This window comes from Ziziphus jujuba, chromosome 1 (genome assembly GCF_031755915.1).
Source record: "Ziziphus jujuba cultivar Dongzao chromosome 1, ASM3175591v1".
NCBI lineage: Eukaryota > Viridiplantae > Streptophyta > Magnoliopsida > Rosales > Rhamnaceae > Ziziphus > Ziziphus jujuba.
Window position 1 is genome coordinate 582365 of NC_083379.1, and position 282131 is coordinate 864495.

Here is a 282131-nt window from a genome sequence, read left to right on the forward strand (position 1 = left end):
TAGACATCCGTTTTCTTTTTTTTTCAACATATTATATATTTACAATGTACATTGTAAATATATACATGCCATAAGTAATATCCACAGTATTTTTTAAAAAAACTATTTTTCAATGATAATGTCTACAATAAATATTAAATTAATAACAAATCTTCCATCATGTATTGGGTTAGGTGTCGCCAAATTTATCCTGCCAAGCAATGAATGCCACATCATTTAAAATTGATCCTCATCTTTCGCCATTAGTTTTCTCCATCAATATATATATTGTTGGCATCGAAGTCAAGTCTTCCGTTCTTCTTTCATATATTTTTATCTTTGGTCAAATGTGTTTTATTATATATATCAAGCTTTTATGTCTCACAGTCATGCACAAAGGATGGTGGTTCAAGCATTTTGTGTCTAACATTTCTCTTGTTTGTATGCCATTTTTAGTAGATTGTGAATTTATTATGTATATCAAGCTTTTATGTCTAATATTCCCCTCATTTATAGGTTATTTTTGGTCAAATGTATATTTATTATGTATATTAAACTTTTTTGTATTTAACATTCCGTTTACTTGTAGGCCATTTTGGTCTTACATGTATCAATTTCATTTTTTATCCTTAATTTTTAAATTATTTTTGGTCCTTATAAGTATTTTATTATATATATCAAATTTTTTGTATTTAATATTTCCTTCACTCGTAGGCCATTTTTGTTTTTACAAGTGTCAATTTCATTTTTAGTCCTTACAAGTATCAATTGCTTTGGTCTTTACAAGTGTCAATTTATTTTTTGAACCTTACAAGTGTCAATTTCTTAAATGTTGCAAGTGTCATTTTTTTTTTTTTTTTTTTTGTAAATGGGTGGTAATGTGATGGTGGTAGAATTTAAACCTAACATGGCTTCTAAAAGAGTTCAAACATAAACCTTATAAGTTTGAAACAAATATGAACATAGCATATAAATGGTGGAAATATAAATGGTTAGCTATATAAATGGAAGAATAAGAGGGAATATAGTTAATGGATTAAGAGCTATTTAAATAGGATAATACTGTATACATATATATAAATTTACATATTGACAAATTCATTCCTTATACTTGAGGAGGCACTGGAGGGGATGGGAGTTTCCGGAATCCCTATGTGCAATGTGAGATCCAAGCCTCGTTCTTCCATTGACACCTAGAACAAAAGCGACAAAAGTAACCAAACAGAGCATAAATGAAAGATTACTTGTAAACCATGAGATCTACAAAAATCTATACCAAACCAAATTCAAAATTTGTACAAAAGAAAAGAAAATGTATGCTTTAAAAAAAATAAAAAATCAACAACATGTTTTCCGATATATTTTCTCACCAACCAAACAGTACAAAGAACGAAAGATTACTCATACCTTAGTTTGAAATTCCTAGCAATTTCATAAGAAAAAAAAAATCTATATCAAATTGAAATGAGAGGTATGATCAATTCAAAAGCTGAAGGTAAAGTCTAGAGCTTCGAGTTCAGCTTTCAGAAAATGCTATTCTCTCCCGCCTATCGAGGCTATAATAGGGGTGGTAATTTGTGTTCGTGTCGTGTTCATTTTAATCTATTTATTAATGGTATCGAAATTGCTCACCCGAACCTAATCCGTTTATTAATCGTGTTTGAAATCTTCAATCCGAACACAATCCGTTTAACCCATTTATTAAACAGGTCAATTTGAGTCAACACGATCCATTTACACGGAATTGACCTATTTATATGAAATTGACCTATTTACACAAAATTAACCTACATGAGATTAACCCGTTTACATGAAATTGATCTAATTAAATAAATTACTTTAATTAAATTAATTATTTCATATAAAATAAAAATAATTTAGTCATTAATTAATTCAAAATTAAAAATATATATGTAAAACCATATAATTATAGTTACAAATTTATAATAATATAACATATGATATGATAATATAACAATTTCATATAATAATTAAATATAGATACATATATATACATAATAAACCTAATACTACTTCTTTAAAAATAATATAAAAAAACTTTATTAATAATTATGTCTTTAATTTTCTACGTCTCCAATACTCTTAGGCATATTAATTTTTATTTTTTTGATCTCCATAAATCCATACGTGTATTAAACATGTTATATTTAAGTAAACAAATATTATTTCAATAATTTTTAGCTTTTTATTTTTAATTAATAAAAAAATCAATAACATAATCTAATTAATAATATAATCTTAAATAAGTTTGATATTTAGTAATAAAAAAGTATTAGTTAAAGTTTATTAATAGTAAATTTAATATAGTGTCGGATTTAGGTTAAACAGGTCAATCCGAAATTGACAAATTTATTATTTAATTAAATGGATTAAATTGATCGGTTTTGGGTTAAGTAGATTAATCTGAAATCGACACGTTTATCCTATGCTTCACTCTGTATCATTGATCATGCTTCTGTCTTAATCATTGCCACTAATCTTGTGATTGATTTAATAAGATTTATATTCCATTTTCACTGGTTTGTTGCACCGCTGGTTTTATGTTCCTGAGAATACCATATGGGATTCTGGGAACAACATTTAATCATTTATTATTAATCTAAATACATAATTTTTTTTTCTTTTAAGAAGAATTTTAAGAGTTATTGGTTTGAGGAATCAAAAATTAGATATATTTTTCTTTTTATTCAAAAATAAAAATAATTTGACATATATTTGAAAAAAATATTTAAAAGGGCGCGGCAGGTACCTTATATAAGAATAAGAGGGGCCACAAGGCCACAACTTTTGAAGGGGCAACAGGTGCCTAATATAAGAATAAGAGGGAATATTGTTAATGAATTAAGAGCTACTTAAATAAGATAATATAGTATACATATATATAAATTTACATATTGACAGATTCATTCCTTATATTTTAGGAGATAGTGGAGGGATATGAGTCTCCGAAATCCCTATGTGCAATGTGAGATCCAAGCCCTGTTCTTCCATTGACACCTAGAACAAAAGCAACAGAAGTAACTACACAAACTTCACCAATCAACAACTATACTTTGGTTCCAAACAAAACTTTTCGTTAAATGTTAGATAAATTAATACAACTTGCCAACTGGAAGGAACAATCATGGAAGCTTTTGTTTCTTATGGTACACAAAACAGAGTAAAAGCAAACTATACTTGACCAACATTAAGGCTCAACCAACAAAAGAAAGAAAAAAAAATTCATTCCCTTGGTGACAGATTCAAAATGCATAAAAATTCATCCATAGTTATTGCTTTCACAACACGGACAACCAAAATTCAATCTCGAATTAGGTTTTCTTTAAATTAGGCAAATGAAAAATACTACATGACTTTTAAATTGAAACCTACATTGTACCATTATAGCTCGACAATCACGCTGTTTGGTAGACGAGAAGTTTTTTTTTTGTTTAGAGTGCAATAGGTTACATGAGGAATTCCTCGAAGTGATTTAAGCTTCAGAGTCCTTTCTTTTTGATGCCTTTTTTCTTAGTAACCAAACATAGCATAAATGAAAGATTACTTGTAAACCATGAGATCTACAAAAATCTATATCAAATTCCAAAAATCTATACCAAATTCAAAATTCGTACAAAAGAAAAGAAAATGTATGCTTATACTTAAAAAAAAAAAATCAACAACATACTTTCCGATATATTTTCTCACCAACCAAATAGTACACAAAATGAAAGATTACTCATACCTCAGTTTGAAATTCCTAGCAATTTCATTAAAAAAAAATCTATATCAAATTGAAATGAGAGAGATAGAAAAATACCATCAAAATATGATCAATTCAAAAGCTAAAGGCGAAGTCTAGAGCTTTGAGCTCAGCTTTCAATTGAGAAAATGCTATTCTCTCCAGCCTATCGGGCCTATAGCAATTTGTGTTGTCATGTCGTGTTTGTTTCAATCCATTTATTAATTGTATCGAGATTGCTCAATCCGAACCCAATCCATTTATTAATCATGTCAGAAATCTTCAATCCGAACACGACCCGTTTAATAAACATGTGACATAACACCACCCGTTTAACCTATTTATTAAATGGGTCAATTTAAGTCAACAAGATCTGTTTACACGAAATTGATCCGTTTATACGAAATTGACCTATTTACACTAAATTAACCCGTTTACACGAAATTTATCTAATTAAATAAATTGCCTTAATTAAATTAGTTATTTCATATAATGTAAAAATGATTTAGTTATTAATTAATTCAAAATTAAAAATATATATGTAAAACCATATAATTATAGTTACAAATGTACAATAATATAACATATGATATGATAATATAACAATCTCATATAATAATTAAATATATATACATAATAAACCTAATACTACTTCTTTAAAAATAATATAAAAAAACTTTATTAATAATTATGTCTTTAATTTTCTACATCTCCAATACTCTAAGACATATTAATTTTTATTTTTTTGATCTCCATAAATCCATTCATTTATTAAACATGTTATATTGAAGTAAACAAATATTATTTCAATAATTTTTATTTTTTTATTTTTAATTGATAAAAAAATCAATAACATAATCTAATCAATAAAATAATATTAAATAAGTTTGATATTTAGTAATAAAAAAATATTAGTAAAAGTTTATTAATAGTAAATTTAATATATTAAAGTTATAATTTAAATGGGTTATAATAATATCATGTTTATGTTAAACGGTTTAATCTGAAGTTGATAAATTTATTATTTAATTAAACGGATTAAATTGATCAATTTCGGGTTAAGCAGATTCATCTGAAATTGACATGTTTATCCTGTGCTTCACTCTCTATCATTGGTCATGCTTCTGTTTTAATCATTGCCACTAATCTTATGATTGATTTAATAAGATTTATATTATGTTTTCACTGGTTTGTTGCACCACTGGTTTTATGTTCTTAGGAATACCATATGGGATTATGGGAACAACATTTAATCGTTGATTATTAATCTAAATACATATTTTTTTTTCTTTTAAGAAGAATTTTAAGAGTTTATTGGTTTGAGGAATCAAAAATTAGATATATTTTTCTTTTTATTGAAAAACAAAAATAATTTGACATATATTTGAAGAAAATATTTTAATTTGTGAGAAAATAAAATATTAAGTTTATGCTATTTTGTTGATTCTCTATAAAAAAATAAAAAAAACTCTTTAATTTTATTATTTAACTATTTTAAAATGTAATATTGTATTATGTTGATTTATCTCATTTAATGCTATTTAGTCATTTTGTTTAAAAATATGATTAAGATGGAAGAAAGAGAAAGATCATATTTCAAGTAATAAATTTTCCAGGTGAAAAGTAAATGATTTTAGATCAGATATATATAGAAAATATGAAAATTTTTGATAGAACAACAATATAAAACACCTTAAATTTTTTGACAAAAACGTTTGTCAATCTTTGAATAAAGTTTTGACTTTCAGTTGAATATTTTTGTTTTTGTATTTTGAAATTCAGTCAAATACAAAAAATTAAAAATTAAAAAATTGTTTTTTGGCTTTCAGTTGAAATTTTTTGTTTTTAAAAGGGCAACATTGAAAAATAATTAAATATTTTAATACATCAAAATTCGGTCAATTATAATAAAAAAATTATTTGTTTCATTATATAAATTTTTTTAGGATTGATTATTTGAAAATCTTTATAATTTAAGGCAATTTTTATTTATTTATTTATTTAGTTTTACTTTGTGTAAAAATTTCTAACATCATGAGTTACCATAATATTTTAAATTAATATATTAATATTTATTGGAGGTTGGAACTTGCAAACTATTTTATTTTATTTCCTCGTCTATGCATATACCATTCTTTTTGAGAGTTACAGAAGTTTTTAGAAATTGAAAATTCAGTCCAGGTATTCTATTCGAGAATTCTTTGACAACCACTTTTTATTTGAATTCATGTTTTATTCTTTAATTTATTGGTTCCATCTTCATGACATTCTTTTGCTCTCTTGTAATATCTCATCATAATGTAAATGCATGCAAGAAATAAAAATTATTTCTTAACAAAAATATATATATATATATATATATATATATATATATGTATTTTTTTTTCAGTTCCTTTTCAATAGTTCATAAAGGGCAATTATCAAATAAGCTATGGTGGTTGTGGTTCTGATACAATATAATTAGCTAGAAGTAAATCTTGTATAGCGCTTAGACATTACTCTATCTCCAACCCTTGATACTACTGCTCGTCTCACAAAGTGCTTAACCGACCCATATTTACACCATAATTAGTTTATCACTTTGTATCCAAACTAAATTTTCAATGGAGCTTCATTTATATTCTATATCATATGAATAGCTAACCCGTACCTTAAAAAAAAAAATAAAAAATAAAAATAAAAATCAACCAACATAATGTCACCAGTAATCCCTACAAGAACAAGAGCCATTTCTAAAATGGTGGAACCGACTGCGATCTCTCACAATAATCTCCCTGGAATACACCTTTGATATGAGTTTAAATGCAACATGACAATCTGTGCAGACTCTCAAGTTCTTCAAAATCCTAATCGGGGTCCCTGGTGCTGTATTGACAAGCATAAAAGCAATAGCAATTTTCTCACTGTGATAGGACAGAGCAATCTCCTTCTCCTCCTCCTCTATGTCTGCTAGGATATTTGCTGTGTTAGGCACATAACCTTCCAATCTCAACAATTTTGTGATTTCTGCTAGCATTGCATATAATTCCTCACTTTCTTGATGAGATCTGTCACCCATGATAAATTCATAAACACGATTGCCCAACTCTACAAGACTATATCCTGGACTTTTCCTCACACCTTCACTAAGCATCGTCTTTCTCACCTTTTGGACATCTGACCAACGATGCTCTGAAGCATATAGATTGGAGAGAAGCACGTAATCCCCACTATGTCCGGGGCCTAATTGTTCGAGTCGGGCTCTTGCTACCTCCCCAAGAGCCAAATGCCCATGTATTATACATGCTCCCAGTAAGGTCCTCCAAATAACAGCATTGGGCTGCAATGGCATGCTTTGGATATATTCATATGCTTCTGTCACCAACCCTGCCCTACCCAACAAATCAATCATGCAACCATGGTGTTCTATTTTGGGCACAATACCCCACTTCTCTTCCATCCTTCTAAAATAATTGAACCCTTCATCCACCATTCCACAGTGGCTGCAGGCATACAGGACCCCAACAAAAGTTATATCACTAGGCACCAATCTCTTTCTCTCCAACTCCTTGAAAAGCTCGAGTGCTTCTTCACCAAACCCATTAACAGCCAAGCCAACAAGTAAAGAAGTCCAAGAAACCACATTCCTTTCTTCCATCTCATTAAACACTTGTTGAGCGTCTCTAATGCTCCCACACTTGGCATAGAGGTCCAGAAGAGCATTATTAGCATGTAAGTTTGAAATGAAGCCAACCTTCAACATATACACATGGGCTCTCCTCCCCAACGCCAAAGCTCCAAGCTCAGCACAAGCAGACAACAAACTAACCATTGTGAAACCATCAGGGTCTACATCCTCAAAACTCATATTCCTAAATAGTATCAGAGCCTCATTGGGCCTCCCATTCAGAGCAAATCCATTAATCACACAATTCCATGCCACAAGATCTCTCTCGGGCATTAAATCAAACATTTTGTGCGCCCTCTCAGCATGCCCACAGGCAGCATACATATGAACCAAAGAGTTCTGGACAAAGACCAGAGACTCAAACCCATTTCTTATAGCAATTGAATGAATCTTTTGACCCTGCCAAACATCTGTCAACTTAGCTATAGCCTTCAAAAGAAAAGGATAAGTGTGCGAATCAGGTTGAACGGAAGCCAAATGCATGTGGTGATGAAGTTGAATAGCTGGGCTCGTGTTCTCGCTCTCAGCATAGCCTCTAATCATTGTGTTCCACGTGAATATATTGGGGCTTCTTATTTGGGAAAAGACGAGGTGTGCATAGGACATAGGGGCAGAGAGGGAGACAATGGCCAAGATAAGGTGTTTGCCCATATCCGGGTCGGTGAGTGGGACACAATGTCTGATAGAGAAGGCATGAATTTGCATGAGTTTGAACTTGGAGGAGGCGCAGAATTGCACAAGAGCAATGCATCTTCTGATAATGTGGTTTTCCGGGAAAGCTAGACTTGATGAGACGCGATGAATAAGAGATGGGTTGAGGAGGAATGGGTATTGCTTTGACTTGGAGAGCATCTGATCATGATCCTTAAAAGAGGAATAAAAACAAGGCTTCAGCTTCCTAAATTCCTACTGTCGCTGGTCACAAGTCACAACACCAGAAATGGACCGCCAAAAGAAAAAGAAGCAAATTGGGAGGAGAAATTTGTTTAGTATGTATCCACCTAATGACCTTGTTTGATACCACCCCCAACAAATGCTAGTTTTATGCATCTTGGTAACGCCAATTTATAAGTGTGCAGTCCTTCTGATCCTGCAATCTACAGTTTCATCATATTATATGCTTTGCAAGTTGGTACATGTGTTCTGTATATATATCCTTTAGTCTATACTATAAGCGAGAAGGGCTCCCAAGTTTTGGTCATGTTTTACTATTTAAAATGATTCCAAAATGACTACTTTTCATGCGTTTTGGCTTTTTTTTTCTTTGTTTTTTACTTTTTTTTTTTTTTACAATTTCATTTATCCAAATCTATCCTTTTTTTGTTTCATTTTACAATAGTATGCCAAGGATAAAAACATCGTTAAAAGCCTATACATAATAGTTTTCTTTTCTTTGTTTTTTACTTTTTTTTTTTTTTTACAATTTCATTTATCCAAATCTATCCTTTTTTTGTTTCATTTTACAATAGTATGCCAAGGATAAAAACATCGTTAAAAGCCTATACATAATAGTTTTCTTTTCTTTGTTTTTTACTTTTTTTTTTTTTTTTTACAATTTCATTTATCCAAATCTATCCTTTTTTTGTTTCATTTTACAATAGTATGCCAAGGATAAAAACATCGTTAAAAACCTATACATAATAGCCGATGTTTTTACATAAAAAAGTCAGATTTTTTCCTTTTTCAACGACTGAATTCCAAAAACCATCGCTAAAAATTTATTTTTTATTTTTTATTTTTTTATTTTTAGTTCTTGCTGCCAAAACGAGAACAAATTGAAGATCTAAGAAGAGAAAAAGAGTCAGCAATGGACAAATGAAAGAAAGGGATAGGATATGATTATTTTCAGGTAAATTATCACATTTAGTTATTTATTTATTTTGATATCTATTTGAAAATATTATGGATTTTTATTATAAATTATCTATTTTGAAAATAATAATTATAATAATTAGTATAAAACAATCTATGATTAATAACACTAACATTATTACATATCAATACACGTGCAAAGCACGTGGAATACTGATTTGATCCAATATGTATAAAAAAATAAATGTAAAATGAAGAAATAATTTATGTTTTAATGTGTATATAAATATGTGCATACAATATATATATATATATATATATATATGATTTTCAAAGTAAATTAAAAAAAATAAATTTATTAAATAAATTTCTGTTAGTTCGGCCAGACACAACTTAGCTCGGCCAGAAATATTAAATAAATTTCTGTTAAATGGGCTGGACTATTTTGTTAATAAATAATGGATTCGACTTACTCCAACTATTGATTTGCATTAGCCTTTTATCTTTTATCTATTACGTTAATTAAAATCCTTGAATGTTCCATCACATATTTGATTTTCAACAGTTGCCATACTGGTGAGATCCACATTTTATGCTTCTTTTTTTATTTTGCCATACAGGTGTCAGGGGTTGTGGTATGGCATGCATTATGGTTATGATGACTTATAGTATGGTAAGGATAGAGTTGGTGTACTTTATACAAAATTCTGGACTTCATTATTGTACTTCAGAAAAGACTTTGCCTTATCATGTAAGTAAAGATTTTGATTTATAATATTTTAAAGCCTATTTCCTTGGTTTTCAGTATTTAAATGCCATTGGCTTTTTTTCTTTTCTATTTTTTTTTTGTTTTTTTTGTTTTCAGCTTTTCTCTCCCCCTACTCTCTTTATCAGTGACGACAAAGAACCTGAGGATTGTGTTATTCACTACAAAATTGGTAACTTTAATTTTTTCCATTCCTTTGTCTTATTACTTAATTTCCTCGTGCATTTCAATTCTTTTGTGAGTTCATGAATTTCATTGTCCATGGATCTTTGCATTTTTCATTGCTTTTGTGTGCACATGCATATGATTTATATTTCAGTTTTTCACCCAATATCACATATTGATATATGAAAAACCAACATGTGTTTATGTTGGGAAAAAAAAAAAACAGAAAAAAAAAAACAGAAAAAAGAAAAAGTAGTAGGAGAGCATGCAATCGCACAAGAGATTGTGATGGTCATTGTTTTTTTTCTCTCAGTCTAAAAAATAAATAAATAGTCAATGACTATGTCATCTATAATTTGGTTTATTTGATTCATAATGATTTCATTTTATGTTTTTCTAAAATATAATATAGCAAAATGGTTAGAGAAGTAAAGCTAATCAAGGATATTCAAGCTCAACAAAGAGGTTGGACAGTAAAAGTGGTGGTTATTGAGAAAGCAATGCCACGAGTTTCTAAATCAAGTCCAAACAAATATCAAAGGTTAATCTTAGCTGATGAAGAAGTAAGTTTGTTTTGATAATATATTTATTTTGTATAATTTGTTTCATATATAACTCAATTTTAAGTCTCTTGTTTTTCTTATAAAGGGTAATAAGATCCAGGCCACAATATATGGTGGAGACATCCACATCTTCCGAGACACACTCATAATTGGGAAAAATTATTATATTTCTAATGCTTGGGTTAAAGAAATTGGTGCACAATATCAGATTGTTCAAAATAATTTGCAATGGACTATAAATGGTCGAACCATTGTGGAAGAAGTGACTGGAGATTCAGAGATAATTGTGCCTGCTATTTACAACTTTGTTCCATTCTCACGACTACACACTTATATTGATTCTCTATCCCACGTCGGTATGTTTGTCTATATAGTCAATTTGTTCAGCTATATTTTATAACTTTTCATTTATATTTAATTCATCATGTGGACAAATTTCTAATGATCTATAACATTTTAATTAACTTTTGAATTTGTTTATCATAAGATGTGATTGGAATAGCGATTGAAATCAAGCCAAAAAAGGAGATAATCACGAATGATGGCTTAGAGATTGTCCAAGAGATGACTTTGATGAATGATAAGTAAGTACTCCAAAAAAATAAAAATAATTATTAATTATTAAATAAGTTAATAAACATTTTTCTGAATTTTGATTTTAATTTTATGGACAGTATGGATACTGTGATGCTCACCATGTGGAACCAATTTGTGAACAATGAATGTACTCAAATTTTGAATATTATGAATAGAAAACCAATCATAATTGGATGTCGACTTAAAGTTAGCTCATATAATGGTATGTTTCCTTAATGACTACACTACAATTGATGTTATTTTTGAACAATTTTTATGTAATTAAAATAGTCAGCAATTTTCTAAATTAGTTTTTATTAATTCAATTTTTTACATGCATATTTGTATTATTTATATCATCATACAGGTATCTCGCTTTCAACCAAATCCTCCAGTTCATTTGTTATTGAACCGGAGATACCACAAGCAGCTGCTTTATCAATTTGGTAAACTAATATTGGAGTTTAAATTTAGAACAATTTTTCTTGTATAAAAAATAAAAATAGCAATAATTAATTTGAGCAATTACAGGTATAATGCTAATGCTGAAAAAGCCATGGACATAATATGTGGAAGGATTGGTCTTGAGACAAAGTCACTGTCTACACTTCCTTCTGCTGAGGACATCATTACCATTAAGATGATAGATAATCAACTTAATACGGTAAATTTCTTGACTATTATTTTGTTTATAATTATTAACAACTATAATATTAAGATATGTTTGTACTTTTCATTATGTAAACAGAGGAGAAGCTTTTGGATCAATGGTCACATCAAAGTGACAAATTTGATTCAACCTTTTTGGTACTTAAGCTGTGAAAAATGCACAAAAGCAACTAGATATGAATTTGAACAGAGGTTTAACTGCTTGTATTGCAGACATGATCAAGTTAAAGCTATGCCAAGGTATGCATACAAATATTTGTTGTTATTATTATTATTATTATTGTTATTATCGTCCAATTATGCAATCATCATTATATGATTGTAACTTACAACTACTGAGTTTTTTTCCCCATTAAAAACACACTAATTAATTATGCATGAAAAATTTATAATCAATGATATTATATTTTTCATCTCAGGTGTGAAACATAAGATAAAGCTTTGATCTAAATGAATAGGACAAGAATAAAACAGAAAAAAGATATGATTATACCTTGCACTGATCGATTTGTACATTTGTTGAGCCCCATAGCAATCACCCCATTCTACAACTTTTGCTCATTTGTCAATATGCTGCATTTAAAAGCAAAAATAGGCTACATTATGATTGAGGATCGTGCTTGCTAGCCAAAATAACAAGATTTGTTGCAAGAAAAACTCCACTGTCTTTTGAGTATTTTCGGATATTTAGTTGCCATAATAATTGAGATCCACAAAAATTAATAATTGAAATTAATCATCATTATTTGAAACTCAAAAATCAAACTTAAACAGAGATCGTGTTTAAGGATTGCAACACAAAACAAAGAAAAATAACAAAATGAGCCATCTTTTATGTTAAGCATGTTCATTAGGAATTTTTATTTATAGTTTAGTAAGCAAAATATAGAACTCCATAAATTTTTGTTCTCTAAATACTTAGCTTATCTTTGTCATATAGATTATTACTTCATCTACATTATTACTTCATCACCTTTTGTTGTAATCCATTAGGTTAATGCCTCAATCTTTGCCTCTACTCTCTCCACCCAGTGCCACTTCAATTTTGTATAATATGAAATACTTTATTCAATTATTGTATAAGACATTTCATATTATTTGTTTTATGATTAATTATAACCTCTAACTGGTAATTCTTCTTTTATTCAGGTGCCGAGTCATTGTTGATTTGATAGATGAGTCTTCATCATTGAATGCTACATTGTTCGAAAATCAAGCTGAAAATTTTCTTGGTTGCACTGCATATGAGTTGATGAATAAATCTGATGGGGTAATATAATTCTTTTCATATGTGTTTGTGGAAATGACTGGTTAGTTTTAACTTGTTCTTTGAAAAAACATATATAAATGATGTAAATGCTTATGTCAGTACTAATTGTGAATCTTTCTTTTTTTTAGGATTCTGTTAAAGATATTGAAAAAATTGCCACATTATCCAGTAGTCATAAGCTTCTAATTCAAGTTAAAGCATCTAAACATGAATATCGTGATATTACAAGATGGAAATACACAATCCTTTCTGTTTGTGATACTATTTCAAAAGAAATCAACACATTAACACAAACAGATACTTCAAATGATGCTGAAGTTAGTCAAGTTTTAGAAATTGTTGAAGAGCAAAGTGGAAAATCATTAGGCATAATTGAATTGAGAGGTATGAACATGTTTGATACATTATATCCTAAGTGAAATTACATGAGCTTTTATTTAATGTTCTAATGCATATATATTGCAACTTTCAAAATCAGATATATCTGGAAGTGTTGACAATGCTAAGATAGAGCAAATGAGCAATGAAGATAAAGTCCTAGCTGATTTGGTTTCAAAGCCTACTGCAAGAAACAATGCAACAAAGAAACTAAAGCTGATGATTTCCAAAAGTGCAGGTGAGGCAGATCCAATAGCGTTGAATCTTGAAAGTTCTCATTTACAATTTGGTGAAGGGAGTAGGAAGCAGTTTGCCGAGCTTAAAGACAATGCTTAATTCGTTATCATGGGAACCATCTTTTTGTTAATGTGGACATGATAGATTACTATCAGTTCATAAGTAGATTATTATCAGTCTTTTGTGAATTTATAGCATATTTAGACTATACTATGATAGTTACACTAATATTATTATTTTGTACATTGCAAGATGTAATAGAAATTGATTTAGGTATAACCTAATACATTTCTATTAAATCTTGCAATTTATCTTAGGAAGATAGCAATGATGCTAAGATAGATTCATCTATGACACAAGTATTTTATGACAACTTTTTGTTTAACGAAAGTAAAATAGTAATTATGAGTTTTTATGATTGTACTTATATTTCCTATGATCATTTTTTATTTTTTGTGTTTCTTTTAGTTAATATATAAATCCATGAATAAATTAAATTTCATGATAATGGACTAGAATCAAAATAAATTGTTTATGTTTTCATTAGTTTAAAATTAATTTATTCTCACTAAATATCTAAAACATCTCAATATTGATTGGTGTATAAAAAACAACTTAGCTCGGCCAGACACAACTTAGCTCGGCCAGACATAAGTTAGCTTGGCCAGACATAAGTTAGCTCGGCCAGACACAACTTAGCTCGGCCAGACACAACTTAGCTCGGCCAGACATCAGTTAGTTCGGCCAGACATCAGTTAGCTTGGCCAGACACAACTTAGCTCAGCCAGACAGAAGTTAGCTCGGCCAGACATCAGTTAGCTCGGCCAGACACAACTTAGCTCGGCCAGACATATGTTAGCTCGGCCACATACAACTTAGCTCGGCCAGACACAACTTAGCTCGGACAGACATCAGTTAGCTCAGCCAGACATCAGTTAGCTCGGCCAGACACAACTTAGCTCGGCCAGACATAAGTTAGCTCGGCCAGACACAACTTAGATCGGACAGACACAACTTAGCTCGGACAGACATCAGTTAGTTCGGCCAGACACAACTTAGCTCGACCAGACATCAATTAGCTCGGCCAGACACAACTTAGCTCGGACAGACACAACTTAGCTCGGATAGACATCAGTTAGCTCGGCCAAACATCAGTTAGCTCGGCCAGACATCAGTTAGCTCGGCCAGACACAACTTAGCTCGACCAGACATAAGTTAGCTCGGCCAGACACAACTTAGCTCGGCCAGACATCAGTTAGCTCGGCCAGACACAACTTAGCTCGACCAGACATAAGTTAGCTCGGCCAGACACAACTTAGCTCGGCCAGACATCAGTTAGCTCGGCCAGACACAACTTAGCTCGGCCAGACATCAGTTAGCTTGACCAGACACAACTTAGCTCGGCCAGACATAAGTTAGCTCGGACAGACACAACTTAGCTCGGCCAGACACAACTTAGCTCGGACAGACATCAGTTAGTTTGGCCAGACACAACTTAGCTCGCCCATACATCAGTTAGCTCGGCCAGACACAACTTAGCTCGGACAGACATCAGTTAGCTCGGCCAGACACAACTTAGCTCGGACAGACACAACTTAGCTCGGCTAGACACAACTTAGCTCGGACAGACATCAGTTAGTTCGGCCAGACACAGCTTAGCTCGGCCAGACACAACTTAGCTTGGACAGACATCAGTTAGTTTTGATCCAATATGTATCAAAAAATAAATGTAAAATGAAGAAATAATTTATGTTTTGATGTGTATATAAATATGTGCATACAATATATATATATATATATATATATATATATATATATGATTTTCAAAGTAAATTAAAAAAAATAAATATTTTTGTTGAATATTTTATCATATGTGAGATGTAGTAAATTTTTTCACTTTAAATATTAAATAAATTTCTGTTAAATGGACTGGATTTTTTTGTTAATAAATAATGGATTGGACTTACTCCAACTATTGCTTTGCATTGGCCTTTTATCTTTTATCTATTACGTTAATTAAAATCCTTGAATGTTCCATCACATATTTGATCTTCAACAGTTGCCATACTGGTGAGATCCACATTTTATGCTTCTTTTTTTATTTTGCCATACAGGTGTCAGGGGTTGTGGTGTGGCATGCATTATGGTTATGATGACTTACAGTATGGTAAGGATAGAGTTGGTGTATTTTATACAAAATTCTGGACTACATTATTGTACTTCAGAAAGGACTTTGACTTACCATGTAAGTAAAGATTTTGATTTATAATATTTTAAAGCCTATTTCCTTGGTTTTCAGTATTTAAATGCCATTGGCTTTTTTTCTTTTCTATTTTTTTTTTGTTTTCAGCTTTTCTCTCCCCCTACTCTCTTTATCAGTGACGACAAAGAACCTGAAGATTGTGTTATTCAGGTATTTATACATTTGGCCTCACTTTTTAGGTGTTTTTTTTTTTTTAAATAAAGAATTAGCAAGTGTGGTTTTCTTTAAATAAAAAATAGAAAATTTTTTTTCTTTGCTGATGTCTCTGTAAACATTTTGTTTTTTAGGTGTTCGTTGTTGCTATAGCTTAAATTTGGCCTCACTTTTGTTTATTAGAGTGTTTGGTAAGCTTGTATATATTTTCAGTTCTAATTTATCATTGATAGGTGAGAGTATGGAAAAACAAAAACAAGATCAACAAAAATATGATAGTATGTCAAATGCTAAAAGAGAAGAAAAAAATAAAAAACGAAGAGAGAAAAGGTTATTACGTAATGAATTACTAAACATAAATGTTAGACGAGATCGTTTATTTTTGAAAACTTCATTTGTTGAATGTCACAGTAATAACATTGGAAATACATCTGAAGCAATGATAGGTGTTGATGAAGGAAGAAGAAAAGAAGATAATTTAGGAATAGAAAACACATATTCTAAAAAGAGCAAGACAAATGGTATGCATATAAAAGATAATGATAATTTAGTAATAGTTAATAAGAAGGAAGAACAATTAAGAAAAAGAAGAGAAAGATATGCAAAAAAATCGAAAGGGAAAAAAAAACTAATTAATAAGCAACAACCAAAGAAGGAAATGCACATAATGAAGTGTTAAAAATTATATATTTAGGATCTTCATCAAATCAGGTTGGTATTAATGATGCAGAAAATTTACCCATTGGATATGTAACTAAGAGTGGCATAGTTAATGCACATTTGAAAAATCAAATTGAAAATGAGTCATTAATATCTAATAAAGGAACAAGTGTTTGTAAGAAAAGAAAGCAACGAAAAAACATTTTGAAAGAAATAGTTAGTAGTGTGCATGTTCTATCAAATCCTACATTTTGTAATCATTGCAATGCTAAAATATTACAATATGAACCCAAGGGATTTTGTTGTTCAAATGGAGAAGTTTTATTGGTTCATAATAAAATGCCTATTGAGTTGTATGAATTATTTACTTTAGATGCTGAAGAAGCAAAAGAATTTAGAAAATATGTTAGAACCTACAATAATACATTTGCTTTCACTTCTTTTGGTGTCAAATATGATAAACAACTTTGTATGAGAAATAAAGGTATTTACACTTTTCGTGTACAAGGACAGGTCTATCATTACATAAATGAATTGTTACCTATGGATAAGCAACCATCATATCTACAATTATATTTTTACGACACTGAACATGAGTTAGAAAATCGTCTTCGCTGTTCTAATTCAATGAATTTAATGTTGCTACAAAAAATAACCAATATTCTTTCTGTGAATCCTTATGTAAAGTTTTTTCGAAGCTTGAAAGATATTGAAAATTTACAAAATTATTCTATTCATATCAAATCTGATGTCGGATTAGATCAGAGAGTGTATAATCTTCCCACTGCATCTCAAGTAGCTGCTATATGGATAGAAGATATGAATTCTGAAAATAGAAATCATGAAATTGTTGTGTATAATCAAGCTGGATATAGTCATAAAATAGAATACTATTTTGGTTGTTATGATGCATTACAATATCCTTTGATATTTCCTTTTGGAGATGCTGATTGGCATCAAGGAATAAAAAAAATTAACAAAAAAAAAAGACAATCATATTGTGAAGGTCAATTTTTGACCAATGTGACTGAAATTGATTCTGTTGTAGACATGCTTGATAAGGAAACAGAAGGTGTATTTTTTTTTTTTTTTAAACAACAGAATTTATGTATGTATATATATTTTCAATTGTCCTGCTAACTTATCTTCTTTGCAATTTTTCTACAGTGATGGGAATGAAGAAGAAAAGAAATAGCATTTCATGTCGTGAGTATTATTCTTATAAGTTGCAAATTAGATCACTAAATGATTCGATGATTTTGCATATAGGACGTCTTTTGCGACAATTTGTTGTAGATATGTATGTAAAATTAGAAACTTCTAGGCTTGATTATTTTAGAAAAAATCAAACTGAAATTCGTGCTGAATTGTATCAAGGAATTATGGATAGTGTTGATGTTGGAGAAACTAGGGGCATAAAAGTTGGTCGAAGAATTATATTGCCTTCTACTTTTATCGGTGGTCCTAGAGATATGCGTAGAAGGTACATGGATGCAATGACTTTAGTTCAAATATTTGGAAAGCCAGATATTTTCCTTACTATGACATGCAATCCAAATTGGATAGAAATTAAACAAGAATTGATAAAAAATGAGGAAGCACAAAATAGACCAGATTTAGTTTCACGTGTGTTTAGAGCTAAATTAGAAGAGTTGAAGAAAGATCTTTTTAAAGATGAAATTTGTGGTCCAGTAGCTGCACATGTACATGTAATTGAATTTCAAAAAAGAGGTTTACCACATGCTCATATATTAATCATTTTAAAATCTAATTCAAAGTTACTATGTCCCGATATATTTGATAAGATTGTATGTGTTGAAATACCAAATAAGAATGATAATTTACATTTATTTTCTGCTGTAAAAAAACACATGATGCATGGACCTTGTGGAAAATTTAATCCTAAAAACATATGTATGAAAAAAGATGGTACTTCTAAAAATAAATTTCCTATGTCATTTACATCAAAAACTGTTTTAGGGAAAAATTCTTTTCCATTGTATAGAAGACGTGATGATGGTTGTAAAGTTAAGGTTAGAGGATCTGTTCTAGATAATCGATGGGTGGTTCCTTACAATTCTTATCTGCTTGCAAAGTTTGACTGTCACATAAATGTTGAAATATGTTCTACAATAAAGGCTGTTAAATATTTATATAAATATATATACAAAGGACATGATAAAGTTGCAATGAATATAAAGTCATTTAAAAATGATGAAGATATTGATGAAATACATATTTTTCAGTCTGCTAGATGGATATCACCGCCTGAAGCGATGTGGAGAATTTATGGCTTTTCTTTAAATGAAATGCATCCACATGTAATGACATTACAAATTCATTTGGAAAATAAGCAAATGATGAGTTTCAAGAATTCTGTTAATTTACAATCTATTGTGAATAATGATTTCTTTGCAAAAACTATGCTTACTGAATATTTTGTTATGAATCGTGTAAATGTAAACAGTAGACAATTATTATATAGGGAGTTTCCTGCACATTATGTTTGGTCCTCCCAATTTAAAACTTGGAATATACGCAAACGGTGTGATGTTGTTGGTAGAATTGTAAATGTGAATCCATTTGATCATGAGAGGTATTATCTAAGATTATTATTAAATCATGTTAGGGGAGCCACATCTTTTGATGATCTTAAATGTGTAAATGGTGTTCAATGCTTATCATATCGTGATGCAGCTTTGTTGCATGGTCGATTAGAATCTGATAATAGTTTTGAGTTATGCTTGGAAGAAGCATTTTTGTACCAAATGCCTTATAGTTTACGAAGGTTGTTTGCTACTTTATTAGTATATTGTAGTCCAAGTAATCCGAGAGATTTATGGATTAAATATGAGAAAGCATTATCTGATGATTTTAAATATTTAAATTATAGTGATAGAGTTAAAAGATCAAAAGTTTTAGGACATATTAACATTATCCTGGAATCAATGGGAAAAACTTTAGCTGATTATGATCTTTTGGAATTTGACATTGATGACAATGATATTCATGATGATAATAGAGAAATTAGTGAGGAATTATCGATTGTTATAAATGATGATGATATTGCATGTGCACAATCTTTAAATATTGAACAAAAATATGCATACGATCAAATATTAGATAAAGTGTTCTCTAAAGTACCTGGTTTGTTTTTCATTGATGGTCCTGGTGGAAGTGGAAAAACTTTCTTATATAAAACAATTCTTGCTGCTGTTAGATCAAAAGGTTTAATTGCCCTTGCTACAGCATCTTCAGGAGTTGCAGCTTCCATTTTGCCTGGTGGAAGAACAGCTCATTCCAGGTTTAAAATACCTTTAGTGATGGAAGAACATAATACATGTCATGTTAGTAAACAATCAGGATTAGTGAAACTTATGAAAGATGCAAGTTTAATAGTATGGGATGAAGCTCCGATGGTAGAAAAGGAAGCAATTTAATCATTAGATAAGATGTTACAAGATATAAATGAATGTGATTTGTTATTTGGTGGTAAAGTAGTTGTTTTTGGTGGGGATTTTAGACAAGTTCTTCCTGTAGTTCCAAAAGGTACTAGAGAAGAAGTTATAAATTCATCTTTAGTTAATTCATATTTATGGCCAAAATTACATAAAATAAAATTAAGTCAAAATATGCGAGCTCAATTTGATCCTTTATTTAGTCAATATTTGTTACGCATTGGTGATGGAGTTGAAGAATATATTCATGATGATTATATTAAATTGCCATGTCAAATGATTGTTCCAAATGTTGATAAAGAAGATGCATTGGATAACTTAATTAAACATGTATTTCTTGAAATTGAAAAGTATGCTGAAAACTTAGATTTTATGATAAATAGAGCTATTTTAACACCTAAAAATGATTATGTGGATCAAATTAATAATGTCTTAATAAATAGATTTGTAGGTGATACAATAACATATTATAGTTATGATGAATGTTTAGATAAAAGTCAACAAGATATTCATGAAGATTTCTTGAATATGTTAGTGCCTAATGGATTTCCTCCACATGAATTAAAATTAAAAGTAAATTGTCCAGTTATACTATTAAGGAATATTAATCCTTCTGAAGGGCTATGCAATGGAACAAGATTAATTTGTCGTAGATTTGATCAAAATGTGATAGATGCTGAAATTAGTGTTGGAGAATATCGAGGAAAAAGAGTTTTCTTACCTAGAATTCCATTTATGCCAATAGAGAATGTAAAAGATGTCTTACATTTTAAACGTAAACAATTTCCAATACGATTATGTTTTGCAATGACAATTAATAAAGCTCAAGGACAAACATTAGACTATGTTGGTGTATATTTACCGGAACCAGTTTTTTCTCATGGTCAGTTATATGTGGCTTTGTCTAGAGCAAAGATGGGACAATGTATAAAAATTTTGAATATTATGCCTTCAATAGATGAATTAGATTATACATTGACCAAAAATGTTGTATTTCATGAATTGTTGAGTTTAGTAAATTCTTCAAATAGGTAAGCTCAATGTATGTTACTTATATTATTGATGTTATTTTTATTTATTGATTTATTTTAAATTTTCTGGTCATTTTTTATATATTTGAAATCATACTTTGAACATATATGATTGTTTTGTTTTTTTAGGGATTGAGGTCAATTCCATTAGAACATATATGATACATCGGACATCCATACACTGGATATTTTATGATGCGATTTGGATATTAAATTTATGAAAAACTTGGGATAAAATGATTAATTTCTTTATGTTTGTTAATAATTTAAGATTAAATCCTTCTAAACAAATTGAAAAATGTTAATTAAAAAAACTAATTTAACAATTTTTTTATTCAAACTTTTCCATATTACTTAAAAGCTATTAAACATTCAAATTTTAATCCAAACCACGTGCATCGCACGTGGCCATACCTAGTCTATACTATAAGTCTATACTATAAAAGAGAAGAGAAGTGGTTTTTGGTTTTTTTACTGTTCATTTTGGTCCAAAACGGCACTCCTCCCATGTGTTTTGTTTTTGGTCCTTTTTTACATGTTTACTTCACCAATCAAATCAAACAAATCCATAAAAAGAATTCCTTCATGAAGATGATACTATGAAACTATCCGACATACCCAAGACTTCCAAATTCGCAAAGTTTGTTCCCCATCAAACACGCCCACTTCTCTAATCCCATCACAGCTAAATCATTCACCAGACATAATCTTTTTGAAAACATGACTGATTTTTTTACTGTTCATTTTTTTTCTCATATTGTTATTTATTTTAGTTAACTTTTTTTTTTTTTTTTGGGGAGATTAACTTGTATGGCTTTAGCTTGATTTCAATATTTACTCTTACAATTAAATTTGTTTAATTCAGATCAATAATGCCTATGTCATTTATTTTATTTACAATATTAAACATAATTACAAATAAAATGATAGTATTGTCTATTTCAAATTTTGTCTAATTTTGTCAAAATAAAAAGAAAGTGTGTAATTTTTACTTTTTGATATATGGAAAGGAATTTGAACTTTAATAACTTAGCAAGTTTTTGAGTTGCACTCAATTGAACACTAATTCATCAAAAGATGTTTAAATCATTATTTTAATATAATAGTGGTGCTAAAATGATAAAAAGCAAATAGTTGTGGTAAAATATAATGGATATGCACATACTATGATAATAGTCATACATAAGAGTTAGACATTATTTCAACATTAATACAAAATCAGGTTCAAATATCCATTTTATGGTTTGGGTGAAAAGAGTAATATATAATAGGAGTGTTATTAGTAATGCAAAAAAATAGAAATAAATAAAAAGAGTAAAAACAAAGGGAGTACTGTCAGTAAGAGTTGGATAATAAAGCTATAGATTTATATTTCCATATTTTATTATTATATATCATTTTATTCTAAATAAATTTTAAGGAATTTTATAAAAAAAAAAATCAATAATAAAACTATTGTTTTTTAAACATTAATTCTTAATTCAGTAAAGTGTTACTTTAAATAACACTTATAACCATACAAATTAGAAAATATCACTGAAGTATTACGTTTTGACTACATTTTGGATTTGATATTTACCATATTTGAGTATTGAAGTGTAACAATGCTGTCTATGAGGACAATCAAGTAACTCTCCTCAAACATTGTTTTTTCAAGATCAAATTCCCCAACTCCAATAAGAAATTAAAAAAATCAAATTTTTTATTTAGTAAGTTACTTGAAAATAAAAAAAGTATAATATAACGAATAAAATATAAAAGGAAGAGAAATCAATGACTTAGTTAAGTGAATAGAAATATAACAAATATTAATATTTTTATTTTTTTTACTATATGATGAAAACATAATCCATAATATATGCAAACATCTCTCTTACAGTATGATGAGAGTAGCGAGAAAAAGTTTGCTCAGCATAAAGACAAACAAAGAATGATTAATTGGCTATCATGAAATATTCTTTACGTCAATATTGGAATGATAGACAATTGTAACTTTTTGTATACTATTACAAAATACTTTATTTTTAATATCCTACAATAATAGCACTAATATTAAATATTTTGTAAAATGCAATATGTAATAGAAAATAGTTTAAATATTACATATTTTTCTATTAAATTTTGCAATTATCTTATAAAAATATTAATTGTGCTAAAATATCTTCATTTATAATGCAAGTACTTTGTGCTTTTACTGTTTATTTAATTTTTTGCTTAGTTAAAGAATGTTCTATTTTCTACAAAAATAAATCACTTTTCATGAAATGCTTTATATGATTATTTTATTCAAACAAATTTTCTCCTTTCTATTAATATAAAATTAAAAAATTAATTAGTAAATAAATGATTTTCAAATTATTATATCATAACAATCATAAAATTATTTTAATTAAAAATATTTTATATAAACTATTAGATATCCAAATTTTATATTAAACCACGTGCGATGCATGTGGCCAGACCTAGTATATATATATATTGATAACCTGCATACTTTTCCACCACCCAAAAGAGCTTCAGTTGAGTTTCATAAGCTTTCTTGTCAAAGTTAATTTACCTTGGATTTGATTTTTACTAAGATTACAAAACTCTTTTTAAATTAGACTCGATGGGTTAACTTTTGATGAAGCCTTTTATTTTATTTGATTAGAGATTTTAATTTTTGAAAACCTCAATTGTATATATATAGATATATATATATGCACTGCATTCCTCCTTTACGATAGGTTAATAAGAAAAGCTGCTAGAAAAGAGATTCAACATGAATCAATATACCATTACCATACCAAAAAAAAAAAAAAAAACCATGAAGTAATATACACCTCCACAGTCAAGTCCACTATCAGAGAGCTTTATAACACCCTGCCATTTATAGTTTGTACTTTGTGGATGTCTTATTAGCCAATAAAAATTATGAGGGGAACCTACTACCAAGAAAACAAAACCTATGGACCAGTAGCAACTAAGATTTTATATGTCTCTACAGAATGAGCTTTTCATATACAAGCAAGAAGCAACTGTGTGCAAGAAACAGAATACCAGTAAGCAACATTATCCTGGTCATCTTCAAAATCACTGCTTAACTTAACCGCGTAAAATGAGCAACATGGCTTTATGTAGGTGGAAAGCTGTCCAACAGACTTCCAATAACAAAGCCATGCCAACAATGATCATCTATCTTTCACTAGTTATTGGGATGTGTCGTGGAGGAAGGGTGCGCCACACGTACAAAGAGGCTAAGCTCGCTTTGACCTTTGTTCCTCTCCAGCTTTGCGGAAGACGAATGAACAGAGAACATAAAAATGAGGAGGGCAGTAGGAAGAGAAGGTCAATCGAAAAATTCCCAATGGGCTGTGGTCGGTGGAGGATCGAAGGTTTCCCACTTAGTTGTCACAACAACAGGCTTCACTTTTGCATTTGATATCTTCAGCACATCAAGGGTTTCAACACACTTCTGGACTCTCTTACCCTGAAAAAACCAACTTTTGCAATTAATATAGACCAATGCAAAAGGATTGGTGTGGCATTAGTAGCTATGACTATGAGGAGTGAGATGCTTTTTTTTTTTGTTTTTTTTTTTTCTTTTGGGGTGAATTATGAGGAGTCATCTCATAATTCACCAAAAAAGAAAAGTCACCCCAAACGAGCAACAGTAATGCTAAAGTGTATTCCTTTTGAAATAGTTCACTTTGGTTTCAGAAGTGTTTATGAAGCACGTCAGTTTCAGAAGCAAGTGAACCATTTCAAAAGGAACATACTTTAGCATTACGCTTGCAATTTTTTGAGTTCTTTTTAGTTAATTGAATTACCATAAAGTAAATAAGAAATTAACCATAAGAGCAGAAAGAGAACAATATCAGTTCAGCTTACAGGAAAACAATGCTTCTGATTAATTAATTCTATGGTAAATGATACTGTTTTGATAGCTTCCTTCATATATTAGACATGATTAAGTCTCTCAATCTTTTTGATCAACGTAAAATATGTTTTCTAGTAAGTCAACTATGTATATTATAGGCTAACCCACTACTTTTGCTGTGTCAATTGCAGTTAGCAATTTGAGTATCAGAAGTACCTGTAAATTCTTCAGAGCAGAAGCCTCTCCTTCTGCAGGAATGCCATCCAATTTGATTGCTTGTCTCATTAGCATCTCTATTAATGTAGTGATCTGAACCTCGGATACCTTGACACCGTTTGAGATTGATTTTTCAATTGCAGAGACCTATTGAAAAAGGGAGAATAAATATATTTATGATTATCAAATAATTACACAGCATTAGGCAGCCTTTCCAGTGGAGTGTAAAAGCTAACAACAGAAAAAAAGGAGGAAGTAGAGTTTTATTCCATGAAATGAATTACAAAGAATGAAACATACTATGCAAATAAAATGAAACATTTATAAACAGCCAAAAAAAAAAAAAAAGAATGAAGTAATATTTTCCTCCAAATTAAGTTGAAATGTAGGCTTTAAATTAAAAAAAAAAAAAAAAAGGCCCTTTAATAATCATGATTTCCGATGGATAGCTCTGTTTATATTGCATTTATTTTCAGTACTCCCTCACAGTCGCAACATAGTCGGTCTTATGTCGGCACTGGGCACATTGACTTATCAATACCAGGTAACCAGGAAGAGGGCCCACGGGCCTCACTCCTTTTTCAACTTCTCCACAAAAGAGAAGGAAAATCAAATAGAAAATATAGAATTCTTCGTCACCCCAGGGCCCACTATACTACAGTCTACAGATTTTTTTTTTATTTTTCAAATTTTATTTTTGAATATCTAAAGTCTAGAGAATTTTTTTTTTTTTTAACTTTTTTTTTTTGTTTTTTTTTTTTTGTTTTTGTTTTTTGAAGATAACTAACTATTCACTCTTTACTTTTTCTCTCTGAAACCATACAATATATATTCACATTAATGTCAGCATAAAAATAAATAAATAAATAAAGGAAGGAAGTGGTATACTCTTTATACCAAATAATAATATGCATTCCATACCATACCATACCATACCATACCCGGATTGCAGCCAGCTGTGCGATCATGACCCCAAAACTGGAACCCACATTTTATACTCAATTTATTACTCTACAAATCCAAGGGCTGACACAGTCGCAAATTTAGAAGAAGATGCATCATGACCCTACGGTTTTATAGACTTGATTAAAGGTTTGGTTTACCTGCTCCGCCAGCTTATCGATTTCCATGGAGACGTCCGAGATGGTGCGCTGTGCAGTCTGGATTTTGGCGTTCCTTCGCATCTCGATGAATCTCCTCTCGATGCTACAAGGGTCCTCGATCAAGTTGAGTTTCGATCGGTCTTTAACCCCGCAAATGTCCAAATACTCTCCATTTTCTCGCTCTTTGCCTCGGAAAATTAGCTTTTGCTCTCCTGGCTGTAGACCACTCTCCGCCGTCAGAAGCTTCTTCACCTCCCCTGTCGGTCAGCTTTACCACTCAGTCCTTCACTATATCTATTTACATATATATATATATGATTGTAATTTGCATCCTCCATCTGATTAATCTACCATCATCATCTATTACTAGTACTAGTACAGATGAACGGGGGCTTTTCGTCATTTGCATTTTAAATTCTTAATTTATAAAACCATATTCCCTCCAAAAACGGTTTAACCTTTGAGATTTTATAACAAATTAACCAAATTAATTGTTTCATTTGGTTACCAAGAAAGTCTATGGAAAATAGTTGTCCAAAACTATCCCACAACTATCAAAATTGGGATGAAGTTCACAAACACAGAAAAGTAAACTAACAGGAAGGAAAACAAAACATAAATGGCAGTAAAAAAAAATTCAAACAATAGATATTGATCCTGTGAGACCTGCTTTAATTTATATAAGAATCAGTCAATACCAGCCATTTTTAAAAATATATATTTACATATATAATTCTCAGCAGCCAAACAGAAATGAGAAAACAGAGCACGGGAGTGTACGAGATGTGGAATGCAGAAAGATAGATCCAGCAATATTACCGAAGGTGGCTCGAGAGTTGATCGAGATCTCGTACCGCAGCACACCGAAAGCGATCCGAAGCCGCAGGATGGGAGATGAAACCTGGGGATTGCCGATTCTTTTCTGCACCAACATACCCCCAGGTCTCATTTCCCACTCAATTTCCTCGTCCCTCGACGTCAACGACGACGTCGTTGTGGAGCTCCCGCTCATCATTCTACCACCACCATACACATTGGACCTCTTTTTCATCATTGTCTTCCCAATCCTAAAATTAATTAATTTTCCCGGAAAAAAAAATTAAAAATGTCTCAATGCACCGTTCCGAATGTGTTCGTTACTTACTTGAATGGGAGACCTTTTTTTTCTGGGGAAAACGAGGTGAGCTATCTAGGTCATGTAAAGCAGTGGGCTATTTTTCTGCCGACACAAACAGGTTCTAACGCAGGCAGAATTTATACTGCGACGGAGTTGGTTTGCTCCAAACCGGTCAATTTGACTATGTTACCACCAATGGGAAGCACGCCACGTGTAGGCTCCGTCATATTATATAGAGTGACAGCTAAGCACAGAAAGATTGCCGACAGTCTAAGGAAGCATCCAACACAAGCCCAAAAAACATGATTCGCTTTATTTTCCTCTTCAACCCTTATTTTGTTCCTCTTTTATCCTCTTTCTGCATGGTACACGTGGAGAGATGTAATTGGGTTGTGACGGTTAGTAGAACTCTTCTCATGGTTTGTTTGGCTTCGTTGAAGGAGTAAGCAAGTAAGAAGAAGGAAACAGGTTTACACTTGAAGCAACGCGGGACCAAAAAATTGACGTCCGTGATTTTCAGCTGGGAATTGATAACGCTTCAGAGAGTCGTGTGATGGATATGAACCAGTGTGATCCACAGTTGGAGGATGGTTTATGATTTGAAGGCAAGATATATTGTTGCTTAATGCTTAGGGGTTGTAACATCTAGTTATGAAAGGACAGTTAAGGCTTAACAAATTCTAGTTTATGTGATATAATCAAATTTGATTAACTATTTGACCCAATTGGATTTTATTAACTTTAGCCTAACACTATATGGGTGGAAGGTCAATAGTTTGGACGTTACCATTAAAATTATTACTACTGTTTTATTTATTCACGGTTGGAAGATAAAAATTAATTAATAAAGTTATATGAGAATATTATTATTAATAAAATAATAAATAAGAAAATTCTGGTCCACACACGTAAAGATATGAATATGGAGTGATATAAATAGGAAGGGGGAAAATTTTGGTCATGTAATATTCTTAAAAAAATAATAATTTTACTATAAAATTTTCATTTTTAAGGTATGTACTCATTCATGCATATCTCTTTCTATGTATCTTTACAAATATTAAGGATGAAATTAATTAATTTTTTGATGTAGAGGAACGACCTCATAGATATTATATGTGAGAAGTATAATTGTCATTTAAAAGCAAAAGAAACCCCGTATACCCCATAAGAGTGACAAGTTAATACAACATCTGAAATTATATATATAGGGACATTTGTAAATCAACCATCATCGGCCACAGTAAATGGACTTTATTTGTATGTAGAAATATTTATAAAATGTTAAAGAACATCGTTAGTAAAATTGATAATCGCCATGCCTATTCCAATGTTATTTTTGTGGTCGGTTCATTCATATTAATATATATGCATGAAAAAGGGTCTGGAATATTTCAAATTTTTCTTTTTGACAGTCCAGTAATATTATTATCTTGTTTTCGGTAGAGACATTATTATCTTTTTATACAATAATCGAATCCCCAAACCTATAATATATATATATATATTGTTACGGAATTGGGAGAAAAAACAAATAGCAACGGAAACAAAGAAAGCGAAGAACAAACACACAATTAACGTGGAAACCCTTGACGGGAAAAACCACGGGCAGGGAGAAGCAAATCCAATATCGAAAGATTGGTACAAAAGGTGAGCCTGACTGCGCGATACCTTCTAAACACCAATTTCAGCCGAAAACCAAAAATATATACTACATAAGAAACCCTAAAATTGAACAGGTCCATACCGCGGGGGCAGCAGCTCAGTGGTGGGCTACGGTCTCGGGCCTATCGACCCGAGACCTCCGCTTCCACCACAGAGCCCCAAATTTTTCTCCAAAATTTAGTTTTACCAAATGGGTCGCACCGCGAGCTTTTCGGATCGGGTCAACAAGAATTCGGGTCACAAGCTCTAACATATATATATATATATATATATATCCCACCTTGCATGTGCTCATATTGTATATATGAATGGGTATTTAATGTCCGAACAAGAATGCATGAGCATGACTTTTCCAGCTGTTACGTACTCTTCAAACTTTAATGCAGGGAAAAAGCAAAAACGATGGAACCAATGAAAAGTGGAACTTGTTTGGAGGGAGGTAGCCTTTATTTATTTATTTATGTTGTTAAGCAAATAGTCAAATACCGATTAGTCTTTCACATTTTGGTTGCTTCTGAGAATGTTTAATTTGTTTCCCATGCGATTCATCCAAAAAAAAAACCAAAAAAAAATTTCCTGTACATGTAGGTTTGCTAATTCATGTGTGAATATATCGGTATGTAACGTTGCATTTAATAACAAGTTTCTTAATTAAATTAGTACGAACTATACATACATACATACATATATGTATATATATAAACACTTAAATATAATTTTAGACTAGCTAGTACATACTACATGGTGCTAATTAAATTTGTTGGATATTGATGATAAGTGAAATATGGATCATTGTATGCATCTGTTATTGCGATCGATTGTAGCTTACTGCACAAAGAAAATGGGAAAAACTATTATTGTAAGCATCTATAGCCAAATTTAAAAGAGTTGTACATAATTGATAATGATGGGCTTAAAAGAATTTAAAATAAATTTATCATTAATTTCGTTTTTTAGTTTGGTGGGTTGCTTTGGCTGAATAAGAGGAAAAGAAGTACCATTTGTGATCGATTATGTGAAAAAAAAAAAAGAAGAAAATGTTGTGTGAAAGCTTCCAAGCACGAATAAAATGTCATTTTTTTTTTTTTGTCTCATGTAGATTGTGCATTTGTGAATTTTAAGCGGTGAATTAACTTTTGTTAAATTCCAGGAGAAAACCAAATGAAATGTTTTGTTATGTTAAGATTGAAAATTATAGTTTGCCCAATTTTATGTCTCGTGTAAATTGTGCATTTGTGAATTCCAAGTGGTGAATTAATTTTGTTGAATTCCGGAGAAAACCAAATAAAATATTTTGTTATGTTAAGAGTGAAAATTAAAGTTGGCAATGAGCTGGCCGGGGAACAAGTCATCAGAAGCGGCCAGTGTTGGATGGTTGGTGACAGACAACAATGATTGGTCATCTTTGTATATTGCTTTCCATTTCATTTTTCTTTAGCATAACGTCCACGTGGCGATCTTTTGTTTTTTTGTTTTTTTTTTTAATGGTTATTAGAATTGACCTTTCAGTATGCATGTCTCTAACTTGTGCGGTTTCTCAACACTAGACACTGTATCCTATACTATACGCATCGTATTAGGAGTAATTTTAAAATTTTTTAAGTTGCCATTAGGCAACGGGTTGGTTAGTTTTTAATTTTTATTTTTATTTTTTTTACCTAAAGATGTGCAATTTGTTTCCCTTTAAATGTTAATTAATGATAGTTAGATTTTGTTAAGTATTTAAACAATTTTAAAGTTTAAAGAGATAAAAAGAATTAATCAACTTTGAATTGTGTCAATTTTTAGTTTAGTTTTGTTTTTCATTTTATTATTATAAGTTTTTAGTTTAGTTTTGTTTTTCATTTTATTATTATAAGTTTTTAGTTTAGTTTAGTTTCTTATTTTATTACTATTTCTTTTAAATTTATAATCATCATTAACTAACATTTGGATAAGCAAATTACACACATAGGTAGAAAAAATATAAAAAATAAAACTAACTCTATTACTAAGTTACTTCTGAATAATTTTATTTTGGTTTTAGAGTTTGTTAAATAATCAGTTTAAAGTTGTATGAAATTAAAATATATGACAATGCTATATGGATTGTCCAAAGAGATTTTGAGAGACAAGTTAATGTGAAGGTTCTATTGAAGTATTAGCATGCCATTGAAAACATATAAAGTTCTAGACACAAAAATACGACTCTACAAATTAAAATAGACGATTTTTTTTTTTTTTTTTTTGGGGTCAAATCTTAAACTAGATGATTGAAAACTCAAGTTTATTTACTTTTGATCTTTAAAAACTCAATTTGAATTGGTTTTTAATTATCATATATTTTTACGAAGTTTATAATTAGATGAAATGTACTCTAACAGTAAGAAAATAATAATCCTATATAATTCAAATTATTAGTACTATTAAAAAGGGCAGTTTTTTTTGAAGTGCTACGGCATAAAATTTTTTACAAATAAATGTGTCAATATTGACAAAAACAAATATGCATTAGTATATTATTAGTTAATATATTCTAATAATTAAATATAAATAAATAAATAAAAAATCCAATTAAATATTAATAAATTATTCTTTTTTTTAATAATATTAATACATCATGACATATCATTTTAGTAAACAAAACTGTATTAGTAAATTATAAGATAATCAATAAATTATAGGACACTAATATTAATTTGCTCCGTTTATTATATATTTTTCGTACTAATAACTTGATATAGAAAAGTGAATTCTTTAAAATTTGATAATTAAATTGCCACATGACAAAATTATTCCTCTGAATCATAAAAAAAGAAAAGAAAAAGAAAACATGCATATTACAATTCTATTAGATATAATAGGATGCTTTTGAAAAAAATAATAATAAAGATAATTATCCAGAACTTTGGATAAGATAATTTTCATATATATATATATATATATGTATATTTGCCAGAGAAGAGAATATCATATAATTCCAAATCAAACACCTACTTAGTTAGTTTTGACCCAAAAAAAAAAACACCTAGTTAGTTAAATTTTACATTCTTCTCTTAATATTCTGCTAATAGTCCCCTTCCTTTTTTTTTTTTTTTGTTTTTTTTCATTAAGAGTATAATTTTGATAGGTTAGGTCGCCAGACTCCAATTTTGGAGCAACCCTATATTTTGTTCGGCGGATTCAACGCTAGGGCTTGGGTGCTTATGGCTATGGCCTATGCGTTGAGCCCGTCAATCATTTTTTATTTTATCTTATTTAATTTTTTTTTTTTTTTATGTGTGTGTGAAACCGTTCATCCCTCTCTGTATGTTGCAGTGTATGTAATTTTATCCAATGGGGACATTGTAATTTTTATTTTGTTTATATCTTTTTTTTTTAAAAAAAAAACTAAATAGTTGTCTGGTAAGTAAAATATTATAAGTTATTGGATAAGAAAAATTACAAAATTTTCATTAAATTGACGTTTATAGGTCTCCCATGGAACACCCAGACGGTAAAATCACTACTACTTTTTGTTTAAATCAAAATAGAAAAACTTTTAACATTGAAGTTTGTACATGTGCATGCCCCAATCAGTTTAGATGGAAAAATGTTAAATGTTATAATTCAGATACAAATTTTTTATTTTGTTTTATTTTATTTTCTTTTTGAGCGTTGTAATAACAATATATATATATATATATATATATATATCTAAATAGAGGAAAACTAATTTGATGATTGGAAGTTGACGTTACTTTGTTCTATATTGGGAAAAACCTATCAGGGTTTCTGGAACAATAATATTTGAGTTTGAATTCCCATATTGGCTTAGATTAATAAAGAAAAACACTTTTGTTTCTAAAAAGAATTGTAAACGTTTTCCAAATGCTTGTGAGTTTTCTGGCAGCTTTGGATTAACTTGGAGTTGTACGTCACTTTTCGTGGTCAAACAAGTAATAGAATCCAGCGCGTAAGAATAGTGCCGATAAATAGACTCGAGCGATCGATCATCATCTTCAGTGAGAAAGGAGTTTTAATTGGTCCATAAAACAACGAAAATTTAATCAGTTGATTGTCTATCAAAGGTTAGTCCCAAAAATAAAAAAAGAAAAAGAAAAATAAAGTAAAAACTTTAAGGTCAATGGTCTAGATTCAATTAATGGTTTCCATATGTGGCGTTGAAAAATTTTGTTCGTACAACTATTTTGAAATTAATTAAAACAATAATAAAGTATAGGGTTAAGTTTACTGGAGTAGCATTTAGGTTGAGCAAAATTCCTTTTGGATATATCTCTATAATTTATTTTTACATTTGAGATGTTTTAACTTCCAAAAGTTACATAGGTTCTATATGAGTTATTTAACTATATTTAATATTCCCTCTCATCATTTATAGATCATTTTGGTATTTATATGTATTCTTTTTAAATATTTGATAATGTAAATTGAATTTAAATGATTAAAATTTTGAATGTTGATATCATGTTAACTTATTATTTATTTAAAAAATTATAACTGAGAGTAGGTGGATGTAATATGTATATCCAGCTATGTTTAACAACTCTTAAATTGATTTTTTTTTTCCCTTTTTTGCTTTTTTTTTTTAAATTTTTTATTTCTTATAGTAATTCATCCCAAACAATTTTAAAACTTACCATTCATTAAAAAAATAAAAGAAAAAGTTTAATTTAGGATTAAAAATGAATAACCGCTAGAGTTTAGTTAGTATTTAATAGTTTTGTCATCAATGAATAACTTTTGGAGTTTAAAGAATACTACGTATAAAATTTTAGAGACTCAAATTAAATTTTACTTGAATTGAATGGTAGTAAAATGCATTTAAACCTAAATTATATAGTATATATATATATATATATATAGGATGTCAAAGTAACAGATGGTTAATACATTTTCTTACTACTAAAATATTGTTGTCATCGCCAAATTAATTAAACATGTGTATTAAAATCACTATACACATTTTCTTATAAACAAATTAATCAAAGTGAAAAAGTGTGAAATCCCCTCTTTAACTCTCTTTTTGAAACTTCGGGCGGCAAAACAGGATATTTTGCATTATATTTGTCTTTAGCGTCACACAGTGCATATTGTCTTTAATGAAAACCATGTAAATCGTGTTTTTTGTTTTATATTATTTTTTAAACAAACCATGTACCCCTAACTCATCAAAGGTTGTGTTTGAAATTTAAATTCGTTCCTTTACCAAAACTTTCAAAGCTTTTAATGGTAATTAAGAACAAACGGGAAAAAAAAAAGCTGCTATTGGTAACTAACTTGGCGTACACGAATCTTGTTGGTCAATAACCATGATAAAACTTGCGAAGCTCCAATATTATTTCCAAGTAGAAAATTGTTAGAGATATCAAATATATAAATATTTATTAAATATATTCCCTCATGGGGTTTTACTTTAAGGGGATAGCTATTATAAGTTATTATTACTTGTTCATTTATTTATTATTAATGTTGTTGTTGTTGGTCAAATAATCGTGATAAAACTTGCTAGCAGCAATATTATTTCCCGGTAGAATAATGCTAAAGAGGTATTAATTAGCCTATTAATTTGACATGGAAAAAATGAAATGTTTTTGTTTTATTAGTTGAAATTTTAATATACCTTTCATAATACAAACAAGAAAACTTTTTAAATGATAAATATAATGAAATATAAGCAAATAATATGGTCGTGTTTATCATTTGGCCATAAACATCTCAGTACATTAGTTGATAACTTTAACATCATTTTTTCAAATTACTCTTTGAAAATGATAATATTAAAAGTACTAATTAATCTATCAAGATATCTATTAAGATAAGATGAAATGGCAAATTAGTATTTTATTTTATATTGGTTGAAATTTTAATACATCCTATATATGAATAAATGAATTTTTTAAAAGATAAATATAACAAAATCTAAACTTATGGTATAACTATTCTTGGTAAACATTTTGGTAGAATACCTCAATAATATAGCTTTATCTAGAAGGCGGTGGGATTCGCTTGACAAGAAATTGGCAAAATTCCTCATTTGGCTGCAGCGAAAATTAAAAAAAAATAAAATAAAATAATTAAAGACAAGGCAAATTTTTAACGTGGCAAAAATATCAGCCAATGAGCGAGTATATGTATATATATAAACCTTTCAAGCTTATTTTGCTTATATCTTAAAGCTACACGCTAAGTATACACTTGAAATTATTATGGGCGCTTGGTTATTGATTGTGCTTTCGTTTATTTTTCATCATCAATTCGAGGTTCTTGGATTGGCTACTTCATCTGACCATGGTACACACATAACTACGTCCATTTCTACATTTCTATTTCTCATTTATATGCATGAATTTTTTTTGGCCGATATTTATATGCTGAATTATTGGTAGTTATATAATCTTGGATATTAGTAACTTTGACAAAAGAGATTGTTAAGTATGTGCGCCTTGAACTTTTAGGTTTTGTCAGCTTGACCACTGAAAAAACACTCTTTGATTGAGCCAAAAGAAGAAGAAGAATTATTTAATTAGGTAGAACCTAATAGAAAAAGGAAAAAAATCGAGGCTAAAGGTTTTTAGGATACATGTTGTTTTTTTATTTTTATTTTTATTTTTAATTATATATATATATTTATTTATTTATTTATTTATATTTTAAATTTTTGATAATTCCAATTAAACAGCATTACTATGTTCATATTTACCAAACAATATAGATATACTCAGCTAATTAGAACTAAATATATTTTTAAAATTAAAAAAAAGACTGGAACTTTTTTTTTCTTTATGGTCGAAACATAGAGTTTTAATTGATTCTATTACTTCATCTAATTCTTTTAAATATTAATATATTTATTTGTTAAACAAATATTTTTCTATAATATATTTTTTTCTAAATTTCTCCGTGCTTGAAATATTTTATTGATATATTAAACATTCTCCATCAAATATAATTAAGAAAATAAATTAGATTTCATCCAAATTAATAAAAGATATGCTTTTCTATCATTTTTTTTTTCTTTTTTCAGTTTTTTAATGTCGAAAGTATGTTAAAATTTGCTTAGTTAAACCTGTTAAGTTGTAATTCGGTTCTCTATATATTGAATATCATAGTGTATTGTTTAGTTGGAACTTACTGAACAATTAAACAATGCTTGATAATATAAAATCAAATTAAATATTTTGACTTAAAATGCATTGTGGTATTTAATCATAAAGGTAGCAGGAACAGAAAAAAGTGGCGTGCATAAAAGAGCCCCTCTATTTTTGGTTGTTATAGCCACCCTTTAGTTTTTTTCCATGCACTACGCATTTCAAAGAAAGAACCAAACAAAAAAGTGCAGATCTACTTCTAATCGCAACTACAATATGCTCCTTTTCGATCTATGCATGTGTCTTTCAAGTTTGTGCTGCAAACATATATAATAGCTATTTTGTTACATATTTCAAATAAATGTCAACTTTGTTCACATCTTTACCCTTCTCTTCATGAGTTGCAGATTTCAGTTATATGAACTCTGTATACAATGCCACTGATCTACCAATAAGAGATGAGTATGACTATATAATAGTTGGAGGTGGAACAGCAGGTTGTCCTTTGGCTGCGACTTTGTCAGCGAACTACTCGGTTCTTGTCGTTGAAAGGGGCAGTGCTCCTTCATCATACCCAATGGTGTTGACCGCAGACGGTATATTTGGTAATCTCTTGCAGGAAGATGATGGTAAAACACCGGCTCAGAGGTTCACTTCAGAAGATGGTGTTGCAAATGTTAGAGGAAGAATCCTTGGTGGGACCAGCATGATCAATGGTGGATTCTTCTCCAGAGCTGATGACCAGTTCTATAATGAATCTGGCATTAACTGGGACATGGATACGGCCGAGGAGGCATATCAATGGGTGGAAGACACCATTGTTTTCCATTTGAATCTATCAGCTTGGCAATCTACTTTCAAAGATGGTTTGCTTGAAGCAGGAGTCACTCCTGACAATGGGTTCACTCTGCAACACTTAGTAGGAACAAAATCTTCCGGTTCAATCTTCGATAACGAGGGAAAGAGACATGGAGCTGTGGAGCTTCTTAACAGAGGAGTACTGGAGAACCTGAAAGTTGCAGTTGAGGCCTGGGTGGAAAGAATCATCTTCTCTTCCAAAGCATCAGGTGATCGAGCATGCAAGCAGCCTACATGTTCCTGATCTCTCTCTCTCTCTCTCTCTAGATATATATATATATAAATAAGTCAGTTCTTACTATATTAAAACAAAACTGCGTATAAATGTATATATATATATATATATATATTTTTACTCTTGCGTTGAAAAGCAGGTGTATCGGCGAGTGGAGTCAAATATAGTGATTCACAAGGAAAGACTCATACGGCATTGGTAAGAGATGGAGGAGAGGTGATATTAAGTGCAGGGGCAATTGGGAGCCCTCAGCTTCTTCTGCTGAGTGGGGTTGGTCCGTTTGCTAATCTTTCCTCACAGGGAATTTCGGTTGTCTTGGAAAATCCAGATGTGGGAAACCATATGGCTGATAATCCCCGTAATAATGTCAACATTGTAGTTCCATTTGGATTGGATCCATCAATTCCACAGGTGGCAGGGATCACCAATGAATTCAATTACCTAGAGTCAAGCTCCTCCATCATCCCATTTTCTTTTCCTCAACCTTTTAGCCTTTTCCCAAATGGAACTTCTCCCTTAGAATTAAGTGTTGTATTCATCGTTGACAAGTTCGCCGGACCCCTGTCGAGTGGATCCCTCTGGCTGGTTTCGTCGGCCGATGTCAAAGTCAGCCCTGCCGTCCGATTCAACTACTTTGAAGATCCAGAGGACCTTGCTCGCTGTGTAAGGGGAATGAGGTTGGTGGGTGATATGCTCAAGACTAGCTCCATGCAGGGATTCAAGTTTGAAGATTTAGAAGGTGCTGAAGGTTTCAAGTTTCTAGGACCTGCTTTGCCAATTAACCAATCAGATGATGCATCAATGGAGGAGTTTTGTCGAAGCACAGTGACAACCATCTGGCATTACCATGGCGGATGCTTGGTGGGAAAGGTGGTGAATGGTGATTTGAAGGTGGTGGGTACAAATTCACTTCGAGTAGTAGATAGTTCCATATTCAATTCATCACCCGGCACCAACCCTCAGGCCACCCTAATGATGATAGGCCGGTAAATATTAGTCTTAGTCTTAGTCTTTCTCGTTTCATACTTTTATTTATTTTTTTAATTTTTAACTTGGTTTATGTCGTTTTGTGCACTTTTGGCAGGTACATTGGACTTAGAATCTTGCAGGAAAGAGAGGCCGCCAAATAGACTGAATGTTATGATCATATTATATAGATATATATATATATATATATATAGAAACTATCTAAATCAGGGAAATTAATTTGCTTAAGATCATTTTGTATACATGACAGGTGTGTTGTTCAATAAGTCGTTGTGGTCTGTGTGCAATTATATTATAATGTTTTGAAAAACTTATAACTTGTACAGGTTCACTGTTTTGAAACCTGATTATAATAAAAGTACAATAAACTTTTAGATCTTTCTCTCTCTCTCTCTCTCTCTCTCTCTCTGCTTGCTGCAACACTCTACAAATGCTTTGCTTTTTCGCTGCTTTGAACAAACTTAATGAAGTACAAGATAAAAAATACTTAATTTGGTTGAAAATGGACTTGTGATCAGTTAATTAGTTATGTATTGAATTAATGTTTGTCATAACCTACTTTTCTTTTTGGGGGTCAAACACATAAATTTCATTCAAGCATAGAGGGATAACAAACACTTCTTGTTATGTTTGTCAGTGTAACTTAGGTATATGCAAGGAAGAAAATGTCGACGAGATCGGCGAAATGTCGCCGACAATTTCGAGTGTCGCCAACCATCGGCACCGATAGAGGGGGAAGAAATTTTCTTCAGGTGTATCGTGTAATATCGCCGTTATCGGAGGGTTTCGGTCGGAATTTCGGGAACGGTCGAAATGTCAAGAAATCCGACGAAACCCAGCAGTCCCGGTCGTGGAAATTAAAGAAGATCCGTCTGCTACCTCTGCAAACAGCTCCGGCGAGTCAGCAATCCAGATCCGGTGAACAGCCACGAGTAAGCAATCCAAGAAGGAAGCAATCGGGACTTCGGGAGAGTATAGGGCTGGGCAACAAAATTTTTTGACAAAGAACCATCGAGAGAGAGAGAGAGAGAGAGAGAGGATGAGTGGGTGACCGGCGGTGACAAGCTGAAGGAATGCCGTTGGTGTGACCCACAAACAAAAAAACAGAGGAACCATCGCGAGAAAGAGAGAGAGAGAGAGAGAGAGAGAGACGAAAAAGAAAAAAGAGGATGAGTGGGTGATCGGCGGTGACAAGCTAAAGAAATGCCCTTGGTGTGACTCACAAAACCACTGGCACTTGTATGCTGAACAATCATGGTCACTAATCGCAAAACCACCTTCCATTTTTTTTTTTTTTTTGGTTTCTTTTTTGTGGACTCCGCTTATTTTGGCTTTAGATTGCTTTTGATATTTTAATTTCAAAATGTTATTATTTAGATTTTCAATTTTAAAATACATTATAATGAACATTCTATATTTTTAATTTACTGCACATTATTAATTTAATGCATATTGATTTAGTCATTATCATAAGATTTTTCAATATTAACCCAAAAAAAATTATGATCAAGATGATTCCCATATTTTAATAAACTATAGAACATCTAATATTAAGTTTGATGGTAACTTATACTTCATTATTATATTAGAGGTTAAAAATTATAATTATTAAAATTATAAAAGGTTCATTAATAACAAAATTAAAATTATAAAGCTTAATATGATGGAATTATAAATTGAGTATCTAAATTGCACCATTTTAAAAAAGGCACGCAAATATAATTAGCTCTTTAATATAACAAGCCATGAGTGAAGGTTTTAATTATGTAAATCATTGTAACAGTATAACTAATAATTTATAGTTAGATATGTATACAGTAAGGTTCAAAATATTTATTAGATATCTAACAAATACTGTATTTTTTTTATTTATAATAATTTTTAATATTTATAAATTATTTTATTCTCATTATATTATCATATTGTATTTTTTTATATTATTTTACTATATTAATTATTTTATACATAAAAATATGTATTGTAAATTAAATAATTAAAATTTTTATAATTTTATCGATATTTTTATAAAATTATATTTTTGATATTTTCATAAATACCGATATTTTCATCATTGGATATATGTAACTTGTTAGTCGTTTTTTTTTTTTTTTTGGAAATGGCTAAAATATTTATGATAAAAGACTTATATCTATATATATATATATATATATTTGGTAATAGACTTATGTCTATATATTATATAGACTTGTAAAAGTATTCTGCTTATACGGGATTTGGCTATCAAATTTTTTAATGTTTTTAAAAGTGCGTTTGGAATTACTTTTGAACCCTTAAATTGGATTATAGAATAGTTTTTTTTTTTTTTTTTTTGTTTTTGTTTATAAAATAATGTGTTGGGTAAATCTATAGCAACAAAATAGGCCTCACCCTACCCACGTTATCAATCCCCTTCAAAAGTTATAATCTTAAAATCGACCACTTTTTCAGATTTTTTTTTTAACATAATCAATAATTTAAAATGGAATTACTATTATAGTCTTCAACTAATAACAAAATTTCCTTTTTACCCATAAATTTATAGAGTTTTTGTATTAATCAATTAAATGAAATTATATATATATATATATATATATATATGCAGTTGGGATGAGAAAAGAAATTTCTCATCATGGTGTTTTATGTTTGTATTAAACACAATTTCAAATTGGGTTCTATTAGGTGTTTATGTTTTTGTTTTTGTTTTTGTTTTTTTTGTTTTTTTTAATTTATAGTTTTTGAAATGTCTAATTACCATTAAAAAATAATTGAAATAAGCAAAATATATTCAATTTAATTAAAAAAAACTAAAATAAACCAAATATGTTAATAATGACACTTGGTTGATTCTTTCTTCAACTAATTTTTCTTTAACACAGCTAAAATTGATTCTTGTAGAAACTATCCCAATACCAAACTAGCCTTGACTATACTAGCATCTGTATTTTGTATCCTATATTACAAAACTACATTGCCCCTAATTAAACTATTAGTTTTCTTTCGATTAAGTTTAAAATACATTTTGATAGATGTATTTGATCAAGTTAAATATATTCAACTCATATAATTAACTTTGTTCTAAATTATTTGATTCTATTTTAATTTATGTTTATACAATAATCAAGTTTAATTTTGCCGAATTTTTGAAATGAAAGAATGTATGATTAGACTAAGCTAACAGAAAAATAATTTGCGAAAGGACAGTATGGTGGATTTTGTAGCTTAAAGTGCAAAAAGCAAAAAGATATGCATATTTGAGAGGAACAAAATATAACTATCCCATAAAAAATGTAAATATATAAATTTAAAGAGTTTTTGTATTAATAAATTAAATAATATATGTATACATATATATATATATATATATATTTAATGTTAATGGAGTTGGGATGAAAAATTCTCATCGTGGTGTTTTATTTTTGTATTAAACATAATTTTAAATTGGGTTTTATTATTTTTTTCCCTCTCTTCTTAAGCTTATAGTTAATTGAAATATTAAACCACTACTAACAAAAAATTGAAGTAAACTCTATACTCAACTCAATTAAAAAAAAAAAGAAAAAAAGAAGCACATTAATAACAACACTTAGTTGATTCTTTCTTTAGCGCTTTTTTTTTTTTAATTATTTTTTTTTAAATATAGCTAAAGCTGATTCTTTTAAAAACTATCCTAATACATCACTGGCTATAACTATTCTAGCTTCTGTATTTTGCACCCTATATTACAAAACTTGCATTGCTTCCTAATTAACTATTAGTTTTCTTTCAATTAAGTTTACAATCTATTTTGACAGATGAATTTGATGAAATAAAATATATTCAACTTATATAATTAAATCATTTGATTCTATTTTAATTTATGTTTATACAATAATCCAGATTAATTTTGCTAAATGTTTTAAAGAAAAACTGTATGACTGAACTAAACTAATAGAAAATATCTGAAATGGTATTATGGTGAATTTTGTATTTTAAAATGCAAAATACAAGAAGATATGCATATCTGAGAGAAGTAAAATATAACTATCCCATAAAAATTGTAAATCTTCTTTTGTTATACCCAAGAATTAACTCTTTTGAGTGTTTTTTTTTTTTTGGGATTGCCAGGAACTCTTTCTTAAAAGGATTTTCATTTTGGAAGTTGATCAATTAATCCAATAAATCCGACAGTATAATTAAGATATAATAACAAGTGTTCACCCACCCTAATATGGCCACATGGTATCGATATTTAATTATTTTTGGAGAATATCAGTCTGCTCAACATATATATATGTTTTTTCTCCAATGGACCTCCGGTTTACGTGATCATCCGCTTCTGTTAAACGTCTTTGACACTGTAATGAAAGATGTTATGGTTGTTCAGCAGATTGGTTTGACTTTGACTTTGTTTGTACATTTTATAGATTAATAAAGCGCTCTTATTGCTTTTTTAATATTTCTTAATTCTACATGTTAAGAGTACATAATTTAATTCCAACCCATTTTTTAAAATAAATTTTGGTCTTTTGAGAATAATGGCATAGGATTGGGATTTTCTATTCCAAATTGTCAATCAAAAAAAAAAAAAAAAAATCAACGCAAAAAATTTAAAGATTTATGAAATTATAGCAACTCCATATGCAAACGATGTGAAATTTCACCCCTAAAATGCAGTACAAGTGTTCCGCAGGATCGAAATGCGGTACAACTAGTGCACCAAAAAAGGACCATGGAACTATGATTGTGATCCCATAAGTACAAATTAAGTGGCCCACGTGTTTGCCAAACATGTACAACAAGTACTAAATAATTATGGACATTTTGTTATGGAAATTATTTTATTTTAATTTTACTATTTATTACTGTTTGTGATTAATAGTAATGAAATATATTATTAAAATGATAAACACTAATTACATGCATTTAATTATTATTTTTTTTATGGTTAGTGATAAATAACATGTTTTTTATCTTTATTTTTATATTTATCATATTTCCCAGATTAGGTGTTATATATGTAGTGGTTCAAATTTATATTAGTTTTTTGTCAAAACAATATTCCACTCTAAATTAAAAAAACAATTCTCAATATTGTTTTCCGGATCATAGAAAGGAATTTTTTTCTTTCTTTCTTTTTTTTTTTTTGGGTGGTTTTTGTGCGTGCGTAGAAGTTGGTGTACGAGTAATGAAAACTTTATGAAGCTTCATGTTGTAGGTATTGGGTTGGTCGGTTGGGCTTGACAAATAAGAAATTACAGTATTTAATTCCTTTAATGGGTGGTCGGCAGGCTGAGCAAGAAATAATTAATTCAGCAGTATTTGATTTTAATTCCCTATAATTATCTTATAAATTATATTCTCCACACACAAATTGTTGCTAAATTTTCAAGCTAGTTTCGGTGCTTAAATATTTTTTAAATCGAACCAACCAAAGGATGGAACTATAAAAGATTTCATGGGTATCTTCCCTTTGGCTTAAAGAAGATATAGAAGTAAGATCAAGAATGACTACTTTCATATTGTTTTTGATTTCATACATTTCACATCTACAATTGGAAGTTGTTTCGTTGGCTGCTCCATACGATCACGGTATGTATATATATATATATATATCCCCATTTGTACATACTTTCATCATTTTCAACAATATGTCCTATATCATAGTACCGTATATAAATAATTTTAAAATCAGAACATATATGTGTATATATAGTTTGTTCAATTTTTAGTTGTCCTCGATATTCATGTTTGGCAGATTTTAGCTACATGAAATCTGTACATAATGCAACTGATGTACCATTAGAAGACGTATACGACTATATAATAGTCGGAGGAGGCACAGCAGGGTGTCCATTGGCCGCAACTTTATCAGAAAAATACTCAGTTCTTGTCCTCGAAAGAGGCAATTCCCCTGTATCATATCCACAGGTTTTGAATTCAAATGGTGTATTAGCAAATCTACTGCAGGAAGACGATGGGAAGTCACCTGCAGAGAGATTCACTTCAGAAGATGGAGTACCAAATACAAGAGGAAGAGTCCTCGGTGGCAGCAGCATGATCAACGCGGGATTCTACTCCAGAGCCGACAAGGAATTCTATATGCAATCAGGCATTCAATGGGACATGGATAGTGTCGAAAATTCTTATCAATGGGTGGAAGAAACTATTGTTTTCAAACCAAATCTGTCAGTCTGGCAATCTATTTTCAAACAAGCTTTGCTTCAAGCAGGAGTAGGTCCTGACAATGGATTCACTCTGCAACATTTGGTAGGAAGCAAAGCTTCTGGTTCCACATTTGATGATCAGGGAAGGAGACATGGAGCCGTGGAGCTTCTCAACAGAGGAGTATTGAAGAACCTGAGAGTTGCAGTTCAGGCCTCGGTCGAGAAAATCATTTTCAATTATAATCATATTGAAGGTTTATGTGCAATTGGAGTCGAATATACTGATTCTAATGGTTGGTCTCGTCGTCGGGCATTTTTAAGAGATAAAGGAGAGGTGATATTGAGTGCAGGGGCAATTGGGAGCCCTCAACTTCTCCTTCTCAGTGGAATCGGTCCAGATCATCATCTTTCTTCCCTGTATATTCCGATTGTTCACTCAAATCCTGATGTGGGAAACTTCATGGCTGATAATCCTCGGAATAGCATCAATATTTTAGTCCCATTTGATTTGGACCCATCAGTTGCACAGGTTGCAGGAATTACCAGCGACTTCAATTACATAGAGGCAATCTCTTCGTACATGCCATTTTCATTTCCTTTACCTTTTAGCCTTTTTCCCACCTCAACTACTCCAATTAATTTGAGTGTGGCATCCATTGTTGAGAAATTCCATGGACCTATATCGAGTGGTTCTCTCCGGTTGGTGTCGCCGGTGGGGGTGGGAGTCAGTCCGGCTGTCCGATTCAATTACTTTGAAAATCCGGTGGACCTTGCTCGTTGTGTTAGAGGAATGAGGAAAGTTGGTGATATGCTGAAAACACAGTCCATGGATAGATTTAAGTTTAGAGGTTTGAAGGATGTAGAAGGAGGGTTCAAGTTTTTGGGACCTTCTTTGCCGAAGGAGCAGTCTGATGATGCATCGATGGAGGGGTTTTGTAGAAGCACAGTGACGACCATGTGGCATTACCATGGAGGATGCGTGGTGGGAAAGGTGGTGGATGGTGAATTTCGGGTGATGGGGACGAACGCACTGAGGGTGGTAGATAGTTCTGTATTTAAGACTTCACCAGGAACAAACCCTCAGGCCACCGTTATGATGATAGGCCGGTAAGTTCAATTTTTCATAATCGCCTTATCATAATGTTTTATTTATTTATTTTTTTGTAACTTCTTGTTTTGTGCCTTGGGCAGGTATATTGGCCTTAAGATCTTGCAGGAAAGAAAAAAGCCCAAGTAGACGGGAAAAAAATTGTCTTTTTTATTTTTTATTATTATTATTATTTTCCCTCTTTCTAGCGAAACATGCATAAATACTTAAACATATATAAATGGATATACTTGGCAATATGTCCTATCAAATTTTATTTATGGGATAGTGTTTGAATGAAATTAACACGATCCATTGAACTTTTATGTAGAAATAGAAAAATATGAATTTATTTATCAAATTATTATATAATTTATTATTCGATTTATTATCCATTAAAAGTATATATAACTTTAGAAAGGATGATTTTATTTACACTATAAATTTTGATACTCATACTTCATTTTACACATACTAATTTTTATTTTAATGTTTACTACTTACACTAATCACTTATGCTTAACTTACCTTTAAATATGATTATATACATACACCACATTCCCCTAGTTCCCTTTTAAATTACATTCATACATTATACTACCGTCCTAATTTTCAAATCCCGTCAATAATTTCTATTGTTATTTCTTCTTATGTGTAGCAATGATTGAAGTTTGAACCTAATTATCAATTGATTTATTTGCGTCTTCTACTTTCTTTCACTTCTTTCTCTATTCTTTTGCAAAAGCAATGATAAATTAAAATGAAAAAAAACTGTTTTACTGGATTTTATGTTCTTCATTTTCAACAATTTGTCTTAAATTAGTTCATCTATAAAATATATTTCTTTCTTTTCCTTTTTTCTTTCTCTTATTTTAGTTTGATATATATAACCCGGATGGATATATTTTCTTCCGAATTTCATAGCCTAGATATACTACATAGTTTGGTATATGTAACTTGAATAGATAAAATTCATCCAGGGTATACATACCTATGGACTTTATTCCGACTATATTACTTAACATAATATAGTATGTATAATCTAGATGACTCATCTATCTTTATGCTTTCATTTGAATTATGAAATCCAAATAGGACTTAAGTAGTTTGATATATATAACCCAAATATGTTCAACTCATTTGGGTTATGAATAGTAAATGATTTTATAAATCATTCAAACAATTATTTTATTTGATATACAGATGCAAATGTATTCAAACTATTCAAGGCATATATACTGAATAACTTAAAAAGTATATATTGCAAAAACAACTGGTTAAAAGAACATATAAATTAAAAATTAAACAAAAATAAAAAATCAAATGAAAATACCATACAGAGAAAGAGAAAAAAAATAAATAATTAATAAAACAAAGCTATTTACTTATAATCTTAGAATTGAAATAAATAATTTTATAAAGCACTTTCCTTTTGGTTTGAAGATACCATATCTGTCGTAGATGGAGGACTAAAAAGTAAATAAAAAATTGATTTCTATTAATTTGTAGAAAATTAATATATTCTCATACACACAAGAGAGCAACTCACACTAACACACACTCACTTGACTTTTAATGGATCACACTCAGGACAAGGTACAAAACCATTTATTACACTCTTCTCACTTAATAAAGGACATACACTCACACTCTCTTTTTTTTTGTTTTTTTGATAAAGACATACACTCACACTCACATAATCATTCACTCTCCCTTTTTATTATTATTATTGGACTCAACACAAAGAGACTCATACATCACCTTTTTACACTAGTTAAATTCGGTTGATTTGGATGATTATAGATTTAATATATTAATATTTTAATTATAAATTTCTTCTCATTAATTCCTAGACACTAGCTGGTTAGCTCCACTTTTAAAAGAAATCAAGACAATTGTGATTATTCTAGAGAATAATTATGAGTTGGCATTGACATTTATCAATATCAACATCAAGAATGGCTATAGCTTTGCTATTATTGTTGCTTTTATATATTTTGCATCCTCAATTGGAAGTTACTGCATTGGCCACTTCATCTGATCGTGGTATGGACGTCATAATCTCCTTTTTTATACGTTTCTTGTCAATTTTTAATGGAAAATTAAATTTAATAAAATAAAAGAAATAATTCCTTTATTTTCCCTTCATTATCCTTTCTTTCCACTCATTTGCCATTCAAATAGGAGAATCAAGTCCTTTCATTTCTTTTCTATTCTATCAATTCAGACATAGTATTAATGTTAGACTGGTAATTAATTAATTAGCTTTTGATGAAATAGATTATTAAGGTGTGATTTAATTTTGTTTTGAACTATTGGCACCGTGGCCACCAAGGGAGTGTTGGGGAATGTTTTTTAATAAATATTTATTTTTTGTAGTATTTTTGTTAATAAGTGTTTTATAAAATAAGTAATAAAATGTTTCACTATGTACAATGAAAAGTACTTCTAAATTTATTTTTAATATTTTAATTAATGTATTTAATATCTATATTTTTAAATCTTGACAACATGTATTTGAAGAAGTACCATCTTTTAAAAGCAACTTTAGTGCCTTTTTTTTTTTCTTTTTGTTTTTTTTGTTTTTGTTGTTCAAAAAAATACTTTTTAGTTTTTTGTCAAACATAATCACAAATATATATTGTTTTTGGTTCTTGAAAGCACTTATTAAAGCTTCAAAAACATATCCAATTATGCTCTAAAGTAATATTTTCATTGATCTTGAAAAGAAAAAAAACTGAATTATTTACATGGGACTAAAAATTAATATAAAAGAAAAAGGAAGAGAAGAAATTCCTAGTTTTCTATGTTATATTTTCAGTTTACATATTCTTAACCGTACACCGTAACATCCAAAATAAGTTGTTTTTTTTTTTTTAATTTTCATTATTTAACTTGTTATAATCTACTGTACAAAAAAAGAAAAAAAAAAGAAAAAAAAGAAAAAAAGGAACCAGGTTATAAACTCTCAAAATGACCTTAGCCGAAGCAATTAAATGAGTTAGTTTTATTACATACGATGAACATTCTCATGTCATGTCTGCATCAATGCTTAATTTGGTATTTTCCATATAATGTCTCTGTTTTATTTATTTATTTATTAGTCTTTCCCTGATCTCTTTAACCCTTGGTAGAAGGAAAGTGGAAAATGCAAATCAAATAAACAACATAACTAGATTATATACGACCCAAATCCTAAACTGCTACATATACTTCTTGACTTTTAAGAGCAATCCAATACTTATGTGAAACAGCTTTTACTGGATGTTATTTTAAACCAAATATTAACTTTCTTCAAATTTTGACCTCTTCTCTTAATGTTTTGCAGATTTTAGTCGCATGACATCCGTACATAATGCTACTGATTCACCATTAGAAGACATATACGACTATATACAAGTAGGAGGAGGCACAGCAGGGTGCCCATTGGCCTATCAGAAAAATATCTGTTTCTTGTTCTTGAAAGAGGCAGTGCCCCTGCTCATATTATTTGAAAGAGACGTGGAAAAAAATCATCTTCTCTTCCAATGCACCACGTGACTAGTGTAATATTATTTGATGAAATCTATGTCTCTGTGTTTTCCTCTGTTCTGCCATTAACAAACTCAAACGCAGGTTTTTCTGCAACTGGAGTCATATATATTGATACGAAAGGCAGGACTCATCGGGCATTTATAAGACATGTGAGGTGGTACTGAGTGCGGGGCCAATTGGGAGCCTCCAACTTCTTCTTCTCCGCGGAGTTGGACCAGTTCATCATCTTTCTTCACTGCATATACCGATTGTTTACTCAAATCCTGACGTGGGAAATTTTATGGCCGACAATCCTCGTAATAACATCAACATTGTAGGTCCATTTGCATTGGACTCATCAACTGCACAGGTGGTAGGAAGTACCAGTGATTTCAATATTGCAGAGGCTATGTCCCTCAATTTGCCATTTTCTTTTCCTCAAGCTTTTGGCCTGTTTCCAAACTCCAAACTCCACTTCTCCTTTACAATTCAGTTTGGAAAACATTGTTCAGAAGTTCTCCGGATCTAAGTCCACCGCTTCCCTCCAGTTGCTGTCATCCGCCAAAGTGAAGCTTTACGGTTCAACTTCTTTTCTGAAGCAGTGGACCTTGCTCGTTGTGTTAAAGGAACGAGGGAGGTTGGTGATTTGCTGAAGAAAAAGTTCCTGGAACAACTAAAGTTTCAAGTTCCTGGAACGACTAAAGTTTCAGGATTTGGAGGGTACAGAAGATTTCAAGTTTTTATGACCACCTTTGCCGAAGAATCAGTCTGATGATGCATCAATGGTGACGTTTTGTCGAAGCACGATGCCGAACTTCTGGCATTTCCATGGTGGATGCTTGGTGTGAAAAGTGGTAGATGGTGATTATCTGGTGAAGGGTACAAATTCACTTCGTGTGGTAGATGGATCCACAGTCAATGCCTCACCGGGGACCAATCCGCAGGCCACTGTTATGATGATAGGCCGGTTAGTTTTCATTTTAGATTAGAAACTAATATTAATTTTACAAATTAATTAATTATAACCAATTGCCTTAATGTTTTTTTTTACTTGGATGTGTGTATTTTGAGCAGGTACGTTGGGCTTAAGATTCTGCAGGAAAGAAAAGCAGCAAAGTATGTGGATACGACATTGTGATCAATATCATGTTTTCAATGAATTCGAAATAGTAAAATAAATCGAGGAATAATAAATTTGTTAAACGACCGTTTCCATGTGTGATGAGTTTGTTTTGTAATTCTTTGTTGTGTCTACATTTAATTAATCTATAAGACTAGGTTGTGATATGCTTCACTTGCTGCAAGCTCAGTCTTCGTTATATCAGAAATTTTATATCAGCATGATTTGTTCTCAGAATTACACTTGTTTTTTTGGTCAACAGAATTTAACTATTTGGTCACCTATTTTTGAAGTTTTAACTATTTTTTTCTTATTTATTTATCTAATTATCTCCTTAATAAATGATTTCTATTAGTATATTTTTTGGTCAATGACTTATGTTTGTTCTTTTATCTTAAATCTTAAACGAGTTAAGTGCATCTTAGGTCCAAATAGACCTTAATGATTATGTTTAATTTTTTTAATTAAAGATATTACATATTAATAGTGAAATTTTATGAAAGATATATAACGATCCTTAATTAATGGGTCGGGTCTTAGGATCGCCTAAACGGACTTTAGATTTGGGAACATTTGAAAAGGTCCAAAAACTGAGAACCCTCAAAAAGGGCTTGGAACCTAGATTGCACGAACAAATCCTAGAACCAAGACTGCTGGAATGGATTCATGACCTGGAAACGCCTGAAAAAGTCCATAAGTCAAGCTCACCAGATTCAAGATAAGTTGGTTTTAAGATACAAATGTAAAAGACAAACACAAAATTGAATGAGGACTAGTAACCACATTTTTTTTTTTTGGTCATTAACATATAATAGATTTTAAAAATAATATTTGAAATAGTCATCTTTTTGTATATTTATTTATTTTATTGAAGTAAAACCTGACTTTATTGATCCCCCCCCCCCCCCAAAAAAAAAAAAAAAACTCACTTTATTGTATTTTAATATATATATATATATAAATATATATATATTCCTGCAGTATATGCTCCATTTTTTTGGTCATTAACTTGTAACCAGTTAGTTATTCCATATATAGATTTAAAACATAATGTCAAAGAAATAGTCGTCTTTTTATTTATTTATTGAAATAAAACCTGAATTTATTGTGTTTTAATTTGTATATGTTTTTGGAGTATATGCTCCATGGTCCATACTATTATGGTTGAAAACATATTTGACCTTTTTTTGTTTTGGTTGGAAATAAATTTAACCTTTTTATATTAAAATAAATCCTATAATTTTATAGTTATTTATTTGTCAAATATATATATTTACACACACACACACATATAGAAGTGATATTCAAGTGACTATCTTTCAATTTATTCTAGGAGATATGATAGTGTGGACAACAAAAAGAAACTTATATTGTCTAATTTATTTGGTTTTACATGTTAATCTTTACAATATATATAAATATATATATATATATATATACACATATATACATATATATTTAGAGAGAGTTAGACTTACATTAGGACTACCTAATAATTTTAACATAAGATTTTCCTTTGATTACATCAAAGATTATGATTTAAAATGTAAAAGTAATCAAATATAAGTTTAGTGACATACTAAAATAATATTTTGGAAGAGTAAACCTTGTTGGGATCCAGTAATTAATAAATATAATTTTAAATTTCAACCTTTAATATGATTCAAAAGTTGAAAAAATAAGTTTTGACGTTAGTTCTAATATTAAAACTTGATTTGACTCTGATTATATATATATTTTTATATTATATTATATATGTTAATATCTAAGATAAAATATATTTGGGATCATATGGGTGATATTTTTAGTATACACATCAGTATATTTATTAAATTAAGTTTGGAGATAGTTTTCAAGAAAATATTTCTATATATATATACAATGCAACCATGCTCGTATTAGATCGACTTGATGGTTTTACCATAAATATTTTATTTTTCAGTCCGTAGATCGCTTCAATGACTAATATTAAAAAAAATTTATTTATAGTTATTTGAGTCTTTCCAAAGTTTACTTTGCTCAAATGAGATTTTCATTGGTATATCACTAAATCCATATTTGATCAATGATTAAAATTAAAATTTTAGCTTTCAATGTGATTTAAAATCTAACAATAAAAAAACCTAATACTAAAACCATTAGGTCTATCTAATGTGAACCTAACTCTATCACATATATTTTTGAAATTTAGATATGTATAAAAATTATTTTATTGTTTGTATTTATTTAAAACAAATATGTACATTAATCCATAGCATTAAAGAAATAAATCATAAATATAGAACAAACTGTCAACCGCATTACTTATTTTCTAGAACTATTCAAAATATTAATATACCAATATTAATTTTTTAAGTAACTACTTGTTTGGTAATCGAAATATTATAAGTCATCAACTGATAAGAAACTTTTGATAATGAACTACAGTACTAGCTCTCCAAATTAAATATATACATATATATATATATATATATTGTATGTCATAATTAGTTTAGGTGTAATTGTCACTAACAACACAAAGCATGCTTTTTTTTTTTTTTTGGTTGGTTAATAACGACACAAAACATGTTGTTAACATAATCAGTCACATAACTAAATTGAATTAAAATCGACAAGGGATTTAAAAGTGCTCGATTTGTACAGTAGAAGTAGGTATGCAATGTATGCAATACCTTAGAATTGACTATCTGGCTTGACTTTTGTGGATGTTCATTGTCAAAGTCAAACAATACAATTAGCAATGTACTATTTTTTGAAGTAAAACATTAATTTTGTATTAACAAATAAGACCAGAGACAGCAGTTAGTATATTACCCCAAAGAAAAAAAAAATAAAAAAAATACAGTGGTAAGTAAAAGAGTAATGAGCCGGGCCCCTCTTCTAACAGCAAAGAATAATTAAGATTCTCAAGAATGGCCATATTGAGCCGGTGCTTGACCAACTCTATTAGTACTTCTAAATTCTAATAATGTAGAGTTGGATGGAGACCTTCTACCATAATTTTTCTGTTCATCTAAACTTGAAAAGCAATTATTCCCCCCCCCCCCCCCCCTAGTTTTTTTTTTTTTTTAATGTTTTTAAATTAAGAGAGGATCATATAAATAGTAGATAAGAATAAGAACTGAAAATCTGAATCCTGTATTGTTTCATACTAATCAATGTTAGAAGCTAATCCCATTGGGCATTTATTGATAATTACAGCTTGTGTGGTAATTTACAGTGTAACTGGAATTTGATTTAGAAAAATGCATAAACAAAAACACATATGGCGAAGTGAAAAGCATTATTGAAGATTATTGCCAATAATGATGAATAACATTTTCAAAACAAATTGGCTCCTTTTATTTGAAGACTATATAAAAAATTAAACAGTAGCAGTGTTGAAAAGCTAGAAATACTGGAATGAGAGACAAAGAATCACGAAGGCCAGTTAAATGTGTTTCATTTTCAAATACTGTCTTCGAAGACAAACGATGATGAAATATTGTTGCTACACATGCATTGTCTTGTAAAAATAATTGAGAATCCATTGTATGCCAAAATCTGTAACGGATTTTGTCTTCGCAGATAAAATGTTGTGATATTTTATCATCAATGATTGCATTGCATTGCATTTATGTGAAAATCCATCAATAAAGATTGTATTTCGCGCTCCATTATTTCTCTCGATATAACGTTGCGTATACATATTTTAATCCTATAATGCGTGTATGGTGGTAGAGATGATAGGTGAGTTGATCGATTTTGTCATACAAATTGTTTTAAAATAAAAATTGATATATAAAGGGGATTTATTGAGAAAGATTGTGAATGACAATTATTTACAATAGTTAGATTTAGAAAATTATACAGATTTAATAATTGTAAATGTTATTTTTCATTATCTCCTTTAATAAATTTTTTATTATATTATTTTTATATATTTAAATATATAAATATATTATCTTCTCGAATGTTAGTTGAATTTTTTTTTTAATTTTTTTGTCAAATAAATAATATTATGATTTTGGTAAACGCCTTGGGAACTCACATCATGATTTTCCTTTTGATGGAAGAAGTTGGATCTCGAGAAATCATGTATCTTTTATTTCAGATAGTATATAGCTAGTGGAGGCTGACAGTCTTGTCTAAGAAATTAAAAAATGTTTCTTATTTAGCAGCCCCAGCCCAAGTAAGATATAATTTATACGAAGAACATGGTTTAATTGGCAAGATTAAGCCAACGGAGCAAATGTTGGACTTTTTGCATGATTATATATATATATATATATAGAGAGAGAGAGAGAGAGAGAGAATCCGTTTTTATATGTACACAAAGATTTTTTTATAAATATATATATATATATATATATATATATATATATAGAATCAGTTTTTATATGTGCAAAAAGATTTTTTATAAATATCATTTTGATCATTGAATTAATAGTTTTATTGGTGTATAAGGCATAATTATCTATAACTTTCCAATATGCATTCATTCAATGTAGTTATTTGTTAAATACTTTGGTTCAGTGAATATTTCCTATATATATATATATATATACACATACATTATTTTCTATAATTATTTGCAAAATATTCAAGCTATTCTTGCATGCTTATTTTATATAATTATAAAGGACTAAAAGAAGACAGAGGAAGGGAGGAATAAAAAATAAAAAGAAAAACAGAAAAAACAAAACAATTTTTTTTCAAAAGCACCATTGATCAGTCTATAAATTATCAAAAACACCTTCCGCTTTTAGTTCAAAGTTACCATAGAGACATTGAAAATGGCTACAGCTTTGTTTTTGATTATGCTTTCATATATTTTGCATCCTCATTTGGAGGTTCTCGCATTGGCCACTTCATCTGATCACGGTATGTAGTATATAACCCTGTAATTTTTATTACTTTTATGCTGAATCATATCTTTATTTGTACATCTCTTAATGTTGGATTGGTAAATAATTAGCTTTTTATAAAATAAATTATTAAGGTATAATTGTGTTTCGAACTATTGGCACCGCGGCCACAATAAAGACATTTCCATTGAGCTAATAAAAATGAATTACTTCCTTGCAACTGAAAATGAGTACAAAAGAAAAACGAAGAAAAAAACAAGTATTAATTTTTCGTGTTATATTTTCTATTTACATATTTTTAACCAAAAAACAGTAAAATCTAAAATTGGTTACTTTTTATTTTTATTTTTTTTTAATGAACCAATTAAACGCGTTAGTTTAACATTTTCATGTCATGAATAAAGTCACTGTTCATTTATTTATTTATTTATTATTTTTATTACTCTTCACTCGTCTCTCTTAGAAGAAAAAGAAAAAAGTTGGAAAATGCAATTCCAGTAAATTACATAACTGTAAATTATATGCGACTAAAATCCTAAATTGCAGCAAACTTTGGGACTTTTAAGAGCAATTCAATATGTATATGAAACAGAACATCTTTTTCTGGATGTTATTTCAAATGAAATACCAATTTTGTTCGAAATTTCTCATTTGTCTTCATATTTTGCAGATTTTAGTTACATGAAATCTGTACAAAATGCTACCGATCTACCATTAGAAGAGTCATACGACTATATAATAGTGGGAGGAGGCACAGCAGGGTGCCCATTGGCTGCAACTTTATCAGAAAAATACTCTGTTCTTGTCCTTGAAAGAGGCAGTGCCCCAGTTTCATACCCAAATGTGTTAAGCGCAAATGGCTTATTAGCTAATCTATTGCAGGAAGACGATGGAAAGACACCAGCTCAGCGGTTCACTTCAGAAGATGGAGTTCCAAATGCAAGAGGAAGGATCCTCGGCGGTAGTAGCATGATCAATGTGGGATTTTTCTCCAGAGCGGATGACCAATTCTACAATGAATCAGGCATTGACTGGGACATGGATTTGGTCGAGAAGTCATACCAGTGGGTGGAAGACACTATTGTGTTCCGCTCCAATTTGTCTGCTTTTCAATCTATTTTCAGAAAAGCTTTGCTTCAAGCTGGAGTTGGTCCTGACAATGGATTCAGCCTTAAACACTTGGTAGGAACCAAAACTTCGGGTTCTACCTTCGATAACCAAGGAAGGAGACATGGAGCTGTGGAGCTTCTCAACAGAGCAGTACTGAAGAATCTGAGAGTTGCAGTTGAGGCCTATGTGGAAAGAATCATCTTCAGCTCTTCCAATAATGCATCACGTGAGTACTACTAGAACATTATTGTTTGATGAAATCTGTCTCTCTTTGTGTTTTTCTATTAACAAACTCAATACGCAGGTTTGTCTGCAAGTGGAGTCATATATACTGATTCGAAAGGGAAGACTCATCGGGCATTAATAAGAGAAAAGGGAGAGGTGATACTGAGTGCAGGGGCAATTGGGAGTCCTCAACTTCTCCTTCTCAGTGGAATTGGTCCAGTTCATCATCTTTCTTCTCTGCATATTCCAATTGTTCACTCAAATCCTGATGTAGGAAATTTCATGGCTGACAATCCTCGTAATAACATCAACATTGTAGCCCCATATGCATTGGACCCATCAGTTGTACAGGTTGTAGGAATTACCAGTGAGTTCAATATTATAGAGGCCATCTCCTACCCTTTGCCATTTTCATTTCCTCAACCTTTTGGCCTCTTTCCAAAGTCCACTTCTCCTTTACAATTGACTGTGGCAACCATTGTCGAGAAGTTCACGGGACCTCAGTCGACCGGTTCCCTTCGGTTGCTGTCATCGGCCAAGGTGAAAGTTAGCCCGGCTGTGAGGTTCAACTACTTTTCTGAAACGGTGGACCTTGCTCGTTGTGTTAAAGGAATGAGGAAGGTTGGTGATTTGCTGGAGACAGTGTCCTTGGAAGAACTAAAGTTTGAAGATTTGGAGGGTGCAGAAGGTTTCAAGTTTTTAGGACCATCTTTGCCAAAGAACCAATCTGATGATGCATCAATGGGGACATTTTGTCGAAGCACGGTGACAACGTTTTGGCATTACCACGGTGGTTGCTTGGTGGGAAAGGTGGTGGATGGTGATTACAGGGTCAAAGGGACAAATTCACTCCGTGTGGTTGATGGATCCACATTCAATGCCTCACCAGGGACCAATCCTCAAGCCACCCTTATGATGATAGGCCGGTTAGTTTTCTTTTTAAATTAATTAGAAAAGTTATATTAATCTCTCAAATTAATTGTAACCAATTGGCTTTTACTTGGTTGTTTGTATTTTGGGCAGGTATATTGGGCTTAAGATTCTGCAGCAACGAAGAGCAGCAAAATAGATATGTAAAATATTGTGATCAGGAATAACAAACTTGTAAAACGACCACTTCCATGTGTGATGAGTATGTTCAATAAGTCATGGTGGTGGTTGAGCATATGTATTATAAATCTTTGTTGTATCTACATTTAATTAATATATAAGACTTGTGCTCTGTTTCACTTGCTTCAAGCTCCATTCCATAACAACAGAAATTTTTCTCATCATGTTTTGTCTAGAAACACTTTGATCACTTCTTTTTGAACTTTCATTTTTTTTCCCCCTTATTTCTCTATCTAATTATTTCTTCAATAAATGATATATAATAGTGGCTCTTTAGTTGAAATTGGATTTCAAATGAGAATGGAAAAAAAAAAAAAAAATATACATGCTACGCCGTTTAAAGTATATACAAATGAGAAAGGGAAAAAAATCTCGATAAAAGTTCAAATGATTGACATCTGATATATAATATGACTTCCTGGATTGGCCATGGCCAATTGATAAAACTTGTTTGTGAAAAAACAAAATAAAAAAAGACATTAAGCCATGTCTTTTGCTTACTTTGGAATCTAAATTTTAATCTAAGTGAGAGGTACCAGGAAAAAACAATTCTTCCCCGTCTTTAGAACTTTGTGTCAGGCAATTAGTGAAATTTCGTCATCAATGATTGATTGTATTTTGAGATGAACTTATTTAATGTGAAGATTCTTTTTTTTGTTTTTTTTTTTGTTTTTTGGTACTAATTTGAAAATTCGTTGAATATAATTTGCAGTCCAACTCGTTCCAGAAAAAACAAGAAACAAAAACAAGAAAACAATTTTTGAGAAGCACCTTTGTTTGTATAAATTATCATAACCGCCAATATCGTAGAGAGAATTCACCAAAAATAAAAATAAAAATATCATACAGAGACATCGAGAATGGCAGCAGCTTTGTTATTGTTTCTGCTTTCATATATTTTACATCCTCAAACGCAGGTTCTTGCATTGGCCACCTCATCTGATCATGGTACATAACCCCATTAATTTCTTCTTCTTTTTATATTATTTTATTTTTTTAAATATCCTGAATCATATCTATTTGAATATCTTTTAAAGTTGGATTTGTAATTAGCTTTGACAAAACAGATTATTAAGGTATAATAGTGTTCTGAACATTTGACACCATGGCCACAAAAAAATTTCCATTGAGCTGAAGGGAATTATATTTACATGGAACTAAAAATTAATGTAAAAGAAAAAAGGCAAAAAAAAATAAAAAAAATTGTCTACATTTTTTATGGTCTATTTACATATTTTCAATCAAAATCAATAAAACCAAGATTTTTTTTTTTAATCAGTTATAAACTCTGAATATTAATGTGTTAGATGCATTTAGTTTTGTCAGATACAAAAGATCAATTTCATGTTGTGGTGTGTATCTGTCACAATGTTTAATTTCGTCTTCCTATAATGTCTCTGTATTTTCTTGTCTCTCTCAAACCCAACATAGATAGAAAGTGGAAAATGTAAATCAAATAATTAAAACCAACATAACTAAATTATATATACAGTCTCCAACTCTAAGCTGCACATATATGCAGCAACAGAAGAGCTTTTTCTGGTTATTATTTCAAAATTTAAATCAAATATCAAACTTTGTTCAAAATTTTCATTCTTTCTCTTCGTGTTTTGCAGATTTTCGTTACATGAAATCTGTAGGTAATGCAACAGCTGTACCATTAGAAGACGAATATGACTATATAATAGTAGGAGGAGGCACAGCAGGGTGTCCATTAGCTGCAACTTTATCAAGAAAATACTCTGTTCTTGTCCTTGAAAGGGGCAGCGCCCCTGTTTCATATCCACAGGTTCTGACTGCAAAAGGCTCAGGGGCTAATCTCCTGCAGGAAGACGATGGAAAAACCCCTGCTCAGAGGTTCGTTTCAGAAGATGGAGTTCCAAATGTAAGAGGAAGGATCCTAGGTGGCACCAGCATGATCAATGGGGGATTCTTCTCCAGAGCCAATAACCAATTCTACAACGAATCAGGCATTGACTGGGACATGGGTGCGGTCGAGAAAGCATATAAGTGGGTGGAAGATATTATTGTGTTCCGCTCCAATTTGTCTTCTTTTCAATCTATTTTTAGAGAAGCTCTACTTGAAGCAGGAGTTGGTCCTGACAATGGATTCACTTTGCAACACTTGGTAGGGACTAAAATTTCGGGTTCAACTTACGATGACCAAGGAAGGAGACATGGAGCTGTGGAGCTTCTCAACAAAGGAGTGCTGAAGAATCTGAGAGTTGCAGTTGAGGCCTATGTGGAAAAAATCATATTCTCTTCTAATGCATCACGTGAGTACTACAAGAACATTATTATTTGATGAAATATGTGTCTTCCTATGTTTTTCCATTAACAAACTCGAACGCAGGTTTGTCTGCAACTGGAGTCATATACACTGATTCTAAAGGGAAGACTCATCGAGCATTAATAAGAGATAAAGGAGAGGTGATATTGAGTGCAGGGGCGATTGGTAGCCCGCAACTTCTACTTCTCAGTGGAGTTGGACCTGTTAATCATCTTTCTTCTCTGCATATTCCGGTTGTTCACTCAAATCCTGATGTGGGAAATTTCATGGCAGACAATCCTCGTAATATGATCAACATTGTATCCCCATTTGCATTGGACCCATCATCAGTACAGGTTGTAGGAATCACCAGTGACTTCAATAGCATGGAGGCCTTCTCCTACACTTTTCCATTTTCTTTCCCTCAACCTTTTGGCCTTTTTCCAAATTCCACTTCTCCCTTGGAATTTAGTTTGGCAACCATTGTTGAGAAGTTCTCGGGACCTCAGTCCACCGGTTCACTCCGGTTGTTGTCGTCCGCTGATGTGAAAGTTAGTCCAGCTGTCCGGTTCAACTACTTTTCTGAAACGGTGGACATTGCTCGTTGTGTTAAAGGAATGAGGAGGGTTGGTGATTTGCTGAAGACAGAGTCCCTTGAACAACTAAAGTTTCGAGATTTGGAGGGTGCAGAGGGTTTCAAGTTTCTTGGACCATCTTTGCCGAAGAACCAATCTGATGATGCATCAATGGAGACGTTTTGTCGGAGCACAGTGAGATCCTTCTGGCATTACCATGGTGGTTGCTTGGTGGGAAAGGTTGTGGATGGTGATTACAGGGTGAAGGGGACAAATTCGCTTCGTGTGGTAGATGTATCCACATTCGATGCGTCACCAGGGACCAATCCCCAGGCTACCCTTATGATGATAGGCCGGTTAGTTTTCTTCTTAAATTGCGAAGCTAATATTAATCGTACAAATTGATTAATTATAACAACTTGGGTTAATGTTTTTTTACTTGCTGTGTGTATTTTGGGCAGGTACATTGGGCTTAAGATTCTGAAGGAAAGAAGAGTGGTAAAGTAGATAGATATATACAACACTGTGATCATCTTGTTTTCCATTTACCTGCAGAGAATTCGAAAATGTCAAATAAATCGAGAAATAGTAAATTTACCACATTTCCATATGTAATGGGATGCTTTGTAATTCCTTGTTGTACGTACATTTAATTGATATACAAGGCTAGGCTGTGCTCTGCTTCACTGTGCTTCAAGCTCTTTGTCAGAATTACACTATTTGATCACCCCTTTTTTTTTTTTTTTTTCCGAACACTTTTTGATTATTTGTTTATGTAATTGTCTCCTTAATTAATGATCTCTAATAGTATCTTTCTTTAGACTTCAAATAATGATCACAAATAGTATCTGTGAAGGTACCTTTTGTTTTGACAATATTAATGAAACCAACTTTATTGATTTCAACGTGGCGGAATACAATTTTTTCCCTTTTTTTTTTTATTTGTTTTGGTGAGATAAATTTTTTTCTTGTTTTAAAAACATACTACAAAATCCTCTTCCTGTATTACAGTTTACACAAAATTAACTGGGTATAAATTTGCTGTTAATATCTTATGGTACATATGGAGATGATCACTCTGCTCATATATTTGTGAGCCTAATATGATTTTAGATTGACAAAGTAAAGGCTATTCCTTTTGTCTGCCTATGAGTGACAAAGCAGTGGATAATATATGCTTAGAAGTCAGCCCTGCTGGTCTCTCTCTCTCTCTCTCTCTCTCTCTCTCTCTCTCTCACACACACACACACACACACACACACACGCACGCACGCGCGCACACACACACACACACACACATAAAAAAAATTAAAATAAAAAATAAAAAATAGTCTTCTTTGTAATCTTACATGACAGATAGATCAATATGAAAAAATAAAACAAAATTTTGCTTAAATATAGTCATCTTTGATGTGTTCTTTGAGCTTTGAAATCTTCAATGCTTAACATTCAAATTTGAAAAGAAAATTTTCATGAAAATCTAGAAATTTTCTTTTTTCACAAAAGAAATAAAGTGTCTAACATATTCATACTTTTGAAATAATTATGTAAGAGAAAGTTTTATGTACGAAGATATTTGACAAACATTTTTGACAAATATCATCTTATTCCTTGAATATTTAGATTTAACAGCGTATAAATTATGGATATAATTATGCATAACTTTTCAATTTTTATCAATCTTTAAATATACCAAATTAATAGTCTAGATAATTTGTCAAAAGATCTTTAATAAAATACTATAGTTCATTGAACCTTTCCCATTATGGGTCATATGAATCGTGCTTTTTTTAAATATAAATTTTATAGGCTTATCCTTCCTTTTGTTTTAGTTGAATTTTAAAGTTTTTTTCTTTTTCTTTCCCTTTTAAATAATGAGTGGGAGGATTCGAATTTACATCATCTAAAACAATAATGGCTTTTGACAGTTGATTTTTCATATAGAGACATTTGAATTTTAAAGTTTTTTGGCAAAATAGATTTATATTTTTCTATTTTTGAATATTTTATCAGTAAACACTTGTTTGGTTGTCCAAGTATTATAATTGCCTCCCCCGCTGTCATAATTAGTTCAGTTGCAGAATTTTCTCATCTGTTAACAGCATTAGTTACATAACTACGTTGAAATAAAAAAAAAAATAAAACAAAAAACAAAAAAGTGAATTTTGTCATTGTGCATTTGACTCTATTCGAAAAATATTTTCAAGGTAACCAAACAATACATATAGCAATTATCCATGGACAGATTTGACCAGCCATAATATTTTGAACTTAATCGTATTAGCTATTAACCATCATTGTTGAAAAACATTACAGCTGGTGTGGCACTTACACTGCAATTGGTGATTGTTTTAGAAAGTTAGCAAAAATAAAAACTTATATGGTCAATTGGAAATTTATAATAGAGAAATATCATCTACGATACTTAGTGATTATGACCAACAATGATGAATAACACTTTTAAATCAAATTAATTAATTATATATACAGAGTCTTAAGTAAAGTTTATTTTACTTTATTAAATTAAGATCCTTATTTGACAATAATTGGATCACATTAAAAGCTAAGATTTAAAATTTTAAAAATAGTTAAATATGAATTTAATAATATGTTAAAATTTTATTTAGAAAAAGCAAATCTTGTCAAAATTCGAAAATAAATAAATATAATTTTAAATTTCAACTTAATCTAAAAACTGAAATAAATATCATATTAGTTTTAGAACTTAATTAAAACTAACTAACTATATATATATATATAATACTTAACTAATAAAAAGTAATAGTGAGATTTGGTGAAGAATAGGGATATCGCTTATTCTCGAATTACATAAGTTAACGAATTTGCCATTAAAATGTATTGTTTGCAAATCCTTAATCATATCTTTTGCTTATGTTGGAATCTAAATTTTAGATGTAAAAAAATAAGGTACTACGAAAAAATCCCTCGCACTCTTAGGAACTTTTTAAGTGGGGCAAAATTTCATCGTCGTACTTTGCGGTCGAAATTATTTAATGTGAAAATTCTATTTTTTGTTTTTTAGATAATGTGAAAATTAGTTTTTTTTTTTTTAAATAATAATGTGAAAATTAGTTGAACATAGTATTTTGCATACGAACTAGTTCCTTAATTTATCAAAATATTCAAAGAGGACTTTTGAAGAGGGACAACTAGATATAATGGGTATATGGTAGAGATGGTAGACTGGTTGATTTCGTTGTATAGAATGGCGTGTAATATATATATATATATATGGTGATTCTATGATTAGGATCGTCCACATACAAACTAAAAGAAAAAGCCGATGCCTTTTTGGAAATAAAAATGTAAAAAGCGTCGGTTTTTCTCTCACTAACATTTTTTAGAATTTTATTTTTTTTAAAATATCAGTTTTTTCTTGGTCTGTATATAGACGGTCCTGATCGTAGAAAAACTCTATATATATATATATATATAACTTCCTTTTTGTGATGTTAGTGAAAGGGATGGTTAGAATTATCAATATTTTTGGTCAAAGAAATATAAAAATATAATTTTGATAAACATTTGGGGAGTTCTTGATATAATATTCCCTTTTAAATAATTGAAGGAGCTGGGTACTCAAGAAATTATTAAGAAATTAACGATATTTCTAGTTTGACAGCCGCGGCAAAAATTGTTTAAATGGCAAGATTAAGCCAATGGAGATGATGTTGGACTTTTTCAATTATATACCTTTAAAGTTTATTCTACTGAACCAAGGAGCCCAAAACATTCTTAGCTCCTGTAGTTCATTGGCAATAATAGACTGCCAATTTATATAAAAAAAACAAGTAGTCTGTTCTTGCCAATAATTATTGGAGCTCAGGAAATTTTGGGCTCCGCTGCCCAATTGAATATTACTATATACATTAGTTTCCATGCAGATTAGCAAAACCTCCAAGCTATACCAACACGCTTATTTTATATTTTTTAATTATGGACTACCAAAAAATAAGAAAAAAGAAAACACAAAAACACAAAAACAAAATAAAAAAATAACGAATAACAAATTTTTCAAAAGCACCTTCTTTCTATAAATTATGATAAGGAGCTTCCTTTTGGTTTCAAGATATCATAGACATATCGAGAATGGCAGCAGCTTTGCTAGTGTTTATGCTTTCATATATTTTGCATCCTCAATTGGAGGTTCTTGCACTGGCCACTTCATCTGATCATGGTACACAATCCCATTAATTTATTATTATTGTTGTTGTTGAGTTGTTATTTAATATCCTGAATCGTTTCTATTTGTGTCTCTTAGTGTTGGATTTGTATTTAGCTTTGACAAAATAGATTGTTAAGGTATAATTGTGTCCTCAACTTTAGGCATCATAGCCACTAAAAGAAATTCCATTGAGCAAAAAGGAGTTAATTTACATTTTTTTTTTAATGAATAAAAGGAGTCATATTTACATGGAACTAAAAACTAGTATAAAGCAACAAAAAAAAAAAAAAAAAAAAGAGTACTTTTTCTAAGTTATATTTCTGTTTGCATATTTTTTTTATCAAAATCACTAAAACAAAGAATTATCTTTTAATCTGTTATAAAAGCTTTTTTTTTTGGCTACGAAAGTGGGTGTTGTATTAACCAAAAAAAGAGGCAAAATACACAATACAAACCAAGAACAGGGAGAGGGAAGCTAACCACTCTCCTTGTTCATCTCCTCTACCAACTCTCTGGGAAGCAAAGAAAGGGGCACATTCCCATTCCAACCATTAGACAGTCCCCATCGGGATACAAAGCATTTAGTTTATCATTTACGTATGTTGTGTATCTTTCATAAATGCTTGATTTCGTCATCCTGTAATGTCTCCGTATATCTTTTTGTCTCCCTTTAAGCTTAACCCATTATAGATAAAAAGTTGTAAATGGAAATCAAATAATTGAACCAATATAACTAAAACTATATATAGAGTCTCCCATCCATATGCTGCTCAGCTACATATATACTTTTCTGACTTCTAAGAGCAATCCACCACCATGTATAAGAAACAGAGCAGCTCTTTCTTGATGTTATTTCAATTCAAATACGAATTTTGTCAAAACTTTCACTCTTCTCTGCACATTTTGCAGATTTTAGTTACATGAAATCAGTATACAATGCAACTGATCTACCATTAGAAGATGTATACGACTATATAATCATAGGAGGAGGCACAGCAGGGTGTCCATTGGCTGCAACTTTATCAGAAAAATACTCTGTTCTTGTCCTTGAAAGAGGCAGTGCCCCGGTTTCATACCCACAGGTGTTAAACGCAAACGGCCTATTGACTAATTTCTTGCAGGAAGACAATGGAAAGACGCCTTTTCAGAGGTTCATTTCAGAGGATGGAGTTCCAAACGCAAGAGGAAGGGTCCTGGGTGGCAGCAGCATGATCAATGTGGGATTCTTCTCCAGAGCCGATGACCAGTTCTACAATGAATCAGGCATTGACTGGGATATGGATTTGGTCGAGAAAGCATATCAGTGGGTGGAAGACACTATTGTGTTCCGCTACAACTTGTCCACTTTTCCGTCTATTTATAGAAAAGCTTTGCTTGAAGCAGGAGTTGGTCCTGACAATGGATTCAGTCTCAAACACTTGGTAGGAACCAAAGCTTCGGGTTCTACCTTCGATGACCAAGGAAGGAGACATGGAGCTGTGGAGTTTCTCAACAAAGGAGTACTGAAGAATCTGAGAGTTGCAGTTGAGGCATATGTGGAAAAAATCATCTTCAGCTCTTCCAATAATGCATCACGTGAGTACTACAAGAACATTATTATTTGATGAAATCTGAGTCTCTCTCTGTTTTTCCATTAACAAACTCAAACGTAGGTTTGTCTGCAACTGGAGTCATATTCACTGATTCTAAAGGGAAGACTCGTCGAGCATCTATAAGAGATAAAGGAGAGGTGATATTGAGTGCAGGAGCAATTGGGAGCCCTCAACTTCTTCTTATCAGTGGAGTTGGTCCAGTTCCTGACCTGTCTTCCCTGCATATTCAGGTTGTTCACTCAAATCCTGATGTGGGAAATTTTATGGCAGACAATCCTCGTAATACGATAAGCATTGTAGTCCCATTTGCATTGGACCCATCAGTAGCACAGGTTGTAGGAATTACCGGTGACTTCAATATTATAGAGGCTATCTCCTTCAATTTGTCATTTTCATTTCCTCTACCTTTTGGCCTTTTTCCAAATTCCACTTCTCCCTTGGAATTTAGTGTGGCAAACATTGCCGAGAAGTTCTCAGGACCTAAGTCGAGTGGTTCACTCCGGTTGCTGTCGTCCGCGGAGGTGAAAGTTAGCCCGGCTGTTCGGTTCAACTACTTTTCTGAGGTGGGGGACCTTGCACGTTGTGTTAAAGGGATGAGGAAGGTTGGTGATTTGCTGAAGACAGAGTCCTTCAAACAACTAAAGTTTCAAGATTTGGAGGGTGCAGAAGGTTTCAAGTTTTTAGGACCTCCTTTGCCGAAGAACCAGTCTGATGATGCATCAATGGAGACGTTTTGTCGAAGCACGGTGGGGACCTTCTGGCATTACCATGGTGGTTGCTTAGTGGGAAAGGTGGTAGATGGTGAATACAGGGTGAAGGGGACAAATTCACTTCGTGTGGTAGATGGATCCACATTCAATGCCTCACCAGGAACTAATCCTCAGGCTACTCTTATGATGATAGGCCGGTTAGTTTAATTTCTTTAGTGAGAAAACTAATATTAGTTTTCTTAATCTTAAACTTACAAATTAAATATAATCAATTTCCTTAATATTTCTTACTTGATTTTGCATACTTTGGGCAGGTACATTGGGCTCAAGATTCTACACGAAAGAAAAGCAGCAAAGTAGAATTGAAAAAAAAGTCTAGATAAATGAAGGAATGATAAATTTGTAAAACGACAATTTGGTGCATTATGTTCAATAAGATGAGCTTACGTTTCGTAATGCTTGTTTTTTAAAATTATGATACCATGTACTTTTTGTTTTGATAATATTAATGAAACCAACTTTACTGATTTCAATGAGTTGTTTAAAGAACATGCTACAATACCCTCTCCTACATTACCATTTACACTAAATTAAATGGATATATATTTGCTGTTAATATCTTATGTTGCATATGGAGATAATTGTAGGAATCATATAGATAAGTATTGGGGTCAAAATGTGTTAAGGGCGTTGCACGAGCGCCTTCGGATCTTTGAACTTCACATGTTCATTTGAACTTGGACCAGTAAATAAGCGAGCCAAATAAATGGTTCTTTGAGTTGGCTAAAGGATTTTGAAATAGACAAATGAGCCCTTCTACATAAGTCAAAATAGGTGAGCTAGAAAGAAATATAAATGGGATTGATTATAGATTAAAATGCCATTTATTCACGTAATATAAATTATTTTATTATTATTAGGTTAAAAACCCCCAAATGGATTACCTTTTTATTAAAATAATTTAAATTAAATCGTATAGTTTATGCCGATCCAATCAATCTCCAATTAAAAACTCCAAAATGTAGTTATTTAATTAAAATATTGATTTTAGATCTGACGGATCTAATGAGTTCTTTATATTAAATTGGATATCAAGAATAAGCAGTACAGAAAATGATGTGTAATAGAAAATACATTCACGATTTCTGTTTTTCTCCATTAAAAATTTGAATTTCTGGAAAATAATTTGTAAAACATAAATATAAAGGTTTGAAAGCAGTATGTTTATAGGCTGCAAAACACTAACATCCTAAAATTTAATTATCAAGTTAGACTTTCTCTTATCCAAATAATCACTTAAATGATTTCTACTACTTATAAGCTAATTTAAGGATCTACAACTATCATTACTAATCATAGTCCTAACCAACAGGTTACCCTGTTTCTAGAGGATAAATCTAACAATAATCACTTTCATAAGACATTTGTGTGTCTAATGAGCTGTCCCTTCGTCTGACAAAGTTATAAATACTGTTATGTTTTTTCACAATAAATAAATATAGATCCATGCTGGATATAGATCGATATGGTCAAAAAAAAAAAAAAAAAAACAAAAAAAAAAATTGCTTGTTCAATCGTATTATGATTCGTTCTTCGAGCTCTGAAATCAATAGCAGACAAATTTGAAAAATATATACATATTCTATGATAATCTAGAAATTTTATTTTATCACTAAAGAAATACAAATGTCACACACACACACACACACACACATATTTGCGAAATAGAAAAAATTATAAATTTTAAGTTTTGGGAAGAAGGGGACGTTTTCCTTCACTTTGACTTTATCGGGTGGCAAAGTAGGCAAAATTGCTAATTTGGCAAAAATTGCTTACCGTTAAGTTTATTTGGCAACGTTGCTAATTTTTCTTTTCTTTTCTTTTTTTTTGGAATAATTTATATATAAAAACTTGTTTGATATTCAGAAAAAATATTATAATGCTGATAAAAAAACTTCATAAATTTGGCAATGTATCGTGTTATTCATGTAGTCATGTTTAAAATTCTTTATTTAAATATCGATTATATTTTCGTTTTAAAATATTTAAATACAAACTCATTTATTAAATTATTTTATAGATTGTAACATATCTAATTAATTTATTAAATTCAATTATAAAATTTATTTAAAGATATAAAATATTATGACAAAAAGATTTAAATAAAAATAGTCAAAATACAAAGTCATACTTAATCAATGATTAGTAACAAAATAATTGCAAGAAATAATTATATCTATAAAATTAACTATTAAATAGACGAATTAAAATATAACATATAGATAATAGGACAAAATAGTATTGTAAAATAATAAATATTTAATAAATATAATATTTATTTCAAAAGTACCCTTTATAACATTTTAATCCGTTAACTAATGTGTTTTATCATACTGGTATTGTTATTAACCTATACTCTTAAGGAGCACGAAAATTGATGATATGGTGTAAATTTCTGTCATGTTATCATTGTGTCATCTAGAATTTTTCTAAATTTACTTTACTTTACCTTCCAAAAAGAAAAAAAAAAAAAAAGAAAACTAATAACAAACTTTTGATAATATTTATTGAATTAGCTCTAAAATTTTAAAAATCTTATATACATATCGTATGTCATAATCATAATTAATTTAGGTGCAGAATTTAGCAATTTTTCATGGAGAGATTTGACCTGCGAGTGTAAGAAGTTAATTATATTAGGCATTAATAATCACTATTGGGGATATTTACAGCTGGCATGGCACTTGGATTGTAATTAGTAATCGTTTAAGAAAGTCACAAAAACAAACAAAGAGAATAGTTTTAGTGGTTGAATATTTTTATCTATATTATAAAAATATGGGTTCGAATTATGGGGATGAGATTTGAAAAAAGTTGTAATTAAAAAAAAATAAAAAAAAGGAAGTCACAAAAACAAAATAAATAATTAAGTGGAATTTTATTATACAGAAATATTATCTACGTTATTTATAATGATTGTAACTAATAGTGAGGAGTAGTAGTTTTAAATCAATTTAAATTGTAATATGTATGCAGTGGACTACGTAATTAGAAATATATATATATGTATAGAAATATTTGGTGAAGAATAAGGATATTATCAAAAAACAGTTGACGGGTTTTAAATTGTAAAGAAAGATGATAATACAAGGATTTCATAAACCTAGACTTAAAAAACAAGATATGTACTAGGGCTGCTTTTCATATAAGAATAAAAAAAATACTCTCAGTAGCAGTTCAAACGATTGACATCTAATATATAATATGATGCCCCAGATTGACCCGGCCTTCGCGTAATCTTGTTTGTAAAAGTCATGCGGGCGCTTAGTTGCTATATCCCTCTCATTGTAAATTTAAATATGATTTTTTTTTCCTTTTTAAATTAGATTTTGTTATAATGATTTAAAAAAAAAAAGATTAAATTATATCTTTTTATTCAATTGGAATCTAAAGTGAAGTGGTCAAAAAATCAATCTAAATGAAAGGTACTAAGGAAAAGAAAAAAAAAATTTCCTCCCTCTCTTTGGAAATTTGTATCAGGCAGTTAGTGAAATTTCGTTATCAATGATTGTATTTTGGGATGGACTTATTTAATGTGATTTTATTGGGGGGTAAATAATGTGAAAATTCGTTCAACATATTAAATTATTAATTTGTGAACTTCTACCAAACAAAAAATATTTTTTTTAAAAGCACATTCATTTCTATAAATTATCATAAGCACCTTCCTTTTGGTGTGAAGATATCATAGAGAAAATTCACCAAAAAAATAAAAAATATCATAGAGATCGTTATCGAATGGCAGCAGCTTTGCTACTGTTTCTGCTATCATATATTTTGCATCCTCAATTGGAGGCTGTTGCATTGGCCACTTCATCTGATCATGGTACATAACCCACTTAATTTTTTTCTTTATTTTTTATTTTTTGTTTTTAATACACTGAGCAATACTATTTGTAAATCTTTTAATGTTGGATTTGTAATTAGCTTTGACAAAATAGATTACTAAGATATAATGGTGTCCTGAACTTTTGGCACCATGACCACTAAAAAGATTTCCTTTGAGCTGAAAGGAATTATATTGACATGGAACTAAAAATTAGTATAAAAATAAAAACTTGTATTTTTTCTTATGGTGTATTCCTGTTTACATATTTTTAAGCAAAATCACCAAAAAGAAGACTTTTTATCAGTTATAAACTCTGAATATTAATGTTTTAAATGCATTTAGTTTTGTTAGATAAAAACGATCATTTACAAGTTGTGTATCTGTCACAATGATTAATTACGTCTTCGAATATAGACGAAAAGTGTAACATGCAAATGAAATAATTAAAGCAACATAACTAAACTATACATCTATAGTCTCCAGCCATATCCTACATAATTTTTTTTTGCTTTTAAGAGCAGTCCTCTACTATGTATATGAAACAGAGCAGCGTTTCTAGATGTTGTATCAAATTAGATATATCCTTTATTCAAATTTTCACACTTCTCTTCACGTTTTACAGATTTTAGTTACATGAAATCTGTACACAGTGCAACTGATCTACCATTAGAAGATGTATATGACTACATAATAGTGGGAGGAGGCACAGCAGGGTGTCCATTGGCTGCAACTTTGTCCGAAAAATACTCTGTTCTTGTCCTTGAAAGGGGCAGTACCCCTGCTGCATATCCCCAGGTGTTGAACGCAAACGGCATGTTAAATAATCTCTTGCAGGAAGACGATGGAAAGACACCTGCTCAGAGGTTCGTTTCCAAAGACGGAGTTAAAGTTGTAAGAGGCAGAATCCTGGGTGGTACCAGCATGCTGAATGGGGGATTCTTCTCCAGAGCCGATGACCAATTCTATAATGAATCAGGGGTTGACTGGGACAAGGATATGGTTGAGAAGGCATATCAGTGGGTGGAAGACACTATTGTGTTCAGCTACAATTTGTCTACTTTTCAATCTATTCTAAGAAAAGGTTTGCTTCAAGCAGGTGTTGGTCCTGACAATGGATTCACTCTGCAACATTTGGTTGGAACCAAAACTTCCGGTTCAACCTTCGATGATCAGGGAAGGAGACATGGAGCTGTGGAGCTTCTCAACAAAGGAGTATTGAACAATTTGCGAGTTGCAGTTGAGGCCTATGTGGAAAGAATCATCTTCAGCTCTTCCAATAATGCATCACGTGAGTACTACTAGAACATTATTGTTTGATGAAATCTGTCTCTCTTTGTGTTTTTCTATTAACAAACTCAAACGCAGGTTTGTCGGCAACTGGAGTCATATATAAGGATTCGAAAGGAAGGACTCATCGGGCATTTGTAAAAGATAAAGGAGAGGTGATATTGAGTGCAGGGGCAATTGGGAGCCCTCAACTTCTTCTTCTCAGTGGAGTTGGTCCAGTAGCTCATCTTTCTTCTCTGCATATTCCTGTTGTTTACTCAAATCCTGATGTGGGAAATTTTATTGCCGACAATCCTCGTAATAACATCAACATTGTAGCTGTTAGAGTTAGTGATCCGAATTCTTGTTGACCCGACCCGAAAAGCTCGCGGTGCGACCCATTTTGGTGAAACTAATTTTGGAGAAAAATTTGGGGCTTTATGGTGGAAGCGGAGATCTCGGGCGGACCTGTTCAATTTTAGGGTTTCTTCTGTACTATATATATTTAGTTTTCGGCTGTAATTAGGGTTCAAGGGGTATCGCACAATTCGGCTCACCTTTTGTACCAATCTTTCGATATTGGATTTGCTTCTCCCTGCCCGTGGTTTTTCCCGTCAAGGGTTTCCACGTTAATTGTGTGTTTGTTCTTCGCTTTCTTTGTTTCCGTTGCTATTTGTTTTCTCCCAATTTCGTAACATGCCCGATGAGTCCTCCCTTTCGAATCAGTATATACGACTCCCGTTGAGGATAAACCTGTGTGTTGGAGTTTGTTAATGGAAAAACAGAGAGAGACACACGTCAAATAATGTTGTACTAACTACTTACGTGATGCATTATTGGAAGAGCTGAAGATGATTTTTTCCACATAGGCCTCAACCGCAACTCTCAGATTCTTGAGTACTCCTCTGTTGAGGAGCTCCATGGCTCCATGTCTCCTTCCCAGATCATCGAAGGTTGAACCGGAAGATTTGGTTCCCACCAAATGTTGCAGAGTGAATCCATTGTCAGGACCAACTCCAGCTTGAAGCAAAGCTTTTCTAAAAATAGATTGAAAAGAAGACAAATTGGAGCAGAACACAATAGTGTCTTCAACCCACTTATATGCTTTCTCGACCACATCCATTTCCCAATCAATGCCTGATTGATTGTAGAATTGGTCATGAGCTCTGGAGAAAAATCCCCCATTGATCATGCTGCTACCACCCAGGATCCTTCCTCTTACATTTGGGACTCCATCTTCTGAAACGAACCTCTGAGCAGGGGTTTTTCCGTCGTCTTCCTGCAAGAGATTAGCTCCTGAGCCTCCTGCACTCAGGACCTGTGGGTATGAAACAGGGGCACTTCCTCTTTCAACGACGAGAACAGAGTATTTTCTTGATAAAGTTGCAGCTAATGGACAACCTGCTGTGCCTCCTCCTACTATTATATAGTCGTATACGTCTTCTAATGGTAGATCAGTTGCATTATATACAGATTTCATGTAACTAAAATCTGCAAAACATGTAGAAAATGAGTGAAAATTTCGAACAAAACTTGATATTTGACCTATAGCAGCTTAGAGTTGGAGAATATGGAGTTTCGTTCTGTTGGTTTAATTATTTGATTTGCATTTTCCACTTTTTATCTATTACGATTTAGAGGGAGACGAGAAGATTCAGAAGACGAAATTAAACATTGTGAAATATGCACACCACAACATGAAATTGATCTTTTGTATCTAAAGAAACTAAATGCATTTCACACAGCAGTATTCAGAGTTTACAGCTGATATAATATATATATATATATACAATAATAATAATAATTATTAGTATTAATGGGGTTATGTACCATGATTAGACGAAGTGGCCAATCCAAGAATCTCCAATTGAAGCTGCAAAATATATGAAAGCAGAAACAGTAGCAAAGCTGCTGCCATTGTCGATGTTTCTCTATGATATTTTTATTTTATTTTTTTTATGAATTCTCTTTATGGTATCTTCAAGCCATATGGAAGGTGCTTATGATAATTTATGCAAACGAAGGTGCTTTTCAAAATTTTTTGTTTTTTGTTTTTTGTTTTGCAGTCTTCGTAACTTAATATGTTCAACGAATTTTCACATTATTTACCCAAAAAAAAAAAAAAATTCACACTAAATAAGTTGATCCCAAAATACAATCATTGATGACGAAATATCACTAATTGTCTGACACAAAGTTCCAAAGACGGGGTTTTTTATTTAATTATTTTTTATTTTTTCCCCTAGTAACTTTCACTTAGATTAATTTTTTGATCTCTCAAATTTAGATTTCAATCTAAGCAAGAGATATGATTTAAACTTTCTTTTTATTGTTTATCATTAGAATAATTTCTATTCTAAAATTTCTAATTCTATTCTAAAATGGAACGAGAGCGACTTACAATGATGTAAAATGTGAAGGACCTACCTCACTTGATTGAGCACTTTTTTTGTTTTTTGTTTTTTTTTTTTTTAAAAGACTCTACAAATAAGAATAAGCAATTGGCCGGCCCAATCCAGGGCATCATATTATACATTAGATGTCAATCGTTTGAACTGTTACTGGGAATTTTTTTTTGTTTTTTTTCCTTTCTTTCTATATTTTTTTAAATGGTGTAGCGTGTATTTTTTATTCTCATTTGAAAATTAGCCCTAGTATTTTTTTCGGTAAATAAATATTATCCTAGTAGATTTCTTCTTTCTAAGTCTAGAGTTAAGAAAGTTTTAGGAAATAAAAGTCCAGAGTTATGAAAGGCTAGTGTCAGAGCCACAGGAAGTTTTTGCTCTTCCACAGGAAATCTGATAAAATTCCTCTTTTGCCCTTACTTTTCGAAACCTAAAAATTTATCACTTAATTGAATAACAATAAAAAAATAAAAAGCCATTTGAGTCACTGATCTCAGCTCTGACCTCCGAGTAAAAAACAAAAACCATTTCATATTATCATAAAGCATGAAGGTTGAACCGGTTGAACAGCATGAGCTTTCTCCTCATTATATCTAGAAGCAGTTTGGCGCGAGAGAAAGCAAGACTTCACATTATCCATTACCTCCTTCAGTGAAATAAAAACTGCTGCAACTGACAAGTTTTTTCTTGGCAGTGCAAATTAGGAAGATCAAGAATTAATAGTTACAAAAATTGGGTTTCATATAAGAAAGTGCCTCCACAATCAACCTTAATGCATTGTACCCCATAACTTTCTGCAAGTCTACGTGTATCAGAATACAAATATATTTGGATTAGTTTTAATAACTCTATTCCAATATTACTCTACTTTGTTTTACACTTACAAAGGGAAAAAGGGACCCCAAAAAAAAAAAAAAAAAAAAACTATGTTTTGATTATCCTAAACAAAATAATTAAATAAATAAATAAAAAATTATGTTTGGATCCCGTTTTTACAGAGCGGACAGAAAGAGAGATGAGGTCCAAATCTCTGTCCACAGCCCCTCAGAAAATATTCATAAAAAACACGAAAGAGCTTGAAAAGGCAAAACAGGAATTGTGCAGCAAATTACAGTGGAGGAGTTAAAATAATTCCGTGGCAAATAATGCCATCAACTGTCGGGTGTGAGAATATCCCTTACCCTTCGCCAGATATTACTATATATATATATATATATATATATATATATATATATATTTTTTTTTTCTATTCTTAATTGATTTCAGTGGTGGACTACTTAATCATAATCATTATTATAAGTTAAATAGCTCTAAATATCCTATTCAACAATGTTAGTCGTAGGCGAACAGAATAGCATAAATGGTTAAACATTTCCAACTATGTAATATAAAAAAAATAAATATATTGTTAGCCATAATCGCTTTAAATAATGTAGATGATATTTTTGTATTATAAATTTCAATTTAGGATATTTCTAATTATTTTGTTTTTTATTGCCATTTCAGAAAAACAATATGTCCATTAAAAAAACAATCTTAAATAGATTTGTTTAAACAATTTAACAAATTTATGTGTCATAAAAAAGAAAAAAAAACACAATGTCAAGCTGACTTCTAATTTTGAAGATTGTATCAGTTATTGTTAAGTTTCTTTAAAAGTAAAATTTCCTTAAGGTAACCCTTTAATTTTACAGGCTTTGTAAAACATTGTTAAATTTCATCAAAAGTAAATTTTTTTTAAAGAGTCATTTTAAAAAAAAGAAGGAAAATTTAATAAAATATATATAGTTAATTAATAATCATCATTTTATACATTATCATTGAACAATAATTTTAAAATTAACTATACATTTCTACCATTTAAAGTTACATAAATGATTTGATGCCATATGTCATGAACAAACTTGAACCATTGGATTCTTTTACTTACCTAAAATTAAACATAATCATCATTAATATTTTTAGTTCTTAGATTTAGAAAATAAATAATATAGTTGGTAGTTTATCCTATGTTTATGGCTTATTCTTCAATGTTATCAAAAGTAAATAAATTAATAAACACAAAATACAAAATGGTTTTAATACATATGGATAAATTTCAAAAATTATATTTCAAATCTTCTTATACTAAAGAGTCACTGAAATCAAAAGTCAAAATATTTTTATTATAACTGCAGTAGTAAGATTCTCCCCTACTTTCCATATATCTGGCAAAGATTGTCTCTCACATGTATTTGACAAATAAATAAATATAGATGGAGAGGCTCAAACATCGATTTAGACACTGCGTGAAGGATTTGAAGTCAAACTTATTTTTCAACCATAAAAGTATGAACTATGGCATATACTACAAGAATATATATAAATTAAAACACATCAAATATGACTTTATCAAACATTTTTTTAAAATCTATATATGGTTTAGCTAACTGGTTACAAGTTCTCATTCAATTTCAACTGGATAATTTTCTTTTCTTATAGTTTTAATCCTCTAATTTTTGTTGCATTACATCTTGACCATGACTTCATTATGTGAAGCCAAAAAACAGATACTATTAGGGATCATTAATCAAGAAGATAATTAGATAAAGAATTAAGAATGATAAAAAAAGTTTCGAAAAGAACTGATCAAAAACTGTATCTAATAAAACATGCTGATAAGAATTTTTGATATGATGAAAATGGAGCTTGAAGCAAGTGAAACAAAGCACACCCTAGCCTTATATATATATATATATTAGATGTAGATACAAGAAAGTATTATAACACATAAGCTTAACTACCACCATGACTTATTGAACATACTAATCACACATGGAAATGGTGGTTGTACAAATTTGTTATTGCTGACCACGATAATTTATATATCTACTTTGCTGCTCTTCTTTCCTGCAGAATCTTAAGCCCAATATACCTGCCCAAAATACACACAACTAAGTAAGAAAAATATTTAGGGAGTTGCTTATAAGTAATTTGCCAGATTGATATTAATTTCACCAATATTAGTTCTCTGACTAAAGAAATTAAACTAACCGGCCTATCATCATAAGAGTGGCCTGAGGATTGGTCCCTGGTGAGGCTTTGAATGTGGATCCATCAACCACACGAAGTGAATTTGTCCCCTTCACCCTGTAATCACCATCCAACACCTTTCCCAGCAAGCAACCACCATGGTAATGCCAATAGGTTGTCACCGTGCTTCGACAAAACGTCTCTATCGATGCATCATCTGACTGGTTCTTCGGCAAAGATGGTGCTAAAAACGTGAAACCTTCTGCACCCTCCAGTTTTTCAAACTTGAGTTCTTCAAAGGAGTCTGTCTTCAGCATATCACCAATCTTCCTCATTCCTCTAACACAACGAGCAAGGTCCACCGGTTCAGAAAAGTAGTTGAACCGGACAGCCGGACTAACTTTCACTTCTGCTGATGACAACAACCGGAGGGAACCCGTCAATTGAGGTCCCGAGATCTTATGAACAATGGCTGCCACGCTCAATTGTAAAGGAGAAGTGGAGTTTGGAAACAGGCTGAAAGGTTGAGGAAATGAAAATGGCGAAATGTAGGAAAATCCCTCTATAACATTGAAGTCACCTGCACCTCCTACAACTCCTACAACTTGTGGATTTGACCCGTCCAATGCATATGGGGCTACAATGTTGATGCCATTACGAGGATTGTCGGCGATAAAATTTCCCACATCAGGATTTGAGTAAACAACAGGAATATGCAGAGAAGAAAGATGAGGAACTGGACCAACTCCACTAAGAAGAAGAAGTTGAGGGCTCCCAATTGCCCCTGCACTCAATATCACCTCTCCCCTATCTTTTACAAATGCCCGATGAGTCCTCCCTTTCGAATTGTCAGGACCCGTCCAGAATTCCTTCCCCGGAACCCTAGACAGCCCTGATCCCAGGGAAACCCTACCGGACCCTCCAAAGGAAAATCCGACAGAGCCTCCCCTAAGGGATTTACTTACCACAAATTACCTGCACTGAAAACACACTTCTAAAAACATCCCATTATTCCGCCCACAAACTACAAACTGATTCCACAAATTCCAGCACTTCTCAAAGCAACAACAGTCCAGTGCATAAATAAAACAGAAGTATTCCAATAGTATACAGAGCTTTAAGAAGTGCTAAACAACAGAAATACAACAAGGCTGAAAAGAAATAATACACTGAAATGAAAGAGTACAAAGAAACTTCTCGAAACACAACAGCAGCGGAAAACTTGGTTCGCTCCGAAAGAACGTCTACCACCACTTGCACCTAAGGGAACGGAATTTAAGAGTGTGAGATGCTAATCATCTCCGTGAGTAACCCGAACTACTGAACCCCTTTTAATAATAATAATAAAATAATAACAATTAAGGAGTGGAACAAATACCAACAATTAATAATAAATAATAATAACCTTTGGAAAATAATGATTTCCCTCAAAACTCTCACCAATCGCTCCGTTTGAAATGTTCCCTTTTTAAAACCTTTTCGCAAAACCCAATGTGCATACCTCCCAAAAACCAAGGGATTAAATAATTTAACAACAACAATTAAATAAATACATACCCCAAATATATAATAACAATATAATAAATTATAATAAATAAATTTTGAACACCTTTGGGGTTTAAACCATTATTTGCAATTACACCGACAATTACACCTGACGCACCACACCATATACCGGTGATGCCCTCCGATACCCAGTATCCCGAGCACCGACTGGCGGGAGGTTAAAGAGAGAAACCTGCAGTGGTCACTTCGGCGTCCCGACAGTACCAACTGCTAAAAACCATCACCCGGCCAAGGAGGGGGGCGGCTGTGCGCAACAATAACCTTGCCTGCCCACGGTCCAATGGCAACTCACGGGTGAAGTAATAACCGCACGCTAAACCATATAATAACCGCGTGCTAAACCACGTGTCCATACACCATACACCAGAACACCAATACTGTATGAGTGCGTCTAAAAATAAACATAAACAACCAACCGTACCGTTTTTCCAAAAACCACCGTGGGAAGTATACCAAAATTTCACAAAACACCATCCCACATATTTTATCCAATCACCCGGTGCGAAACAGCGATAACAACAAACCACAATTTTCTCGAAATACAAAATGCAACCATAAAAATACCGCGGGCATAAATTATAAAATTTAACCAAATATTTTCACAAAATATTTAACTCAATTATGCCCGAGAAATCACATTTGAAACCACGTAAAACTAATACCGAAACATACCTTGCTCATGCATAACAAATAAATTAAATTAAACCGCATTAAAACCATAATTAAACCACACCACATGAGCGTAATTAAATACTAAATTAAATACCAATTAAATTTAATTAATTGCCCAAAATAATTTTTGAAGGTGGGTCACTCACCTGGAGAGCGCAAATCAACTAAGATCCTCCTCGGGATCCACTCCACTACTCGCGCGTGCACCTAAACAACCACAGTGCACAAACCAAAAATATTAATATTTTATTCGGGTAATTCCCAAATGGATACCCGGGGAGCGAACACCAAGCGACATCTAAGGGTTACGAGTTATATACCGAATCGAAGCTCGCGTGATGAGGATCACGGATTCGGTCTTACTTTCCGGTGATCGAACCCGACGGGGTCGGAATCTCGCCGGAAAGCTTTTCGAGTTTCGACTCCGCAATTCTCCCAAACCGTCGCGAATTGGCGGAAACGGAAGTCGGATTTGGGTTCAGGAGGTCGAACACTGCGGACTGGAGCTGGCCGGAATTTTCGGGTACTCGCCGGAACAGTAATTTTCGGCAGCCGCCACGTCACCGGCAACCGTCGCGGTGGCCGGCGGTGGAGGGGAAAAATCGCCGCCAAACTTCGGACGTCCGATCTGGGCGCGTCCGGCGGCCGTTCGCCGTGAAATTTGGAGGTTTTGCCGGAAATGAGGTGGGCAAGCTTTCTGTCCGGCGCGTGTACAGTAACTCGGCCGGAACAGTGGCAAAATCCGGTGGCCGGTGGTGGCTCTCTCTCTCTCTTTCTCTCTCCTCTCTCTCTTTCTCTCTCTTCTCTCTCTTTCTCTCTCTTCCCCGAGTGTTTTAACAAATAAAACCCCTGCGTGACACTGTTCATGCCACGTGGACCAATCAGAAACTGACACGTGGCGTTTCACTGTTCACCGACCAAAAAAAAAACATTAAAATAATACGGTATCCGGTAAACTTCAAACGTCCATAACTTTTTAACCGGATGTCCGTTTTGAGCGTGCCGCTAGTCTGTGAACTCGTATCGACGAGCACTTCACAACCATGCATGAGTCAAAGCTCAATTCCCCATAAACAAAAAGTCAACTCCGGCACCCCTTGGACAGTTTGGACCGCAACTTGTTTCGTCCATAACTTCCAAACCGTAGCTCCGTTTTCGACGTGCTACCAGTCTACGAACTCGTGGCATCGTGCACTTCGCCACGGTACCCTAGTCATCTCGAAATTCCCACCGAGTCAAAAAGTCAACTTGTGACCCCTTCGGTCAACGGTCAACCTCGGTCAACGTGCACGGATTCCGGTGCGATTTGGGACGGGGTGTTACAGAATCCTTATATATGACTCCAGTTGCCGACAAACCTGTGTTTATTGAGTTTGTTAATATTAAAACAGATGAAAACAGAGAGAGACACAGAGTTCATCAAATAATAATGTTGTAGTAGTACTCACGTGATGCATTATTGGAAGAGCGGAAGGTGATTTTTTCCACATATGCCTCAACTGCAACTCGCAGATTGTGCAAGACTCCTTTGTTGAGAAGCTGCACAGCTCCATGTCTCCTTCCCTGATCATCGAAGGTTGAACCGGAAGTTTTGGTTCCAGCCAAATGTTGCAGAGTGAATCCATTGTCAGGACCAACACCTGCTTGAAGCAAACCTTTTCTTAGAATAGATTGAAAAGTAGACAAATTGTAGCTGAACACAATAGTGTCTTCCACCCACTGATATGCCTTCTCGACCATATCCTTGTCCCAGTCAACCCCTGCTTCATTATAGAATTGGTCATCGGCTCTGGAGAAGAATCCCCCGTTGATCATGCTGGTACCACCCAGGATTCTGCCTCTTACAACTTTAACTCCCTCTTCGGAAACGAACCTCTGAGCAGGTGTCTTTCCGTTGTCTTCCTGTAAGAGATTATTTAACATGCTGTTCGAGGCCAACACCTGTGGATATGCAGCAGGGGTACTGCCCCTTTCAAGGACAAGAACAGAATATTTTTCTGATAAAGTTGCAGCCAACGGACACCCCGCTGTGCCTCCTCCCACTATTATGTAGTCATATACGTCTTCTAACGGTAGATCAGTTGCATTGTGTACAGATTTCATGTAACTAAAATCTGTAAAACGTGAAGAGAAGTGTGAAAATTTGAATAAAGTTTGCATCTAATTAGATAGAAAATCTAGAAATGCTGTTCTGTTTCATATACATAGTAGTGGACTGTTCTTAAAAAGCCAAAAAAGTATGTAGTATATGGTTGGAGACTATAAAAGTATAGTTTGGTTATGTTGCTTTAATTATTTCATTTGCATTTTCCACTTAAAGGGACACAAAAGAAATACATACATTATTCGAAGACGAAATTAATCATTGTGACAGGTACACAACTTGTAAATGATCGTTTTTATCTAACAAAACCAAATGCATAAAAAACATTAATATTCAGTGTTTATAACTGATTAAAAAAAAACAAACAAACATGTTTTTAGTAATTTTTTTAAATAAAAATATGCAAACAGAAATACACCATAAAAAATACAAGTTTTTATTTTTGTTCTTTTTTTCTTTATACTAATTTTTAGTTCCATGTCAATATAATTCCTTTTAGATCAAAGGAAATATTTTTAGTGGTCATGGTGCCAAAAGTTTAAGACACCATTATATCTTAATAATCTATTTTGTCAAAGAAAATTACAAACCAACATTAAATGATTTACAAATAGAATTGATTCAGTGTATTAAAAACAAAAAGAACTAAGTGGGTTATGTACCAAGATCAGATGAAGTAGCCAATGCAAGAACCTCCAATTGAGGATGCAAAATATATGATAGCAGAAACAGTAGCAAAGCTGCTGCCATTCTCGATATCTCGATCTCTATGATATTTCTTTTTTTTTATTTTTTTGATGAGTTTTCTCTGTGATATCTTCAAACCGAAGGGAAGGCTCTTATGATAATTTATAGAAACGAAGGTGCTTTTCAAAAATTTTCTTTTTTTTTGGTAGTCCTCCATAAATTAATAATTTAATATGATCAACGAATTTTCACATTATTTACCCAAAAAAATCACATTAAATAAGTTCATCCCATAATACAGTCATTGATGATGAAATTTCACTAACTGCCTGATACAAAGTTCCAAAGGGGGGGAGGAATTTTTTTCTTTTTTCTCCTTCGTACCTTACACTTAGATTAATTTTTTGACCACTTCAATTTAGATTCCAATCTAAGAAAAAGATGTGATTTAATTTTTTTTTATCATTATAACATATAACATATACTAATTTAAAAAATATATATATATATATATATATATATATTTCAAATTTAAGATGCTATGAATGTGAAAGGTACATGAACTATAAGCTAATCTCCTCCACCTCACATGACTTTTACAAACTAGATTACGCAAAGGCCGGGTCAATCTAGGCATCATATTATATATTAGATGTCAATCGTTTACACTGTTATTGAGTTTTTTTTTTTTCCTGATATTGTTTTAAATGGTGAAGTGTGTATTTTTTTAATTCCCATTTGAAAAGTAGCCCTAGTAGATATCTTGTTTTAAGCCTGGAGTTATGAAATCCTTGTTTTATCATCTTTCTTTACAATTAAAAATCCGTCAACTGTTGTTTGAGAATATCCTTATCCTTCACCAAATATTTTTATATATATGTATTTTTTTTTGTCCTAATTAAGTAGTCCACTACATATATATTATAAGTTAAATTGATTTAAAAATACTATTCTCATAATTATTATAAATAACGTAGATGACATTTCTGTATAATAAATTTCCACTTAATTATTTATTTTTGTTTTTGCGACTTTCTAGAAGGATCATTAATTATACTGTAAGTGCAATGCCAGCAGTAATGCCTTAACTTCTTAGACGCGCAGGTCAAATCTCTCCATCAACAGTTGCTAAATTCTACACCTGAATTTATGATTATGACATACCATATATATGTATTTTGAAATTTTAGAGCTAATTCAATAAATATTATCAAAATTTTGTTATTAGTGTTTTTTTTTTCTTTTTTTTTTTTGGCGCCGCCGGAGGGGGTGGGTGGGGTGTGTTCGGGTTTTGGTTTGGGGGGTGTGGGGGAAGGTGAACTAAAGTAAATTTAGAAAAATTCTACATGACACAATGATAACATAATAGAAATTTACACGATATTATCAATTTTTGTGTTCCTTAACGGTATGGGTTCATAACACATTAGTTAACGGGATTAATATGTTATAAACGGCACTTTTTAAATATATATTATATTTATCAAATATTTATTATTTGATAATACTACTCTAGCCTATTATGTTATATTTTAATTCATCTATTTAATATTTAATTTTGCAAATATAATTATTTTTTGTTACTAATCATTGATTAAGTATGATTTTGTATTTTGATTATTTCTATTTAAATTATTTTGTTATAATATTTTATATTTTTAAATAAATTTTGTAATTAGTCGTGTTATGGTTTATAAGAAAATTTAATAAATGAGTTTGCATTTAAATATTTTAAAACAAAGACTGAACAGATTGTATTTAAATGAAAAATTGTAAATATGAATAATAAGATCAACATTATACATTGTCAAATCTAGGAAGTTTCTTATCAGTATTATAATATATTTTTTTACTATTAAACAAGTTTTTACATATAAATTATTCAAAAAAGAAAAAAAAAAAAAAGATTAGCAATGTTGCCAAATAAACTTAAAGGTAAAGTAGCAATTTTTGCCAAATTAACAATTTTGCCTACTTTGCCGCCCTGTTAAGTCAAAGGAAGAGAATCGTCCTCTCCTTCCCAAAACTTAAAATTTATAATTCTTTCTGAATTGCCAAAAAGTATAATATATATATATATATATATATATAATACACATTTGTATTTCTTTTGTCTCAAATGAAAATTTTAGATTATCATAAAATATGTATATATTTTTCAAATTTGTCTGCTAAGCATTGTTGATTTCAGAGCTCGAAGAATCATAATACTTTGAACAAGCAATTTTTTTTTTTTTTAACCATATCGATTTATATTTAGAATGGATCCATATTTATTTATTATGAAGAACATACAGTATCCATAGCTTTGTCAGACAAAGGGACAGCTCATTAAACATACAAATGTCTTATCAAAGTGATTATTGTTAGATTTATCCTTTAGAAACAAAGTAATCCGTTGGTCAGGACTGTGACTAGTAATAATAGTTGTAGATCTTCAAATTAGCTTGTAAGTAGTAGAACCCATTTAAGTGATTGTTTGGCTAAAAGAAAATCTAACATGATAATGAAATTTTAGGTTGTTAGTGTCTGCAGCCTATAACCATATTGCTTTCAAACCTTTATATATATAAGTTTTATAAATTATTTTCTAAAAATTCAGGATTTTAATGAGAGAAAAACAAAAATAATGAGAGTTTTTCTATTACGCATCATTTTTGTATTGCTTATTGCCAATAGTATTGTTTATTGTTGATATCCAATTTAATATAAAGAACCTGATGGATCCATTGAATCTAAAATACATATTTTAGTTAAATAACTTTATTTTTATACAAAGGATAATTCAAAGATATTATTGGGATTTTTGGTTGGAGATTAATTAGCCGGCACAAACTATACAATGTGGATTTAATTTAGATGATTTAATAAAAAGTTAATCCACTTGAGGGTTCTTAACATAATAATAATAAAATAATTTATATTAAATTAATAAGTAATATTTTAATCTATAATCTTAGATAAATCAAAATTTCCTAAGCAGCATTGCCATTTATATTTCTTTCTAGCTCACCTTTTTTGACTTAAACAGAAGAGCTCATTTGTCTATTTCAAAACTCCTTAGCCAACTCAAAGAACCATTTATTTTGCTCACTCATTCACCATGTGTACATACATATATATGTATGTATGTATGTATTTTGACCTTTCGTTTTATATATTTTATATATGGAATATATATATATATATATATATATATATATATATATATATATTTATATTTAGAATTTGAATTATGTAAATATATATATAGAAGATCCTTCTATGATCAGGAACGTCCATATGCGGATCAAGAGAAAAGACGGCTTTTCTCTTACATAGACAGGAAAAAGACAAAAGCTTTTCTAAGAACCGTCTTTTTTTTTTTTTTTTATCTGCATACAGATGGTTTTGACCATAAAATTATCCTGTATATGTATGTATATATATATATATATCCATATAAGTGAATGGGAAAATGAGATAATCCTTGTAGAAGAAAAAATATGCTTTTCCTTTGCACAAAAAAAGTATGTACGTAGAAAGAAGTTGTCTTTTGCAAGAAAACTATCACATCGTCTTTAACCAATAGCTCCTCCCTCTCTCTCTCTCTCTCTCTCTCTCTCTCTCTCTCTCACTCTCACACACACACATTTTCCCAAGAAGTCCTTTTCCATCTGTCACCAAAAGGAAATGTAAAAGAAAGGATTTGCTGGTCCTTCTATAAAATCAAAAGAGTTCAGGATATCTCCAGAGATGATCTTACATAATTTGGGACTAGATTCAAATCCTTAGCTTATTAACTCTAGATGCCATTTAAGGAACAAATGCACTTTTTCAAACTGTTTACTTTTTTTGTATTAAGTGTATCAAGCAACATGATGAATAAAAAGTGAGATTAAAAAAGAGTTTGAAATCCTATATAAAGGGGACTCCTCCTTCATTTGAGGACTTTTGAAATCTTCTACTTAATCTTCTTCTCCTTATTCCTCTCCCTTATTCTAGCCATATTTATTGGATAACCTTCGCATCTCAGCCACCTTAGAGAGGAAAAGCATAAAAAGTAGAGAGATAAGCTTATTGAGTCAAGTGTGAGTTAAAATTTGTACTCCTGAATTTTAACCTTGTGGCGGTAAAGCCACTTTTGTTGATTGAAGTAGAAAGGTAGCAAGATAGAGGACAAATTCAATTTGAACTCTACTAACTTAGGAGAATTTAATTTCAATTTGAATTCCACCGAAAGAGAATTCAAATTCAAGTTGAACTCTACCTAAGAAGAATTCAATTTCAATTTAAACTTTACTACCCATATGCATCTATAAATATGCACATCTTCTCATTTGAAAATCATCCCATTTTGAAGAAGGGCTCAATTCATTCTCATGTAGAAGCCAAATCTATTATTGGTGTGAGAAACAGAGAGAAAGAAGGAGAATATTAAAGAGAGAGAGTTAGAAATGGTCTTTCCTAAATATTTGTGTCTTTCCTTTGTATTACATTTCTTGGCATGAGAAGCAAAGAGAGAGTAGGAGAATATTAGAGAGATAATGAAGAAAAGGTTTCTCCTAAATATTCGTGTCTTTCCTTTGTGAGAAATAGAAAGGGAGAAAATAAGAGTATTAGAGAGAGAAAAAAAGTCTTTCCTAAATATGTGTTTCTTTCCTTTGTAAAGAGAGTGTGTTTTCTCCTATTATAAGATATAGGGTATTGTCAATTATGCTCTTCTTATTTTAAAGAGAAATTATTACTTATATTCTTTTGCTATAATGAAATCTTTCTACAATTGCCAATTATTTGTGTGTATTTTTATTTGAGTATTTTACATGCAAATTTCTCATTTTTATAATTTCGACTTTAGCTGTAATTGTGTGCCATACAACACAATTTCCTAACAGTGGTATCAGAGCCTGGTTCGTAGGTATCTGCAACAATGGCGGTGAAGTACGAAAAAAAATAAAATTCAATGGGAATAATTTCTCATTATGGTAAATGAGAATGAAAGCAGTTTTAAGAAAAGATAACTGCTTGGTGGCAATTGAAGAAAGGCCCACGGAGATCGTCGATGACAACAAGTGGAATGAGATGGATGGCAATGCTATTGCTAATCTGCACCTAGCACTAGCCGATGAAGTTTTGTTAAACGTGGCAGAAAAAAAGAAGGCAAAAGAAATATGGGACACTCTTAAAGAAAAATCTATTGTCTTTGGAACAATTAGATAATAATGGTTGCAAAACCCATATTCAAGATGGGATCATGAATATAATTAAAGGCGTGCTTGTGGTGATGAAAGCGGAAAAGATAGCTGTAAATCTGTACATGTTTAAAGGAGAAACATAACAAGAAGGAGAAGCATCTATAGCGTCGGCAAGCTCTGCAAAAGAAGCAACGATAATGTGGCACCGTAACCTTGGCCATACGTTGGAATGAGGTCTGAAGATTCTTACTGAACAAAAGCTTCTTTCAAGGCTCAAAAATTTTTCATTACCATTTTGTGAGCATTGTGTTATTAGTAAGCAGCACAGATTAAAATTTAGCAGTTCTAATGCTAGAAGCAAAGCTATCTTAGAGTTGATCTACTCTTTTTTTGGCAAGCACCAGTTCTGTCCCTAGGAGGTGCAAGATATTTTGTATCTTTTATTGATTACTCCAGGAGATGTTGGGTGTATCCAATCAAAAGGAAAGCAGATGTATTTTCAGTTTTCAAAATATTCAAAGCGAGGTTGAAACTTGTATCTGAAAAGAAGATCAAGTGTTTGAGAATGGAAAATGGAGGAGAATATACTGGTGAAGAATTTGATAGCCTTTGTGTAACAGTCCAGACCACCCGCATGCGATATTGTCCGCTTTGGCAAGGGCCCGCACGGTTTTGCTCTTCCTGACCTCAATACAACGGTGGGTCACAGGAAAAGGCCTCGCAAGGGAAAGGTATCCACACCCACTTATATGGTATGCTTCGTTCCCCTTTCCAACCGATGTGGGATGTTACACTCTGTCAATAAGAAGGTATCAAGAGGCAGTTGTGGTGTACACTCCACAGTAAAATGGAGTAATAGAGCAGATGAATAGAATCTTGTTGGAACAGACAAGAGTGATGTTGAGAACGGCAGGGATGGCCAAGTCATTTTGGATAGAAGCAGTTAAAACCGCCTGCTATGTGATCAATCAGTCACCATCGATCACAATTGTTCTGAAAACACAGATGGAGATGTGGATTGATAAGCCCGCTGATTATTCTCGCTTACATATCTTTGGAAGTCTTGTTTTTGTTAATAAGTGTTTTATAAAATAAGTAATAAAATGTTTCACTATGTACAATGAAAAGTACTTCTAAATTTATTTTTAATATTTTAATTAATGTATTTAATATCTATATTTTTAAATCTTGACAACATGTATTTGAAGAAGTACCATCTTTTAAAAGCAACTTTAGTGCCTTTTTTTTTTTTCTTTTTGTTTTTTTTGTTTTTGTTGTTCAAAAAAATACTTTTTAGTTTTTTGTCAAACATAATCACAAATATATATTGTTTTTGGTTCTTGAAAGCACTTATTAAAGCTTCAAAAACATATCCAATTATGCTCTAAAGTAATATTTTCATTGATCTTGAAAAGAAAAAAAACTGAATTATTTACATGGGACTAAAAATTAATATAAAAGAAAAAGGAAGAGAAGAAATTCCTAGTTTTCTATGTTATATTTTCAGTTTACATATTCTTAACCGTACACCGTAACATCCAAAATAAGTTGTTTTTTTTTTTAATTTTTTTTTAAATTTTCATTATTTAACTTGTTATAATCTACTGTACAAAAAAAGAAAAAAAAAAGAAAAAAAAGAAAAAAAGGAACCAGGTTATAAACTCTCAAAATGACCTTAGCCGAAGCAATTAAATGAGTTAGTTTTATTACATACGATGAACATTCTCATGTCATGTCTGCATCAATGCTTAATTTGGTATTTTCCATATAATGTCTCTGTTTTATTTATTTATTTATTAGTCTTTCCCTGATCTCTTTAACCCTTGGTAGAAGGAAAGTGGAAAATGCAAATCAAATAAACAACATAACTAGATTATATACGACCCAAATCCTAAACTGCTACATATACTTCTTGACTTTTAAGAGCAATCCAATACTTATGTGAAACAGCTTTTACTGGATGTTACTTTAAACCAAATATTAACTTTCTTCAAATTTTGACCTCTTCTCTTAATGTTTTGCAGATTTTAGTCGCATGACATCCGTACATAATGCTACTGATTCACCATTAGAAGACATATACGACTATATACAAGTAGGAGGAGGCACAGCAGGGTGCCCATTGGCCTATCAGAAAAATATCTGTTTCTTGTTCTTGAAAGAGGCAGTGCCCCTGCTCATATTATTTGAAAGAGACGTGGAAAAAAATCATCTTCTCTTCCAATGCACCACGTGACTAGTGTAATATTATTTGATGAAATCTATGTCTCTGTGTTTTCCTCTGTTCTGCCATTAACAAACTCAAACGCAGGTTTTTCTGCAACTGGAGTCATATATATTGATACGAAAGGCAGGACTCATCGGGCATTTATAAGACATGTGAGGTGGTACTGAGTGCGGGGCCAATTGGGAGCCTCCAACTTCTTCTTCTCCGCGGAGTTGGACCAGTTCATCATCTTTCTTCACTGCATATACCGATTGTTTACTCAAATCCTGACGTGGGAAATTTTATGGCCGACAATCCTCGTAATAACATCAACATTGTAGGTCCATTTGCATTGGACTCATCAACTGCACAGGTGGTAGGAAGTACCAGTGACTTCAATATTGCAGAGGCTATGTCCCTCAATTTGCCATTTTCTTTTCCTCAAGCTTTTGGCCTGTTTCCAAACTCCAAACTCCACTTCTCCTTTACAATTCAGTTTGGAAAACATTGTTCAGAAGTTCTCCGGATCTAAGTCCACCGCTTCCCTCCAGTTGCTGTCATCCGCCAAAGTGAAGCTTTACGGTTCAACTTCTTTTCTGAAGCAGTGGACCTTGCTCGTTGTGTTAAAGGAACGAGGGAGGTTGGTGATTTGCTGAAGAAAAAGTTCCTGGAACAACTAAAGTTTCAAGTTCCTGGAACGACTAAAGTTTCAGGATTTGGAGGGTACAGAAGATTTCAAGTTTTTATGACCACCTTTGCCGAAGAATCAGTCTGATGATGCATCAATGGTGACGTTTTGTCGAAGCACGATGCCGAACTTCTGGCATTTCCATGGTGGATGCTTGGTGTGAAAAGTGGTAGATGGTGATTATCTGGTGAAGGGTACAAATTCACTTCGTGTGGTAGATGGATCCACAGTCAATGCCTCACCGGGGACCAATCCGCAGGCCACTGTTATGATGATAGGCCGGTTAGTTTTCATTTTAGATTAGAAACTAATATTAATTTTACAAATTAATTAATTATAACCAATTGCCTTAATGTTTTTTTTTACTTGGATGTGTGTATTTTGAGCAGGTACGTTGGGCTTAAGATTCTGCAGGAAAGAAAAGCAGCAAAGTATGTGGATACGACATTGTGATCAATATCATGTTTTCAATGAATTCGAAATAGTAAAATAAATCGAGGAATAATAAATTTGTTAAACGACCGTTTCCATGTGTGATGAGTTTGTTTTGTAATTCTTTGTTGTGTCTACATTTAATTAATCTATAAGACTAGGTTGTGATATGCTTCACTTGCTGCAAGCTCAGTCTTCGTTATATCAGAAATTTTATATCAGCATGATTTGTTCTCAGAATTACACTTGTTTTTTTGGTCAACAGAATTTAACTATTTGGTCACCTATTTTTGAAGTTTTAACTATTTTTTTCTTATTTATTTATCTAATTATCTCCTTAATAAATGATTTCTATTAGTATATTTTTTGGTCAATGACTTATGTTTGTTCTTTTATCTTAAATCTTAAACGAGTTAAGTGCATCTTAGGTCCAAATAGACCTTAATGATTATGTTTAATTTTTTTAATTAAAGATATTACATATTAATAGTGAAATTTTATGAAAGATATATAACGATCCTTAATTAATGGGTCGGGTCTTAGGATCGCCTAAACGGACTTTAGATTTGGGAACATTTGAAAAGGTCCAAAAACTGAGAACCCTCAAAAAGGGCTTGGAATCTAGATTGCACGAACAAATCCTAGAACCAAGACTGCTGGAATGGATTCATGACCTGGAAACGCCTGAAAAAGTCCATAAGTCAAGCTCACCAGATTCAAGATAAGTTGGTTTTAAGATACAAATGTAAAAGACAAACACAAAATTGAATGAGGACTAGTAACCACATTTTTTTTTTTTGGTCATTAACATATAATAGATTTTAAAAATAATATTTGAAATAGTCATCTTTTTGTATATTTATTTATTTTATTGAAGTAAAACCTGACTTTATTGATCCCCCCCCCCCCAAAAAAAAAAAAAAAACTCACTTTATTGTATTTTAATATATATATATATATATAAATATATATATATTCCTGCAGTATATGCTCCATTTTTTTGGTCATTAACTTGTAACCAGTTAGTTATTCCATATATAGATTTAAAACATAATGTCAAAGAAATAGTCGTCTTTTTATTTATTTATTGAAATAAAACCTGAATTTATTGTGTTTTAATTTGTATATGTTTTTGGAGTATATGCTCCATGGTCCATACTATTATGGTTGAAAACATATTTGACCTTTTTTTGTTTTGGTTGGAAATAAATTTAACCTTTTTATATTAAAATAAATCCTATAATTTTATAGTTATTTATTTGTCAAATATATATATTTACACACACACACACATATAGAAGTGATATTCAAGTGACTATCTTTCAATTTATTCTAGGAGATATGATAGTGTGGACAACAAAAAGAAACTTATATTGTCTAATTTATTTGGTTTTACATGTTAATCTTTACAATATATATAAATATATATATATATATATACACATATATACATATATATTTAGAGAGAGTTAGACTTACATTAGGACTACCTAATAATTTTAACATAAGATTTTCCTTTGATTACATCAAAGATTATGATTTAAAATGTAAAAGTAATCAAATATAAGTTTAGTGACATACTAAAATAATATTTTGGAAGAGTAAACCTTGTTGGGATCCAGTAATTAATAAATATAATTTTAAATTTCAACCTTTAATATGATTCAAAAGTTGAAAAAATAAGTTTTGACGTTAGTTCTAATATTAAAACTTGATTTGACTCTGATTATATATATATTTTTATATTATATTATATATGTTAATATCTAAGATAAAATATATTTGGGATCATATGGGTGATATTTTTAGTATACACATCAGTATATTTATTAAATTAAGTTTGGAGATAGTTTTCAAGAAAATATTTCTATATATATATACAATGCAACCATGCTCGTATTAGATCGACTTGATGGTTTTACCATAAATATTTTATTTTTCAGTCCGTAGATCGCTTCAATGACTAATATTAAAAAAAATTTATTTATAGTTATTTGAGTCTTTCCAAAGTTTACTTTGCTCAAATGAGATTTTCATTGGTATATCACTAAATCCATATTTGATCAATGATTAAAATTTAAATTTTAGCTTTCAATGTGATTTAAAATCTAACAATAAAAAAACCTAATACTAAAACCATTAGGTCTATCTAATGTGAACCTAACTCTATCACATATATTTTTGAAATTTAGATATGTATAAAAATTATTTTATTGTTTGTATTTATTTAAAACAAATATGTACATTAATCCATAGCATTAAAGAAATAAATCATAAATATAGAACAAACTGTCAACCGCATTACTTATTTTCTAGAACTATTCAAAATATTAATATACCAATATTAATTTTTTAAGTAACTACTTGTTTGGTAATCGAAATATTATAAGTCATCAACTGATAAGAAACTTTTGATAATGAACTACAGTACTAGCTCTCCAAATTAAATATATACATATATATATATATATATTGTATGTCATAATTAGTTTAGGTGTAATTGTCACTAACAACACAAAGCATGCTTTTTTTTTTTTTTTGGTTGGTTAATAACGACACAAAACATGTTGTTAACATAATCAGTCACATAACTAAATTGAATTAAAATCGACAAGGGATTTAAAAGTGCTCGATTTGTACAGTAGAAGTAGGTATGCAATGTATGCAATACCTTAGAATTGACTATCTGGCTTGACTTTTGTGGATGTTCATTGTCAAAGTCAAACAATACAATTAGCAATGTACTATTTTTTGAAGTAAAACATTAATTTTGTATTAACAAATAAGACCAGAGACAGCAGTTAGTATATTACCCCAAAGAAAAAAAAAATAAAAAAAATACAGTGGTAAGTAAAAGAGTAATGAGCCGGGCCCCTCTTCTAACAGCAAAGAATAATTAAGATTCTCAAGAATGGCCATATTGAGCCGGTGCTTGACCAACTCTATTAGTACTTCTAAATTCTAATAATGTAGAGTTGGATGGAGACCTTCTACCATAATTTTTCTGTTCATCTAAACTTGAAAAGCAATTATTCCCCCCCCCCCCCCCCCTAGTTTTTTTTTTTTTTTAATGTTTTTAAATTAAGAGAGGATCATATAAATAGTAGATAAGAATAAGAACTGAAAATCTGAATCCTGTATTGTTTCATACTAATCAATGTTAGAAGCTAATCCCATTGGGCATTTATTGATAATTACAGCTTGTGTGGTAATTTACAGTGTAACTGGAATTTGATTTAGAAAAATGCATAAACAAAAACACATATGGCGAAGTGAAAAGCATTATTGAAGATTATTGCCAATAATGATGAATAACATTTTCAAAACAAATTGGCTCCTTTTATTTGAAGACTATATAAAAAATTAAACAGTAGCAGTGTTGAAAAGCTAGAAATACTGGAATGAGAGACAAAGAATCACGAAGGCCAGTTAAATGTGTTTCATTTTCAAATACTGTCTTCGAAGACAAACGATGATGAAATATTGTTGCTACACATGCATTGTCTTGTAAAAATAATTGAGAATCCATTGTATGCCAAAATCTGTAACGGATTTTGTCTTCGCAGATAAAATGTTGTGATATTTTATCATCAATGATTGCATTGCATTGCATTTATGTGAAAATCCATCAATAAAGATTGTATTTCGCGCTCCATTATTTCTCTCGATATAACGTTGCGTATACATATTTTAATCCTATAATGCGTGTATGGTGGTAGAGATGATAGGTGAGTTGATCGATTTTGTCATACAAATTGTTTTAAAATAAAAATTGATATATAAAGGGGATTTATTGAGAAAGATTGTGAATGACAATTATTTACAATAGTTAGATTTAGAAAATTATACAGATTTAATAATTGTAAATGTTATTTTTCATTATCTCCTTTAATAAATTTTTTATTATATTATTTTTATATATTTAAATATATAAATATATTATCTTCTCGAATGTTAGTTGAATTTTTTTTTTAATTTTTTTGTCAAATAAATAATATTATGATTTTGGTAAACGCCTTGGGAACTCACATCATGATTTTCCTTTTGATGGAAGAAGTTGGATCTCGAGAAATCATGTATCTTTTATTTCAGATAGTATATAGCTAGTGGAGGCTGACAGTCTTGTCTAAGAAATTAAAAAATGTTTCTTATTTAGCAGCCCCAGCCCAAGTAAGATATAATTTATACGAAGAACATGGTTTAATTGGCAAGATTAAGCCAACGGAGCAAATGTTGGACTTTTTGCATGATTATATATATATATATATATAGAGAGAGAGAGAGAGAGAGAATCCGTTTTTATATGTACACAAAGATTTTTTTATAAATATATATATATATATATATATATATATATAGAATCAGTTTTTATATGTGCAAAAAGATTTTTTATAAATATCATTTTGATCATTGAATTAATAGTTTTATTGGTGTATAAGGCATAATTATCTATAACTTTCCAATATGCATTCATTCAATGTAGTTATTTGTTAAATACTTTGGTTCAGTGAATATTTCCTATATATATATATATATATACACATACATTATTTTCTATAATTATTTGCAAAATATTCAAGCTATTCTTGCATGCTTATTTTATATAATTATAAAGGACTAAAAGAAGACAGAGGAAGGGAGGAATAAAAAATAAAAAGAAAAACAGAAAAAACAAAACAATTTTTTTTCAAAAGCACCATTGATCAGTCTATAAATTATCAAAAACACCTTCCGCTTTTAGTTCAAAGTTACCATAGAGACATTGAAAATGGCTACAGCTTTGTTTTTGATTATGCTTTCATATATTTTGCATCCTCATTTGGAGGTTCTCGCATTGGCCACTTCATCTGATCACGGTATGTAGTATATAACCCTGTAATTTTTATTACTTTTATGCTGAATCATATCTTTATTTGTACATCTCTTAATGTTGGATTGGTAAATAATTAGCTTTTTATAAAATAAATTATTAAGGTATAATTGTGTTTCGAACTATTGGCACCGCGGCCACAATAAAGACATTTCCATTGAGCTAATAAAAATGAATTACTTCCTTGCAACTGAAAATGAGTACAAAAGAAAAACGAAGAAAAAAACAAGTATTAATTTTTCGTGTTATATTTTCTATTTACATATTTTTAACCAAAAAACAGTAAAATCTAAAATTGGTTACTTTTTATTTTTATTTTTTTTTAATGAACCAATTAAACGCGTTAGTTTAACATTTTCATGTCATGAATAAAGTCACTGTTCATTTATTTATTTATTTATTATTTTTATTACTCTTCACTCGTCTCTCTTAGAAGAAAAAGAAAAAAGTTGGAAAATGCAATTCCAGTAAATTACATAACTGTAAATTATATGCGACTAAAATCCTAAATTGCAGCAAACTTTGGGACTTTTAAGAGCAATTCAATATGTATATGAAACAGAACATCTTTTTCTGGATGTTATTTCAAATGAAATACCAATTTTGTTCGAAATTTCTCATTTGTCTTCATATTTTGCAGATTTTAGTTACATGAAATCTGTACAAAATGCTACCGATCTACCATTAGAAGAGTCATACGACTATATAATAGTGGGAGGAGGCACAGCAGGGTGCCCATTGGCTGCAACTTTATCAGAAAAATACTCTGTTCTTGTCCTTGAAAGAGGCAGTGCCCCAGTTTCATACCCAAATGTGTTAAGCGCAAATGGCTTATTAGCTAATCTATTGCAGGAAGACGATGGAAAGACACCAGCTCAGCGGTTCACTTCAGAAGATGGAGTTCCAAATGCAAGAGGAAGGATCCTCGGCGGTAGTAGCATGATCAATGTGGGATTTTTCTCCAGAGCGGATGACCAATTCTACAATGAATCAGGCATTGACTGGGACATGGATTTGGTCGAGAAGTCATACCAGTGGGTGGAAGACACTATTGTGTTCCGCTCCAATTTGTCTGCTTTTCAATCTATTTTCAGAAAAGCTTTGCTTCAAGCTGGAGTTGGTCCTGACAATGGATTCAGCCTTAAACACTTGGTAGGAACCAAAACTTCGGGTTCTACCTTCGATAACCAAGGAAGGAGACATGGAGCTGTGGAGCTTCTCAACAGAGCAGTACTGAAGAATCTGAGAGTTGCAGTTGAGGCCTATGTGGAAAGAATCATCTTCAGCTCTTCCAATAATGCATCACGTGAGTACTACTAGAACATTATTGTTTGATGAAATCTGTCTCTCTTTGTGTTTTTCTATTAACAAACTCAATACGCAGGTTTGTCTGCAAGTGGAGTCATATATACTGATTCGAAAGGGAAGACTCATCGGGCATTAATAAGAGAAAAGGGAGAGGTGATACTGAGTGCAGGGGCAATTGGGAGTCCTCAACTTCTCCTTCTCAGTGGAATTGGTCCAGTTCATCATCTTTCTTCTCTGCATATTCCAATTGTTCACTCAAATCCTGATGTAGGAAATTTCATGGCTGACAATCCTCGTAATAACATCAACATTGTAGCCCCATATGCATTGGACCCATCAGTTGTACAGGTTGTAGGAATTACCAGTGAGTTCAATATTATAGAGGCCATCTCCTACCCTTTGCCATTTTCATTTCCTCAACCTTTTGGCCTCTTTCCAAAGTCCACTTCTCCTTTACAATTGACTGTGGCAACCATTGTCGAGAAGTTCACGGGACCTCAGTCGACCGGTTCCCTTCGGTTGCTGTCATCGGCCAAGGTGAAAGTTAGCCCGGCTGTGAGGTTCAACTACTTTTCTGAAACGGTGGACCTTGCTCGTTGTGTTAAAGGAATGAGGAAGGTTGGTGATTTGCTGGAGACAGTGTCCTTGGAAGAACTAAAGTTTGAAGATTTGGAGGGTGCAGAAGGTTTCAAGTTTTTAGGACCATCTTTGCCAAAGAACCAATCTGATGATGCATCAATGGGGACATTTTGTCGAAGCACGGTGACAACGTTTTGGCATTACCACGGTGGTTGCTTGGTGGGAAAGGTGGTGGATGGTGATTACAGGGTCAAAGGGACAAATTCACTCCGTGTGGTTGATGGATCCACATTCAATGCCTCACCAGGGACCAATCCTCAAGCCACCCTTATGATGATAGGCCGGTTAGTTTTCTTTTTAAATTAATTAGAAAAGTTATATTAATCTCTCAAATTAATTGTAACCAATTGGCTTTTACTTGGTTGTTTGTATTTTGGGCAGGTATATTGGGCTTAAGATTCTGCAGCAACGAAGAGCAGCAAAATAGATATGTAAAATATTGTGATCAGGAATAACAAACTTGTAAAACGACCACTTCCATGTGTGATGAGTATGTTCAATAAGTCATGGTGGTGGTTGAGCATATGTATTATAAATCTTTGTTGTATCTACATTTAATTAATATATAAGACTTGTGCTCTGTTTCACTTGCTTCAAGCTCCATTCCATAACAACAGAAATTTTTCTCATCATGTTTTGTCTAGAAACACTTTGATCACTTCTTTTTGAACTTTCATTTTTTTTCCCCCTTATTTCTCTATCTAATTATTTCTTCAATAAATGATATATAATAGTGGCTCTTTAGTTGAAATTGGATTTCAAATGAGAATGGAAAAAAAAAAAAAAAATATACATGCTACGCCGTTTAAAGTATATACAAATGAGAAAGGGAAAAAAATCTCGATAAAAGTTCAAATGATTGACATCTGATATATAATATGACTTCCTGGATTGGCCATGGCCAATTGATAAAACTTGTTTGTGAAAAAACAAAATAAAAAAAGACATTAAGCCATGTCTTTTGCTTACTTTGGAATCTAAATTTTAATCTAAGTGAGAGGTACCAGGAAAAAACAATTCTTCCCCGTCTTTAGAACTTTGTGTCAGGCAATTAGTGAAATTTCGTCATCAATGATTGATTGTATTTTGAGATGAACTTATTTAATGTGAAGATTCTTTTTTTTGTTTTTTTTTTTGTTTTTTGGTACTAATTTGAAAATTCGTTGAATATAATTTGCAGTCCAACTCGTTCCAGAAAAAACAAGAAACAAAAACAAGAAAACAATTTTTGAGAAGCACCTTTGTTTGTATAAATTATCATAACCGCCAATATCGTAGAGAGAATTCACCAAAAATAAAAATAAAAATATCATACAGAGACATCGAGAATGGCAGCAGCTTTGTTATTGTTTCTGCTTTCATATATTTTACATCCTCAAACGCAGGTTCTTGCATTGGCCACCTCATCTGATCATGGTACATAACCCCATTAATTTCTTCTTCTTTTTATATTATTTTATTTTTTTAAATATCCTGAATCATATCTATTTGAATATCTTTTAAAGTTGGATTTGTAATTAGCTTTGACAAAACAGATTATTAAGGTATAATAGTGTTCTGAACATTTGACACCATGGCCACAAAAAAATTTCCATTGAGCTGAAGGGAATTATATTTACATGGAACTAAAAATTAATGTAAAAGAAAAAAGGCAAAAAAAAATAAAAAAAATTGTCTACATTTTTTATGGTCTATTTACATATTTTCAATCAAAATCAATAAAACCAAGATTTTTTTTTTTAATCAGTTATAAACTCTGAATATTAATGTGTTAGATGCATTTAGTTTTGTCAGATACAAAAGATCAATTTCATGTTGTGGTGTGTATCTGTCACAATGTTTAATTTCGTCTTCCTATAATGTCTCTGTATTTTCTTGTCTCTCTCAAACCCAACATAGATAGAAAGTGGAAAATGTAAATCAAATAATTAAAACCAACATAACTAAATTATATATACAGTCTCCAACTCTAAGCTGCACATATATGCAGCAACAGAAGAGCTTTTTCTGGTTATTATTTCAAAATTTAAATCAAATATCAAACTTTGTTCAAAATTTTCATTCTTTCTCTTCGTGTTTTGCAGATTTTCGTTACATGAAATCTGTAGGTAATGCAACAGCTGTACCATTAGAAGACGAATATGACTATATAATAGTAGGAGGAGGCACAGCAGGGTGTCCATTAGCTGCAACTTTATCAAGAAAATACTCTGTTCTTGTCCTTGAAAGGGGCAGCGCCCCTGTTTCATATCCACAGGTTCTGACTGCAAAAGGCTCAGGGGCTAATCTCCTGCAGGAAGACGATGGAAAAACCCCTGCTCAGAGGTTCGTTTCAGAAGATGGAGTTCCAAATGTAAGAGGAAGGATCCTAGGTGGCACCAGCATGATCAATGGGGGATTCTTCTCCAGAGCCAATAACCAATTCTACAACGAATCAGGCATTGACTGGGACATGGGTGCGGTCGAGAAAGCATATAAGTGGGTGGAAGATATTATTGTGTTCCGCTCCAATTTGTCTTCTTTTCAATCTATTTTTAGAGAAGCTCTACTTGAAGCAGGAGTTGGTCCTGACAATGGATTCACTTTGCAACACTTGGTAGGGACTAAAATTTCGGGTTCAACTTACGATGACCAAGGAAGGAGACATGGAGCTGTGGAGCTTCTCAACAAAGGAGTGCTGAAGAATCTGAGAGTTGCAGTTGAGGCCTATGTGGAAAAAATCATATTCTCTTCTAATGCATCACGTGAGTACTACAAGAACATTATTATTTGATGAAATATGTGTCTTCCTATGTTTTTCCATTAACAAACTCGAACGCAGGTTTGTCTGCAACTGGAGTCATATACACTGATTCTAAAGGGAAGACTCATCGAGCATTAATAAGAGATAAAGGAGAGGTGATATTGAGTGCAGGGGCGATTGGTAGCCCGCAACTTCTACTTCTCAGTGGAGTTGGACCTGTTAATCATCTTTCTTCTCTGCATATTCCGGTTGTTCACTCAAATCCTGATGTGGGAAATTTCATGGCAGACAATCCTCGTAATATGATCAACATTGTATCCCCATTTGCATTGGACCCATCATCAGTACAGGTTGTAGGAATCACCAGTGACTTCAATAGCATGGAGGCCTTCTCCTACACTTTTCCATTTTCTTTCCCTCAACCTTTTGGCCTTTTTCCAAATTCCACTTCTCCCTTGGAATTTAGTTTGGCAACCATTGTTGAGAAGTTCTCGGGACCTCAGTCCACCGGTTCACTCCGGTTGTTGTCGTCCGCTGATGTGAAAGTTAGTCCAGCTGTCCGGTTCAACTACTTTTCTGAAACGGTGGACATTGCTCGTTGTGTTAAAGGAATGAGGAGGGTTGGTGATTTGCTGAAGACAGAGTCCCTTGAACAACTAAAGTTTCGAGATTTGGAGGGTGCAGAGGGTTTCAAGTTTCTTGGACCATCTTTGCCGAAGAACCAATCTGATGATGCATCAATGGAGACGTTTTGTCGGAGCACAGTGAGATCCTTCTGGCATTACCATGGTGGTTGCTTGGTGGGAAAGGTTGTGGATGGTGATTACAGGGTGAAGGGGACAAATTCGCTTCGTGTGGTAGATGTATCCACATTCGATGCGTCACCAGGGACCAATCCCCAGGCTACCCTTATGATGATAGGCCGGTTAGTTTTCTTCTTAAATTGCGAAGCTAATATTAATCGTACAAATTGATTAATTATAACAACTTGGGTTAATGTTTTTTTACTTGCTGTGTGTATTTTGGGCAGGTACATTGGGCTTAAGATTCTGAAGGAAAGAAGAGTGGTAAAGTAGATAGATATATACAACACTGTGATCATCTTGTTTTCCATTTACCTGCAGAGAATTCGAAAATGTCAAATAAATCGAGAAATAGTAAATTTACCACATTTCCATATGTAATGGGATGCTTTGTAATTCCTTGTTGTACGTACATTTAATTGATATACAAGGCTAGGCTGTGCTCTGCTTCACTGTGCTTCAAGCTCTTTGTCAGAATTACACTATTTGATCACCCCTTTTTTTTTTTTTTTTTCCGAACACTTTTTGATTATTTGTTTATGTAATTGTCTCCTTAATTAATGATCTCTAATAGTATCTTTCTTTAGACTTCAAATAATGATCACAAATAGTATCTGTGAAGGTACCTTTTGTTTTGACAATATTAATGAAACCAACTTTATTGATTTCAACGTGGCGGAATACAATTTTTTCCCTTTTTTTTTTTATTTGTTTTGGTGAGATAAATTTTTTTCTTGTTTTAAAAACATACTACAAAATCCTCTTCCTGTATTACAGTTTACACAAAATTAACTGGGTATAAATTTGCTGTTAATATCTTATGGTACATATGGAGATGATCACTCTGCTCATATATTTGTGAGCCTAATATGATTTTAGATTGACAAAGTAAAGGCTATTCCTTTTGTCTGCCTATGAGTGACAAAGCAGTGGATAATATATGCTTAGAAGTCAGCCCTGCTGGTCTCTCTCTCTCTCTCTCTCTCTCTCTCTCTCTCTCTCACACACACACACACACACACACACACACGCACGCACGCGCGCACACACACACACACACACACATAAAAAAAATTAAAATAAAAAATAAAAAATAGTCTTCTTTGTAATCTTACATGACAGATAGATCAATATGAAAAAATAAAACAAAATTTTGCTTAAATATAGTCATCTTTGATGTGTTCTTTGAGCTTTGAAATCTTCAATGCTTAACATTCAAATTTGAAAAGAAAATTTTCATGAAAATCTAGAAATTTTCTTTTTTCACAAAAGAAATAAAGTGTCTAACATATTCATACTTTTGAAATAATTATGTAAGAGAAAGTTTTATGTACGAAGATATTTGACAAACATTTTTGACAAATATCATCTTATTCCTTGAATATTTAGATTTAACAGCGTATAAATTATGGATATAATTATGCATAACTTTTCAATTTTTATCAATCTTTAAATATACCAAATTAATAGTCTAGATAATTTGTCAAAAGATCTTTAATAAAATACTATAGTTCATTGAACCTTTCCCATTATGGGTCATATGAATCGTGCTTTTTTTAAATATAAATTTTATAGGCTTATCCTTCCTTTTGTTTTAGTTGAATTTTAAAGTTTTTTTCTTTTTCTTTCCCTTTTAAATAATGAGTGGGAGGATTCGAATTTACATCATCTAAAACAATAATGGCTTTTGACAGTTGATTTTTCATATAGAGACATTTGAATTTTAAAGTTTTTTGGCAAAATAGATTTATATTTTTCTATTTTTGAATATTTTATCAGTAAACACTTGTTTGGTTGTCCAAGTATTATAATTGCCTCCCCCGCTGTCATAATTAGTTCAGTTGCAGAATTTTCTCATCTGTTAACAGCATTAGTTACATAACTACGTTGAAATAAAAAAAAAAATAAAACAAAAAACAAAAAAGTGAATTTTGTCATTGTGCATTTGACTCTATTCGAAAAATATTTTCAAGGTAACCAAACAATACATATAGCAATTATCCATGGACAGATTTGACCAGCCATAATATTTTGAACTTAATCGTATTAGCTATTAACCATCATTGTTGAAAAACATTACAGCTGGTGTGGCACTTACACTGCAATTGGTGATTGTTTTAGAAAGTTAGCAAAAATAAAAACTTATATGGTCAATTGGAAATTTATAATAGAGAAATATCATCTACGATACTTAGTGATTATGACCAACAATGATGAATAACACTTTTAAATCAAATTAATTAATTATATATACAGAGTCTTAAGTAAAGTTTATTTTACTTTATTAAATTAAGATCCTTATTTGACAATAATTGGATCACATTAAAAGCTAAGATTTAAAATTTTAAAAATAGTTAAATATGAATTTAATAATATGTTAAAATTTTATTTAGAAAAAGCAAATCTTGTCAAAATTCGAAAATAAATAAATATAATTTTAAATTTCAACTTAATCTAAAAACTGAAATAAATATCATATTAGTTTTAGAACTTAATTAAAACTAACTAACTATATATATATATATAATACTTAACTAATAAAAAGTAATAGTGAGATTTGGTGAAGAATAGGGATATCGCTTATTCTCGAATTACATAAGTTAACGAATTTGCCATTAAAATGTATTGTTTGCAAATCCTTAATCATATCTTTTGCTTATGTTGGAATCTAAATTTTAGATGTAAAAAAATAAGGTACTACGAAAAAATCCCTCGCACTCTTAGGAACTTTTTAAGTGGGGCAAAATTTCATCGTCGTACTTTGCGGTCGAAATTATTTAATGTGAAAATTCTATTTTTTGTTTTTTAGATAATGTGAAAATTAGTTTTTTTTTTTTTAAATAATAATGTGAAAATTAGTTGAACATAGTATTTTGCATACGAACTAGTTCCTTAATTTATCAAAATATTCAAAGAGGACTTTTGAAGAGGGACAACTAGATATAATGGGTATATGGTAGAGATGGTAGACTGGTTGATTTCGTTGTATAGAATGGCGTGTAATATATATATATATATATGGTGATTCTATGATTAGGATCGTCCACATACAAACTAAAAGAAAAAGCCGATGCCTTTTTGGAAATAAAAATGTAAAAAGCGTCGGTTTTTCTCTCACTAACATTTTTTAGAATTTTATTTTTTTTAAAATATCAGTTTTTTCTTGGTCTGTATATAGACGGTCCTGATCGTAGAAAAACTCTATATATATATATATATATAACTTCCTTTTTGTGATGTTAGTGAAAGGGATGGTTAGAATTATCAATATTTTTGGTCAAAGAAATATAAAAATATAATTTTGATAAACATTTGGGGAGTTCTTGATATAATATTCCCTTTTAAATAATTGAAGGAGCTGGGTACTCAAGAAATTATTAAGAAATTAACGATATTTCTAGTTTGACAGCCGCGGCAAAAATTGTTTAAATGGCAAGATTAAGCCAATGGAGATGATGTTGGACTTTTTCAATTATATACCTTTAAAGTTTATTCTACTGAACCAAGGAGCCCAAAACATTCTTAGCTCCTGTAGTTCATTGGCAATAATAGACTGCCAATTTATATAAAAAAAACAAGTAGTCTGTTCTTGCCAATAATTATTGGAGCTCAGGAAATTTTGGGCTCCGCTGCCCAATTGAATATTACTATATACATTAGTTTCCATGCAGATTAGCAAAACCTCCAAGCTATACCAACACGCTTATTTTATATTTTTTAATTATGGACTACCAAAAAATAAGAAAAAAGAAAACACAAAAACACAAAAACAAAATAAAAAAATAACGAATAACAAATTTTTCAAAAGCACCTTCTTTCTATAAATTATGATAAGGAGCTTCCTTTTGGTTTCAAGATATCATAGACATATCGAGAATGGCAGCAGCTTTGCTAGTGTTTATGCTTTCATATATTTTGCATCCTCAATTGGAGGTTCTTGCACTGGCCACTTCATCTGATCATGGTACACAATCCCATTAATTTATTATTATTGTTGTTGTTGAGTTGTTATTTAATATCCTGAATCGTTTCTATTTGTGTCTCTTAGTGTTGGATTTGTATTTAGCTTTGACAAAATAGATTGTTAAGGTATAATTGTGTCCTCAACTTTAGGCATCATAGCCACTAAAAGAAATTCCATTGAGCAAAAAGGAGTTAATTTACATTTTTTTTTTAATGAATAAAAGGAGTCATATTTACATGGAACTAAAAACTAGTATAAAGCAACAAAAAAAAAAAAAAAAAAAAGAGTACTTTTTCTAAGTTATATTTCTGTTTGCATATTTTTTTTATCAAAATCACTAAAACAAAGAATTATCTTTTAATCTGTTATAAAAGCTTTTTTTTTTGGCTACGAAAGTGGGTGTTGTATTAACCAAAAAAAGAGGCAAAATACACAATACAAACCAAGAACAGGGAGAGGGAAGCTAACCACTCTCCTTGTTCATCTCCTCTACCAACTCTCTGGGAAGCAAAGAAAGGGGCACATTCCCATTCCAACCATTAGACAGTCCCCATCGGGATACAAAGCATTTAGTTTATCATTTACGTATGTTGTGTATCTTTCATAAATGCTTGATTTCGTCATCCTGTAATGTCTCCGTATATCTTTTTGTCTCCCTTTAAGCTTAACCCATTATAGATAAAAAGTTGTAAATGGAAATCAAATAATTGAACCAATATAACTAAAACTATATATAGAGTCTCCCATCCATATGCTGCTCAGCTACATATATACTTTTCTGACTTCTAAGAGCAATCCACCACCATGTATAAGAAACAGAGCAGCTCTTTCTTGATGTTATTTCAATTCAAATACGAATTTTGTCAAAACTTTCACTCTTCTCTGCACATTTTGCAGATTTTAGTTACATGAAATCAGTATACAATGCAACTGATCTACCATTAGAAGATGTATACGACTATATAATCATAGGAGGAGGCACAGCAGGGTGTCCATTGGCTGCAACTTTATCAGAAAAATACTCTGTTCTTGTCCTTGAAAGAGGCAGTGCCCCGGTTTCATACCCACAGGTGTTAAACGCAAACGGCCTATTGACTAATTTCTTGCAGGAAGACAATGGAAAGACGCCTTTTCAGAGGTTCATTTCAGAGGATGGAGTTCCAAACGCAAGAGGAAGGGTCCTGGGTGGCAGCAGCATGATCAATGTGGGATTCTTCTCCAGAGCCGATGACCAGTTCTACAATGAATCAGGCATTGACTGGGATATGGATTTGGTCGAGAAAGCATATCAGTGGGTGGAAGACACTATTGTGTTCCGCTACAACTTGTCCACTTTTCCGTCTATTTATAGAAAAGCTTTGCTTGAAGCAGGAGTTGGTCCTGACAATGGATTCAGTCTCAAACACTTGGTAGGAACCAAAGCTTCGGGTTCTACCTTCGATGACCAAGGAAGGAGACATGGAGCTGTGGAGTTTCTCAACAAAGGAGTACTGAAGAATCTGAGAGTTGCAGTTGAGGCATATGTGGAAAAAATCATCTTCAGCTCTTCCAATAATGCATCACGTGAGTACTACAAGAACATTATTATTTGATGAAATCTGAGTCTCTCTCTGTTTTTCCATTAACAAACTCAAACGTAGGTTTGTCTGCAACTGGAGTCATATTCACTGATTCTAAAGGGAAGACTCGTCGAGCATCTATAAGAGATAAAGGAGAGGTGATATTGAGTGCAGGAGCAATTGGGAGCCCTCAACTTCTTCTTATCAGTGGAGTTGGTCCAGTTCCTGACCTGTCTTCCCTGCATATTCAGGTTGTTCACTCAAATCCTGATGTGGGAAATTTTATGGCAGACAATCCTCGTAATACGATAAGCATTGTAGTCCCATTTGCATTGGACCCATCAGTAGCACAGGTTGTAGGAATTACCGGTGACTTCAATATTATAGAGGCTATCTCCTTCAATTTGTCATTTTCATTTCCTCTACCTTTTGGCCTTTTTCCAAATTCCACTTCTCCCTTGGAATTTAGTGTGGCAAACATTGCCGAGAAGTTCTCAGGACCTAAGTCGAGTGGTTCACTCCGGTTGCTGTCGTCCGCGGAGGTGAAAGTTAGCCCGGCTGTTCGGTTCAACTACTTTTCTGAGGTGGGGGACCTTGCACGTTGTGTTAAAGGGATGAGGAAGGTTGGTGATTTGCTGAAGACAGAGTCCTTCAAACAACTAAAGTTTCAAGATTTGGAGGGTGCAGAAGGTTTCAAGTTTTTAGGACCTCCTTTGCCGAAGAACCAGTCTGATGATGCATCAATGGAGACGTTTTGTCGAAGCACGGTGGGGACCTTCTGGCATTACCATGGTGGTTGCTTAGTGGGAAAGGTGGTAGATGGTGAATACAGGGTGAAGGGGACAAATTCACTTCGTGTGGTAGATGGATCCACATTCAATGCCTCACCAGGAACTAATCCTCAGGCTACTCTTATGATGATAGGCCGGTTAGTTTAATTTCTTTAGTGAGAAAACTAATATTAGTTTTCTTAATCTTAAACTTACAAATTAAATATAATCAATTTCCTTAATATTTCTTACTTGATTTTGCATACTTTGGGCAGGTACATTGGGCTCAAGATTCTACACGAAAGAAAAGCAGCAAAGTAGAATTGAAAAAAAAGTCTAGATAAATGAAGGAATGATAAATTTGTAAAACGACAATTTGGTGCATTATGTTCAATAAGATGAGCTTACGTTTCGTAATGCTTGTTTTTTAAAATTATGATACCATGTACTTTTTGTTTTGATAATATTAATGAAACCAACTTTACTGATTTCAATGAGTTGTTTAAAGAACATGCTACAATACCCTCTCCTACATTACCATTTACACTAAATTAAATGGATATATATTTGCTGTTAATATCTTATGTTGCATATGGAGATAATTGTAGGAATCATATAGATAAGTATTGGGGTCAAAATGTGTTAAGGGCGTTGCACGAGCGCCTTCGGATCTTTGAACTTCACATGTTCATTTGAACTTGGACCAGTAAATAAGCGAGCCAAATAAATGGTTCTTTGAGTTGGCTAAAGGATTTTGAAATAGACAAATGAGCCCTTCTACATAAGTCAAAATAGGTGAGCTAGAAAGAAATATAAATGGGATTGATTATAGATTAAAATGCCATTTATTCACGTAATATAAATTATTTTATTATTATTAGGTTAAAAACCCCCAAATGGATTACCTTTTTATTAAAATAATTTAAATTAAATCGTATAGTTTATGCCGATCCAATCAATCTCCAATTAAAAACTCCAAAATGTAGTTATTTAATTAAAATATTGATTTTAGATCTGACGGATCTAATGAGTTCTTTATATTAAATTGGATATCAAGAATAAGCAGTACAGAAAATGATGTGTAATAGAAAATACATTCACGATTTCTGTTTTTCTCCATTAAAAATTTGAATTTCTGGAAAATAATTTGTAAAACATAAATATAAAGGTTTGAAAGCAGTATGTTTATAGGCTGCAAAACACTAACATCCTAAAATTTAATTATCAAGTTAGACTTTCTCTTATCCAAATAATCACTTAAATGATTTCTACTACTTATAAGCTAATTTAAGGATCTACAACTATCATTACTAATCATAGTCCTAACCAACAGGTTACCCTGTTTCTAGAGGATAAATCTAACAATAATCACTTTCATAAGACATTTGTGTGTCTAATGAGCTGTCCCTTCGTCTGACAAAGTTATAAATACTGTTATGTTTTTTCACAATAAATAAATATAGATCCATGCTGGATATAGATCGATATGGTCAAAAAAAAAAAAAAAAAAACAAAAAAAAAAATTGCTTGTTCAATCGTATTATGATTCGTTCTTCGAGCTCTGAAATCAATAGCAGACAAATTTGAAAAATATATACATATTCTATGATAATCTAGAAATTTTATTTTATCACTAAAGAAATACAAATGTCACACACACACACACACACACACATATTTGCGAAATAGAAAAAATTATAAATTTTAAGTTTTGGGAAGAAGGGGACGTTTTCCTTCACTTTGACTTTATCGGGTGGCAAAGTAGGCAAAATTGCTAATTTGGCAAAAATTGCTTACCGTTAAGTTTATTTGGCAACGTTGCTAATTTTTCTTTTCTTTTCTTTTTTTTTGGAATAATTTATATATAAAAACTTGTTTGATATTCAGAAAAAATATTATAATGCTGATAAAAAAACTTCATAAATTTGGCAATGTATCGTGTTATTCATGTAGTCATGTTTAAAATTCTTTATTTAAATATCGATTATATTTTCGTTTTAAAATATTTAAATACAAACTCATTTATTAAATTATTTTATAGATTGTAACATATCTAATTAATTTATTAAATTCAATTATAAAATTTATTTAAAGATATAAAATATTATGACAAAAAGATTTAAATAAAAATAGTCAAAATACAAAGTCATACTTAATCAATGATTAGTAACAAAATAATTGCAAGAAATAATTATATCTATAAAATTAACTATTAAATAGACGAATTAAAATATAACATATAGATAATAGGACAAAATAGTATTGTAAAATAATAAATATTTAATAAATATAATATTTATTTCAAAAGTACCCTTTATAACATTTTAATCCGTTAACTAATGTGTTTTATCATACTGGTATTGTTATTAACCTATACTCTTAAGGAGCACGAAAATTGATGATATGGTGTAAATTTCTGTCATGTTATCATTGTGTCATCTAGAATTTTTCTAAATTTACTTTACTTTACCTTCCAAAAAGAAAAAAAAAAAAAAAGAAAACTAATAACAAACTTTTGATAATATTTATTGAATTAGCTCTAAAATTTTAAAAATCTTATATACATATCGTATGTCATAATCATAATTAATTTAGGTGCAGAATTTAGCAATTTTTCATGGAGAGATTTGACCTGCGAGTGTAAGAAGTTAATTATATTAGGCATTAATAATCACTATTGGGGATATTTACAGCTGGCATGGCACTTGGATTGTAATTAGTAATCGTTTAAGAAAGTCACAAAAACAAACAAAGAGAATAGTTTTAGTGGTTGAATATTTTTATCTATATTATAAAAATATGGGTTCGAATTATGGGGATGAGATTTGAAAAAAGTTGTAATTAAAAAAAAATAAAAAAAAGGAAGTCACAAAAACAAAATAAATAATTAAGTGGAATTTTATTATACAGAAATATTATCTACGTTATTTATAATGATTGTAACTAATAGTGAGGAGTAGTAGTTTTAAATCAATTTAAATTGTAATATGTATGCAGTGGACTACGTAATTAGAAATATATATATATGTATAGAAATATTTGGTGAAGAATAAGGATATTATCAAAAAACAGTTGACGGGTTTTAAATTGTAAAGAAAGATGATAATACAAGGATTTCATAAACCTAGACTTAAAAAACAAGATATGTACTAGGGCTGCTTTTCATATAAGAATAAAAAAAATACTCTCAGTAGCAGTTCAAACGATTGACATCTAATATATAATATGATGCCCCAGATTGACCCGGCCTTCGCGTAATCTTGTTTGTAAAAGTCATGCGGGCGCTTAGTTGCTATATCCCTCTCATTGTAAATTTAAATATGATTTTTTTTTCCTTTTTAAATTAGATTTTGTTATAATGATTTAAAAAAAAAAAGATTAAATTATATCTTTTTATTCAATTGGAATCTAAAGTGAAGTGGTCAAAAAATCAATCTAAATGAAAGGTACTAAGGAAAAGAAAAAAAAAATTTCCTCCCTCTCTTTGGAAATTTGTATCAGGCAGTTAGTGAAATTTCGTTATCAATGATTGTATTTTGGGATGGACTTATTTAATGTGATTTTATTGGGGGGTAAATAATGTGAAAATTCGTTCAACATATTAAATTATTAATTTGTGAACTTCTACCAAACAAAAAATATTTTTTTTAAAAGCACATTCATTTCTATAAATTATCATAAGCACCTTCCTTTTGGTGTGAAGATATCATAGAGAAAATTCACCAAAAAAATAAAAAATATCATAGAGATCGTTATCGAATGGCAGCAGCTTTGCTACTGTTTCTGCTATCATATATTTTGCATCCTCAATTGGAGGCTGTTGCATTGGCCACTTCATCTGATCATGGTACATAACCCACTTAATTTTTTTCTTTATTTTTTATTTTTTGTTTTTAATACACTGAGCAATACTATTTGTAAATCTTTTAATGTTGGATTTGTAATTAGCTTTGACAAAATAGATTACTAAGATATAATGGTGTCCTGAACTTTTGGCACCATGACCACTAAAAAGATTTCCTTTGAGCTGAAAGGAATTATATTGACATGGAACTAAAAATTAGTATAAAAATAAAAACTTGTATTTTTTCTTATGGTGTATTCCTGTTTACATATTTTTAAGCAAAATCACCAAAAAGAAGACTTTTTATCAGTTATAAACTCTGAATATTAATGTTTTAAATGCATTTAGTTTTGTTAGATAAAAACGATCATTTACAAGTTGTGTATCTGTCACAATGATTAATTACGTCTTCGAATATAGACGAAAAGTGTAACATGCAAATGAAATAATTAAAGCAACATAACTAAACTATACATCTATAGTCTCCAGCCATATCCTACATAATTTTTTTTTGCTTTTAAGAGCAGTCCTCTACTATGTATATGAAACAGAGCAGCGTTTCTAGATGTTGTATCAAATTAGATATATCCTTTATTCAAATTTTCACACTTCTCTTCACGTTTTACAGATTTTAGTTACATGAAATCTGTACACAGTGCAACTGATCTACCATTAGAAGATGTATATGACTACATAATAGTGGGAGGAGGCACAGCAGGGTGTCCATTGGCTGCAACTTTGTCCGAAAAATACTCTGTTCTTGTCCTTGAAAGGGGCAGTACCCCTGCTGCATATCCCCAGGTGTTGAACGCAAACGGCATGTTAAATAATCTCTTGCAGGAAGACGATGGAAAGACACCTGCTCAGAGGTTCGTTTCCAAAGACGGAGTTAAAGTTGTAAGAGGCAGAATCCTGGGTGGTACCAGCATGCTGAATGGGGGATTCTTCTCCAGAGCCGATGACCAATTCTATAATGAATCAGGGGTTGACTGGGACAAGGATATGGTTGAGAAGGCATATCAGTGGGTGGAAGACACTATTGTGTTCAGCTACAATTTGTCTACTTTTCAATCTATTCTAAGAAAAGGTTTGCTTCAAGCAGGTGTTGGTCCTGACAATGGATTCACTCTGCAACATTTGGTTGGAACCAAAACTTCCGGTTCAACCTTCGATGATCAGGGAAGGAGACATGGAGCTGTGGAGCTTCTCAACAAAGGAGTATTGAACAATTTGCGAGTTGCAGTTGAGGCCTATGTGGAAAGAATCATCTTCAGCTCTTCCAATAATGCATCACGTGAGTACTACTAGAACATTATTGTTTGATGAAATCTGTCTCTCTTTGTGTTTTTCTATTAACAAACTCAAACGCAGGTTTGTCGGCAACTGGAGTCATATATAAGGATTCGAAAGGAAGGACTCATCGGGCATTTGTAAAAGATAAAGGAGAGGTGATATTGAGTGCAGGGGCAATTGGGAGCCCTCAACTTCTTCTTCTCAGTGGAGTTGGTCCAGTAGCTCATCTTTCTTCTCTGCATATTCCTGTTGTTTACTCAAATCCTGATGTGGGAAATTTTATTGCCGACAATCCTCGTAATAACATCAACATTGTAGCTGTTAGAGTTAGTGATCCGAATTCTTGTTGACCCGACCCGAAAAGCTCGCGGTGCGACCCATTTTGGTGAAACTAATTTTGGAGAAAAATTTGGGGCTTTATGGTGGAAGCGGAGATCTCGGGCGGACCTGTTCAATTTTAGGGTTTCTTCTGTACTATATATATTTAGTTTTCGGCTGTAATTAGGGTTCAAGGGGTATCGCACAATTCGGCTCACCTTTTGTACCAATCTTTCGATATTGGATTTGCTTCTCCCTGCCCGTGGTTTTTCCCGTCAAGGGTTTCCACGTTAATTGTGTGTTTGTTCTTCGCTTTCTTTGTTTCCGTTGCTATTTGTTTTCTCCCAATTTCGTAACATGCCCGATGAGTCCTCCCTTTCGAATCAGTATATACGACTCCCGTTGAGGATAAACCTGTGTGTTGGAGTTTGTTAATGGAAAAACAGAGAGAGACACACGTCAAATAATGTTGTACTAACTACTTACGTGATGCATTATTGGAAGAGCTGAAGATGATTTTTTCCACATAGGCCTCAACCGCAACTCTCAGATTCTTGAGTACTCCTCTGTTGAGGAGCTCCATGGCTCCATGTCTCCTTCCCAGATCATCGAAGGTTGAACCGGAAGATTTGGTTCCCACCAAATGTTGCAGAGTGAATCCATTGTCAGGACCAACTCCAGCTTGAAGCAAAGCTTTTCTAAAAATAGATTGAAAAGAAGACAAATTGGAGCAGAACACAATAGTGTCTTCAACCCACTTATATGCTTTCTCGACCACATCCATTTCCCAATCAATGCCTGATTGATTGTAGAATTGGTCATGAGCTCTGGAGAAAAATCCCCCATTGATCATGCTGCTACCACCCAGGATCCTTCCTCTTACATTTGGGACTCCATCTTCTGAAACGAACCTCTGAGCAGGGGTTTTTCCGTCGTCTTCCTGCAAGAGATTAGCTCCTGAGCCTCCTGCACTCAGGACCTGTGGGTATGAAACAGGGGCACTTCCTCTTTCAACGACGAGAACAGAGTATTTTCTTGATAAAGTTGCAGCTAATGGACAACCTGCTGTGCCTCCTCCTACTATTATATAGTCGTATACGTCTTCTAATGGTAGATCAGTTGCATTATATACAGATTTCATGTAACTAAAATCTGCAAAACATGTAGAAAATGAGTGAAAATTTCGAACAAAACTTGATATTTGACCTATAGCAGCTTAGAGTTGGAGAATATGGAGTTTCGTTCTGTTGGTTTAATTATTTGATTTGCATTTTCCACTTTTTATCTATTACGATTTAGAGGGAGACGAGAAGATTCAGAAGACGAAATTAAACATTGTGAAATATGCACACCACAACATGAAATTGATCTTTTGTATCTAAAGAAACTAAATGCATTTCACACAGCAGTATTCAGAGTTTACAGCTGATATAATATATATATATATATACAATAATAATAATAATTATTAGTATTAATGGGGTTATGTACCATGATTAGACGAAGTGGCCAATCCAAGAATCTCCAATTGAAGCTGCAAAATATATGAAAGCAGAAACAGTAGCAAAGCTGCTGCCATTGTCGATGTTTCTCTATGATATTTTTATTTTATTTTTTTTATGAATTCTCTTTATGGTATCTTCAAGCCATATGGAAGGTGCTTATGATAATTTATGCAAACGAAGGTGCTTTTCAAAATTTTTTGTTTTTTGTTTTTTGTTTTGCAGTCTTCGTAACTTAATATGTTCAACGAATTTTCACATTATTTACCCAAAAAAAAAAAAAAATTCACACTAAATAAGTTGATCCCAAAATACAATCATTGATGACGAAATATCACTAATTGTCTGACACAAAGTTCCAAAGACGGGGTTTTTTATTTAATTATTTTTTATTTTTTCCCCTAGTAACTTTCACTTAGATTAATTTTTTGATCTCTCAAATTTAGATTTCAATCTAAGCAAGAGATATGATTTAAACTTTCTTTTTATTGTTTATCATTAGAATAATTTCTATTCTAAAATTTCTAATTCTATTCTAAAATGGAACGAGAGCGACTTACAATGATGTAAAATGTGAAGGACCTACCTCACTTGATTGAGCACTTTTTTTGTTTTTTGTTTTTTTTTTTTTTAAAAGACTCTACAAATAAGAATAAGCAATTGGCCGGCCCAATCCAGGGCATCATATTATACATTAGATGTCAATCGTTTGAACTGTTACTGGGAATTTTTTTTTGTTTTTTTTCCTTTCTTTCTATATTTTTTTAAATGGTGTAGCGTGTATTTTTTATTCTCATTTGAAAATTAGCCCTAGTATTTTTTTCGGTAAATAAATATTATCCTAGTAGATTTCTTCTTTCTAAGTCTAGAGTTAAGAAAGTTTTAGGAAATAAAAGTCCAGAGTTATGAAAGGCTAGTGTCAGAGCCACAGGAAGTTTTTGCTCTTCCACAGGAAATCTGATAAAATTCCTCTTTTGCCCTTACTTTTCGAAACCTAAAAATTTATCACTTAATTGAATAACAATAAAAAAATAAAAAGCCATTTGAGTCACTGATCTCAGCTCTGACCTCCGAGTAAAAAACAAAAACCATTTCATATTATCATAAAGCATGAAGGTTGAACCGGTTGAACAGCATGAGCTTTCTCCTCATTATATCTAGAAGCAGTTTGGCGCGAGAGAAAGCAAGACTTCACATTATCCATTACCTCCTTCAGTGAAATAAAAACTGCTGCAACTGACAAGTTTTTTCTTGGCAGTGCAAATTAGGAAGATCAAGAATTAATAGTTACAAAAATTGGGTTTCATATAAGAAAGTGCCTCCACAATCAACCTTAATGCATTGTACCCCATAACTTTCTGCAAGTCTACGTGTATCAGAATACAAATATATTTGGATTAGTTTTAATAACTCTATTCCAATATTACTCTACTTTGTTTTACACTTACAAAGGGAAAAAGGGACCCCAAAAAAAAAAAAAAAAAAAAACTATGTTTTGATTATCCTAAACAAAATAATTAAATAAATAAATAAAAAATTATGTTTGGATCCCGTTTTTACAGAGCGGACAGAAAGAGAGATGAGGTCCAAATCTCTGTCCACAGCCCCTCAGAAAATATTCATAAAAAACACGAAAGAGCTTGAAAAGGCAAAACAGGAATTGTGCAGCAAATTACAGTGGAGGAGTTAAAATAATTCCGTGGCAAATAATGCCATCAACTGTCGGGTGTGAGAATATCCCTTACCCTTCGCCAGATATTACTATATATATATATATATATATATATATATATATATATATTTTTTTTTTCTATTCTTAATTGATTTCAGTGGTGGACTACTTAATCATAATCATTATTATAAGTTAAATAGCTCTAAATATCCTATTCAACAATGTTAGTCGTAGGCGAACAGAATAGCATAAATGGTTAAACATTTCCAACTATGTAATATAAAAAAAATAAATATATTGTTAGCCATAATCGCTTTAAATAATGTAGATGATATTTTTGTATTATAAATTTCAATTTAGGATATTTCTAATTATTTTGTTTTTTATTGCCATTTCAGAAAAACAATATGTCCATTAAAAAAACAATCTTAAATAGATTTGTTTAAACAATTTAACAAATTTATGTGTCATAAAAAAGAAAAAAAAACACAATGTCAAGCTGACTTCTAATTTTGAAGATTGTATCAGTTATTGTTAAGTTTCTTTAAAAGTAAAATTTCCTTAAGGTAACCCTTTAATTTTACAGGCTTTGTAAAACATTGTTAAATTTCATCAAAAGTAAATTTTTTTTAAAGAGTCATTTTAAAAAAAAGAAGGAAAATTTAATAAAATATATATAGTTAATTAATAATCATCATTTTATACATTATCATTGAACAATAATTTTAAAATTAACTATACATTTCTACCATTTAAAGTTACATAAATGATTTGATGCCATATGTCATGAACAAACTTGAACCATTGGATTCTTTTACTTACCTAAAATTAAACATAATCATCATTAATATTTTTAGTTCTTAGATTTAGAAAATAAATAATATAGTTGGTAGTTTATCCTATGTTTATGGCTTATTCTTCAATGTTATCAAAAGTAAATAAATTAATAAACACAAAATACAAAATGGTTTTAATACATATGGATAAATTTCAAAAATTATATTTCAAATCTTCTTATACTAAAGAGTCACTGAAATCAAAAGTCAAAATATTTTTATTATAACTGCAGTAGTAAGATTCTCCCCTACTTTCCATATATCTGGCAAAGATTGTCTCTCACATGTATTTGACAAATAAATAAATATAGATGGAGAGGCTCAAACATCGATTTAGACACTGCGTGAAGGATTTGAAGTCAAACTTATTTTTCAACCATAAAAGTATGAACTATGGCATATACTACAAGAATATATATAAATTAAAACACATCAAATATGACTTTATCAAACATTTTTTTAAAATCTATATATGGTTTAGCTAACTGGTTACAAGTTCTCATTCAATTTCAACTGGATAATTTTCTTTTCTTATAGTTTTAATCCTCTAATTTTTGTTGCATTACATCTTGACCATGACTTCATTATGTGAAGCCAAAAAACAGATACTATTAGGGATCATTAATCAAGAAGATAATTAGATAAAGAATTAAGAATGATAAAAAAAGTTTCGAAAAGAACTGATCAAAAACTGTATCTAATAAAACATGCTGATAAGAATTTTTGATATGATGAAAATGGAGCTTGAAGCAAGTGAAACAAAGCACACCCTAGCCTTATATATATATATATATTAGATGTAGATACAAGAAAGTATTATAACACATAAGCTTAACTACCACCATGACTTATTGAACATACTAATCACACATGGAAATGGTGGTTGTACAAATTTGTTATTGCTGACCACGATAATTTATATATCTACTTTGCTGCTCTTCTTTCCTGCAGAATCTTAAGCCCAATATACCTGCCCAAAATACACACAACTAAGTAAGAAAAATATTTAGGGAGTTGCTTATAAGTAATTTGCCAGATTGATATTAATTTCACCAATATTAGTTCTCTGACTAAAGAAATTAAACTAACCGGCCTATCATCATAAGAGTGGCCTGAGGATTGGTCCCTGGTGAGGCTTTGAATGTGGATCCATCAACCACACGAAGTGAATTTGTCCCCTTCACCCTGTAATCACCATCCAACACCTTTCCCAGCAAGCAACCACCATGGTAATGCCAATAGGTTGTCACCGTGCTTCGACAAAACGTCTCTATCGATGCATCATCTGACTGGTTCTTCGGCAAAGATGGTGCTAAAAACGTGAAACCTTCTGCACCCTCCAGTTTTTCAAACTTGAGTTCTTCAAAGGAGTCTGTCTTCAGCATATCACCAATCTTCCTCATTCCTCTAACACAACGAGCAAGGTCCACCGGTTCAGAAAAGTAGTTGAACCGGACAGCCGGACTAACTTTCACTTCTGCTGATGACAACAACCGGAGGGAACCCGTCAATTGAGGTCCCGAGATCTTATGAACAATGGCTGCCACGCTCAATTGTAAAGGAGAAGTGGAGTTTGGAAACAGGCTGAAAGGTTGAGGAAATGAAAATGGCGAAATGTAGGAAAATCCCTCTATAACATTGAAGTCACCTGCACCTCCTACAACTCCTACAACTTGTGGATTTGACCCGTCCAATGCATATGGGGCTACAATGTTGATGCCATTACGAGGATTGTCGGCGATAAAATTTCCCACATCAGGATTTGAGTAAACAACAGGAATATGCAGAGAAGAAAGATGAGGAACTGGACCAACTCCACTAAGAAGAAGAAGTTGAGGGCTCCCAATTGCCCCTGCACTCAATATCACCTCTCCCCTATCTTTTACAAATGCCCGATGAGTCCTCCCTTTCGAATTGTCAGGACCCGTCCAGAATTCCTTCCCCGGAACCCTAGACAGCCCTGATCCCAGGGAAACCCTACCGGACCCTCCAAAGGAAAATCCGACAGAGCCTCCCCTAAGGGATTTACTTACCACAAATTACCTGCACTGAAAACACACTTCTAAAAACATCCCATTATTCCGCCCACAAACTACAAACTGATTCCACAAATTCCAGCACTTCTCAAAGCAACAACAGTCCAGTGCATAAATAAAACAGAAGTATTCCAATAGTATACAGAGCTTTAAGAAGTGCTAAACAACAGAAATACAACAAGGCTGAAAAGAAATAATACACTGAAATGAAAGAGTACAAAGAAACTTCTCGAAACACAACAGCAGCGGAAAACTTGGTTCGCTCCGAAAGAACGTCTACCACCACTTGCACCTAAGGGAACGGAATTTAAGAGTGTGAGATGCTAATCATCTCCGTGAGTAACCCGAACTACTGAACCCCTTTTAATAATAATAATAAAATAATAACAATTAAGGAGTGGAACAAATACCAACAATTAATAATAAATAATAATAACCTTTGGAAAATAATGATTTCCCTCAAAACTCTCACCAATCGCTCCGTTTGAAATGTTCCCTTTTTAAAACCTTTTCGCAAAACCCAATGTGCATACCTCCCAAAAACCAAGGGATTAAATAATTTAACAACAACAATTAAATAAATACATACCCCAAATATATAATAACAATATAATAAATTATAATAAATAAATTTTGAACACCTTTGGGGTTTAAACCATTATTTGCAATTACACCGACAATTACACCTGACGCACCACACCATATACCGGTGATGCCCTCCGATACCCAGTATCCCGAGCACCGACTGGCGGGAGGTTAAAGAGAGAAACCTGCAGTGGTCACTTCGGCGTCCCGACAGTACCAACTGCTAAAAACCATCACCCGGCCAAGGAGGGGGGCGGCTGTGCGCAACAATAACCTTGCCTGCCCACGGTCCAATGGCAACTCACGGGTGAAGTAATAACCGCACGCTAAACCATATAATAACCGCGTGCTAAACCACGTGTCCATACACCATACACCAGAACACCAATACTGTATGAGTGCGTCTAAAAATAAACATAAACAACCAACCGTACCGTTTTTCCAAAAACCACCGTGGGAAGTATACCAAAATTTCACAAAACACCATCCCACATATTTTATCCAATCACCCGGTGCGAAACAGCGATAACAACAAACCACAATTTTCTCGAAATACAAAATGCAACCATAAAAATACCGCGGGCATAAATTATAAAATTTAACCAAATATTTTCACAAAATATTTAACTCAATTATGCCCGAGAAATCACATTTGAAACCACGTAAAACTAATACCGAAACATACCTTGCTCATGCATAACAAATAAATTAAATTAAACCGCATTAAAACCATAATTAAACCACACCACATGAGCGTAATTAAATACTAAATTAAATACCAATTAAATTTAATTAATTGCCCAAAATAATTTTTGAAGGTGGGTCACTCACCTGGAGAGCGCAAATCAACTAAGATCCTCCTCGGGATCCACTCCACTACTCGCGCGTGCACCTAAACAACCACAGTGCACAAACCAAAAATATTAATATTTTATTCGGGTAATTCCCAAATGGATACCCGGGGAGCGAACACCAAGCGACATCTAAGGGTTACGAGTTATATACCGAATCGAAGCTCGCGTGATGAGGATCACGGATTCGGTCTTACTTTCCGGTGATCGAACCCGACGGGGTCGGAATCTCGCCGGAAAGCTTTTCGAGTTTCGACTCCGCAATTCTCCCAAACCGTCGCGAATTGGCGGAAACGGAAGTCGGATTTGGGTTCAGGAGGTCGAACACTGCGGACTGGAGCTGGCCGGAATTTTCGGGTACTCGCCGGAACAGTAATTTTCGGCAGCCGCCACGTCACCGGCAACCGTCGCGGTGGCCGGCGGTGGAGGGGAAAAATCGCCGCCAAACTTCGGACGTCCGATCTGGGCGCGTCCGGCGGCCGTTCGCCGTGAAATTTGGAGGTTTTGCCGGAAATGAGGTGGGCAAGCTTTCTGTCCGGCGCGTGTACAGTAACTCGGCCGGAACAGTGGCAAAATCCGGTGGCCGGTGGTGGCTCTCTCTCTCTCTTTCTCTCTCCTCTCTCTCTTTCTCTCTCTTCTCTCTCTTTCTCTCTCTTCCCCGAGTGTTTTAACAAATAAAACCCCTGCGTGACACTGTTCATGCCACGTGGACCAATCAGAAACTGACACGTGGCGTTTCACTGTTCACCGACCAAAAAAAAAACATTAAAATAATACGGTATCCGGTAAACTTCAAACGTCCATAACTTTTTAACCGGATGTCCGTTTTGAGCGTGCCGCTAGTCTGTGAACTCGTATCGACGAGCACTTCACAACCATGCATGAGTCAAAGCTCAATTCCCCATAAACAAAAAGTCAACTCCGGCACCCCTTGGACAGTTTGGACCGCAACTTGTTTCGTCCATAACTTCCAAACCGTAGCTCCGTTTTCGACGTGCTACCAGTCTACGAACTCGTGGCATCGTGCACTTCGCCACGGTACCCTAGTCATCTCGAAATTCCCACCGAGTCAAAAAGTCAACTTGTGACCCCTTCGGTCAACGGTCAACCTCGGTCAACGTGCACGGATTCCGGTGCGATTTGGGACGGGGTGTTACAGAATCCTTATATATGACTCCAGTTGCCGACAAACCTGTGTTTATTGAGTTTGTTAATATTAAAACAGATGAAAACAGAGAGAGACACAGAGTTCATCAAATAATAATGTTGTAGTAGTACTCACGTGATGCATTATTGGAAGAGCGGAAGGTGATTTTTTCCACATATGCCTCAACTGCAACTCGCAGATTGTGCAAGACTCCTTTGTTGAGAAGCTGCACAGCTCCATGTCTCCTTCCCTGATCATCGAAGGTTGAACCGGAAGTTTTGGTTCCAGCCAAATGTTGCAGAGTGAATCCATTGTCAGGACCAACACCTGCTTGAAGCAAACCTTTTCTTAGAATAGATTGAAAAGTAGACAAATTGTAGCTGAACACAATAGTGTCTTCCACCCACTGATATGCCTTCTCGACCATATCCTTGTCCCAGTCAACCCCTGCTTCATTATAGAATTGGTCATCGGCTCTGGAGAAGAATCCCCCGTTGATCATGCTGGTACCACCCAGGATTCTGCCTCTTACAACTTTAACTCCCTCTTCGGAAACGAACCTCTGAGCAGGTGTCTTTCCGTTGTCTTCCTGTAAGAGATTATTTAACATGCTGTTCGAGGCCAACACCTGTGGATATGCAGCAGGGGTACTGCCCCTTTCAAGGACAAGAACAGAATATTTTTCTGATAAAGTTGCAGCCAACGGACACCCCGCTGTGCCTCCTCCCACTATTATGTAGTCATATACGTCTTCTAACGGTAGATCAGTTGCATTGTGTACAGATTTCATGTAACTAAAATCTGTAAAACGTGAAGAGAAGTGTGAAAATTTGAATAAAGTTTGCATCTAATTAGATAGAAAATCTAGAAATGCTGTTCTGTTTCATATACATAGTAGTGGACTGTTCTTAAAAAGCCAAAAAAGTATGTAGTATATGGTTGGAGACTATAAAAGTATAGTTTGGTTATGTTGCTTTAATTATTTCATTTGCATTTTCCACTTAAAGGGACACAAAAGAAATACATACATTATTCGAAGACGAAATTAATCATTGTGACAGGTACACAACTTGTAAATGATCGTTTTTATCTAACAAAACCAAATGCATAAAAAACATTAATATTCAGTGTTTATAACTGATTAAAAAAAAACAAACAAACATGTTTTTAGTAATTTTTTTAAATAAAAATATGCAAACAGAAATACACCATAAAAAATACAAGTTTTTATTTTTGTTCTTTTTTTCTTTATACTAATTTTTAGTTCCATGTCAATATAATTCCTTTTAGATCAAAGGAAATATTTTTAGTGGTCATGGTGCCAAAAGTTTAAGACACCATTATATCTTAATAATCTATTTTGTCAAAGAAAATTACAAACCAACATTAAATGATTTACAAATAGAATTGATTCAGTGTATTAAAAACAAAAAGAACTAAGTGGGTTATGTACCAAGATCAGATGAAGTAGCCAATGCAAGAACCTCCAATTGAGGATGCAAAATATATGATAGCAGAAACAGTAGCAAAGCTGCTGCCATTCTCGATATCTCGATCTCTATGATATTTCTTTTTTTTTATTTTTTTGATGAGTTTTCTCTGTGATATCTTCAAACCGAAGGGAAGGCTCTTATGATAATTTATAGAAACGAAGGTGCTTTTCAAAAATTTTCTTTTTTTTTGGTAGTCCTCCATAAATTAATAATTTAATATGATCAACGAATTTTCACATTATTTACCCAAAAAAATCACATTAAATAAGTTCATCCCATAATACAGTCATTGATGATGAAATTTCACTAACTGCCTGATACAAAGTTCCAAAGGGGGGGAGGAATTTTTTTCTTTTTTCTCCTTCGTACCTTACACTTAGATTAATTTTTTGACCACTTCAATTTAGATTCCAATCTAAGAAAAAGATGTGATTTAATTTTTTTTTATCATTATAACATATAACATATACTAATTTAAAAAATATATATATATATATATATATATATATTTCAAATTTAAGATGCTATGAATGTGAAAGGTACATGAACTATAAGCTAATCTCCTCCACCTCACATGACTTTTACAAACTAGATTACGCAAAGGCCGGGTCAATCTAGGCATCATATTATATATTAGATGTCAATCGTTTACACTGTTATTGAGTTTTTTTTTTTTCCTGATATTGTTTTAAATGGTGAAGTGTGTATTTTTTTAATTCCCATTTGAAAAGTAGCCCTAGTAGATATCTTGTTTTAAGCCTGGAGTTATGAAATCCTTGTTTTATCATCTTTCTTTACAATTAAAAATCCGTCAACTGTTGTTTGAGAATATCCTTATCCTTCACCAAATATTTTTATATATATGTATTTTTTTTTGTCCTAATTAAGTAGTCCACTACATATATATTATAAGTTAAATTGATTTAAAAATACTATTCTCATAATTATTATAAATAACGTAGATGACATTTCTGTATAATAAATTTCCACTTAATTATTTATTTTTGTTTTTGCGACTTTCTAGAAGGATCATTAATTATACTGTAAGTGCAATGCCAGCAGTAATGCCTTAACTTCTTAGACGCGCAGGTCAAATCTCTCCATCAACAGTTGCTAAATTCTACACCTGAATTTATGATTATGACATACCATATATATGTATTTTGAAATTTTAGAGCTAATTCAATAAATATTATCAAAATTTTGTTATTAGTGTTTTTTTTTTCTTTTTTTTTTTTGGCGCCGCCGGAGGGGGTGGGTGGGGTGTGTTCGGGTTTTGGTTTGGGGGGTGTGGGGGAAGGTGAACTAAAGTAAATTTAGAAAAATTCTACATGACACAATGATAACATAATAGAAATTTACACGATATTATCAATTTTTGTGTTCCTTAACGGTATGGGTTCATAACACATTAGTTAACGGGATTAATATGTTATAAACGGCACTTTTTAAATATATATTATATTTATCAAATATTTATTATTTGATAATACTACTCTAGCCTATTATGTTATATTTTAATTCATCTATTTAATATTTAATTTTGCAAATATAATTATTTTTTGTTACTAATCATTGATTAAGTATGATTTTGTATTTTGATTATTTCTATTTAAATTATTTTGTTATAATATTTTATATTTTTAAATAAATTTTGTAATTAGTCGTGTTATGGTTTATAAGAAAATTTAATAAATGAGTTTGCATTTAAATATTTTAAAACAAAGACTGAACAGATTGTATTTAAATGAAAAATTGTAAATATGAATAATAAGATCAACATTATACATTGTCAAATCTAGGAAGTTTCTTATCAGTATTATAATATATTTTTTTACTATTAAACAAGTTTTTACATATAAATTATTCAAAAAAGAAAAAAAAAAAAAAGATTAGCAATGTTGCCAAATAAACTTAAAGGTAAAGTAGCAATTTTTGCCAAATTAACAATTTTGCCTACTTTGCCGCCCTGTTAAGTCAAAGGAAGAGAATCGTCCTCTCCTTCCCAAAACTTAAAATTTATAATTCTTTCTGAATTGCCAAAAAGTATAATATATATATATATATATATATATAATACACATTTGTATTTCTTTTGTCTCAAATGAAAATTTTAGATTATCATAAAATATGTATATATTTTTCAAATTTGTCTGCTAAGCATTGTTGATTTCAGAGCTCGAAGAATCATAATACTTTGAACAAGCAATTTTTTTTTTTTTTAACCATATCGATTTATATTTAGAATGGATCCATATTTATTTATTATGAAGAACATACAGTATCCATAGCTTTGTCAGACAAAGGGACAGCTCATTAAACATACAAATGTCTTATCAAAGTGATTATTGTTAGATTTATCCTTTAGAAACAAAGTAATCCGTTGGTCAGGACTGTGACTAGTAATAATAGTTGTAGATCTTCAAATTAGCTTGTAAGTAGTAGAACCCATTTAAGTGATTGTTTGGCTAAAAGAAAATCTAACATGATAATGAAATTTTAGGTTGTTAGTGTCTGCAGCCTATAACCATATTGCTTTCAAACCTTTATATATATAAGTTTTATAAATTATTTTCTAAAAATTCAGGATTTTAATGAGAGAAAAACAAAAATAATGAGAGTTTTTCTATTACGCATCATTTTTGTATTGCTTATTGCCAATAGTATTGTTTATTGTTGATATCCAATTTAATATAAAGAACCTGATGGATCCATTGAATCTAAAATACATATTTTAGTTAAATAACTTTATTTTTATACAAAGGATAATTCAAAGATATTATTGGGATTTTTGGTTGGAGATTAATTAGCCGGCACAAACTATACAATGTGGATTTAATTTAGATGATTTAATAAAAAGTTAATCCACTTGAGGGTTCTTAACATAATAATAATAAAATAATTTATATTAAATTAATAAGTAATATTTTAATCTATAATCTTAGATAAATCAAAATTTCCTAAGCAGCATTGCCATTTATATTTCTTTCTAGCTCACCTTTTTTGACTTAAACAGAAGAGCTCATTTGTCTATTTCAAAACTCCTTAGCCAACTCAAAGAACCATTTATTTTGCTCACTCATTCACCATGTGTACATACATATATATGTATGTATGTATGTATTTTGACCTTTCGTTTTATATATTTTATATATGGAATATATATATATATATATATATATATATATATATATATATATTTATATTTAGAATTTGAATTATGTAAATATATATATAGAAGATCCTTCTATGATCAGGAACGTCCATATGCGGATCAAGAGAAAAGACGGCTTTTCTCTTACATAGACAGGAAAAAGACAAAAGCTTTTCTAAGAACCGTCTTTTTTTTTTTTTTTTATCTGCATACAGATGGTTTTGACCATAAAATTATCCTGTATATGTATGTATATATATATATATATCCATATAAGTGAATGGGAAAATGAGATAATCCTTGTAGAAGAAAAAATATGCTTTTCCTTTGCACAAAAAAAGTATGTACGTAGAAAGAAGTTGTCTTTTGCAAGAAAACTATCACATCGTCTTTAACCAATAGCTCCTCCCTCTCTCTCTCTCTCTCTCTCTCTCTCTCTCTCTCTCACTCTCACACACACACATTTTCCCAAGAAGTCCTTTTCCATCTGTCACCAAAAGGAAATGTAAAAGAAAGGATTTGCTGGTCCTTCTATAAAATCAAAAGAGTTCAGGATATCTCCAGAGATGATCTTACATAATTTGGGACTAGATTCAAATCCTTAGCTTATTAACTCTAGATGCCATTTAAGGAACAAATGCACTTTTTCAAACTGTTTACTTTTTTTGTATTAAGTGTATCAAGCAACATGATGAATAAAAAGTGAGATTAAAAAAGAGTTTGAAATCCTATATAAAGGGGACTCCTCCTTCATTTGAGGACTTTTGAAATCTTCTACTTAATCTTCTTCTCCTTATTCCTCTCCCTTATTCTAGCCATATTTATTGGATAACCTTCGCATCTCAGCCACCTTAGAGAGGAAAAGCATAAAAAGTAGAGAGATAAGCTTATTGAGTCAAGTGTGAGTTAAAATTTGTACTCCTGAATTTTAACCTTGTGGCGGTAAAGCCACTTTTGTTGATTGAAGTAGAAAGGTAGCAAGATAGAGGACAAATTCAATTTGAACTCTACTAACTTAGGAGAATTTAATTTCAATTTGAATTCCACCGAAAGAGAATTCAAATTCAAGTTGAACTCTACCTAAGAAGAATTCAATTTCAATTTAAACTTTACTACCCATATGCATCTATAAATATGCACATCTTCTCATTTGAAAATCATCCCATTTTGAAGAAGGGCTCAATTCATTCTCATGTAGAAGCCAAATCTATTATTGGTGTGAGAAACAGAGAGAAAGAAGGAGAATATTAAAGAGAGAGAGTTAGAAATGGTCTTTCCTAAATATTTGTGTCTTTCCTTTGTATTACATTTCTTGGCATGAGAAGCAAAGAGAGAGTAGGAGAATATTAGAGAGATAATGAAGAAAAGGTTTCTCCTAAATATTCGTGTCTTTCCTTTGTGAGAAATAGAAAGGGAGAAAATAAGAGTATTAGAGAGAGAAAAAAAGTCTTTCCTAAATATGTGTTTCTTTCCTTTGTAAAGAGAGTGTGTTTTCTCCTATTATAAGATATAGGGTATTGTCAATTATGCTCTTCTTATTTTAAAGAGAAATTATTACTTATATTCTTTTGCTATAATGAAATCTTTCTACAATTGCCAATTATTTGTGTGTATTTTTATTTGAGTATTTTACATGCAAATTTCTCATTTTTATAATTTCGACTTTAGCTGTAATTGTGTGCCATACAACACAATTTCCTAACAGTGGTATCAGAGCCTGGTTCGTAGGTATCTGCAACAATGGCGGTGAAGTACGAAAAAAAATAAAATTCAATGGGAATAATTTCTCATTATGGTAAATGAGAATGAAAGCAGTTTTAAGAAAAGATAACTGCTTGGTGGCAATTGAAGAAAGGCCCACGGAGATCGTCGATGACAACAAGTGGAATGAGATGGATGGCAATGCTATTGCTAATCTGCACCTAGCACTAGCCGATGAAGTTTTGTTAAACGTGGCAGAAAAAAAGAAGGCAAAAGAAATATGGGACACTCTTAAAGAAAAATCTATTGTCTTTGGAACAATTAGATAATAATGGTTGCAAAACCCATATTCAAGATGGGATCATGAATATAATTAAAGGCGTGCTTGTGGTGATGAAAGCGGAAAAGATAGCTGTAAATCTGTACATGTTTAAAGGAGAAACATAACAAGAAGGAGAAGCATCTATAGCGTCGGCAAGCTCTGCAAAAGAAGCAACGATAATGTGGCACCGTAACCTTGGCCATACGTTGGAATGAGGTCTGAAGATTCTTACTGAACAAAAGCTTCTTTCAAGGCTCAAAAATTTTTCATTACCATTTTGTGAGCATTGTGTTATTAGTAAGCAGCACAGATTAAAATTTAGCAGTTCTAATGCTAGAAGCAAAGCTATCTTAGAGTTGATCTACTCTTTTTTTGGCAAGCACCAGTTCTGTCCCTAGGAGGTGCAAGATATTTTGTATCTTTTATTGATTACTCCAGGAGATGTTGGGTGTATCCAATCAAAAGGAAAGCAGATGTATTTTCAGTTTTCAAAATATTCAAAGCGAGGTTGAAACTTGTATCTGAAAAGAAGATCAAGTGTTTGAGAATGGAAAATGGAGGAGAATATACTGGTGAAGAATTTGATAGCCTTTGTGTAACAGTCCAGACCACCCGCATGCGATATTGTCCGCTTTGGCAAGGGCCCGCACGGTTTTGCTCTTCCTGACCTCAATACAACGGTGGGTCACAGGAAAAGGCCTCGCAAGGGAAAGGTATCCACACCCACTTATATGGTATGCTTCGTTCCCCTTTCCAACCGATGTGGGATGTTACACTCTGTCAATAAGAAGGTATCAAGAGGCAGTTGTGGTGTACACTCCACAGTAAAATGGAGTAATAGAGCAGATGAATAGAATCTTGTTGGAACAGACAAGAGTGATGTTGAGAACGGCAGGGATGGCCAAGTCATTTTGGATAGAAGCAGTTAAAACCGCCTGCTATGTGATCAATCAGTCACCATCGATCACAATTGTTCTGAAAACACAGATGGAGATGTGGATTGATAAGCCCGCTGATTATTCTCGCTTACATATCTTTGGAAGTCTTGTTTTTGTTAATAAGTGTTTTATAAAATAAGTAATAAAATGTTTCACTATGTACAATGAAAAGTACTTCTAAATTTATTTTTAATATTTTAATTAATGTATTTAATATCTATATTTTTAAATCTTGACAACATGTATTTGAAGAAGTACCATCTTTTAAAAGCAACTTTAGTGCCTTTTTTTTTTTTCTTTTTGTTTTTTTTGTTTTTGTTGTTCAAAAAAATACTTTTTAGTTTTTTGTCAAACATAATCACAAATATATATTGTTTTTGGTTCTTGAAAGCACTTATTAAAGCTTCAAAAACATATCCAATTATGCTCTAAAGTAATATTTTCATTGATCTTGAAAAGAAAAAAAACTGAATTATTTACATGGGACTAAAAATTAATATAAAAGAAAAAGGAAGAGAAGAAATTCCTAGTTTTCTATGTTATATTTTCAGTTTACATATTCTTAACCGTACACCGTAACATCCAAAATAAGTTGTTTTTTTTTTTAATTTTTTTTTAAATTTTCATTATTTAACTTGTTATAATCTACTGTACAAAAAAAGAAAAAAAAAAGAAAAAAAAGAAAAAAAGGAACCAGGTTATAAACTCTCAAAATGACCTTAGCCGAAGCAATTAAATGAGTTAGTTTTATTACATACGATGAACATTCTCATGTCATGTCTGCATCAATGCTTAATTTGGTATTTTCCATATAATGTCTCTGTTTTATTTATTTATTTATTAGTCTTTCCCTGATCTCTTTAACCCTTGGTAGAAGGAAAGTGGAAAATGCAAATCAAATAAACAACATAACTAGATTATATACGACCCAAATCCTAAACTGCTACATATACTTCTTGACTTTTAAGAGCAATCCAATACTTATGTGAAACAGCTTTTACTGGATGTTACTTTAAACCAAATATTAACTTTCTTCAAATTTTGACCTCTTCTCTTAATGTTTTGCAGATTTTAGTCGCATGACATCCGTACATAATGCTACTGATTCACCATTAGAAGACATATACGACTATATACAAGTAGGAGGAGGCACAGCAGGGTGCCCATTGGCCTATCAGAAAAATATCTGTTTCTTGTTCTTGAAAGAGGCAGTGCCCCTGCTCATATTATTTGAAAGAGACGTGGAAAAAAATCATCTTCTCTTCCAATGCACCACGTGACTAGTGTAATATTATTTGATGAAATCTATGTCTCTGTGTTTTCCTCTGTTCTGCCATTAACAAACTCAAACGCAGGTTTTTCTGCAACTGGAGTCATATATATTGATACGAAAGGCAGGACTCATCGGGCATTTATAAGACATGTGAGGTGGTACTGAGTGCGGGGCCAATTGGGAGCCTCCAACTTCTTCTTCTCCGCGGAGTTGGACCAGTTCATCATCTTTCTTCACTGCATATACCGATTGTTTACTCAAATCCTGACGTGGGAAATTTTATGGCCGACAATCCTCGTAATAACATCAACATTGTAGGTCCATTTGCATTGGACTCATCAACTGCACAGGTGGTAGGAAGTACCAGTGACTTCAATATTGCAGAGGCTATGTCCCTCAATTTGCCATTTTCTTTTCCTCAAGCTTTTGGCCTGTTTCCAAACTCCAAACTCCACTTCTCCTTTACAATTCAGTTTGGAAAACATTGTTCAGAAGTTCTCCGGATCTAAGTCCACCGCTTCCCTCCAGTTGCTGTCATCCGCCAAAGTGAAGCTTTACGGTTCAACTTCTTTTCTGAAGCAGTGGACCTTGCTCGTTGTGTTAAAGGAACGAGGGAGGTTGGTGATTTGCTGAAGAAAAAGTTCCTGGAACAACTAAAGTTTCAAGTTCCTGGAACGACTAAAGTTTCAGGATTTGGAGGGTACAGAAGATTTCAAGTTTTTATGACCACCTTTGCCGAAGAATCAGTCTGATGATGCATCAATGGTGACGTTTTGTCGAAGCACGATGCCGAACTTCTGGCATTTCCATGGTGGATGCTTGGTGTGAAAAGTGGTAGATGGTGATTATCTGGTGAAGGGTACAAATTCACTTCGTGTGGTAGATGGATCCACAGTCAATGCCTCACCGGGGACCAATCCGCAGGCCACTGTTATGATGATAGGCCGGTTAGTTTTCATTTTAGATTAGAAACTAATATTAATTTTACAAATTAATTAATTATAACCAATTGCCTTAATGTTTTTTTTTACTTGGATGTGTGTATTTTGAGCAGGTACGTTGGGCTTAAGATTCTGCAGGAAAGAAAAGCAGCAAAGTATGTGGATACGACATTGTGATCAATATCATGTTTTCAATGAATTCGAAATAGTAAAATAAATCGAGGAATAATAAATTTGTTAAACGACCGTTTCCATGTGTGATGAGTTTGTTTTGTAATTCTTTGTTGTGTCTACATTTAATTAATCTATAAGACTAGGTTGTGATATGCTTCACTTGCTGCAAGCTCAGTCTTCGTTATATCAGAAATTTTATATCAGCATGATTTGTTCTCAGAATTACACTTGTTTTTTTGGTCAACAGAATTTAACTATTTGGTCACCTATTTTTGAAGTTTTAACTATTTTTTTCTTATTTATTTATCTAATTATCTCCTTAATAAATGATTTCTATTAGTATATTTTTTGGTCAATGACTTATGTTTGTTCTTTTATCTTAAATCTTAAACGAGTTAAGTGCATCTTAGGTCCAAATAGACCTTAATGATTATGTTTAATTTTTTTAATTAAAGATATTACATATTAATAGTGAAATTTTATGAAAGATATATAACGATCCTTAATTAATGGGTCGGGTCTTAGGATCGCCTAAACGGACTTTAGATTTGGGAACATTTGAAAAGGTCCAAAAACTGAGAACCCTCAAAAAGGGCTTGGAATCTAGATTGCACGAACAAATCCTAGAACCAAGACTGCTGGAATGGATTCATGACCTGGAAACGCCTGAAAAAGTCCATAAGTCAAGCTCACCAGATTCAAGATAAGTTGGTTTTAAGATACAAATGTAAAAGACAAACACAAAATTGAATGAGGACTAGTAACCACATTTTTTTTTTTTGGTCATTAACATATAATAGATTTTAAAAATAATATTTGAAATAGTCATCTTTTTGTATATTTATTTATTTTATTGAAGTAAAACCTGACTTTATTGATCCCCCCCCCCCCAAAAAAAAAAAAAAAACTCACTTTATTGTATTTTAATATATATATATATATATAAATATATATATATTCCTGCAGTATATGCTCCATTTTTTTGGTCATTAACTTGTAACCAGTTAGTTATTCCATATATAGATTTAAAACATAATGTCAAAGAAATAGTCGTCTTTTTATTTATTTATTGAAATAAAACCTGAATTTATTGTGTTTTAATTTGTATATGTTTTTGGAGTATATGCTCCATGGTCCATACTATTATGGTTGAAAACATATTTGACCTTTTTTTGTTTTGGTTGGAAATAAATTTAACCTTTTTATATTAAAATAAATCCTATAATTTTATAGTTATTTATTTGTCAAATATATATATTTACACACACACACACATATAGAAGTGATATTCAAGTGACTATCTTTCAATTTATTCTAGGAGATATGATAGTGTGGACAACAAAAAGAAACTTATATTGTCTAATTTATTTGGTTTTACATGTTAATCTTTACAATATATATAAATATATATATATATATATACACATATATACATATATATTTAGAGAGAGTTAGACTTACATTAGGACTACCTAATAATTTTAACATAAGATTTTCCTTTGATTACATCAAAGATTATGATTTAAAATGTAAAAGTAATCAAATATAAGTTTAGTGACATACTAAAATAATATTTTGGAAGAGTAAACCTTGTTGGGATCCAGTAATTAATAAATATAATTTTAAATTTCAACCTTTAATATGATTCAAAAGTTGAAAAAATAAGTTTTGACGTTAGTTCTAATATTAAAACTTGATTTGACTCTGATTATATATATATTTTTATATTATATTATATATGTTAATATCTAAGATAAAATATATTTGGGATCATATGGGTGATATTTTTAGTATACACATCAGTATATTTATTAAATTAAGTTTGGAGATAGTTTTCAAGAAAATATTTCTATATATATATACAATGCAACCATGCTCGTATTAGATCGACTTGATGGTTTTACCATAAATATTTTATTTTTCAGTCCGTAGATCGCTTCAATGACTAATATTAAAAAAAATTTATTTATAGTTATTTGAGTCTTTCCAAAGTTTACTTTGCTCAAATGAGATTTTCATTGGTATATCACTAAATCCATATTTGATCAATGATTAAAATTTAAATTTTAGCTTTCAATGTGATTTAAAATCTAACAATAAAAAAACCTAATACTAAAACCATTAGGTCTATCTAATGTGAACCTAACTCTATCACATATATTTTTGAAATTTAGATATGTATAAAAATTATTTTATTGTTTGTATTTATTTAAAACAAATATGTACATTAATCCATAGCATTAAAGAAATAAATCATAAATATAGAACAAACTGTCAACCGCATTACTTATTTTCTAGAACTATTCAAAATATTAATATACCAATATTAATTTTTTAAGTAACTACTTGTTTGGTAATCGAAATATTATAAGTCATCAACTGATAAGAAACTTTTGATAATGAACTACAGTACTAGCTCTCCAAATTAAATATATACATATATATATATATATATTGTATGTCATAATTAGTTTAGGTGTAATTGTCACTAACAACACAAAGCATGCTTTTTTTTTTTTTTTGGTTGGTTAATAACGACACAAAACATGTTGTTAACATAATCAGTCACATAACTAAATTGAATTAAAATCGACAAGGGATTTAAAAGTGCTCGATTTGTACAGTAGAAGTAGGTATGCAATGTATGCAATACCTTAGAATTGACTATCTGGCTTGACTTTTGTGGATGTTCATTGTCAAAGTCAAACAATACAATTAGCAATGTACTATTTTTTGAAGTAAAACATTAATTTTGTATTAACAAATAAGACCAGAGACAGCAGTTAGTATATTACCCCAAAGAAAAAAAAAATAAAAAAAATACAGTGGTAAGTAAAAGAGTAATGAGCCGGGCCCCTCTTCTAACAGCAAAGAATAATTAAGATTCTCAAGAATGGCCATATTGAGCCGGTGCTTGACCAACTCTATTAGTACTTCTAAATTCTAATAATGTAGAGTTGGATGGAGACCTTCTACCATAATTTTTCTGTTCATCTAAACTTGAAAAGCAATTATTCCCCCCCCCCCCCCCCTAGTTTTTTTTTTTTTTTAATGTTTTTAAATTAAGAGAGGATCATATAAATAGTAGATAAGAATAAGAACTGAAAATCTGAATCCTGTATTGTTTCATACTAATCAATGTTAGAAGCTAATCCCATTGGGCATTTATTGATAATTACAGCTTGTGTGGTAATTTACAGTGTAACTGGAATTTGATTTAGAAAAATGCATAAACAAAAACACATATGGCGAAGTGAAAAGCATTATTGAAGATTATTGCCAATAATGATGAATAACATTTTCAAAACAAATTGGCTCCTTTTATTTGAAGACTATATAAAAAATTAAACAGTAGCAGTGTTGAAAAGCTAGAAATACTGGAATGAGAGACAAAGAATCACGAAGGCCAGTTAAATGTGTTTCATTTTCAAATACTGTCTTCGAAGACAAACGATGATGAAATATTGTTGCTACACATGCATTGTCTTGTAAAAATAATTGAGAATCCATTGTATGCCAAAATCTGTAACGGATTTTGTCTTCGCAGATAAAATGTTGTGATATTTTATCATCAATGATTGCATTGCATTGCATTTATGTGAAAATCCATCAATAAAGATTGTATTTCGCGCTCCATTATTTCTCTCGATATAACGTTGCGTATACATATTTTAATCCTATAATGCGTGTATGGTGGTAGAGATGATAGGTGAGTTGATCGATTTTGTCATACAAATTGTTTTAAAATAAAAATTGATATATAAAGGGGATTTATTGAGAAAGATTGTGAATGACAATTATTTACAATAGTTAGATTTAGAAAATTATACAGATTTAATAATTGTAAATGTTATTTTTCATTATCTCCTTTAATAAATTTTTTATTATATTATTTTTATATATTTAAATATATAAATATATTATCTTCTCGAATGTTAGTTGAATTTTTTTTTTAATTTTTTTGTCAAATAAATAATATTATGATTTTGGTAAACGCCTTGGGAACTCACATCATGATTTTCCTTTTGATGGAAGAAGTTGGATCTCGAGAAATCATGTATCTTTTATTTCAGATAGTATATAGCTAGTGGAGGCTGACAGTCTTGTCTAAGAAATTAAAAAATGTTTCTTATTTAGCAGCCCCAGCCCAAGTAAGATATAATTTATACGAAGAACATGGTTTAATTGGCAAGATTAAGCCAACGGAGCAAATGTTGGACTTTTTGCATGATTATATATATATATATATATAGAGAGAGAGAGAGAGAGAGAATCCGTTTTTATATGTACACAAAGATTTTTTTATAAATATATATATATATATATATATATATATAGAATCAGTTTTTATATGTGCAAAAAGATTTTTTATAAATATCATTTTGATCATTGAATTAATAGTTTTATTGGTGTATAAGGCATAATTATCTATAACTTTCCAATATGCATTCATTCAATGTAGTTATTTGTTAAATACTTTGGTTCAGTGAATATTTCCTATATATATATATATATATACACATACATTATTTTCTATAATTATTTGCAAAATATTCAAGCTATTCTTGCATGCTTATTTTATATAATTATAAAGGACTAAAAGAAGACAGAGGAAGGGAGGAATAAAAAATAAAAAGAAAAACAGAAAAAACAAAACAATTTTTTTTCAAAAGCACCATTGATCAGTCTATAAATTATCAAAAACACCTTCCGCTTTTAGTTCAAAGTTACCATAGAGACATTGAAAATGGCTACAGCTTTGTTTTTGATTATGCTTTCATATATTTTGCATCCTCATTTGGAGGTTCTCGCATTGGCCACTTCATCTGATCACGGTATGTAGTATATAACCCTGTAATTTTTATTACTTTTATGCTGAATCATATCTTTATTTGTACATCTCTTAATGTTGGATTGGTAAATAATTAGCTTTTTATAAAATAAATTATTAAGGTATAATTGTGTTTCGAACTATTGGCACCGCGGCCACAATAAAGACATTTCCATTGAGCTAATAAAAATGAATTACTTCCTTGCAACTGAAAATGAGTACAAAAGAAAAACGAAGAAAAAAACAAGTATTAATTTTTCGTGTTATATTTTCTATTTACATATTTTTAACCAAAAAACAGTAAAATCTAAAATTGGTTACTTTTTATTTTTATTTTTTTTTAATGAACCAATTAAACGCGTTAGTTTAACATTTTCATGTCATGAATAAAGTCACTGTTCATTTATTTATTTATTTATTATTTTTATTACTCTTCACTCGTCTCTCTTAGAAGAAAAAGAAAAAAGTTGGAAAATGCAATTCCAGTAAATTACATAACTGTAAATTATATGCGACTAAAATCCTAAATTGCAGCAAACTTTGGGACTTTTAAGAGCAATTCAATATGTATATGAAACAGAACATCTTTTTCTGGATGTTATTTCAAATGAAATACCAATTTTGTTCGAAATTTCTCATTTGTCTTCATATTTTGCAGATTTTAGTTACATGAAATCTGTACAAAATGCTACCGATCTACCATTAGAAGAGTCATACGACTATATAATAGTGGGAGGAGGCACAGCAGGGTGCCCATTGGCTGCAACTTTATCAGAAAAATACTCTGTTCTTGTCCTTGAAAGAGGCAGTGCCCCAGTTTCATACCCAAATGTGTTAAGCGCAAATGGCTTATTAGCTAATCTATTGCAGGAAGACGATGGAAAGACACCAGCTCAGCGGTTCACTTCAGAAGATGGAGTTCCAAATGCAAGAGGAAGGATCCTCGGCGGTAGTAGCATGATCAATGTGGGATTTTTCTCCAGAGCGGATGACCAATTCTACAATGAATCAGGCATTGACTGGGACATGGATTTGGTCGAGAAGTCATACCAGTGGGTGGAAGACACTATTGTGTTCCGCTCCAATTTGTCTGCTTTTCAATCTATTTTCAGAAAAGCTTTGCTTCAAGCTGGAGTTGGTCCTGACAATGGATTCAGCCTTAAACACTTGGTAGGAACCAAAACTTCGGGTTCTACCTTCGATAACCAAGGAAGGAGACATGGAGCTGTGGAGCTTCTCAACAGAGCAGTACTGAAGAATCTGAGAGTTGCAGTTGAGGCCTATGTGGAAAGAATCATCTTCAGCTCTTCCAATAATGCATCACGTGAGTACTACTAGAACATTATTGTTTGATGAAATCTGTCTCTCTTTGTGTTTTTCTATTAACAAACTCAATACGCAGGTTTGTCTGCAAGTGGAGTCATATATACTGATTCGAAAGGGAAGACTCATCGGGCATTAATAAGAGAAAAGGGAGAGGTGATACTGAGTGCAGGGGCAATTGGGAGTCCTCAACTTCTCCTTCTCAGTGGAATTGGTCCAGTTCATCATCTTTCTTCTCTGCATATTCCAATTGTTCACTCAAATCCTGATGTAGGAAATTTCATGGCTGACAATCCTCGTAATAACATCAACATTGTAGCCCCATATGCATTGGACCCATCAGTTGTACAGGTTGTAGGAATTACCAGTGAGTTCAATATTATAGAGGCCATCTCCTACCCTTTGCCATTTTCATTTCCTCAACCTTTTGGCCTCTTTCCAAAGTCCACTTCTCCTTTACAATTGACTGTGGCAACCATTGTCGAGAAGTTCACGGGACCTCAGTCGACCGGTTCCCTTCGGTTGCTGTCATCGGCCAAGGTGAAAGTTAGCCCGGCTGTGAGGTTCAACTACTTTTCTGAAACGGTGGACCTTGCTCGTTGTGTTAAAGGAATGAGGAAGGTTGGTGATTTGCTGGAGACAGTGTCCTTGGAAGAACTAAAGTTTGAAGATTTGGAGGGTGCAGAAGGTTTCAAGTTTTTAGGACCATCTTTGCCAAAGAACCAATCTGATGATGCATCAATGGGGACATTTTGTCGAAGCACGGTGACAACGTTTTGGCATTACCACGGTGGTTGCTTGGTGGGAAAGGTGGTGGATGGTGATTACAGGGTCAAAGGGACAAATTCACTCCGTGTGGTTGATGGATCCACATTCAATGCCTCACCAGGGACCAATCCTCAAGCCACCCTTATGATGATAGGCCGGTTAGTTTTCTTTTTAAATTAATTAGAAAAGTTATATTAATCTCTCAAATTAATTGTAACCAATTGGCTTTTACTTGGTTGTTTGTATTTTGGGCAGGTATATTGGGCTTAAGATTCTGCAGCAACGAAGAGCAGCAAAATAGATATGTAAAATATTGTGATCAGGAATAACAAACTTGTAAAACGACCACTTCCATGTGTGATGAGTATGTTCAATAAGTCATGGTGGTGGTTGAGCATATGTATTATAAATCTTTGTTGTATCTACATTTAATTAATATATAAGACTTGTGCTCTGTTTCACTTGCTTCAAGCTCCATTCCATAACAACAGAAATTTTTCTCATCATGTTTTGTCTAGAAACACTTTGATCACTTCTTTTTGAACTTTCATTTTTTTTCCCCCTTATTTCTCTATCTAATTATTTCTTCAATAAATGATATATAATAGTGGCTCTTTAGTTGAAAATGGATTTCAAATGAGAATGGAAAAAAAAAAAAAAAATACATGCTACGCCGTTTAAAGTATATACAAATGAGAAAGGGAAAAAAATCTCGATAAAAGTTCAAATGATTGACATCTGATATATAATATGACTTCCTGGATTGGCCATGGCCAATTGATAAAACTTGTTTGTGAAAAAACAAAATAAAAAAAGACATTAAGCCATGTCTTTTGCTTACTTTGGAATCTAAATTTTAATCTAAGTGAGAGGTACCAGGAAAAAACAATTCTTCCCCGTCTTTAGAACTTTGTGTCAGGCAATTAGTGAAATTTCGTCATCAATGATTGATTGTATTTTGAGATGAACTTATTTAATGTGAAGATTCTTTTTTTTGTTTTTTTTTTTGTTTTTTGGTACTAATTTGAAAATTCGTTGAATATAATTTGCAGTCCAACTCGTTCCAGAAAAAACAAGAAACAAAAACAAGAAAACAATTTTTGAGAAGCACCTTTGTTTGTATAAATTATCATAACCGCCAATATCGTAGAGAGAATTCACCAAAAATAAAAATAAAAATATCATACAGAGACATCGAGAATGGCAGCAGCTTTGTTATTGTTTCTGCTTTCATATATTTTACATCCTCAAACGCAGGTTCTTGCATTGGCCACCTCATCTGATCATGGTACATAACCCCATTAATTTCTTCTTCTTTTTATATTATTTTATTTTTTTAAATATCCTGAATCATATCTATTTGAATATCTTTTAAAGTTGGATTTGTAATTAGCTTTGACAAAACAGATTATTAAGGTATAATAGTGTTCTGAACATTTGACACCATGGCCACAAAAAAATTTCCATTGAGCTGAAGGGAATTATATTTACATGGAACTAAAAATTAATGTAAAAGAAAAAAGGCAAAAAAAAATAAAAAAAATTGTCTACATTTTTTATGGTCTATTTACATATTTTCAATCAAAATCAATAAAACCAAGATTTTTTTTTTTAATCAGTTATAAACTCTGAATATTAATGTGTTAGATGCATTTAGTTTTGTCAGATACAAAAGATCAATTTCATGTTGTGGTGTGTATCTGTCACAATGTTTAATTTCGTCTTCCTATAATGTCTCTGTATTTTCTTGTCTCTCTCAAACCCAACATAGATAGAAAGTGGAAAATGTAAATCAAATAATTAAAACCAACATAACTAAATTATATATACAGTCTCCAACTCTAAGCTGCACATATATGCAGCAACAGAAGAGCTTTTTCTGGTTATTATTTCAAAATTTAAATCAAATATCAAACTTTGTTCAAAATTTTCATTCTTTCTCTTCGTGTTTTGCAGATTTTCGTTACATGAAATCTGTAGGTAATGCAACAGCTGTACCATTAGAAGACGAATATGACTATATAATAGTAGGAGGAGGCACAGCAGGGTGTCCATTAGCTGCAACTTTATCAAGAAAATACTCTGTTCTTGTCCTTGAAAGGGGCAGCGCCCCTATTTCATATCCACAGGTTCTGACTGCAAAAGGCTCAGGAGCTAATCTCCTGCAGGAAGACGATGGAAAAACCCCTGCTCAGAGGTTCGTTTCAGAAGATGGAGTTCCAAATGTAAGAGGAAGGATCCTAGGTGGCACCAGCATGATCAATGGGGGATTCTTCTCCAGAGCCAATAACCAATTCTACAACGAATCAGGCATTGACTGGGACATGGGTGCGGTCGAGAAAGCATATAAGTGGGTGGAAGATATTATTGTGTTCCGCTCCAATTTGTCTTCTTTTCAATCTATTTTTAGAGAAGCTCTACTTGAAGCAGGAGTTGGTCCTGACAATGGATTCACTTTGCAACACTTGGTAGGGACTAAAATTTCGGGTTCAACTTACGATGACCAAGGAAGGAGACATGGAGCTGTGGAGCTTCTCAACAAAGGAGTGCTGAAGAATCTGAGAGTTGCAGTTGAGGCCTATGTGGAAAAAATCATATTCTCTTCTAATGCATCACGTGAGTACTACAAGAACATTATTATTTGATGAAATATGTGTCTTCCTATGTTTTTCCATTAACAAACTCGAACGCAGGTTTGTCTGCAACTGGAGTCATATACACTGATTCTAAAGGGAAGACTCATCGAGCATTAATAAGAGATAAAGGAGAGGTGATATTGAGTGCAGGGGCGATTGGTAGCCCGCAACTTCTACTTCTCAGTGGAGTTGGACCTGTTAATCATCTTTCTTCTCTGCATATTCCGGTTGTTCACTCAAATCCTGATGTGGGAAATTTCATGGCAGACAATCCTCGTAATATGATCAACATTGTATCCCCATTTGCATTGGACCCATCATCAGTACAGGTTGTAGGAATCACCAGTGACTTCAATAGCATGGAGGCCTTCTCCTACACTTTTCCATTTTCTTTCCCTCAACCTTTTGGCCTTTTTCCAAATTCCACTTCTCCCTTGGAATTTAGTTTGGCAACCATTGTTGAGAAGTTCTCGGGACCTCAGTCCACCGGTTCACTCCGGTTGTTGTCGTCCGCTGATGTGAAAGTTAGTCCAGCTGTCCGGTTCAACTACTTTTCTGAAGCGGTGGACATTGCTCGTTGTGTTAAAGGAATGAGGAGGGTTGGTGATTTGCTGAAGACAGAGTCCCTTGAACAACTAAAGTTTCGAGATTTGGAGGGTGCAGAGGGTTTCAAGTTTCTTGGACCATCTTTGCCGAAGAACCAATCTGATGATGCATCAATGGAGACGTTTTGTCGGAGCACAGTGAGATCCTTCTGGCATTACCATGGTGGTTGCTTGGTGGGAAAGGTTGTGGATGGTGATTACAGGGTGAAGGGGACAAATTCGCTTCGTGTGGTAGATGTATCCACATTCGATGCGTCACCAGGGACCAATCCCCAGGCTACCCTTATGATGATAGGCCGGTTAGTTTTCTTCTTAAATTGCGAAGCTAATATTAATCGTACAAATTGATTAATTATAACAACTTGGGTTAATGTTTTTTTACTTGCTGTGTGTATTTTGGGCAGGTACATTGGGCTTAAGATTCTGAAGGAAAGAAGAGTGGTAAAGTAGATAGATATATACAACACTGTGATCATCTTGTTTTCCATTTACCTGCAGAGAATTCGAAAATGTCAAATAAATCGAGAAATAGTAAATTTACCACATTTCCATATGTAATGGGATGCTTTGTAATTCCTTGTTGTACGTACATTTAATTGATATACAAGGCTAGGCTGTGCTCTGCTTCACTGTGCTTCAAGCTCTTTGTCAGAATTACACTATTTGATCACCCCCTTTTTTTTTTTTTTTTTTCCGAACACTTTTTGATTATTTGTTTATGTAATTGTCTCCTTAATTAATGATCTCTAATAGTATCTTTCTTTAGACTTCAAATAATGATCACAAATAGTATCTGTAACAGCCCAGACCACCCGCATCAGGATATTGTCCTCTTTGGCCCAGGGTTCACACCCTCTCTCCCCCCTAGCCTCAAGGTTTTGCTCACAAAACGCGTCCTGAAGGGAGAGGTATCCACAGCCTTATAAAGACCGCTTCGTGCCCCTCTCCAACCGATGTGGGATGTTACAATCCTCCCCCCTTGGGGCCCAGCGTCCTCGCTGGCACACCGATCCGGGTACTGGCTCTGATACCACTGTAACAGCCCAGACCACCCGCATCAGGATATTGTCCTCTTTGGCCCAGGGTTCACACCCTCTCTCCCCCCTAGCCTCAAGGTTTTGCTCACAAAACGCGTCCTGAAGGGAGAGGTATCCACAGCCTTATAAAGACCGCTTCGTGCCCCTCTCCAACCGATGTGGGATGTTACAGTAACACCCCGTCCCAAATCGCACCGGAATCCGTGCACGTTGACCGTTGACCGTTGACCGAAGGGGTCAAAAGTTGACTTTTTGACTCGGTGGGAATTGCGAGATGACTAGGGTACCGTGGCGAAGTGCACGATGCCACGAGTTCGTAGACTGGTAGCACGTCGAAAATGGAGCTACGGTTTGAAAGTTATGGACGAAACAAGTTGCGGTCCAAACTGTCCAAGGGGTGCCGGAGTTGACTTTTTGTTTATGGGGAATTGAGCTTTGACTCATGCATGGTTGTGAAGTGCTCGTCGATACGAGTTCACAGACTAGCGGCACGCTCAAAACGGACATCCGGTTAAAACGTTATGGACGTTTGAAGTTTACCGGATACCGTATTATTTTAATGTTTTTTTTTGGGTCAGTGAACAGTGAAATGCCACGTGTCAACTTTTGATTGGTCCACGTGGCATGAACAGTGTCACGCAGGGTTTTAATTTTGAAAAACTCTCGGGGAAGAGAGAGAAAGAGAGAGAAGAGAGAGAAAGAGAGAGAGGAGAGAGAAAGAGAGAGAGAGAGCCACCGCCGGCCACCGGAGTTTTCCACTGTTCCGGCCGAGTTACTGTACATGCGCCGGACAGAAAGGTTGCCCACCTCATTTCCGGCAAAACCTCCAAGTTTCACGGCGAACGGCCGCCGGACGCGCCCGGATCGGACGTCCGAAGTTTGGCGGCGATTTTTCCCCTCCACCGCCGGCCACCGCGAATCGGCACTGTTCCGGCCATTTTCCGGCCACACGCGCCTGACAGCCTTGATCCTCTCCTCAAGTCCGGCCTACCCACCAAAAATCACGGCCATCGGACCACCGACGCGCCGGGATCGGAGCGTTTTCCGGCGAGGGGTCGAAAATCTTCAAACGGTGATTTCTCCGCCGTCCGACCTCCGTTTTGCTCACCGTCGGTCCCGTTGGATTGATCTCCTCACGATCTACAAATCTGCAAAATTTCACAGCAAACGGCCACCGTCGGAAAACACTGTTCCGGTGACGGTTGCCGGTGACGTGGCGGCCCGCCGGAAATTACTGTTCCGGCGAGTACCCGAAAATTCCGGCCAGCTCCAGTCCGTAGTGTTCGACCTCCTGAATCCGAATCCGACTTCCGTTTCCGCCAATTCGCGACGGTTTGGGAGAATTGCGGAGCCGAAACTCGAAAAGCTTTCCGGCGAGATTCCGACCCCGTCGGGTTCGATCACCGGAAAGTAAGACCGAATCCGTGATCCTCATCACACGAGCTTCGATTCGGTATATAACTCGTAACCCTTAGATTTCGCTTGGTGTTCGCTCCCCGGGTATCCATTTGGGAATTACCCGAATAAAATATTAATATTTTTGGTTTGTGCACTGTGGTTGTTTAGGTGCACGCGCGAGTAGTGGAGTGGATCCCGAGGAGGATCTTAGTTGATTTGCGCTCTCCAGGTGAGTGACCCACCTTCAAAAATTATTTTGGGCAATTAATTAAATTTAATTGGTATTTAATTTAGTATTTAATTACGCTCATGTGGTGTGGTTTAATTATGGTTTTAATGCAGTTTAATTTAATTTATTTGTTATGCATGAGCAAGGTATGTTTCGGTATTAATTTTACGTGGTTTCAAATGTGATTTCTCGGGCATAATTGGGTTAAATATTTTGTGAAAATATTTGGTTAAATTTTATAAATTATGCCCGCGGTATTTTTATGGTTGCATTTTGTATTTCGAGAAAATTGTGGTTTGTTGTTATCGCTGTTTCGTACCGGGTGATTGGATAAAATATGTGGGATGGTGTTTTGTGAAATTTTGGTATACTTCCCACGGTGGTTTTTGGAAAAACGGTACGGTTGGTTGTTTATGTTTATTTTTAGACGCACTCATACAGTATTGGTGTTCTGGTGTATAGTGTATGGACACGTGGTTTAGCACGCGGTTATTATATGGTTTAGCGTGCGGTTATTACTTCACCCGTGAGTTGCCATTGGACCGTGGGCAGGCAAGGTTATTGTTGCGCACAGCCGCCCCCCTCCTTGGCCGGGTGATGGTTTTTAGCAGTCGGTACTGTCGGGACGCCGAAGTGACCACTGCAGGTTTCTCTCTTTAACCTCCCGCCAGTCGGTACCTTGGGACGCTGGGTATCGGAGGGCATCACCGGTATATGGTGTGGTGCGTTAGGTGTAATTGTCGGTGTAATTGCAAATAATGGTTTAAACCCCAAAGGTGTTCAAAATTTATTTATTATAATTTATTATATTTTTATTATATATTTGGGTTATGTATTTATTTAATTGTTGTTGTTAAATTATTTAATCCCTTGGTTTTTGGGAGGTATGCACATTGGGTTTTGCGAAAAGGTTTTAAAAAGGGAACATTTCAAACGGAGCGATTGGTGAGAGTTTTGAGGGAAATCATTATTTTCCAAAGGTTATTATTATTTATTATTAATTGTTGGTATTTGTTCCACTCCTTAATTATTATTATTTTATTATTATTATTAAAAGGTGTTCAGTAGTTCGGGTTACTCACGGAGATGATTAGCATCTCACACTCTTAAATTCCGTTCCCTTAGGTGCAAGTGGTGGTAGACGTTCTTTCGGAGCGAACCAAGTTTTCCGCTGCTGTTGTGTTTCGAGAAGTTTCTTTGTACTCTTTCATCTCAGTGTATTATTTCTTTTCAGCCTTGTTGTATTTCTGTTGTTTAGCATTTCTTAAAGCTCTGTATACTATTGGAATACTTCTGTTTTATTTATGCACTGGACTGTTGTTGCTTTGAGAAGTGCTGGAATTTGTGGAATCAGTTTGTAGTTTGTGGGAGGAATAATGGGATGTTTTTAGAAGTGTGTTTTCAGTGCAGGTAATTTGTGGTAAGTAAATCCCTTAGGGGAGGCTCTGTCGGATTTTCCTTTGGAGGGTCCGGTAGGGTTTCCCTGGGATCAGGGCTGTCTAGGGTTCCGGGGAAGGAATTCTGGACGGGTCCTGACAGTATCTGTGAAGGTACCTTTTGTTTTGACAATATTAATGAAACCAACTTTATTGATTTCAACGTGGCGGAATACAATTTTTTCCCTTTTTTTTTTTATTTGTTTTGGTGAGATAAATTTTTTTCTTGTTTTAAAAACATACTACAAAATCCTCTTCCTGTATTACAGTTTACACAAAATTAACTGGGTATAAATTTGCTGTTAATATCTTATGGTACATATGGAGATGATCACTCTGCTCATATATTTGTGAGCCTAATATGATTTTAGATTGACAAAGTAAAGGCTATTCCTTTTGTCTGCCTATGAGTGACAAAGCAGTGGATAATATATGCTTAGAAGTCAGCCCTGCTGGTCTCTCTCTCTCTCTCTCTCTCTCTCTCTCTCTCTCTCTCTCTCTCTCTCACACACACACACACACACACACACACGCACGCACGCGCGCACACACACACACACACACACATAAAAAAAATTAAAATAAAAAATAAAAAATAGTCTTCTTTGTAATCTTACATGACAGATAGATCAATATGAAAAAATAAAACAAAATTTTGCTTAAATATAGTCATCTTTGATGTGTTCTTTGAGCTTTGAAATCTTCAATGCTTAACATTCAAATTTGAAAAGAAAATTTTCATGAAAATCTAGAAATTTTCTTTTTTCACAAAAGAAATAAAGTGTCTAACATATTCATACTTTTGAAATAATTATGTAAGAGAAAGTTTTATGTACGAAGATATTTGACAAACATTTTTGACAAATATCATCTTATTCCTTGAATATTTAGATTTAACAGCGTATAAATTATGGATATAATTATGCATAACTTTTCAATTTTTATCAATCTTTAAATATACCAAATTAATAGCCTAGATAATTTGTCAAAAGATCTTTAATAAAATACTATAGTTCATTGAACCTTTCCCATTATGGGTCATATGAATCGTGCTTTTTTTAAATATAAATTTTATAGGCTTATCCTTCCTTTTGTTTTAGTTGAATTTTAAAGTTTTTTTCTTTTTCTTTCCCTTTTAAATAATGAGTGGGAGGATTCGAATTTACATCATCTAAAACAATAATGGCTTTTGACAGTTGATTTTTCATATAGAGACATTTGAATTTTAAAGTTTTTTGGCAAAATAGATTTATATTTTTCTATTTTTGAATATTTTATCAGTAAACACTTGTTTGGTTGTCCAAGTATTATAATTGCCTCCCCCGCTGTCATAATTAGTTCAGTTGCAGAATTTTCTCATCTGTTAACAGCATTAGTTACATAACTACGTTGAAATAAAAAAAAAAATAAAACAAAAAACAAAAAAGTGAATTTTGTCATTGTGCATTTGACTCTATTCGAAAAATATTTTCAAGGTAACCAAACAATACATATAGCAATTATCCATGGACAGATTTGACCAGCCATAATATTTTGAACTTAATCGTATTAGCTATTAACCATCATTGTTGAAAAACATTACAGCTGGTGTGGCACTTACACTGCAATTGGTGATTGTTTTAGAAAGTTAGCAAAAATAAAAACTTATATGGTCAATTGGAAATTTATAATAGAGAAATATCATCTACGATACTTAGTGATTATGACCAACAATGATGAATAACACTTTTAAATCAAATTAATTAATTATATATACAGAGTCTTAAGTAAAGTTTATTTTACTTTATTAAATTAAGATCCTTACTTGACAATAATTGGATCACATTAAAAGCTAAGATTTGAAATTTTAAAAATAGTTAAATATGAATTTAATAATATGTTAAAATTTTATTTAGAAAAAGCAAATCTTGTCAAAATTCGAAAATAAATAAATATAATTTTAAATTTCAACTTAATCTAAAAACTGAAATAAATATCATATTAGTTTTAGAACTTAATTAAAACTAACTAACTATATATATATATATATATATATAATACTTAACTAATAAAAAGTAATAGTGAGATTTGGTGAAGAATAGGGATATCGCTTATTCTCGAATTACATAAGTTAACGAATTCGCCATTAAAATGTATTGTTTGCAAATCCTTAATCATATCTTTTGCTTATGTTGGAATCTAAATTTTAGATGTAAAAAAATAAGGTACTACGAAAAAATCCCTCACACTCTTAGGAACTTTTTATGTGGGGCAAAATTTCATCGTCGTACTTTGCGGTCGAAATTATTTAATGTGAAAATTCTATTTTTTGTTTTTTAGATAATGTGAAAATTAGTTTTTTTTTTTTAAATAATAATGTAAAAATTAGTTGAACATAGTATTTTGCATACGAACTAGTTCCTTAATTTATCAAAATATTCAAAGAGGACTTTTGAAGAGGGACAACTAGATATAATGGGTATATGGTAGAGATGGTAGACTGGTTGATTTCGTTGTATAGAATGGCGTGTAATATATATATATATATGGTGATTCTATGATTAGGATCGTCCACATACAAACTAAAAGAAAAAGCCGATGCCTTTTTGGAAATAAAAATGTAAAAAGCGTCGGTTTTTCTCTCACTAACATTTTTTAGAATTTTATTTTTTTTAAAATATCAGTTTTTTCTTGGTCTGTATATAGACGGTCCTGATCGTAGAAAAACTCTATATATATATATATATATATAACTTCCTTTTTGTGATGTTAGTGAAAGGGATGGTTAGAATTATCAATATTTTTGGTCAAAGAAATATAAAAATATAATTTTGATAAACATTTGGGGAGTTCTTGATATAATATTCCCTTTTAAATAATTGAAGGAGCTGGGTACTCAAGAAATTATTAAGAAATTAACGATATTTCTAGTTTGACAGCCGCGGCAAAAATTGTTTAAATGGCAAGATTAAGCCAATGGAGATGATGTTGGACTTTTTCAATTATATACCTTTAAAGTTTATTCTACTGAACCAAGGAGCCCAAAACATTCTTAGCTCCTGTAGTTCATTGGCAATAATAGACTGCCAATTTATATAAAAAAAACAAGTAGTCTGTTCTTGCCAATAATTATTGGAGCTCAGGAAATTTTGGGCTCCGCTGCCCAATTGAATATTACTATATACATTAGTTTCCATGCAGATTAGCAAAACCTCCAAGCTATACCAACACGCTTATTTTATATTTTTTAATTATGGACTACCAAAAAATAAGAAAAAAGAAAACACAAAAACACAAAAACAAAATAAAAAAATAACGAATAACAAATTTTTCAAAAGGACCTTCTTTCTATAAATTATGATAAGGAGCTTCCTTTTGGTTTCAAGATATCATAGACATATCGAGAATGGCAGCAGCTTTGCTAGTGTTTATGCTTTCATATATTTTGCATCCTCAATTGGAGGTTCTTGCACTGGCCACTTCATCTGATCATGGTACACAATCCCATTAATTTATTATTATTGTTGTTGTTGAGTTGTTATTTAATATCCTGAATCGTTTCTATTTGTGTCTCTTAGTGTTGGATTTGTATTTAGCTTTGACAAAATAGATTGTTAAGGTATAATTGTGTCCTCAACTTTAGGCATCATAGCCACTAAAAGAAATTCCATTGAGCAAAAAGGAGTTAATTTACATTTTTTTTTTAATGAATAAAAGGAGTCATATTTACATGGAACTAAAAACTAGTATAAAGCAACAAAAAAAAAAAAAAAAAAAAAAGAGTACTTTTTCTAAGTTATATTTCTGTTTGCATATTTTTTTTTATCAAAATCACTAAAACAAAGAATTATCTTTTAATCTGTTATAAAAGCTTTTTTTTTTGGCTACGAAAGTGGGTGTTGTATTAACCAAAAAAAGAGGCAAAATACACAATACAAACCAAGAACAGGGAGAGGGAAGCTAACCACTCTCCTTGTTCATCTCCTCTACCAACTCTCTGGGAAGCAAAGAAAGGGGCACATTCCCATTCCAACCATTAGACAGTCCCCATCGGGATACAAAGCATTTAGTTTATCATTTACGTATGTTGTGTATCTTTCATAAATGCTTGATTTCGTCATCCTGTAATGTCTCCGTATATCTTTTTGTCTCCCTTTAAGCTTAACCCATTATAGATAAAAAGTTGTAAATGGAAATCAAATAATTGAACCAATATAACTAAAACTATATATAGAGTCTCCCATCCATATGCTGCTCAGCTACATATATACTTTTCTGACTTCTAAGAGCAATCCACCACCATGTATAAGAAACAGAGCAGCTCTTTCTTGATGTTATTTCAATTCAAATACGAATTTTGTCAAAACTTTCACTCTTCTCTGCACATTTTGCAGATTTTAGTTACATGAAATCAGTATACAATGCAACTGATCTACCATTAGAAGATGTATACGACTATATAATCATAGGAGGAGGCACAGCAGGGTGTCCATTGGCTGCAACTTTATCAGAAAAATACTCTGTTCTTGTCCTTGAAAGAGGCAGTGCCCCGGTTTCATACCCACAGGTGTTAAACGCAAACGGCCTATTGACTAATTTCTTGCAGGAAGACAATGGAAAGACGCCTTTTCAGAGGTTCATTTCAGAGGATGGAGTTCCAAACGCAAGAGGAAGGGTCCTGGGTGGCAGCAGCATGATCAATGTGGGATTCTTCTCCAGAGCCGATGACCAGTTCTACAATGAATCAGGCATTGACTGGGATATGGATTTGGTCGAGAAAGCATATCAGTGGGTGGAAGACACTATTGTGTTCCGCTACAACTTGTCCACTTTTCCGTCTATTTATAGAAAAGCTTTGCTTGAAGCAGGAGTTGGTCCTGACAATGGATTCAGTCTCAAACACTTGGTAGGAACCAAAGCTTCGGGTTCTACCTTCGATGACCAAGGAAGGAGACATGGAGCTGTGGAGTTTCTCAACAAAGGAGTACTGAAGAATCTGAGAGTTGCAGTTGAGGCATATGTGGAAAAAATCATCTTCAGCTCTTCCAATAATGCATCACGTGAGTACTACAAGAACATTATTATTTGATGAAATCTGAGTCTCTCTCTGTTTTTCCATTAACAAACTCAAACGTAGGTTTGTCTGCAACTGGAGTCATATTCACTGATTCTAAAGGGAAGACTCGTCGAGCATCTATAAGAGATAAAGGAGAGGTGATATTGAGTGCAGGAGCAATTGGGAGCCCTCAACTTCTTCTTATCAGTGGAGTTGGTCCAGTTCCTGACCTGTCTTCCCTGCATATTCAGGTTGTTCACTCAAATCCTGATGTGGGAAATTTTATGGCAGACAATCCTCGTAATACGATAAGCATTGTAGTCCCATTTGCATTGGACCCATCAGTAGCACAGGTTGTAGGAATTACCGGTGACTTCAATATTATAGAGGCTATCTCCTTCAATTTGTCATTTTCATTTCCTCTACCTTTTGGCCTTTTTCCAAATTCCACTTCTCCCTTGGAATTTAGTGTGGCAAACATTGCCGAGAAGTTCTCAGGACCTAAGTCGAGTGGTTCACTCCGGTTGCTGTCGTCCGCGGAGGTGAAAGTTAGCCCGGCTGTTCGGTTCAACTACTTTTCTGAGGTGGGGGACCTTGCACGTTGTGTTAAAGGGATGAGGAAGGTTGGTGATTTGCTGAAGACAGAGTCCTTCAAACAACTAAAGTTTCAAGATTTGGAGGGTGCAGAAGGTTTCAAGTTTTTAGGACCTCCTTTGCCGAAGAACCAGTCTGATGATGCATCAATGGAGACGTTTTGTCGAAGCACGGTGGGGACCTTCTGGCATTACCATGGTGGTTGCTTAGTGGGAAAGGTGGTAGATGGTGAATACAGGGTGAAGGGGACAAATTCACTTCGTGTGGTAGATGGATCCACATTCAATGCCTCACCAGGAACTAATCCTCAGGCTACTCTTATGATGATAGGCCGGTTAGTTTAATTTCTTTAGTGAGAAAACTAATATTAGTTTTCTTAATCTTAAACTTACAAATTAAATATAATCAATTTCCTTAATATTTCTTACTTGATTTTGCATACTTTGGGCAGGTACATTGGGCTCAAGATTCTACACGAAAGAAAAGCAGCAAAGTAGAATTGAAAAAAAAGTCTAGATAAATGAAGGAATGATAAATTTGTAAAACGACAATTTGGTGCATTATGTTCAATAAGATGAGCTTACGTTTCGTAATACTTGTTTTTTAAAATTATGATACCATGTACTTTTTGTTTTGATAATATTAATGAAACCAACTTTACTGATTTCAATGAGTTGTTTAAAGAACATGCTACAATACCCTCTCCTACATTACCATTTACACTAAATTAAATGGATATATATTTGCTGTTAATATCTTATGTTGCATATGGAGATAATTGTAGGAATCATATAGATAAGTATTGGGGTCAAAATGTGTTAAGGGCGTTGCACGAGCGCCTTCGGATCTTTGAACTTCACATGTTCATTTGAACTTGGACCAGTAAATAAGCGAGCCAAATAAATGGTTCTTTGAGTTGGCTAAAGGATTTTGAAATAGACAAATGAGCCCTTCTACATAAGTCAAAATAGGTGAGCTAGAAAGAAATATAAATGGGATTGATTATAGATTAAAATGCCATTTATTCACGTAATATAAATTATTTTATTATTATTAGGTTAAAAACCCCCAAATGGATTACCTTTTTATTAAAATAATTTAAATTAAATCGTATAGTTTATGCCGATCCAATCAATCTCCAATTAAAAACTCCAAAATGTAGTTATTTAATTAAAATATTGATTTTAGATCTGACGGATCTAATGAGTTCTTTATATTAAATTGGATATCAAGAATAAGCAGTACAGAAAATGATGTGTAATAGAAAATACATTCACGATTTCTGTTTTTCTCCATTAAAAATTTGAATTTCTGGAAAATAATTTGTAAAACATAAATATAAAGGTTTGAAAGCAGTATGTTTATAGGCTGCAAAACACTAACATCCTAAAATTTAATTATCAAGTTAGACTTTCTCTTATCCAAATAATCACTTAAATGATTTCTACTACTTATAAGCTAATTTAAGGATCTACAACTATCATTACTAATCATAGGGCGTGTTTGTTACGCCGGACTGGGCAGGTCAGGACAGGACCCAATCCCAGTCCGGTGTTTGGAAAGTGAAAATGGGAGGGGGACAGCTTTGTCCCGTAGATCATTTTATCCCAAATGAGGGGGATAAATCTGACCCATCTGGAGACTGGGTCACTTTTGTCCCACCGAGCTCTCTTCGAAGCATCTCTGGCCACCCCCTTCGAAGCATCGTCGATCTCGCATCACCATCCCCTTCGAAGCATCGTCGATCTCGCATCACCATCCCCTTCGAAGCATCTGGCCGGTGAGCATGTCTTCTTCTTCTATTTCGGCAATCTTCCATCATCATCATCTTGTTATTTTTCTTTGTTTTTTACCTTAATTTTTAGCTAAAAAATTATGAAATATTTTTGGGAAATGTCATTTGTTGATCTGCGAAATAAGCTTCGATCTATTTATGTTAGGGCTTGATTTGATATTCAGGAGGAAGAAGCTTGATTTTGGAGGCAAACTACCCTTCGAAGCATTTCTGGCCGGTGAGTTTATCTTCTGCTGCATCCTTCCTCTGTTTCATCGATCTGCCATCATCACCTGGTAAATATGGTGTCTCGTTTACAGTCCAAAAACCTCCATAAATCTAGATATGAGAAATAAGTTTTTTGCTTTGTCATAGGCATTTTGTTCAATTTACATCGATATTGCTGGTCTTAGTCTCTTGTTAATCTGCTGCAAAAGTTCAAAAAGAAAACTTAAAAATGATTATAAAAGATTTTAACTTAGTCTTCGAACAAATTTGTATAAAGATTGCAACTTATTCATACTAAAAAAAATACTAAAATGACATATGAAAGTAGCTTTTGAATTAAACATGAACAATTCTTGTTGCGAAGCTTGTTTCTGGATCACTGGCATATGATGATATATGGTTTGGTGGTAGGACAAGGAACCCTTGGAACATTGAGGAATTCTCTACAGGTTCATCAGCTGGACCAGCTGCCTGTACTTCTGCTGGTATCATTTTCAGCTGTTTAGAATTTTATCTTTCTAGATTTCAGAAATATTTTCATGGTGTTTAATAAATTATGAAAAAATATACTTAAGCTATTAGGAGACCCTCTTAACATGGACAGAAAAATAATCATTAGCAGGAGTTAATGAGGTCAAAAGCACAAGACTATTTTAAACAACCAAGTTCTAATGCAATGTTGAGTTTACTGATAATGCTGAAAGTTCTGAGTTTATAGTGGAAATTCCCAACCACGTATAAAGAAGTTGAGCTTTAAATATTACGCTCACTTCTTAGTACCTTTGCTAAACCCACAATTGATTAAGGTACAACATTCCACGTGACTCTTAAGGAGTATTCATTGACTTATTAGAGAAATGTTGACAGGTATGGTTCCATTTGCAATTGGATCAGAAACAGTTGGCTCGATGACTCTGCCTGCCGCTCGCTGTGGCGTGACAGCATTGCGCCCAACATTTGGCATTGTTGGTCGAGCCGGTGTGATGAGTGTATCCTTTCTGCAGAAGTGCTACAGATTGTGTAATTATTCTGGATGCTATTAGGGGAAAAGATCCAGATGATCTTTCATCAAAAGACATTTCCCTTGATGATCCATTCTCGATTGACATTACAAAACTTAGTGTTGGTTATCTTGATGATGCTGATATGGAGGTAATAATTCTATTTTTTTTTTTTAAATCCAAGATATATTATTTTTCTGTTATTTCACTATGTGGATCTCAAAAATATACTAATTCGGAAATACATTCCAGGTTGTACATGTTCTTGCATCAAAAGGTGTTAAGATGGTCCCTTTCGAGCTGAAGTATGCGATTGACTCTGTTCAAGGCATTGTGAACTTTACTATGGACGTTGATATGTTGGCTCATTTTGATGAGTGGCAGCGGTTGGGACAGGATGATGATTATGAAAGCCAAGATCAATGGCCTACTGAACTGCGACGTGCCTGTGTATTCCCAGCAGTAGACTATGTGCAGGTTTTTTTAATGTCTACTTTTTAATCAGCTTTTAGTGTTTAGGAGCTTATTTTTTGAAAATTGCTTTCTAATTGATTCACGTAAGTCTCTTCTCATGTTTTATCATATAAACATGTTAAAAATATTGGATAACTTTCATGACAGTGGATTTTCTCTGCATATGCTTACAGTTTGAAACTAAAGACATTTTTCTGTTAATAGTTTCATATTTGGCTTAAATATCAAATATATTAAGTATATGTTCGTGTTAACTTTATATACTATATACATGCATATTCATTTTTTAACAGCTTAATCTTTTGGTAACAATGGTAAATTCTAGCTGTTTTTTGGGTTTTGATGTACAGTTTAAGTTTTTGGAATTGATGACAATCTGAAAAAAATGAAACTAAGTTAGACTTAAAAAGAGAAAAAGAAACTAATTGAGGCTGGTTATTAGAAGTTGAATCCAAAATTGTATTCCATGATGTGTAGATGGTTTGAAAAGTTACATAACGAGGTGTAGAAGAAGGGAGAAGAGAACTTGAAATTTCAATTACAACATATGGGGGTTCATATTTGACAGGTTTTCTGTTATAGGTTGAATTTATGATTATTACTTCTTGAACCATTTGCAACACCTAAAACAGGCACAGCGATCTCGAGGAAAGTTGATTCAAGAGGTTAGAGAGAGTTTTACTGTCGATGCATTGATTGGCAGTGCAACTGATTGGGAAAGAGTTTGCATGGGAAATCTTGTTGGCTTGCCTGTGATTGTTGTACCAACAGCATTTACCAACATATCTAATCCACCTTCTACTGACTGTCTACGAAGAACTGCTGTCACCACTGGCATTTATGCTCCTCCTTACCAAGACAGCATTGTAAGCTTAATTCTGCCCAAAAAGAAAAAAAAAAAAAAAAGGAAAAGAAAGACAACTTGATTTTCAATTCCAACTCAACTAATACCATCTTTTTCATATGCAGGTTCTTGCATTGGCAATGGCTTACCAATCAGTCACTGATCACCATAGGCAGCGACCACCTGTTGATGATCTTGGTCTGAATGATTCCATCCCGAACCCGCCCACAGTTACCTACCCTCCAAGGCTGTTGCATCTTTAAAGAAATGTATCTGCATGCTCAGCACTTCTTACAACAGCTCCACCATTGTTTTAACGAGTAATCAGTCATATGAATGTATTAGTACCACCATTAAAGAGATGTGTGTTGCAGCATAGGACAATTCATAATGCTTTATTAGCTTAGTGTTGAAACTGATTTTGGTAGCTGATAGTGCAGAATGCTTTTATTTAATCACCTTAAATGTATGAATTTTATTATCACAACTGAATTTCAAGATTAAAATTTTCCTTTCTTGTAAGTTTGCCATGAAAAACAACAGAAAATATTGAGTCAGAGCAATGGTTTGTCCTTTAAGATTGTCTATGATATATATATTTTTTTGGGTAAATAGATTGTCTTTGATTTGGGGCATTAAAATTCTATGTTTTTCCAATGAAAATAAATTCATCACCATCTGCTCTTCTCTTTTCCTCAATAAAATATCAGTTCAACTCTTTTGAAGAAAACACTTGAATTAGTTAATGAATTTTCATATCTTTTAATCCAAAGGAACTGAAGAACTTGGTGCATCACCAAAAAACCTGAATTATTTTATTTAATTTTATGTTGTGCATGTATATGTCTGGCTAGAACCAATAATCAGTTTCATTGATCAATTCAGACCCAGAGAGATTAAAAAAAAAAAAAAAAAAGTTTTCCCCCAACAACTAATGTTGAATCAGTGTGATCAATCAGTATATATAACAAAATAAATACTATAATTATAAAATAATCCAATCCAGTCCGATCCTGTACCAAACATGGGCCAACTAGTCCAACATTCAGTCCAGAACTATACCAAACACAGTACTGCACTATTCGATCCTGTCCGATCCGAACCTATCCTGTCCGATCCCGTCCGATCCGGACCTATCCTGTGTACCAAACGCCCCCATAGTCCTAACCAACAGGTTACCCTGTTTCTAGAGGATAAATCTAACAATAATCACTTTCATAAGACATTTGTGTGTCTAATGAGCTGTCCCTTCGTCTGACAAAGTTATAAATACTGTTATGTTTTTTCACAATAAATAAATATAGATCCATGCTGGATATAGATCGATATGGTCAAAAAAAAAAACAAAACAAAAAAAAAAAATTGCTTGTTCAATCGTATTATGATTCGTTCTTCGAGCTCTGAAATCAATAGCAGACAAATTTGAAAAATATATACATATTCTATGATAATCTAGAAATTTTATTTTATCACTAAAGAAATACAAATGTCACACACACACACACACACACATATTTGCGAAATAGAAAAAATTATAAATTTTAAGTTTTGGGAAGAAGGGGACGTTTTCCTTCACTTTGACTTTATCGGGTGGCAAAGTAGGCAAAATTGCTAATTTGGCAAAAATTGCTTACCGTTAAGTTTATTTGGCAACGTTGCTAATTTTTCTTTTCTTTTTTTTTTTTTTGGAATAATTTATATATAAAAACTTGTTTGATATTCAGAAAAAATATTATAATGCTGATAAAAAAACTTCATAAATTTGGCAATGTATCGTGTTATTCATGTAGTCATGTTTAAAATTCTTTATTTAAATATCGATTATATTTTCGTTTTAAAATATTTAAATACAAACTCATTTATTAAATTATTTTATAGATTGTAACATATCTAATTAATTTATTAAATTCAATTATAAAATTTATTTAAAGATATAAAATATTATGACAAAAAGATTTAAATAAAAATAGTCAAAATACAAAGTCATACTTAATCAATGATTAGTAACAAAATAATTGCAAGAAATAATTATATCTATAAAATTAACTATTAAATAGACGAATTAAAATATAACATATAGATAATAGGACAAAATAGTATTGTAAAATAATAAATATTTAATAAATATAATATTTATTTCAAAAGTACCCTTTATAACATTTTAATCCGTTAACTAATGTGTTTTATCATACTGGTATTGTTATTAACCTATACTCTTAAGGAGCACGAAAATTGATGATATGGTGTAAATTTCTGTCATGTTATCATTGTGTCATCTAGAATTTTTCTAAATTTACTTTACTTTACCTTCCAAAAAGAAAAAAAAAAAAAAGAAAACTAATAACAAACTTTTGATAATATTTATTGAATTAGCTCTAAAATTTTAAAAATCTTATATACATATCGTATGTCATAATCATAATTAATTTAGGTGCAGAATTTAGCAATTTTTCATGGAGAGATTTGACCTGCGAGTGTAAGAAGTTAATTATATTAGGCATTAATAATCACTATTGGGGATATTTACAGCTGGCATGGCACTTGGATTGTAATTAGTAATCGTTTAAGAAAGTCACAAAAACAAACAAAGAGAATAGTTTTAGTGGTTGAATATTTTTATCTATATTATAAAAATATGGATTCGAATTATGGGGATGAGATTTGAAAAAAGTTGTAATTAAAAAAAAATAAAAAAAAAAGAAGTCACAAAAACAAAATAAATAATTAAGTGGAATTTTATTATACAGAAATATTATCTACGTTATTTATAATGATTGTAACTAATAGTGAGGAGTAGTAGTTTTAAATCAATTTAAATTGTAATATGTATGCAGTGGACTACGTAATTAGAAATATATATATATGTATAGAAATATTTGGTGAAGAATAAGGATATTATCAAAAAACAGTTGACGGGTTTTAAATTGTAAAGAAAGATGATAATACAAGGATTTCATGAACCTAGACTTAAAAAACAAGATATGTACTAGGGCTGCTTTTCAAATAAGAATAAAAAAAAATACTCTCAGTAGCAGTTCAAACGATTGACATCTAATATATAATATGATGCCCCAGCTTGACCCGGCCTTCGCGTAATCTTGTTTGTAAAAGTCATGCGGGCGCTTAGTTGCTATATCCCTCTCATTGTAAATTTAAATTTGATTTCTTTTCCTTTTTAAATTAGATTTTGTTATAATGATTTAAAAAAAAAAGATTAAATTATATCTTTTTATTCAATTGGAATCTAAATTGAAGTGGTCAAAAAATCAATCTAAATGAAAGGTATTAAGGAAAAAGAAAAAAAAAAAATTCCTCCCTCTCTTTGGAAATTTGTATCAGGCAGTTAGTGAAATTTCGTTATCAATGATTGTATTTTGGGATGGACTTATTTAATGTGATTTTATTGGGGGGTAAATAATGTAAAAATTCGTTCAACATATTAAATTATTAATTTGTGAACGGCTACCAAACAAAAAACATTTTTTTTTAAAAGCACATTCATTTCTATAAATTATCATAAGCACCTTCCTTTTGGTGTGAAGATATCATAGAGAAAATTCACCAAAAAATTAAAAAATATCATAGAGATCGATATCGAATGGCAGCAGCTTTGCTACTGTTTCTGCTATCATATATTTTGCATCATCAATTGGAGGTTCTTGCATTGGCCACTTCATCTGATCATGGTATATAACCCACTTAATTTTTTTCTTTATTTTTTATTTTTGGTTTTTAATACGCTGAGCAATACTATTTGTAAATCTTTTAATGCTGGATTTGTAATTAGCTTTGACAAAATAGATTGCTAAGATATAATGGTGTCCTGAACTTTTGGCACCATGACCACTAAAAAGATTTCCTTTGAGCTGAAAGGAATTATATTGACATGGAACTAAAAATTAGTATAAAAGAAAAAGAGAATAAAAATAAAAACTTTTATTTTTTTTATGGTGTATTCCTGTTTACATATTTTTAATCAAAATCACCAAAAAGAAGACTTTTTATCAGTTATAAACTCTGAATATTAATGTTTTAAATGCATTTAGTATTGTTAGATAAAAACGATCATTTACAAGTTGTGTATCTGTCACAATGATTAATTACGTCTTCGAATATTGTCTGTATTTTTTTGTCTCCCTTCAACCCATTATAGACGAAAAGTGTAACATGCAAATGAAATAATTAAAGCAACATAACTATACTATACATCTATAGTCTCCAACCATATCCTACATAATTTTTTTTTGCTTTTAAGAGCAGTCCTCTACTATGTATATGAAACAGAGCAGCGTTTCTAGATGTTGTATCAAATTAGATACAAACTTTATTCAAATTTTCACACTTCTCTTCACGTTTTACAGATTTTAGTTACATGAAATCTGTACACAATGCAACTGATCTACCATTAGAAGATGTATATGACTACATAATAGTGGGAGGAGGCACAGCAGGGTGTCCATTGGCTGCAACTTTGTCCGAAAAATACTCTGTTCTTGTCCTTGAAAGGGGCAGTACCCCTGCTGCATATCCCCAGGTGTTGAACGCAAACGGCATGCTAAATAATCTCTTGCAGGAAGACGATGGAAAGACACCTGCTCAGAGGTTCGTTTCCGAAGACGGAGTTAAAGTTGTAAGAGGCAGAATCCTGGGTGGTACCAGCATGCTGAATGGGGGATTCTTCTCCAGAGCCGATGACCAATTCTATAATGAATCAGGGGTTGACTGGGACAAGGATATGGTCGAGAAGGCATATCAGTGGGTGGAAGACACTATTGTGTTCAGCTACAATTTGTCTACTTTTCAATCTATTCTAAGAAAAGGTTTGCTTCAAGCAGGTGTTGGTCCTGACAATGGATTCACTCTGCAACATTTGGTTGGAACCAAAACTTCCGGTTCAACCTTCGATGATCAGGGAAGGAGACATGGAGCTGTGGAGCTACTCAACAAAGGAGTATTGAACAATCTGAGAGTTGCAGTTGAGGCCTATGTGGAAAAAATCATCTTCAGCTCTTCCAATACTGCATCACGTCAGTACTACTGGAACATTATTATTTGATGAAATCTGTGCCTCTCTCTGTTTTAATATTAACAAACTCAAACGCAGGTTTGTCGGCAACTGGAGTCATATATAAGGATTCGAAAGGAAGGATTCATCGGGCATTTGTAAAAGATAAAGGAGAGGTGATATTGAGTGCAGGGGCAATTGGGAGCCCTCAACTTCTTCTTCTCAGTGGAGTTGGTCCAGTTCCTCATCTTTCTTCTCTGCATATTCCTGTTGTTTACTCAAATCCTGATGTGGGAAATTTTATCTCCGACAATCCTCGTAATAACATCAACATTGTAGCCCCATTTGCATTGGACGCGTCAACGCCACAAGTTGTAGGAGTTGTAGGGGGTACAGGTGACTTCAATGTCATAGAGGGAGTCTCCTACATCTTGCCATTTTCATTTCCTCAACCTTTTGGCCTCTTTCCAAACTCCACTTCTCCTTTACAATTGAGCGTGGCAAACATTCTTCATAAGATATCGGGACCTCAGTCGACCGGCTCCCTCCGGTTGTTGTCATCAGCAGAAGTGAAAGTTAGTCCGGCTGTCCGGTTCAACTACTTTTCTGAACCGGTGGACCTTGCTGGTTGTGTTAGAGGAATGAGGAAGATTGGTAATTTGCTGAAGACAGACTCCTTTGAAGAACTCAAGTTTGAAAATCTGGAGGGTGAAGAAGTTTTCAAGTTTTTAGGACCATCTTTGCCAAAGAACCAGTCAGATGATGCATCAATGGAGACGTTTTGTCGAAGCACGGTGACAACAGTTTGGCATTATCATGGTGGTTGCTTGTTGGGAAAGGTGGTGGATGGTGATTACAGGGTGAAGGGGGCAAATTCACTTCGTGTGGTAGATGGATCCACATTCAAAGCCTCACCAGGGACCAATCCTCAGGCCACTCTAATGATGCTAGGCCGGTTAGTTTAATTTCTTTGGTCAGAAAACTAATATTGGTGAAATTAAATCAATCCAGCAAATTACTTATAACCGCCTAAATATTTTGCTTACCTGGTTATGCGTATTTTGGGCAGGTACATTGGGCTCAAGATTCTGCAGGAAAGAAGAGCAGAAAAGTAGAAACATAAAATATCGTGGTTAGAAATAACAAATTTTTAAAACCACCATTTCCATGTGTGATTAGTATGTTCAATAAAGTAGATAAATAAAATCTCTTGGTCGGGAATAACAAATTTGTAAAACCACCATTTCCATGTGTGATGAGTATGTTCAATAAATCATGATGGTAGTTAAGCTTATGTGTTATAATACTCTCTTGTATCTACATTTATGTGTATATATATAAGACTAGGGTGTGCTCTGTTTCACTTGCTTCAAGCCCCATTTTCATTATATCAAAAATTTTTACCAGCATGTTTTGTTTAGAAACACTATCTGATCAGTTATTTTCGAAAATTTTTTTTTATCATTCTTATTTCTTTGTCTAATTTTCTTGATTAGTGATCTCTAATAGTACGTGTTTTGGGTTCACGTAGTGAAGTCACGGTCAAGATGTAATGCAAAAAAAATTAACGGATTAAAACGATAATAAAAAAATTATCCTGTTGAAATTGAGTGAGAACTTGTAACCAGTTAGTTAAAACATATACAGATTTTAAAAAAATGTTTGATAAAGCCATATTTAATATATTTTAATATTCTGGTAGTATATGCCATAGTCCATACTTCTATGGTTGAAAAATAAGTTTGACTTCAAATCCTTCAAGCAGTATCTAAATCAATGTAAGGATGCAATCAGCCGAGTTGGTAAACGCTATATTTCTTTATTTTATTTTGTCCAGGTTTGAATCTGTGGCAAATTAACGATGCCGTTAATTACAACATATATATATATATATGTATATATCTAAATCAATGTATGAGCTTGTACGTCTATATTTATTTAATTGTCCCATACCTATGAGAGATGATCTTTACCAGATATATGGAAAGTAGGAGAGAATGGTTTATTTGAAATATAATTTTTGAAATTTATCCATATGTATAATAGAAAATATTTTTATATTAATCCATAACATTAAAGAATAAGCCATAAACGTAGAATAAACTATCAACTATATTATTTATTTTCTAAATCTAAAGACTAAAAATATTAATGATGATTATGTTTAATTTAGGCAGGTTAAAGAATCCAATGGTTCAAGTTTGTTCATAACATATGGATCAAATCATTTATGTAACTTTAAGTGGTATAAATATACAATTAATTTTAAAATTGTTTTTCAATAATAATGTATATAAAGATGATTATTAATAAATTATATATATTTTATTAAGTTTTTATTTTAAATTTACTTTTTTAAAAAAATTTTGCTTTTAAGAAAATTTAGTAATGTTTTACCAATGTTCTAAAAGGCAGAAAAAGATGCCGCCTAGGCGCACTTAGGTGTTATGCTTTTAGATAACGCCTGTACAATAGTAAGGCTTAGAAAAATGTAGTTAACGCTGTGTTGACTGCCTAATGAGCATCTAGGCGCTAAAAGACGTGAGCTTTTTTGTTTAAAGTTTTTTGTTTCTAAGATTATTTTTTAAAAAATGTTGAAAAACAATTCATAAGAAATTAAAAAATAAAAAATATTGTTAAAAAATGGAAACCTTTTAAGGATTAAGTTTTTTTTTTTTTTTTAAAACAAAAAAAATTGAAAATGATGAATAAAAAAAAAAGAAGATTAATAAATTAGAGACTCTACTAGCAAGTGATGCTAGTAATGCACTTGTGATGATGATGAAAATGATGTTGAGCTGGAGAATAATATGTTACCATCTAAAAAAGGTTTTAGAAATGCTCAAGTTGAAATTAGGGAGCCGAGGAAAGTGATTTTATATTGGATGACATGGACGATAAGTTAAATGGAGATGTAGATATTGAATTGGAGTCCGAAAAAATTTAGATAAGAATTAGATTATGGTAATAGGTAAAATATATATTAATCTAGGAATTACTAGCTATTTGTAGGTTTGTAATATGTTTGTTTTGAGACTAATCTGTTGTTGGAAACTTGGAAAACATGAATTTCCATAAATCTATTATGATCAATTATATGCTAATTCATGTTTATTGCATACAAAAGTAATATAGTATATATATTTTGATATTTAAAATATAAATTATTTTGTTTATTTAATAGCCTTATAATAATTAAAATAATAATATAATTGTGAAACGTTTTTTTACGTCTAGGCTTCGCCTAGGCATGCCTAGGCTCATAAAGCTTAAGACTTGATCTTGCTGCTTTGCGACGCCTTACGCCTTTTAGAACATTGTGTTTTACAAAGCCTCTAAAATTAAAAAAGTTACTTTTAAGTAAATTTTGCTTTTAAGAAAATTTAACGGTACTTGATACAGCCTCCAAAATTAAAGATTAGCATTACAATGTTTTTTTTTTTTTCTGTTAATAATATATCAACTTGATAAGATGTTTAGACAAACTCATTCTAGATTTTTTTTTTAATGGTTATATATTTTTTCTAAAATGGCAAAAAAATTTTAATAATAAACAAAATCATTAGAAATATCTTAAATTGAAATTTATAATTCAAAATAGTGATTAGGACTAATAGTGTTGAATAGCATATTTAAATCAATTGAACTTATAATAGTGATTATGATTAAAGTAGGTCACCACTAAAATCAATTAAGAAGCACACGACAGTTGATGGCGTTATTGCCACGGAAGTATTTAACTTCTCCACTGTAATTTGCTGCAACATTCCTGTCTTGCCCATTCCAACTCTTTCATGTTTTTTATGGATATTTTCTGAGGGGCTATGGACAGAGATTTGGACCTCATCTCTCTTTCTTTCTGCTCTGTAACAAAGTGATCCAAAAAAATTATTTATTTATTTATTTATTTTTTATTGAGTATAATCAAAACATAGTTTTTTTTTTTTTTTCTTTTTAATGTAAAACAAGGTATAGTAATATTGGAAGAGAGTTATTAAAACTAATCCAATTATATTTGTATTCTAATACACAGGCTTCAAGAAGTTATGGCCTACAATGCATTAAGGCTGTCGGCACTTTCTTATATAAAAATAAAAGATAAATAAATAAATAAATCTACCTTTTGCTGGTGGATACCAGCAGGGAGAAACTTAGAGGTGGTTAAATTTGGAAGACCAGAAAAAGAATGGCCATCTTGAGAATGGAGTGGTGGAATCAAACAGGTTATAAGAACAGAAGCCATTGCTACTGTATACAAGAATAAGTAATCCAAGAGTGAAAAAGAGATATCAGAAAGTAACTACTGGGACTTTGAAGCTTGAAAATGGCAGCAGAGGCAGACTAGTGGCTGTCTCTTCCGTATGGAAGTTGGGAGAGTGACTGTGCGCAAAAATAGAGGAGCAGATTGAAGAGAGCATGAGAATCCATGTGGGTTTTTATAGACTTAGGCCCCACACACGCTTAAGTGGGGTCCCTGGTCCTACGTTGGAGGCAGGAAAATGTCCTATTTTTTGCGTGATGCAAATTTGGTCATGGTTCCCTGATCTTTCTTACTGACATCATTTTTGGACTGTTCTTAATTTTCTTTCTTTTATTTCTTATTATTCTGTTAATTTATTTTTCGCTTCTTAATTTTTTGTCAGAATACTCGAGTCTTTCGTTTTCAAGCATATTCAATGTGAAAATCTTCTTATTTTATTGTTTTTTTTTTTTTTTTAACGCTCATTTTTATACGCGGACAATGTGAATCTACTAAAATGTGTCAAAATTTTAATGATTTATTTCATAATGTGACAGCAGCTTTGCTAGTGTTTATGCTTTCATATATTTTGCATCCTCAATTGGAGATTATTGCACTGGCCACTTCATCTGATCATGGTACACAATTCTATTAATTTTATTATTATTATTACTATTGTTGATGTTGTTGTTATTTAATATCTTGAATCATTTCTATTTGTATATCTCTTAGTGTTGGATTTGTAATTAGTTTTGACAAAATAGATTGTTAAGGTATAATTGTGTCCTCAACTTTTGGCACCATAACTATTAAAAGAAATTCCATTGAGCAAAGAGGAGTTTAATTTACATTTTTTTTAAAAAAAAATGAATGAAAGAAGTTATATTTATATGGACCTAAAAACTAGTATTAGAAAAAAAAGAAAAAAAAAAAAAAAAAACAAAAAAAGTGTACTTTTCCTATGGTATATTCCTGTTTGCATATTTTAATAAAAATCACTAAAACTAAGAATTATCTTTTAATCTGTTATAGAAGCATTTAGTTTTGTTAGAAACAAAAAATCATTTATGTATGTTGTGTATCTTTCGTAAATGCATCATCCCGTAATGTCTCCGTATATTTTCTTGTCTCCCTTTTAGTTTAACCTATTATATATAAAAAGTTGTAAATGGAAATCAAATAACTGAACCAACATAACTAAAACTATATATATAGTCTCCCATCCATATGCTGCTCAAATACATATATACTTTTCTGACTTTTATGAGCAATCCACCACCGTGTATAAGAAATAGAACAAATCTTTTGGGATGTTATTTCAATTCAAATACAAATTATGTTGAAACATTCACTCTTCTCTGCACATTTTACAGATTTTAGTTACATGAAATCAGTATACAATGCAACTGTTCTACCATTAGAAGATGTATACGACTACATGATCGTAGGTGAGAGAACAGCAGGGTGTCCATCGACTGCAACTTTATCAGAAAAATACTCTGTTCTTGTCCTTGAAAGTGGCAGTGCTCCTGTTTCATACCCCTGTTTCTTGCTGGAAGACGATGGAAAGACACCTTTTCAAAGGTCCATTTCAGAAAATGGAGTTCCAAATGCAAGAGGAAGGATCCTGGGTGGCAGTAGCATGATCAATGTGGGATTCTTCTCCAGAGCCGATGACTAGTTCTACAATGAATAAGGCATTGACTGGGATATGGATTTGGTCAAGAAAGCATATCAGTGGGTTGAAGACACTAGTGTGTTCCGCTACAACTTGTCCACTTTTCAGTCTATTTATAGAAAAGCTTTGCTTGAAGCAGGAGTTGGTCCTGACAATGGATTCAGTCTCAAACACTCGGTAGGAACCAAAACTTTGGATTCTACCTTCGATGACTAAGGAAGGAGACATGGAGCTGTGGAGCTTCTCAACAAAGGAGTACTGAAGAATCTGAGAGCTGCAGTTGAGGCCTATGTGGAAAAAATCATCTTCAGCTCTTCCAATAATTCATCACGCGAGTACTACAAGAACATTATTATTTGATGAAGTCTGTTTCTCCCTTTGTTTTTCTCTGTTTTTCCATTAGCAAACTCGAACCTAGGTCTGTCTGCAACTAGAGTCATACACACTGATTCTAAAGGAAGGACTCAAGTAGCATTTATAAGAGATAAAAGAGAGGTGATATTGAGTGCAGGAGCAGTTGGGAGCCCTTAACTTCATCTTCTCGGTGGAGTTGATCCGGTTCCTGGCCTGTCTTCCCTGCATATTCTGGTTGTTCACTCAAATCCTGATGTGGGGAATTTTATTGCAGACAATCCTCGTAATACGATAAGCATTGTAGTCCCATTTGCATTGGACCCATCAGTAGCAGAGGTTGTAGGAATTACTGGTGACTTCAATATTGCAGAGGCTATCTCCTTCAATTTGTCATTTTCATTTCCTCTATCTTTTGGCCTTTTTCCGAATTCCACTTCTCCATTGGAATTTAGTGTGGCAAATATTGCTGTGAAGTTCTTAGGACCTAAGTCGAGTGGTTCCCTTCGATTGCTGTCGTCCGCCGAGGAAGTTAGACGGATGTTCGGCTCAACTACTTTTCTAAAGCGGTGGACATTGTTCGTTCTGTTAAAGGGGTGAGGGAGTTTGGTGATTTGCTAGAGACATAGTCCTTTAAACAACGAAAGTTTCAAGATTTGGAGGGTGCAGAATGTGAAGTCCAGCCGCACCACCACTGCACCGACAGTGTAAAGACTGCTCAGCCACCATTGTTGACAATGATTGCTGCAATTAACATCGAAAAATAATTTGCTCAACAATTGTGGGCACCTGTCAGAAGAAGTTGAAAATAGTGGCCATGCAACCGACTTAGTAAGGTTATAAATAGGCTCGTTGCATGCATATTCAAGCCAAGTCGAGCAAGCTCAATATCATCCCAAGTGAGGAGTATTGAGAGTAAACTCCGAGAGAGAGAGAGAGTGTTTAAGTTCCAGAGAGAGCTTGAGAGAAGGGTGTGCAATTCCAGAGAGAATTTGACAGTGTAGAGAGATGTTTCACGTGAGAATCCTCCACGAGAGAAGTTTTTATTTTTGTATTTTCTTTCCAAGAGAGTAATAGAATTCTTTTTTATTTTTCTTCTCATATTTCTTCTCTAAAGTGGTCAGAGAACCACATCAGAGCTCCAGATCGAGAGCTTGGGTTCAAAATTTGAAGAAACAGAGCCTCTGTTCTTCAAGTTGGTGTTTCGAAAAGTTGCTCAAATAAATAATTTGACAATACCAGGTGAAAGTACTCGACGAGATGAGAACAACCAAGTTCGTCGGAGAGAAACGACGAGCCTAACACCCCCGCACGCGCAGACTGAAATTTTCTGCAGCAGATCACGCGACTCACGTGCCGCACGCGCCGTTTGGAGGTTGAAGACGACCACGTCAGCAGACACGTCATCTGCCATGCGACCGACACGTCGTCAGCCATGCAATCGCCACATCATCTACCACGTGTTGACACGTCAACACAATCTGCCAAGTCATCAGAAGTTTCTGGAATTATGAAAAAGCCCTTGAATTGTTGGAAATTATAGATTAGCCCCTGTAGTTTCTGTATTTTCAGGTTGACCCAAAATATTTGGGAAATTACATTTTTGCCTCAAAAATTCTGGTAATAATATTTTGACCCCGGAAGAGTCAAGTCCACCATTTTCGGTCGTTCCGGATGCAACAGTTAACTCCGTTTTGCCAAATTCGGCTCCATTTTTGGTCAAGCCATAATGTCAATGGAAGAATCATCTTCGGGAGCTATGGTTAAGCTCACTGCCACAAATTATACACTTTGGAGACCTCGGATGGAAGATCTCCTCAATTGTAAGGATTTGTTTGATCTAATAAGCTAAAGGAGAAAATCCTGATCCCAGTAAAGAAACAGAATGGAAGAAATTAAACAAGAAAACGATTGGTCAGATCAGCCAATGGATCGACCACAATGTCTTCCATCATGGAGCGAAGGAAATGGATGCATATGCCCAATGAATAAAATTGGAAGACATGTACCAGGCCAAGACTGCTCGGAACAAAGCCCTGTTGCTTAAGTGATTGGTAAATCTAAAATTACAGAGTGGAACTTCTGTAGCCGAGCATACCAGTGAGTTCTAGAGCTTGGTAAATCAACTATCTGCTGTGGATTACCAACTAGGGGATGAGGATCAGGCCCTCCTACTTCTAAGCTCTCTGGAGACATTGGTAGTCTCTCTCAGCAATTCGGCCCCTAATGGCAAATTTACTATGTCTATGGTTAATGATGCCCTATTTAATGAAGAGGCCAGGAAAAAGGACATTGGCATGGATTAGTCACATGTCCTTGTCACAGAGAGAGGAAGACAGCAAAAAGGTGCTCGAGATATGGGGAGAGGCAGGAGCAAGAGCAGATCTACAGACGTAGAAAATCATCATATAAGTGCTATCATTGTGGTCTGGAGGGTCACATGAAGAAGAACTGCAGAAAGTTGTTGAGAGAGCAGAGACTCCAAGGTAATTAGCCGAAGAAGGATGGAGAGACACTAGTCACTGTTACAGGAGAAATGGCACTCTGCTCCACCGAAGAAGAGACATGCCTTCATATATCAACCCAAGATGTTGAGTGGGTAGTCGATACTGCAGCATCCTACCATGTCACTCCACACAGAGATTTCTTCAAAACATACAAAGCAGGAGACTTTGGTATGGTAAAGATGGGAAATTCTAGTTTCGCAAAGATTATGAGAACTTGTGATATTCAGGTAAAAACGAATGTTGATTGTACAATCACTTTGAAGGATGTCCGTCATGTTCCAGATCTTCGGCTTAATTTACTTTCAGGAGCAGCCTTAGACAAGCAAGGCTATGACAACTACTTCAGCAAAGGCACATGGAAAATGAAGAAAGGTGCCATAGTTGTCGCTCGAGGACATATTTGTGGAACGTTGTACAAAACTCATGTGAAGATATGTGCAAATAGGCTTAATACTGCAGAAGGAGAGACATCTCAAAATCTGTGGCACCAGAGACTTGGTCACATGAGTGAACAAGGATTGTCTACTTTGGCCAAGAAGAAGCTTATCACTGTTTGCAAGGATGCTACATTAGATCCTTGTAGTCACTGCTTGTTTGGTAAGCAACATAGAGTCTCCTTCAGTTCCTTTGCATCGAGAAGATCAGAGTTGCTTAGTCTAGTGCACTATGATATTTGTGGTTCCATGGAGGTGGAATCATTAGGTGGCAACGGGTATTTCCTGACCTTCATTGATGGTGCTTCTCGGAAGGTGTGGGTATATTTCTTAAAAACAAAAGACCAGGTATTAGATTGCTTCAAACTGTTTCATATCATGGTAGAGCGTGAAATAGGAAAGAAGCTGAAATATCTCCGCTGAGATAATGGAGGAGAGTATACTTCCAAGGAGTTCAATGCCTACTACAGAAGACACGGCATTCAACATGAGAAGACGGTCCCTCGCACCCCACAACATAATGGAATAGCCGAAAGAATGAACCAAATCATTATGGAAAAGGTCAGAAGTATGATCAGTATGGCTAAGTTGCCAAAGCCATTCTGGGAAGAAGCTGTTCGTGCCGCCTGCTATTTAATCAACAGATCACCGTCAGTACCGTTGAATTTTGAAATTCTGGAGAAATTGTGGTCGAGTAAGATTCCCTTTTACTCTCATTTAAGAGTGTTTAGTTGTTTAGCTTATGTACATGTATCCAATGAGCTTAGACAGAAGCTCAATGCAAGATCTACTCCATGCATATTTATAGGATATGGAGATGAAGAATTCGGATACAGGTTTTGGGACCTGAAAATAAAGAAGGTTATTAGAACCAGGGATGTAGTATTCCATGAAAACCAGACAATGAAAGACAATGAAAAGCCCAGAATGTCTCCTAATTGTAGTTCTAGTGCCAAGAAATTTGGTCTTAATCCAGCACTAGCACAAATAGCCACAGAGGATAATGAGGTGCATGAAGATATACCAAAAGCAGACCAGGAGGAAGAAGAGGATATTGAACAAGGGGAGACTCAATCCTCTCAAGCAGCTACAGGGCCATCATAGTGGTCAGATGATGGTATACCTCCTGAAACCAGTGGTTTACAAGTTTGGAGATCTGAGTGAGGCCGAATTCCATCAAAGAGATTTCCAGAATCTAAGTATATTTTGTTTACTGAAGAAGGGGAGCCAGAGAGTTTCTAAGAAGCTGTTTCTCATCAAGAGAAGGAAAAGTGGCTGTAAGCAATACAAGATGAGATGGAATCCTTGCAGAAAAATCATACTTATGAGTTGGTTGAGCTTGCAACAGGAAAGAAGGCACTAAAGAATAAATGGGTCTTCAGGCTCAAGAAAGATGGCAGCGGAAAGGTGGTGAAACACAAAGCCCGATTGGTGGTCAAAGGATTTCTTCAAAAGAAAGGAATTGACTTTGATGAGATTTTTTTCCAGTGGTAAAAATGACTTCAATTCGAGTCATTTTTTGTTTAGTAGCAAGTCTAAACCTAGAGCTTGAACAAATGGATGTGAAGACAGCATTTCTTCACGGTGATTTACATGAGGAAATCTACATGGAGCAGCCAGAAAGATTTGAGGTTTCAGGAAAAGAAAACCTCGTATGCAAGCTGAAGAAGAGCTTGTATGGCCTCAAGCAAGCACCAAGACAATGGTACAAGAATTTTAACTCGTTTATGGTGAGTCAAGGCTATAAAAGGACTGTCGCAGACCAGCATGTTTATATTCAAAACTTTTCAGATGGAAACTTCATTGCACTTTTGCTATATGTGGACGACATGTTGATTGTTGGATAAGATGCAATGAAGATTAGTCAGCTAAAAAAAGAATTGTCTAAGTCCTTTGATATGAAAGACTTAGGATTAGCTCAACAAATTTTGGGAATGCAAATAATCCGAGACAGGAAGAATAGAAGGCTATGGCTATCTCAAGAGAAGTATGTTGAACGGGTGATAAAGAGATTCAACATGCATAAAGCCAAATAGGTCAGCATTCCATTTGCAAATCATTTCAAGTTGAGCAAGAGATTGTGCCCCTCATCCAAAGAAGAGATAGAGGAGATGGCTTCAGTACCATATTCTTCAGCGGTAGGAAGTCTGATGTATGCAATGGTGTGTACCAGACTAGACATTGCTCACGCAGTAGGTGTTGTGAGCAGATTTCTTTCAAATCCTGGAAAGAAACACTGGGAAACAGTAAAATGGATTTTCAGGTATCTTAAAGGTACATCGAAGCTGTGCTTGTGCTACGGGGGAGGTGATCCAATCTTAGAAGGCTATACAGATGCAGATATGGCTGGAGACCCTGATAATAGAAAGTCTACATCAGGTTATCTCTACACTTTTGCTGGGGGAGCTGTGTCATGGCAGTCAAGATTGCATAAGTGTGTTGTTTTATCCACTACTGAAGCAGAGTACATTGTCGCAGTGGAAGCGGGTAAGGAAATGTTGTGGTTAAAGCGTTTTTTCACAGAATTGGGCATCAAGCAAGAAGACTACAACATACATTGTGATAACCAAAGTGCCATGGATTTGAGCAAAAACTCAATGTATCATTCCCGTACAAAGCACATTGACATCCGCTATCATTGGATACTCGAAGTAATAGATCAACAGTTGCTGAAACTGATGAAGATCCACACAAAGGAGAATCAAGCAGGCATGTTAACAAAGTTGTTGCTCAAGAGAAGTTGAAGCTGTGCAGAGACATAGCTGGAATAGATGGCAGATGACCATCAGTTTTTAAATGCGGCTGGAAGGGGAGAATTGTGAAGTCTAGCTGCACCACCACTACACCGACAGTATGAAGACTGCTTAGCCACCATTATTGACAATGGTTGCTGCAATTAACACCGAAAAATAATTTGCTCAACAATTGTGGGTACCTGTCAGAAGAAGTTGAAAATGGTGGCCATGCAACCAACTTAGTAAGGTTATAAATAGGCCCGTTGCATGCATATTAAAGCCAAGTCTAGCAAGCTTAATATCATCCCAAGTGAGGAGTATTGAGAGTAAACTCCGATAGAGAGATTGTTTAAGTTCCAGAGAGAGCTTGAGAGAAGAGTGAGTAATTCTAGAGAGAATTTGATAGTGTAGAGAGAGGTTCCACGTGAGAATCCTCCACGAGAGAAGTTTTTATTTTTGTATTATATTTCCAAGAGAGTAATAGAATTCTTTTTTATTTTTCTTCTCATATTTCTTCTCTAAAGTGGTCAAAGAACCACAACACAGAAGGTTTCAAGTTTTCGGGACCTCCTTTGCCAAAGAACCAATCTGATGATGCATCAATGGAGACGTTTTATCGAAGTACGGTGAGGCCCTTCTGGCATTTCTATGGCGGTTGCTTAGTGGGAAAGGCGGTTGATGGTGAACATTCACTTCGTATGGTAGATGGATCCACATTCAATGCCTCACCAGGGACTAATCCTCAGGCTACTCTTGTGATGATGGGCCGGTTAGAAAACTAATATCAATTTTCTTAATCTTAAACTTACAAATTAAATATAGTCAATTTCCTTAATGTTTCTTACTTTATTTTTTATGATTTGGGCAGGCACATTGGGCTCAAGATTCTACAATAAAGAAAAGCAGCAAGGTAGAATTGGAAAAAGTCAAGATAAATGGAGGAATAACAAATTTGTAAAACGACAATTTGGTCCATTATGTTCAATAAGATGAGCTTATGTTTTGTGTAATCCGTGGTTTTTAAAATTATGAGCACTTGTTTTGTAATCCTTGTTTTTTTAAAATTATGAATACCAAGTACTTTTTGTTTTGATAATATTAATGAAACCAATTTTCCTAATTTCAGTGAGTTGTCCAAAGAACATGCTACAACACCCTTTCCTACATTACCATTTACACTAAATTAAATGGATATATATTTGCTGTTAATATGGTGCATATGGAGATGATCGTAGGAATCATAAAGATAAGTGTTGGGGTCAAAATGTGTTACTGGCGTCGGACGAGTGCCTTTGGATCTTTGAACTTATCTGGACCTGGACCAGTTCTAGATGAACAGCTCTCACACCAAGATTGGACCCCAAAATTGTAAATGAAAGTGAGCCAAGTCAGTGCTCTCTAAGAGTATGATTATCTCAAGCCCAAGAAAAAGAAAGGCCTCAAAAAGAACGAAAATTTTGGAAACAATTTTCAAAGAAGGCAAATTAACATTAGATAAAAATAAACATAATAGAGTCCCACATTCATAACTCCACAAAGAAAGCAAAGAAAATGGGGAAAATGGTTTTAATGGAGAAGGAGAGCAACTTCCTTACATTATCTATCTTAGGAAGAAACCAACTAAACATATTAGGCTTAGATGGGGCAAAGTCTTCCTAGGGTCAAAATCCAGGAGTAGAAATTTTAACTCTCACTTAATTCAACAAATTTATCTCTCTATTTTTTCTGGTTTTCCTCTCCAAGATGGCTGCATTTCAGAGGTTACCCAATGCATGTGGCTGGAATGAGGGAGAGGAATAAGGAGAGAGATTGAGTAGAAGATTCCAAAAGTCCTCAAATGAAGGAGTCCTTTTTATATAGGATTTCACATCTCTTTTAATCTTTCTTTTTACCCACCATTTTGCTTGACGCACCTTAAATAATGGAAAATTTTCTTGTAGTCCGTTTTATTATACATATTCCGGTTGTTAAAAGGAGTGAGGAGTTTAAAGAAGTGCATAGAAATGCATATTTTCCTTAGATGGCACCTAGAGTTGATAAGGGTTTTAATTTAGTCCCAGATTATGAAAGATTATCTGAAGGTATGCTGGACTCTTTTGAATTTATAGAAAGACAAGGAAATCCTTTCTTTTACATTTTCTTTTGGTGACTGATGAGAAAGGACTTCTTAGGAAAATGAGAGAGCGAGAGAGAGAGAGAGAGAGAGAGAGAGAGAGAGAGGGAGAGAGAATAGGGGGTTTTACTGGTATTGGTTAAAGAAGATGTGATAGTTTTCTTGTAAAAGACTACTTCTTGATAAACACATATCTTTTTGTGTAAAGGGAAAGTATATTTTTTCTTCTGGAAGGATTATCTCATTTTCCCATTGACTCAGATATAAATACATATATTTATTTATATAATTCAAATTCTAGGTATAAATACATATATATCCCATATATAAAATATAAAGTGGGGCGTCAAAATACATACACACACACACACACGGTGAATGAGTAAGCCAAAATAGAGGGTTTGAAATAGACAAATGAGTCCTACTTAAGTCAAAAAAGGTGAGCTAGAAAGAAATATAAATGGGGTTTGGTGCTTAGGAAATTTTGATTTATCTACGATTATAGATTAAAAAATTATTTATTATTTTAATATAGATTATTTTGTTATTATTAGATTAAGAATTCCAAGTGGGTTACCTTTTTATTCAAATAATCTCAATTAAATCTACATTGTATAGCTTATGTCGGCCAAATCAATTTCCAATCAAAAACCCTAAACATATCTTAAAACTACCCATTGCATAAAAATAAAGTTATTTAACTAAAATATGCACTTTAAATTCAATGAATCTTATGGGTTTTTTTTATATTAAATTGAATATCATCAATAAGCAATACATAAAATGATACATAATAGAAAAAAAAAAAATTAAAACTCACTATTTTTATCTTTCTCTCATTAAAATCTTTAATTTGTGGAAAATAATTTGTATATCTAGAGGTTTGAAAGCAATATGTTTATAGGGTGCAAACACTAACATCCTAAAATTCAACTATCATGTTAGACTTTCTTTTGTCCAGATAATCACTTAAACGAGTTCTCCTACTTACAAGCTAACTTAAGGATCTACAACTATTATTACCAATCACAGTCCTGATCAGCGGGATTACTTTGTTTCTAGAGAATAAATCTAACAATAATCACTTTGATAAAGACATTTCTGTGTTTAATGAGCAGATAATGTATGTTTTCCATAATAAATAAATATAGATTCATTCTGAATATAGATGGATATGGTTAAAAAAACAAAAATTGCTTGTTCAATCATATTTGATTCGTTTTTCGAGCTCTGAAATCAACAATGCTTAGCAGATAAATTTGAAAAATATATACACATTTTATGATAATCTAGAAATTTTCTTTTGTCACAAAAGAATACAAATGTCTAAAACAGATATATATATATATATATATATCTACTTTTTGGCAATTAAGAAAGAATTATAAATTTTAAGTTTTGGGAAGGAGGAGACAATTTTCTTCGCTTTGACTTAATCGGGTGGCAAATTAGGCAAAATTGCTACTTTACTGTTAAGTTTATTTGGCAACGTTCTTAATCTCTCTTTTTTTTCTTTTTCTTTTTCTAATATTTTATATGTAAAAATTTGTTTGATAGTCAAAAAAAATATTACAATACCGATATGAAACTTCATAGATTTGATAATGTGTTGTGTTGTTTGTGTATTTATTTAAAAATTATTTATTTAAATACAACTTATTAAGTTTTTTCGTTTTAAAATATTTAAATGCAAACTCATTTATTAAATTATCTTATAAACCATAACATGATTAAATTTACTTAAAAATATAAAATATTATAATAAAAAAATAAAAATAAAAATAATCAAAATACAATCACACTTAACCAATGATTAGTTATAAAACAAAATAAAGAATAATTATATTTACAAAATTAAATATTAAATAGTTGAATTAAAATATAACATACAAGATTATAAGACGGAGTAGTACTATCAGATAATAAATATTTAATAATTATAATATATATATTTCAAAAATACCCTTTATAACATATTAATCCTGTTAACTAATGTGTTTTATCATGCTAGTATGGTTATGAATCCATACTGTTAAGAAACATGAAGATTGATAATATCGTGTAATTTTTTGTTATGTTATTATTGCGTCATGTAGAATGTTTCTAAATTTACTTTACTTTACCTTCCAAAAAAAAAAAAAAAGAAACTAATGGCAAACTTTTGATAATATTATTGAATTAGCTCTAAAATTTCAAAAATATTATATATATATATATATATGGTATGTCATAACCATAATTAATTTAAGTGCAGAATTTAGCAATTGTTCATTGAGAAATTTGACCTGCGACTGTAAGAAGTTAGTTATACAAGGCACTAATCATCACTATTGGGGACATTTAAGGCTGGCATGGCACTTGAAAATTTTCCTCTTGTTTGTAAAAATCATGTGAGGTGGGCGGGATTGGCTTAGTTGCGCATGCACACTGTCAAAATTTTGAAATATATTTTTTTCTTTTTGAAATTAGAATTTGTTGTAAGGATTAAAAAAAAAAATTAAATCAAATCTTTTTCTTAGATTGGATTCTAAATTGAAGTGGTAAAAAAATTAATCCAAGTGAAAGGTACTAAAGGGGGACAAAAAATTAAAGGAAAAAAAAATTCCTCCGCCTCTTTGGGACTTTGTATCAGGAAGTTAGTGAAATTTCGTTATCAATAATTGTACATATTATTAATGTGAAAATTCATTGAACATATTAAATTATTAAATTATTAATTTATGAAGGGCTACCAAACAAAAAAGAAAAAGTTTTCAAAAGCACCTTCGTTTCTATAAATTATCATGAGCACTTTCCTTTGGTTTCAAGGTATAATCATCAAAAAATAAAAAATATCATGGAGATCGAGATATCGAGAATGGCAGCAGCTTTGCTACTGTTTCTGATATCATATATTTTGTATCCTCAATTGGAGGTTCTTGCGTTGGCCACTTCATCTGATAATGGTACAAAACCCACTTAATTTTTTTTTTTTTTTTTTTTTTGGTTTTCATTACGCTATTTGTAATATTTTATGATGTATTTCTGTTTACATATTTTTAATCAAAATCACTAAAAACGAGAATTCTTTTTTTATCAGTTATAAACTCTAAATATTAATGTTCTAAATGCATTTAATTTTGTTAGATAAAAACGAAAGTAGTGTATCTGTCACAATGATTAATTTCGTCTTCGAATAATGTTTGTATTTTTTTGTCTCCCTTTAACCCATTATAACAAAAAGTGGAAAATGCAAATGAAATAACTGAAGTAACATAACTAAACTATACAATTATAGTCTCCGATCATATATACTACGTACTTTTTGGCTTTTAAGAGCAGCCCTCTACTATGTATATGAAACAGAACAGCGTTTCTAGATGTTGTATCAAATTAGAAGCAAACTTTATTCAAATTTTCACACTTCTCTTCACGTTTTACAGATTTTAGTTACATGAAATCTGTACACAATGCAACTGATCTACCATTAGAAGACGTATATGACTACATAATAGTGGGAGGAGGCACAGCGGGGTGTCCGTTGGCTGCAACTTTATCAGAAAAATACTCTGTTCTTGTCCTTGAAAGGGGCAGTACCGCTGTTGCATATCCACTGGTGTTGGACTCAAACAGCATGTTAAATAATCTCTTGCAGAAAGACGATGGAAAGACACCTGCCCAGAGGTTCGTTTCCGAAGAGGGAGTTAAAGTTGTAAGAGGCAGAATCCTGGGTGGTACCAGCATGATCAATGGGGGATTCTTCTCCAGAGCCGATGACCAATTCTATAATGAATCAGGCGTTGACTGGGACAAGGATTTGGTCGAGAAAGCATATCAGTGGGTGGAAGACACTATTGTGTTCAGCTACAATTTGTCTACTTTTCAATCTATTCTAAGAAAAGGTTTGCTTCAAGCAGGTGTTGGTCCTGACAATGGATTCACTCTGCAACATTTGGTTGGAACCAAAACTTCCGGTTCAACCTTCGATGATCAGGGAAGGAGACATGGAGCTGTGGAGCTTCTCAACAAAGGAGTACTGAAGAATCTGAGAGTTGCAGTTGAGGCCTATGTGGAAAAAATCATCTTCAGCTCTTCCAATAATGCATCACGTGAGTACTACTACAACATTATTATTTGATGAACTCTGTGTCTCTCTCTGTTTTCATCTGTTTTAATATTAACAAACTCAATAAACACAGGTTTGTCGGCAACTGGAGTCATATATAAGGATTCGAAAGGAAGGACTCATCGGGCATTTGTAAAAGATAAAGGAGAGGTGATATTGAGTGCAGGGGCAATTGGAAGCCCTCAACTTCTCCTTCTCAGCGGAGTTGGTCCAGTTCCTCATCTTTCTTCTCTGCATATTCCTGTTGTTTACTCAAATCCTGATGTGGGGAATTTTATCACCGACAATCCTCGTAATAACATCAACATTGTATCCCCATTTGCATTGGACGCGTCAAATCCACGAGTTGCAGGAGTTGTAGGAGGTACATGTAACACCCCGTCCCAAATCGCACCGGAATCCGTGCACGTTGACCGAGGTTGACCGTTGACCAAAGGGGTCAAAAGTTGACTTTTTGACTCGGTGGGAATTTCGAGTTGACCAGGGTACCGTGGCGAAGTGCATGACGCCCTGAGTTTGTAGACTAGTAGCACGTCGAAAACGGAGCTACGGTTTGAAAGTTATGGGCAAAACAAGTTGAAGTGTAAACTGTCTAAAAGGTGCCGGGAGTTGACTTTTTCTTGTGATGTAATTGTGAGTTGACTCTTGTATGGTTGTAAAGTACTCGTCGATACGAGTTCATAGACTAGCGGCACGCTTAAATCGGACTTGTGGTTAAAAAGTTATGGACGTTTGAAGTTTACCGGATACCGTATTATTTTAATGTTTTTGGGTCGTGAACAGTGAAATGCCATGTGTCAGCTTCTGAGTGGTCCGCGTGGCATGAACAGTGTCACACAGGGTTTTAATTTTGAAAAACTCTCGGGGAAGAGAGAGAAAGAGAGAGAAGAGAGAGAAAGAGAGAGAGGAGAGAGAAAGAGAGAGAGAGGACCCGCCGGCCGCCGGTCATTTTCACATTTTTCCGGCCTAGTTACTGTACACGCGCCGGCCAGCCAGATTGCCCACCTCATTTCCGGTAAAACCTCCAAATTTCACGGCGAACGGCCGCCGGACGCGCCCGGATCGGACGTCCGAAGTTTGGCGGCGATTTTTCCCCTCCACCGCCGGCCACCGCGAATCGGCACTATTCCGGCCGATATACAGTACACGCGCCATACACCCAGCATCCTCTCCTCAAGTCCGGCCTACCCACCAAAAATCACGGCCATCGGACCACCGACGCGCCGGGATCGGAGCGTTTTCCGGCGAGGGGTCGAAAATCTTCAAACGGTGATTTCTCCGCCGTCCGACCTCCGTTTTGCTCACCGTCGGTCCCGTTGGATTGCTCTCCTCACGATCTACAAATCTGCAAAATTTCACAGCAAACGGCCACCGCCGGAAAATACTGTTCCGGCGACGGTTGCCGGTGACGTGGCGGCCTGCCGGAAAATACTGTTCCGGCGAGTACCCGAAAATTCCGGCCAGCTCCAGTCTGCAGTGTTCGACCTCCTGAACCCAAATCCGACTTCCGTTTCCACCAATTCGCGACGGTTTGGGAGAATTGCAGAGCCGAAACCCGAAAAGCTTTCCGATAAAATTCCGACCCCGTCGGGTACGATCATCGGAAATTAAGACCGGATCTGTGATTAGCATCACTCGAGCTTCGATTCGGTATATAATTCGTAAATTTTAGTTATCGTTTGTGTTTTGACCCCCCGGGTACCGGGTATTATTTACCCGAATAAAATATTAATTTATTTGACTGTCTGTGAATTTTGTTCTAGGAGCACCGGTGAGTCGTAGAATTGATCCCGTAGTGGATCATGGGTTAATTGCGTGCTCCAGGTGAGTGACCCACCTTCAAATTAATTTTGGGAATTTAATTGGTGAATATATAATGTGTGATTTAAATATTTGGAAGTTAATTTCTATGTGCCAAATATTTATTTGAATTATTGTGGAATTATTTGTGAATTTATCGGATTTAAGAAAATGTGTATTTCACCAATTTATGCCATGTGGAATTATTTTATGGTTTTGAGGATTTTGAAATTGGTGTGGTTTTAATGGTAAATTGGGCACGATTCGATTTTCAAATATTTCAAGGAAAATATTTGGTTATGTTGGTGATTTCAATTTTTATGAAATATGCCCATAAAATATTATGGGATTTGATTATGATATTTCGAGAAATTATTTATGCTTGGAAAAAATGTGGATATTTGAATTGATGGATTTGGGAGTTGGTGAATTTGAAAATCATGGAATTTATGGTATGGATTATAAGTAAATTGTGGAGAATTTCCCGGTTCAAGCGGATGGATTATGCCCGCTATGCTTATGAAAAATGTGAAATTTGTTTTATGATTTAAATTTATGGATTTTATAATTTTTAGATGCACCGTGCACGTACTGGTGTTCTGATTATGTGATCTGGTATATGTGATATGGTTAGTGTGCACACGGTTGTGATTAGCGCGCAGGTGGGTGTGATTAGCGCGCAGGTGATGTGATTAGCGCGCAGGTGGGTGTGAGTAGCGCGCGGTTGATATTATGAGGGTGTCCTGTGGATGCCATCGGAGAGGGCGGCCACCCCCCTTTGGCCGGGACACCAGGTTAGCAGCGGCGCTGTGGGACGCCACGCGACCGTATGCCGGTTTCTCTCTATAACCTCCTGTCTGGCGGTACCTTGGGACGCTGGGTACTGTTGGCGCCACTGGTATATAGTGGGTGCATCAAATGATTTTCAGAACTGTGTTTTAAAAATAAAATGTTTGGAAACTGAATTGGAATTAAAAATATAATTGTTACCGCTTCTGGTATTTAATTGATGTCTTGGTTTTCGGGGAATATGGATAAAGGGTTTTGTGAAATTGTTTTAAAAAGGGGAACCTTTCCAACTGAGAGAATTGTAAGGGTTTTGAGAGAAAATATTATTTCCAAATAATTATTATTTATACTTATTACTGTGATATTATATGGTATAGTAGTAGGGTCGCTCACTGAGATGATTAGCATCTCACACTCTTAAATTCCGTTCCTCTAGGTCCCAGGTTGTCGGTGTTCATTCGGAGCGGACTTGATCTTCCTCGCTGTTTTACTTCGTGAAGTACCCTGTTCTTCTTTATTGCAGTTGTACTATTTCTTTCACTCTTGTTGTATTTATTTTGCACTGGATTACTGTATTTATATTGAAGTGCTGAAATTTGTGGAAACAATTTGTAGTCTGTGGGAGGAATAAGGGGATGTTGTTAGAAGTGTGTTTTCAGTGCAGGTAATTTGTGGTAAGTAAATCCCTTAGGGGAGGCTCTGCCGGATTTTCCGTTGGAGGGTTCGGTAGAGTTTCCCTGGGATCAGGGCTGTCTAGGGTTTCGGGGAAGGAATTCTGGACGGGTCCTGACAGTACAGGTGACTTCAATGTTATAGAGGGATTCTCCTACAATTCGCCATTTTCATTTCCTCAACCTTTCGGCCTGTTTCCAAACTCCACTTCTCCTTTACAATTGAGCGTGGCAACCATTATTCATAAGATCTCGGGACCTAAGTCGCCCGGTTCCCTCCGGTTGTTGTCATCAGCAGAAGTGAAAGTTAGTCCGGCTGTCCGGTTCAACTACTTTTCTGAACCGGTGGATCTTGCTCGTTGTGTTAGAGGAATGAGGAAGGTTGGTGATATGCTGAAGACAGACTCCTTTGAAGAACTCAAGTTTGAAAAACTGGAGGGTGCAGAAGGTTTCACGTTTTTAGGACCATCTTTGCCGAAGAACCAGTCAGATGATGCATCTATGGAGACGTTTTGTCGAAGCACGGTGACAACCTATTGGCATTACCATGGTGGTTGCTTGCTTGGAAAGGTGGTGGATGGTGATTACAGGGTGAAGGGGACAAATTCACTTCGTGTGGTAGATGGATCCACATTCAAATCCTCACCAGGGACCAATCCTCAGGCCACTCTTATGATGATAGGCCGGTTAGTTTAATTTCTTTAGTCAGAAAACTAATATCGGTGAAATTAATATTAATCCAGCAAATTACTTATAACCAACTGCCTAAATATTTTTCTTACTTGGTTGTGTGTATTTTGGGCAGGTACATTGGGCTCAAGATTCTGCAGGAAAGAAGAGCAGCAAAGTAGATACATAAAATATCGTGGTCGGGAATAACAAATTTGTAAAACCACCATTTCCATATGTGATTAGTATGTTCAATAAGTCATGGTGGTTGTTAAGCTTATGGGTTATAATACTTTCTTGTATCTACATTTAATATATAAATTTATATATATACATATGACACTGGGGTCTGCTCTGTTTCGCTTGCTTCGAGCTCAATTTTCATTATATCAAAAAATTTTTTATCAGCATGTTTCGTTTAGAAAAACTATTTGATCAGTTCTTTTCGAAACTTTTTTTCATCATTCTTATTTCTTAATCTTATTATCTTCTTGATTAATGATCTCTAATAGTATCTGTTTTTGGGCTTCACATAATGAAGTCATGGTCAAGATGCAATGCAACAAAAATTTACAGATCAAAACGATAATAAAAAAAATTATCCAGTTGAGATTGAATGAGAACTTGTAACCTGTTGGTCAAACCATACATAGATTAAAAAAAATGTTTGGTAAAGTCATATTTGATGTGTTTTAATTTATATATATTCTTGTAGTATATGCCATAGTTCATACTTTTATGGTTGAAAAATAAGTTTGACTTCAAATCCTTCAAGCGTTATCTAAATCAATGTTTGTGCCTATACGTCTATAATTATTTAATTGTCAAGTACATATGAGAGATGATCTTTGCCAGATATATGGAAAGTAGGGAGAATCTTACCACTGCAGTCGTAATAAAAATGTTTTGACTTGTAATTTCAGTGACTCTTCAGTGTAAGAAGATTTGAAATATAATTTTTGAAATTTATCCATATGTATAAAAACCATTTTGTATTTTGTGTATTTTAATTTATTTACTTTTAATATTGGAGAGATTCAATCTAGATCATTGTGTTAGGAAACCGTGGCTTTGCATAACATTAAAGAATAAGCCATATACATTGAATAAACTATTAACTATATAATTTATCTTCTAAATCTAAAAACTAAAAATATCAATGATGATTATGTTTAATTTTAGGCAAGTAAAAGAATCCAATGGTTCAAGTTTGTTCAGAACCTATGGCATCAAATCATCTCATACGACAGTTGATGGCGTTGTTGCCACGGAATTATTTGACTTCTCCACTGTAATTTGCTGCACTGTTTTGTCCTTTCCAACTCTCTCATGTTTTTTTATGAATATTTTATGAGGGGCTGTGGACAGATATTTGGACCTCATCTCTCTTTCTGCCTGCTCCGTAACAAATGGATCCAGATATAAAATTTTATTTATTTATTTATTTTGCTGAGTATAATCAAAACATAGGTTTTCTTTTTCTTTTTCCCATTGTAAATGTAAAACAAAGTAGAGTAATATGGAAATAGAGTTATTAAAAGTAATCCAAATATAGAGTTTTTTTTTTTTTTTTTTTTTTTTTGGGGGGGGGGGGGGGGGGGGTAAATAATGTGAAAATTCGTTCGACGTATCCTCTCTGCAGAAAAGAAGAGTAAATAGCTGATCAATCCCAAATAAGTCCCAAAGAAGAGAAGCTAATTATATATATATACACCTGATCATATCCTCTCTGCAGAAAAGAAGAGTAAACAGCACAAAAAGGCTTCAAGCCTTCAGTAGCTAGGCCTGCAGCAAAGGTTACAGCATGGTGGTCTGTTATTCCAACGTCGAAATATCTTTCCGAAAATTGTTTCTGGAATAAATTGAGTCCAGTTCCACCTCCCATTGCAGCATGAATTGCCACAATTTTATCATCAGCCTCTGCCTCTGCAATGTACTGGGTAAATGAACGAGTAGACGACTTGGCCTTCAACTGCTTCCCCCATCTGGGTTCGAATTTCACCATGTCTAATTATGAGAGAAAAAAAAAAAATAAAAAAAACGTTTAGCGAACAATCCAGATTTGAAAATTGTGGTTAAAATAATAATTTTATAGTTTCTAAAGAATAATATGCACCATGCATCTTATCAGAAGCAACTTCAGCTGGAGCACGGCCATTTCCTTTCTCTGTGATGATATGTATGAGAACAGGGTCTGATGCTGGCATTTCCTTAACCTTGTTCAAAATATCAACAAGATCTTCGACGTTATGGCCATCAACTGGACCAATATAGTACAGTCCAAGTTCTTCAAACAAAGAAGCCCTGAACCACCCGATATCCCTCTAATATAGGTGTCAACTTTTGCAGCAATTTCATGCGCTTGGCCTCCAAATTGCCGACTTCACTTATCTTTCAAACGATGTGGGTAATGCTTTTAATTGCCCTAGCTAATGGTGAAATAGAAATTGCTAAATCAACAGCTCCTCCAGAATGGCTGGTAATACCACATAAAGGGTGGAAATAGCCTGCTGATGAATCCGAAGAAAATAGCATGGTTTAGAAGACATCAAACATAGATCTTTCAACTTTTGGTTGTTGAAAAAGAAAAATAACAAAGGCATGAACCTTGATGGATGATTAACTTCTCTTATTATTGCATTTTCATTTGGATGGATAAAAGTTCATCATAATTGATAAGTTTTATTAACTTTGGGCAGTCAAAATTTCATAAGTTTATGAAAATCCTTGTTGATTAAGAGGATTAAAATTTTACCTTTGCTGCTTCACGTAGTTGACGAAACTTTCTACTAGAATGCAACTTTGTTAAGGCTTTGCTTAGAGCTCCAACAGAGGAGGAGCAGGACCATCAAGAGTGGCAGTTGGGAAAGACTTCTTTGTTATCATTTAAAATGATGATAAGATTAGTGTCAAGGTAACCAGCGTTGGTTCCTGGCTTTATATGCTTGCCCTGCTGTCATTTCCCCATCACCTATCACAGCAACTACATGGTTGTTCTCCCCTTTCATGTGTAACACCCCGTCCCGAACCATGTCGGAATTTTTGCACGTTGACCGAGGTAACCGTTGACTTTGACTTTGACCGTTGACCAAAGGGGTCAAAAGTTGACTTTTTGACCCGGTTGGAATTCTAGGTTGACTAAGGTACCGTTACAAAGTATACGTTGGCACGAGTTCGTAGACTGGTAGCACGTCAAAAACGGAGCTACGGTTTGAAAGTTATGGGCAAAACAAGCTGAGGTTCAAACTGTCCAAAAGGTGCTGGGAGTTGACTTTTTCTTGAGATGTAATTTTGGGTTGACTCTTGTATGGTTGTAAAGTACTCGTCGATAAGAGTTCATAGACTAGCGGTACGCTTGAATCGGACGCTTGGTTAAAAAGTTATGGACGTTTGAAATTCGCCGGATACCGTATTATTTTAATATATCTGGCTTAAGTGCACAGTAATGCCACGTGTCAGCTTCTGATTGGTCCACGTGGCATGAACAGTGTCACACAGGGGTTTTTATTTGTTAAAACTCTCGGGGAAGAGAGAGAAAGAGAGAGAGGAGAGAGAAAGAGAGAGAGAGAGAGTCGCCGGCCCCCGGAGATTTTCAAATTTTCCGGCTGAGTTACTGTACACGCACCGGCCAGCAAGGTTGCCCTCCCCATTTCCTGCAAAACCTCCAAGTTTCACGGCGAACGGCCGCCGGACGCGCCCGGATCGGACCTCCGAAGATCGGCGGCGAGTTTTTCCCCTCCACTGCCAGCCACCGCAAATCAACCCACTTCCGGGCACACGCGCCGTACACCCATCATCCTCTCCTCAAGTCCGGCCGACCCACCAAAAATCACGGCCATCAGACCACCGACGCGCCGGGATCGGAGCGTTTTCCGGCGGGCCGGAAATCTTCAAACGGTGATTTCTCCGCCGTCAGGCCTCCGTTTTGCTCACCGCCGGTCCCGTTGGATTGCTCTCCTCACGATCTACAAGTCTGCAAAATTTCATGACCAACGGCCACCGCACGCACCGCCGCCGGCGACGGTTGCCGGTGACCGCGGCGGCTAGCCCGAAAGTACTGTTCCGGCGAGTACCCAGTTTTCCGGCCGGCTCCAGTCCGCTGTGTTCGACCTCCTGAACCCGAATCCAGCATCCGTTTCCGCCAATTCGCGACGGTTTGGGAGAATTGTGGAGCCGAAATCCGAAAAGCTTCCCGGCGAAATTCAAACCCCGTCGGGTACGATCCTTGAAAATTGAGACCGAATCTGTGATCAGCATCACTCGAGCTTCGATTCGGAGCACCGGTGAGTCATAGAATTGATCCCGTAGTGGATCGTGGTTTAATTGCGTGCTCCAGGTGAGTGACCCACCTTCAAATTTATTTGGAAAATTTAATTGGTGAATATATTATGTGTGATTTAAATATTTGGAATTTAATTTCTATGTGCCAAATATTTATTGGATTTATTGTGGAATTATTTATGAATTTATTGGATTTAAGAAAATGTGCATTTTACAAATTTATGCCATGTGAAATTATTTTATGGTTTTGAGGATTTTGAAATTTGTCAGGACCCGTCCAGAATTCCTCATCCGGAACCCTAGACAGCCCTGATCCCAGGGAAATACCACCGAACCTTCCAACGGAAAATCCGGCAGCACCTCCCCTAAGGGATTTACTTACCACAAAATTTCCTGCACTGAAAACACACTTCTATAATTGTTCCCTTATTCCTCCCACAGTACTACGAACTGGTTCCACAAATTTCAGCACTCCAAAATAAAAATACAGTAATCCAGTGCAGTACAAATACATAAGTGTCCCATACAGTATACAGAGCTTTATGAAGTACTACAAAATACAGAATACAGTAAAGGTGAAAGAAATAGTACAACTGCAGTAAAAGAAGAACAAGGTACTGCACGAACAAATACAGCGAGGAAGATCGAGTCCGCTCCGAGTGAACACCGACAACCTGGTACCTAGAGGAACGGAATTTAAGAGTGTGAGATGCTAATCATCTCAGTGAGCGACCCTACTACTCTACACTATCATACCACGGTAATAGGTATATAAATAATAATTAGTTGGAAATAATAATTTCTCTCAAAACCCTTACAATTCTCTCAGTTGGAAAGGTTCCCCTTTTAAAACATTTTCACAAAACCCTTTATTCATATTTCCCGAAAACCAAGACATCAATTAAATACCAGAAGCGGTAACAATTATATTTTTCATTAACATTTTATTTTTAAAACACAGTTCTGAAAATCATTTGATGCACCCACTATATACCAGTGGCGCCAACAGTACCCAGCGTCCCAAGGTACCGCCAGACAGGAGGTTATAGAAAGAAACCGGCATACGGTCGCGTGGCGTCCCACTGCGCCGCTGCTAACCTGGTGTCCCGGCCATGGGGGGTGGCCGCCCTCTCCGATGGCATGCACAGGACACCCTCATAATATCAACCGCGCGCTACTCACACCCACCTGCGCGCTAATCACAACCGTGTGCACACTAACCATATCACATATACCATATCACATAATCAGAACACCAGTACGTGCACGGTGCATCTAAAAATCATAAAATCCACAATTTAAATTATAAAACAAATTTCACATTTTTCATAAACATAGCGGGCATAATCCATCCGCTTGAACCGGGAAATTCTCCACAATTTCCTTATAATTAATACCATAAATCCCATGATTTTCAAATCCACCAACTCCCAAATCCATCAATTCAAATATCCACATTTTTTTTCCAAGCATAAATAATTTCTCGAAATATCATAATCAAATCCCATAATATTTTATGGGCATTTTTTATAAAAATTGAAATCACCAAAATAACCAAATATTTTCCTTGAAATATTTGAAAATCGAATCGTGCCCAATTTACCATTAAAACCACACCAATTTCAAAATCCTCAAATCCATAAAATAATTTCACATGGCATACTTTTATAAAATGCACATTTTCTTAAATCCAATAAATTCATAAATAATTCCACAATAAATCCAATAAATATTTGGCACATAGAAATTAAATTCCAAATATTTAATTCACACATAATATATTCATCAATTAAATTCCCCAAAATTAATTTGAAGGTGGGTCACTCACCTGGAGCACGCAATTAACCCATGATCCACTACGGGATCAATTCTACGACTCACCGGTGCTCCTAGAACAAAATTCACAGACAGTCAAATAAATTAATATTTTATTCGGGTAAATAATACCCGGTACCCGGGGGGTCAAAACACAAACGATAACTAAAATTTACGAATCATATACCGAATCGAAGCTCGAGTGATGCTAATCACAGATCCGGTCTTAATTTTCGATGATCGTACCCGACGGGGTTTGAATTTTATCGGGAAGCTTTTCGGGTTTCGGCTCCGCAATTCTCCCAAACCGTCGCGAATTGGTGGAAACGGAAGTCGGATTTGGGTTCAGGAGGTCGAACACTGCAGACTGGAGCTGGCCGGAAATTTTCGGGTACTCGCCGGAACAGTAATTTCCGGCGGGCCGCCACGTCACCGGCAACCGTCGCCGGAACAGTAATTTCCGACGGTGGCCGTTTGCTGTGAAATTTTGCAGATTTGTAGATCGTGAGGAGAGCAATCCAACGGGACCGACGGTGAGCAAAACGGAGGTCGGACGGCGGAGAAATCACCGTTTGAAGATTTTCGACCCCTCGCCGGAAAACGCTCCGATCCCGGCGCGTCGGTGGTCCGATGGCCGTGATTTTTGGTGGGTAGGCCGGATTTGAGGAGAGGATGCTGGGTGTATGGCGCGTGTACTGTATATCGGCTGGAATAGTGCCGATTCGCGGTGGCCGGCGGTGGAGGGGAAAAATCGCCGCCAAACTTCGGACGTCCGATCCGGGCGCGTCCGGCGGCCGTTCGCCGTGAAATTTGGAGGTTTTGCCGGAAATGAGGTGGGCAATCTGGCTGGCCGGCGCGTGTACAGTAACTAGGCCGGAAAAACGTGAAAATGGCCGGCGGCCGGCGGGTCCTCTCTCTCTCTTTCTCTCTCCTCTCTCTCTTTCTCTCTCTTCTCTCTCTTTCTCTCTCTTCCCCGAGAGTTTTTCAAAATTAAAACCCTGCGTGACACTGTTCATGCCACGTGGTCCACTCAGAAGCTGACACGTGGCATTTCACTGTTCACGACCCAAAAACATTAAAATAATACGGTATCCGGTAAACTTCAAACGTCCATAACTTTTTAACCGGATGTCCGTTTTGAGCGTGCCGCTAGTCTGTGAACTCGTATCGACGAGCACTTCACAACCATGCATGAGTCAAAGCTCAATTCCCCATAAACAAAAAGTCAACTCCGGCACCCCTTGGACAGTTTGGACCGCAACTTGTTTCGTCCATAACTTTCAAACCGTAGCTCCGTTTTCGACGTGCTACCAGTCTACGAACTCGTGGCATCGTGCACTTCGCCACGGTGCCCTAGTCATCTCGAAATTCCCACCGAGTCAAAAAGTCAACTTTTGACCCCTTTGGTCAACGGTCAACAGTCAACCTCGGTCAACGTGCACGGATTCCGGTGCGATTTGGGACGGGGTGTTACAGCCTTCCCCCCTTACAAAAATTTCGTCCTCGAAATTTCCGCACGTCACTGGAACAAACAAGGGTTCTGATCACGCACCTGCGCTTCGGGCTCCCATGTCGCTTCCTCGACTAAGTAGTTCCTTGCCAACCAATCCATGCCCAACACTACTTCAAGTCCGGATAGATCCAACAGGATCAGGTCTGCTTCCATCACTTGATCTGTGAAATCGTCGGGCGTAGTCCTGGCTCCCTGCTGCGTCATAGCAAACACCCGGCCTTGACTTGTCTGTTGGGGTCTCCTTCCTCTACCTCGACTCGATCCTGCAGACGGCTGGACTGATCCCGAAGAAACTCCTACTGGCTGACTCCCCTGGGAACTCTGTCCTGGAAATATCCCCGTATGCTGTGTCCGTCGACCTGCTTCTAGCACACTGCCGCTACCATAAGGGAAATCCCTCCTTATGTGGCCTGGCTGCCCACACCGAAAGCATAAACCATCCATCTGACACTGCCCAGAATGATTCCCCCTACAAAGTGGACAAATCCGCGGAGAACCAATGCGTGACTGCTGATACGAGCTTGCATCCACACTGATCGAATGGCGAGCTGGCTGGGGCATGCGATAACTATCTCTCCTCTGGAATCTGCCTCGTAGGCTTAACCCATCACTGTCTGAGCCTGAGCTATGGCTCTTCTTAGCTGCCCCTTGTCGAGGTACTCCGCTATACGAACCTTCGAATGATCTGCGCCTCGAGGGTCTGTGTATCTTCTCCTGTCTCTCTAGCTCGAGCGCTGCATCCCTGGCGGACTGATAGGTGGGATGTACTGATCCAGAAAGGGTGTAGCCGATACTCTCTTTCAATCCGTCTATGAACCTCACCTTCTTCGTGTGATCGTCGGGAATTAGGTGCATGTAGAATTCTGATAGTTCTCGGAATCTCCTCTCGTACTCTGTCACCGTCATGTTCCCCTGTCGTAGTTCCTCGAACTCTCTCCTTCTTGCTTCACGGTAGGCAGGAGGACAAAACTCAGTAGAGAAGGCCATCTTGAACTGATCCCACGTATGCCTTGCACGAACAACTGGGCTAACTTCTCGGGTGAAAAACGTTCTCGCACCGGTAGGAAGTGTGCCGACTTGGTGAGACGATCAATGATTACCCAAATGCCGTCGTACCTTCTAGGTGTGGAAGGAAGTTTGAATACGAAGTCCATGTTGAGTTCTTCCCACTTCCACACGGGAATCGGTAAAGGTTGGAGTAGTCCCGAAGGCTTCTGTCTTTCTGCTTTCACTTGTTGACAAATCAAACACTTTGATACGAAGTCTGCCACTTCTCTCTTCATACCAATCCACCAATAATACTTAACAAGCGTCCGGTACATCTTGGTACTCCCAGGATGCATCGCATACATCGAGCTGTGCGCCTCCTCTAAAATCTCCTTCTTGAGTCCTGGAATATCCGGAACACAAAGTCGTCCTTTATACACGAGGGCTCCATCCCTCCTTATGGAAAATTCCGGATCAAGACCTTCTTGTACCTTGCCCTTAATTGTCCTCAACTTAGGATCTTCCATTTGGGTCTCTACTATACGATCCACCAACACCGGTCGTACCTGGAAGCTAGCCATGAGAACTCCTGAAGGATGCATATGCATTAACACCCCCATCTTCTTCAACTCCACCATGAGAGGTAGTTGGATGACTTGGATGTGAGCAAGGGATCCAGTAGCCTTCTTACTCAAGGCATCTGCCACTACATTCGCCTAATAGTGACTTTAACTTCCCTCTTGTGCAACTTTCCTTCTCATGCCCACTAATTAAGGATATTCAAATTGGTCCACGAGAACACGATCTGCAAGTCTTGGTCATAGTCGAACGCTAACCATAAGGTGCTTCTAAAGCATGCATCCTTAAACCAACAACCAACTCTCGTGACTCGATCAGCACTTTAAAAGGTTAGATTAGAACTTAAGTCTAATTTCCTCAAATACTGGTATCACCAAGTTAAGGTTGAGATTAATTCACTTGTCTTCGATTACCCTCCTAGTACTTACAATTATAAAACCCTTGCTCCTCATTGATTAACCAATAGTCTTAACCTCGACAAACATCAATCTTTCTTTTAACTAAATTCATCAAGGTCATGAATAAAATTCTCAACATCCAAATACCATTCTTGAAAACCCTAAGTTTCCCTCATTTCAAATAAATTCCATGAATCCACACCTCAAGCAATAAGGAATTTAAATCTTAATTCTAGCATCACCACCAATACTATGAACAAATCACTAGATCCTTAACCCAATAAAGTATTCCACACTTCTTAAATTCTAACTCCGTCCCAAAAATCATACTCCTTATCATTGTAAATTATCACCAACAATATCAACCACCTTGAATCGATAAAGCACCACCAATACGAACCTTAAATCTCCAAGGAAATAAGATATCAAGATCTTAGCTTCTAGAATGAAAAATAACCATGCTTAAACATCCAACCATGCCTAAGGAATCATCCTCATCTCATTAACCTCATCAACCACCAAGTAGAACTTTAGTCGCTATCCGGAGCTTGCTTGATTCTCTAAACGCTGTCGTACCTTCTCTTTGTGAATGATAGTTTAAGCACGAAATCCATATTTACATCTCCCTACTTTTACTTATCGGTGACCTAAGTACCTTTATTCGGATCTTGCAACTTCCTTTATCATGCCAAACCACCATGTCATCCAGTGAGCATTCCATAGGTCTTGGTACCCTTGGGGTGTATCGCATACTTTGAATCACGTGCTTCCTTTAAGATCTCCTTTTTGAACTCAACAATACCCTGCTTTGGATTCTCGACTGGCGATACTTAACCCTTAAGTCGCTCTTGGAAAAACCATAACATAAAACAAATAATAAAATATATTTTTCAATATATACCTAACTTGCATAGGCAATTGTTAAAACTCCACATTGAAATTCATATCTTAAAATCCATAGCATAAAATAAAATATGCACGCTTGTAATGGAGGTACGTACGACACCTTCTACATGATACGTAATCCATGATTCCAACTGTCACCGACACTCTGCTACCAATACAAACCAGGTTGGTTGCCTATATTGGCCGTCCAATTCCCCGGGCTCGTAGGCAACATGATCATGGGGCTAGCTCTACATGGACCACATTGGTTCGCCGCCTCCATATGGTGCAGTATAATATCAACAATATAACATACAGATACATGTACGAGCACAAACCAAAAATACTTGAATAAAACACCTTTAATTTCAAATACCACTTTGAAAAGCATTTAAATTTTGATAATCGATCGGGAAAATATTTTGACGCCTTGAAATCGATCGACACACATCCTTAGGCAATCATCATTCTTCTCCATGAACGAAACGGATACCATTCACGATGATAAGCTTGACCTTCAAAAAGAAAAGGCATCCTCGACCATCGACTAGGCCATAGGAATTCCCCGTTAGGCTAGATGATCCTAATTGACACCCTCGAAGATTAGAGTTATTCAAACTCGGGCAACGAATTTACTTCGAGACAAACGGAAAGAAAGCTTTCACACGGGTAAAACGAGAGATTAAACACGGATAGGATGCACAACAATGCACAGTCCCTTCGAAATACTAGAACCTAGAGCTCTGATACCAACTGTCAGGACCCGTCCAGAATTCCTCATCCGGAACCCTAGACAGCCCTGATCCCAGGGAAATACCACCGAACCTTCCAACGGAAAATCCGGCAGCACCTCCCCTAAGGGATTTACTTACCACAAAATTTCCTGCACTGAAAACACACTTCTATAATTGTTCCCTTATTCCTCCCACAGTACTACGAACTGGTTCCACAAATTTCAGCACTCCAAAATAAAAATACAGTAATCCAGTGCAGTACAAATACATAAGTGTCCCATACAGTATACAGAGCTTTATGAAGTACTACAAAATACAGAATACAGTAAAGGTGAAAGAAATAGTACAACTGCAGTAAAAGAAGAACAAGGTACTGCACGAACAAATACAGCGAGGAAGATCGAGTCCGCTCCGAGTGAACACCGACAACCTGGTACCTAGAGGAACGGAATTTAAGAGTGTGAGATGCTAATCATCTCAGTGAGCGACCCTACTACTCTACACTATCATACCACGGTAATAGGTATATAAATAATAATTAGTTGGAAATAATAATTTCTCTCAAAACCCTTACAATTCTCTCAGTTGGAAAGGTTCCCCTTTTAAAACATTTTCACAAAACCCTTTATTCATATTTCCCGAAAACCAAGACATCAATTAAATACCAGAAGCGGTAACAATTATATTTTTCATTAACATTTTATTTTTAAAACACAGTTCTGAAAATCATTTGATGCACCCACTATATACCAGTGGCGCCAACAGTACCCAGCGTCCCAAGGTACCGCCAGACAGGAGGTTATAGAAAGAAACCGGCATACGGTCGCGTGGCGTCCCACTGCGCCGCTGCTAACCTGGTGTCCCGGCCATGGGGGGTGGCCGCCCTCTCCGATGGCATGCACAGGACACCCTCATAATATCAACCGCGCGCTACTCACACCCACCTGCGCGCTAATCACAACCGTGTGCACACTAACCATATCACATATACCATATCACATAATCAGAACACCAGTACGTGCACGGTGCATCTAAAAATCATAAAATCCACAATTTAAATTATAAAACAAATTTCACATTTTTCATAAACATAGCGGGCATAATCCATCCGCTTGAACCGGGAAATTCTCCACAATTTCCTTATAATTAATACCATAAATCCCATGATTTTCAAATCCACCAACTCCCAAATCCATCAATTCAAATATCCACATTTTTTTTCCAAGCATAAATAATTTCTCGAAATATCATAATCAAATCCCATAATATTTTATGGGCATTTTTTATAAAAATTGAAATCACCAAAATAACCAAATATTTTCCTTAAAATATTTGAAAATCGAATCGTGCCCAATTTACCATTAAAACCACACCAATTTCAAAATCCTCAAATCCATAAAATAATTTCACATGGCATACTTTTATAAAATGCACATTTTCTTAAATCCAATAAATTCATAAATAATTCCACAATAAATCCAATAAATATTTGGCACATAGAAATTAAATTCCAAATATTTAATTCACACATAATATATTCATCAATTAAATTCCCCAAAATTAATTTGAAGGTGGGTCACTCACCTGGAGCACGCAATTAACCCATGATCCACTACGGGATCAATTCTACGACTCACCGGTGCTCCTAGAACAAAATTCACAGACAGTCAAATAAATTAATATTTTATTCGGGTAAATAATACCCGGTACCCGGGGGGTCAAAACACAAACGATAACTAAAATTTACGAATCATATACCGAATCGAAGCTCGAGTGATGCTAATCACAGATCCGGTCTTAATTTTCGATGATCGTACCCGACGGGGTTTGAATTTTATCGGGAAGCTTTTCGGGTTTCGGCTCCGCAATTCTCCCAAACCGTCGCGAATTGGTGGAAACGGAAGTCGGATTTGGGTTCAGGAGGTCGAACACTGCAGACTGGAGCTGGCCGGAAATTTTCGGGTACTCGCCGGAACAGTAATTTCCGGCGGGCCGCCACGTCACCGGCAACCGTCGCCGGAACAGTAATTTCCGACGGTGGCCGTTTGCTGTGAAATTTTGCAGATTTGTAGATCGTGAGGAGAGCAATCCAACGGGACCGACGGTGAGCAAAACGGAGGTCGGACGGCGGAGAAATCACCGTTTGAAGATTTTCGACCCCTCGCCGGAAAACGCTCCGATCCCGGCGCGTCGGTGGTCCGATGGCCGTGATTTTTGGTGGGTAGGCCGGATTTGAGGAGAGGATGCTGGGTGTATGGCGCGTGTACTGTATATCGGCTGGAATAGTGCCGATTCGCGGTGGCCGGCGGTGGAGGGGAAAAATCGCCGCCAAACTTCGGACGTCCGATCCGGGCGCGTCCGGCGGCCGTTCGCCGTGAAATTTGGAGGTTTTGCCGGAAATGAGGTGGGCAATCTGGCTGGCCGGCGCGTGTACAGTAACTAGGCCGGAAAAACGTGAAAATGGCCGGCGGCCGGCGGGTCCTCTCTCTCTCTTTCTCTCTCCTCTCTCTCTTTCTCTCTCTTCTCTCTCTTTCTCTCTCTTCCCCGAGAGTTTTTCAAAATTAAAACCCTGCGTGACACTGTTCATGCCACGTGGTCCACTCAGAAGCTGACACGTGGCATTTCACTGTTCACGACCCAAAAACATTAAAATAATACGGTATCCGGTAAACTTCAAACGTCCATAACTTTTTAACCGGATGTCCGTTTTGAGCGTGCCGCTAGTCTGTGAACTCGTATCGACGAGCACTTCACAACCATGCATGAGTCAAAGCTCAATTCCCCATAAACAAAAAGTCAACTCCGGCACCCCTTGGACAGTTTGGACCGCAACTTGTTTCGTCCATAACTTTCAAACCGTAGCTCCGTTTTCGACGTGCTACCAGTCTACGAACTCGTGGCATCGTGCACTTCGCCACGGTGCCCTAGTCATCTCGAAATTCCCACCGAGTCAAAAAGTCAACTTTTGACCCCTTTGGTCAACGGTCAACAGTCAACCTCGGTCAACGTGCACGGATTCCGGTGCGATTTGGGACGGGGTGTTACAAATTGGTGTGGTTTTAATGGTAAATTGGGCACGATTTGAATTTCAAATATTTCAAGGAAAATATTTGGTTATGTTGGTGATTTCAATTTTTATAAAATATGCCCATGGAATATTTTGAGATTTGATTATTATATTTCAAGAATTATTTATACTTGGAAAAATGTGGATATTTGAATTGATGGATTTGGGAGTTGGTGGATTTGAAAATCATTGAATTTATGGCATTGATTATAAAGAAATTGTGGAGAATTTCCCGGTTCAAGCGGATGGATTATGCCCGCTATGTTTATGAAAAATGGGAAATTTGTTTTATAATTTAAATTGTGGATTTTATGATTTTTAGATGCACCGTGCACGTACTGGTGTTCTGATTATGTGATATGGTATATGTGATATGGATATTATGCACACGGATATGATTAGCGCGCAGGTGGGTGTGAGTAGCGCGCAGGTGATATTATGAGGGTGTCCTGTGGATGCCATCGGAGAGGGTGGCCACCCCCCTTTGGCCGGGACACCAGGTTAGCAGCGGCGCAGTGGGACGCCACGCGACCGTATGCCGGTTTCTCTCTATAACCTCCTGTCTGGCGGTACCTTGGGACGCTGGGTACTGTTGGCGCCACTGGTATATAGTGGGTGCATCAAATGATTTTCAGAACTGTGTTTTAAAAATAAAATGTTTGGAAACTGTAGTGGAATTAAAAATATAATTATTACTGTTTCTGGTATTTATCTGATGTCTTGGTTTTTTTGGGGATTACGAACAAGGGTTTTGTGAAAAGGTTTTAAAAGGGGAACTTTTCCAACTGAGAGAATTGTAAGGGTTTTGAGAGAAATTATTATTTCCAATTAATTATTATTCTGTGATATTATATTGTGTAGTAGATAGGGTCACTCACTGAGATGATTAGCATCTCACACTCTTAAATTTCGTTCCCCTAGGTCCAGGTTGGAGACGTTGATTGTCCGAGGCGAGCCCAACGTCTCAGTTCGTGCCGAAGGTCCAAGAAGTATTTCTTCCCTTTTTTTTCCTCTCTATCTTGTATTACTTCTTTATCTGTCATTTTATAAATTCCATATTTGTTGTATAATGCTTTGTATACTGTATTGGACGTGTAGTTGTTCTTTATGCACTGGGTTGCTGCTGTTGTTTTATACTGAAGTGCTGAAATTTGTGGAAATAATTTGTAGTCTGTGGGAGGAATAAGGGGATGTTGTTAGAAGTGTGTTTTCAGTGCAGGTAATTTGTGGTAAGTAAATCCCTTAGGGGAGGCTCTGCCGGATTTTTCGTTGGAGGGTTCGATAGGGTTTCCCTGGGATCAGGGCTGTCTAGGGTTCCGGGGAAGGAATTCTGGACGGGTCCTGACACATGTCTCTAGCAACTGCCATTCCTGAAATTCAAATAGCCCAAAAAAAATTACCTATCAGCCCAAAATTGAGGGGGAAAAAAATAATAATAAATAAATAAATAAAAAATAAAAGAGTAAATGTAAAGTATAGCACAGTTGATTGGGTCACGTAGACCAGCTGAAATACTAATAGAAATATGACCAGATCCAAAAGCATCATGTGCACTCTCATCCCTCTTACGGAAGCCAGCAAGCCCAACAGTTTGTCTGATAGTTTGCATTCTTGACCTCCTTCCGGTTAAAATCTTGTGTCGGTATGCCTGCAAATTAATCCCCAATTTTTCAATAATTAAGCAAAATGAACTGAGAATTTGGTGAAGACAACTTTGGTGGTCCATGTCACACGGTTGTTAATTTTGTTTTAAGTTGAATAGAAAATATTATTTTGGTCGACTATGTTTGAAGCCCAAATTTTTAATTTGAACCCCAAAAGTGATTTACATGCGCAAAAAGCTAAAAAGAAATATATATAAAAAGAAGTATATTATTTTTAATCAATTCCTTAATGTTTCTTACTTGATTTTGTGTACACTGGGCAGGCACAATGGGCTCAAGATTCTACAACAAAGAAAAGCAGCAAAATAGAATTGGGAACAGTCAAGATAAATGGAGGAATAATAAATTTGTAAAACGACAATTTGGTCCATTATGTTCAATAAGATGAGCTTATGTTTTGTAATCCTTGTTTTTTAAAATTATGAATACCAGGTACCTATTTTGACAAAATTAATGAAACCAACTTTACTGATTTCAATGAATTGTTCAAAGAACATGCTACAGTACCCTCTCCTGCATCTTATAGGTGCATATGGAGATGATTGTAGGAATCATATAGATAAGTGTTGGGGTTAAAATGTGTTGCGAGCGTTGCATGAGCACCTTTGCATCTTTAAACTTCACATGTTCATCTGGACTTGGACCAGTTCTGGATGAATAGCTCTCACACCAAGATTGGATGCCATGATTGTTGATGAAAGTGAGCCTAGTCATTGCTCTCTAAAAGTATGATTCTTTATTATACATTTAATCACAAGCCCAAGAAAAACACAGGCCTGCCATGAGAACAAAAATCATGGAAACAATTTTCAAAGAAGGAAAATTAGTATTAGATAAAGATAAACATAATTAAGACCCACATTCATAACTCCACAAAGAAAGCAAAGAAAATGGGGAAAATGGTTTGAATGGGGGAGGAAAGCAAGCTTTGCAATGTAGTTTTATAGATGATATTTTCCTTGTATGGTTTATTTTAAGAAGAAACCAAGGCTTAGATAGAGCCAAGTCTTCCTAAGGTTTGTTAGGAAATGGCGTTGTATGGCACACAATTACAGCTGAAGTCAAAATTATAAAAATGAGAAATTTGCGTGTAAAATACTCAAATAAAAATACACACAAAATAATTGACAATTGTAGAAGGACTTTATTATAGCAAAAGAATATAATAATTTCTCTGTAAAATAAAGAGAGCACAATTGACAATACATTCTCTCTTATAATAGAAGGAAACACACTCTCTCTATAAAAGAAAGATAGTGAAACCTTTTCTCCTAATACTCGCCTGTTCTCTCTAATACTCGCCTTTTCTCCTTCTCTATTTCTCACAGAGGAAATATACGAATATTTAAGAGAAACCTTTTCTTCATTATCTCTCTAATATTCTCCTACTCTCTCTAATATTTAGGAAAGACAATTTCTAACTCTCTCTCTCTAATATTCTCCTTCTCTCTCTCTGTTTCTCATGTTTCTCACACCAAGAATAGATTCGGCTTCTACATGAGAATGAATTGAGCCCTTCTTCAAAATGGGATGATTTTCAAAGTGAGGAGATGTGCATATTTATAGATGCATATGGGTAGTAGAGTTCAAATTGAAATTGAATTCTCCTTAGAAGGAGTTCAACTTGAATTTGAATTCTCTTTCGGTGGAATTCAAACTGAAATTAAATTCTCCTAAAGTGGTAGATTTCAAATTGAATTTGTCCTCTATCTTGCTATCTTTCTACTTCTGTCAACAAAAGTGGCTTTACCGCCACATATCTCCCACTTAAAGTCACTTTTGCTTTAGCCCTTCTATCCTTTCTACTTGCCATTTCATTCTCATGCTACTCATGTTTCTGCTAGGCCAATGGAGAATCTAAAGTCTGATCCTTCATAACATAATGCAACATTTGAGGTACCCTTCACATATTTTAGGATCCTCTTCACAACATTCCAATGCTTTCTCTACCAGGATTCGCCGTGTACCGACTAACCGCTCCAACTGCTTGTACAATGTCTGGTTTTTTGCATACCATAGTAAACATTAAGTTACCCACTGCTCATGCATATGGTACTCGAGACATTTCCATCCTCTCTTTTTTATTGCTAGGGTGAATACTTGAGGATAACTTGAAATTAATAGGAAGAAGGATAAGAATTGGCTTACAATTTTGCATGTTGAAATGCTGCAAAATTTTCTTCAAGTAATTCTTCTCAAAAAGCCAAATCTTTCTATTATTTCTGTCTCGATAAATTCGCATCCCTAGAATCTTTTTTGTTGGTCCCAAGTCCTTCATTCAAACTCCCTAGCCAACTGTGCCTTCAAATCTTTAAGACGATCTTTGTTTGGGTCTGCTATCAACATGTCGTCAACATACAATAGCAAAATAATGAAATCATCATCACCAAATCCCTTGTAGTAAACACAAGGATCTGAACTAAGTCTATTGTATCCAAGGCTCATGATGAAGGAATCAAATCTCTTATACCAACATTTCGACGCTTATTTGAGATCATATAGAGATTTGTTCAACCTACTGCAAACCAAGTTCTCCTTTTCTTTTTCTTCAAAAACCTCCTAGTTGGAGCATGTAAATCTCTTCTTCATGTTTTTCATGAAGACATGCAATTTTTACATCTCTGCTGATTATTACCTTGTGGGCAGTGGGATCCCACAGGCGATACCCCTTAACTCCATCAGCATGCCCTAAGAACATCCAGCTTTGATGTTTCTTGAGTGTTGTATATAACAAAAACAGGACTTTCAAATATATGTAAGCACGAATAATCAGCTGGCTTACCAGTCCACATCTCCATCTGTATTTTCAGAACAATTGCGGTTGATGGTGTCCGTTAGATCACATAGCAGGCGGTCTTAACTGCTTCTACCCAAAATGACTTGGTCATCCCTGCCGTTCTCAACATCACTCTTGTCTGTTCCAACAAGATTCTATTCATCTGCTCTGTTACTCCATTTTACTGTGGAGTGTACGCCACAACTGCCTGTTGATACCTTCTTATTAACAGAGGCTATCAAATTCTTCACCAATATATTCACCTCCATTGTCCATTCTCAAACACTTGATCTTCTTTTCAGATTCAAGTTTCAACCGTGCTTTGAATATTTTGAAAACTGGAAATACATCCGCTTTCCTTTTGACTGGATACACCCAACATCTCCTGAAGTAATCAATACAAGATACAAAATATCTTGCACCTCCTAGGGACAGAATTGGTGATTGCCAAACATCGGAGTAGATCAACTCTAAGATAGCTTTGCTTCTAGCATTAGAACTGCTAAACTTTAATCGGTGCTGCTTACTAATAACACAATGCTCACAAAATGGTAATGAAAACTTTTTGAGCCTTGAAAGAAGCTTTTGTTCAGTAAGAATCTTCAAACCTCATTCCGACGTATGGCCAAGGTTATGGTGCCACATCATCGTTGATTCTTTTGTAGAGCTTGCCGACGCTATAGATGCTTCTCCTTCTTGTTGTGTTTCTCCTTTAAACATGTACAGATTTACAGCTATCTTTTCTGCTTTCATCACCATAAGCGCGCCTTTAATTATATTCATGATCCCATCTTAAATATGGGTTTTGCACCCACTATTATCTAATTGTTCCAAAGACAATAGATTTTTCTTTAGGAGTGTCCCATATTTCTTTTGCCCTCTTTTTTTCTGCACGTTTAACAAAACTTCATTGGCTAGTGCTAGGTGCAGATTAGCAATAGCATTGTCATCCATCTCGTTCCACTTGCCGTCGTCAACGATCTCCGCGGGCCTTTCTTCAATTGCCACCAAGCAGTTATCTTTTCTTAAAGCTGCTTTCATTCTCATTTACCACAATGGAAAATTATTCCCATTGAATTTTTTTTTTTTTTTTGGCACTTCACCGCCATTGTTGCAGATACCTACGAACCAGGCTCTGATACCACTGTTAGGAAATTGTGTTGTATGGCACACAATTACAGCTGAAGTCGAAATTATAAAAATGAAAAATTTGCATGTAAAATACTCAGATAAAAATACACACAAAATAATTGGCAATTGTAGAAGGATTTCATTATAGCAAAAGAATATAAATAATAATTTCTCTCTAAAATTTGACAATACCTTATCTCTTATAATAGGAGAAAACATACTCTCTCTACAAAGGAAAGATACACATATTTAGGAAAGACTCTTTTTCTCTCTCTAATACTCTCATTTTCTCCCTCTCTGTTTCTCATAAAGGAAAGACATGAATATTTAGGAGAAACCTTTTCTTCATTATCTCTCTAATATTCTCCTACTCTCTCTTTGCTTCTCATGCCAATAAATGTAATACAAAGGAAAGACACAAATATTTAGAAAAGACCATTTCTAACTCTCTCTCTCTCTAATATTCTCGTTCTCTCTCTCTCTGTTTCTCACACTAAGAATAGATTTGGCTTCTACATGAGAATGAATAAAGCCCTTATTCAAAATGGGATGATTTTCAAAGTGAGGAGATGTGCATATTTATAGATGCATATGGGTAGTAGAGTTCAAATTGAAATTGGATTCTCCTTAGGTGGAGTTCAACTTGAATTTGAATTATCTTTCAGTGGAATTCAAATTGAAATTGAATTCTCCTAAGGTGGTAGAGTTCAAATTGAATTTGTCCTCTATCTTGCTACCTTTCTACTTTAATAAACAAAAGTGGCTTTACCGCCACAAGGTTAAAATTCAGGAGTACAAATTTTAACTCACACTTGACTCAATAAGCTTATCTCTCTACTTTTTATGCTTTTCCTCTCTAAGGTGGCTGAGATGCGGAGGTTATCTAATAAATATGGCTAGAATAAGGGAGAGGAATAAGGAGAAGAAGATTAAGTAGAAGATTTCAAAAGTCCTCAAATGAAGGAGGAGTCCCCTTGACGTAGGATTCAAACTCTTTTTTAATCTCACTTTTTATCCATCATGTTGCTTGTTACACTTTAATACAAAAGAAGTAAACAGTTTGAAAAAGTGCATTTGTTCCTTAAATGGCATCTAGAGTTAATAAGCTAAGGATTTGAATTTAGTCCCAAATTATGTAAGATCATCTCCGGAGATATCCTGGACTCTTTTGATTTTATAGAAGGACCAGAAAATCCTTTCTTTTACATTTCCTTTTGGTGACAGATGGAAAAGGACTTCTTGGGAAAATGTGTGTGTGAGAGAGAGAGAGAGAGAGAGAGAGAGAGAGAGAGAGAGAGGGAGGAGGTATTGGTTAAAGAAGATGTGATAGTTTTCTTGCAAAAGACAACTTCTTTCCAAGTACATACTTTTTCTGTGCAAAGGAAAAGCATATTTTTTCTTCTACAAGGATTATCTCATTTTCCCATTCACTTATATGGATATATATATATATATATATATATATATATATATATATATATATATATATACATATACAGGATAATTTTATGGTCAAAATCATCTGTATGCAGATAAAAAAAAAAAAGAAGATGGTTCTTAGAGAAGCTATTGTCTTTTTCCTATCTATGTAAGAGAAAAGATGTCTTTTCTCTTGATCCGCATATGGACGGTCCTGATCATAGAAGGATCCTCTATATATATATTTACATAATTCAAATTCTAAATATAAATACATATATATATTTATATATATATATATATATATATATATATATATATATATATTCCATATATAAAATATATAAAACGAAAGGTCAAAATACATACATACATACATATATATGTATGTACACATGGTGAATGAGTGAGCAAAATAAATGGTTCTTTGAATTGGTTAAGGAGTTTTGAAATAGACAAATGAGCTCTTCTGTTTAAGTCAAAAAAGGTGAGCTAGAAAGAAATATAAATGGCATTGCTGCTTAGAAAATTTTGATTTATCTAAGATTATAGATTAAAATATTACTTATTAATTTAATATAAATTATTTTTTTATTATTATGTTAAGAACCCTCAAGTGGATTATCTTTTTATTAAATCATCTAAATTAAATCCACATTGTATAGTTTATGCCGGCTAATTAATCTCCAACCAAAAATCCCAATAATATCTTTGAATTATCCTTTGTATAAAAATAAAGTTATTTAACTAAAATATGTATTTTAGATTCAATGGATCCAACAGGTTATTTATATTAAATTGGATATCAACAATAAACAATACTATTGGCAATAAGCAATACAAAAATGATGCGTAATAGAAAAACTCTCATTATTTTTGTTTTTCTCTCATTAAAATCCTGAATTTTTAAAAAATAATTAATAAAACTTATATATATAAAGGTTTGAAAGCAATATGGTTATAGGCTGCAGACACTAACATCCTAAAATTTCATTATCATGTTAGATTTTCTTTTATCCAAACAATCACTTAAATGGGTTCTACTACTTACAAGCTAATTTGAAGATCTACAACTATTATTACTAGTCACAGTCCTGACCAACGGATTACTTTGTTTCTAAAGGATAAATCTAACAATAATCACTTTGATAAGACATTTGTATGTTTAATGAGCTGTTCCTTTGTCTGACAAAGCTATAGATACTGTATGTTCTTCATAATAAATAAATATAGATCCATTCTAAATATAAATCGATATGGTTAAAAAAAAAAAAAATTGCTTGTTCAAAGTATTATGATTCTTCGAGCTCTGAAATCAACAATGCTTAGCAGACAAATTTGAAAATTATATACATATTTTGTGATCATCTAGAAATTTTCATTTGAGACAAAAGAAATACAAATGTGTAATATATATATATATATATATATATATTAAATACTTTTTGGCAATTCAGAAAGAATTATAAATTTTAAGTTTTGGGAAGGAGAGGACGATTCTCTTCACTTTGACTTAACAGGGCGGCAAAGTAGGCAAAATTGTTAATTTGGCAAAAATTGCTACTTTACCTTAAGTTTATTTGGCAACATTGCTAATCTCTTTTTTTTTTTTTTTCTTTTTTGAATAATTTATATGTAAAAACTTGTTTAATAGTAAAAAAATATATTATAATACTGATAAGAAACTTCCTAGATTTGACAATGTATAATGTTGATCTTATTATTCATATTTACAAGTTTTCATTTAAATGCAATCTGTTAAAACTTTGTTTTAAAATATTTAAATGCAAACTCATTTATCAAAATTTTCTTATAAACCATAACACGACTAATTACAAAATTTATTTAAAAATATAAAATATTATAACAAAATAATTTAAATAGAAATAATCAAAATACAAAATCATACTTAATCAATGATTAGTAACAAAAAATAATTATATTTGCAAAATTAAATATTAAATAGATGAATTAAAATATAACATAATAGGACAGAGTAGTATTATCAAATAATAAATATTTGATAAATATAATATATATTTAAAAAGTGCCCTTTATAACATATTAATCCCGTTAACTAATGTGTTATGAACCCATACTATTAAGGAACACAAAAATTGATAATATCGTGTAAATTTCTATTATGTTATCATTGTGTCATATAGAATTTTTCTAAATTTCCTTTAGTTCACCTTCCCCCACACCCCCCAAACCAAAACCCAACACCCCCCCCCCCGGGGGGCGCCAAAAAAAAAAAAAAGAAAAAAAAAACTCTAATAACAAAATTTTGATAATATTTATTGAATTAGCTCTAAAATTTCAAAATACATATATATGGTATGTCATAATCATAAATTCAGGTGTAGAATTTAGCAATTGTTGATGGAGAGATTTGACCTGCGCGTCTAAGAAGTTAATTATAGTAGGCATTGCTGCTGGCATTGCACTTACAGTATAATTAATGATCCTTCTAGAAAGTCGCAAAAACAAAAATAAATAATTAAGTGGAAATTTATTATACAGAAATGTCATCTACGTTATTTATAATAATTATGAGAATAGTATTTTTAAATCAATTTAACTTATAATATATATGTAGTGGACTACTTAATTAGGACAAAAAAAATACATATATATAAAAATATTTGGTGAAGGATAAGGATATTCTCAAACAACAGTTGACGGATTTTTAATTGTAAAGAAAGATGATAAAACAAGGATTCATAACTCTAGGCTTAAAACAAGATATCTACTAGGGCTACTTTTCAAATGGGAATTAAAAAAATACACACTTCACCATTTAAAACAATATCAGGAATAAGAAAGATTAAAAAAAAAAAAAAAAAAACTCAATAACAGTGTAAACGATTGACATCTAATATATAATATGATGCCTAGATTGACCCGGCCTTTGCGTAATCTAGTTTGTAAAAGTCATGTGAGGTGGAGGAGATTAGCTTATAGTTCGTGTACCTTTCACATTCATAGCATCTTAAATTTGAAATATATATATATATATATATATATATTTTAAATTAGTATATGTTATATGTTATAATGATAAAAAAAAATTAAATCACATCTTTTTCTTAGATTGGAATCTAAATTGAAGTGGTCAAAAAAATAATCTAAGTGTAAGGTACGAAGGAGAAAAAAGAAAAAAATTCCTCCCCCCCTTTGGAACTTTGTATCAGGCAGTTAGTGAAATTTCGTCATCAATGACTGTATTATGGGATGAACTTATTTAATGTGATTTTTTTGGGTAAATAATGTGAAAATTCGTTGATCATATTAAATTATTAATTTATGGAGGACTACCAAACAAAAAAGAAAAATTTTTGTAAAGCACCTTCGTTTCTATAAATTATCATAAGAGCCTTCCCTTCAGTTTGAAGATATCACAGAGAAAACTCATCAAAAAAATAAAAAAAAGAAATATCATAGAGATCGAGATATCGAGAATGGCAGCAGCTTTGCTACTGTTTCTGCTATCATATATTTTGCATCCTCAATTGGAGGTTCTTGCATTGGCTACTTCATCTGATCTTGGTACATAACCCACTTAGTTCTTTTTTTTTTTAATACGCTGAATCAATTCTATTTGTAAATCATTTAATGTTGGTTTGTAATTTGCTTTGACAAAATAGATTATTAAGATATAATGGTGTCTTAAACTTTTGGCACCATGACCACTAAAAATATTTCCTTTGATCTAAAAGGAATTATATTGACATGGAACTAAAAATTAGTATAAAGAAAAAAAGAACAAAAATAAAAACTTGTATTTTTTATGGTGTATTTCTGTTTGCATATTTTTATTTAAAAAAATTACTAAAAACATGTTTGTTTGTTTTTTTTTAATCAGTTATAAACACTGAATATTAATGTTTTTTATGCATTTGGTTTTGTTAGATAAAAACGATCATTTACAAGTTGTGTACCTGTCACAATGATTAATTTCGTCTTCGAATAATGTATGTATTTCTTTTGTGTCCCTTTAAGTGGAAAATGCAAATGAAATAATTAAAGCAACATAACCAAACTATACTTTTATAGTCTCCAACCATATACTACATACTTTTTTGGCTTTTTAAGAACAGTCCACTACTATGTATATGAAACAGAACAGCATTTCTAGATTTTCTATCTAATTAGATGCAAACTTTATTCAAATTTTCACACTTCTCTTCACGTTTTACAGATTTTAGTTACATGAAATCTGTACACAATGCAACTGATCTACCGTTAGAAGACGTATATGACTACATAATAGTGGGAGGAGGCACAGCGGGGTGTCCGTTGGCTGCAACTTTATCAGAAAAATATTCTGTTCTTGTCCTTGAAAGGGGCAGTACCCCTGCTGCATATCCACAGGTGTTGGCCTCGAACAGCATGTTAAATAATCTCTTGCAGGAAGACAACGGAAAGACACCTGCTCAGAGGTTCGTTTCCGAAGAGGGAGTTAAAGTTGTAAGAGGCAGAATCCTGGGTGGTACCAGCATGATCAATGGGGGATTCTTCTCCAGAGCCGATGACCAATTCTATAATGAATCAGGAGTTGACTGGGACAAGGATATGGTCGAGAAGGCATATCAGTGGGTGGAAGACACTATTGTGTTCAGCTACAATTTGTCTACTTTTCAATCTATTCTAAGAAAAGGTTTGCTTCAAGCAGGTGTTGGTCCTGACAATGGATTCACTCTGCAACATTTGGTTGGAACCAAAACTTCCGGTTCAACCTTCGATGATCAGGGAAGGAGACATGGAGCTGTGCAGCTTCTCAACAAAGGAGTCTTGAAGAATCTGCGAGTTGCAGTTGAGGCCTATGTGGAAAAAATCATCTTCAGCTCTTCCAATAATGCATCACGTGAGTACTACTACAACATTATTATTTGATGAACTCTGTGTCTCTCTCTGTTTTCATCTGTTTTAATATTAACAAACTCAATAAACACAGGTTTGTCGGCAACTGGAGTCATATATAAGGATTCGAAAGGGAGGACTCATCGGGCATTTGTAAAAGATAAAGGAGAGGTGATATTGAGTGCAGGGGCAATTGGGAGCCCTCAACTTCTTCTTCTTAGTGGAGTTGGTCCAGTTCCTCATCTTTCTTCTCTGCATATTCCTGTTGTTTACTCAAATCCTGATGTGGGAAATTTTATCGCCGACAATCCTCGTAATGGCATCAACATTGTAGCCCCATATGCATTGGACGGGTCAAATCCACAAGTTGTAGGAGTTGTAGGAGGTGCAGGTGACTTCAATGTTATAGAGGGATTTTCCTACATTTCGCCATTTTCATTTCCTCAACCTTTCGGCATGTTTCCAAACTCCACTTCTCCTTTACAATTGAGCGTGGCAGCCATTGTTCATAAGATCTCGGGACCTCAGTCGACGGGTTCCCTCCGGTTGTTGTCATCAGCAGAAGTGAAAGTTAGTCCGGCTGTCCGGTTCAACTACTTTTCTGAACCGGTGGACCTTGCCCGTTGTGTTAGAGGAATGAGGAAGATTGGTGATATGCTGAAGACAGACTCCTTTGAAGAACTCAAGTTTGAAAAACTGGAAGGTGCAGAAGGTTTCACGTTTTTAGGACCATCTTTGCCGAAGAACCAGTCAGATGATGCATCGATAGAGACGTTTTGTCGAAGCACGGTGACAACCTTTTGGCATTACCATGGTGGTTGCTTGCTGGGAAAGGTGTTGGATGGTGATTACAGGGTGAAGGGGACAAATTCACTTCGTGTGGTTGATGGATCCACATTCAAAGCCTCACCAGGGACCAATCCTCAGGCCACACTTATGATGATAGGCCGGTTAGTTTAATTTCTTTAGTCAGAAAACTAATATTGGTGAAATTAATATTAATCTGGCAAATTACTTATAACCAACTGCCTAAATATTTTTCTTACTTAGTTGTGTGTATTTTGGGCAGGTATATTGGGCTCAAGATTCTGCAGGAAAGAAGAGCAGCAAAATAGATATATAAATTATCGTGGTCAGCAATAACAAATTTGTAAAACCACCATTTCCATGTGTGATTAGTATGTTCAATAAGTCATGGTGGTAGTTAAGCTTATGTGTTATAATACTTTCTTGTATCTACATCTAATATACATATATATATAAGGCTAGGGTGTGCTCTGTTTCACTTGCTTCAAGCTCCATTTTCATCATATCAAAAATTTTTATCAGCATGTTTTATTAGATACAGTTTTTGATCAGTTCTTTTCGAAACTTTTTTGATCATTCTTAATTCTTTATCTAATTATCTTCTTGATTAATGATCCCTAATAGTATCTGTTTTTTGGCTTCACATAATGACGTCATGGTCAAGATGTAATGCAACAAAAATTAGAGGATTAAAACGATAATAAAAGAAAATTATCCAGTTGAAATTGAATGAAAACTTATAACCAGTTAGCTAAACCATATATAGATTTTTAAAAAATGTTTGATAAAGTCATATTTGATGTGTTTTAATTCATATATAGTTCATACTTTTATGGTTGAAAAATAAGTTTGACTTCAAATCCTTCACGCAGTGTCTAAATCGATGTTGGAGCCTCTCCATCTATATTTATTTATTTGTCAGATACATGTGAGAGACAATCTTTGCCAGATATATGGAAAGTAGGGGAGAATCTTACTACTGCAGTTATAATAAAAATATTTTTGACTTTTGATTTCAGTGACTCTTTAGTATAAGAAGATTTGAAATATAATTTTTGAAATTTATCCATACGTATTAAAACCATTTTGTATTTTGTGTTTATTAATTTATTTACTTTTGATAACATTGAAGAATAAGCCATAAACATAGGATAAACTACCAACTATATTATTTATTTTCTAAATCTAAGAACTAAAAATATTAATGATGATTATGTTTAATTTTAGGTAAGTAAAAGAATCCAATGGTTCAAGTTTGCTCATAACATATGGCATCAAATCATTTATGTAACTTTAAATGGTAGAAATGTATAGTTAATTTTAAAATTATTCTTCAATGATAATGTATAAAATGATGATTATTAATTAACTATATATATTTTATTAAATTTTCTTCTTTTTTTTTTAAAATGGCTCTTTAAAAAAAAATTTTACTTTTGATGAAATTTAACAATGTTTTACAAAACCTGTAAAATTAAAGGGTTACCTTAAGGAAATTTTACTTTTAAAGAAACTTAACAATAACTGATACAATCTTCAGAATTAGAGGTCAGCTTGACATTGTTTTTTTTTTTTTTCTTTTTTATGACACATCAATTTGATAAATTGTTTAAACAAATCTATTTAAGATTTTTTTTTTAATGGACATAATGTTTTTTGAAATGGCAATAAAAATCTAGTAATAGACAAAATAATTAGAAATATCCTAAATTGAAATTTATAATACAAAAATATTATCTATACTATTTATAGCGAATATGACTAACAGTGTTTTTTTTTTTATATACGCTATCCTGTTCGCCTCTGACTAATAATGTTGAATAGGATATTTAGAGCTATTTAATATATAATAATGATTATGATTAAGTAGTCCACCACTAAAATCAATTAAGAATTTAAAAAAAAAAATATATATATATATATATATATATATATAGTAATATCTGGCGAAGGGTAAGGGATATTCTCACACGCGACAGTTGATGGCATTATTGCCACGGAATTATTTTAACTCCTCCACTGTAATTTGCTGCACAATTCCTGTTTTGCCTTTTCAAGCTCTTTCGTGTTTTTTATGAATATTTTCTGAGGGGCTGTGGACAGAGATTTGGACCTCATCTCTCTTTCTGTCTGCTCTGTGAAAAAGGGATCCAAACATAATTATTTATTTATTTATTTATTTTGTTGAGTACAATCAAAACATAGGTTTTTTTTTTTTTTTTTTCCTTTGTAAATGTAAAACAAAGTAGAGTAATATTGGAATAGAGTTATTAAAACTAATCCAAATATATTTGTATTCTGATACACGTAGACTTGCAGAAAGTTATGGGATACAATGCATTAAGGATGATTGTGGAGGCACTTTCTTATATGAAACCCAATTTTTGTAAACTATTAATTCTTGATATTCCTAATTTGCACTGCCAAGAAAAAACTTGTCAGTTGCAGCAGTTTTTATTTCACTGAAGGAGGTAATGGATAATGAGAAGTCTTGCTTTCTCTCGAGCCAAACTGCTTCTAGATATAATGAGGAGAAAGCTCAAGCTGTTCAACCGGTTCAACCTTCATGCTTTATGATAATATGAAATGGTTTTTGTTTTTTACTCGGAGGTCAGAGCTGAGATCAGTGACTCAAATGGCTTTTTATTTTTTTATTGTTATTCAATTAAGTGATTATGATAATATGAAAAAGGAATAAATTTTTAGGTTTCGAAAAGTAAGGGCAAAAGAGGAATTTTATCAGATTTCCTGTGGAAGAGCAAAAACTTCCTGTGGCTCTGACACTAGCCTTTCATAACTCTGGACTTTTATTTCCTAAAACTTTCTTAACTCTAGACTTAGAAAGAAGAAATCTACTAGGATAATTTTTATTTACCGAAAAAAAATACTAGGGCTAGTTTTCAAATGAGAATAAAAAATAAAAAATACACGCTACACCATTTAAAACAATATAGAAAGAATGAAAAAAAAAAATTCCCAGTAACAGTTCAAACGATTGACATCAAATGTATAATATGATGCCCTGGATTGGGCCGGCCAATTGCTTATTCTTATTTGTAGAGTCTTTAAAAAAAAAACAAAAAAAAACAAAAAAAGTGCTCAATCAAGTGAGGTAGGTCCTTCACATTTTACATCATTGTAAGTCGCTCTCGTTCCATTTTAGAATAGAAATTATTCTAATGATAAACAATAAAAAGAAAGTTTAAATCATATCTCTTGCTTAGATTGAAATCTAAATTTGAGAGATCAAAAAATTAATCTAAGTGAAAGTTACTAGGGGAAAAAATAAAAAATAATTAAATAAAAAATCCCGTCTTTGGAACTTTGTGTCAGACAATTAGTGATATTTCGTCATTAATGATTGTATTTTGGGATCAACTTATTTAGTGTGAATTTTTTTTTTTTTTTTTTTGGTAAATAATGTGAAAATTCGTTGAACATATTAAGTTACGAAGGACTGCAAAACAAAAAACAAAAAACAAAAAATTTTGAAAAGCACCTTCGTTTGTATAAATTATCATAAGCACCTTCCATATGGCTTGAAGATACCATAAAGAGAATTCATAAAAAAAATAAAATAAAAATATCATAGAGAAACATCGACAATGGCAGAAGCTTTGCTACTGTTTCTGCTTTCATATATTTTGCAGCTTCAATTGGAGGTTCTTGGATTGGCCACTTCGTCTAATCATGGTACATAACCCCATTAATACTAATAATTATGATTATTATTGTATATATATATATATATTATATAAATGCATTTAGTTTCTTTAGATTCAAAAGATCAATTTCATGTTGTGGTGTGCATATTTCACAATGTTTAATTTCGTCTTCTGAATCTTCTCGTCTCCCTTTAAATCGTAATAGATAAAAAGTGGAAAATGCAAATCAAATAATTAAACCAACAGAACGAAACTCCATATTCTCCAACTCTAAGCTGCTATAGGTCAAATATCAAGTTTTGTTCGAAATTTTCACTCATTCTCTACATGTTTTGCAGATTTTAGTTACATGAAATCTGTATATAATGCAACTGATCTACCATTAGAAGACGTATACGACTATATAATAGTAGGAGGAGGCACAGCAGGTTGTCCATTAGTTGCAACTTTATCAAGAAAATACTCTGTTCTCGTCGTTGAAAGAGGAAGTGCCCCTGTTTCATACCCACAGGTCCTGAGTGCAGGAGGCTCAGGAGCTAATCTCTTGCAGGAAGACGACGGAAAAACCCCTGCTCAGAGGTTCGTTTCAGAAGATGGAGTCCCAAATGTAAGAGGAAGGATCCTGGGTGGTAGCAGCATGATCAATGGGGGATTTTTCTCCAGAGCTCATGACCAATTCTACAATCAATCAGGCATTGACTGGGAAATGGATGTGGTCGAGAAAGCATATAAGTGGGTTGAAGACTCTATTGTGTTCCGCTCCAATTTGTCTTCTTTTCAATCTATTTTTAGAAAAGCTTTGCTTCAAGCTGGAGTTGGTCCTGACAATGGATTCACTCTGCAACATTTGGTGGGAACCAAATCTTCCGGTTCAACCTTCGATGAACTGGGAAGGAGACATGGAGCCGTGGAGCTCCTCAACAGAGGAGTACTCAAGAATCTGAGAGTTGCGGTTGAGGCCTATGTGGAAAAAATCATCTTCAGCTCTTCCAATAATGCATCACGTAAGTAGTTAGTACAACATTATTTGACGTGTGTCTCTCTCTGTTTTTCCATTAACAAACTCAAACACACAGGTTTATCCGCAACTGGAGTCGTATATACTGATTCGAAAGGGAGGACTCATCGGGCATATATAAGAGATAAAGGAGAGGTGATATTGAGTGCAGGAGCAATTGGGAGCCCTCAACTTCTTCTTCTCAGTGGAATTGGATCGGTTGATCATCTTTTTTCTCTTCGTATTCCGATAGTTCACACAAATCCTCATGTGGGAAATTTCATGGCCGACAATCCTCGTAATGGCATCGACGTTGTATCCCCATCTGCATTAGACCCTTCAATTGGACAGGTTGTAGGAATTACAAGTGACTTCAATTACATACAGGCCGTCTCTGCCAATTTGCCATTTTCATTCCCTCAACCATTCGGCCTGTTTCCCAACTCCACTTCTCCTCTACAATTGAGTGTGGCAACCATTGTTGAGAAGTTCTCGGGACCTAAGTCGACCGGTTCCCTCCGGTTGTTGTCATCAGCCGAAGTCAAAGTTAGTCCCGCTGTCCGGTTCAACTACTTTTCTGAAGCGGTGGACCTTGGACGTTGTGTTAAAGGAATGAGGAAGATTGGTGATTTGCTGAAGACGGAGTCCCTGGAAAAACTTAAGTTTGAAGATTTGGAGGGTGCAGAAGGTTTCCAGTTTTTAGGACCATCTTTGCCAAAGAACCAGTCTGATGATGCATCAATGGAGACATTTTGTCGAAGCACAGTGACATCCTACTGGCATTACCATGGTGGATGCTTGGTGGGAAAGGTTGTTGATGGTGATTATCGGGTAAAGGGGACAAATTCACTTCGCGTCGTAGATGGATCCACATTCAATGCCTCACCAGGGACCAATCCTCAGGCCACCCTTATGATGATAGGCCGGTTAGTTTATTCATTTATTTATTTATTTTTATTTAGCAATCTTGTATTATTTCAACCTTACAAATTAATTGTACTTTGGGCAGGTACACTGGGCTTAAGATTCTGCAGGAAAGAAGAGCACCAAAGTAGACAGATAGAACATTGTGATCATCATGTTTTTCATTTAGCCTCAGAAAAATCAGAAAAAGTCAAAAGAAATCGAGGAAAAATAAATTCACAATTGCAAAATGGCCATTTCTTTTTGTGTGTGAAGGGCCTTTCTTTTTGTCTTTGTATAATCTAAATTATAATTTCAGAACTTTTCTTAGACAATTTACTTCTGTTCTGATAATATTAATGAAACCATCTTTACTTATTACAATTTATTATGATACAATTTTTCCTTCTTAAAAGAACATATTACAATGCTAGATCTATTCCTATATTTCCACTTACACAAAATTAAATGGATATAAATTTGCTGTTAATATCCTATAGTACATATGGAGATGATCACTCTACTTAGACATTTGTGCGTCTAAGGAGATTTTAGGTTGACGAAGTGAAGGCTGTCCCTTTGTCTGCCAATGAGTGACAAAGCAGTAGATGCTATATGCTTAGAAGTTAGCCCTGCAGCTTCAATTTGGTCTTTCTGAGATCCATGCTGGATGTATCTATCTGGAAGCATAAGAGCCCTCCACTGCACCACCACAAACAATTCAAATCTCAGCATTCATCTTTCCAATAGTCTAATAAAACTTTTTTTCTTTATGTTAATCAAAGATCATAAGAATGTTACCTTTAGATTGCCATCAAGCAATCCATTCAAACCCAAGAAGTGAGAAACATGAGAGCTGAATCCTCCAATAGACCCTTCTTCAACTGTGATGAGGACATCATGTTCTTGAGCTAGTTGTCTGATCAAATTTCCATCAAGAGGCTTGCAGAATCGGGCATCAGCCACGGTGGTTGAGACATTTAGGACTTGTAGAAGCTCTGCTGCTTCTAGACAGCTTTGAACCACTGTTCCATAACCTAGAATAGCTATCCTACTTCCCTCTCTTAGCACTCTTCCCTTGCCAACCTGTATTATAAGTTTTGAGTTAGTAAAATGCTAAAAACTAAGTCTCAAAAATGTGAAGATACGGAGCAAAATTCCCACATAGAAGAGATTATGTATAAGTACCTCCAATGGTGTCCCTTTGTTGTTTGCTGGGAGAATAGAGCCAATGCCATTTCCTCTGGGGTATCTGAAGCAACTAGGCCGGTCATCGATGGCTGCAGCTGTGGCCACCATGTGCATAAGCTCGCTCTCACAAGAAGGGGCCATAACGACCATGTTTGGTAAGCAAGCCATGAAAGTTGTGTCAAAGGCTCCACAGTGGGTTGGACCATCTGCGCCTACAAGTCCAGCCCTATCGATTGCAAATCTCACTGGTAGCTTTTGAAGGTCTACATCATGAGCCACCTGCAAAACCACCATGCCAACAAATTAATTTCAAGTTACCAGAAACCGTAGTACCAAGAGAAGATAGAATAACATGGACAGAGAATGAAGTCCCAAAGAAGAGCAGGTAATTATATATATACCTGATCATATCCTCTCTGCAGAAAAGAAGAGTAAATAGCACAAAAAGGCTTTAAGCCCTCAGCAGCTAGGCCCGCAGCAAAGGTTACAGCATGCTGCTCTGCTATTCCAACGTCGAAACATCTTTCCGGAAATTGTTTCTGGAATAAATTGAGTCCAGTGCCACCTCCCATTGCAGCATGAATTGCCACGATTTTATCATCAGTCTCTGCCTCTGCAATTAAGGACTCTGCAAAGTACTGGGTATATGAACGAGTAGACGACTTCGCCTTCAATTGCTTCCCCGATGTGGGTTCGAATTTCACCACGCCTAATTATGAAAAATAAATTTAAAAAAAAAAAAAAAAACGTTTAGCAAACAATCCAGATTTGAAAATTGTGGTTAAAAGAATAATTTTATAGTTTCTAAAGAATGATATGTACCATGCATCTTATCAGAAGCAACTTCAGCTGGAGCATAGCCTTTTCCTTTCTCTGTGACGATATGGATGAGAACAGGCCCTGGTGCTGGCATTTCCTTAACCTTGTTCAAAATATCAACAAGATCTTCGACGTTATGGCCATCAACTGGACCAATATAGTACAGTCCAAGTTCTTCAAACAAGGAAGCCCCTGAACCACCCGACATTCCTCTAATGTAGGAGTCAACTTTTGAAGCAATTTCATGCGTTTGTCCTCCAAATTGCTTGGAAATACCCTGCTGATGAATCCAAAGAAATCAGCATGGTTTAGAAGACATCAAGCATAGATCTTTCAACTTTTAGCTGTTGAAAAAGAAAAATAACAAAGACATGGACCTTGACGGATGATCAACTTCTCTTATTATTGCATTTTCATTTGGATCTATAAAAGTTCATTATACTTGGCAACTTTTATTAATTTGTTATGACAACCCTTGTTGATTAAGATGGTTAAAATTTTACCTTTGCTGCTTCGCGTAGTTGACGAAACTTTCTACTGGAATGCAGCTTTGTTAAGGCTTTGCTTAAAGCTCCAACAGGAAGAGCAGGACCATCAACAGTGGCAGTTGGGAGAGAGACTTGTTTGTTATCATTTAAAATGATGATAAGGTTACTGTCAAGGTAACCAGCATTGTTCATGGCTTCATATGCTTGCCCTGCTGTCATTGCCCCATCACCTATCACAGCAACTACATGGTTGTTCTCCCCTTTCAAGTCTCTAGCAACTGCCATTCCTGAAATTCAAATAGCCCAAAAAAAATTACCTATCAGCCCAAAATTGAATCTCCTATACAAAATGTAGCTCTACATGTTAGGAAAAAATAAAAAAATAAAAAAAAGAGTAAATAAAAAGTATGGCATAGTTGATTGGGTTACCTATACCAGCTGAAATACTAGTAGAACTATGACCAGTTCCAAAAGCATCATGTGCACTCTCATCCCTCTTAGGGAAGCCTGCAAGCCCAAAAGTTTGTCTAATAGTTTGCATTCTTGACCTCCTTCCAGTTAAAATCTTGTGTGGGTAGGCCTGCAAATTAATCCCCATTTTCAATAATTAAGCAAAGTGAGCTGAGAATTTTAAACCCGGTAAAAACAACTTTGGTGGTCCCTATGTTGTTAATTTTGTATTAAGTTGAATAGAAATTATTCCTATTTTGGTCCACTATGTTTGAGACCCAAATTTTTAATTTGAACACCAAAAGTGATTTACATGTGTAAAGAGCTAAAAAGATATATATATTATTTTATTTCCACGTTTCAATAATAAAGAGTAGTAAATATGTTGATTAATTAAAGATTTCATTATCTTTAACGCGTTTCAATTTTTTTATTTTTTTTAATTTGTGATGCATTTGACAAGTGTCAATTTTTAACTAACAAAACTGGCTGAGATTGAAAAAGATATAGAGAGAGTAGATACCTGGTGACCAACATCCCAAATGATTTTATCTTCAGGAGTGTTGAAAACATGGTGAAGCGCAACTGTTAGCTCAGCTACGCCTAAGCTTGAACTCAGGTGACCACCTGTCTTGGAAACTGTGTAAACAATCTCTTCTCTCAGTTCATCGGCCAACATCCCAAGTTCCTGAAATTAATATAACAAAATTCCTCTATAACAAAACCATCATTTAAGTTTATCAAGTTTTCTTTCTTTAATAAGTTTTTTTTTTTTTTTTTTTTAATTTCTCTCAGCAATCAAACAGATTTTATTGTTCATTATTATTTTTGTTATTATTATTATTATTTGTATCATTATTATGATTATTGTTATTTTGTACCTCAACTGAGAGATTCTTCATGTGCATAGGGTAGTTGATGGTGTCCAAAATGGGAGTGGAAGGCTTTGCTCCTGAGAAATTGAGGAGCTTATTGAACCCACCACGCTGATTTGTTTGCTGCCCTCCCTTCACCACAGTGGTTTTCTCAACATTTGCATTATTTTCCAGAGAAGAAGTCACACCAGAGAACTGAAAACCAACCCACAAAAAAGAAACAAAAACAAAAAACAGCACGTGAAAAACGTCTTCAACACCACATAAAACATAAACTTTCATAGATTTTCAAACCAAAACTGAAGCACTTCGTGAAAATTATAAAAATAAAAAATAAATAAATAAATAAATCTACCTTTTGCTGGTGGTTGTAAGCAGGGAGAAACTTAGAGGTGGTTAAATTTGGAAGACCAGAAAAAGAATGGCCATCTTGAGAATGGAGTGGTGGAATAAAACTGGTTCTAAGAACAGAAGCCATTGATACTATATCCAAGAATCAGAAATCCAACAGTGAAAAAGAGATATCAGAAAGTAGCTAGTGGGACTTTGAAGCTTGAAAATGGTAGCAGAGGCAGAAGAGTAGCTGTCTCTACTATAGAGAAGTTGGGGGATTGATTGTACGCCAAATAGAGGAGCAGATTGAAGAGAGCATGAGAACCCATGTGGGTTTTTATAGACAAATTTAGGCCCCACACACTGCTTAAGTGGGGTCCCCGGTCCTACTTTGGAGGTAGGAAAATGTCCTATTTTTTGCGTGATGCATATATGGTCATGGTTCCCAGCTCCTTCTTACTGACATCATTTTTGGACTATTCTTAATTTTCTTTCTTTTATTTCTTATTATTCTATTATTTTATTTTTCTCTTCCTAACTTTTGGTCAGAATACTCGGTCTTTCGTTTTCAAGCATATTCAATGTGAAAATCTTCTTATTTTATAATTATTATTTTTTTATACTCATTTTTATAGGCAGACAATGTGAACCTACTAAAATGTGTCAAAATTTTAATAATTTATTTCATTAGTAAATTTGACTACACGGTTGTCATTTATTTATTTTTTATATATTAGAATTATGGTAACTTGTTTACACACACCCAAACATTGATTGGAAGACGTAATAATAATTTTATCATTAAATTGTATATTGACACATAAAACTTAAAATGCGTAATAATAATTTCGTTATTAAATTGTTTTAATATACAATTGTATTATTTATATTAAATCTACGCACACAGTTCATTTCATTGGTACATATAGTTTTCATTCCATACCTCTAACATGAGTAAATTAGATAATGATATGGATGCAAAGCCTCTGTACCCAAAAGTTTGTACCATATTATTTATGAAAAATCAAAGCTAAAAAAGTGATTGCTTCCGCTCCATTCTCTTCTACTGTCTACTGTCCATTGCTTTCCTTTCATTAATGTTTTCTCTGGGGGCTGTCTCCATAGTCTATGATTGGCTTTTAAAATAATTTGGATTCATATTTGGAAAAACTGCTACACTGGAAGGTTTTATGTTTTTCAAGATTGGCCTAGCCGAACTTTTTGAGATAAAATTTCAAAATCGCCTTTTTTATTTGCTTTACAAATTCAACATTTTAGTTACTCGGAAGAGGAAAAGATTACAACAGAGTTGACGATCCACTCCAGCATATATAAAATCCAACAATACTTTAGTTGATGAAGATTAAAACAGAAGTTCACATAAACGGAAGCTTTTTAATTTTACTTTTCATAAATGATGTGGTACTATTTGATTAATGGGACAGGCAAAAGGATAAACTTTTAAAGAAACAGAATATTGGTTCATGATGATATATATATATATATATATATATTTTTTTTTATTGAATAACAATTGATTTTTTTATTATTGTTATTATTTTTTTTTTTGGGTAAATGATTGAATAACAATTAATTATGTTTTGAAATGTATGGTGAAGATAATGATGTAAAGGTGAGGTTCTATTTTTGTACGTACCATAATTTTACCAATGCTTACATTTTTGTTGGGTATTTTCTACGGCTGTCAATTCGTTGTCAAAAAAGGACTGTTTGTCAAATTCAATACTGTTCGATACGTTTATCTATCTAGGCTTAATAATGAACACATATCGGGTTTCGTATAGAGGACCCATGGATCTGTTTAGTATGTAGAATAGGATTTTTATTTGAAAATTTTGGACTGTTATACCTGGACACTTTATATTTTTAAAAAATTTTCTGACAATTTACATTTTATATTTTCAAATTATTTGTACTGTTGGTCCATTAATAAAATTCAAAGAGAATTAGTCACATGGACATCATGTGATGCATTTCGAAAGGCAAATGAAGTAATTTTACATGCTTTCAGTTTCAGATCCCACTCATTCTCTTTTCTTTTTTTTCTCTCTCTCTAAAATCAGAAATAAAAAATAAAAGTAAAAATAAAAAATAAAAATCTAATCAAGGGCTTGATAGACGTGGCACATGGTCAAAGCGACGACCGGGAAGAAGAATTAGGTGGCAGTCCCGTGGATCTGCTTTTGGGCATGGCCTTTTCGGCAATGGATAAGGCACGGAAGTGTGCTCCGTTTTACCCATTTCCTCGCTTTGCAATTCTTTTTTTTTTTTTTTTTTTTAATAAAAAAAAAAGTGCAAATAATTAGAGTGAAAAAATGATTGATCACAAGTCTAGTGAGCATGGAACACTAAATGCCATGTAGTATTCATGGCTTATCGGAAAAAACCATGCCCAAAGCAATCGAAGAAGCCCTATGCAAAGCAAAATTTGGCCAAAAACTATTCTATTAGAATTTGCAAAGAGAGTAATAATTCCTCTTGCGTTACGACCTTTACTATAAAGAATGCTACCCATAGATGAAATTATTGCGTGGATTGGATTTTATTTGACTGTTTGCGGCTCCTTTGCATGTGCTCGGGATAGAAGTTTTGTATAAATGTATTGTTATGCTATTTAGAATTTTGATTTAAGTTCTTTTCTTTCTAACAGGTGGAATAGAATAACCCGATTGAAGCGTAATGATCATACGGTCAGAAACGATTGAATCAAAGGATTCAGAAGTTTCGAACTTAACTTTCTATTACACATATCAAGTAGAACTAATATTTTGATGTTTTTGTTTGAGTAAATGCATTGATATCAATATTCATGAGATGGATGGGATAAAAATTAATTGTATGTGTTTGTTGTCAATCGGACTAGATAATTTTTTTTTGTTAATTAAAAAAAATTATTGATTTTTTGAATTGAGTAAAATGATTTAAATTAGATATATTCTTTATCTAATGATTATTTTTTGAAAGAGTTTATTTAATTAATATATTATATTATTAACAATAATTACCAATATATTATTAACAATAATTACCAATTAAGATTGTATTACATATCCAAAAAAAGAAAAAAAGAAAAACACTAAGATAAAATAATAATAAAAACAATATTTGGAAGATAAAAATTAAATACATATATATATATATATATATATATATATATATATATATATATATATATATATATATATATTAAAAATAACGAAGATAAAGAGGAAAATTTGACGATAAGAAAAAATAAATAAAGAATATCATCACATTGGCCAAAAAAATAGCAAAATAATTATAATAAGAAGAAGAAGAAGAATAACCGATGAAATTAAAGGGAAAAGAGGGGACATAACAAAAAGAAAAATGACGCTACTTTCAAGTGTCATGTGATCATGTGAATATCCCGCACCTTTCAAGGTATTTGGATATCCAAGATTGTTTCAGTATTAGCTTAAATCCTATCCCATCCCAATCTTGGCTACCAAACACGCCAAATTCCTACTTATTTGCGAGAGAGATCCATTTAAGACATGAATAATAGATGATATGCATATGGCTAATTTTATTAAAACAGCGCGGAAGTGTGAAACATAATTAAATGTTACAAATACAACAAAAAATATTTTATAATTTGTTGATTTGCTTACGAATAATATAGATTAAATATTCAAAATTTTATTGATTTGAAGAATACAAATTTAGAAAGACAAAAAAAAAAAAAAAAAAGCTGAGAAAAACTTAAAATATTATTCATAAACAATTAAATATTACAATCTCCAACACTATACATTTACAAGCACCAAAATAAAAACCCTACATAGTACATAAATTAATAAGAACAAAAAATTTTAAAAAAAGCACTAAAATCCCAAAATTAAAAGATTTCTATACTAAGATGAAAATTTGAGCTTAAAAAAAAACTAGGATGGAAACAAAAAATATAATATCCCCCATATTTGGGAAATTAAAACTAAATTGATTGACTTTCCAAAATTATTTATATTTTATTCAGATTTAAAATGCTTAAACTAAATAAATACATTACCTATTTGATTAAGTAAAATTTATTGCAATTGTATAATTTACTTAAATGTATTCAATTATATTCTACTAATTAGTCTGTCTGATAAACATTAATCAACTAAACATACAATAAACTAATTCTATTGTATTTCTTTTAGCAAATTATTAATTTATAGTATAAATGGGACAATATATTTTATTATATGGGTGTTTTTTGAAAAAGTATTATCTTATCAACTTATCGAAATTATTATTTTACTCAATGGCTCAAGTCGGAAGCGTAAAATTTGATTATAAAATAGAGGTTACTAATTATAAATTACCTGTGCTCTGAAAAAAAAAAAAAATTGTATGAAGGCTACTTATAATGCACATGTAAAGTATAAACATGGTATACACCATAAACTATACAAAATTACAAACGTAGTCTTTTTTTTCTTTTCTTTTTGTCTTTGGGTAAAAGCTACAAATGTAGTCAAATCATATGAAAAACGCGAGCATAGATGTCTATATCTGTGAAAATTACTTAAATGGCGTTGGATATATTGGTAAAATTGACGGAGAAAAAGAAAACCGTCTACACTTGAAAACATAGATTCAATTTTTCGAATAAAAATCTTACAGGTGATAAATTGATCACCACAATTTTTTTATTAAAAAATATATATATATATATATATATATATATATATATATATCAAACAATTGCGAGAATAATGATAAAAGTAATGAAAAATGGCCCGGAAAAACAATACAAGTCATGAAGTAGATTGATGGATACCGCAGCAATTACAAGTATTATGAGACAAATAAACATAGTACCGTGTAGCCTCGTACCACATATCCATAATCCATTCAATGGCTTGTTAAGAATGGTAATGGGGTAGTGCAGGGACCGCCTCTCCTATCCTTGCTTTTACAGAGATTTGGAGGCTTCTTCTCTACCCTAATCTTAAAGCCTCTTGATTCCCATTCCCCACCCCATTTTTTTCATTTGATTTTATTTTACATTTTTAACAATAATATTTATTTTGTATCATTTTTATTAAAAATTATTTAATAATAAAATACATAAATTGTAAATATAAGCAATAATATTTTTAAACGGGCCGGGTTAGGGGTAGGGACCTTACTCCCCATCCTGCCCTAAGGCAACATATTTTTACCCATTTCTGCCCAATTAATAATTGGGGAAAAAACTACCCAATTATGGAAAGAACAGCATGAGAATCGGGATTGGATGGGGCAAATTGCCACCAAAATAATTCATGCCTCAAAGGTTATTATATTTATTTAAATTACAAAAGTTTAAGTTATTAATAAATGTAGTTGTCATTTTATTCTTTTTATATATTTTTCACTAATATTCTCTTTTATATATAGGTTTGATATTTTTTATCACATTTTGAATTTTTATATGTATTTTTTATTTTTAAATAAAATTATTAAATTTTAAATATAAAACCTTAAAGATTTTTAACTCTATATTAAATTGAATTATTATTTCTTAAGTTATTGGAATATACTTTTATTATCTCTTTTAGATTTTTCTTTAACATATTTCTGACACATCAAAATCGTTATTTGCTTTTTCTTTTTCTTTTTTGAGATAATCGTTGTTATTCTTGTTTTTGAAGCTAAATTAAACTTAAGAACTACTTGGAAGGAGTAAAATAAATGGTTTTAGTTATTAATTTCAATTAGAACCACAATATATCAAATGAGGTAGACTCAATTGATAAATTATTCAAATCTATATCTGAAAAGTTATAAGTTTGAAATATTAAATTAAAAGAAATTATTGTAAATGATAAATAAATAAAAATTCGAACCACAATATGTCATCATCCAATATGCCAAATTTATTGTCTCTCTCTTCCATCTTATTTCTCTTTCTATTATTGAATGATTTATTTCCTCTTTCCTCTCTCATATGTATAATGCCTTTTCTCATTTTAAAGAGAGAGAGAGAGAGAAGTTATAAAATAATTAAGTTTTCATTTTCTATTTCATTAGCGTAACAGTTTAGAACATTTCCAATAATTATATAGATTGTTATTTATATAATATAAAAGTTAAAATGATTTATACTCTATGCCGCATAAATGTCCACGTGAAAAACACTCAATTAGAAAAGCAATCTCAAATTTTCAGCTAACTAATGATGTACACATATATTTTTTTTCATTTTAAAAAGATAATAATAATTGATAATTATGTATCTACTTATTTTTTTTCTTTTTAAAAATGATATTCTTCATAAGAATTATTTTGCTAAGTAATACTATTTAACAAACTATGTAATAAAGTTTTTGAAAATGAACAATCCCTCTATAGTTGATATATATATATATATATATATATTGCCACGCTAGGTTAATAAAGTTGTTAAACAGAGAATTGGAATTTTCTTTTATCTCTACAATTTTAACGTGGTAAAAAAAAAAAAAAATTAGTAATTCGCAAACCAAAACCATTGGAGTTGCTGTTATAAATGAGCTAATACCTCATCTTATTCCATATGATAAAAGTGATATAGTCCACACTTTTGTTACGCCTTTCTTATTTGCTTATATGTAATCTCTTGAAACAATTTGCTTTTGGGTCATCTCATTAGACAACAAAATTAAAGATACAAAGCGATGTTGCCATATGTTTTAATTTCTTGATTTAAAATAAGTGGGTTCGAAATGAAATATTTTTTATACGAACTAATAATACTGCTAAGATTATATATATTGGAATGTTTTTGCATGGTTAACCCATAAATGTCGTCTTGAAAATTATTTTTGGGAAACATGCTAATATGTATATTAAAAATGGAATTCATATAATACAATAAAAATTTAAATATTTACTTTCAAATATTCACCCTCTCATATTAGGATTTTATTATTATAAATAAATTTTTTTTTTAAAGAAAAGACTTTTACATGAAAAATGTTAAAAATTATCGTATTCTTTTAAAATTTTAAATTTAAATTTAAATATTAATCACCAATTTACTCATTAATTAAATTTTTAGCACACTAAGATTCTTAATTTGAAAAGAATTAAAAGAAAACAAACATTTTGAAAGGGACTGACAAGATCAGCGCGCCTGGCAACTTAATGGTCCTGTTAAAAACAACGTATAAAGCATAGACTATTGGTAGATAAACAAAGTCAGAATGTGTGAATCACGTTTTCCATTACTTCAACGTATTTGACTGAAAGTAACCAATATATAAACAAATCATTCATTATCTTTGTCTGCCTTTTTGCTTTTTCTCTTGCTAGTCTACGTCATACCTGCATAAATAAACATTTGTTACATGGCCTCTTATATATATATATATATATGAAAATTCTATAATGAAAACGATCCATATACAAAATCGCAGTATTAGTGATAGTTTTTCATAATATTAACGATGATTTTTTAAAAAATCATCACCAATACTATAAAAAACTGTCATCAATACTGTGGTCCGCACGATAAACGAACTCTATATATATATATATATATATCAAGTAGGAAAACTCTGAATTCCCATGTTCTTCACGTAATAATTTATTAACTTATCCATGCATATGTATTTATCAACATGTACGATTAGGCATTCTCATCCTCTCAAATAAAATTGGACTCGAGAGGGCATTATAAACCACAAAATTAGTCTAATATATGCTGTTCAAAGGACAAAATTTTGTTTAATTTTGACAAGATTTTCAAGATACTTTTTTTCTTTTTTTTTTTTTTGGTAATAATATTTTCAAGGTACATGGTTCGCTTGGCTAGCTCCTTGTCTTATATGAATGATATATTTTTATGCCACGACTCATCAGATTGATTGAGAGAGTGTCGAAAATGTGGTTTATTCACGAGAAATTCATGGTATATTATGACTAATAATATCATATAGCCGCCTCTCTATTTTGGATTTCTTTGCACAAATGCATTTCAATCTTTTCAGATATTTCATTATAGCATCTCATTTCATTTTTTATTTTTTATTTTTTATTTTTATTTTTATTTTTTTGTTTAGCCCTTTTTATTAGTCAAACTATGAATCAAATTACATGTATATATATATATATATATATTGATAAAAGTCAATTTATTCATTAAAGGTTACTAAAGTCAAACAAAAATTAAACATGATTGGGCTATAGTGAATTTTTTCAAACTAAAAATGCATTTAAGCAAAAAGTCTAAAACAGAAAGAGCTAATGAAATTTTTCCTAAAAATAACTGTTTTCGTTTATTATTATTATTTTTATCTTTTCTTAGAATAAAGAACCATATTTGAACATGAACTTTAATTAGCAAAACTATTTCAACGATACAGAATAGAGATTGAAACCAAATTAAAGTATGTCTCCAAAAAGTACTGCTATATGCCTAGCTTGTCAGCGTGATAAAATCCCAGCTGAAAAATCTGTCTCTAAATATGTAAATGTCCTTTACACAAGACCTCAAAAATATAACATATTGGTCAATGACGTTGCACACTATTTATGAAATTCTATGTAATGATGAACAATAAAGATGCATTCTGCCTTTAAACATGTATTGATAGACTGACTCATACACTCTGCCTTTTTCATAATTTTCTAATAAATCATATTAATTATTTAATATAAAGTAAGGATTTCCTTTTAATTAACGCATGTGATGTATTAACTTTAATGTTAAACAAATATTTTCAAGCGAATGATACAGATATATATGTCTGGCCTTTTCCCCTAGTTGACAGAACAGATATAGCAAATCTTGTTAATTAATACTTTATCAAAAGAGATTAAAATATGCAAACAATGGTTGATATAAAATTTGGTTATCATGCTAAAGATATATACCGTCACATGGGGCATCTGAATCGCACTTATGATAACTATCAATTAAAAATTGGGTGCATTTGGATATATACTTGTATTGTATATGAAAACATTTTTGTGAGAATATTATAAGAATATTTTTATTAACATGATCCAGATCTAGAAAGAGGACTAAAATAAAAAAAGAATAGATCCAATGCCAATTTAGCAAACATATATATAGTTATCCCTTTAATAACAAAGTTATCATTTCCTCAAATAATGATTTTGATTTCGAATTCTATAACTATTAACAAAAATATTAATATGTAAGCAGCTTTAAATATTTGAGAAAACATAAAAATCAAAGGATGTCATCACTAGTCATGTCTAGTTATATATGGATAAAGGCATTGCACAAACTAGGTTCTTGTGAGATTTCTGATACATGTCGTCAATGCATGGCATTTTAGAGTGATAAAAATGATATGCTCAAAAAGATAAGGCTCATGGCAATACTAATAGTGTGGGTATGATTGGCCTATATATGGTCCATTTGTATGATTGTGTCTAAATCAAATGATAAGATAATTTCATATAAATAATTTTATTGCCCAACCCCAATTCAAAAATTTACGAGGTCGGCTTAGACTTTGAACGGTTTCCACACGAATGTCATTTTTGTAGCGTGGGCAGCATATGAAAATTTGCCTACGTCTCAAATTTTTCATGTTTCAAATAGAATATTTGTCATTAATTATAAAAGGTAAAGATAATCAAATATAGGGATCTCAATAAACATTTTCTTCGTGAAATTTGAAGTTAACCACAAAGAATGAAATTATTTGCAGTCTAGATAGTTCTTTTCAATCAGCGAACACTATAATTTGTAATACTCAAAACAGAATTTTTGTTAGCAGAGTACAAAAAATACTGAAACTAAAAATGAATTTTTTTTCTAAGTTTATTTTTTTATATTTATTTATTTATCACTTATAATGTTGGAAACGATACAAGATGAGGGTAAGTATAAAAACAAGATGTTTTTCTTAACTTTTCATAATAATTTTGTTAAATATGACCAAGTGCATGAATACAAAATAGCTTTAAAAACGTTTCAAGTATCAAGAGGCAACAAAACTATTCACGGCGGCTAATTTTTTTCTATGCAAGTCGGGTTTTGTCTGACTAATTATGCTATGCCAAGTATCTACTAATTTTCTTTAATTTTGTCTGACTAATTATGCTATGCCAAATATCTACTAATTATGCTATGCAAGTATCTACTAATTATGCTATGCCAAGTCGGGTTTTGTCTAACTAATTATGCTATGCCAAGTATCAAGAGGCAACAAAACTATTCAAGGCCGCTAATTTTTTTCTATGCAAGTCGGGTTTTGTCTGACTAATTATGCTATGCCAAGTATCTACTAATTTTCTCTATTTTTGTTCTAATTTAAAGTATCTACTAATTTATTTGGAAACAAGTTGCATTACGGTAAGCACCCTACTATTAATTACCAAAAATGTGACAAGTGATTTTGACATGTAAATTTTATGTTTGTTTTCTTAAGTCTAGTTCACCATGTAAAACAAATTAATGACGTGTTTGATAATTACCGTGTTATTAATTATTACTGCAAAGGGGAGAGGTGACTTTGACAATTATGTTTATATTGTTTTATTTCTAGTTCCGAACTCTTCTAGTGTAAAACAAATCTTGTCTGATGTGAAAGGAAACATACAAATAAGCAAAAAAAATGTGGTATCTACTTTTTATCAATTATCAAGAAACAGTAGTGAAATATATCATCCATTCATTTTCCATCCCAAGTAGAAAAATTATGATCAAAAGCATCATCACGTAGAAGATAACAATACTCTGACCAAGATATTATCATATGGTCCACATTATGAAGTCATTGTCCATGTAGGCTTTGAATTTGATCTTCTTCCCATATATAGGTTATGTTACCCAATGAAACCCATCGAATGGATGTTACGTGCTAATACAGTCTAACCCCAAAGCTCCTTCCTAAACTAGGCGGCTGGCAAAATGCCACGTTTCTACAACTTTGCAATAAAAATTTTGGATCACCCTCTTCCTACAATATTGATACGAATCTAGGACAACCTGCTCGTAAACTTGTATTATATTAGCCCAGATCTTAATTAAGTTCAAATTCTAATGGAATAGACCTCAATCCCAAACCAACCTGTGGTTAGAAACTTTGGTATAATGTAGACGCCACAATAGGGGATGGAAAACCTATTGATGAGTCACGCTAAAACAACCAATTCTCTAATGGTGTTTTAGGTGTTCTCAAAGAACAAAGAGATAATTAATCTCACAACTATTTTCTCAATCAAATCAAAGTTGTATTCTTATTGATAAATAAGCCTTTAAATAGGCTTTGAAAGAAACAAAATAAACCCTAAAAATCCTAGGAAAAACCGGCCACATACATAAAGAAACCTAATTGGCCGCAACTATACTTCCTTTCCTAATCTAAGTTTGATTAATTAATTCCTTTATATTAAATTAGGAATTAATTAATTTACAATAAAATAAAAATCTTCCTAAAGTTATTTGTCCAAAAAATAAATAAATAAAAACCCAAAAAGAAATAAAGTCAATCGCAAATTAGGTAACGAGTTGACTTTTACATGTAGGCTGAATTATGTCTTCAACCGAGCTAACTTATGTCTGCCTGATGTCCTAGCTAACTTGTGGCCTATCCGAGCTAACTGATATCTGTCCGAGCTAAGTTGTGTCTGGCCGAGCTAAGTTACATCCGATGTCCGAAGTCCCAGATCAGATGTCCGAGGCAAGGCTCCGATGTCCGAGGCAAGGGTGTCCGATATAAAATGTCCGATGTATGAGTATCCGATGTATCAGCCTCCAACACTTGGATACTTAAAACAGGTCTTGTATCTTCAGGTATGGACAAGCCCTTTTGAGAATGAATTACTCTCTGGATAAAGGCAGCAAGGTTATCCTTAAACCTCTTAGCTTGAGCCCTAGTGATCGGTCCAGTCTTCATCCGTATCGGATCAGTACCCTAGCGAGTTGTCGGTGGTGTAAGCTCGGGCAGGTTCGCATCATTCCTCTCCTCTTGAAAAGGATTTGTCCTCAAATCGAAGTTATCACCTGCAGCAAAAGGAGATAAATCAGCAACATTAAAGATGGCACTAATACTATACTCACCCGGTAAATCAAGTTTGTAAGCATTGTCGTTTATCCTTCCAAAACTTGAAAAGGTCCATTGCCCCTCGGCATAAGTTTGGATTTCCTTTGTTCAGGAAACCTTTCTTTCCTTAAATGCAGCCACGCCCAATCTCCAGGTTCAAACACTATTGATTTTCGACCTTGATTAGCCACCTTTGCATATTGCTTGGTCCTCCTCTCAATATTTGCTCGTGCCTTCTCATGAATCTACTTTACAAATTCAGTTTTTTATTTTCCATCTAGATTAGCACGCTCATTTAAAGGTAAAGGTGTTAAATCTAATGGAGTCAAAGGATTAAAACCATAAACAATTTCAAATGGAGTAAATTTAGTTGCTGAATGTAAAGACCTATTATATGCAAATTCAACATGTGGCAAACATTCTTCCCACGTTCTTAAATTTCTACTAATTAATGCTCTCAACAATGCAGACAAGGTTCTATTTACTACTTTCTATTTACTACTTCGGTTTGTCCATCAGTTTGTGGATGACAAGTAGTTGAAAATAAAAACTTAGTGCCTAATTTAGCCCACAAAGTTTTCCAAAAATAGCTTAAGAACTTAGCATCCCTATCTGAAACAATAGTTCTTGGCATTCCATGCAATTTCACAATTTCCTTGAAAAAATAAATTAGCAATATTGGATGCATCATCAGTTTTGTTACATGCAATAAAATGTGCCATCTTAGAAAACCTATCCACTACAACAAATATTGAATCCTTACCTGTCCTTGACTTAGGCAAACCAAGAATAAAATCCATAGACAAATCTACCCAAGGATAGGTAGGAATCGGCAAAGGCTTATACAATCCATGCAGCTTCAATGTTGATTTTGTTTTTCGGCACTTCAAACATCTTTCACAAATTCTCTCAACATCTCCCCTCATGTTAGGCCAATAAAAATGTTCTTGCAGCAAGGATAAAGTTTTCAAAACACCAAAATGACCCATCAAACCACCCCCATATCCTTCCCGAACCAATAATTCCCTAATACTACAATTAGGCATACAAAGTTTGTTTTTCTTAAACAAATATCCCTCAAATATATAAAATTTATTAAATCCATGTTTCAAACAGGTTTTAAAAATTTCTCCAAAGTCACTATCATGCTCATAAAGTTCTTTCAATTGTTCAAATCCAAGCAATCTAGCATCTAAGGTAGAAAAGAGTACATACCTTCGGGATAATGCATTGGCAACCACATTTTCCTTACTTTTTTTGTAGCGAATCACATAGGGAAAGGTTTCAATAAATTCAATCCACTTGGCATGCCTTCGGTTGAGCTTTCCTTGACCCTTGAGATGCTTCAAATACTCATCATCCGTATGAATCACAAACTCCTTTGGCATGAAATAATGCTGTCACGTCTCCAAAGCCCTCACCAAAGCATACATCTCCTTGTCATAAGTGGGGTAGTTTAGGGCAGCTCCATTTAATTTTTCACTAAAGTAGGCTATAGGTCTTCCTTCTTGCATTAAAACAACTCCAATACCTACACCTGAAGCATCACACTCAATTTCAAAAGTCTTAGAAAAATTTGGCAAAACTAACAAAGATGCATTACACAATTTTTCTTTCAACAAATTAAAAGATTTTTTTTGTACTTCCCCCCATTTGAAGCCAACATTCTTCTTGACAATTTCATTCAATGGTGCTGCTATGGTACTAAAATCCTTGACAAATCTTCTATAAAAGCTTGCCAAGCCATGAAAACTCCTCACTTGGGTGATAGAAGTAGGAACCGGCCACTCTTGAATTGCCTTCACCTTAGCTTGTTCAACTTTGATTCCTGCAGCACTTACTACAAATCCTAGAAACACAAGCTCATCTTTGCAAAATTCACATTTTTTAATGTTAGCAAACAATCTTTCTTTTCTAAGAACTTGGAAAACTTGCCTAAGTTGATCCACATGGTTATCAAATTTCGGCTATATATTAGAATGTCATCAAAATAAACAACCACAAATTTACCAATAAATGGACGCATTACATGATTCATAAGCCTCATGAAAGTACTAGGTGCATTTGATAATCCAAAAGGCATAACTAACCATTCATACAGCCCATATTTAGTTTTGAATGCGGTTTTCCATTCATCACCTTCTTTCATCCTAATTTGATGATAACCACTCCTAAGATCAATTTTTGTAAACATGCAAGCACCATACAACTCATCAAGCATATCATCTAATCTAGGAATGGGATGCCTATATTTGATGGTAATGTTATTTATAGCCCTACAATCAACACACATTCTCCAAGAACCATCCTTTTTAGGTACCAACAAAATAGGAACAACACATGGACTTAAACTCTCACGAATGTATACTTTATCAAGCAAATCACTTACCTGTTTTTACAGCTCTTTTTGTTTCTTCGGGATTGCTCTTATAAGCTGGTCTATTCGGTATGGCAGCTCCTGGAACAAAGTCAATTTGATATTCTATCCCTCAAATAGGTGGTAGTCCACTTGGAATTTCATTTGGGAAGACATCTCCAAATTCCTTCAAAAGAGAAATCATTAAACTTGGCAATTCAAGTTCTTCAAAGTTAGTTTGATCATTAAAATAATTTTCTTTATAAATCATGACCAGCAAAGGTTTCTTGCACTCAATAACCTTATTAATATCCCCTAAACTCAAATAAAAATTGCTACTTAACCTTTCCTTTCTTTCTTTTTCTTTTTTTCCCTTGGATTGGCGCAAACCTTCGGATTTTTCTTCCTTCTCCAAGCTCTCGGGTTTGCCACTTTCTTTCCCCTCTCTTTTGGTTTTCCCTTGGTCTCTCCACTCAATATGAGTCTTAGAAATCTTACCTTGGTCAGCAACCTCATTCTTACCTCCTTGAAAGGATGGTGAAGCCGTTGGTGCCATACTTGCTTTTTCCTTAAGCTTTTCGGCTTCTCTCTTTTGTTGCATTTATAATTGGTCTTTGTAAACCTCTTTAGGAGATAAGGGTTCCAGCTTGACCTTCTTCCCTTTAAACCTGAAAACAATACTATTTTCTTGACCAAAATGAGTAGCATCTTTATCAAATTGCCATGGTCTATCTAGCAGTATATGTCCAGCAATCATGGGAACAATATCACATAAGACTACATCCTCATATTTACCTATGCTAAATTTTACTTTGGCTTGTTTATTTACCCTCATCTCACCACTATCATTTAACCATTGCAACCTATAGGGTTCTGGATGTTTAATTGTTTTCAAGCCTAATTTATCAACTACAAGATTACTTATCACATTGGTACAACTCCCACTATCTATAATTATGCTACAAATTTTACCTTGTATTTCGCAGCGAGTGTGAAAGATGTTTTCTCTTTGTATCTGCTCTTCATCTTTATAGACAACGAGTACTCTCCTTGAAACCAAGCTCAACTCGGCATTAGATGTATCTACAGGTTCGGCTTCATCTTCATTGCAATCCTTCTCTTACTCGGTTTCAACTTCACTTTCTTCACTTGCAGATTCCAGCTCACCGTCACCCTTTAATACCATGATTCTTCTATTTGGGCACTGGCTGACTATGTGTCCTCTTCCTTGGCACTTAAAACAAATTATTTCTCTGGATTTTTGAGATTTAGGATTAGATTTATCTCACCTTTAATGGCTTGGGCAGATTCGGTTTTGAGTTCTCTTCTTGGCCGGTTAGTAGCTTCTTCACCAAGCTTCAGCTTCAGCTTGCTTTCATAAGTGGAATTGTTTTTCCAGCCACTTGAACTTGTCCTTCCACTGCTAGAAACTCCTCCAAACCGCATACTAACACCCCCCTCTTAAATTGGTTCTCAAGCTTAATTGCTACATGCAACATCTCCTCCAATTCCAAGTATTGTTGTAATTCAAGTTGGTTGGCAATGTCACGGTTCAAACCACCAAGAAATCTCACCATTGTTGCCTCCCTATCCTCATTCATATTCAGCCTCATCATTAACATCTCCATCTCTTTGTAATAATCCTCCATGGACCTGCTTCCTTGAGACAAAGATTGAAGCCTTTGATGCAGCAATCTATGGTAATGGGATGGCACAAATCACTTTCTCATGGCTCCTTTTATTTGTCGCCATTTTGTAATCAAATCATCACCAACTCTCCTTCGGGTGCTTTGCTCATTTGTCCACCATTGGAATGCATAATGGCCAAACTCCATTGCTGCCAACTTCACCTTCTTACCTTTCGAATAGTTATGGCAGTCAAAAATCATCTCCATTTTTTCTTCCCACTCCAAATAAGCTTCGGGATCACTTTTACCCATAAAAGGTGGGATGTTAACCTTGATATTTCCCAAATCATCATCTGTATCTTCCCTCCTATATCTTCCACGGCCAGCTCTATCTTGGACAGCAAAAGTTTCATCCATACCTTCCTCAAAGTCTCCACCGAATGGCTCCTCATCAAATTCCTCTTTCGGTCTCTCGCGACCTCCTCGACCTCGGCCTCATCCTCCATGGAATTCTTGCCTATTTCTTGTGTTCGGCATTCCTTGTGAGGCTTCTAGTCTTCCCACTCTTTGATTCACATGCTCAACTTGAGCACTAACCCGCTGTATTGACTCCAAAACAGCTCTCATGTCCACTTGGTCTCCACTCCCGGTAGCTCGGGCATCGCCATGGAATGCTACGGACTCTTCCTCATTGATCCTCAAGGATGGATCTCCTCTCCTCATTCTTGATTCTGTCATGTTAGTATAATAATGCAATAGAAATAAAATAGGACCTTACAATTTCACTCCCTTACGTGTTTCACTCAAATGAGGACTCGACACTCGTATTTGCACACTTGTTTCGGCTTTTACCCTCCTTTAAGCTCACACACTCTTGCCTTTTTCCACTCAATGAATTATCTCAAAGTTCTAATCAAAACACCCACAAAACAGCAATTAGATCACTAGTATGCTTTAATTAAACTTATCAACAAACAGCAAGCAAAAGGTAGGCAATACCGAAAGAATCCAACAAATCCTAATTTTTCTGCTTTCTAGACAAGAAAACACATAAAATAATGGGAAAACGTTGGAATTTTTGAAAACTGCACCAGATGGTAGTAGATTACGAGTTCAAGAATAAAATTCCAGGAAAAGAAATTCAAATACGAATAAGAATCAAATTGAACAAAATATAGAATAGTTGTTGGTTGTTGTTCTTTGTAATTCAAGTTTTGTATCAAATCCTTTAACTGATTTTAATCCAAATAATTTAAGTACCCAAAATCCAAATATCCAGCAGCAAAAATAATTTCCCAGCAACTCAAATATTGAGTAAATAATCAAAAAACCAGCAGCTCCAACAGATTTCCAGCAAACAAATCAAACTCCAACAAACCGAAATATATATATATATATATATATATATATATTTTTTATATATATTCGGCTTTACCTCTTCTCTTTTTTCTTTTTTTTTTCACTCACAGAACATAAACAACTGCAGTAGCAAGAATAATTACCAAAATTGCAATTCCAACTCCAAAACAAACGCCAAACCCGTGACCTCCAAATCAACACAAATGTGCAGTTTTTTTTTTTTTTTTTAAATGTTGCCGCAAACTTTTTTTTTTTTTAAATAGATGAATGAAAATATTTAAGACTAAAACAGCAAAGAAAAATCAACAATAACCAAATTAAATGAACAATGATGAAAGACAACCAACAAACTAGGAAACAAAAAATACGGTAAAACTAGAAAATCCTAATTCAACTAGGAATGAATTTTTTTTTTTTTTTTAATGATGAAGAACATGTATAGGATGGATGCAACCTTAACTTAATGCTAAAATTGCAGAATAACACAAAAACAAATAAAGCAAATAAAGATAGATCAAACATGAACAAAATTTAGCTCTGATACCAAATGATACGAACCTAGGATGACCTGCTCCTAAACCCGTATTATATTAGCCCGGATCTTAATTAAGTTCAAGTTCTAATGGAATGGACCTCAACCCCTAACCAACCTGTGGTTAGAAACCTTGGTATAATGTAGACGCCACAATAGGGGATGAAAAACCTATTGATGAGTCAAGCTAAAACAACCAATTCTCTAATGGTGTTTTAGGTGTTCTCAAAGAACAAAGAGATAATTAATCTCACAACTATTTTCTCAATCAAATCAAAGTTGTATTCTTATTGATAAATAAGCATTTAAATAGGCTTTGAAAGAAACAAAATAAAACCTAAAAACCCTAGGAAAAACCGGCCACATACATAAAGAAACCTAGTTGGCCACAACTATACTTCCTTTTCTAATCTAAGTTTGATTAATTAATTCCTTTATATTAAATTAGGAATTAATTAATTTACAATAAAATAAAAATCTTCCTAAAGTTATTTGTTCAGAAAATTAATAAATAAAACCCAAAAAAAAATAAAGTCAATCACAAATTAGGTAACGAGTTGACTTTGACATCTAGGCTGAATTATGTCTTCAACCGAGCTAACTTATGTCTGCCTAATGTCCAAGCTAACTTATGGCCTATCCGAGCTAACTGATGTTTGTCCGAGCTAAGTTGTGTCTGGCCGAGCTAAGTGACATCCGATGTCCGAAGTCTCAGATCAGATGTCCGAGACAAGGCTCCGATGTCCGAGATAAGGGTGTCCGATATAAAATGTCCGATGTATGAGTATCCAATGTATCAGCCTCCATCACTTGGATACTTAAAACAGATCTTGTATCTTCATGTATGGACAAGCCCTTTTGAGAATGAATTACTCTCTGGATAAAGACAGCAAAATTATCCTTAAACCTCTTAGCTTGAGCCCTAGTGATCGATACAGTCTTCATCCATATCGGATCGGTACCCCAACAAGTTGTCGGTGGTATAAGCTCAAATGGGTTCGCATCAAATATACTATATTTTTATTGGTAAGTAAATTGGTAAATAAAATTAGTATGTGATATTTGCTAGAAAGATTCAACAAAAAGCTCTCAACATGAAATTAGTGAAAATTCTACCTACAATAATAATAAGAATGTAGCATGGAAGGCATCGTTATTAACGTTATCAACATCAAAAAATTATATGAGGCCTAGAGAAAATGACATTTGACCTTTTTTAGCTTATAGGATGATACAAGCCCATACACGTTGCACATGGTAAATCTAGAACCGAAATTCACCATTTTGAGTGAAAGAAATAAGGCATAATACATACAAGGCCACCTTCCGTCTACCAAGGTCAGAGATTACGGCCCCTTTCTAATAAAAAAAGCATAATTCACGCGAAAGGAAAACTGGAATGGATGAATTTTATGGCAAACATAGAGCCAACCTGACAAATTGATTTTACATGTATACTGATAGGTTTACTCCAATATGGAATAATGAAGAAAAAATATATAAAAGACAAAAGGACGTCAATTGACATAAACCACACTCATGACTGAAATTTTTCTCTGAGGAAGTCATATTAAAGGAAACACTGTCAGCCCCTTGTAAGTTTTGGTTTGGCCCACACAGCACCAGGCTTCAGATTCTCCTCCCTAACCAGAGTTAGCCACCTCCAGATTTGAGTGTATTGCTCAACCTATTATAACAGTTATATGACTCACATTAGGCTTTAAAAGCTACATAATGTAAACAAGTAAAACCACAGAAAATAAAAGCAAACACTTCTTATCTTCTTGCACTGTAAAAATTTCCATCATGTAATATCTTTGTCAAGTAAATTTAATTAATTCTATTTCATAGTTTAAAATTCAAATACAGAACTGTTTCAACTACTTGCAATACTCTTATCCATAAGGACAGCAACCATTGACTTGTAGCCAAGTGGCAACCATCATCCTCTAGGAAAAGGTTTCTGCTTAATCCATCATTGGCCCTTGTTTGATACAGCTTACTTTACTTGTGAGAAGTTCCAATGTGTCCTTGGTGTTAGGCAAGCATTTAAGAAAGTACTATAGTTGTCAACAAAAACCTCAAGGATGGGCCACATTAGATACCTAGGGAGCTAACTTGTCATAATCTTATCTATGACTCTATTCGAATAATATCAAGGACCTGACAAGGAGCCACAGAGGATATGGTCTTTGTGCGATGCATACATCTTTTCAAATAAATGTCTGACGAGCCTAGGAAGAACTATTTCCTATTTCTAATTTTTAATAGCAAAAGTAATATACCACCAATTGTTATCAAGCTTACCAGTCCAAACCCTCAAAGAGACCCTCTCCTTTAAGGGCAGAAGTTTTAAAAATAGCCCATTGGCGGCTTTTGATCTTGTGCAACTCCAAAGCCTCAGTTATTGCAGCATCATCAAGTGCACCAGGAAGATCCTGTATAACATAAAAAAACCAAAAGAAAACTGAAAATCGTTAAAACGCTCTTTGTACAAAAAGTACAGAGAATAAGTTTAAAGATTTGACCATTATCCAGTCAAAACAAATCTGAAAATATAACGAAGGGAACAGCACAAACCTGCTTGTTTGCAAAAATGAGAACAACTGCACCCTTCAACTCTTCCTCCTGTAAAATGGGCCAAATTGTAAAAATGGCTATACAAATACATGGAGAAAGGCATCAATAAATAATACGACCAAATCTATATATATATGAGAAAGTAATCGGATGGACAGCAGAGAAATTAGTGATGCCTTTTCCTTAGGTTCAAAGGAAAGATAAGTAGGGAAGAAGTCTGCATAGTCTGTAATCACTTGAAAAGATGACAACGATGGACCATGGCAAGAATTTCATGAGCCATCCAACACTGAACTACATAAAACTTTTCATGGAAAATAAAACACCGAAAGGTGGGCAGCATTTGGTAATAGAGAAAGAATCCATTTGCAGCACCAGTAACAGTCCAACATCCAATAACACATTATTGATTGACATCGTATTAGAATGACACATTTTTCTAACAGACTCCGATAAACTCCCAGAGAAAATTTAGTATCACCTCAAAAATTTTATACTTGCACCATAAGATTTTCACCCTAACCCTCACATCAACAGTCTCTCACTACAGATGCTTACAGATAACATAATATGTGTACAATAAACATGCAAGACAAAATATATAATTTAGAACACTTCCTAAGACAGATAATACAACCAGCCAAAATTTCATAAAAACTACTTTTAATACGTAAACATAAACCCAATATAAGCTTACCTCCAAGATTGCATGAAACTCCTCCTTAGCAATTACAAGCCTATCTGTGTCACTGGAATCAACAACATAGATTATAGCTTGAGTGTTTGGAAAATAGCATCTCCAATATGGCCTGTAGCAAAATTTCAATACAAACCAGTGTGATTGTTAGACTTCTGAAATAGATAGAGATTTTACAATCAATCAAACGGGCCATGCCTGTGCGCTAAGAGCAGGCCATGAGATGCATCCAGCAATTGATTATATACAAAGAAGAAGAAGAAAAGAGTGACATTCTTAGGACATTGAACATGATAAAGAAAATAAAACTAACAAATGACAAAAAGGAGGTTATATTTAGGTACAAATGCATCACAGTTCTTCTTTATCCCTGATACAGAACAAGTGGGTTACATTAAGGTATAAAGGCATCAAAAGCTCCACTTCATCTCAGGTACAATCTTTATGTTCCAGATGCACAAGCACCAGACCCACCCCATCCATCTCAGTGCAAAAGCTCCACTGAGACAGAACAAGTGGGTTACATTAAGGTATAAAGGCATCAAAAGCTCCACTTCATCTCAGGTACAATCTTTATGTTCGAGATGCACAAGCACCAGACCCACCCCATCCATCTCAGTGCAAAACCACCAGTCCACTGCCATCTTATCCACCTCTGTGCAATATAATAAGCTTCTCTTCTCTCTGCTAATCTAAAAATGCAAACAGCTTCACATTTCCCTTTGTCATCCATCACAGTCACAGGTTCACCAATCCATACCAAGAGAGATCAATTCATTCTGCTATTTTCTTGAACAATTCTCGATCTTCCTTTTAGGCTTATGTGCTTTGACAATGCATTTTATGATGCTGTGATTCCAACTTTTTGTAATCATGTTGTTAATTCCCTTGTTGACTAGATTTGTAATTCTCTCCATATATTTTAGATGTAGAATTTTGAAACTTTTTAATTTAACTACTAGTTTTTCTTTTCTTATTATCTTCACTTCGTGCATGATCAATTCAAGACCCTTGGGCAAATTTAGCATATAATAAATAATAATCATATTACTGAAAAAAATCTAAAACCGTCAACTATATATTTTCAAGTTTTTCCACAGGCAAAGATTTGCAAATTAGGCTCTTTAGAATTGGATTGAATAAATTTAAGAAATGATATATGAACCACAATCAATGAAGTGCACACATAGTGGAAATTCATATATTAATGTAATATAAAAATAACATAAAAAGCAGCAAGAAACTAATTTTGCTCAGAATTAAGACATTATATAAAGTAACCAAGGTAATGACAGTAAATAAAGATAGCCTGAAACATGATATAGAAGTCATGCCATTCTAAAAAGAAAATGTACTAACTAATTGTCCTACAGGGGAAAACATATTTTTCACAGTGAATTTATTAATGATATAGGGTATCATAAAACTTGGACCATAAAAGTAGTGACAAGCTCTTTTTTTTCCCTTTTAACTTTTAGTAAAAGAGCAAATTATTACTAATCAATGGCTAATATTATGTGGAATTCTTTTATTCACAGTCAAATGGCTTGGGTCTTATCAAGCGCAAACTGCCACAACTTTCAATAGCGTATAAAAAACAAAAGATCATAACTCACCTGATACTTGTTTGTCCACCTGCATCAATAAGCAGAAATTGTCATCAGCACAATAATCAACATGACTTTCATAGAGAATGGAAATTACAAACAGAATTAGGTTTCCAAAAACAATAACAATTTGAAGATTTTAACAAATAAAAAGAAAAACTGCAACTAGGAGAAATAATAAATAAGAAAAAAACTGCTTTAAGGTCAATTCTTAATCCCCAAACTGCATATTATTATGCTCAATCTTCTTGCAGAAACATTTTCCTCAAAATTACTGCATTCGGTACTTTACTATTAATAACAGATGCAGTGATTAATTCCTCACTAATTTCAACGTTTTGCAGATAGTTATAAAGTCTAACACTAATGAAAGAACAGATCTCATTTTCATGTAAGAAAAATATGAAGACACATTGCTTCTGAAACATTAAATAGCACAACAGAGACCTAAAGGAGGGATTGGGAAATGTATGAGGGACCCCATGGATTAGAAAGCTATAACAAATTGGCTTGAGAAAACAAGAAGTAGGAAGAGGAAGTAAGGAAATAAAAATCAAACTTAAAACCAAAAAGATGACCACAACAACAAGACAAGAATACTCTTGTATTAAGTGATTTCTATATTCTCAAACACTGAAGACCTAGAGGGAAAAATCTATGAGGGACCCCTTGGACTGAAAGATTAAGAGTATGTTCTCTTTGAGAAAACAGAGAGATGGTAAGCTATATACGGAAGAAAAAATAACAACCAGAGGGTAACAAAACTAAAACCAAACAAATGAGCATCACAAGATTCAATTCTCTTTTATTGTATGAGTTCTACATTATCAAAAAATAAAATAAAATAAAATAAAAATTCCCTTACATCGTTTGAAAAACTGAAATACAGTAAAGAAAACAATGATATTAGCTCATAGTACAACGCATAATTGCATATTTCTAGATTTACAAATTTGTGTTATGCAAAAATGAACATGAAGCTTTGGCCAAAAGATCAGCTCAACCACGTAATTGAGTGATTCTTAATATGTCTGTCTGGACCATTTTGTCCAAAATTTCTCACAGAAAGAAAAGAAACAAGTAAATGGTTGCTAATTGAAACGGGTTGAAACAGGCTGCTTCAGATTCTATCCACTAAAACCTTTGAAAGACAAATCCACAAAGTCATGATACATGTACAATACGATGACAAATCTACAATTTCATGATTAAACACAAGACCATTGACTACTGACATAATGCGATTCACTCTCTGGTTACATGGTGACGTTTAGTTTTGAGTATATACGGATAAATTAAAAGTACAAACTTGTTACACTGTCTGATATTTATTTATACGTCAGTATATAAAGCAACAAAGTTTGAGTATGTAACTGAAAGTATCATGGTTTTGCATTTAAGTTACAGATGACAGTGAAGAAATTGACATACCAAGATCCCAGACTTGGAATTTGATATTGTTGTATTGCACAGTTTCAACATTAAATCCAATTGCTGCAGCAAAGATAAAGTAAAATGAATCAGTAAGATTTCCAGAACAAATTAATATAACCCAAACCTGAAAAACCTCCCCATTATGTAAATATGCAGTTCGATTGGGTTTTAATCAACTAGAAAAATCATTCTTTTCTTATAATTCTCTCATTCCAAAATTTTCCCAGAAGACAAGCATTAGGCAAATTAAGAAAAAAAATAAAATTAGATCCCATAACAACTTGCGAGAATCTTAAACACTACTGGGAAGGAATACCAACTTGGAATGGTGGAGACAACTTCCCCCATCTGAAGTCGATCTGCACAAACCAAAAGAGTGAATTTTCAAAAACAACCGCAGACCCAATTCTTGAAATCGATACATGCGAGATGGGTAATTGCAGAATGAGAGAACTCTTACAGAGAATGGTAGTTTTTCCAGCATTGTCGAGGCCGAGGACAAGGATCCGAGCTTCTTTGTTTCCAAACAGCGAAGAGAACAACCGAGTGAAAACTAATCCCATTGTTACGTAATTTCTTTTGGTCAGCGCATGAATGGGGGAACAGAAAAATCCGATGCGTATTGATTTCGAGATCGGATCTTAGAGACGACGCAGAACCCCGTTCCTTCCTGCAAAAAGACCAGCCGGAGAGAACGTGAAAATGGTAATTCTCTTTTTTTTTTTTTTGATTTTTTTTGATAGTCAGAGAGCGTAGGAACAGAGAGTCACAGATTGGGAAATTTGTTACGGCGTGCCTGAGGGAAAAAGGAGAGGGCCTGCTTGCAAAGTTTTTTTCGGTATTCGGGGTCGGATTGAGAATTTGAAGAAGTTAGCGACTGTGGAGAAGATACATGCGCCTGTGCGCTTTCTCTCTCTCGCTCTCTCACTCTCTCTCTCTCTCTTCACTGTTGGAAATGAATTAGAAAGAAAATACGCAACATAGGACTCGTAATTTGCAGAACAATTCCTCTCCGGTCGATGAGATACGGTGCGTTCTATTTGGTTAACCCACTAGGGCGGTTAAAATGACGTGGCAATATATTTATTATTATTTTTAATGGGATTCCCTCTTTAATTTTGAGATCTACGTACCAAACGGAACCTACAAGAGTTTTTTTTTTTTTTATATGGCATTATTTTTTTTTCTTGTAAAAGAAAAATGAAAGCTTTTTTTTTTTGGGTAATTATTTTTATTTTTTTAATGGCCTTATGTAAAGAAAGAACAAGGTTAATTTTTCTGTTAATTTTCATTATATATTATCATATATAATGTAAGTCCCAACGTCATAGGAATTACATTTATAAATTATAAAAACAATCATACAGTAAAAAATTGAATATTGAAGGATAATTATTTATATTTATCAAACTATAAAAACTATGCAAGTCTAATGATTGTAAATCATTCCATATGAATTCTTTTACCATATCATTTATATATATATGTATATAGATTCTATTTTTATTTTATTTTTTAATAATAAACATGTTACATGGAAAAGAATGATGATTTGGATGGTAAATTCGGCCACTCAACTAGGTTGAAATTAACCCGAACTATTTGTGTTTTTGATAGGTAATTTTTAATTATAAATGCTAACCAATGTTTTCTATTGGATTAGATATATAGTTTTAATCTTAGCAAAATATCAATATGTATTTTGGATTAAAAGTTTAAAGCTATGTAAACTTATACAAACATGCAAGCCATAAATTTTATAAAAACAAAATATTGAAATAGAAAGAAAATTGGCCAAAATTATTAGATAGTTGGCAATTGGAAAATTGGTAATCAATAAATGATAATATTACATAAAATTAAAATTTATAACATTTTTTAACAAATATACGTATTTTTTGGATTGTATGAACTTTAAATTTTGGGACAAACAGGTTGGGCCAGGCTTGTCCATCTATATTGGTTCATAGAAAATAAAATACTAGACTTGACCTGAACCCACAACTTTGTCGATGGATAAGTTTGGACTTTTTGAGCCTTTTTTCATGTAATGAAATTGTGACCAACAAAATTCTTCCGTACCTCGGTTGATGCTATTGAAAATTTGTATATGAGCCAAGTATTTTATTCTCATTGAAATTTAGAGAATTTTATATTAATCGAGTGAGTGAAAGGCTATGGTGTGCATGCATACCTAACCAGCTGTTCCATATGTTTTTCTTTTGGGTGGTAACTTGGTAGGCAATGTGCAAACCATGAAATTTTGTCACACCTTGAAAATAACATAAATTAGACAGGCTATATAAAACATATCAGCACTATTTTTGTACTTTTTTTTTTTTTAAGGGTCATTGAATTTGTTGGGTTAATCTGACCTAATATATAAAGTATATCAAAGCTACAATTCAATCTGTTTCTTTAAAAAAAGAAAAAAAAAAGGTTATTATTCAATCAATATATGTAAATTTTATTGAATTGTTTCTAATTATTATTAAATATCATATCAATTACAGATTAGTTAAACAATTATAAGAAATAAATAGAAATGAACAAAGAAAACACTATATAAATATAAAATGTAAATAAGCTAAAACATGTTAATTTATCTAATGTCACTAGAAAAAAGGTATTATGTTTATATTAATTTTTTTAAACAAGCAGCTAATTTACTTACGTACCCAGTGGCAGAGGTACAAGAATTTGGACCTCTTGGGCTATCTCGTGAAATTGCTCGTTCCATCCGAACCAACGAATTCCTTTTTCACAAGAAATTAGTACTCGTACATACAATGCAATAGGAAAATTTGGATCATAAACAATATTAATTTACACAAAAAAGGCTTATTATTATTATTATTATTATTGTTATTATTTGAGTAAATCTAAAGAAGGTCGAATAAATTTGAGGCGACCTTGTGATCTTGGTTGAAACAATAGGCAGGTGCTTGTGTCACTGAATCCGGCAGCACCGCACCAACCTCGAACGTCATTACATGACTTGATATTCCTGCCATTATATGTAATTTATTTCATCAATCTACTTTATATTTATATATATATATATATATATAGTTACTCTTGCCATAAAAATAATAATGTTTATTTTATAAAGTAAGAATCTAAAAGCAAATATTATTAATTAAAAAAAATAAAAATAAAAATAAGGTACCATCATAGAAATCCCAACGAACGGGTAGGCGAGTGAGAACGTCTTCGTAATACCAAATGAAATCAACTTTCTGCCACACGTTGCAGAGAAACCCATCGGTGACTTGGGTCCCAAGGTATTCAGCCCCATCCAGAAAGTCAGGCCTAGGAATGCCCACCTCAAACTCCATGACTCTGCAACTTCCATTGGCACCCAGAGTGTAGTAATACGACGTGCCGTTGTCCCACTCGATGTCGTAGAGGACCTCCCCCAGCTGCTTCTGAAATATGTTGACGTTCCGTCCTCGGGGCCAATCGTACCAGAGGTCGCTCATCTGGAGGCGAGCCGAGCTCAGGTTCATGTAGAGAAGCGCGTGGAATTGCTCTGGCCATGGCGCCGGAGTTGGGATTGTCGTGGGGATCGAAGAAGAAGAGGAGCAGAGGAATAAGGGAAGGATGAGAGAGAAGGTAAAGGTGGAACAGAGTTGGTGGATTGGAAGGCTGAGCTTCATGTTTGTGTGTGTGGGCGTGTGAGGACGAGCTTCGGCCATAGGGAGAGGAAGAAACTAGACGATTAGGCAATAGTACCATGGAGGGCCCACCCAATAAAAGATTTTGCAAAATTAGAGCTATGATATTTGTTGTATTATAAAGATTAAAACAGCCTTCTTCTTTTTTTACCCATCGAAAGTGATATATTTGGGCGCCTGTCATCTGGATTTGTTTTTATAGATTCTTAAAATAAAAATGTCTTATATTCTTTTTATATTTGCAGTGTATATTTATGAACTCGTAGATTATGGATTTTTTATATTTTGTTGTGTTTAAAAAGAAAAAAATGGCTTTTATTTATATCTAGTTATTTTTAAGGTCGGTTAACACACTAGTATTTTTTTAATGTCTTTTCTTTAAAAAAAAAAAAAAAATAGCATGTGGCTTTTTATTTGGGGTATTTCTGATTTCCTCTGATTTTAAATCTATACAAATATATATTTAAAGATAAGATTTCTTTTTTTTTTTTTTTTTGATAAATAAGCTAAGATATTTTTTTTTACTCAAACAATAAATAAGCTAAGATATTTTTTTTCACTCAAACAATAAATAAGCTAAGATATAGACAATGTCATTGGCAACGAGTTCATTTTAATCATGGAAGACCCACTTGATCTTATCTTCAGAAATAAAGCTTATGTAATTTTGGACAGATATTAACTAGGAAGAAGCTAAATATATATATATATATATATATATATATATTATCAACCATCCTGAACATATATCTTCTCGTTGTAGAGTAAGATGTGGTATTAAATTTTGGAAACGGTTATTATCGAGAAACTGATTTTCTGATTTTTGAAACATGAAAAGCATTTATCGTTGTCTATATGTAATTGAGGACGATGAAATTGTGGAAAAGATTGCAGTGGGCTGCATTTGGTTCATCCCATAGAAAACACACCCATGAAAATGAAGCAATCACCATTCACCAAGGACTTACTTGTTAAAATATCCATGGAAATAACAAACAAAACGTGCATTAATTCGCCTCTAGTTTTAGATTACATTGTAATTAAAAAAATTCTTAACAAGATTTAACAAAGGCCAGAAAGGAAACCTTGTATACAAAAATTTTAGAATTTAGAATACATGGTATCTAATAAAGCTCTAAACTAAATAACTTCATTTCTTGAAATAGTATTTTTATTGCTACAACAAGGAGAACTCGGTAGAATCCGAAATCACAAACAAATAGAAAATCCACACATGCTATCCACTTCATGATGATTGTAGGTGACTATTTTGTAAAAGGCAAAATGTTTTACTGTTTATGAACCAACGACAAAAACACTTTTGCTAAGCACCCATTTTGTAAATTGCATAGCCGCTCAGAGCATATGCCCAATCCATTCCTGGACGTTCCAAAAGGAAGGAAATATGTTGGAACGTATGATATTTATAAATATACAACCAACTTAACTTTCTTTTTTCTTTTTGGTTGGGGGGGTAGATAAAAACCATAATTGGAGTGTTTATTTTCTTTCATTTATGGTCATCTTTCGAATGTTTATTTTGGTTTTTGGTCGAGAATATATATTTTTGTAGGTTTCTCTCCTATCTGCCGTCATTTGAGGCCTTCAATACCCATTAGCAGTCTTCTATATTGAACATAATATGCTGTAATTATCGAAGAGGGGCATGTATATAATCCATAAAAAGAAAGGAAAAAAGAAAAAAAGGTATTGTCTACATGAGAATTTAGCTAAACTACATAATTAGGCCTAATTAGAGAAACTAGAATCTTTTATTGGTGAAGAAAACTCCTATCCAATCCATCTATGCTTTCTATCTAAAGAGCAGATTGGAAAATCATCTCGGCAAGTTCCTGCAACAGAAGAACATAAAAATGGTGAGATTTTTCAGCCACCTTATTATTTAAGTTGAGAAGTCACAGCTGAAGTTCAAAATGAACTGTGTTTGCAAGAATTGTAAATTAAAAATATTTAGAATTGATGTTTGTGCATAATTATTATAGGACATGGTAACTTTATATGTATGGAGTTACCTGTTTGGCGGAAGGAACCTTAGGTTCACCCCATTCAAATGCTTTCTTTTCAAGAAATTCAAAATCAGCCTTACCAGCCTGTAAGAATAACAATCATCATGCATTAGCCATAGAAAAGAGCAATCGGAAATTAAAAGTGAGACAGCAATGGGAAAGGCAGTTACCTCTATCTGAGCTCCAATTTCAGTGTCAAAGCTCTCGTATCGTTTGCGAACGAGCTCAGCAAGTGAACCATCCTATTTTGTGTTTTGGGAAAATCATTATCTAAATATCAGAAAAAGAAATATGGAGAAGAAATGGTAGGAACTTTCATAAATGAAAAATTATTAAACATCTAACCTCAATAAGCTTGGCAACATTACGTAAGCCACGGGCCAGGGTGTCCATACTACTAATGTGCGCAATGAACAAATCCTCAACATCTGTGCTCTCTCTTCGTCTAAATATTATGAAAAAAAATAAATAAATAACTACACAAAACAAAAGTTATTTAAGATATCCATGATGTAAGATATCACTAGCAACCAGCACAGAAGAAAGAAAGAAACCAACAATTTTGCATCAAAGTTGAATCCACCAGGTGCTAATCCTCCCTGCGATTAGAGAAAAAAGAAAAAAAAAAAAAAAAAAAACAAAAGAAAAAAGAAAACAATATAAGTAGACTTGACCATACGCTCCTGAATTTGTAACAACAAATAGTAGAGAATCATCTTTATCAATACATTTCTGACAACGCTGAGCATAATCATAGTTGCCTCTCCAATATCTGTGAGAAACTGATCTGTATCCCAACCTGTAACAATGACAAAAGCAAAATATCATAACCTCCATTACAGGGACAATTTAGTGCAAAATTTTAATAACCATTCCATACCAGTCTGAGGATCGCCAGTGTTTGCATCAATATTTCCCAGTAAACCATTGAGTCTTGCAGTTTCAAGCTCATGATGACAACTGCAAAGGAAACAAATATCATGGGTTTCAAAATATTTTATATTTTCATCTAAGGAGTAGAAAGTATAGGCATTAACTGATGGATGAAGAAGTTTATCTATAAAATGTGATATACCTGTGACCAGATAGTGTTGCATGGTTGCACTCAATGTTTAATTTGAATTCTCCTACAAATAAAAGGAAGAATGAGGTTGAGGATAATTTTTATTACCAATAACATCCAGTCAACACAGACTATGTTCACCTTAATTTCCTAATCGATGAAAGTATATCAGGAAACATAGAAAAGAAGTGGATGGCTTGCTAATCTAAGCCAGCGGTAGGAAGCAAATTATAAAATTGATAGGCGGTTAGTAGTTCAAAGATAAATCATTAAAGCAACATGGCGGTAAAGAAGCAGGGTGGAGAGAGAAAGAGAGAGGAACAAAGAAAAGGCAGGTAAACAACTAATAATCCTACGTTACAAAAAGAAAATCCCTCCCAACCATTCCAATATTTCCATTATGAGTAGGCCAACTTTAGTTCCAACTTTTTTTAACCCTAATAGGTGGAAAATGAACATGGACAAGAGTAGCAAAACTTACCTAAAAGGTTATATTTCCGCAGAAAATTAGATGTTGTTGCAGCATCCCAGTCATACCTGACAGAATAAGATCATGTACTAAGATAGAATCATTGTTAAAAGCATGTATTACCAATTAAAACAATAAGAAACATACTGATGTTTGGTAGGTTCTTGGGGCTTGGGTTCAATCAGTAAGGTCCCTGTAGAAAACAAAAGAAAGATAAAGATAAGCTCCTCCTATTGTTTGAGTTAGTAGGAAACACAAAAAATATAACAGAGTTTCAAAAAGAATCGACCAAGAAACTGAATGGTCCTATTATTTTTCCAAGAGATGATAAACCCAACCCATCCAGGAAATGGGTCTTTTATCACATATACCATTCAACTTCAAGCATACATTTTTGGAAAGTAAGAGAAAGAAATGGTTACCATTGAATCCAATTTTCTTCTTGTAGGCTGCAGCACCTTCAAGAAACCTGGCCTGCAAGCACACAGAATCCAATTCAAGAAAGGGAAAAAGCATAATAAAAATGTAAGGCAGCAACATGGAAAGAACAGTAAGATTGCATTAATACAGAAAAATCCTATTGGCTCAGCACTGAAATACATTTAAAAAAAGCTATACTAAGAAACAAGTTATAATATTCATCAAAACATATAATAAAAATATCAATGAAAGTAACACACCATATGATCAAGTTCTCGTCCCATATCAGTGTTCAGGAGACTCTGGTAGCCCTCACGGCCACCCCAAAATACATAATTTTCTCCTCCTAAATAATGTGTGACCTGTAGAATGTGTAACTTTCAGCACCTAGCATTTCCCTTAGAAAAGACAGAAAGTTAAAGTAGTTATTGTCATACAACAATACTCTCTGTTTAGACACAGACCTCAATAGCTTTTTTAACTTGAGCAGCAGCATATGCATATACACCTAATTCAGGGCTGTAAAAGAGTGTTGAAACCATTAGTCCCCATATTAAGTCAGTAAAGATAGAATTTTTGATATGAAGTTTACCTTGTAGCACCACCATGCATGTAGCGAGGATGCATAAACAACTGAGCTGTACCCCACAATGGGCGAATCTTGGTACCCTGTATAAGGAATTATAAGTTCTTGAATAAGCAAAGATGGCTTCTTATACTTATGTATAAAGAAGACAAGACCAGATATCCAAGTCTAATCTAGACAGGACTGCTAATAGCAAGTAAAGTATATAGATGAGAGCAAGTGGGTGGATTCATATTATCTTCACTTTTTTCCCTTCACCTACTTGGCAAGCAAGAATAGCACGGTGACTGCAATGGGCACTCAAAGATTGAGTGCTAGTTATAGTTTTCATGCAATGGAATTATGAAAATAAGTTTTCACAGTTGCCAATCATCATTTAAGTACTGTAGCTGTAATACAGCAAGCAACCAATTTTAAAATTTGTTCTTTCCTTTAGAGTATTTTACTAACATCTCCTTTTTACAGCTAATGGACTCTAATGAAGTTGATTTAAGATTACAAAACACGTATAGACGTCATATCTGAAAGACCCATGCATAGAACTCTAATTTGCATTAAGGAAAGGGTTTGGCTTAAGGGTTTGAGCTTTGTAAACTCATAACTGAAAACAGCATATAGTTACCTGAAGCTCCTTAGCAAGGGCCACGACTTCATCCAAGTTAGCATTAGTTTCCTGTAGAAAAAGCAATACAAAATAGGTCATTTATTTATAGCCTATGAACCCAAATAATGCCATATCAATATTGTAGGATTAGTAGCAGTTTTCTAATTTTCAGAAGAATAAGATAATTCCTCATCTCACATGTTCTTCCCTGATAAAGTTGACAAACATAAAAACAGATGACAACAAAATAGTCACAAAGATTACTCACCTCCAAGGTTTTTCCATCAGGTGCTATATCCCTGTCATGGAAACACCACCTATCAACTCCAAGCTTGTTTATAAATTCAAAGTTGGCCCTCACTGCATTGAGAAATTAAACAATAAACAAGATTTCTTCTAAATGCAACAAATAAACTTCAACCACTAAATAAAGAAAATTGTTATATGAGAGAGCAATCTTACTTCTTCTCTTAGCCATGTCAAGTGAGTTGGTTCCATCCTCCCAGGGCCAATTCTTCGTAGGTGCACCAAATGGATCACCTCCTGTCCCACGGAATGTGTGCCAAAAAGCTACACTAAACCTGAACCAATCCTGTGGCCATGAAAAACATGTCATACAACAAAAGTTGTTGGTAGATGTCAGAAACATTTAAGAACAAGAGAGAGGGAGAGAAAAAGAGAGGAAACAGACAAAAACCAACCTTCATCTTCTTCCCCAGAATCTCCTCATCTGCGTTATACCATTTAAATGCAAGTGGGTTCTTGCTAGAGGGGCCCTGACAGGTGATATACATACAAGTAAAATGAGCATGTTTCAGATACAATAATCAATTAGCCATCCAGATTCCTTTTATCAGGAAGTAATGAATAAACCGAATAAAGATAATATAAAACTTTTTCTGAACAAAAAAAAAAAAAAAAATTCAGAAATATCAATTTCAAACTTTTAAAGTCAGGAAATCGGTTAAACTTCTGATTTAAGGAAACTAGTAGACTTTTGCCCAGTTGAAATTACCATACATTCTGATAGGAAAGTTTATAGAAATTTCATTCACAGTTCAAATATAAATGGAGAGGACCAGTCCATGCAAATAAAGTAATAGCAAGTAAAATATTACATCCGAACAATGTGGAATATTTGAGATAAAAGAAGTCATAAGCCTACCTCGTATTTAACTTTAGGAATGTTAGGGAAAAATTCCCCTTTCCATTCGCTAGAAGCACTGCATTGGGTATCAACATCAGCAGGGCAAGTTGGTGGGTTGCCAATCTGCATTCAAGGCATAAAAATATAAAGACCAAAACAAACCACTTAACGAAACAAAACCATTTAACGAAAAAGATATCAAAGCGAGCTCCTTTTACCACTCCCAAGATAGCCACATTCAAGCAAAGCAGCAGCAGAAGTATCTTCCCAGAATCCATGTTCATAGTCTATCCACCTTTGCAATACACACTAAAAAATAAATAAACAAATAAAAATTAAACATCAATAATCAGCCACATTCAAGCAAAGCAGCAGCGGAAGTATCTTCCTAGAATCCATATTCATGGTCTCATCCACCTTTGCAATATACACTAAAGAATAAATAAACAAATAAAAATTGACATCAATAATCAGATAAACAATACACAGCCACATTATTTGTCCAATGGAACCATCATAATCAGTTCACCAAATAATCCCCCAAATACAAATTATCAACAACTTGGAAACTACCCCAGCAAAAGCCAGCAATCAGATACATAATACACCCATGACCCAGAAAAGACCGGCTGGTGAAAAAGCAAAGTCATGGAGCACAAACAGGGCAGTCATCAGTAATTTGAATATACCCGATGGTCAAACTATCGAAAAGAAAAATGGGTTTCCGTCAAAGTATCAATCATCCAACAAGCAAAAAGTTTAATCATCAAAACTCCACTAAAAATTAAAATGTTAACCAAATTGGAAAGCAAATATTTACCCAAAAAATCCAAATAATAAAATAATTCAACTCAGAGAAGCTACACAGAATGAAAAAAACAAGGAAAAAAAATAAAGTGAGCAAACTCACAAATAGATTAAGTTCAAGCAAGAACTCTGTGAAACCAGTCGCAGTCACACACTTGAGGGAGCTTTAAGAAAAATCTGTATGTGCGATTTTTGTGAGTTTCACAGCAAAACCACCGTGTCTGCTTTTAAATGCGTGCTTCCGTGTAGGGGTGCATCGGTCGTTTTACTTACGATTTCGTTTTTTCCTAAAATTTCTAGGAAAATCAAATTCGAGATAAACATTATCCACGAATTCGTGATAAGCTTACCGGACGTGGAGTTACCTGCTCCTCGGATATGCAGCACCCTCTTGATACGTGGAGAAATTTGATTGGTTTACTCTGAATATTCTACGGAAACCTTAGGAATCAATGGATTGTAATGGCAATAGAACTGTCACCTAAGGTGACGTTATTTTAGCCCTTTTTGTAGGGATGTGAACTTTTTGGCAAAAAAGTAAACGGATTACGTGTCACTTCGTATTGTCTTGTTGTGGAATAAGTTCTGACTCGGCCATGACGAAATTTATGAAATCATGAGAAAAAGAAATTCGTTTGATGTTGGTTGGTCTCTACTCTCACTATTTATTTTATTTTCAATAATTTACCTTGACAGTAATCCCAAAAAAATTAATAATAATTTACCTTTACCCCAAAAAAAAAAAAAAAGAAAAAAACACGCATACACACACACACACACACAAAGAACGTAAATTAATAGGGAACATTTTTTTTTTCTTTTTTCTTTTCTTGGGGCAGATAATAGGGAAGAGTTTGATGGTAACTTGATTTTCGTTCCACTTTTTGAAATTCAATTTTCAATTCCAGTTGGGCTCTACCAATTTTTAATTCATTGTGAACGAGGAGTATATACTGTATGGAACTGTAAATCGAGTAGAACCCGTAAGGCCTTTCTCAAAAAAAAAAAAATCTTCTGGCCCAACTGAAATGGGCTTCACGGCCCAATTTTAGATGTGAAGCTATGGACAAACAAAAAACAAGAAGACCACCAATAATAAGATCAAAATGGCATATAACTCTTTTTCCCCAGTATATTTTTAAATATCAGAAATTAATAAGAGTGATTTTTTTCCCCAGTATATTTTTAAATACCAGAAATTAATAAGAGCGATTGCAGAAGATAACGAACGATTAATACGGCTAAATTTCAAGTACCAATATACCCCAATGTGAGTTTTCACACACCCCACCAAAAAAAAAAAAAAAAAACCAAAAACCAAAACAACCAATATACATGGTAAAAGTTAGGACAAACTTTTTACTTTTTATTTTTTATTTTATATTGGCCATGGAAGATTTAAATATGGACCATTCCCGATAAACAGTGGTTTTTAGACTATTTCGGATAAACTTGTGTGGTCAAAATATTAAAAGTCATATACAAAAACTCTGTAAGCAAAAAGCATATGACTAAAAAAGATGATGAAACGTGCAGTATGATTGGTGTAAATTGGTTGCTTTATGGTTTCTAATTCCAGAAGTTTCATATTTTCCATATTATTCAACAATTTAATCCGACAAATATCAAACTCTACGTATGCAATTACGTGTGTAAACGCCAAAAGAAAAACGAAAAACAAAAAAAATCTAAAAATCCAACATGTATACTATTTTTGAGGACTAGAAAGCTAAACGACAATCACATATATAGGATAATTCTAAAAGTCTTCGTAGTTCAAACCCATTTTTTAATTTTTATATTATTTTAAGTGTTGCGATATAAAATTATTTTGAGATTCCTTGTGAATGTAAGATTTTGAGCATTTTAATTATTTGTTTAATTGATACTTGATACAAATTGTGACCTAGATCTAGTATATATTTTGATTTTGGAAAATGATAATGCTATAGCTTTAATTTAATTAATTTTTAACAAATTAGTATTTGGGTCCCTTTAGCTATATACGAAATTCTTAATTAATAATAAGATAAGTAAATTATTTTTAAAATTCTATGAAATAGATTTAAATGAATTGATTATTATTTCTGAATCACATAAAAGAATCTAAACAAAATTTAATTTGTCCTAAAATTTTAATATATTATTCAATTCATTTAAACTATTAAAACAATTTTAAATCTTAACAGCTAAACAATTTAAAAATTAATAATAAAGATTCTGATGGCTTGTTTTCAAAAATAAAAAAATAATATTTTTTTAATCTAAATAAATTGAATTAAGTGATTTCAAGAGCGATGCTACAAAAATCAAATTATTTGATAAATTTATTTATAAATTGATGTGTCAATATACCAGTGGTTAGAAAATTAATATAAAATAAATATAAATAGGCCAATTCTTAAATAGGTAATAAAACCCTATACAAATAATAAAAAATAATAATACTATATTATTTGCCACATTATTGATACAAAATTTGATACCTTTTACATTATTGATAAAATGATATTGAATTGTACTACTGTATTTCACTAGTTTGATTCAAACTTATATTGAATTGTACTACTGTATTTCACTAGTTTGATTCAAACTTTGTATGGTTTTGAAAATGATCATGCAAGCCTACTTATCGGTCTGGCATATAGAAATGGCCAATTTTTGTTTCATCAAAAAAAAAAAAAGGCTAATTTTTTATTTTTTTTAACTGAATTTGAAGTGCTAAATTATTAATAAAATTCTCGGACAGACCAATTAAGACAAAAGTTAGAACATTTGCCAGGGAAAAGCTTTTTTTAATGTAACCGGTATAGGAATGACATTGTATCACAAGTTAATTTAATTGAATATTCAATCATTATCTTTATTTTGACATTTCGATTTATGTTATACATAATAATTGAATGTCATATGAAAGAAGGGGTGTAACAATTACACGTAATATCTTCTCCTATTTATGAGACCTGCACAGCCACATGAATTCCATGAATCGCAGCTTTCTGTTCTTTTTTCTTTTTTTTTTGGTTAACCAAATTCTGCTAGTTTCCCAACACTCTGCCATTGCTATTTTTACTTACACAATATTGTTGCTGTATAATTTGGAACTTCAGAAATATCTGTTGGGGGCCACAGTCTGAAAGTCTACAACGAAATATTTTGGTGGCCTTTCTTTTCGAGGTTTGAAAATTATCCTCAATGAGTATATATATCAGTTTCTGTTTCCAATTTGTTCCTCATCAAACCCAAAAGAAAAAGGGAAAAAAAAAATAAAAGAAAAAAAAGTTACTAATGTTTTGAATATACTTTTGGTTTATACAAACAAAAAATTGATATGATGACATACTTTGCTAGTATATATTATGGTGTGATTGATTACAGTTGGGTCAATGAGTCAACTTCGAAATTTCCAAATCCACGTAAAAGAAAAAAAAAATAAAACTTTCTGATGTGGAATTAAATAGTGTTTTTATTGGTATTGAGTCAGATAGCGCACCCGAAATAATTTGGTAATGGTCTCATTCATTCTGAATTTTGTATATAAAATTGATGTACAAAATGAATGCTTTAAGTAAACTGAACCATTTTGCTCTGCTTATTTATTGTTTGATCTCTTCGCTGAGATTAGTTAATTAAATTATTGCAGGATGGAAATCCATCACTTTCATTATTATTTTGAAAGGGTGTTCAAAATATATAATTTCAATTTTGTTGTTATATAAGATAATATATATATATGCATCAAATTCTAGAATATTGTTACAAGAATTAGTGATTTTACTACTAAGTTGCATGCGCAGTGTAAGCAAAACTTCCATTATTTTAAAAGAAGGTTATTTATCAATTTCTTTTTTCTTTTGTGATATTGGTACTCATAAATTGAAATTCTGACCCTTTATGATAAGAAATAATGGCTTTACCAATTAGTTGTCTCTAGCTGTTAATATTTTACTAGTTCAGGAAGATTTTATGCATTTTGGCTTTCTTGTATTTCGGTTGCGTTTGGAGGCATGCACTTGTTTTGTTTCAAAAAAAAAAAAAAAAAAAAAAAACACGCGCATGTTGCCGTTTGTTAGTTCTTCTCTTTTGTTTTGTATTTTCTTCTATTATCTAATTTGCTTATTTTAATAATTTATTGTTAACATATTTAGTTGTTATTTTTTGATTTTGCTTTTTTCTTTTACTTTAATGTAATATTTTTATTTTAATGATTTATTAATATTAATTAATGACAGTGAAATAATTCTATAAACTATAAATGTAAAAAGGAAAAAAAAAACATTAATAGAAAATAAAACATAATTAATTTAAAATTGTGTTGGTATTTACTTTTTTAATTTTTTAACATTTATTGTTAATTAATATATAAAATAAACTTTAATTTCCATTAATTAAAACTAACAAATAATTAAAACAAATAAATTATACGTGTAATTTATGAAAAAAAAAATTAAATACGTTAAGAAATGGCACCCAGTATAATATGCATGACTCATCGTTTGACTCATCCCTTCCCACAACTGAAAATTCAACCCGCTACACATTAAACATTTTAGAATTTATATAACTTTTCTGTTTTTTTTTTCCTAAAATTATCTATTATATAACTTTTGAAAAGTAATAATATCAGTATGAGCACGATAACGAGTCTCTGTATGTGATATGATGCATGATAAGCAGCCAATTATGTTTTTGTATGGAGGCATAGTCAAGCATTGATCTCGTGAACATCATTGTCTTAATTTGTTTTTAGTACACATTAATCAAAATGATCTAATCAAACGACATCATATGACATTTTGGTTTTAACGACGACTTAAAAGTCTATTTCATGAGAGAGGAGAGGCAAGACTTTATACATAATTGTACAACATTTTTCAACTCAACAAATTTTCAATTTTCACTTTATTAGATGAGAATGCTTACATTATTATTAGTGTTAAGTATATATTGTCATATCTTACCTTTTTTTTTTTAGAAAAAAAAATAAAATTCATATTAATTTATCTGAAGATAAACCTTTAACACATATGCAGCCATATACAACTAAATCGTGATGTGATTCTAGGTAAGGGACTAATAAATTCTATATTAAACTTTTTTTTTTTTTTTTGAGACAAAATTCGAAGTTCCAAAAGCATCCCCGATATTACAAAAAATCCCTGGTATACCCTTAATTTCGTTTTCGGCAGGTTTCAGCAAAAAACAAAAAAAGAAAAAGAAAAAAAGGGGGGGGGGGGGGGGAGGGGGGTGGTTTCGGCAGGGCTCTTGGGTTAAGATGAGCATTCGGTCGGAGTCAGAAGAATTGACAAGGGAGACAAAAAAAATTTAAAAAACTACCGAAAAGGAGTTGTCATGAAACTGATGAATTTTGGAAGTTTGCTTCTGCAGCAATAGTAGTTAGTACATGAAACATGTATTTTATAGTCATCTTTAATTGTTTCATCTAAAATTTACATTTTTAATTTTCAAATATAGTGATTTAAGTTTTTAATTATTGTAAATTAATTGAGTTTTTAATTTTGACAAAATAAATTGATAATAGATATTTGCAGAAAATTTGTGAAGGAAAAAATTTAGAGTGAAAAAAAAGAAAGGAAAACCATTAACAATTTGATTTATAAAAAATGAAAATTTGATCAATTTACATTAAATTTAAAAATTAAGAATTTAAATTATTATATTTGAAAGTTAAAAATTTAAATTGTAAAACCATAAATCAAGTATATCAAAGTGTGTATTTATATGATTAGTTCGGTGATAAAACCATCAAAAATACATTTTAAAGTTTCAAATTCAAATTTTGATATGGAAAATCCTCCATTTTTAGTTGTAATGAGTTGAATATTGATAGAAAAAAAAAATTTTAATTAATTAGTATGAAAATTTATGTTTAATATTATTAGTGATTGTCACCATCTTATGTGATAGTGGATCCTATGAATACATATAATAGTAGATACTATGGATATATATATATATATATATAAATAGTTTATAGACAGTAAATCTTATGTATATATAAAAGCCACATAAATATTGAACATATTACAATGTAAAATGGTGACAATCACCGTTGATAACATATAATTGTGTTCAATTTGTATTGATATCTTAAAAAGTCACATGGCAATTAATATCAAAATATTTTGAGTACACGGAACACTTTCAAATCTCATTTCTTATTGAACAAATTATACATTGATATCATCTTTAAACTCCGAATGGAACGGCGAAAAACAAAGAAATGATATCATATATATATATATATATATATATATAAACACAAATAAAATCTACTTACAGTTATGGAAAAATTTTAATGGCTTATTATATATATATATATATATATATATATATATATGTGAACGGTTTTCTAAGAATGGATCTAGCAAATACACCAAAACAATTTATATATTTGTGAAAGGTCGTCGAGTTTCGGCTTCTTGCCTTAATTTGTATCAAAGGTGTTGGGATTTTTCATTTCCTTGTTTTTTTTTTATTTCACTATGAGAATCTTTTTTGCTTTTTTTTTTTTGTTTTTTTGTTTTTGGTTACGTACATCAGCAAATAAAATATCTAAAAAGCATAGGGTGATGAATTTTATTCAAAAAAGAAAAGAAGCCAGATGTGGTTTTATTAAAAAAAGAGAAGCTAGATATGGATATCTTTTCCCTTGGTCAGTTTTAGGAGAAAAAAATCATAGTGGCCTACAATAATTAATGCCCGGTTAATCATCAAGTACGACAATGATGATGATATCTGAAAAAAATCACTCGACCGCACGTTGTTCAATTATTATTATTATTTTTTTCACGTGTAAAAAGCAAAGTGGTTTACCTTCATAGCTTTCAACGTGAAATTGATCTCTGTACCTTGTCGGCCCCTCAACTGTCTAAACTTTTAATATGAAATTGATCTATTCAGCCAAAAAAAAAAAAAAAGGTGTTAAATTGATCTTTGTAATATATCTATATCAGCCATTTCCACCGTCTAAACTTCCAATTGGGAAATTACTTTTAAACATTTAAAAATATGTACTTTTTATACGGTACTCTATATACAATAGGACTAGCTAGTATTCACCAAAAAAATAAATAAATAAATAATACTAGCTAGTAGCTACAATGTTGAATCACTCAAAAGTGTAAAAGTAATAATTAGACAATAAAAGTAACTAGGTCAACAAAATTTATTTACCAAACTTAAGATATCAAATAATATAATTTAAAGTCATAAAAAATAAACGTAAAAATATAATACTATATTTATTCAGTATATCCACAATTTGTTAAACAAATTTGATCTCATAACAAAAGATTTTGGTAATTAAACAATTGTAATGACCGATACCATTGATTTCATAACCAAACACAATGTAATGCTTTGATAAAGTTTTTTATTTTTTTATTTTTTATGTTATATATCTATTTATTTTTCTTAATGATATTCAAATATTTTCTAAACACATGTAGTCCAATAATAACTTCAATAAATCAATGGAGTATCGCATTACGTATATATATTTTTTTAGTATTTATATCTTGAGAGTCTTCCAATGTAGTTATGCGTGTAAAGGTTAAAACTGATTACATTCACCTCTAATATCCTTCTTTATATATAAAAAAATAAAACTTAAAATAATATTTACAAATAAATAATTTTGATTTGGCGAGAAATTATAAAGGACTTAAAAAAGAGACCGTCCTTCGTTATCAAATCTATGTAAATTGGGTGACATGATGACTACTCTAAATGTCTATCATTTTCCATAAATCCTTCATAATCCCTAACCATATCAATTTCGTATAAAGATTTAGTTAAGTTGATAAGTATGAATGAAAACTAAAATATGCAGGATTCTCTCTCAATATGATTAGCAAGCATGATTGTACCACATTAATTATATTATATTGTATTGAACTGTATTGTATTGTGTTCATATTATGCAATGTTTAGTGCAGTATTATATCATACAACAAATTTTTGTAAAAGAAAGAATTTTGTCAAAATAAAAATTCATTTATATTATTATTCATATAATTTTCTTAAATAATTACATTATTAGAAATATTAAATGTATAGAAAAATTAATTTTTTTTATTATTCTCATCTATAATATATTAAAATGAATTATAAAAACAATTATATAAAACTTTATGATAATTTTTTACAATATTTGAAAGATTTTTTATCACTTTGACAAAACTATTATATTTTATCAAAAAAAAAAAAAAGAAAAAAAAAGAACAGTTATAACTATTCTTCCCTTACCAAAAAAACAGCTACTCATATGTTTTGGAAAATAACGTATATATATATATATATATATAAATATATAAAATAAGACAGAAAAACAAAAAAATAAAAAGTGAAAAGAGAATCACTGGGGGAGTACCACCATCCATTGACTAATAGTTGATAGCGAAAAAATGACACGGTGCCGCCACCACAGGGACATGTGGTCCCCAGACCAAAAAAAAAATTTAGAATCTGCGGAAATTATATGGTCTCCATCCATAAAAAAATGTAAAATCTACAGTGGACTCCATACGATGTGTCCCGGATCCACCTCATGGCTGATCCCCAAAAGACAGATGAAATTTAACACAGCACTACCATCTCATGGATTTTTGATATTTTATTGAACCAAATTCCTTAAACATATATTATTATCCAAACATTTTATATTTTTCAACAACTTAAAAAATAAATAAATATATATATATATATATTAATTTTTCATTTTCAAAACGAAATGAATTAGCTTTAATAATAGAATATTTTTATTTGTATTTATAAAAATAAAAATTCAAATCATATAAAAAACAGAGGAAATTAATAGTCTGTATTTTGATAATTTATTTAAAAAAAAAAACCTTTCACTTTCAAAATAAATAAATAAATAACTATAAAACAAAACAATTAACCTTCCACAAATAAATAAAAATAAAAGTAACTTTGAGAATAGGTGTTTCGTGCTCTACATTTCATTTGCCATGAGTAAATCGCAATTTCACAATCGAAGAGGCAAAAATGCAAAACAGCTTTCGCTGGAAAAAATAATAATAATAATAATAAATAAAGAAGAAAACATCCATAAATAACACAAAAATAATGGAAAAAAAATATTTATAAATTTTAAAATTTTCATAACGAAATCAGAAGTTAAATTGATTTCTTTAGTATGTCTTTCGTATTTATATTCATAAAATTGTAAATTCAAAATATTATTCCCTCTTTTTAATAGAAATCTTTGTGATGATAAAAAAGAAAAAAATGAAGTCATTACCAGGATTTTGTTTATCCTCAGCAAAATTCTAGTTACTTTATGTACATTGGATTCAAACACGTTATTTACTCACATACAAGTGAAAAAAAAATAAAATTGTGTTGATTATTTTTCCCCCATCTAATGTGGCATTGAGCAATTGGTTTGCTAAAGATGATGTTGGGAAATGCTTAATGTCCCAAAAAAAAAAAAAAAGTGCTGATCGAAGACATATCAACGGCTAAAAATAAAAAAAAGAAAAAATTATTAGTAAGACTTTGAGTCGAAAGTACCTTTATCAATCTCAAGCAAGAAAAAATGAAAAAAGTTGAGAATTATGATTGGAAGATTGAAATGCAGCACTATTTCCAGGGTCACTACCAAATATAATGACATGAGTCAGTTATATTATCAATTTAAAACATTAAAGAAAAAAAATATTATAAATGATAAAATAATAAATAAATTTTATAAAATTATACTTTAATCAGCTGCACATATTTTTTTTTCTTTTACGTTTTTTTTGATAAATATAACTGCATTAACAGCACGAAAGCCCTTTTTTTTATTTTTTTTATTTTTTAAACTATGTAAATGATAAGATGGAAACTCCCTGTATGTATGGTATTATTTTTGTTTTTATATATTTCTTTAATGTGATTGATGTAACATTCTATCTTCTAAGTGCAACGTAGGATAACCAATGGTGAATCCAGCAACGACAGATCGTTTCTATGGTTTCTTCAGTCCTCTCTATACACCACCGGAGCCCCTTCTTTTATTTAATGAATGTTATTACTAACTTTTATGGTTTACATTTTGGGCTCTACTCATAATTATATTATAATTCGATGCTTTCACAACGAAACCCAAAATAATTTAATTCTTACTGCAGATCTTTATTCTTTTCTTTTACCTTCTAATTACAAGACTTTGAAAACTAATCTTTTTAACTTCTGCAATAATAGATTAACAATTGATGAATAAATAACACCCCAAGAGTTTAATTAATTCTTCTATTAGGAAATCTTAAAATTTAAGCTTTTAATTATGATCACTTAAAAAATTATAGATAGTTGATGAGATTCCATGTGTAATAAAATGTGAATTTAATAACCACACTTTTTTTTTCTTTTTTTTTTATTCCTTTGTGTAAAATTAAAATATTAGATTTTCAAAAGTCAAGCGGATAAGTAGATCGTGATAGCGTGCTTCTGACCTTTTTATATAACTTGAGCTACCTTTCAGCCTACCTACCCAATTGGAATAAACCAATAATTGAAGAAATCCGAAGCATAAAACGATCTGAAAATTAAGATCAAAATAATAAGAATAAAATATGGAGAATTATGACCAAACCATTGGCCTGATATTGTTGGGGGAATAAAAAGAACTTATCATGTTAAAAATGAGTATGAACCGACTTTATTATTATTATTGAGAAAATGAACCGACTTTATTAATTCACCATAGTAATTGATCACGAGAAAACCATGGCATTTATTTATTTGCACGCGGCTTTAATTAATTAGATAAACAATCTTGGGTCAAAACAGGTAGACAAAATAATGACAGCTCAAATGACTAATTTTGTTTTGGCAAGCTTTTCAGACATCTAAATAAATACATATGTATATATATAATTATAGTATTTTACTTTAATTGTAACCTTATAGAATGAACAAATGTTTGCTTTTACCTACCCAATCTTACAGTCAGTTTCTGATTTTCCCGGACAATTTTGTCATTTACAATTTACACCACAAGTGATACTATTGAAAATGGTGGCCTCTTATATGGTAGTTTCCTCTTTTACTTTAATTTTATTATCTTTTAAAAAAAAATTATATTTTAACGACTATAAAAATCATAAGATGATATATTTCACCTTTTATTATTACCATTCTCGTGATTCTTTTTTAATTCAAACTTGACCTAAATTTTTGTAAATTTTATAATAGATGGCAATTTAATTGTCTGTTTGACAATTTTTTTTTTTTTATCAAAAGTTTTATTTAAAGATCAAAATTTTTTTTTGTTAAAAAATAAAGTGTTTTGTAAGAGTCAATAATCATTTATTGATAAAAAAAAAACTTTTTTAATCTGTTTTAAAAAAATCTAAATTTTGTGTTTTTTAATTTTTTTTTTAATTTATATAGAAACTTATTGAACATCTAATCACAGTTTTTTTATTTACAATTAAATATTTATTAGTTTTTTAATAATTTTTTTTTCAAAAACATCTATTATATAAAATTCTATATGTTAAAACTCTACTTTCATCAGTTATATCAAACGGATCCTAATTATCACATGTCATGATTCATGATTCATTTACTTTTCTCTCTCTTTTATTTAAAATTTTCTCTAATCTAGTGACACATGACAACTAAATATCAAGGTCATGATCCATCCTTTTATTTAAATTTTTTTCCTTAAAAAACAAAACAGTGCCTTTTTCATTTTTTCCCCCTTTCTTCTTCTTCTTCTTCTTCTTTTTTCTTTTCTTTTTTTCAATCTTCGTTCCTTCTGCTTTCCCTAGCAGTTTTAGTTGTATTTTTTTGCCTTTAAAAAAAAAAAAAAAAAAATCCTTCGGCACTTATTGCCTGGTGAGAACAACAAATCGTTTACATTTTCCATATGCAGAGAAAGTTTCCACCATATTTGTTTTTTTTTTTTTTTTGCCTCTGTCGTTTCTTTCTTCTTCTTAGATAATATCTTAACCGTTTTCCTCAAAGTGATTTAAAAAATAATAAATAAAAAAAAACCGATGCAGAAAAAAAAAAAAAGAAGAAACAAAGAAAAAATATATATGAAAAAGGCACTTTATATTTACGAAAACAAATTAATGTAAAGGAATGAATCATAGCCCTTGATGATATTTACGTTGCCATATATCATTACATTAGATAAACTTTTAAATGAAAGAAAGAGAAAAAAAATAATAAATGTTGAATCATAGTCCTTGATATTTAAATTGCTATGTGCCGACAGGATCATTATCCTCACGATTTAACAAATAAAATTTCTTTGAACTCTTAAAACAAGTCATGTCCAAACAAGGATTGACTATAACATGATCCTTTAAATAGCAGAAAAATAGGCCTATTTCCGAATTTAATAATCTCTTCTTCTTTCTATCAGCTAAATTACTTATTTATTTAGTTTTGTTCCATATCTATCTATTTAGCATTCATCAATTGGTTTGCTGAAGATGATTGTATGAAAAAAAAAAGGAAAAAAAAGTTAATGTTAAATGACCAAAATATCCACATATATATGTGTTTATATATATATATATATATATCCCCACGTAAATGGAACACATACATTAACGGCTACCTTCCATTCAAAAAGAAAATAACCACAAACACGTTTCAACGTACCAAACTAGCCTACTAGTCAAGACTCCATACAAACGTCCACAAAATTGAAACACTCAAAGCCTTAAAATAAAAAATAAATAAATAACAACTCTGTATCTCTTAAACTGGGACCTCCGCATAAAATTCTCTTATTAAAAGGACAAATTAACGAGAACCAGAAAAATGGTGAATTACAAGAAGAAGTACCATTCCAATCCTAGTGATCTGATCTATTCCATATTTCAAAAAGACTTGTTTGCTGGTTGAGGAGGAGGAGGAGGAAGAAGAAGAAGAAGAAGAAGAAGAAGAAGAAGAAGAAGACATCGTTGACTTTTCCACCAAGAAAACTGAAATGGGATTTGCCAACAGCATAGGGAAGTACCGGCTGGGCCGGACAATTGGAGAAGGTACTTTTGCTAAGGTTAAGCTGGCTGTGGATACCACAAATGGTCAATATGTTGCAATCAAGATTATTGATAAACATATGGTCATGGAAAGCAATCTCAGGTCTCAGGCATGTGTCTAATTTCAATTTAACCTTGTTCTCTTTGTTCTTTGTTTCTCTTTGCTGGCTAAAGAAATTTATTACATATTCCTACAAGAACAGGAATTGACTTAAACACTATTAACAAGGAAAAGACTTTTGCTTCTCCCTTATAATGGAGTTGAATATTTTCAGGTACAAAGAGAAATAAGAACAATGAAACTTCTTCATCACCCAAACATTGTTAGGATAACCGAGGTATATATGTTCCCTGTTTCGTGTTTGGCATCAATAAAATGGTATATTTCTTTTTCTGTTTCTCTTCTGATCCTGGTTTTATAACAGGTTATCGGGACCAAGACGAAAATTTATATTGTTATGGAATATGTATCAGGAGGACAACTCTCTGACAAGCTGGTGAGATTCATATTCAACCTATAATTGGGATGCAAAGATGGTAGTGCTTGGTTTTTTGAGTTTGGAAGTGGAATTTTCTAATCCATCTTTCAAAAATTTTCCCAGTCATACGCCAAGAGCTTAAGTGAAGCAGAGGCAAGAAAAGTTTTTCAGCAATTGATTGATGCAGTGGACTATTGTCACAACAAAGGGGTGTACCACAGAGATCTAAAGGTCAGTAGAAACACAAGTTTTGTACATTATTAGTTCTCATTAAGCCAGCTTGGTATCAGAGCTTGACAAAGGCTCTGGAATATTATTCAGCCAGAAAATTTGCTTTTGGACAGCAAGGGAAATGTCAAAGTTTCTGATTTTGGACTAAGTGCTCTGCACAAGGTAACACCAAAAAACTTGCAATTTTCCAATTTGTTCTTCGTTTGTCTATGAATTATAAATCCTAATTTTCACTGTTTCAATGGATGTCTGCCTAAAATTCTTGGTACATCAAGCCTGGTAACCTGCTATCTACAGCTTGTGGCTCTCCAAGCTATGTAGCACCCGAGGTAACAAAGAGCTGTCTTCCTGTTTGCTCATTATATTAATTTTCTTCGCTTCTATATAGTCAAGTTTTGGGAATAGGCCGAAAAAGAAACACCAAAAGAAATTTGGTTAATTACCATATAAGTCATACCTGAGTTTCACCCTTTTCATCTATTGTGAACAGCTGCTACTGAGCAAAGGTTATGATGGAGCAGCTGCGGATATTTGGTCTTGCGGAGTAATTCTGTTTGAGTTACTTTCCGGTTATCTTCCATTTGATGACCGGAATCTGATTAACTTGTATAAGAAGGTAAGTAAAAATCAATGAACAATATATTGTAGTTTCCAATGGCAATTATTTCTCATATCTGATGACTGTGTCTTTGCAAAGATAACTAGAGCAAACTACACATGTCCACAATGGTTTACAGTGAGCCAAAAGAAGCTAATCTCCAAAATACTTGAGCCAAGTCCTATAAGGGTATAACTGCTAAGCACTCTATGCCATAAAATCTACCAGAGTTTTGTCATTATTATATTTTCAAGCAAATAGAATGTAATGGATTATAATCACTGATAGATGATTATTTCTCTTTTATCACTTCAGCGAATGACAATTCCAGAGATTATTGAATCTGAATGGTTTCAAAAGGATTATGTGCCTACTTGTTGTAGTAATGAATGTGATGAGAAAATCAACTTAGATGATGTCAATGCCGCTTTTAATTCAATTGAGGTAATAATGCTAACGATCCTTGCAACATACAGATGGTGATTTATTTGACCTTATTATCTCAAGAACTGCAGGAAATCAAAGATACCAAGGTGCCCAAATCTTCAAGTTTCATAAATGCTTTCCAATTGATAGCCATGTCAAACGATCTCGATTTGTCAGGTCTCTTTATTGAAGAGGCAAGTCCATGTTTTGGAAACCGGCCCTTTTTTGTAAAAATCTTCTTTGTTAATAGCAACTTATGCGTTGAAACTTCTTGATTTTAGGATGACAAGCAGAAAAAAATGCTTGGATCAAAGCACACACTTAATGAAACTATAAAGAAAATAGAAGCTGCAGCACTAGATGTAAGTCTGTCAGTGCAAAGACTGAACAACTTCAAGGTGAGATTACTCCCTATTCTTCGCCTGTTCTTTCACTTTTTCCTATGCCTAAATTACTGAATTAGCATTTTTTTTTTTTTTTTGGGTGCTGAATCAGATGAGAGTGCATCTAAAACAGAAGATGACTAGATGTTCTAGATCATATTTCGACTTATCAGCAGAGGTAATTATTTGTCATATACTACTCTGCTATGTATAAGGATTACTTTGTGTCTCTAACAGATAGAATGTGGAACACATCAGGTTACAGAGGTTGCTCCTACTAGTTGTGTTGTGCAAATATCAAAATCTGCAGGCGAGCTAAGACTCTACAGAGAGGTATATGACAATCCATAATTGATATGCTTGGTTAATAATTTCTTACTTTTTACTAACTAACATAAGTAAAAATTTTCACATCGACAGTTCTGTAAAAGTTTATCGAGTCTACTGGCCGAGGAATCAGATATTTCGACACAAATGCTTGATAAGCAGGATGTTAGCATCAACAGGAAAAGTTTTCAAGAAATAGAAAGGTAATTTGTTGTTTGCAAATTGAAATTGTCAAATATTACTTGAATTTTCTTATCCTGCAGATTGACTTACCAGTTTATTTTCCTATTTTGCAGCTCTAAAGAAGCACATTCTAAAGATGATAAAGACCATCGTGGTTATTTGTCGTCTTAGTGATTGGCTTTTACCTTCATTTCCAGTGTTCTAATGAGTCCCCAAAAGGAGTAACATGGCAAAGCCATGTTAAAGCCAAGGACTGTATCAAAAGGAGTAACATGGAAATTTTTTTTTTTGGGGTTGATAAAAACGATTTTGAGTTTATTCATTGCATGTTTGTACAACATGTGAAAGAAGAATTTCAGATGCACAGATTCCCTTTTTTATTTTTTTTTCTTCTTCTTGTGTCCAAATAAAATGTCATATTCAAACAATACTGGAGACAATCTCAAGCAATCCAAATATCAGCAAAAATTGTCCCCGAGCACATACCACTTGAGAGGTGAGAAAATGCAAAGAAAATGTACAAAATGAGTAGCATCAACCCTGAACAACTGAAATTAATGGTTTGATATTGATCCTGAAACCAATCAGTTTGAGCTACAAATGAAACTAAACACTGATTAAGAACAAGGGAACCAAATGTACTGACGCTTCATAATTGCACAAATTTCAAAGGTATATATGACTCATTAAGTATGGTAGCAGCGAATCCATCAGTAACCAGTCCTTGTTAGGGTTGTTAATTTCCTGACATCAACAGCTGCAAAGCCATACTGGAATCTAATGTTAATTTCAAAGGTATATATAAACGGATTTTCTTCTTTTTCTTTTTTTTTTTTTTTTTTTGGTTACAAGATGAGAAGCTATGTCAACCAAAATGTGCACGAACAAAGCATTTAAGAAATAAGTTGCGACACAATAAAACTCCGCAAATTCTCCATATGAACATCAAATATACATCAGAAAATCTGTGGAGATGTACATGGAATATTAATTGAGGAAAGAAACACAGCCAGCAGTCTATCCCACCGCCAAATTTCCTAATGGAGAAAAACAGAAGTTTTACAGGATTAGAGAAGGAAGTTGTCTATCATATGGTAAACGACATCGGCACCATCAGAATTTAACCAGTAGCTCTTCACCTGTTAGCATAAAATAGGAGATTTATAAGAATAAAACAGTACATACATACATATACACGGAAATTCTATGGTGAGGACGGTCCGCATGAGGACTAAAGTATTAGTGACGGTTTTTCATAGTATTAACGATAGTTTCTTAGAAAATCGTCACCAATACTATGAAAAACCGTCACCAATACTGTAGTCCGCATGAGGACCGTCCGCACTATAGACGGACTATACATATACATATATAAATATATATATATATATATATATATATATATATAATTACTCAATTAGGATATCCTAATTTTATAATATCAGGATACAATGCAAAAAAATAAGACAAATGAAAATGACCGATTTACCCTGACTGATTTGAACTATATCCTGAATTTATAAAATTAGAATATTCTGATTGGATCATAACTATATATATTATATATTATTCTTAATTATCACAACTTACTTTCACTTCGAAATTTGGCTTTACTCACAGGAAACAAAGAGTAGAATAAAACAGACCAGAAATATATGGAAACCGACTAGAGTACTAACACAGCCCTCACTGGACCATGTGAAGAATAAGATGCATAAAATTTTTTTAATGATTTTTCAGCATGGAAAATCTACTTTTAGAAAGGTTAGGCAAAGGTTAACTTAGAAACATTAAATTACATTTTCCTATTTAGTTTTGGATTTATGAAATCCAATTGCAATATCTAATAATTACATTCTTTTATTCGAAAACGATGAAACCGAGAAAAAGTTAGCAAAAAATAAATTTGAGAAATTAAACATTTCATACTTGCTTAATCATTGTATGTTTTATTTTACATGTAAATTTGCAAAAATCAATAAACACTATTGAACAAGTTATATAAGGGGAGAGTGATATACTGATAACCTTTTATAGATATAGGATGAGTACGATGAAGGCTTTTATAAATAGGTTCCAGCTTCCTAAGTTAAAAATTTGAACTTCTCCAGAAAAGGTGTAGATGTAGAATATATCATAATAGAAGCACTTCAGCAATGTTGAAAGACCTCAAAATTAGATAAAAATCTCTTTTCTCTCTTTAAAAAATAAAAATAAAAAATAAAAAATTGTTCTTTTATCCAATAGAATAAAGCCATAAAATATAAAATACAAAATAATAAATAATAAATTAGATAAATAAGAGATCAGCTAACCAGAAGCGGAACTTTCCTGAATGGTACTGTGAGCAATATATCGCTGTTTACTTTTCTGAAAGCTCACATCCACACGTTCCCAGGGTACTTGAGTGAGACCTCTGATCATCATCTCTACATAAAAAAGGAAAGAAAAAATGATGGCTAAACCTGGAAGTAAATGAACGTAAAATAGGATGGGCATGATGTAGATGAATGGGAGGGAGGGGGCAATCTATGCAACGACACTATAAATATCTACTATTTCAATTCCAAAATTGTAAAAATGTCTCTGGAAATAGTTATATATATGAGAAAAACGAAAAAGAAGGCTGCCTTATTAACGATAATACCAACTATCAGAAAGTAAAAATTAGAAAAATAGACGAGTGTTAGCATTGTTTATGCGGTCAAAGCCTAACGATCTCCAGCAAGTAGATTGCATCTTTAACAATTAAGGAGAACAAATACAGCAATAAATGAAAAGACAAGATCAATACTGAATGTTGACTGGGACAAAGGAGGACACTAAAAAGAAAAATCAAGACATGGTATTGTCCTCCACTAGTAAACCTCATCCCGATCAAGTTCATCACTTAACTTTTCATCTTATTTCATTAATCATCACTCAGCTCACATAAGATTAAGTTTATTAAATTACAGAGTGAACAATACATGGATTTCACAAAAATTGTCTGCCTTCATCACTGGAATCTCTACCAAAGACATAACATTGAAATATCTGTATGAAAAGCTAAAAAAACACAAGTATTTTTGTTGACATAACAAAAAAAAAAATGATTGAAAATAAAAGGAATCAAAAACAAAACAAAAATGAACCAGCATCTGCACAGTGGGTGGTGCATTTCACAAACATGTTTTGAAGCACACCATCCACAAAAATCAAAGAGTTCCTCCAGTAACTGAGTAATAATTAAAAATAGAGAAGGTACTCAAAATCAAACCTTCCAAGTCAACTTTTTGGTCTCCAACAATTGTGGATGCTTTACTGCATGTCTCATCAAAATTTTCTCTCTCAACATAGACAACGTGTGGGTATTTTTCACCAGTTACAAGTTGGTTGGACTAGAGGTTGGAAAAATAAAAAATAAAAAAACAGTGAGATTCAGAATTTTCAAGAGGCATGTAACTTCTAACAGGTACACAAGAATTCATCAAGAAAAATGAAACTTACCTTTGGAAGTTCACTCTGACGCCGGATTGATGAAGTTCTCCACCCAACCATATCTTAAGAAAGTGAAGATAAACATAATATTATACAAAAGGCAACAGACAAACCTTATGCTTAAATAAGATAACTATGGCACTAAAAATTCATATATAAATATTTAGTCAAAAGCAGCTTTATTCCACTGGATACGATCATAATTTGCATTTGCATAAGCCACACGTCGTTTGAATACACGTAACGCCGACCTACATAGTTAACAAATGATTATATAATTATATTACCATATGATGGCTAAAAAAATTCAATGTTCCAGAAATTGACAAGTGACAGAGTTATAGTATTACTAACATGAATTTCAGGTCATCGGTATCATTCACCATCCGAAGAAGAAGGGGTCGTTTGCCATCATCATTATCTGTGAGAAATAGATGCTTCCCAGACCTCCCAGCAATCAAATGTGCAGTTTGAGGTGCTTTTCTCTCAAGAAAAGGAAGACCACAGAGAAATGGTAGCTGTACAAACAAGGACAACACAATAGAGTTAAAGGATCACCGGTTTCAAAACATGTGATCAACCATCAAGTATGGAAATAAAAAACAGAGATAAAAAAATGTCTATCAAAATATCGAATATAAAATTCCAATTACAAGGGGGAAAAAAAATTAACTACAGCGCGTAAAACTTCCACTTCCATGTATTTACAAAATTAATTTTTAAAATCATTCAACTTCACATAAAATCCAATAAGCCAAATAAACAATAGATGGTCAACAAGAGAACCAAACCTAAGAAAGAAAAAATTGAATGACCTGTTATAAAGAATTAATTAATTATAACAGCATAGCATCAAAACCCTCTCTCTCTCTCCCTCTCTCTCTCTCTCTCTCTCTCTCTCAATCACACACACACACACACACACACACACACACACACACACACACACACACACACACACACACACACTCAAAAGCACAAGCACAAGCAACAAACAAGAATGCAGGACCACATCCACACATATCAAGGTGTTTGCAGTAATGTTTGCATGATTGCAATAAAGCTCAGATATATCTAAAACAAGTACAATGTTTCTTAATCTACCTGTCTATGTCCCCTCGAACCAAGATGTGGTGTAGCAAATGTTATAAAGTTTATTGGTTCCAGTCCAGCAATTGTGGCATGGTGAAGCTGCTTGATGCATTGAGATGAATTATTTGTGTCCTCTTCAACTGAGCAATTACCATTATGACCTGAAGGTTCAGATGTAGAAACACATTCGTACAACATTCCAACAGCGTACCTAGCAATGAGACCTCCTAAAGAGTGAGCCACAAAGGAAATTTTCTTCAGCTCAGGCCTTTTTCTAACAACAGCCAGTACCTGCATCCGATGGTATCACAAAGCTCAAATTTCATATGATTTAGAAAAAGAAAAAATTCTCATTATTAGTGATTCTGAAAACAAAACACACAGCTTATTTTGTGCAGATAAAGTTGATCAATATATCATTACCAAAATACCTCGTTAGCTAGCCTCTGACCCATCAAGTCAACACCATCGAATGTGAATCTGGCATAGTTACATGCACTGCCTGCAAATATATTCACTTAAAACAATTTTTTTTTTCTTTTCTTGTCTTTCAAGACAAAGAATCCCAACAACAACAACAACAATAACAATAATAATACAACCTTAGAACTTGAGTGAACTGTGGCATGTAGGCAATGCTGCTAATTTGATGAAAGCATGTCTTTTGGCATCAAAAAATAATGGAAATCCAATATTCAAATTACTTAAGGAAATGGATTCTTGTAGTTGTCATGATTACAAATTTGCAATGTGTTGCTAGGTTTGCAAGGAAAGGAGGATTGATGAAGACGGCAACTTGCAATGTTCTACCATGCGTCCTATTTTAGGATGCCTCAAGCTTCACCTGTTGCAAGCGATCTCCAAAAGAAAACAACTTATACACTCCTTTATCTAAAGATTTTATTCGGATTAGAGGTTAAGGAGAGAGATTAAGAACAAGGGAGAGCAATGCAGATGTTTTTTTACAGCTACAGAGCTATCCAAGGCTTGGAAGGTGAGGGTGAAAGACTAATCAAGGTTTGAGAAACAAATAATGAGATACAGTCATACAACTTTGTTTGATACAGTCAGACAGCTTGATAATAAGAAAGAAATAAGTTATACACACTACGAAAAGGGTTTTAACCTCAACAATTAAAGCAATCTAAATAGTCCAAAAATTTTGTTCTGCCCAAACATTCAGGTAGGAGAAGCATAAATATGTGTAGGTGTGTTTGGTTGTTATGCATACACAGCTTTCAAATAAGAAGAACTAGTTTGTCAACTAGTTTCCAGCAACTACGCTTCTAGAATTGTATTATGCAACCAACTTTGAGGTGTAATGCTAAAAAACACATACACAATTTGAAGCATTTATACGTTCACCACAAGAAAAATATAAAGTACAACACACTACTCAGATTGTAGAAAATAGTCAAAATGCACAGGTAAAAATGAGGAGTACTTACGGTGCACAAATACTTTGTCAGGAAGCTTCTCGACAAACTGCTCAGCAGCATATCTCCAATCCGATGAACTGAAAACATAGACAAAGAATTTTTCATATAACATTTTTGCAACATCTTCATATGGGTAGCTGAGAAGGATAATATAAGAATTATTTCAAAGCATCGACCTAAAAAATTGGGATTGAAATAACATTTGGTGAAATAATAAAATGCGTGAAGAAATAAAAACTTACTCATAGATGTGACATAGTTATGAGCATAAAAGGTACGGGAATTGATGCGAAAGCATATGTTTCTTAGAGAGAGAGAGAGAGAGAGAGAGGGTAACAAATGGTAAAAAAGGAAAAAAAAAAAAAAAATATATATATATATATATCCTTTGAGTGCTAACCAAGCAAGATTTCCTTATTTAACGTTTGCTACAACTAGAAAGTTCTGACTAAAGCATTGTAAGTGATTATACCCATGAACAATCATTCTAATTTTTCATTTTTCCCCCATTTTCCTGTTGCACCTACATCAATTTTCCTCAGGGAACAAATTGGAAGAAAACTTATCCGTTATGCCTTATGCATATGGACAAACGTTAAGGTTAGGCTATTAAGAAGTGAACTTAATAATGATGTAGTTGATGACTAATACAATACTTCCAATTACATTTGCAGAATAATACTCAGTTACTTTTTGCTTTGAAAAATGAATAAATAAATAATGAATTTATTATTACATACTAAAGTCTTTCAGTTCATCTATAAAGGCAGACATTTTAGACTTTTTATTATTTGACGAAATTACAATTCGCGGCTGAGTTGAAACTTTCACGTATATCATATACCAATAGAAATGCAGAGAGCCACACAGCATAAAACTACAAAAATAACTACTTCAATTTTGTAAAATACCTCCAACTCAAAAAAAGAGAAATAGAAAATAAATATATATATATATATAAGAAAAAAAAAAAAGTTGAAGGAAACGTGAAAGAAGGGGAAAACCCCGATACCTTCCGACGATTCCATTGACCATGACAACGAGATGTTGAGGTACGGCCTTGGCGTTGGCGGCGGTGGCGGCATCAAAGATGTCCTCGCCGCCGCTGTCGAGCTCGAACTTCAGCCCACCACGGGGGTTATCCCTGAAGCAGCCGGCGCTCATTCTGTAACACACGTACATCTTGGTCGTGGTGGAAGTCGTAGGACCCACACACAGTTTCTGGTCAACGGATCGGAACCCGGGGGTGAAGCAGGCGAACCGGCAGCGAATTGGGGTAGGATTCGGGACGCGAGTGGGGCCCGGGGCAGGGGATTTGAGAGGAGAATTGGAGGCGATCATGTGCGGGAGAGTGGAGACGGTAAATGGGAAAGACGGAGTTGGGAGGGCGATGAGATGTGATGAGATGAGAGAGAATAAAAGGGTGGGAAAAATAAACGGTTTTTTAAAGGAGCAAAAGGCACATCCGAAATGGACAATTTTGGACTACCTTCTATAGGGGCATGCCAATGATTTGTGCTTTTCCTTCTTTTTTTTTTTTTTTTTTTAAAGGAACAGTGATGATGTATGAGCGGGGAACAGTGTCTTATTTCTACTGGTTTTATTTCATCATCAACAACAACAACAACAAAAGGATTTTTTGTTTTTCAAAAGTATTCTTTCTTACTTTTTAAAACTAAATTTTTATTTGGGAAACGATGTTTCAGGGAGGGAAAAAAAAAAAAAAAAAAAAGAACAAAGAGAAAGTAATAAAAACTAATATTTGTCACAAAAACGACATAGTTTTTTTTTTTTTTTTTCTTCTTTCAGTTTTAATTTTATATTTATTTGTGTGTTGGTTTAATATATATATATTTTAAAATAATGGAGATGTCGGCGTACAAAAGACTAAATTTAATTGACCACTAGGCCATTTGTTTTCTTCAAAATGGATAGCTAAACAGTTGGATGTAATTTGTTTGGTTATTAGGGATAATTAAAATTTATTAGATATATATTGATTAATTATAAATATAATTTTAAATTGTATTTTATTTTATATTATATTATATTTTTTATAAATATTTATAATTAATAAAAATTTCTAATTATCATTAATATTATTAAACCATTACAGTAAATAAATTACGTATAATTTATAAGAAAAAATAACAAACAAATGGTATCTTAAATTTTCTTTTTATTTTGTACTTTTTCAATTTGTATGTCACAAAGCAAAAGGCCGACCAAATTTATTGCGGATGGAAAGCCCATATGTATCTTACCTCCTAAGGTCTATATTTGGTTCTTTATCAACAGTGACTCAACAGTCAACACTATATTGATTTGATATGTGGCTGTAAACCTATTATTAATTGAGCAAGCAAACTTCAATACACCAAAAAAAAGTGCGAGATTGATGTACAGTAATGAATAGAAAAAAATAAAAAAATAAAAATTGACCCTTATAAGACAACCAAGTGACTTTGGCACTTTTTCTAAAACAATTAATGATTATATATTAAATCCAAAAGTGAATTAGTAGATAAATATTATTATACAATGATAATGTCCATCTCAAACTAAGAAAACTATAAATGAACATTAATTAATTAGGAGGTTTACAACCAATAATTACTTCTTTGTAAATTAGGAGGTACGTTGGAATTGGTCGGCCGTGGGCTTTGTAAGTGGTCTCATAAATGAGAATTATCCAATTATGATAAAATTCACCACCTCTCAAGTCTCAACCAGCCGAGAAAAGAAAGGGGGAAAAAAAAAATTATATACATATTTATATACATATATATATACACCAACTCTCATGAATTGGACATGTCAAAAAGGGGACAAAACAGATTTTTTTTTTTTTTTTTTTTTTTTTTTTTTTTGCTTAGAATAGGGATTTATTGAAACAAAAAAAAAAAAGCTCAAACAATACAGTCTAGACACAAAAGGCTTTCTTAGGTACATTCTCTTGTGTTATGATATCTAAAATATTTGGGGGCAACCATCCTGGATCTACGAAGCCACAACAAACTTGAGTTGCCATCCATTTACAAATAGAGTGGGCTAGCCTATTTGCTGACCTAGGAGCCTATACAAAATTTAAATTAACAAAACTGGAACTCTACATCAGAATATCACTGAAACATTTTTTTGAAGCCCAGTGGAGAGCATAACTCTCCCTTCTGTTCACTGCATTGATCACACAAAAGGCATCCGATTCTATAATGACTTTAGGCCACTCCTGCGATTTGGCCGGCTCCAATGTCTTCCTAATTGCTTCTAATTTTGCCACCTCAGGAATAGACGTTTTGGACTTAAAAGCATGGATTTGAAGCACCTTACCGCGATCATCTCTCACTATCACAGCCAAGTGACTTCCGCAACTTGATACTACAGCATCCGAGTTTATCTTTATGTAATCTGTTGGGGGTTTTGTCCAAATATGCAAATTGCTCCCACTCGACTATTCCTGATCGTCCAAAGTCAGACGTTCTCTCTTCCAAGCTTCAAACAGCTCATTGGTCCTATTCCTTATAGTTACAATTGAAAGTTCCACATTCATTCTGTTACCTTCATGGATAGCCTGATTCCTGAACCACCACAAAGTGCTCCAGTATATGTGCACTAAAGACAAAGAACAATTCTTGGTCTTCAGCACCAATAGGAATTCTTCCTATTGGATTAATAATACAATTAAGGAAGGAAATGAGATCTATGCAACCTGTTTGTTCCCAACTGACACCCCACGGACTTGCAAACCAAACTCTCTTAGCCACTTCACAAAGAAAGAACAGATGACTCTCGTTTTCAGTATGCTGGCACCCATGGAAGCAATTTGAATTATCCACTGCTACTCCTCTGTTCACAAGATTAGAAGCTACCGGGAGACCTGAGTTTGCTAATTTCCACAAGAATAACTTCGTTCTTTCGTGAAGTGGGCTTTTCCACAGAATCCTCCACCAATTTTCAAACCTACTTTCAGTTTCCTCTTCCACTTTATAAGCTGATTTTACAGAGAACATTCCAGACTTTGTTTTTGTCCAAATTAATCTATCATCTTGGTCTTCCTTTGCCCAAAACATCTCTTTAATGTTCTTAACAGACTCCTGGTCGAATAAGCGGTCTAGTTTTTCATCATCCCAATCCCCATTTTCCAGCTTGAGGGAGTTAACCATGCTTAAGGTTTCTCGTGACGTTTGGACAAAATAGATCTATTTGTTAACTACTTGGAGATTCTTATCCAAATTACTGTGCAAGTATTTTAAGCTACTACACCATTTATTAAAACTTTCAAATGACTAACCAAAACTCCAAAAAACCCATAACGCGCGTTAGTTATCATTTGCCTTAGACTATTTGATAATGTTTCACTAATTTATAATTTATTTTCTTATTTTTATCATATGTTATTAATTGATGATATGTCTTATAAAGAAAATGTGATCTAGTAGCTTGAATTAAATTTATGTTGACGCCATAATAGTTAACATATATATCATTTTTCTTCTAAACACTACGATACTACTTCCCATTTGTTTTGGCTTGTATATAAAGAAATTGTTTTTCTTAAAAAAAAAAAAAAATGCAATTTACTCCTTTATCTGTTTAAAATGATATTTAACAATCCAGGATCTAAAAATTATCATCAGTCGTTATTAGCAATTAGGCTATCTCAAAAAGACAAAAATATTTAACGTTACCTATGAGATTTTTCTAAAATTAAGCTTTTAATCGTCATTCGCTAAACAATCAATTAGCATAATATATACGTTTATCAAAATTTCCATTAAATTTGGATAAATTTCTAAAAATTTGTTAACAATACATCTTGATCAAATACCATAGGACAAAAAACTTGATCCTTTTATTAGATAATTTTTTGACCGTTGGATTAAATGAATGGCCCAAACTAATTTTGGCCAAATTAGTCTTCCATGTGCTTCCGAGGACTCTCTCCTCTCCCTCTCTATCTTCTTCTTCTTCTTCTTGGCCGTTGGATTAAATAAACAACTACCAACATCATTCACACCACCATTACCAACACCACCAGCATTGATGTCAGATCTAAAAGAAGGAGAAGAAGAGGAAGAAGAAGATTCACGGATGGGAAGAAGGAAAGAGGATGAAACAAGTTTCCCGAACTTTTCTCAGACAGAAAGCACAGATTCCACTTGGGTTGTTTCTATATGGATAATCACTGCATTGCATTCCATCTCTTATATCTTGATCTTCATGACCTACATCAACTCTACCTCCTCCTCCACTGCCACCTTGAATCCCTTCCATCATCATCATCATTTGGGCTATACACAAAATATATTCCTTCCAAAACACTATGATCTTTTTTTTTTTTTTTCCCTCTCTCTGTTCGGCTTTTTTTTTTTTTTTTTTGTTTTTCTTTTTTTCCCTTGAGCGTCTGTGTTTTTTTGGATTTCTGTGAGAAAGGGGAGAAGAAAACAAAAGGGGGGAAAAAAAAAAAAAAAAGGAGAAAACAGAGAGAGAGAGAAAGAAAGAGTTAAAAAAAAAAAAAAAAAAAAAGCCATTGTAATGGTGGCATTGAAGTAAGGAATAGAGATGGCGGGGAAGAGAGAGAAAGAGAGAGAAGAAGGGCCCCTGGAACACGTGGAAGATTGACTTGGCCGAAATTAATCTGGACTATTCATTTAATCTAACGGTCAAGAA

General features: G+C 33.0%; 33 protein-coding genes, 5 long non-coding RNA genes and 1 pseudogene across 52 annotated transcripts; 26 read left to right on the forward strand and 13 right to left on the reverse strand.

Moving 5' to 3' along the window:
• Nucleotides 1-6100: 6100 nt before the first annotated feature.
• On the reverse strand, nucleotides 6101-8503 carry LOC107405887 (pentatricopeptide repeat-containing protein At4g21065). The gene has a single exon (XM_016012978.4). It carries the CDS (start codon nucleotides 8238-8240, stop codon nucleotides 6420-6422), a length of 1821 nt encoding a protein of 606 aa, XP_015868464.3. The 5' UTR covers nucleotides 8241-8503; the 3' UTR covers nucleotides 6101-6419.
• A 1214-nt stretch (nucleotides 8504-9717) lies between these two features.
• On the forward strand, nucleotides 9718-13218 carry LOC112491409 (replication protein A 70 kDa DNA-binding subunit B-like). Its single transcript, XM_060820015.1, has 10 exons — nucleotides 9718-9951; nucleotides 10066-10138; nucleotides 10544-10694; nucleotides 10780-11050; nucleotides 11182-11278; nucleotides 11369-11493; nucleotides 11638-11716; nucleotides 11802-11934; nucleotides 12019-12179; nucleotides 13089-13218. Exons 3-10 carry the CDS (start codon nucleotides 10548-10550, stop codon nucleotides 13216-13218), a joined length of 1143 nt encoding a protein of 380 aa, XP_060675998.1. The 5' UTR covers nucleotides 9718-9951; nucleotides 10066-10138; nucleotides 10544-10547.
• A 114-nt stretch (nucleotides 13219-13332) lies between these two features.
• Nucleotides 13333-14247, forward strand: LOC125418828 (uncharacterized). Its single transcript, XR_007237848.2, has 2 exons — nucleotides 13333-13593; nucleotides 13688-14247. It is a non-coding gene; the product is annotated as an uncharacterized LOC125418828 (long non-coding RNA).
• Nucleotides 14248-18069: 3822 nt separating this feature from the next.
• On the forward strand, nucleotides 18070-20340 carry LOC125421033 (uncharacterized). Its single transcript, XM_060820021.1, has 2 exons — nucleotides 18070-18609; nucleotides 19147-20340. Exons 1-2 carry the CDS (start codon nucleotides 18070-18072, stop codon nucleotides 20338-20340), a joined length of 1734 nt encoding a protein of 577 aa, XP_060676004.1.
• Nucleotides 20341-24144: 3804 nt separating this feature from the next.
• LOC107405883 (BAG family molecular chaperone regulator 3) lies at nucleotides 24145-27810 on the reverse strand. The gene is made up of 4 exons (XM_016012975.4): nucleotides 27387-27810; nucleotides 26568-26824; nucleotides 25465-25611; nucleotides 24145-24858 (listed from the first exon to the last, which is right to left on the reverse strand). The coding sequence occupies exons 1-4, from the start codon at nucleotides 27619-27621 to the stop codon at nucleotides 24718-24720; spliced, it is 780 nt and encodes a 259-aa protein (XP_015868461.3). The 5' UTR covers nucleotides 27622-27810; the 3' UTR covers nucleotides 24145-24717.
• A 7712-nt stretch (nucleotides 27811-35522) lies between these two features.
• LOC107405886 ((R)-mandelonitrile lyase 3-like) lies at nucleotides 35523-38942 on the forward strand. Its single transcript, XM_060813921.1, has 4 exons — nucleotides 35523-35622; nucleotides 36827-37486; nucleotides 37652-38498; nucleotides 38597-38942. Exons 1-4 carry the CDS (start codon nucleotides 35538-35540, stop codon nucleotides 38640-38642), a joined length of 1638 nt encoding a protein of 545 aa, XP_060669904.1. The 5' UTR covers nucleotides 35523-35537; the 3' UTR covers nucleotides 38643-38942.
• A 4779-nt stretch (nucleotides 38943-43721) lies between these two features.
• LOC107405884 ((R)-mandelonitrile lyase 2) lies at nucleotides 43722-46077 on the forward strand. Its single transcript, XM_048465739.2, has 3 exons — nucleotides 43722-44067; nucleotides 44234-45749; nucleotides 45834-46077. Exons 1-3 carry the CDS (start codon nucleotides 43983-43985, stop codon nucleotides 45877-45879), a joined length of 1647 nt encoding a protein of 548 aa, XP_048321696.1. The 5' UTR covers nucleotides 43722-43982; the 3' UTR covers nucleotides 45880-46077.
• Nucleotides 46078-48116: 2039 nt separating this feature from the next.
• On the forward strand, nucleotides 48117-50546 carry LOC112493578 (uncharacterized). 2 transcript variants are annotated; one of them, XR_007240232.2, is made up of 3 exons: nucleotides 48288-49274; nucleotides 49345-50209; nucleotides 50317-50546. It is a non-coding gene; the product is annotated as an uncharacterized LOC112493578 (long non-coding RNA). The 2 variants fall into 2 exon arrangements; XR_003058030.3 differs by having other exon boundaries at nucleotides 48117-50209.
• A 4485-nt stretch (nucleotides 50547-55031) lies between these two features.
• On the forward strand, nucleotides 55032-57771 carry LOC107432124 ((R)-mandelonitrile lyase 2). Its single transcript, XM_048467455.2, has 4 exons — nucleotides 55032-55225; nucleotides 55880-56545; nucleotides 56624-57470; nucleotides 57568-57771. The coding sequence occupies exons 1-4, from the start codon at nucleotides 55138-55140 to the stop codon at nucleotides 57611-57613; spliced, it is 1647 nt and encodes a 548-aa protein (XP_048323412.1). The 5' UTR covers nucleotides 55032-55137; the 3' UTR covers nucleotides 57614-57771.
• Nucleotides 57772-58514: 743 nt separating this feature from the next.
• LOC107432123 ((R)-mandelonitrile lyase 2-like) lies at nucleotides 58515-61222 on the forward strand. Its single transcript, XM_048481314.2, has 4 exons — nucleotides 58515-58602; nucleotides 59271-59930; nucleotides 60008-60854; nucleotides 60960-61222. Exons 1-4 carry the CDS (start codon nucleotides 58515-58517, stop codon nucleotides 61003-61005), a joined length of 1641 nt encoding a protein of 546 aa, XP_048337271.2. The 3' UTR covers nucleotides 61006-61222.
• Nucleotides 61223-64548: 3326 nt separating this feature from the next.
• LOC107432121 ((R)-mandelonitrile lyase 2-like) lies at nucleotides 64549-67461 on the forward strand. Its single transcript, XM_060813470.1, has 4 exons — nucleotides 64549-64696; nucleotides 65594-66259; nucleotides 66337-67183; nucleotides 67301-67461. The coding sequence occupies exons 1-4, from the start codon at nucleotides 64609-64611 to the stop codon at nucleotides 67344-67346; spliced, it is 1647 nt and encodes a 548-aa protein (XP_060669453.1). The 5' UTR covers nucleotides 64549-64608; the 3' UTR covers nucleotides 67347-67461.
• Nucleotides 67462-70784: 3323 nt separating this feature from the next.
• Nucleotides 70785-72853, forward strand: LOC132805279 ((R)-mandelonitrile lyase 1-like). The gene is made up of 3 exons (XM_060820110.1): nucleotides 70785-70872; nucleotides 71498-72163; nucleotides 72241-72853. Exons 1-3 carry the CDS (start codon nucleotides 70785-70787, stop codon nucleotides 72510-72512), a joined length of 1026 nt encoding a protein of 341 aa, XP_060676093.1. The 3' UTR covers nucleotides 72513-72853.
• A 64-nt stretch (nucleotides 72854-72917) lies between these two features.
• Nucleotides 72918-74193, reverse strand: LOC132800224 ((R)-mandelonitrile lyase 1-like). The gene is made up of 2 exons (XM_060813465.1): nucleotides 73972-74193; nucleotides 72918-73632 (listed from the first exon to the last, which is right to left on the reverse strand). The coding sequence occupies exons 1-2, from the start codon at nucleotides 74057-74059 to the stop codon at nucleotides 72959-72961; spliced, it is 762 nt and encodes a 253-aa protein (XP_060669448.1). The 5' UTR covers nucleotides 74060-74193; the 3' UTR covers nucleotides 72918-72958.
• Nucleotides 74194-77234: 3041 nt separating this feature from the next.
• Nucleotides 77235-82715, reverse strand: LOC125423758 ((R)-mandelonitrile lyase 1-like). Its single transcript, XM_060820113.1, has 5 exons — nucleotides 82563-82715; nucleotides 81245-81910; nucleotides 81078-81154; nucleotides 77580-78472; nucleotides 77235-77460 (listed from the first exon to the last, which is right to left on the reverse strand). Exons 1-5 carry the CDS (start codon nucleotides 82648-82650, stop codon nucleotides 77415-77417), a joined length of 1770 nt encoding a protein of 589 aa, XP_060676096.1. The 5' UTR covers nucleotides 82651-82715; the 3' UTR covers nucleotides 77235-77414.
• A 3294-nt stretch (nucleotides 82716-86009) lies between these two features.
• On the forward strand, nucleotides 86010-91274 carry LOC132800342 (uncharacterized). Of its 2 annotated transcripts, XR_009635377.1 has the most exons (3): nucleotides 86899-90002; nucleotides 90073-90937; nucleotides 91045-91274. It is a non-coding gene; the product is annotated as an uncharacterized LOC132800342 (long non-coding RNA). The 2 variants fall into 2 exon arrangements; XR_009635376.1 differs by having other exon boundaries at nucleotides 86010-90937.
• Nucleotides 91275-95749: 4475 nt separating this feature from the next.
• On the forward strand, nucleotides 95750-98489 carry LOC132800337 ((R)-mandelonitrile lyase 2-like). The gene is made up of 4 exons (XM_060813792.1): nucleotides 95750-95943; nucleotides 96598-97263; nucleotides 97342-98188; nucleotides 98286-98489. Exons 1-4 carry the CDS (start codon nucleotides 95856-95858, stop codon nucleotides 98329-98331), a joined length of 1647 nt encoding a protein of 548 aa, XP_060669775.1. The 5' UTR covers nucleotides 95750-95855; the 3' UTR covers nucleotides 98332-98489.
• A 743-nt stretch (nucleotides 98490-99232) lies between these two features.
• On the forward strand, nucleotides 99233-101940 carry LOC132805365 ((R)-mandelonitrile lyase 2-like). Its single transcript, XM_060820123.1, has 4 exons — nucleotides 99233-99320; nucleotides 99989-100648; nucleotides 100726-101572; nucleotides 101678-101940. The coding sequence occupies exons 1-4, from the start codon at nucleotides 99233-99235 to the stop codon at nucleotides 101721-101723; spliced, it is 1641 nt and encodes a 546-aa protein (XP_060676106.1). The 3' UTR covers nucleotides 101724-101940.
• Nucleotides 101941-105266: 3326 nt separating this feature from the next.
• Nucleotides 105267-108179, forward strand: LOC132800225 ((R)-mandelonitrile lyase 2-like). The gene is made up of 4 exons (XM_060813472.1): nucleotides 105267-105414; nucleotides 106312-106977; nucleotides 107055-107901; nucleotides 108019-108179. Exons 1-4 carry the CDS (start codon nucleotides 105327-105329, stop codon nucleotides 108062-108064), a joined length of 1647 nt encoding a protein of 548 aa, XP_060669455.1. The 5' UTR covers nucleotides 105267-105326; the 3' UTR covers nucleotides 108065-108179.
• A 3302-nt stretch (nucleotides 108180-111481) lies between these two features.
• On the forward strand, nucleotides 111482-113574 carry LOC132803410 ((R)-mandelonitrile lyase 1-like). The gene is made up of 3 exons (XM_060816374.1): nucleotides 111482-111590; nucleotides 112216-112881; nucleotides 112959-113574. The coding sequence occupies exons 1-3, from the start codon at nucleotides 111503-111505 to the stop codon at nucleotides 113228-113230; spliced, it is 1026 nt and encodes a 341-aa protein (XP_060672357.1). The 5' UTR covers nucleotides 111482-111502; the 3' UTR covers nucleotides 113231-113574.
• Nucleotides 113575-113630: 56 nt separating this feature from the next.
• On the reverse strand, nucleotides 113631-114911 carry LOC132803411 ((R)-mandelonitrile lyase 1-like). The gene is made up of 2 exons (XM_060816376.1): nucleotides 114690-114911; nucleotides 113631-114350 (listed from the first exon to the last, which is right to left on the reverse strand). Exons 1-2 carry the CDS (start codon nucleotides 114775-114777, stop codon nucleotides 113677-113679), a joined length of 762 nt encoding a protein of 253 aa, XP_060672359.1. The 5' UTR covers nucleotides 114778-114911; the 3' UTR covers nucleotides 113631-113676.
• Nucleotides 114912-117952: 3041 nt separating this feature from the next.
• On the reverse strand, nucleotides 117953-123433 carry LOC132805367 ((R)-mandelonitrile lyase 1-like). Its single transcript, XM_060820125.1, has 5 exons — nucleotides 123281-123433; nucleotides 121963-122628; nucleotides 121796-121872; nucleotides 118298-119133; nucleotides 117953-118178 (listed from the first exon to the last, which is right to left on the reverse strand). The coding sequence occupies exons 1-5, from the start codon at nucleotides 123366-123368 to the stop codon at nucleotides 118133-118135; spliced, it is 1713 nt and encodes a 570-aa protein (XP_060676108.1). The 5' UTR covers nucleotides 123369-123433; the 3' UTR covers nucleotides 117953-118132.
• Nucleotides 123434-126727: 3294 nt separating this feature from the next.
• LOC132800345 (uncharacterized) lies at nucleotides 126728-131992 on the forward strand. 2 transcript variants are annotated; one of them, XR_009635380.1, is made up of 3 exons: nucleotides 127617-130720; nucleotides 130791-131655; nucleotides 131763-131992. It is a non-coding gene; the product is annotated as an uncharacterized LOC132800345 (long non-coding RNA). The 2 variants fall into 2 exon arrangements; XR_009635379.1 differs by having other exon boundaries at nucleotides 126728-131655.
• Nucleotides 131993-136464: 4472 nt separating this feature from the next.
• Nucleotides 136465-139204, forward strand: LOC132800336 ((R)-mandelonitrile lyase 2-like). Its single transcript, XM_060813791.1, has 4 exons — nucleotides 136465-136658; nucleotides 137313-137978; nucleotides 138057-138903; nucleotides 139001-139204. The coding sequence occupies exons 1-4, from the start codon at nucleotides 136571-136573 to the stop codon at nucleotides 139044-139046; spliced, it is 1647 nt and encodes a 548-aa protein (XP_060669774.1). The 5' UTR covers nucleotides 136465-136570; the 3' UTR covers nucleotides 139047-139204.
• Nucleotides 139205-139945: 741 nt separating this feature from the next.
• On the forward strand, nucleotides 139946-142653 carry LOC132805371 ((R)-mandelonitrile lyase 2-like). The gene is made up of 4 exons (XM_060820131.1): nucleotides 139946-140033; nucleotides 140702-141361; nucleotides 141439-142285; nucleotides 142391-142653. Exons 1-4 carry the CDS (start codon nucleotides 139946-139948, stop codon nucleotides 142434-142436), a joined length of 1641 nt encoding a protein of 546 aa, XP_060676114.1. The 3' UTR covers nucleotides 142437-142653.
• A 6759-nt stretch (nucleotides 142654-149412) lies between these two features.
• Nucleotides 149413-152299, forward strand: LOC132800258 ((R)-mandelonitrile lyase 2-like). The gene is made up of 4 exons (XM_060813548.1): nucleotides 149413-149559; nucleotides 150460-151125; nucleotides 151203-152049; nucleotides 152167-152299. Exons 1-4 carry the CDS (start codon nucleotides 149472-149474, stop codon nucleotides 152210-152212), a joined length of 1647 nt encoding a protein of 548 aa, XP_060669531.1. The 5' UTR covers nucleotides 149413-149471; the 3' UTR covers nucleotides 152213-152299.
• A 916-nt stretch (nucleotides 152300-153215) lies between these two features.
• LOC125423900 (uncharacterized) lies at nucleotides 153216-156552 on the forward strand (annotated as a pseudogene).
• A 3041-nt stretch (nucleotides 156553-159593) lies between these two features.
• On the forward strand, nucleotides 159594-162422 carry LOC125424306 ((R)-mandelonitrile lyase 1). Its single transcript, XM_048481335.2, has 4 exons — nucleotides 159594-159722; nucleotides 160398-161063; nucleotides 161141-161996; nucleotides 162111-162422. Exons 1-4 carry the CDS (start codon nucleotides 159635-159637, stop codon nucleotides 162154-162156), a joined length of 1656 nt encoding a protein of 551 aa, XP_048337292.2. The 5' UTR covers nucleotides 159594-159634; the 3' UTR covers nucleotides 162157-162422.
• Nucleotides 162423-165227: 2805 nt separating this feature from the next.
• On the forward strand, nucleotides 165228-166962 carry LOC125418259 ((R)-mandelonitrile lyase 1). The gene is made up of 3 exons (XM_048481340.2): nucleotides 165228-165264; nucleotides 165839-165919; nucleotides 166655-166962. Exons 1-3 carry the CDS (start codon nucleotides 165228-165230, stop codon nucleotides 166960-166962), a joined length of 426 nt encoding a protein of 141 aa, XP_048337297.2.
• A 10923-nt stretch (nucleotides 166963-177885) lies between these two features.
• LOC107410829 ((R)-mandelonitrile lyase 1) lies at nucleotides 177886-183473 on the forward strand. The gene is made up of 5 exons (XM_048471065.2): nucleotides 177886-178044; nucleotides 178522-179187; nucleotides 179278-179574; nucleotides 182592-183150; nucleotides 183270-183473. Exons 1-5 carry the CDS (start codon nucleotides 177936-177938, stop codon nucleotides 183313-183315), a joined length of 1677 nt encoding a protein of 558 aa, XP_048327022.2. The 5' UTR covers nucleotides 177886-177935; the 3' UTR covers nucleotides 183316-183473.
• A 710-nt stretch (nucleotides 183474-184183) lies between these two features.
• On the reverse strand, nucleotides 184184-187573 carry LOC107410730 (uncharacterized). Of its 2 annotated transcripts, XR_009640841.1 has the most exons (4): nucleotides 185889-187573; nucleotides 185250-185643; nucleotides 184848-185140; nucleotides 184184-184769 (listed from the first exon to the last, which is right to left on the reverse strand). It is a non-coding gene; the product is annotated as an uncharacterized LOC107410730 (long non-coding RNA). The 2 variants fall into 2 exon arrangements; XR_007243036.2 differs by having other exon boundaries at nucleotides 184184-185140; nucleotides 185889-187568.
• Nucleotides 187574-198195: 10622 nt separating this feature from the next.
• On the reverse strand, nucleotides 198196-204321 carry LOC112491224 (uncharacterized). Of its 5 annotated transcripts, none has more exons than XR_007243032.2 (5): nucleotides 200263-203526; nucleotides 199660-199832; nucleotides 199297-199338; nucleotides 198875-199040; nucleotides 198196-198762 (listed from the first exon to the last, which is right to left on the reverse strand). XR_007243032.2 is itself a non-coding variant. In XM_025072405.3 (5 exons), the coding sequence occupies exons 2-5, from the start codon at nucleotides 199768-199770 to the stop codon at nucleotides 198701-198703; spliced, it is 333 nt and encodes a 110-aa protein (XP_024928173.1). In that variant the 5' UTR covers nucleotides 199771-199832; nucleotides 200263-203526; the 3' UTR covers nucleotides 198196-198700. The 5 variants fall into 5 exon arrangements, 1 of the variants encoding a protein (XP_024928173.1); XM_025072405.3 differs by having other exon boundaries at nucleotides 198923-199040; XR_007243033.2 differs by lacking the exon at nucleotides 199297-199338 and having other exon boundaries at nucleotides 198923-199040.
• A 2586-nt stretch (nucleotides 204322-206907) lies between these two features.
• Nucleotides 206908-210540, forward strand: LOC107410921 ((R)-mandelonitrile lyase 1). Its single transcript, XM_048481383.1, has 5 exons — nucleotides 206908-206918; nucleotides 207729-207931; nucleotides 208584-209249; nucleotides 209340-210195; nucleotides 210315-210540. Exons 1-5 carry the CDS (start codon nucleotides 206908-206910, stop codon nucleotides 210358-210360), a joined length of 1782 nt encoding a protein of 593 aa, XP_048337340.1. The 3' UTR covers nucleotides 210361-210540.
• A 2962-nt stretch (nucleotides 210541-213502) lies between these two features.
• On the forward strand, nucleotides 213503-216016 carry LOC107411003 ((R)-mandelonitrile lyase 1). Its single transcript, XM_016018544.4, has 4 exons — nucleotides 213503-213745; nucleotides 214056-214721; nucleotides 214794-215640; nucleotides 215724-216016. Exons 1-4 carry the CDS (start codon nucleotides 213658-213660, stop codon nucleotides 215767-215769), a joined length of 1647 nt encoding a protein of 548 aa, XP_015874030.3. The 5' UTR covers nucleotides 213503-213657; the 3' UTR covers nucleotides 215770-216016.
• LOC107413508 (probable 1-deoxy-D-xylulose-5-phosphate synthase 2, chloroplastic) lies at nucleotides 215940-220078 on the reverse strand. 2 transcript variants are annotated; one of them, XM_016021581.4, is made up of 10 exons: nucleotides 219796-220078; nucleotides 219447-219635; nucleotides 219089-219253; nucleotides 218545-218695; nucleotides 218131-218402; nucleotides 217631-217904; nucleotides 217210-217517; nucleotides 216806-217087; nucleotides 216419-216703; nucleotides 215940-216319 (listed from the first exon to the last, which is right to left on the reverse strand). In XM_016021581.4, exons 1-10 carry the CDS (start codon nucleotides 219916-219918, stop codon nucleotides 216158-216160), a joined length of 2211 nt encoding a protein of 736 aa, XP_015877067.3. In that variant the 5' UTR covers nucleotides 219919-220078; the 3' UTR covers nucleotides 215940-216157. The 2 variants fall into 2 exon arrangements, with proteins under 2 accessions (XP_015877067.3, XP_015876995.3); XM_016021509.4 differs by having other exon boundaries at nucleotides 217631-217907.
• An 18845-nt stretch (nucleotides 220079-238923) lies between these two features.
• On the reverse strand, nucleotides 238924-244960 carry LOC107414179 (ADP-ribosylation factor 1). 3 transcript variants are annotated; one of them, XM_016022447.4, is made up of 9 exons: nucleotides 244757-244960; nucleotides 244447-244656; nucleotides 244307-244345; nucleotides 243984-244046; nucleotides 242562-242580; nucleotides 240946-241057; nucleotides 240249-240296; nucleotides 239976-240106; nucleotides 238924-239355 (listed from the first exon to the last, which is right to left on the reverse strand). In XM_016022447.4, exons 2-9 carry the CDS (start codon nucleotides 244547-244549, stop codon nucleotides 239322-239324), a joined length of 549 nt encoding a protein of 182 aa, XP_015877933.1. In that variant the 5' UTR covers nucleotides 244550-244656; nucleotides 244757-244960; the 3' UTR covers nucleotides 238924-239321. The 3 variants fall into 3 exon arrangements, with proteins under 3 accessions (XP_015877933.1, XP_015877867.1, XP_048320159.1); XM_016022381.4 differs by having other exon boundaries at nucleotides 244783-244959; XM_048464202.2 differs by having other exon boundaries at nucleotides 244447-244960.
• Nucleotides 244961-246532: 1572 nt separating this feature from the next.
• Nucleotides 246533-247803, reverse strand: LOC107412403 (uncharacterized protein At4g14100-like). Its single transcript, XM_016020206.4, has 2 exons — nucleotides 247156-247803; nucleotides 246533-246993 (listed from the first exon to the last, which is right to left on the reverse strand). The coding sequence occupies exons 1-2, from the start codon at nucleotides 247682-247684 to the stop codon at nucleotides 246869-246871; spliced, it is 654 nt and encodes a 217-aa protein (XP_015875692.3). The 5' UTR covers nucleotides 247685-247803; the 3' UTR covers nucleotides 246533-246868.
• Nucleotides 247804-249314: 1511 nt separating this feature from the next.
• Nucleotides 249315-255058, reverse strand: LOC107414079 (xylose isomerase). 2 transcript variants are annotated; one of them, XM_048463590.2, is made up of 21 exons: nucleotides 254890-255058; nucleotides 254198-254274; nucleotides 253998-254102; nucleotides 253534-253608; nucleotides 253295-253424; nucleotides 253101-253192; nucleotides 252851-252901; nucleotides 252235-252311; nucleotides 252107-252161; nucleotides 251903-252004; nucleotides 251645-251696; nucleotides 251370-251415; nucleotides 251235-251290; nucleotides 250766-250817; nucleotides 250571-250650; nucleotides 250419-250489; nucleotides 250249-250289; nucleotides 250036-250135; nucleotides 249861-249932; nucleotides 249697-249774; nucleotides 249315-249516 (listed from the first exon to the last, which is right to left on the reverse strand). In XM_048463590.2, exons 2-21 carry the CDS (start codon nucleotides 254261-254263, stop codon nucleotides 249481-249483), a joined length of 1437 nt encoding a protein of 478 aa, XP_048319547.2. In that variant the 5' UTR covers nucleotides 254264-254274; nucleotides 254890-255058; the 3' UTR covers nucleotides 249315-249480. The 2 variants fall into 2 exon arrangements, with proteins under 2 accessions (XP_048319547.2, XP_015877698.3); XM_016022212.4 differs by having other exon boundaries at nucleotides 254198-254288; nucleotides 254890-255057.
• Nucleotides 255059-267404: 12346 nt separating this feature from the next.
• Nucleotides 267405-270830, forward strand: LOC107413705 (CBL-interacting serine/threonine-protein kinase 21). 2 transcript variants are annotated; one of them, XM_016021760.4, is made up of 15 exons: nucleotides 267409-267933; nucleotides 268099-268161; nucleotides 268249-268320; nucleotides 268426-268533; nucleotides 268624-268695; nucleotides 268809-268862; nucleotides 269024-269149; nucleotides 269231-269320; nucleotides 269447-269575; nucleotides 269647-269751; nucleotides 269839-269955; nucleotides 270053-270118; nucleotides 270199-270273; nucleotides 270361-270470; nucleotides 270564-270830. In XM_016021760.4, exons 1-15 carry the CDS (start codon nucleotides 267772-267774, stop codon nucleotides 270619-270621), a joined length of 1407 nt encoding a protein of 468 aa, XP_015877246.1. In that variant the 5' UTR covers nucleotides 267409-267771; the 3' UTR covers nucleotides 270622-270830. The 2 variants fall into 2 exon arrangements, 1 of the variants encoding a protein (XP_015877246.1); XR_003057462.3 differs by lacking the exons at nucleotides 270053-270118; nucleotides 270199-270273; nucleotides 270361-270470; nucleotides 270564-270830 and having other exon boundaries at nucleotides 267405-267933; nucleotides 269657-269751.
• Nucleotides 270831-271315: 485 nt separating this feature from the next.
• LOC107413840 (putative lipase ROG1) lies at nucleotides 271316-278033 on the reverse strand. Of its 2 annotated transcripts, none has more exons than XM_016021994.4 (10): nucleotides 277474-278033; nucleotides 276471-276538; nucleotides 275454-275524; nucleotides 275035-275313; nucleotides 274285-274448; nucleotides 274126-274181; nucleotides 273940-273992; nucleotides 273710-273830; nucleotides 272766-272879; nucleotides 271316-271589 (listed from the first exon to the last, which is right to left on the reverse strand). In XM_016021994.4, the coding sequence occupies exons 1-10, from the start codon at nucleotides 277800-277802 to the stop codon at nucleotides 271564-271566; spliced, it is 1281 nt and encodes a 426-aa protein (XP_015877480.1). In that variant the 5' UTR covers nucleotides 277803-278033; the 3' UTR covers nucleotides 271316-271563. The 2 variants fall into 2 exon arrangements, with proteins under 2 accessions (XP_015877480.1, XP_060674897.1); XM_060818914.1 differs by having other exon boundaries at nucleotides 271316-271588; nucleotides 272781-272879; nucleotides 277474-278026.
• Nucleotides 278034-282131: the final 4098 nt, after the last annotated feature.

What these genes read in the sequence shown, in the direction of transcription:
- LOC132805367 (XM_060820125.1), bottom strand. Translation starts at nt 123,368, where the DNA reads ATGGCAGCAGCTTTGCTACTGTTTCTGCTATCATATATTTTGCATCCT. An exon ending in CTCTTCCAATAATGCATCAC is followed by an intron (nt 121,873 to 121,962) that starts GTGAGTACTACT and finishes CAATAAACACAG; the next exon opens with GTTTGTCGGCAACTGGAGTC. An exon ending in ACCGGAATCCGTGCACGTTG is followed by an intron (nt 119,134 to 121,795) that starts ACCGAGGTTGAC and finishes GAATTCTGGACG; the next exon opens with GGTCCTGACAATTCGAAAGG.
- LOC107411003 (XM_016018544.4), top strand. Translation starts at nt 213,658, where the DNA reads ATGGCAGAAGCTTTGCTACTGTTTCTGCTTTCATATATTTTGCAGCTT. An exon ending in GGCCACTTCGTCTAATCATG is followed by an intron (nt 213,746 to 214,055) that starts GTACATAACCCC and finishes CATGTTTTGCAG; the next exon opens with ATTTTAGTTACATGAAATCT. An exon ending in CTCTTCCAATAATGCATCAC is followed by an intron (nt 214,722 to 214,793) that starts GTAAGTAGTTAG and finishes TCAAACACACAG; the next exon opens with GTTTATCCGCAACTGGAGTC.
- LOC107414179 (XM_016022447.4), bottom strand. Translation starts at nt 244,549, where the DNA reads ATGGGATTAGTTTTCACTCGGTTGTTCTCTTCGCTGTTTGGAAACAAA. An exon ending in AGTTGTCTCCACCATTCCAA is followed by an intron (nt 244,047 to 244,306) that starts GTTGGTATTCCT and finishes TCTTTGCTGCAG; the next exon opens with CAATTGGATTTAATGTTGAA. An exon ending in AGTTTCATGCAATCTTGGAG is followed by an intron (nt 240,297 to 240,945) that starts GTAAGCTTATAT and finishes CCCATTTTACAG; the next exon opens with GAGGAAGAGTTGAAGGGTGC.
- LOC112491409 (XM_060820015.1), top strand. Translation starts at nt 10,548, where the DNA reads ATGGTTAGAGAAGTAAAGCTAATCAAGGATATTCAAGCTCAACAAAGA. An exon ending in GCAGCTGCTTTATCAATTTG is followed by an intron (nt 11,717 to 11,801) that starts GTAAACTAATAT and finishes GAGCAATTACAG; the next exon opens with GTATAATGCTAATGCTGAAA. An exon ending in TAGATAATCAACTTAATACG is followed by an intron (nt 11,935 to 12,018) that starts GTAAATTTCTTG and finishes TTATGTAAACAG; the next exon opens with AGGAGAAGCTTTTGGATCAA.
- LOC132800337 (XM_060813792.1), top strand. Translation starts at nt 95,856, where the DNA reads ATGGCTACAGCTTTGTTTTTGATTATGCTTTCATATATTTTGCATCCT. An exon ending in GGCCACTTCATCTGATCACG is followed by an intron (nt 95,944 to 96,597) that starts GTATGTAGTATA and finishes CATATTTTGCAG; the next exon opens with ATTTTAGTTACATGAAATCT. An exon ending in CTCTTCCAATAATGCATCAC is followed by an intron (nt 97,264 to 97,341) that starts GTGAGTACTACT and finishes CTCAATACGCAG; the next exon opens with GTTTGTCTGCAAGTGGAGTC.
- LOC132800336 (XM_060813791.1), top strand. Translation starts at nt 136,571, where the DNA reads ATGGCTACAGCTTTGTTTTTGATTATGCTTTCATATATTTTGCATCCT. An exon ending in GGCCACTTCATCTGATCACG is followed by an intron (nt 136,659 to 137,312) that starts GTATGTAGTATA and finishes CATATTTTGCAG; the next exon opens with ATTTTAGTTACATGAAATCT. An exon ending in CTCTTCCAATAATGCATCAC is followed by an intron (nt 137,979 to 138,056) that starts GTGAGTACTACT and finishes CTCAATACGCAG; the next exon opens with GTTTGTCTGCAAGTGGAGTC.
- LOC107432124 (XM_048467455.2), top strand. Translation starts at nt 55,138, where the DNA reads ATGGCTACAGCTTTGTTTTTGATTATGCTTTCATATATTTTGCATCCT. An exon ending in GGCCACTTCATCTGATCACG is followed by an intron (nt 55,226 to 55,879) that starts GTATGTAGTATA and finishes CATATTTTGCAG; the next exon opens with ATTTTAGTTACATGAAATCT. An exon ending in CTCTTCCAATAATGCATCAC is followed by an intron (nt 56,546 to 56,623) that starts GTGAGTACTACT and finishes CTCAATACGCAG; the next exon opens with GTTTGTCTGCAAGTGGAGTC.
- LOC125424306 (XM_048481335.2), top strand. Translation starts at nt 159,635, where the DNA reads ATGGCAGCAGCTTTGCTACTGTTTCTGCTATCATATATTTTGCATCAT. An exon ending in CTCTTCCAATACTGCATCAC is followed by an intron (nt 161,064 to 161,140) that starts GTCAGTACTACT and finishes ACTCAAACGCAG; the next exon opens with GTTTGTCGGCAACTGGAGTC. An exon ending in ACTCTAATGATGCTAGGCCG is followed by an intron (nt 161,997 to 162,110) that starts GTTAGTTTAATT and finishes TATTTTGGGCAG; the next exon opens with GTACATTGGGCTCAAGATTC.
- LOC132805279 (XM_060820110.1), top strand. Translation starts at nt 70,785, where the DNA reads ATGGCAGCAGCTTTGCTACTGTTTCTGCTATCATATATTTTGCATCCT. An exon ending in GGCCACTTCATCTGATCATG is followed by an intron (nt 70,873 to 71,497) that starts GTACATAACCCA and finishes CACGTTTTACAG; the next exon opens with ATTTTAGTTACATGAAATCT. An exon ending in CTCTTCCAATAATGCATCAC is followed by an intron (nt 72,164 to 72,240) that starts GTGAGTACTACT and finishes ACTCAAACGCAG; the next exon opens with GTTTGTCGGCAACTGGAGTC.
- LOC107410829 (XM_048471065.2), top strand. Translation starts at nt 177,936, where the DNA reads ATGGAGATCGAGATATCGAGAATGGCAGCAGCTTTGCTACTGTTTCTG. An exon ending in GGCCACTTCATCTGATAATG is followed by an intron (nt 178,045 to 178,521) that starts GTACAAAACCCA and finishes CACGTTTTACAG; the next exon opens with ATTTTAGTTACATGAAATCT. An exon ending in AGGAGTTGTAGGAGGTACAT is followed by an intron (nt 179,575 to 182,591) that starts GTAACACCCCGT and finishes CTGACAGTACAG; the next exon opens with GTGACTTCAATGTTATAGAG.
- LOC132805371 (XM_060820131.1), top strand. Translation starts at nt 139,946, where the DNA reads ATGGCAGCAGCTTTGTTATTGTTTCTGCTTTCATATATTTTACATCCT. An exon ending in GGCCACCTCATCTGATCATG is followed by an intron (nt 140,034 to 140,701) that starts GTACATAACCCC and finishes CGTGTTTTGCAG; the next exon opens with ATTTTCGTTACATGAAATCT. An exon ending in ACCCTTATGATGATAGGCCG is followed by an intron (nt 142,286 to 142,390) that starts GTTAGTTTTCTT and finishes TATTTTGGGCAG; the next exon opens with GTACATTGGGCTTAAGATTC.
- LOC107412403 (XM_016020206.4), bottom strand. Translation starts at nt 247,684, where the DNA reads ATGGCCGAAGCTCGTCCTCACACGCCCACACACACAAACATGAAGCTC. An exon ending in TCGTTGGGATTTCTATGATG is followed by an intron (nt 246,994 to 247,155) that starts GTACCTTATTTT and finishes ATATAATGGCAG; the next exon opens with GAATATCAAGTCATGTAATG.
- LOC132805365 (XM_060820123.1), top strand. Translation starts at nt 99,233, where the DNA reads ATGGCAGCAGCTTTGTTATTGTTTCTGCTTTCATATATTTTACATCCT. An exon ending in GGCCACCTCATCTGATCATG is followed by an intron (nt 99,321 to 99,988) that starts GTACATAACCCC and finishes CGTGTTTTGCAG; the next exon opens with ATTTTCGTTACATGAAATCT. An exon ending in ACCCTTATGATGATAGGCCG is followed by an intron (nt 101,573 to 101,677) that starts GTTAGTTTTCTT and finishes TATTTTGGGCAG; the next exon opens with GTACATTGGGCTTAAGATTC.
- LOC107432121 (XM_060813470.1), top strand. Translation starts at nt 64,609, where the DNA reads ATGGCAGCAGCTTTGCTAGTGTTTATGCTTTCATATATTTTGCATCCT. An exon ending in GGCCACTTCATCTGATCATG is followed by an intron (nt 64,697 to 65,593) that starts GTACACAATCCC and finishes CACATTTTGCAG; the next exon opens with ATTTTAGTTACATGAAATCA. An exon ending in ACTCTTATGATGATAGGCCG is followed by an intron (nt 67,184 to 67,300) that starts GTTAGTTTAATT and finishes TACTTTGGGCAG; the next exon opens with GTACATTGGGCTCAAGATTC.
- LOC132803411 (XM_060816376.1), bottom strand. Translation starts at nt 114,777, where the DNA reads ATGGCAGCAGCTTTGCTACTGTTTCTGCTTTCATATATTTTGCAGCTT. An exon ending in GGCCACTTCGTCTAATCATG is followed by an intron (nt 114,351 to 114,689) that starts GTACATAACCCC and finishes CATGTTTTGCAG; the next exon opens with ATTTTAGTTACATGAAATCT.
- LOC132803410 (XM_060816374.1), top strand. Translation starts at nt 111,503, where the DNA reads ATGGCAGCAGCTTTGCTACTGTTTCTGCTATCATATATTTTGCATCCT. An exon ending in GGCCACTTCATCTGATCATG is followed by an intron (nt 111,591 to 112,215) that starts GTACATAACCCA and finishes CACGTTTTACAG; the next exon opens with ATTTTAGTTACATGAAATCT. An exon ending in CTCTTCCAATAATGCATCAC is followed by an intron (nt 112,882 to 112,958) that starts GTGAGTACTACT and finishes ACTCAAACGCAG; the next exon opens with GTTTGTCGGCAACTGGAGTC.
- LOC112491224 (XM_025072405.3), bottom strand. Translation starts at nt 199,770, where the DNA reads ATGACTAGGCTCACTTTCATCAACAATCATGGCATCCAATCTTGGTGT. An exon ending in CCCAGTGTACACAAAATCAA is followed by an intron (nt 199,041 to 199,296) that starts GTAAGAAACATT and finishes ATTAATTTGCAG; the next exon opens with GCATACCGACACAAGATTTT. An exon ending in ACATGATGCTTTTGGATCTG is followed by an intron (nt 198,763 to 198,922) that starts GTCATATTTCTA and finishes TTTGAATTTCAG; the next exon opens with GAATGGCAGTTGCTAGAGAC.
- LOC107405887 (XM_016012978.4), bottom strand. Translation starts at nt 8,240, where the DNA reads ATGCTCTCCAAGTCAAAGCAATACCCATTCCTCCTCAACCCATCTCTT.
- LOC125423758 (XM_060820113.1), bottom strand. Translation starts at nt 82,650, where the DNA reads ATGGCAGCAGCTTTGCTACTGTTTCTGCTATCATATATTTTGCATCCT. An exon ending in GGCTACTTCATCTGATCTTG is followed by an intron (nt 81,911 to 82,562) that starts GTACATAACCCA and finishes CACGTTTTACAG; the next exon opens with ATTTTAGTTACATGAAATCT. An exon ending in ACCGGAATCCGTGCACGTTG is followed by an intron (nt 78,473 to 81,077) that starts ACCGAGGTTGAC and finishes TTTGGAGGGTCC; the next exon opens with GGTAGGGTTTCCCTGGGATC.
- LOC132800224 (XM_060813465.1), bottom strand. Translation starts at nt 74,059, where the DNA reads ATGGCAGCAGCTTTGCTACTGTTTCTGCTTTCATATATTTTGCAGCTT. An exon ending in GGCCACTTCGTCTAATCATG is followed by an intron (nt 73,633 to 73,971) that starts GTACATAACCCC and finishes CATGTTTTGCAG; the next exon opens with ATTTTAGTTACATGAAATCT.
- LOC107405886 (XM_060813921.1), top strand. Translation starts at nt 35,538, where the DNA reads ATGGGCGCTTGGTTATTGATTGTGCTTTCGTTTATTTTTCATCATCAA. An exon ending in GGCTACTTCATCTGACCATG is followed by an intron (nt 35,623 to 36,826) that starts GTACACACATAA and finishes CATGAGTTGCAG; the next exon opens with ATTTCAGTTATATGAACTCT. An exon ending in ACCCTAATGATGATAGGCCG is followed by an intron (nt 38,499 to 38,596) that starts GTAAATATTAGT and finishes CACTTTTGGCAG; the next exon opens with GTACATTGGACTTAGAATCT.
- LOC107413840 (XM_060818914.1), bottom strand. Translation starts at nt 277,802, where the DNA reads ATGATCGCCTCCAATTCTCCTCTCAAATCCCCTGCCCCGGGCCCCACT. An exon ending in TGACAAAGTATTTGTGCACC is followed by an intron (nt 275,525 to 276,470) that starts GTAAGTACTCCT and finishes ATATATTTGCAG; the next exon opens with GCAGTGCATGTAACTATGCC. An exon ending in ACCGATGACCTGAAATTCAT is followed by an intron (nt 274,182 to 274,284) that starts GTTAGTAATACT and finishes TTAACTATGTAG; the next exon opens with GTCGGCGTTACGTGTATTCA.
- LOC107414079 (XM_048463590.2), bottom strand. Translation starts at nt 254,263, where the DNA reads ATGAACATGGATTCTGGGAAGATACTTCTGCTGCTGCTTTGCTTGAAT. An exon ending in ATGTGGCTATCTTGGGAGTG is followed by an intron (nt 254,103 to 254,197) that starts GTAAAAGGAGCT and finishes CCTTGAATGCAG; the next exon opens with ATTGGCAACCCACCAACTTG. An exon ending in AGGTTCCTTCCGCCAAACAG is followed by an intron (nt 249,517 to 249,696) that starts GTAACTCCATAC and finishes CTTCTGTTGCAG; the next exon opens with GAACTTGCCGAGATGATTTT.
- LOC107432123 (XM_048481314.2), top strand. Translation starts at nt 58,515, where the DNA reads ATGGCAGCAGCTTTGTTATTGTTTCTGCTTTCATATATTTTACATCCT. An exon ending in ATTCTCTTCTAATGCATCAC is followed by an intron (nt 59,931 to 60,007) that starts GTGAGTACTACA and finishes ACTCGAACGCAG; the next exon opens with GTTTGTCTGCAACTGGAGTC. An exon ending in ACCCTTATGATGATAGGCCG is followed by an intron (nt 60,855 to 60,959) that starts GTTAGTTTTCTT and finishes TATTTTGGGCAG; the next exon opens with GTACATTGGGCTTAAGATTC.
- LOC125418259 (XM_048481340.2), top strand. Translation starts at nt 165,228, where the DNA reads ATGGCCATCTTGAGAATGGAGTGGTGGAATCAAACAG. An exon ending in GGAGTGGTGGAATCAAACAG is followed by an intron (nt 165,265 to 165,838) that starts GTTATAAGAACA and finishes ATAATGTGACAG; the next exon opens with CAGCTTTGCTAGTGTTTATG. An exon ending in GGCCACTTCATCTGATCATG is followed by an intron (nt 165,920 to 166,654) that starts GTACACAATTCT and finishes CACATTTTACAG; the next exon opens with ATTTTAGTTACATGAAATCA.
- LOC107410921 (XM_048481383.1), top strand. An exon ending in CTCTTCCAATAATGCATCAC is followed by an intron (nt 209,250 to 209,339) that starts GTGAGTACTACT and finishes CAATAAACACAG; the next exon opens with GTTTGTCGGCAACTGGAGTC. An exon ending in ACACTTATGATGATAGGCCG is followed by an intron (nt 210,196 to 210,314) that starts GTTAGTTTAATT and finishes TATTTTGGGCAG; the next exon opens with GTATATTGGGCTCAAGATTC.
- LOC107413508 (XM_016021509.4), bottom strand. Translation starts at nt 219,918, where the DNA reads ATGGCTTCTGTTCTTAGAACCAGTTTTATTCCACCACTCCATTCTCAA. An exon ending in CTTACAACCACCAGCAAAAG is followed by an intron (nt 219,636 to 219,795) that starts GTAGATTTATTT and finishes GTTGGTTTTCAG; the next exon opens with TTCTCTGGTGTGACTTCTTC. An exon ending in TAGTATTTCAGCTGGTATAG is followed by an intron (nt 218,403 to 218,544) that starts GTAACCCAATCA and finishes TTTGAATTTCAG; the next exon opens with GAATGGCAGTTGCTAGAGAC.
- LOC125421033 (XM_060820021.1), top strand. Translation starts at nt 18,070, where the DNA reads ATGGGAATGAAGAAGAAAAGAAATAGCATTTCATGTCGTGAGTATTAT. An exon ending in CAGTAGCTGCACATGTACAT is followed by an intron (nt 18,610 to 19,146) that starts GTAATTGAATTT and finishes CATATTTTTCAG; the next exon opens with TCTGCTAGATGGATATCACC.
- LOC107405884 (XM_048465739.2), top strand. Translation starts at nt 43,983, where the DNA reads ATGACTACTTTCATATTGTTTTTGATTTCATACATTTCACATCTACAA. An exon ending in GGCTGCTCCATACGATCACG is followed by an intron (nt 44,068 to 44,233) that starts GTATGTATATAT and finishes CATGTTTGGCAG; the next exon opens with ATTTTAGCTACATGAAATCT. An exon ending in ACCGTTATGATGATAGGCCG is followed by an intron (nt 45,750 to 45,833) that starts GTAAGTTCAATT and finishes TGCCTTGGGCAG; the next exon opens with GTATATTGGCCTTAAGATCT.
- LOC132800258 (XM_060813548.1), top strand. Translation starts at nt 149,472, where the DNA reads ATGGCAGCAGCTTTGCTAGTGTTTATGCTTTCATATATTTTGCATCCT. An exon ending in CTCTTCCAATAATGCATCAC is followed by an intron (nt 151,126 to 151,202) that starts GTGAGTACTACA and finishes ACTCAAACGTAG; the next exon opens with GTTTGTCTGCAACTGGAGTC. An exon ending in ACTCTTATGATGATAGGCCG is followed by an intron (nt 152,050 to 152,166) that starts GTTAGTTTAATT and finishes TACTTTGGGCAG; the next exon opens with GTACATTGGGCTCAAGATTC.
- LOC107405883 (XM_016012975.4), bottom strand. Translation starts at nt 27,621, where the DNA reads ATGATGAAAAAGAGGTCCAATGTGTATGGTGGTGGTAGAATGATGAGC. An exon ending in CAACTCTCGAGCCACCTTCG is followed by an intron (nt 26,825 to 27,386) that starts GTAATATTGCTG and finishes GCTGACCGACAG; the next exon opens with GGGAGGTGAAGAAGCTTCTG. An exon ending in TCGATAAGCTGGCGGAGCAG is followed by an intron (nt 25,612 to 26,567) that starts GTAAACCAAACC and finishes CTTTTTCAATAG; the next exon opens with GTCTCTGCAATTGAAAAATC.
- LOC107413705 (XM_016021760.4), top strand. Translation starts at nt 267,772, where the DNA reads ATGGGATTTGCCAACAGCATAGGGAAGTACCGGCTGGGCCGGACAATT. An exon ending in TGTACCACAGAGATCTAAAG is followed by an intron (nt 268,534 to 268,623) that starts GTCAGTAGAAAC and finishes AATATTATTCAG; the next exon opens with CCAGAAAATTTGCTTTTGGA. An exon ending in CCGCTTTTAATTCAATTGAG is followed by an intron (nt 269,576 to 269,646) that starts GTAATAATGCTA and finishes CAAGAACTGCAG; the next exon opens with GAAATCAAAGATACCAAGGT.
- LOC132800225 (XM_060813472.1), top strand. Translation starts at nt 105,327, where the DNA reads ATGGCAGCAGCTTTGCTAGTGTTTATGCTTTCATATATTTTGCATCCT. An exon ending in GGCCACTTCATCTGATCATG is followed by an intron (nt 105,415 to 106,311) that starts GTACACAATCCC and finishes CACATTTTGCAG; the next exon opens with ATTTTAGTTACATGAAATCA. An exon ending in CTCTTCCAATAATGCATCAC is followed by an intron (nt 106,978 to 107,054) that starts GTGAGTACTACA and finishes ACTCAAACGTAG; the next exon opens with GTTTGTCTGCAACTGGAGTC.